Source organism: Microtus pennsylvanicus, chromosome 5, assembly GCF_037038515.1.
Source record: "Microtus pennsylvanicus isolate mMicPen1 chromosome 5, mMicPen1.hap1, whole genome shotgun sequence".
NCBI classification, from domain to species: Eukaryota; Metazoa; Chordata; class Mammalia; order Rodentia; family Cricetidae; genus Microtus; species Microtus pennsylvanicus.
Window position 1 is genome coordinate 117,148,646 of NC_134583.1, and position 260,165 is coordinate 117,408,810.

The 260,165-nt window shown below is 44.2% G+C and overlaps 5 protein-coding genes and 1 long non-coding RNA gene across 10 annotated transcripts in view; 3 read left to right on the forward strand and 3 right to left on the reverse strand.

Moving 5' to 3' along the window:
* The first annotated feature begins 15,658 nt into the window (after window positions 1-15,658).
* Window positions 15,659-35,109, forward strand: Ffar4 (free fatty acid receptor 4). Of its 2 annotated transcripts, XM_075973947.1 has the most exons (3): window positions 15,659-16,386; window positions 26,283-26,411; window positions 34,425-35,109. In XM_075973947.1, exons 1-3 carry the CDS (start codon window positions 15,817-15,819, stop codon window positions 34,812-34,814), a joined length of 1,089 nt encoding a protein of 362 aa, XP_075830062.1. In that variant the 5' UTR covers window positions 15,659-15,816; the 3' UTR covers window positions 34,815-35,109. The 2 variants fall into 2 exon arrangements, with proteins under 2 accessions (XP_075830062.1, XP_075830064.1); XM_075973949.1 differs by lacking the exon at window positions 26,283-26,411.
* A 2,296-nt stretch (window positions 35,110-37,405) lies between these two features.
* Rbp4 (retinol binding protein 4) lies at window positions 37,406-43,687 on the reverse strand. The gene is made up of 6 exons (XM_075973942.1): window positions 43,569-43,687; window positions 43,332-43,460; window positions 43,109-43,245; window positions 42,844-42,950; window positions 39,008-39,220; window positions 37,406-37,704 (listed from the first exon to the last, which is right to left on the reverse strand). Exons 2-6 carry the CDS (start codon window positions 43,440-43,442, stop codon window positions 37,667-37,669), a joined length of 606 nt encoding a protein of 201 aa, XP_075830057.1. The 5' UTR covers window positions 43,443-43,460; window positions 43,569-43,687; the 3' UTR covers window positions 37,406-37,666.
* Window positions 43,688-52,206: 8,519 nt separating this feature from the next.
* On the forward strand, window positions 52,207-91,120 carry Pde6c (phosphodiesterase 6C). Of its 2 annotated transcripts, XM_075975087.1 has the most exons (22): window positions 52,207-52,686; window positions 58,673-58,825; window positions 58,926-59,015; window positions 59,762-59,902; window positions 60,501-60,575; window positions 61,617-61,681; window positions 61,778-61,844; window positions 63,527-63,574; window positions 68,584-68,733; window positions 69,647-69,790; window positions 71,111-71,179; window positions 71,934-72,080; window positions 72,322-72,429; window positions 72,846-72,955; window positions 80,812-80,899; window positions 84,292-84,392; window positions 87,325-87,432; window positions 87,528-87,591; window positions 88,295-88,369; window positions 88,457-88,540; window positions 89,030-89,186; window positions 90,863-91,120. In XM_075975087.1, exons 1-22 carry the CDS (start codon window positions 52,207-52,209, stop codon window positions 90,922-90,924), a joined length of 2,586 nt encoding a protein of 861 aa, XP_075831202.1. In that variant the 3' UTR covers window positions 90,925-91,120. The 2 variants fall into 2 exon arrangements, with proteins under 2 accessions (XP_075831202.1, XP_075831203.1); XM_075975088.1 differs by lacking the exon at window positions 88,295-88,369.
* A 1,550-nt stretch (window positions 91,121-92,670) lies between these two features.
* Window positions 92,671-122,259, reverse strand: LOC142850416 (protein FRA10AC1 homolog). Of its 3 annotated transcripts, XM_075973944.1 has the most exons (15): window positions 122,084-122,221; window positions 120,880-120,968; window positions 119,800-119,871; window positions 118,149-118,241; window positions 117,978-118,023; window positions 114,805-114,881; window positions 113,495-113,578; window positions 112,255-112,339; window positions 108,813-108,858; window positions 106,221-106,334; window positions 104,494-104,536; window positions 102,402-102,517; window positions 99,542-99,580; window positions 94,153-94,231; window positions 92,784-92,972 (listed from the first exon to the last, which is right to left on the reverse strand). In XM_075973944.1, coding segments are annotated over exons 2-15 (939 nt in total). In that variant the 5' UTR covers window positions 120,882-120,968; window positions 122,084-122,221; the 3' UTR covers window positions 92,784-92,929. The 3 variants fall into 3 exon arrangements, with proteins under 3 accessions (XP_075830058.1, XP_075830059.1, XP_075830060.1); XM_075973943.1 differs by lacking the exon at window positions 120,880-120,968 and having other exon boundaries at window positions 92,671-92,972; window positions 119,800-119,873; window positions 122,084-122,259; XM_075973945.1 differs by lacking the exons at window positions 106,221-106,334; window positions 120,880-120,968 and having other exon boundaries at window positions 119,800-119,873; window positions 122,084-122,223.
* A 39,098-nt stretch (window positions 122,260-161,357) lies between these two features.
* Window positions 161,358-201,963, forward strand: Lgi1 (leucine rich glioma inactivated 1). The gene is made up of 8 exons (XM_075973946.1): window positions 161,358-162,410; window positions 162,879-162,950; window positions 180,663-180,734; window positions 180,837-180,908; window positions 189,839-189,910; window positions 192,719-192,888; window positions 193,172-193,336; window positions 198,660-201,963. Exons 1-8 carry the CDS (start codon window positions 161,947-161,949, stop codon window positions 199,493-199,495), a joined length of 1,923 nt encoding a protein of 640 aa, XP_075830061.1. The 5' UTR covers window positions 161,358-161,946; the 3' UTR covers window positions 199,496-201,963.
* Window positions 201,964-257,849: 55,886 nt separating this feature from the next.
* The window catches only part of LOC142851194 (uncharacterized), a 25,735-nt gene continuing 23,419 nt past the window's right edge, over window positions 257,850-260,165 (reverse strand). The window contains exons 4-5 of the long non-coding RNA XR_012910751.1: window positions 260,088-260,165; window positions 257,850-257,999 (exon numbers count right to left, since the gene is read on the reverse strand). The exon at window positions 260,088-260,165 is cut by the window's right edge and continues 1,117 nt beyond it. This is a non-coding gene — a long non-coding RNA (uncharacterized LOC142851194). The remainder of the gene's footprint in view (window positions 258,000-260,087) is intronic.

Consider the following 260,165-nt stretch of genomic DNA (forward strand, 5'->3'; position numbering starts at 1 on the left):
TAATGAAAAAGAGGCCGTGAATTAGAAAGAGAGTAAGGAGGGGTGTATGAAATTGTTTGGATGGAGGAAAGGGAAGGAGGGAAATGATGTAATCTCAAAAATAAATAATTTAAAAAGAGGTTAAAAATTAAATTTCCATAAAAATTAATTAAGGAACTCTGGCAAGTAAGGTACACTACCAGTAAGGATTGTCACCACTACAGTGGTCAAAAACATATGGAGGATTAATTCTGCAAGGCACCAGACCTAATGATCCCACTCGGCCACGAGTCAGGTCCCATATCTGTGCCTGTTCTGCTGATGGCTCCAGAGGGATTATTTAACTTCTGGAGTGATGGTGAGGAAGATGAAAACCAGGCTGTCTCTCCAATTCCAAAAACAACAGATTTTAATCAAGCTTTAGCTGGATCCAGGCTCTGGTCCTGGAAACTCTTGGCCCAAATCTCCTGGCTTGTAACAATAGTGTATTTCTTTCCACCCATGTGTTCCTGGATTGACAGGTTCAGCGGGGTGGTCCCTTTTAGCTTCTCATTTACTTGAAGTTGGATCATCTTGGGACTTTGAATGCCACTCAGTGCCACATCTAATGCATTCTGTTATCTGGAAATGGCCACAACATGAAGCTAGTTTCCAGGGGAGAAGACTACACAAGAGGATGATGGCCAGGGTCCACCCTTGGTTGGGTACTGTCCTAGAGACTGGCAGTTCTGTGAGCAAATCTAAGTGAGCAAAATGGACAGAACTCTCAGGCACATTCCCGTCTCTCAGGCAATAGTCTTTCATAGCCTGTGAGGCGGACAGGTCAAGTAGATCTCTAACACACACACACACACACACACACACACACACAGAGAGAGAGAGACAGAGAGAGACAGAGAGAGAGACAGAGACAGAGACAGAGAGAGAGAGAGGGAGGGAGGGAGGGAGAGAGAGAGAGAGAGAGAGAGAGAGAGAGAGAGAGAGAGAGAGAGACATGCATACGCACACAGAAAAAAGAGAGAGAGAGAGACTTCTTTGTTAATTTTTCTCTGCAAAAATTATGCCATGCCATTTCTTTACTTGAATATAGGACTGGAACTTTGGTGTTCAGACTCCTAGGCCAGTGCATTTCACAGAATTATCTAAATCACCAAGGTTCAGAACTCTTGGGCACTTTGGATGAAATGGGGAGAAGACAGAGTCTCTACCAGCTCAGTGTAATCAAGGGGATAGAACTATGGAGCCAACACCTAAAACATGCAGGCAAGCACAATGGTAAGCGTTGTAACACATGACTAGACTTAAATCGACGCGGGGAAACTGACACGGACCCACCGCTTCCCAGGGTATGATTTGTGATTTATGGGCCCATCCTTTACATGGATATCCAGAAATATTCAGCTGTTGCTATGTGCTCTCCAAGGCTTTTTCTAGGAGTTAAAACTTAGTAGCTGGGCATGGTAAGGCACACCTTTAAGTTCAAGGCCAGTCTGGTCTACACAACAGGTTTCTAGTCAGCCAGGACTACATAGGGAGACCCTGTTTAAATAAAAGTGTTAAAAGTTAAAGTTAGAAATCAGGAATAATTAAGTATCTAAGTAAGTCTGGCATGGTGATACATTGCTGTCAGCACTGGGGAAGAGGCAGGAGGGTTAGGAGTTCAAGGCCAACCTCAGCCTCCTAGTGATTCAGAGACCAGTTTGGTCATGTATGAAGGGACCCTGTCTCAAAGACAAAATACGACAAACAAGAAAAATAAAATGTCTAGTAAGAAAGGGTTTGTTAAACCATGAAAGAATATTATTGTTTTTAAATGATGCTGCAGAAAAACACTTAGCTCAGCGTAAATGATTACAGCATTATTTACAAGGAAAAAGATGATTTTTGAAAGAATATGAGATTATCTTCTTTTTAATTTTTATAATTTATTAAATTTATTGCATATGCATTGGTGTGACTGATCTCACTCACCAAGATGGAAAGTATGCGACGGGGCAGTCTAGAACCTTACAACCTTCCATCTGACTCTTTCAAATGCTTTTTAATTCAAGGTCTAATTTGATTTCTACAACTCCAGAAGCCTGGACCACAGTGTTGTTTCTATATGTCTGTGAAGCTAACCTGGCTATTCACTGGCAGCCAGGGACAGCCAGATCTCCAGGGCCTCAGATGCTGTCACAACACATGGCAAGCTCATGGGGCTCATGCTTGCTTTTGGAGAATCCATTTTCTATGCCACTTCATCCCCTGCTGTGCCAGCTGCCTCCCTGATACCGTAGCTACCCAGAATCCATCACTCCATCCTTGGGTGGTGTCAGCATTGGAAACCTGCGCTCCTCAGTCTCTGTCCAAATTCCAGATGCAGGCGACTCCAGCCCCGCCATCTGGAGTCTGCCTAGGAATCCTGCCAGCAATGTTAGAAAAGAGTCTGTGGCCTGGGCAGGAGGCAGGCAAGTGCTGCCTTGGCCTCGCTTCCCCTGCTGCATAGGGTGTTGATGCAAAGCCAGTTCAGAGGCGGAAGCAAGGTAGCACCCAGCCAAGTCTTTGGATAGCTCAGTCCAGATGTGCCGAGAGAAGATGCATCCCTAGGACATCGTGCTTACTTGTGTCTGCGAGACAACTTTACTTTTTCCTTCCTTCCTACCATTCTTCTTGCTTCTCTCCCCCCCCCTTTTTTCCTGGTTTGGTTTTGTTCTTGTTGTGGAAATCCTGTTAGCTATCAACAACATGTTTCGTGAAAACCATATTCTGCAGCTTCAGTTTTCTCCTCTCTAGACCGAGGGCGATAATACCATCCGGCTCCTGCACAGACTGTGGCCCCTGCATGAACCAGTATTATCAGGATAAGCACGGAGCTTACCGTACTCTGGGGGCGGGGTGGTAAATGCCACCCATCACTTCTAGGGCCTCAGGAAAATGTTCCTTTCTAAAAATGAAAAAGCGAAGGCAAAGCAGAGCCCAGAGCACGAGAAAAGAGGTTAATGAGCTCACCAGCAAGCTGAGAGTTCAGACTTTATGGCTTGGGAGTTCCCTACCCTGCCTTTTCCACACATGTGCACGAGCATACATGCATGAACATACATGCTCACCCTCTCAGGATCCCAGATGGTGCTGGGTCCAGGGGAAACCCGAGCCACTATGTCAGCAGTCATTACAAACAGCAGGAGGATTAACCAGGCATGGAGGATGGGAGCTGCCGTGGTTGGCAGCACAGAAGCGGCTGGTTTTGCAATACAGTTTGGAGAGAAGGAAGGACAGTAATTTAGGGGAGAGTTAGCCTGGCCTCAGCACCTCTGCCTTGCATTGGCTGTAGAAATAGAGGACACGGTACTGGCCCTGGGCACCGGCTCAGTGAACATTGGTGGTTTGAGCAGGGTGTCAAGAGTATGACGAAGCCAGGACTCTCAAGGGCTCTGTCTGAAACTCAGCCAGATGTTAGCACAGCAGGACTGAAATGGACGTGAGCTACCACACACAGGCGGAGGAACACACTCTGGCTGCATTCACAGAAAAGGGCATTCTGTATGTAGTTCATAGACTCTCTGTTGGGAGGACTAGAGGACTGGCCCTGGAGATACTCCAGCCTGAACCCGTGTCTACACGCTGGGACTGTTCTAATGCACGCCTGTTGCTGATGTTGCACTTCTGTGTCCCATCCTTTGCTTCTGTACACAACTATCTTCCTCATTCTCCTGAAATCCATCTCTCGCAATGTGTCTGATGGGCTAAGTTCAGGAAGGAGGCCATATTGTAAGGTGCCGGAGAAGCTAGTGTTGACCTTGCACCTTGAAGAGGCATTTTAAATATGATATACACCCCACTGCCAAGTATCTGTATTATATGTGCATGCATACATGGGGTAGGCATATAACCTGTGTCTAGGTCCCCTGGGATTTTAGAAATCCAAGAACCACCATTCAAGCCACTACCAACAGCAGGAAATCCTGTCACCTTATTTAAGTGTCCCTTTTCCTAAGTCCAGACCACTGCTCCAAGCATCACCCAGGACCCTTCTACTTATGACTTGCTTGTCAGGTGGCCCAGATGTGGACCCAGATCCCCCTCCCCTTCTACCCATTAAATGAAGTAGTGAAAAACCCTCAAAGATACACCAGGCCTGTGAGGAAGATATTCCCTGCACCTCTGAGGTGGAGAAGTTTGAATCTGACTTATTATCTCTTCTCCCTTAGGATTCAACCCTCTGGCTTCCCTGAGGTCCTGTAAGAGGCCACCAAAGCACTGGATAGAGCCCTTGTCAAAGTATCTTCACAGATAAATTGGATGTTAGGCCTAAGACACAAACATGAAGGAAGTTTTAAAAAGATTTCTGCTGGGCGGTAGTGGTGCACACCTTTAATCCCAGCACTCAGGAGGCAGAGGCAGGAGGATCTCTGTGAGTTGGGAGGCCAGCTTGGTCTACAGAGCGAGTTCTAGGACAGCCAGGAGCACTCATAGGGAAACCTGTCTTGAAAACCAAAACAAGCAAAGAAAGAAACAAAGACTTATTTTTTCATTTTTATATGTATGTATGTATGTATATATGTATGCATGTATGTATGCATGTATGTATGTATGTTGAGTGAATGTTGCATTGTACAGGTGCCCACATGGGCCAGAAGAGTGTGTCAAACTCCATGGATTTTGAGTTATAGGTGACTGTGAACAGTCTGACTGGGTGCAGGGAAAGGAACTTGGGCTTTCTGTAAAAGCAGGGAGTGGTCTGAAATGCTGGACCATCTCCCCACCTCCTACAAGCAAGTTTAAAAACGGGGATTGGATTTACATAGGATGGAATCCAGTTTGTGGGATAGATAGTGCTTAGAAATTGTCTGCAGTGGTCTCCTCCCTGGGAGAAGCCCAGGCCATGGGATAAAGCAACACAGTCCAAGGTGGCTATCAGAAGCTTCAGATGACTAATTGGTGACACTTGTAAGGTTCCTTGTTCGGGGAGCAGTGCCAGTCACAGAGTTCTAGAAAAGCAGAGTCAGGGAGAACCAGGAGGTGGCTGGCTGCCCATGGCCACACGCTTCTGAAGATGTCCCTATTGGTCTTGTGGCTCGGTCTCCACTCAGCTGCACCTCCACTGAAGGAGAAGTGCTGGTTAGGAACAGAACCACAAGAGGCACAAGGTAAGCAGGAAGGCAGAGAGCTGTCCTACCACCACCCGGGTTTCTGCCACGGAAGGAAGTGCCTTGTCACTTTCTGACTCCTGGAATAGAATTCCAGAATGTTTTCCTGGCTTCAGTTTCCTCCCTGGACATTTTGGGGAGCCCAGCATCACCACAGAGCTATAGAGCGGTAGAGGAGGCCCATCATGGTAACAGGGCTGAGGCAGGAACCTGGTGAGTCAGCTGGCTTTGAGCCTGATGAGCCCTGCAGGCTAGAGCATCTCCCTGAGGCCTGCTGAGCCCTCCTCTGCCTCATCTGTGAAGTGGGAGACTTTCCCACCTGCCCAGAGGACTGTCCACAGGAGGAGATAAGAACATAAATGGGAAAAACTATTTTTTTTTCAATTTTTTTTTTTTTGTTGTTGTTGTGCCTGGGATCAAACTGAAGACTTCACACCTGCTGGACAAGTAAGTGCTCTACTACTGAGCCACACCCCCGGCCCCAGGAAAAGGGGTTTTATATTCTGAGGTTTCTCCTTGTGTCAATAGGAGTCTTCCTACCACAGGGTAAAAGGCTGATGAGGTCACTCCTCATCTTCGGGACTGCACAGGACTGGGTCCTAATTTTGTACTATAAATATCAGTAACTCATCCACGTGCTTCAGCTCCCACTCATCATCCCAGCACTTGGGAGCCGAAACAGGCTGAAGTTACAGCTGGAGGCTAGCCTGAGCTACCTGGTGTGAGGCTCTGTGTGAAAACAAAACATACAAGATTACCATTTCTTTTCAAAGCCTAAGGTTGCTTTCTCGTTCACTCCCTCCTCTCCTCTTCCCTTTGCTCGGACTGACACAACACTCTGTCTTTAACAGAAAGTCAGGACATAATTGCTCTAGTAAAAAAGTAGGCAGGTTTGTAGCCTAGGGGGAAACCGCCTGATCTTTATATTTCCTTTTCGCCTTAAATACAGGAAACAGAGGCAGCGGCAGGTAGCTGAGAGTCACTGCTGGAGGGTGTGTCCTTTTGCCTAGCAGCCCCGTCCTAGGAGAAAAGCTAAACATGCTAGTTATATGCATTAAGGGAACTAAAGGCTAGAATAGAAAAACAAAACATGCTGAACAGGCAAACTTTCAGCCACATGTGCCTTCATCTAGTTTCTGTTGCTGTATCAAAATCCTTGAGTGTGGGTGGGTTATAGAGAATAGAGGTTTGCTTGCTTCACACGTCTGGGTGCTAGCATTTGATGAAGACTATTTCTTAAAATTAAATAACAGCACAACATGGTGGTGGACGTCTGCTGAGACAGAGTAAGTGTCTGGGGATGTTCTTTTCTTGTAAATCTATTGCACGCATCATGGGGGCCCCCCTTTAGAATTCACCCAATCTTAGTCACTTCCCTAAATACCCCATATCCAATTAGCACCCACAAAGAGGGAAGTGGATCAATATAGTTCTTCTCACACACAACCTTTTAGGGTCAGATTAAATCACAGCAGCGTATTACAATAAAGGCATGTACACCATGATCTCCATTGTGGGCAAGACTCTTATCCATGTAGACAGCCCCACAGAACTAATCAGATAACTCCATCTTTTCCAGCAAAACCCCACACGGTAAGCTCTGCATAGAAGAATGGAGAGCTTTATTTCTTTTCCTGAGTTAACTTATATTTTGCAATTGGAAACAAAATAAATAAAGAAGCCAAGAAGAGAAAAGAAAAAAAAAGTACTGCAAGAGGAATCTTGCAATCACGCGCAAGACCATGGTCTCCGAGGGACACGCACAGTTCCAATGGGTCCTGGGCTGTAGCCTGCTCTTTGGGGCTTGCTCTGGCGTCACTCACCTGCCATCTTCGCGGTCCTGGCACCGGTGGCCAGAAGTACATGCTTCAGCAGCGTGTGTGGAATGAACCTCTTTCCCACTAGGTGAGCCAAGTGGCTCTTAGCCAAGAGAAGCCGACAGAGGAAAGTGGCCGTTGAAGTGGGAAGGGGCTGCCCCTCCTGAGTTAAAAAGTTTGTTCTGGGGGATTTGAATCTTTCTGTAGAAGGAGCAAGATAATGGAGACTCCTGCATAGGGACAGGCTGATCCTTATTAAAAGAAAATGGAAGGTGGTTAAGTTTTTCTGTTGGTCCGCTTTCTTGGTGACCAGCAACGGCAGTTGACTATTTCTGGCCAGTCCCAGCAGGAGAGGGTTCCCACTTGGGACAGGGAGACTGTGGAGTCCAAGTGAGGGGACTGAGTCCTTCTTCCCAAACAGAACCTGTTGTCTTACAATTCAGAGTCTTGACATGACCTTAGAGCCATTCTGCTCAGGTTCAAGTCTGACTTCCCAGGACTTTAGGCAAATCCTATAACCCCAGTTCCACACCCTCAAAGGAAGACTAAGAAAACCCGCTTAGACAAAAGTAAGCCTGTCTGGGCCCTGGAAGGACCAAACCGTCTACCCGGTGGGCGCGGAGTTTAAACCCACGTGGGCGCCGGGTGTTACGGTGGTTGGACGCTTAAAAGAAATCCCACACTAGCTCAGAATCAAGAAATAGTCATTTATTAAGGGGTAAACTCACAAATCAGAGTCCTCCGCTTTACCTGTTGAATCACGCAATCCAAAGGAGCAGCCTGTGGAACAGAGCAAGGGGAAGGAGAACAAAAGAGGCTCCCGCAGGTTCAGCTTCCCCGTAAATAGTATAAGAGGCCACGCTCTAGTAGGGGGATAAATACAAGCAGTAATACTTTCTACAGCAAACCCATAGTTCCCTCAAATTGTATGATTAATAATTTTATCTCTATATGTGATGTGGGATTCCCCTCTGTATGCTGTGAATACCATTGGTTAATAAAGGAACTGGCTTGGCTTGATAGGGTAGAACAGAGTTAGGCGGGGAAAACTAAACTGAATGCTGGGAGAAAGGAGGTGGAGTCAGAAAGAAGCCATGTAGGCACCAGAGACAGACATGCAGAAACTTTGCCCTTTGCTGGACATAGTAATACACAGATTACTAGAAATGGATTAAATTAACATGTAAGAGCTAGCCAATAAGAAGCTAGAGATAATAGGCCAAAGCAGTGATTTAATTAATTCAGTTTTTGTGCTGTGATTTCTGGTCTGAGCTGCCAAGAGACCGGAATGACCAAACGGCCTTCCTGCAACATATATGAACATACATGTTTCATGATAGGTGTAGGTCCGAGCATTGGCCATGTCTCGGGAGAAGCCTCTACTTTCAGTAGCTGTCCTTATCTTTTAATTTTTTTAAATTTATTTAATTTTTTTAGACTGTATAGTTTGATCATATTTTTTCTCTCCCCCTATCCAAATTCATGCCTTACTCGCTCTCTCTCTCAAAAAAAAAAAATGAGTTTGAGACCAGCCTGGTCTACAAGAGCTAGTTCCAGGACAGGCTCCAAAGCCACAGAGAAACCCTATCTCGAAAAAAAAAAAAACCTACAAAAACCAACCAACCAAAAAACCCAATAAGACAAAAACAATACTAAAACCAAAAATAAAACCCTAAAAAAAACCCCTGGAATTCATTTTGTTTTTTCCATCCTGGGCTTGGGACCTGCCCTCAAGTATGGCTGATATACCCAGTAACACTCTGGATTTGAATTAGAGAAGACTGGTTTTTCCTTTCCCAACAGGTTTCAATTGCAGACAGCTTCACAGTTAAGGCTGGGACTTTGTGTCTACCTCCCCATCCCAGTGAGCTACTTCACAACTGCCATACCTCCAGGAATTTAGTGAACACTGGATGAATTAATGCAAGTAAGTGCCGAAGACCACCAGGCACATGGTCATTACACCCGAATGACCTCCGAAGACCGCCAGGCACATGGTCCTTACACCCAAGTGACTGCCAAAGACTGCCAGGCACATGGTCCTTACAGCCGAGTGACTGCTATTCATACTATTCTTATTATGGTTACTGCTTTATTTGCCTTCCTTGCCTGCTCCTCAGTTCCCTCTCCCTAAGTTATCTCAGCAATGGAGGTTGGCCCCCTCTATTGACATTTCGGTCCTCCTGAGAGTGCCAGCAGCTTCTTTGGATTGACCCTAATCCTTTATCTCCCAGGAAACATCCTGCTCAGCCACACCAGTTGTGACAGGGGTCAAGCAGGACTGTCCCGTAGAAGCCATCTCAGTCCTCATGGTTGCTGAAGGGTTGGCCCTTGCTCTTCCTTCTTCACATCCCCAGTTGGATGCCCACAACAACGAGCCTGGGGAAATACCCAGGTCCAGTCATTGGGACATACACAGGACCATTACCCATTGGTACCCACGTGTGACAGGGTGGAATGAAGTTGAGAATTTGAGCAAAGCCCATCAGCAGGAAGACAGAACCACTCTCCGGTATGTAGGCTGTACCCTGCAACCTAGGGCAGTTTGTGGAGGCTTTGCCAACCCCAGAGCCTTGGCTGTATCAACCCTGAAGAAGTGATGCCTCCTCCTCCCAAGAGGCCTGCTTGGAGCAGGTTCTGTGTCTGATGGAAAGACTGGTGTGCTAGCTGTGGCCTAGGCACCATGCTTCCCATGTCTGCCCTGGTCTCATCTGTGAACAACTCAGAAAGAGGTAGCTCATCACTTTGATGAGTTTCAGTTTCTGGACTTCTTTCCTTTAGCTTTAGGTATAGGTTCTTGGGTCTGAGGCATGCAGGAGCATCACCTTGTGGCCTTTCCTTTCCTGGATGGTTCCATCACTGCCGTCTCTCCTCAGGATCTATTGCAGAGCAGAAGGCAGAGCGTCCCCCCCACCCCTACCCCGCCACCTCTGAAAACCAATTCCTTTTCCTCTTTCCTATTGTTCTATCTTTTCAAGATAGGATCCCATGGCCCCGAGTGGGGGTCATCTTGCACTCCGAACAAGGTTGTTCTTACCTCCCCCATTTGGGAAGTTTACTTTCTTTTTTGTGTTTTGAGATGGCCTTGAACTTGTAGTTGGAGGATGGCCCTGATTTGCTGATCCTCATGTTTCCCCCTCTCAAAAGGCTGAGACACAGCTATATGCACCACATCGGGTTTTATTTATGCTGGGGATTGTACCCAGGGCCTCCGGCATCCCAGACACACACTCTATCACCCGGGAGACATCCCCAGGACCTCCTGCATTCCAGACACACACTCTATCACCTGGGAGACATCCTCAGGTCCCCCCCCCCCAATGTTCACTGCGCTTTCAAGAAACCTAAGCGATCTCTGATGAACAAGGCTCTGGGTGGTATTCAGACTCAAATAATAGCACAGAAGAGGTGTGAAAGTGTAGACAGGAAGTGCGCACTTGACACAAGCATGGGAGGTGAGAAAGAGCGATAGATAGAGCAGCAAGCATTGCCATACAAACTTGATAACTTTTTTTTTTTTGCAAGAAGAGAAATAAAACTACGTGAAGAAAAAATCCCCTCTGCTACCCACCCCTAGCTTGGTTGAAAATGTGAGGGAAAGAGGAACAAAATCATCCACAATGCTGGACTTCCCTTTCGCTTGGAAGCCTGCTGTCCGTATTTACATTTGGTGGCTCCCTGTCATGTTTCCATGGTTCCGCGGGAGAAGGGGAGAGGCAAGAGAGCACGCTAATAGTAATTAATGGCCATGAGCAATCAGTTGACTTTGAGCCCATGGTTTCCTGGTTGGGTGTCTACGGAAAGTGTAGATGACCCGGTGACTCTACATAGTTGTATGGATGAAGGGGATTTCACAGCGTGTATGTCTGGTGCCGTCGCCCAAACCGAGTCTCACCTGGTGGGTGAAGGGTTTCCAGAGCTGGGAGTGAAACCTCTATGACAAAATAACTCTTTAGGCTTTCATAACTGAATGAGACTCTACCACAGAGCAGAGAGTAGGATGTAATCTTGTCAAGTTTTAGGAGACTAGAATGTCTCAACCTCAGCATTACCGCCTCCCTCACCAATTGGAGAGAGGCAAGTGGTGGCTTACTGTGTAGCCTAGGCTAGCTTTGAACTCAACCATCACAATGTTTCTGCCTCCCAAGAGCTGGGATTACAGGTAGATGCCAGTACACATGGCTGTAGATAGTTATTTGTGGGGGGCTTCCTGTTCTTGTAGGATAGTCGGTGGCACCATTGGCTTCCAGTTCCGTAGAAGCCAGTACCACCTCCCCTTCCTCCATGGTTGTAGCAACAAAAACATGGCACCATACATCCTGCTGCTAAGGGTCTTAATTTTTTTAAATAACTTGTTTATTTTTGTTTTATTTGCACTGCTGTTTTGTCTGAGTGTCTGTGGTAGGGTGTAAGATATTAGAGTTACAGACAGTTGTTAGCTGCCATGTGGGTTCTGGGAATTGAATCCTGGCTGTCTGGAAGAACAGTCAGTGCTCTTAACTGCTGAGCTATTTCTCCAGCCCTGGTGCTATTTGATACAGTTTCAGTATGTTTCCAAAGTTTCATGTGTTGGGGTCTTGGCCTTGGTGAGCCAAGGTAATGCTGAGCTTTTGGAACCTTTAAGAATGGAAAGTGACTCGGCCATTGGGGATACTGCCCTGGGGAGTTGAGAGTGAGTTGTAGAAGTTCAAGCCCAACCACAGAATGGCTCTGGCCTTTAGTCTTGTCATGTGACATCTTCTGAAATCTATTGTGGGAATTTGGTTGTTCCTTCTAATGACCAATGGAATGGATTGGGTTGGCCCAATGGGTGTGGTCTTCTCATATGTGACCCCTCAAGAAGCAAGGGAGGAGGGTACGGTGCTCTCTCTTGGACTTGGAAGACTTCATGACTCTAAGGTTCAGTGACTTGGTCCTGAACTTGCCTCCATCCTTTCCTGGTGGACGAAGAGGCAGTGACATCACTTCATTCTTTTTTTTTTTTTTTTTTTTTTTTTTGGTTTTTCGAGACAGGGTTTCTCTGTGGTTTTGGAGCCTGTCCTGGAACTAGCTCTTGTAGACCAGGCTGGTCTCGAACTCACAGAGATCCGCCTGCCTCTGCCTCCCGAGTGCTGGGATTAAAGGCGTGTGCCACCACGGCCCGGCTGACATCACTTCATTCTGCATTCATGTGTTATTTCCAGTTCATTCCTGTAGTAAGGAGACTGCTAGTTAGTTCCTGGCCGCTTAGCCCTGAAATAACCGCAAAGATACTGTATTAATTAAATTACTGCTTTGCCCATTAGTTCTAGCTTTTTATTGGCTAACTCTTACATCTGAATTTAACTCATTTCTATTAATCTGTGTATTGCCATGTGGCTGTGGCTTACTGGCTAAAGTTCCAGTATCTGTTCTGTTGGGGGCTATATGGCTTCTCCCTGACTCCACCTCCTTTCTCCCAGCATTCACTTTAGCTCTCCCTGCCTAACCCTGTTTTTTTTTTTTTTTGCCCTATCACAGGCCAAGGCAGTTTCTTTATTCCTTAACCAATAAAAGCAACACATAGACAGAAGGACCTCCCACACCACATCCTTTAATAAATGAGTCTTGATCCAAGACTTTTCTCGATTGCCACTTTAGAAATCAATACTGCCATCGTGATACTGTTCACCATGAGGCCCTCTTCAGAGGCTGGACAGATGGGACAGCCCGGCCTTGGTCTTTCAGTCTTGAAAACTGAGCTAAAGTATCCAATCTCAGTATTTCATTACAGCAACTGAACATAAACTAACATGCCCAGTTAGGCAGCACACTCTGGAGTGATTAAAGCAAGAATTCTGGGAGCCATAGTGCCATGATTCCAAGCCCAGTGCCTCAACTTGTAGGAAACTCAAATGTGTCAACAGGTAAGGTGATTTTTATGGATAAGTGCCTTCCTTTTCTGCTGCTGTGAGGAGAAGCCACGACCAAAGCAACTTCCAGAAGAAATATTTTATTGGGTCTTGCTTACAGTTTCAGAGGGTTTGTGCATGACCATCATGGTATGGAATAATATCGTGTGCATGACAGCGGGTGGGTAGGCATGACCCTGGAGCATAGTTGAGAACTTACATGTTGATACACAATCACAAGACAGAGAAAGTGACACTGAGGAAAATGTCTTGGACTTTTGAAATCTTCAAGTCCACGCTCAGTGACACACCTCCTCCAACAAGGCCACACCTCCTAATCCTTCCCAGATAGTGCCACTGACTGGGAACCAAACATTCAAAGATATGAGCCTATGGAAGTCATTCTTATTCAAATCACCATCGTAGGCTGCAAACTAAGGCAATTAATCCTCCAAACATGAGCAACTTGGGAGTGAAAGGGTTTCAAATAAAAATTTCAGAGATTGTGGTTGTTAGCAAAGTGAGTTCATAAATCCATATACTGCATTGAGCTAAAAGCTGAACCTGATGTCCCCTGTGTGACTATCTAGCAAAAATACATCATTCACAGAGACTTCATTTGATCTTCCCAAATCCTATATGGTCTCACTCCTGGTGTCATCCCCTTCTCATACGTGGGAACACTGAAGAACGAAGAAGTCCAAAATCACACAGGGAATTGTATGGTCCGGATCGCGGTCCCAGCAGACTAGTTTTGAAGCCTGTGTTCTTAACTAATGACCATTGGTGCTCAGGCATCTGAGGCAAGTTGTGCTACTCAGCACGTTCTGTTGTACACACACCACTAGCCCCAGGGAAGCTCTAGGTTACCAACCTCACTCCCAACGGAGCATCTTTAGGAAGCAGCGTGTTCAGGGGGTGCTGTGATAGAGAGCAGATGGCACACACAAATCACTATGTAGTCGACGAGAGGCAGGTGGTGCCCAACCTGATGCCTGACTTTGAAAAGCTGGTCAGGGCTCCAAAGGTACAGCAGTTCCAGGAAGTTGTCTCTGCAGTAGGACGTGCAGTCTTGGATCAAGTTGGTCTTTAGGGGCACACAAAGGTGATACGAATGGAGAACGTTACAGAGTCTCTGGCCACATCATTCAGCACTGGCAGAGCCCAGAGGGTGTTGATAGTGATGGTCAGGCATGCCCCCCTCGTTGGTTAATTAAGCTTGCAGATTCCAGTGAGGACGGACAGGAATAGTAGCTTTGGAAGCTGGTGATCTGAGCAGACAGCAGAGGAACAGCCTAGAAAAGCATATAATTCTACCTCTGGTCAACAGATTATAGGGGCGGGGCATAAAAACCCAGTTTTTCCCCCTCTGGCCAGATAGTCAGCCACATTTTTTTTGGAACTGTGATATCTATGCTTTTCTGATTATCTCTTGTCCTTCTTTCTCATTCTGGGGCTGTTTGGGCTCAGGCACTTCATGAAATGCTGAGTCCAGAGTCAGCTAGTATCAGTCTTGAACTCCTTCAGGGGCATTTGGGTGGGGGTGGGGTAGTTAACTTGAAAAAAGAAAACCAACTAACTATGCATCCGGTGATTCCTTTTTACAAAACAGAGTACATGTGGATACCTACAGAATATGAAAGCATCACTTTCAGTTGTCTGTTCTGCTCTCTCTCTCCCTCCCTCTCTCTCTCCCCATCTCTCTGCACAGAACCAGTATCTCTTGACACCAACCAGGCAGTTTCCAAAATCTCACCTATGAGAGATTTTCAATCTTTTTGCCTTTTCCAACCATGTCCAAAAACCCATCTGGCTCTGCTTTCCAGCTTGAAGCTAGTCAAAGCCCAAGCTGAGCCTCTCCCGACGACATGGGGTCTTCACCCCGCGTTAGAAGTCACACTGTGTCCTCACACAAGGGCGATAAGCAGGGGCACACACGCATGCGTTTCCAGACATCACATCAAGCTGGCACATGCCGTTCTTCAGAAACACACGGAGACAACCCAGGCAGAATGGGCAGAGGGAGAGGCCTGGGCGTGTGAGGAAGGGAGAGGGCATGAGGTCATAGGTGACTGGAGTACTTAGAGGAGGAGGTGTCTAGACCTCAAGCCCCAAACACACTCTTCATTCTCCAACCACCTCATTTTCTAGAGAAGGAAGCTAGAAAGCACTGGTAGGTGGTGTGGTGGCAAGGAGGAAGTTGAGGGGCCAGGATCGAATATGAGTCACCAAAGGTCACCTTGGACAAGTCATTCTTGCTGAGGCTCAGTTTTCTCCTCTAACAGAATCAGACTGCCCTTGTTTTCTCCTACTGGGTGCCTGAGGCACATTTACAGTTTGACTGTGCACGGGACCTCTTTCCTCCCCTCCCCCTCCCTCCTTCCCCTCCCTGCACTTCCATGCTGGGAATCAAAAGGAGGACTTCACAAGTGCTAGGTATAGGCTCTACTAAGGAACCAAATTCTCAGGCAAAGGAATTCCCATTTTACAAATAAAAGCAAACAAACTGATGTACAGAGAGATGAACTCGCTCTAAAGTCAAATAAACCCCAGCCTATTAAAACAAGTTGCTTTAATACGTTTTGATCCACACAGGTCCATACCATTTCCAAAGTTCAACTCTGACACGCTTCAGTCAAGGCTAGCTAAATAGGTGGATGGATAAAGGGCTTCCAATAGTCAGTGTCCGTGAAAGGTGAAGAAGGCTGTACTGGGGGATGGAGGCAGGGATTGTTTTAGTTTTCTGGTTTAAGAGCTCTCAGACTGCCCAAGGGTCTGAGTCCTCTGCCTTGGTGGCCACATCCCCGCCCACGGTGTCAGGTTAGTGTTGCCAAGCACTTCCTCGTTCCGGTGCGCCCTGGACGCCGCTCCTACGCCCAGTGCCTGGGCAGCTGCTCAGGCGGGAGGGGGCCAGAGGGGAGGTGTCGCAACTGACTCCCTCCCTCTTCCCCCCGCCTTGGCACTCAGTTACCTCGCAGATGAGCGCTCTCGCAGACTGCGGCGGGCGCCCGGGCGCCCGGCATGTCCCCTGAGTGTGCGCAGACGACGACGGGCACTGGCCCCTCGCTCACCCTGGACCAAGGCAATCGCACCCATTTCCCTTTCTTCTCGGATGTCAAGAGCGACCACCGGTTAGTACTGAGTGCCGTGGAGACCACCGTGCTGGGGCTCATCTTTGTGGTGTCACTGCTGGGCAATGCGTGTGCTCTGGTGCTTGTGGCGCGCCGTCGGCGCCGCGGAACGACAGTCAGCCTGGTGCTCAACCTCTTCTGCGCGGACTTGCTCTTCACCAGCGCCATCCCTCTGGTGCTCATCGTACGCTGGACCGAGGCCTGGCTGCTGGGCCCCATCGTCTGCCACCTGCTCTTCTACGTGGTGACCATGAGCGGCAGCGTCACGATCCTCACACTGGCGGCGGTCAGCCTGGAGCGCATGGTGTGCATCGTGCGCCTGCAGCGCGGCTTGAGGGGCCCTGGGCGGCCGGCTCAGGCAGCGCTGCTGACTTTCATCTGGGGTTACTCAGCGCTCACCGCTCTGCCCCTCTGCATCTTGTTCCGAGTGGTCCTGCAGCGCCTTCCCGGAGGGGACCAGGTGAGCCCAGGCTGCGTGCAAAGCAACAGGTGTTGGGGCCAGCTAAGGTGGGGTGAGGGTGATCGGACTGAAGCTAGGAAGAGGGTGATTAGTTACAGTAATAGGCCCTTTGTGGAATCGTTTTTGGCAGACCTACTGCCCAGTGCTCTGAAGTTTAATTTCGTCAGTTTCCCCACAGTGCCAAGTGGGTAAGTAAATCCTCCCAAATGCTGTTAAAGGGATTCTCCCGGATTTTTGCAAAATGAACTGACAATTATAGGGCAAATTAAGCAACGGAGAGCTTACATCTACAGGGGACAGCAGGGTGCAAGGTCGAGTTGCTAAATGTCACGCTACTGTTAACATCACACTTACTTCACAGAAGCTGGGACACCCAGCATCTCTCTTAGAGCCAGGCTAGTACTTAGAAGTACCTCCCCAAAGAGAAACCCCACAGTGGTGGGATGTCCCCTGGACTAATCATGTGACCCCTTGAACCCTCGATCACAGAGGAGAGTTTATTTTTGTCGAGGGGGAGGATGGATGAAGGCTACATCCTGGGTAAATGGCATCTTAAAAAAAAAAAAATCAAACCCTAAACCCTGTTCTTAGAAGTTTGTTTCTAGTGTGGAGTACTGCGGAGGCCGACGTTTGTCGGATAATGACTTCGAATGAGCAGGGACCCAGCAGGCCTGTGGCACTTAATCAAAGAACATGTAAGCCTGTGGCCGCATCTCCCTGGGTACAGGAGATTCGACTTTAGCTGAATTGATGGGTGCGGCTGACCAGGAAGAGATCAAGGTATCTATTTTACTCCCGGCTAGTCCTTAGCCCAGCTATGCCTGAGCATCAGGGCAGGCCATATAGATGCTTCTGGAATAAGTGAATGTTCAGGCCTAACTCCACACCAAAGTGATCGGCTAGGTCCCAGGCATGTCCAGCCTGTATCCAGCTGTCTGTATGTGATACTAAACTATGAATGAATACGGCCTGACACGGGTGGCGATGCCATGCCACAGGCTCAGAATGGTGGGCACCCCAGGAAGAGCCAGGTTCTGCCATGGCTTATCTGTTTAAGCCGTTCTTCCACTGGGTTACAGCAGTACTGCTGATTTTCTCATAGAACTTAAGGGATTTCTTGTTCTTGATACAGAAAGACTCCAGTTCCAAGAATTAAGACCAAATAGGATATCTTAAATTCCCAGATGTACTGTCCTTTTTCAAATCCATTTGGGTAAAATTCTATTTAGCTGGCAAATAACACGAAGAAGGAGGAAGAGGAGGAGGAGAGGAAGGTCATATCACCTCCCAGTCAAACCCCAGACTGAAGCAGTACTACTGCGGTCCCTGGGGCTTGAGCAATGAGGACTTTGTGTTGTTCTCTGTGTATTCATCCCCCTGGGTGGGGATGTGTAGGACTGGAGCCTCCTAGAGCACCTCCAGGATTTTATTCCGGGGGCCTCTGTGGAGACCATGCCTGGAAACCTCTTGTTTTACTGAAAAACACCTTCTGGATTTCAAGGGTCGTGAGGGGGGCATTTGGTCAAGGCCACTAAGACAGAATGGGCTGACGCTGTTTTAGGGGTTCAACCTTAGTTGATAGGAGGTGATAGGAGCCTTAGTCATTGAAAATAGTAGGGCTGGGATGGGGAAACTTGTAGTAAAAATGGGGCCTTGTTCTGGCTCCCTGCCATTCTTGTCTTCTCTTCCTGACTGTTTCTGTCCCTCTCCTCAGCTCTCTCTGTGTTCCTCTCTGAGCTTCTCTCTCTCTCTCTCTCTCTCTCTCTCTCTCTCTCTCTCTCTCTCTCTCCCTCCCTCCCTCCCTCCCTCCCTTCCTCCCTCCCCTTCCCCCTTCCTTTCTCGACTTTTTGAGACAGTATCTGTGTTGTGTATCTCTAGCTACCCTGGAACTCTCTACATAGACCATTTTTGGCCTTGAATACACAGAGATCCTCCTGCCTCTGCCTATGAGTGCTGGGATTCAAATCCTGGGCCATCATGGCCAGTTAACTATTCCCCTCTCTTAGAGAATACAACTGTCTCCTCTTCTCTGAGGCTTTACTTCCCACAGTTTTAGCTTCCCTGGCTTCAGTTACCCATGGACAAGTGATGTCAGAAAATATTAAGTGGAAATTCCAGAAAAATAATCTTAAATTTTAAATAAATTTTATTTCAGTCTGTGGTTATAAATTGTTAATTTCTGGTTAATCTCTTACTGTGCCATATTCATATCTTAAAATTTAGCCTAAGGATGTATGTATAGAAAAATCAGTGCACATAGGGATCAGTGTAGTTCTGGCTTCCATTATCTTCTAGGGGGTTCTAGAACATGTCTCCCTTAAGAATAAGGGGACCTCTCTGCATTCCATATTTTCTGTATTCATCCCAAGGGATCCTAACATGGAGAAATGTCCCAGTTCCTCAATGACTGTGGCCTGACATTGTGGGAAACATTCAATTTTATAAACTCAGCAGTTGAAGAAGTAAGAATGGGAGGGGGCAGGGTGGGCATAGGGAGAATGAGGAGGAGTAACCACTTAAGAATGAAGATGGCAGAGAAGGATCTGCTCTAGTTGGAGGCAGGTTTCACTTTTAACATTAATTAGCAGAGCCAGGGTGACAACTCATCTCTGTAATCGCAGCACTCAAGGGGCTGAGGCAGAAGGATTGCCATAAGTTCAAGACTGTCCAGGGTAGAGAGTGAGGCCCAGTCTCTAAATAAATGCAGGAATAAATAAGCAAATAAATACAAATAACAGTTGTCTGTTTTTCCAGTCCTTGGATTGACAGCTTCCTGCTTGTGGCTCATTTGCCTTGCCCAGTGGGATGCTACAAATGGAGGTTTTTGGATGAAGAATTATTTCCTTCCCAATAGCAGAGAGCACAGACAGCCTCCCCCACTCCCCAGAGCCTCTGCTGTCATGAGACCCTTCAAAGCCTTCGTCCATGTAGGCTGGGGTACCTTGCCGTCCAGGGGAGCTGATGGCCATGCTGGTGATTCTAACCTATTTAGTATCTGAGTGTGAGCTCTGGAGCCTCATATTCTGGAGCAGTTCCTGCTCCACAGAAAGCAGGCCTTCCCACCTCTACCCACAGTGCTCTCCTTGTCTCATGTGTCAACTACATGAGATTGCCATGGGAACGGGTGTTTGAGAAATGAACCAACACCTGGTGCATCTACAGTTAAGTGCTCAAGAAATTACTAGCTATTATTAGTTTCCTTATCTTGGGGGCATAAGCATTTAAACATCCTTCAAACAGCGTAATTCTTCTAATTGCTGTAACCAGCTGCCGTTTCAAGAGGGTGGACACTTCTTAGCAACACTAACTTCTCAGTCAGGTCAGCTCCATCTACTCCAACAGGATGCCTGCCTGTTTGTGCTGTGGCCTAGGCCTGGCCCTGGCCCGGTGGTGACCCACACGCATGGGTGGGAAAGACTATCCACTTTGGCCAGAATTTACATCCATTCATTCCACAAGCATTTGCTGGGCACCCTCCTCTGACCACCCACCACAAGTCACATAAACACACATCAGGAGGTGTTTTCACTAAGTGTGCACATGGGCCCAGATACTACCCAAGTCTGTAGTCTGGTGTGGTCTGTGGCCTAGTAACCCCACAAGTAGGGTTCCCATTATTATTTTCTGAAAGAAGAAATAACCAAAGTCAGGCAAAAATAGTTCCGGAATATAGCCTGGCTCTGACTCCTTTGGGTGCCATAGCCTCTGAACTCATGAACCCGAGCCCTGTGGCCTGCCGCTCTCTCCCTCCCTGACCTTGCATTATAACAGGAACCTAGATGGGCTTGGTTCTCACCCTTGCAGTGTTCCTTGGTGGGGGCCCGACAGGAAGTGAGATGACTTGACGGCTACACAGGTTCAGAAGGATGTGAAGAGGGCTCTTCTGGGTAGCAGCGAGCACAGAACAGGGTGCGTGCCTGGACAGGGAGAGCAGGAGAGCCAGGGACACCCTTTAGGATGCCTGGGGCGGCCTGGTGGAAATGAGATGGACATCTGGGAGAGGGAGGCCATTGAGAATGAGAGAGCACACTGGGAGGCCTCCGGCAGGGTGCCCTTTGCGGCATGAGACTGCTATTTGGGAGAACACTGAGCAGAAAACTGGGTCATCTGCCAAAAGAAACTGTAGACTCGAGGATGTAGCTTAGTGGTGGAGTGTTTGCTGAGTGCGTGTGTTTAATCCCTAGAACGAAAAACAAACAAATAAAAAGCTATGGAAATGGAGGAGCTCTCCAGGGAGAGGTGGAGATTGGAAGAGGCAGAACACGGGCGTGGTGGCGGCCACACTTAACTCTTGGCTATGCTTAGCCTCCATCTTCATCCTGCCTGGTCCCAACACCTGAGCACCCGCCCCCCCTCCAACCCAGTTCCCTTCCCAGCACAGCTGGAACAGCTCCTTCTGCTCCTGTAAGCACCTGAATATCCTAGGGGTCTGGTGATGAATGAACAGATAAAACACTGTTGCTGATGCTGCCGGTTCCAGTGAACCAGGCAGGCCGAGCAGTTTGGGTTTCCAAAGTTCTTTTACAAAACCAGAATATATTTCAGAAGCAAAAAAATTCAGAGGCTATGATAACACCGTGTGTCCACCTTCCAAGCTCTGCCCAGCTCCTCTGCAAATCACCGTCTGCAGAGACCAGAATCGACGTGACGTGTCAGATGGAGTTTCCTGGAGACATAAAGTTAGGACACCAGCTCAGCTCTCTGATGGTGGCATGACACCTTTTTGTTGTGGTTTTAATAATTAAGCTTTATATTTAAATCATGTATTTACTGTTTGTGTGTGTGCATACGTGTGCATGCATAAGCCACAGCACATGCATGCAGAGGCAAGAGGACAAATTACAGGAGTTAGTTCTCTCCTTCCACCATGTGGGTCCAAGGGATCAAACTCAAGAAGTCAGGCTTGGCAGCGAATGCCTTTCCCCACTGAGCCACCTCACTGGCCCAGCTGCTGTTTGAAATAAGCATACACGTTGTATTTAATCACTGATGCCATATAATGCCTTCTAACGAGTATATAAATCTGTCACTTAGGCCAGTCCCACAGATTCTTAGCTCAGAAGGTATTGTGAACAGTTCCTCCTTTACTGCCTTGTCATACATCCTGTCTGGAGTGAGAGCTGTAAATCAGAAGTCAAAAGGGTACCTTCATGAGAAGATTTTGGGAACTTCCTTGGGGTAAGCGGATTGTCTCTGCTGGTCATGTTTAGTCAACTCTGATGGCGAGCTGGTATCTGATAACCAATTTTTCCTGAAGCAAACTCTCTTTTTCTCTCATTAAAAAAAAAAACAAAAACATAGCAACACTGTAAAATGTAAGTAAAGGGAGAGGGAAGAGGAGCAACAGAGAGGGCAATGGAATTTATCCCTAAAAGCAGAGGGGAGGAAATACATGCCATATTTGCAGGGGAAGAAAAAAATTAGCAAAAGGAGGAGCAGGGGGTGGGGTGGAGTGGGGAGGCACTGGAGAGATGAATAAGAACAAAATCTAGTAATAACATGGATGGAAATGTCAGAGTGCAATCCATTCCTTTGTATGCTAACCGAAAGTATTGGTAAATTCTGGGGCTGGCGATGTGGCTTAGTTGGTAGAGTGCTTGCCTGGCAGGCGTGAAGCACCTGGTTCAAGTCCCAGCACTGCCTGTATAAACCAGGTGTGGAGGTGCAGGTTTCCTAGACCCTGGGGGAAAAAAGGCAGGAGAAATCCAAGATCATTTTTACTGTATAGAAAATTCTTACTGTATAGCAAAGACTGTATTATCACAGACCAGTAAGGGCTACATAAGATTAATATGGGGGGGGGGGGAGGAAGAGATAAAGAGAGAGAGAGGGAAGTGAGAAGGGAGGGAGATGAGATAAACCAACAGAAGCAATGAAAATCTTGTAATTGAGTCAGGGGGGAGCTATAAAAGGTGAAATGAGGGGTATGTAAATCTTTGAAACAATGAGCTTTGCCTGGGAAGGTTCACAACAGGGATGCTGTCAATCTGGGTTACTAGGCTGATATCCTTCCTGAATTATTCGTAAGGTTGGAGTGGCCTTTGTGTAGAGTTGTATTAGCTATTTTGTATCATTGTGACCAAAAGTCACAATTTAGGGAAGGAAGGGTTTTGTTTGGGTCAGAGTGTCTAAGGTTGCAGTCAGCCATGGTGGGGAGGGGTTGGTGGGATATAGCTGCTTGCATCACAGGGGCTAGAAAGTAGAGAGGATGCGTGCTCTCCCAAGAGCCTCTACTAAGAGCGCTCTTTCCCTCCTATTCCAACCTGCCTTCAGGCTGTGGGAGGTGCCTTTCTCCCCTAGTTAATCCTGTCTGGACACCCTCTCCCAGATACACCCAGAGATGTGATTCTTTCCTAATCTCCTTAGCCCTTCTCAGCCAGATCAAGTAGACAACCAAGATTACTCATCATAGTTGTGGTTCTGGTAGAATCTTTATAAGCAGGATCCCTTTCTTCATAATCTCCTGGCTTGATTTATCCGATCGTTTGTTTTTTATATTACACATTTTATATTATAGACACATGCAGTTCCACATGGTTCTGGTAACTACCAGGCAGGTGTGTGGCCTCGGGACCTGTTTTTTGGCCCATTGTGTAGAGAAAATACCTTCCTCCATCATCAGCATTTTCTTATAAGATCTCATAAAGCCAGGAGTGATTGCCCATGCACAGAGGAGGCCTTTGGAGCAAGATTTTAGGAACTTTAAGAAATCATTCTGAGGCCATAGTTTCCTACCCTTTGATACCATTTTCTTTCACAAATATAGGGATTAGAGACCACAATCCATTTAGGGTTGGAACCCTTTTTTCCTGACTGGGGCTTCAGCACACTTGTCTATATCTGTGGTCGCCAGTGTGCTAAAGAGGGTTCGCGGGCAGAGATCTGAGTTCAAACTGGAGGCTGCATGGATTGTTCCAGGAACAGCAGTAACACAGCTGCCAGTACTCAAGATCTCAGAGAGACACAAGTCTCTATTCATTCACCAAAATAAGGAGCAATTTAACAAGTTCTCTCTATTAGCTGGGGATGGCGGGAGTAGAGGAGAGAATTTAAAATGTCCCTCCCATTTACAACTATTTAACAAAGCTGGAAAGGGAAGCAACCTCCTCCTCTCCCTTTTCAATGTATGTGTTAGGTTTAGATTCTGGTAAATGGGAACCCACAGCCACTGATGTAATAAGCCAATCAACCCAAATTAATAAATCCAGGCTTATTCTGAGCACGGCATTCCTGGGTGGTCCCATGGAAAGTTGAGGAAACCAGGAGCTTGTTCTCTGAGGAGCAGTTTAAATACCCAGTGGGCATGGTCTTGAGCATCTCTGGGGAGGGGTCATCGTTTGGTGGGCTTTCTCAGGGGTGGAGTCTAGACTGAGGGAACTCCGGTGGGAGGGGACTTGGGATGGAGCCTCTACCTGAACATTCTAGACTCAGAGTTGTGGATATATGGATGCCAGGGGCTGGTGTGATGCTTCCACCCAAACATCATGGCTATAATTAAAACATTTTATTTTGTTGTTTTGAGACAGGATCTCACTATGTAGTCAAGGACAGCAATTGTCATGCCTCAGCCTTGTGAAGGTTGAGATGACAGGTACATGGTGCCACATCTGGTATGGGTATCCTACCTCTTTCTTTCTTTCTTTCTTTCTTTCTTTCTTTCTTTCTTTCTTTCTTTCTTTCTTTCTTTCTTTCTGCCCTAAGTTTTATTGGTAGCTATTTATTTATTTATTTGTTTGTTTATTTATTTATTTTATTTTCAAGACAGGGTTTCTCTGTGGGACGGTCCTTGCTGTTCTGGAACTAGCTTTGTAGTGCCTCAAACTCACTGAGATCTGCCTACCTCTGCTTCCCAAGTGCTGGGATTAAAGGTGTGCACCACCATTGCCCAGCTATTGGTAGTTCTCTTGATGTTTAACTACATACTTTTTGGAACAATTTGTTGCCAGTGAAAACAATTAACCATTAGTGTTTTAGACTGTTACTTTTGAAGGATGTTTCTAGCTTTAGTTTCCTCTTCTACGAAACAGGAAAATTAATAATGCGAGTTTCAATAAGGGTATTGCAAACATAACCACATCCCTACATATAGGAAGCAGTTCTTGGTGCACAGTAGATGTTCAATAAATATGAAATGCTTCTGTGTCTTGCTAATACTGGATATAAAACTATTTGACAACATTTTGAGTTTACTCAATTATGATTCACATTGGCAAATGTTAAAAATTTTGTTTTTCCCTAGTGTATTTTGTATTCAATAGTTATTGATCTAATTAGTGAATGAATGTCTGTGGCTCAGATACATATACTACTATATCGAAAATCACCGATATGACCTTTTTCATTGTACGTGCTCTTAAATACATGTTCTGACATTTGGGAGGCTTTGGGGTAAATTGTGTTCTACTTACCTTTGTTCTTTTGATCAAGTAGGCAAAAGGAGTTCAGGTATGGAAAGATGCGTTCATCCATACTCCATTTCTACGGGCATGTTTATTCAATGGAAGCAATGGTTGCAGTAATAGAGTTCCTACTGTCCAGTAGGCCCCTCACACTTTGGCTTTGTAGTTAGTATCACACTTTTGAGTTCAGCACAGTGCAACCATAACCCCCCACGCCTTTCAAGCATTCTAGCTGTTTGCCCTGATGCTCTGTCCTATTTCCAAGGAGGAAGAGGGCCAAGGTCTGGGTACCACAGTGTCTTGAAGAGAGATGGCCTATTCTTTGAGGGAGACTGACAGTGTGTGTGTGTGTGTGTTGTTTGTTGTTATTGTTTTGGAGCTTCAAGTTTCTGCTTTTTAAAGATTTATTAATTTTTATTTTATGTGCATATGAGTGTTTTGCCTACATGTATGTCTGTGTGTCTACACGCATGCCTGGCGTTTGTGGAGACCAGAAGAGGGCATTGAATGCGGCAGGAATGGAGTTAATGATAATTGTGAGCTGCCATGTGGGTGCTGGGAACTAAACCTTGGTCCTGTGCAAGAGCAGCCAGCTCTTTTAACCACTGAGTCATCTCTACAGCTCCATTGTGTGTGTGTGTGTGTGTGTGTGTGTGTGTGTGTGTGTGTGTATGTATGTATTACCTGAGGCAGGGTCTCATTGTGTTATTGTGTTACCTGGGCTTGTCTCAAACTGCTTGGTTCTTACAATTTCCTTGCCATGGTCAGAGGAGCTGGATTACATGTGTGTACCTGACCTTAACACACAGGCAATTGGACACGGTGCTCCAGGTAAACAATGCCTTAGCCCAGCTCCTGCTGTTTCAGCAATGTGTCACTGCCCTGGACCCTCAATCCTGTCTCCAGATGCTTGTGTGTGGTATGTCACTTCTAGTCTGAGACCTTTCTGCGACCAAGTTTCTCCTATCTAAAGAACCAAGCTTGTAGCTGGGTGGTGGTGGCACAAGCCTTTAACTCCAGCACTTGGGAGGCAGAGGCAGGCGAATCTCTGTGAATTTGAGGCCAGCCTAGTCTACAAGAGCTAGTTCCAGGACAGGCACCAAAGCTACACAGAGAAACCCTGTCTTGAAAAACCAAAGCAAACCAAACAAAATAACCAAACTTCTAAGAGAAGGCTCAAATATTCTTTGCATGTTAGCCCAGAGAAGTGGAAAGACCAGTCCTGGGAAATGCCTTCAGCTCTTCTCTGCCTATGACCCTGAGGTTCAGGCCTTCCTGGAGAGTGAGAGTTATAATTATGGTAGCCGGCTGCACCTGGGACAGGTGGTTGTAAGAGGAAATGTCGTGGGCAGAGGAGGAGCAGGTTCTGGAATTCACTCGCACAGCAGCTGTGTTTCGCTCCGTGTCATAGCGTCCCACAGCCCGGAACGAGAACTGGGTTAGAGGCTAAGGAAGAAGCCAGCACTGAAGTGATATTGTTTTCCCTTTTGTGAACAGGAAATTCCGATTTGCACGTTGGATTGGCCCAACCGCGTAGGAGAAATCTTGTGGGATGTGTTTTTTGTGACTTTCAACTTCCTGGTGCCAGGGCTGGTTATTGTGATCAGTTACTCCAAAATTTTACAGGTATGTTTGCTTCAGTGCTGTTCTGATCTTCACTCCATCTGGGCCTTTCTGGTAGAATCTTAGAACTTCCAGGTCGGAGCATACCTTGGAGGTTCTAACAGTCCCATCCTGATTCGCTGGGCAGACTTTTTGCTACCCCCGTAACAGTGAGGGACGAGGGTTTGTATATTTATTTTGGCTTTTGTTTTCTAAATCAGCTATGTTCTGAATCTTTTCATCATTAAAATATTACCAGGTTATAAAAACATGAAGTTGAAAACAGGCACAGAGCTGTGTAATGCAAAAGTTGAAAATCTATTCTCTTCCCAGCCTTAATGACCCAGCTGTGGTCTCTGCCGTCATCCAGCACCACGAACGCTTGTGTGTAGGTTCAAATGGTCAGGTGGCTGTTGGCACTGTTTACTGTTCTGATCAGAGAGCAGGTGCTGCGGCTTGATAATGTCCTTTTCCTTTTACCCAACACCGTATCAGATCTTTCTCTATCAGTTCCTGTATCTTATCTTGTTGGTTAAGAGTTACACAGCCTTCATCATATAGGTATGATATATTCATTTTGTGGACTTTGGAGTTGTTGCCACTGTTTTCCCACAAACGCAGCAGTAATCTACAACGTCTACTCTGTAAGGTTTTTTTTTATGAAATTATGGAAGTACCATATACTAATATAAAATCACACCCAGCTTATGTATTCTGCTCACAAACTGAACACACTCATAAAGCGACTCCTGGATGGAGGACAGAACTTGGCCAAAAGCCCTTCCTGTCCCAGTGACCTAATCCCCAGGAATGACCATTTCAAGTGTGTATGGCACAGGAATAAATGAAGTCTCCTAGAAAAGTAAATGTGTGTACACAGAAATATAAAAGATGGGCCAGACTCTGCTTCCTGGCTCATAAGGCATGCTCTGTGCATGGAAGGTACCACCCAACAAACACAAGCATGTACAGTTAAGTTCACTTGTAAGGTGTGCCTCCAAGCTCTTGAGCCCTCTTGGAGGTGGCCAGCAGTTGAAATTTATAGCATCTTTTGTGTGGGTTGTGATCAACAGGTGTGTTGAAAAGGCCCTGATCACCTTTTGGCCACTTTTATGACCCCTTTATGGTTGTGTAAGCCTTCTCACAAACATAACCCACCCCAGGCTAACCTCACCTAAGGCTGCTGGCTCCAGGTTCTGTGGGAGATAATGCCCTTGATCTCTGAAGAGATCCAAGCTTGGGTTTATTCTAATATGTGAGGCAAATTCCAGAGTACGGAGCCCTGGAAATCGCTTACAATGGATGGTTTCGCATATTTAATGTTATAAAAGAATTAATTAGTATCACAAAATCACAATGAAAGAAGAGAAAGAAAAGGACAGAAAAATAGAATACATTTTTAAATGTTTGTACTGTTTTGGTTTTGTTGAAGCAGGGTCTCTGTCTATAGTTCCGGAAAGTCTGTAACTCCCTATGTGGACTTGATTGGCCTGGAACTTGCATTAATCCTTCTGCCTTTGCCTCCCAAGTGCTAGGCTGCATTTTAATTGCTTTTTTTTTTTTTAAAAAAACAAACAAACAAGTATGTGAGTAGTGTTTCTCACCCAGGAAACACTAACAAATCTTATCCTAACAAGATCCTCAGGTGACATGACCCAGAGATGTTGTGCAGTTTACCTCAAGTCACCGGGCTTATAGGTGTCAGCTTCAGTATTTAAACCCGGGCAGACTGGCCCTAGAGTCCCATCCAACACTTCTACTCCTCAGAGGTTTGTTAAGAGTGCTACGTGCAGAAGGTTGGCAGGGAGCGGGTGTGGTTCAGGAGTGTGCAAGTTAAAATCCCCCTAGAAGGATCTTTGATGAAGAGGCAGCTGGACAATGATGCTGTGATCTAAAGCAAGAAACTCCTCGGCACAAGGGAGACGGTTTCTGTGTCAGCACCAAACTAAAGCAAGCTGTTAGTTATTGCACAAACATGAAGGACCAGTGAGGGGCCTAGTGGAGAGCAAAGAACCATGGGAACAGATGAGGCTTGGAAGGTTCTTTTAAAATTACCGAGCTTTATGCCTGGCGGTGCTGGCTCATGCCACCTTTAATCCCAACACTAGGGAGGCAGAGGCAGGCGGATCTCTGTGAGTTCGAGGCCATCCTGGTCTACAAGAGCTAGTTCCAGGACAGGCTCCAAAACTACAGAGAAACCTGGTCTAAACACTATCACCACCCCCAAAAAATAATTACCGAGCTTTGTGTCTTTACTGCTGGTTTACTTTGCTGTGTTGCTTGAGCCTGCTACTTGCCTTCTTTGCACCCCATTTCAATCATTGCAAATTGGCAGCTGATGTGGGAGTGTCATATATCAATCTGTTGATTTCATTGGTTAAGCAATAAAGAAACTGCTTGGCTGGCCCTCATAGGTTAAAACATAGGTGGGAGGAGTAACCCGAACAGAATGCTGGGAGGAAGAGGAAGTGAGCTCAGACTCTACAGCTCTCCTCTCGGGGGCAGATGCCTCTGAGAGACGCCATGCCCCGTTCCCGGGCAGACACACGCAATGAAACTCAGACCCAGGATGGACGTAGGCTAGAATCTTCCGGGTAAGACAGGTGCTCACAGATTATTAGAGATGGGTTGATCGAGATATCAGAATTAGCCAGTAAGGGCTAGAGCTAAAGGGCCAAGCAGTGTTTAAATGAATACAGTTTGTGTGTTGTTATTTCGGGCATAAGCTAGCCAGGCAGCCGGGGTGCTGGGGACGCAGCCCCGCCGCTCATACTACTACAGGCAGCCTTAGTTTCTAGGGTGAAGTTGCATAAGGCGAGGCTGTGAGAACTGCCCTCCTGGGCACAGTAGGCCCTGAATAGTACGGCGGATGCTATTTGCTAGGCTGGGCTGTTCTTCTAACCCTTCCCTCTGCGAGGGACAGCAGGATCTAAGCTCCCCTTGTGGGCTTCCACTTGTGAGACCCGGAGAAGTCAAGAAGGCTCTGGTGACACACCCTCCTGTGCGGAGTGTGATTTCCCCTCCACCGCAATCTCAATCTCAAGACTGGGCCTTTCCGTCAGGGAAGATCAGACAGCCCCTTCAGGATGAGGGAGAGAGAGCCCTCCCTCCACTCCTCTGGGCAACAGTGTACCAGCTCTCCCCACACTTGAGTGGAAACTCTCAGCCCTGCATGTCCACACCTCAGGCCCCTGCACAGCTTCCATGTGCAGCAAAGGCCTGTGTGGTTTGCGGCTGTGGAAGGCCACCTGAGTGCTAGGTCACAGTCCAAATTTAGACCCTTTGCTTCCTTACACACAAACCAGATCCAGAGCCCCTACCTAATCTGGGCTGTAGCAGGAGGCCACTTGTTCGTCCAGGCCACCTGGCTATCTTAGACCTGAAATAATCACACAGATACTGTTTTAATTAAAACACTTCTTGGCCCATTAGCTCTAGCTTCTTATTGGCTAACTCTTATATTAGTTTAACCCATTTCTACTAATCTGTATATCACCACGTGGCAGTGGCTTACTGGGAAAGATTCGGCATGTCTGACTCTGGCGACTCCATGGCATCTCTCTCTCCACGTTCCTTCTCCCAGCATTCAGTCCAGTTTTCTCCGCCTACCTAAGTTCTGCCCTATCAACAGGCCAAGGCAGTTCCTTTATTCATTAATGGCAATCACAGCACAGAGTGGACTCCCACATCACTGGGCAATTTGCCTTCTCCCTGAACCCAAAATTCCCTCCTGACTCATGTCTAGGTGGGAAGTGTGTCAGAGCCTGGACAGGGCCTCACGGTTAGCATCTTCTCCCCAAGAAGGTGCACAGCTCAGGCACACTAAACTGGCCCTCCTGCCCGGCCTTTTCTTCCAGGAGCACAGCTATGGACTCCACTGAACATCAATATTGAATTAGCCACATTCGCTGGTCGAGGATCTATCGCTCCATGCCACCTCACCAGTCTTGCCTCCTCTTCCTGTCTCTACTGCCTCTAACTTGGGCTCCATTTCTGGGCTTGGAGGGTGTTCTTCTCCTATTATCCTATTCTTTAACTGCAAAGCAGCATCTTTCAGGCTGCCCTCTGGAGCTCCATGGGACGACGGGTGTACAGAGAGAGTCCTGCAGACAAACTTAAGAAGTACTGAATTAGCTGCATGGGATTCTCTGCTGTGAGACTCGAGAGCCTTTTTATGCTAATACACTTTGGACATCTCCAACACATGAATTAACCAGGTGGTGGTGCTAAATCTGATCACAGAGCCCACTTCCGCACACAGAGCGTCTCTCCCGCTGGTCCTGCACAGAAGCCCTGCTCTAAGCTTCACTGGTTCTGACCTGAGCAACGGTTTGGAGTGGGCATCCAGCTGTCTCTTGCCCTGCTGATCTTGTTTCATGTGCTGGGCAGTGACTATTTTTGCCCTCTGCCCTCTCTGCTTCCTCTTTCCTTGTGACTCAGACATGCCATACGTTTTCAGTAATATTTTTCTTTTTTTCTTTTTTTTTTTTGGTTTTTCGAGGCAGGGTTTCTATGTGGTTTTGGAGCCTGTCCTGGAACTAGCTCTTGTAGACCAGACTGGTCTCGAACTCACAGAGATCCTCCTGCCTCTGCCTCCCAAGTGCTGGGATTAAAGGCGTGCACCACCACCGCCTGGCTTTTTCTTTTTTTCTTAATATTTATTTATTATGTATACAATATTCTGTCTGTGTGTATGCCTGCAGGCCAGAAGAGGGCACCAGATCCTATTACAGATGGTTGTGAGCCATCATGTGGTTGCTGGGAATTGAACTCAGGACCTTTGGAAGAGCAGGCAATGTTCTTAACCTCTGAGCTATCTCTCCAGCCCCAGTAATATTTTTCCTATTGACAGTTTTCCCAAGGGAATAGGTTCTCAGTGGTTCCTAAGTGCCTTGGATCAGACTGTGAAGGCTGGCAGCTTGTGAGAAGACTTACAAGTTTACCCAGCAGCTGTAAGGATGATGGGCTGTGATGTCTCTGCCGTTGTAACTGTGCTCCTGTGCTTCTTCTTCTCCCTTCCACTGGCCACATACACAGGGCGTGGGAGTGCAGTCTGCGCTCTTGCTTCTTGCTCTGGGTCCAGCCTCTTCAAGAGAGCTTAGCATATAGAAGGTAAATGTTTCTCGGTAACTATTTGTTGAATGAACCAGTGACTCTATTGCATGCAGATGGAATTCCCTCTGCTTATCACAGAGTTTAGCTGAGGGACAAAAATCTGCTTCAACAGAACACGAAGCCTGGGCCTCACTACCTACCCCTGGAGACCCGTGGTCAAGTGATAGGCTTAGATTTGGGTCCTGAGTTCTGAAGGCACCTGTTGAAGTTTCCAGGTTCTTGTGTTCTAGAAAAAAATAATTGCACCAGGGACACATAATAATAGACATAGGGATAGGTAGATTATTAAGAGGAAGCCATCCCTGAGAATGGGGGTAATCTAATGTAATGAGCTGTAAGAAGGCTTCCGTGTTAAAACACCCCCAAAGTGGGCCTCTAGTGCTATAGCCCTTCGTGGGTAATTTACATAGCATTTAGCTCTCCTTTGGTTGTTTATTGCACATGTACATGGCAGGCAGGCTTTTCTTGAACATGCTTTGTTGTCGCATGGGGGTTGGTAGGCATTTCCAGTCCTTTGCCATCTGGCTTTTTCACGTGTTTCTTGATGCTACTCTCTCCAGTTCTTGCTTTCCTCCGAAGTCATATTTCTTTGGAGGTAGACCTCTGGGAAGGTGGGTCTTCTCCTCTAATGATCCTAACCACCACACTACTGACTAGACAGTGAGCACCACAGAGGAGGCTAAACCCTCAGGGCCCCAGCTTGTCAGCGGGAATCCCCTTCCCTGCCAGCCTCAAGCTGGTGTGTCCTGGCATGGCAGAGGGGTGCTGGGTGGAAATAGGGTTCCCTCCTGGTCTTTCCAGTGAGTCACAAAAGGTCTGTTTTAAAGATGGACTTTGTTAAAAAGGTCTAGAGAGAAAAAGTCCGAACCAAGCAGCCGCGTGGGATTAGCACCTCTTACGCCCTAGTGAGCAAAAGTCACCTCGACAGTTCCAGAGAAGTGTGCAACCCTGGGTTCCCCTCACTGAATCCAAGTGTCTCAAAGTGGGTCCCATTGGACATGGGGAAAAAACGCAACTCTCAGTTCAAAGACGATGAGACATAATTTATTCTGGAGCCAAATATGAGTGGCCATGGCCCGGGAACATAGATTCAGGGTTCCCCTATGGTAATTGTTTTGTAAAGTGTTTTTTTTTTTTTAAATAGTAACAGAAAAAAGAAAGTCACAAACCAAGATGGTTTTCAGATAGCATTTAGTGGGAACATCAGGTGGATGAGCTCCAGCCAAACAAGGAAACCTCTGCTGTAGGCCTCAGATGCCTTCTGATGACATCCTTAGCTCTTCGTGGAAGCGACTGGCCTGTTGAGTAAATACATTATAAATGGCTGCACCTGTGGGTCTCAAGGCTCTTAGGCCAGACACAGAGGCAGGTGTGGAATAGCTATCAGGGGTGCTCAGAGTGGCCAAAGATAAATTATAACTGGGCTTGGCTCTGCAGCAGTCCGGCCTCTCTGATGTCACCAACATTCTAGTTGGCTCATCAGCCCTGCAGAGGGGTTAGTGGCAGGTGGAGCTCCTTCCAGGAACTTTTCTTCACAGACATTTTGTGTTTTACCAAGTTCCCAGTGGTCACAGAGCACTTTCTTATGAGCGCTGCCCCCTCCCAATGTACAATATGCCAAAGTGAAGAGGAGCATGGGCATCCCTATGTGGGGCTCCCAAGGTGGGAGAACCCTAGGACACCCACCCCGTTTGTTTTGAGGGTCAGAGTTAACCCCCAGAAGGTAATGGAGCACTTCATAAAAGCACTGGAGGCATTCCACCAAAGCCAGAGACATTTGAAACCCTGGCTAGATGCTGATGAGTCTGGCTGTCTAATGTGGGCTGGGGAGCAAGGAAGGACTCACATTTTACGACAGTGCCTCATTTTCTTCCTGATTGTACAAACTGTGGGGACTGTGGCTTGAGGAGGAAAAGCAGCATCTGTTGGCGGGGCGGGGGCGGGGCACCTCCATGCGCTTGGCCAGGAGTCAGCCGCTTTGTTTATCACAGCCACCTTCTGTCCTGCCTGCTAGAGCCCAGGCCCCACGGAGCTGGAATTGTCTGCTGAGCCACCCCCACCAGCACGGCGGAGTAGGCGGGGCCCTAAGTAGTTTGGACCCCCTAGGGAGGGGGCTGTTACTATTTAGTAGCAGGAAAATGAGTTTCAGCTGGTAACTTACATTTCCTGCGAATCAATTTGCAAGAACAACAGCGGTGTGACAGCGCAGGGGCTATGCGAAGATTAAAGGTGACAACCAGTGAAATAAATGTCTCACACGTGGGCGGGGCGCCAAGAGGAAAGCGCAGCCGTCCTGATTGCTCTCTTCCTGGCCTCTCTTCCTGGCGTTCTGGTTGTCAGGCACGTTCAGAGGGTTCCGTTCACCGGGCACCTGCTGTCCTTGTCTCTATCACAGAGTAAGAGGCACTTGTGCAATCAGGCGGTAGTTAAGCATCTATCCTTCAATTAGGGACTTAAAAGAATTGTGAGGAGAACATTTTAGGCCATTTTGATGAGCTAACCTTGCCCAAATTGTGAATGATGCTAATGACATTAAAATTACTTTCTCTCTTGAGATGCAGGTTTTAGGAAAATAGGCCCCACACCCCATACAGAATTGGCAATGTGGCTAGGAGAGACAGGGCCTGGGCCAGCCACAGCAACTGAAGTTGGTAAGGACCACTAACATGGTCAAGACACAACCCATTGGCTCTCTTTCCTCGGGACAGAGGTAACAGACTGGCAGGCACATCAGGCCTACAGACACAATGTCCTTCACATTCCAGGTTAGGAGTGCCCGGTCAGACTGCAACCCACCGTCTCTAGCCCCACCCCAACCCACCTGGGCTTCCTTCCTCAGTACCACAAAAGAAAACCCAGCCAACAGGAGACCCCTGACTCCCGCTGTGACCTGTGGCTCCAGTTCTCTGTGTTTTCCTGCAGATCACAAAGGCGTCAAGGAAGAGGCTCACGCTGAGCTTGGCGTACTCGGAAAGCCACCAGATCCGGGTGTCCCAGCAGGACTACCGGCTCTTCCGCACCCTCTTCCTGCTCATGGTCTCCTTCTTCATCATGTGGAGTCCTATCATCATCACCATCCTCCTCCTCTTGATCCAGAACTTCAGGCAGGACCTGGTCATCTGGCCGTCCTTCTTCTTCTGGGTGATGACCTTCACGTTCGCCAACTCCGCCCTGAACCCCATCCTGTACAACATGTCGCTGCTCAGGAACGAATGGAGGAAGATTTTTTGCTGCTTCTTTTTCCCAGAGAAGGGAGCCATTTTTACAGACACGTCAGTCAGACGAAATGACTTGTCTGTTGTTTCCAGCTAGCTAGCTGGAGCCAGGTGAACCGCTGTGTGCATGTAAAGGGGGTTGCCTTCCAAGTCACTGGTGTACCCTGCTTTAAGAAAATCCAACTTCCAATGGCACACATCTTCAGGGCCAGCAAATTAAGGAATGACCACTCCGTATAAAAATATTTTTTTCTTAAAAAGACTTTCTATGGGTTCCTTTTTATGAACTTTTTTAGTGTTTGTAATATGATTGAGTTAATAAATTTTTATTTATAACTGTTCCTACATATAAACTTGTACCTTATGACTGCTGAAATAAACCTTGGAGGTGATTCAGGGCTCAAATTTCTTGGTAAAAGGTCACGGCCACCCTAAGTCCCCACCTTGGGTACATAAGGCCTTTAAATAATTTATTCATTCATTCCAAGACTGCTTAAGAAATTTCCAAGGAGCGATTAGACGTGACTTTTTTTCCCCCATGTATTAAAAATGGGCAGGAGACATGACTCAATGGTAGTATGATTGCCTAGCAAGTGTGTGAGCCTGAGTTCAACTCCCAGCATAATATATATATACAGAAGCAGCAGCATCATAGACTCAAAGAGGGGAGGATGAGGATGCTGGAGAGGGAGGTCAGGCGTGGTTGCTTTAACACTCCATCCATCAGAGGCCTTTGAAACACCTGCTATGGCTGTGCAATGTTTTCGTGCTTAAAATCTCATGGTAAGGACTAGAGCCCTGGCTCACCTTCTCATGGGGGTGGGGGACCACGAATGCTAAACAGAAGTCAGTGAGGACTGGAGCACCCTAGAGTGAAGAAGCACCTGCAGAAAGTGAGACAGGGTGCTGTGGGGGTGATGGTTGTTAATATGGGGTAGGGAGGGTGGGTTTAGGAAAAACTGAGGAGCAACAGTTGCCTTGAAAGGCTAAGGGCTTCAAGAAAGAAGCACTCATGTGGATTTGGAGGAAGGACCTTTGCGGGAAGAGAGGCTGGCGAGCTCTGTGGTCCAGGAGCAAACCGTTGACTGAGCCTTCTTTGTACTTGATGCTAGGAGAGAGGTACTGCCCTGGTGCCCATCGACGGATGCCAATGACGTTCCAGCGCTAGGTCAGGGAGGGCCTGGCAGGCCAGCATAAGGAGTTCATGCAGGGTTCGGTGGGCAGCATGGGAGGTTTGTAACAGGAGACCTGAGCCATGAGCACTTTGGCTCCTTGGCGAGGCACAGGTTCGAAGGAACACGACTAAAAATGGAGACAAGGTGCGCAGCTGCTTGAAGGAGGAAAAGTCGATGGGACCTTGAAGGTGCGTGGCTTTCGTGAAGGTTGGTGTGAAATCATCTAGGGCTATGCTTGGGAAGGCGGGACGAACAGTTTGCTTATGGAGGGTGAAGATGAGGGAAGACAGCAGTCAAGGATGCCTCCTGGTTAGAGCCTGGCACTCATTAGACAGTGGAGCAGACGACAAAACTGGGGCAGACTGGGAAACAAATCAGGTTTCATTCAGAGCATGGGCTTGCAATCCCAGTGAGACAGTCCTAGAATAGACTACTGGATAGAGAGACCCAGAATCGGGCCTGGTGTTACAATGTTGTTGGGAAATGCAGATGGTGTTTAGGGACCTGTGGTTTTATGAAACAGTCCCTGAGATGAAGAAAGAGAAGAAACCAGAGTCAAGGACTGAGTCCCAGGATATGCCAACTCGTAGGGCTAAGATTTATGGGGACCATGACATTAAGGACAAAATAACAAGGTGTCTTTGTTCCTATTTGGTTAATAGATGTGATACATTGGCGCTCTGTTTTGAAGGCATATGTGAGTATCTTAGGTCTGTGACATCGAACTGAAGCTCAGGAGACAGGCTGTGTCGGCTTGTTCTACGAGAGTAAAAAGCCGGACTTTTCTCACGCATGGCTACTTGCTTCCTCTGCCTCTGCTGGAGAACAAGGCATGCGGGTGTTTGGTGTGAGGTCCCCATGGTCCTTAGATATATCAGCACCCCCACTTCCAAAACACTTCACAGATGTCCTCCTGTCCCACAGAGCTATCACAGCTCCTTCCCACGCTCACAGACACTGTGTGGCCCCTCACTCTGTCCTGTCAGGCAAGGATTAATTCCTTCCTCAAGTCTAATGAGAGAAGCCACACAATCAGCCCCAGATCTCCCAGCTCCAAAGTGGATTGAACTTAAAACCAAGATCCTCTGGAACCAAGGCTGTCTGCTGTTCAGTTTTGGCCCCATCTGAAGTACAAAGTGAATCATGCCAGAATCATGCCAGTGAGAGCAGGCTTCCCTGTGCTCGGTCTGACTCATGTTTCTCAGCCTCCCAGGTCTGGAGAGAGGTGAGCCTTCTGTCCTGCTCACCTCATGGGCCCTGGACTGAAAGCCTTGGGTCTGATGGCCTGGTCACACTTACTTCCTCTTGGGGTTTCAGTCCCTTAGTAGTGCTGTTGTTAAGGCCTTCCCGGATTAATGAGGAAAACCTTTCTTAGGAAGTTAGGAGCCAGTCTCTAATATAGAGATCAGGGATGTCTAGGTCAGGTCAAAGGTCACAGAGACTGGGACGAGAGAATGTCCTGGCATCAAAAAGTGCAGCCCACCGGCAAGCAAACCACAAATAAGTCTTCAACTCTAGGAAGATGGTGACTATACGTTTAATAAATCCCGAGCCTCAAACGGTCTCCCTGGGAACCTCAGTAAGATAAACGTTTGTGTGAAGAGATTCAGTCATTCTCATGCATGTGTTTATCCGACCGATGACAGCTGAGCGTCCGTCCACCTAGAGAAGGTAAGGAGAGGTGGGGACACTAGACTTCTGAGATAAATAGAGATGAAGATTGGACGAGAGTTAATCAGAAGTTGTCAAAGGAAACTTCGCATCCTTGATGTTGCTACAAACTGTTTCTTGAGGGTATGCTTTGACAGTAGCCTGAAATACAGAAAATAAAACCATTAATGACAAAGAGCTGGACAGTGCTTTTGCATATAAATGAACACCCAGGCAGACTTAGAGCCAGCGGCCCTTCTTATGCTTCTGTGTGGCTGTACTTCACAAATTCTCTCACATTGATCCTGAAGGTCTTTGAATTCTCCAGGGAGCAGTCACGCTGAAGGCATGGGACCTGCTGCATGGTTCGGTTTCCTTTTATGCTGACCTCTCTGCATCTCCTTGAAGCCCATCCTCCTACCTTGGGACACGAGGACCATGCCAGGCTAACGTCAGCCTAAGTAAGGTCATAGTCTTCATGATGTTCCTGCCCTGTGTCACCAGGAGGCACCACAAGGGACTTCAAGAGTGACAAAAATCTGAGTTTCTATTTGACTTAGCTACCGACTGGAGATCTCTGGCAATGTACTTAGCTTTTCTTAGTCTCCATTTTTCTCATTGGTGGAATATGTATTGCTAATGTTCCTACTTTATAAAGGATGTCCAAGGTTTACCTGAGGTGACTTAAGTGAAAGGCTTAGTGCTTGGAGGTGACATAATCCTTCACTAGCCCCACGTTCAGCTGCCCACCACCCCAGGGTGGCACTTTCCTATCTCTGTATGTCTGAGCTCACATTGTAGGCACACCGGACCATTGAGATGCCCAAGAAAAATGTTCTTTTTCTAAACCTCAGCGTGACCATTTTTGGATTTTGAAGTCCAACTGCCCACAGAAGTGAGTGCATGGTCCAAAGTACACAGCACACTTCTCCACGCTTCCGAGTATTAAATTAGGATCAGTTAAGGGCAACAGCTATTACACCATCCCTCTGTTATCCCAGGGGCTTTCCCTAAGCAACCCAGGAGGCTAATTGAGTGATCCTTGATTTTGTAAAGAATGAAGAACATTGCAGGCACCCATCTCTTCAGGACTTGCTACACTGCTGTTTTTGATTATGGTTTTTGTATAAAATGGCTGTATGTTCCACCCAGTTCTTTCCTGGGGACACCTCGTCATCAACACACTCTAATTCCTGCGGAACACTTTCTGTGGGTTGTGGCACCAGGAGTAAACAAAAGGAAAGGAGAGTGGCCCTGAGGTTCTGTTTACCAAAAGTGCCAAGATTTGGGGGAAAAGGACAGTTGGTTCCTTCTCCATGTGGCTGACGACAAAGCCCTGGCAAAGATTTAGTCAAGAAGGGCCAAGATAGGACCAAAGGGGACTCCTCAGATCACCCTCTTACACAGATGCAGCGCCCTCCTATTGGCCCAGCCCAGCCACGCCCCCTCAGGAAGAGCTGCTCACCATTGTGCTCGATCCACCGGTACTGCCTTTCTAGGCACAGCTCCTCCTGCCGCTGTCTCACCAGCCTCCGCGTCTCCGGGGTCAGGCCGTTGGGGTCACGAGAAAATACGAAGGAGTAGCTGTCCGCACAGGTGCCGTCCAGATTCAGCAGGCGGCAGGAGTACTGCAGCGCGAAGGTGTCGTAGTCCGTGTCGATGATCCAGTGGTCGTCGTCTGTAAGTCAGAGAGCCACAGAGGGCCCGGAGGTCTGACCAACTTGTTACCTACCCCGGACTCCGTGGAACTGGCTGCCTTTCCTTAGCGAGCGGAGGCTGCGGAGATTCCTGACCGCTTTTGCGCAAGTGGGCAAAAGAGAAAGGAGCTTGCTCTCCTTTACAGAAATGAGTCTTGGTACACAGAGGGCACCTCGTTCATGTCAGTGATAAGAGAAGTCACAAATCTTGTCCTGGTGTGGAGGACACCTTGTTCACATCAGCAACTCCTTGATAACAGCACAGCAGTTTTCTAAAGGACAGCTGAAGATGAACTTCCATCTTTACTACCTAGCGTCCACCAAGAGTCTAATGTCTGCCGGCCCTCAACTTATGCCATCCCCAACTACAGGCCACGACTTTTCAGTGCTCTGAAGAATCTACCTCCCACGAGCTCATGTCATTGGGATAGAGGACGCCAGCCGATGATAAGAGATTTTCAGGGTCTACTCTTATCCTTACTTAGGAACTCTATTCACTTCCCTGGGTTGACAAGTGGGATGCCTGGGGGCAAAAGATGCTCCTTATCCAGCTTCAAGTACTCCTTAGGATTGTATTCTGGGGGCGGGGCTGAGCAGATGGCTCAGTGGGCAACAGTGCTCGCTCGGCAAGTATAAGGACCTGAGTTTCAATTCCCAAGTACCAGGCATGGCTGTGTGGGTCTGCAAACCTAGCGCAGGGAGGCAAAGACAGGCAGATCCCCAGAGGTCACTGGCAAGGCAACCTAGCAGAAACAGCAAGCTTCGGGTCAGGGGAAGACTCTGTCTCAAAGGAGTAAGACCCTCAGCAAGACTTCTGATACCCAGTGCTCTGCTCTGGGCTCCACACGCACAGGCTGGTTCACGCACCCACACATTTACGTGTATACAATGCATGTGTGCACACACTGGGGAGCGGGGAAAAACTGTTCTCTTCATGACTTCCCTGGCAAAGCAGAATTCTTGAAAAATGCAGATCCTATCCGTGCCTCAAGGCTGGGGTGTAAGTTGTGCAGAGGCAACATAAAGCAAGCGACAGAAAGATCAGCAAAGGCAGAACAGGAGCTAAGTTAGTATGAACACGTGTGTGTGAGCGGCACAGGGAAAAAACAGATTTGTTATCAAAACCCTGTGTACAGGTAAGAGCGCTGTGTTTCAGTGCAGCCGTCTTGCTGATGATTAACCAAGGCTGAAGCCAGTGACGTCATGGCCATTGCCATATTTGGGGGGTATTCTTGCATTTATTCTATTCAAAATCATACATCATTACTCCATATTACAGATGGGGAGACAGAGGCACAGGAAAAACTAATTCCAGCAGGACCAGGACGCAGGGCAGGGCTGGTGTTCACCAGGAGAGCACATCGCCATGGAGAGAGTGCCTGAAGCTGGCAGTCCCTGACTTCCCCATGACACCCCAAAATAAACGTCTCATTATGGCTGTGTCTACATTGTACTGAATAGATAGACTGAGAGTTTAGAAATGCCTGGTTTCAAATGCTTCACAGAGGGAACTGTCTTGGTGGTTGGCCCGCCACTCATTGTTGTCACTGCTATGGAGTGAGACCCAGAAAATGTCCACTTGGCTCCCTAGACCTGTGTCCTCCACATGAGAAGCTCCCTACAGTTCCGAGGCCTAAGGATCCAGCTAAACCAACCAGGGGACCGATTCTAGCCTATTTCCAACGAAACATCTCAATAATCCAACAGCCTCTGTAAGGGAATGAAGTCTGAGACCTCCATGGGTTGAGTGATCTAGCCCACGGATTCTCAAACTTCATTTTGCAGAAGGAATTCACTGAAAGAGCCTATTGGAAACAGAAATACAAGGCTCCACCCAGAAGGGTTTCTGATTGAGTAATTCTGGTTTGGACCCAGAAATCTGCACTTTGAAAAAAGCACTGCAGCTGATTTAGTTGAAGTTGGCCTAGGAACCGTGACTTTGAGAAACACTGATGGAGCTGTTCAAACCTGTTCCTCACATTAATAAGTATTTCTTTGCCAAGAGAGTGGCAAACTTTATTTGGGACAAGGAAGAAGTCTTCGTTCATGCTTTCTGGGAGGGTACAACAAAATAACGATCATAGCTAATATTTAATAAGACCTTATTACACACAATGCTAAACACTTTCATATATTACCATGAGTAGCTGTTTTAACAATTTTATTAAATAGGAACTATTCCTTAACTCAATTTGATTGCAAAGGAAGTCAAGTTTTAGGGAATCTCGTCTACCATGAAGTCTCTACTCATTTAATATAGGTTGATGCCAATGTCCTTTACTCTCGAGATGTCCCACTCCGTGCTGGTAGAACCAGGAGGAAAGAAAGAGAACAGAGACCAATCCAGAGCATGGCCGGGGAGGGGACAGCAGACCAGAGCAATCTGCTAGAACTGAAGGATCTAACTCAGGGGCACAGCTCTTGCCTAACGTGCTTGATTTCCCAGGTCATTTACAGAAAAAAAAAATTCAGAAAAGTACCAGGGAGTCTGCCCCTCGTCTCATCCAGTGGACAAACTCTTGAACTATGCTTTTAGCTCTTTAATCTACACCAGGGTTTCAGGATGGCGTGTGTGCCCTGTGTGACTGGAGACGGAATTCAAAACCTTGTGCATGTTAGGCAATTGCTCTACCACTGAACTACAAACTCCAGCCCTCAGAGACATGCGTGACCATTACGCTCCACAGCTTCTTTATGAGAAGGCCAACTATACGGAGAAATGTATCCTGAGCAACCCCCTTCTGCTTGGGCAGTGGTTCTCAACCTTCTTAATGCTGCAACCCTTTTTACTACAGTCCCTCACATTGTGGTGACCCCTAACCATAAAATTATTTTTATTGTTACTTCATAACGGTAGTTTTGCTACTATAATGAATCGTAATGTAAATGCCTATGTTTTCCAAAGGTCTTAGGCGACCCATTGGGTCGTTTGAGCACACCTCCCCCCAGGGTTGCGACCCACAGGTGGAGAACTGTTACCCTGGTGTTTTAATTCTCCCTCTCTGAGATCTCACGGCATTTCTTTCTGCTCTAAATCATTCCTTAGTTATCAAGTAGCTTTCAGATTTATAATTTAAATGAAATGGGGGCGGGGATGGGGTTATAGAACGTGTAGACCCTTCTGAAAGGTACCGTCAGCTTTAGAGAACGTTGTCGGGAGTTCTCATAATCCTGCCTTGCATATGAGTTTTAGTATTGACGTAAAGGAGACGCTATTGCTTCCAGAACACTGCCTGGCAGGGCACTGAGCCGTGACCCAATTCTCTACACAACGGTCCCTTTATCTTGGATATGGGTCTCTATCTCTCCTGATGTTCCGGATTGTCGCAATGGAATCAGGGTTCCCACCCAAAGAGACAGAATGGAGTGGTGATGTGGGGGCCCAGTACGAGCAGGTCACAGTGGGGTGACCAGGAAAATGGCACCCGACCAACCCAAAGGTCCTTCTGAACTTGGACCAGGTATTTTAGGCTGGGAATCCAGCCACTCGGAATTCCACACTCCCTAAATTGAGATGGGGCTGAGGTTCTGCCTCTTGCAGCCCTTCCCAATGGTGCCACGGAACAGAAATGCAGCGATTTGGCCTGGATGCCCCACTACTCACTTCCTCGCTGGAGAAAGGAGGCTACACCCCAGTACTTCATCTTGAACTTGGCAGGATCTTCGGTGTCTGTGAAAGTGCCCACCATGTCTGCGCACACTTCCCAGTTGCTGCAAAAGCCAAGAGAATCTTGAGCCAAGTCTGGAAAGGGCTTCAACCCCATCCAAGGTGCTCCTTTCCCTTCCCAGCAAAGGAAGTTAAGCTTCCAGCCAGGCTAAGGCAGGAGGGACCTTGGAGGCTACCCACAGCCCACCAAGAGGCCACTGACCTCAGAATGCGGACTCGGCCCTTGGCTGTGGCGCTCATATGACCTTTCTCGTCCACGGAAAACTCAGCGATGATGTTGTCTTGCAAAAAGAGACCCTCGGGGTCCTTTTTGGCGATGGCGTACCAGAGCCCAGAGAACTGAGAAAGAAATGAGAGAGCTGGGGACTAGAGTTTGGGGTCCACCGCCGGCCCGCAAGAACCGGGGGACGGGGGCTGATACCTACACGAGCCTTGTCGAAGTTCTCCTTGACTCGGAAGCTGCTCACCCTGCAGTCGCGCTCAGCGCTGCTGCCTCCCAGCGCTGCCAGTAGCACGAGCGCCCACACCCACTCCATCTCGCTCAGGAGTCCGCCCTGCGGGACAAGCGCCCGGGTGACACCGAGGCAGGAGGACCGGACCGCTGGCCGCCCCATCCTGCCCCACCCCGTCCCGCAGCCCCCCGGGGGAGCGCGGCGACTCACCAGCAGGAGCCACGTGCAAGCCTGGCCGCCGCGTTCGCGCGCGCGAGGAGCCAGGGAGGCGAGCGGCTGTCCAGGGCTTTATAGCTCCGGGGGGAGGGGGTCGCGCTTTCGTAACCATGCGGGGTGAAAGACCGCGGGGAGGTGCCGGGGGCGGGAAGGGGGGCGGCTGGGCTTGCATAACGCGTCCTGACTCACCACCCGAACGCACGCGAGGCCCCTCCGCCAGCCTCGCCGCCCGGTGTCGCCTCTGCTCGGAGATTCGCTCAGGGTGGTCTCGGTGGAGCCAAACTCTCCAGCCCAGACGATCCACGGGGCCAAGAGCTGGCCCGGGGACCAAGCTGCAGCCAGCTGCGGTCTGGGGTGGCCTCCAGGCCCTATTGCCCTGTCTGGAGGCCTACGTGGCCATGGTGTGGTGATGATGGCCTCACTGAGCGAGAAAGAGACCTATGATGCAGCCTGGAACATTAGTGTTCCGGTCCTGACTTTCCCAAGTGGCCCCCGCTTCTTCTGAGGATATGTTGTGGAGTTTTGGGGTTATTTTGTCTGTGATTTTTTTTCCCCTTTGAAAAAGGGCATACTTTACTCTTTGAGGAGCTGTGGTACTATTTGCGTCAATATTTGATTTTTAGTTTCATCATCTAGAACTAAAACGCTCCCTGTTAAATATTTTCTAGAAACGCCACCTGGTCAGGACAGGAAATATTTTAGCAGCGCCGGTGGCCGAGTGGTTGATCGTCCACTTGTGTTGCCACACTTCCCTGAAACCACACTGAAAAACATAACTGCCAACTGTTTACCATACGTTTTTATTTCTAAGCCAAAGTGGGCTTTTTCCCTCCCCCCAAAACAGTGGAGAAAACTGGCTCAGGAGTAGACAAAGGGGAGGGAAAGAATTCCATAACCTTAGTGGTCAGTAGTCAAAAGGCTATTGATTCGCTGATTGCTTGCCTATGGCATGACACAATTTACTACGTTTTCTTCTGCTTTTGGAACTTGCAGTCCATCAAAGTGGTCCAAAGGGAAGAGTTTGACCAAATGAAATTTAACAATTTTTTTTTTTTGGCAAGAAAGTATTCGTGTCTCTATTGCCCCAGGTCAGACAGGAGACAACCATTTTTGCCATAGCTAGACCTGAAAATAAGAGCAGTTGGGGAAAGGATAGGAGACACACCACACAAAGAACTAAGTTGATGTTTCCTTAGCCACATCTGGCCACCTTGCAAAGACACCTGTGGCTTACTTTAGTTTCCTGTGACCTTTTGGACATTGCCTGGTTCTCTGCTTTATGCCTACCCCCACCCCCTTCCCCCGCAACTCCTGCATCCATTGTATTCCCTGCAGCCATGATGGCACCAGAGACTGTGTTTTAACTCCATAGGACTCCACAATTAGGGAGGACTTTCTGAACAGCAGACTAACTGGGAAACTGGACTGGACTAGTTTTACCAAAGGATGTACATTGCCCCTCAGTATCAACAGGGGCTTGATTTCATGAAGCACCCCATGGGCCCCTCAAATCCAAGAATGTCCAAATCCTTTCTATAAAATGATGCATTTGACTATAATCTACATATATCCTTGGGTACATTTCGGTCTTCTCTGGATTATAATGTTTGATAAAACCAAATGTTGTGTAAATAACTCTTGTGCTATATCATTTAAGGAATGACAAGCAAGCAAAACACTATGTTCAATGTAGACTCGTGTGGCATCTTGCTATGCAAACTGTTGTTAACTGTATTGTGCTGAGAATAATGACAACTGATCAGTAGAGACTTGGACATTAGAGCCTAACCACATGGCTCATAAACAAGCCGAAGGTGTCCAATACTCCGACACACACACTGGAGAGAGGCTGGGGTCTGTGGGATTGTGGGAGGTCACCACAGACTGTGCAACACATCATATTTCCCCACGGACTCAGCAGAGTGCTTGTTTTGCAGTAAATTCAATTTTTTTCTGTGTTTTTTTAATTTTCTCTGTCATTTTCCTTGAATATTTTTGGCTCACTGTTGGTTGAACCCACAGATAAAGTCGAACAGTGATCCTGACCAGCTCAGATAAGACATGCTCAGGAGGACGTGGCAGAACCATGCGTTTTGTGATGTGTGTGGTCTGTGTCTCTGCAGCCAGGGAGGCCTTCAGGGTACCTCCCTGGCACCTACCCCACAATGTATGCCCTTTTCACACTCCAGAACTTGAGCGCCAGCATGCCCACTGCCTCTGGATGAGGATTTCTGAAAGAAAAGTTCTGGAATTGCTCCGATCCTTTCAGCCAGTTCTCCTGGAACACGTCCTGGTGGCTCTGATGCTTGCTGCGTATGGAATAAACGTAGGGGTGTCAGTGCGTCTTCTCTCAACAGTATGTATTCATTTACATGCTAGGTTGAATCCTTGCCTCTCCCTCCTCTCTTCCCTTCTCCCTCCTTCTTCCCTCTCCCTCCTCTCCTGTGCTCCCTCTTCTCTCAAACCATGATGTTTTAGATCCCGGAAAAGAAAAACAGTTTATTTTGGCATTCTATCCTGGATTTCTTCATGATTACAAATATGTGAATTCAGGTCAACTAACGCTATGAACATCATAAATAACTTTTCAAACATGCATACACATGTATCCAAGGGGAAATATTTACAGCAGTTACCCTATACGATAGGATTTGAGACACTTAAGATTTTTCTTTGTACCTCCTGGATTTTTCTTAATTTTTGTACAGGTAAAATGTCAAACATAAACCAAATATGTCATTTGCCAACATTTTTATGAGTAGAATTGTGTTTTGAATTTGCATATAATTTACATAACGTTCATTTTTGCCATCCCTCACTTCAAGGCTGATAGTGGCTGTCTCTTTTCTTCTATAACACATCATTTGCACAGTGCAGATACAGACTTACCTTCCTTTAGTGAAATCAATGGCTTTTCAGTGTAAAGTTTGGTTTTTACACAAGCTTTATCTAAATGATACACAAAAGTTGAAAGTGGTATAGACAGTTTTTGTTCTTGCAGAGAACTCAGGTTTGAGTCCCAGAATCCACATGACAGCTCACAGTTGTTTCAGGGGATCTCTCGGCAGGTACCAACCATGCATGTGCTATATATATATATATATATATATATATATATATATATATATATATATATATATATACATACATACACACATACATGCAGGCAAAAACGTTCATACACATAGAATAAAATCAATTTTGCTTGTTTGTTTGTTGTGCCACCACCATCTGGCTTGAAATAAATATTTTTTAAAGTTATTTATTTTAAAAATAAAAGGTGAAAAGTAGCAGACTAATGCACTGACTTTCTGGGTGTTCAGTAATCGTGCGGGGAGGTCTATACCAGTGTGGCTATAGGGACTAAAAGGCAAATACTTGGTCTTTGTCTTCCAAGGTTAACTAGGTCCTAGGAGACTGTGGGCCATCTGCAAACGGTCCTGAAGCTCTGTCAAGTCACCTGTGTGGTGGAGACCAGAGCCAAAGGCTGGACCTAAGCAGTGCACAGAGGCTGCACAGAGGCTGGACCTAAGCAGTGCACAGAGGCTGCACAGAGGCTGGACCTAAGCAGTGCACAGAGGCTGGACCTAAGCAGTGCACAGAGGCTGCACAGAGGCTGGACCTAAGCAGTGCACAGAGGCTGCACAGAGGCTGGACCTAAGCAGTGCACAGAGGCTGCACAGAGGCTGGACCTAAGCAGTGCACAGAGGCTGCACAGAGGCTGGACCTAAGCAGTGCACAGAGGCTGGACCTAAGCAGTGCACAGAGGCCGGACCTAAGCAGTGCACAGAGGCCGGACCTAAGCAGTGCACAGAGGCTGGACCTAAGCAGTGCACAGAGGCTGCACAGAGGCCGGACCTAAGCAGTGCACAGAGGCCGGACCTAAGCAGTGCACAGAGGCCGGACCTAAGCAGTGCACAGAGGCTGGACCTAAGCAGTGCACAGAGGCTGGACCTAAGCAGTGCACAGAGGCCGGACCTAAGCAGTGCACAGAGGCTGGACCTAAGCAGTGCACATTCTGCAAAGAAGAGGGTCAGCACAGTCTTCAAGAGCCTGACTCCTCCTCAACAGGTGACACAACCTGGAAGGAAAGAATGGGGGGGGGAGAGAAAGAGAGAGAGAGAGAGAGAGAGAGAGAGAGAGAGAGAGAGAGAGAGAGAGAGAGAGGCTGATCTGATTAATTAAAGGAGCCTGGGGTTCTTCTGAAGCTCAAGTAACCCTTGAGGACCAGACCTTCATCTGACTTTGATAATAAAGAAAGGGTTAATTTTGGTCACCTCCATAGTCTTAACACGCATCAGGAAAGTATAACCAAAGATTTAAAGGAATGATTTCTTTTTAACAGTCTAAGAAATACCATTTGATGATGACCCAAATGTGGTATATATTATAAATCCATATACTGATACCAAGCATTTACTTTATTCCAATTTATCTTGCTCAGTATTACAAGAACACATTTTATGATAATGTTTAATATGTTAATTGTGCCAAATCAATGGTATTTGCTGTGGTATTTCTATACATTCATATAGCACATATTGATTATGTCTAACAACTGCTCTCCACTCTCTCCACTCTTCTTCCTTGCCCCCCGCCGTCTCCCACCCCCTTCCTGTTCCCTGATAAGCACTCTTGGAGTTTCAGGCCATTGGACCCATCTTTCTCTGTATGAGAGAAAGCATGTGATACTTGTCTTTCTGCATCTGGCTTATTTTGTTTAACACACTGGACTTGAGTTTTATCCATTTTCTTACAAATGATAGAATTTCATTTTTGGCTGAATAATAATACTCCACTATATATAAATTATATATTTGCATCTAATTTACAACTATATATTACACACAAATTACATATTTTTCTTCATTTGTTAATGAGCATACAGGCTAATTCCACCTCTTTTTTTGTTGTTTGCTTGTTTTGAGACATGGTTTCCTCTTTGTAACAGGTCTGGCTATCTTGGAACTCACTTTGTAGACCAGGCTGGCCTCAAACTTGCAGAGATCCGCCTGCTTCTGCCTCCCATGTGCTGGGATTAAAGGCGTGCACCATCATGTTCAGCCTGACTCCATCTCTTAACTACTGTGAATAATGCCACAGCAACCATGAGTGCAGTGTCTCCTCTTTCCTGGCTCTATTTCCTTTGGGTATACATGCAGGAGCAGGCTAGCTGGATCTGGGAGTTCTCTCCAGACTGCTTACCACGGTGACTGTGATGCTTCACTTACCTCCCACCAGTGCACAAGGTCCCCTTCTCACCGCATGCTTGGCGGCATCTGTTGTTCTGGTGGTGACCGTTCTACCTAGATGAGATACAGCCTCAATACAACTTCAGTTTACACTTCTCTTAGACCTAACTACATGCGTGATTTTTCTCACGTATCTAGTCACAATTTGTATTTGTCCTTTGAAAAGTATCTACTCAGATCATTTGCCAGTTTTTAATGTCATTTAAAATACTTTTTGTTAAATTGGTTTTGACAGTCCCATCCATGTAGTAATGAGTTCTGATTATTTTCATCCCGTTGTCTCCCATGCACCCCTCCTCACAAGTCCCTTTCATATGTTCTTATGTTTAGCTAGGTCATCTGAGTGACCATAGGTTTGGATGGAGCTATCCATTGGAAGTTGGTGATTTTTACACTTGATTTTATTTATGGGCTGTGTTATATTACTTTTTTTTTATTTATGTGTATGTGTGCCCTCAGAGGCCTGAGAGGGCATTGTATGAATCCTTGGTATTACAAGTGTCTGTGAGTCAACTGATGTGGGTGCTGAGCTCTGAACTGGGTCCTCTGATAGAGCAATAAACACTCAACTGCCGAGCCATCTCTCCAGCCCCAGTGCTACTGGTATTGATTTATATATGGAGAACTATCCTTGCGTTCTCGGAATGAGACCAAGTGATAGGACCGGATGGCTTTGCTGTAGAATTTTGTCAGACTTTTAAAGAAAAACAGTATTTCTCAAACTGTTTTTGAAGAATTGAAAGAAAATAACTCTTTATTAAAAAAAATGTGTGTGTGTGTGTGTATCCATGTATGTCTGTATCTGTATCTGTACATGCACATATGTGTGAGGGTGCCCTCAGAGGTTGGAAGCAGCCAATTGGTCCCCTGGAGTTGGAGTTACAGGTGCTTATGATTCAAGCCACCCAAGTGGGAGCTGGGATCTGAACTCTGGTCCTTTGCAAGGGCAGAAAGCAAAGCGCTTTTGATAGTTGATCCATCTCTGCAGCCGAAGAGAGGGACTCTTTCAAACTTACTCTACAAGTCCAGCAGCACCTTGTTAACAGGTTAAACTGGAGAGAATAGTCCTCTCCTCTCTCAAAATTTCTGAACCCCCCAGTACAGCCTCGAAAGTCCTGTGATTAGGACGCAGGCAACATTCCTGGACTCAGCCCGACTTTTGTTTTTTTGTCTTGTTATCATTTAGTTTTAGAGGAAACTTATTACTGATCCAATCTCACTGCCTGCTGTTGCCTGATTTGGGTTTTTCATATCCTGACTAGGACCAAGGGCCACCATCTAAGGATGAAGGAACAGTCACCAGGCACAAGCCCTCCTGAGAGGAGACTTGGTGTCACACAGCAGGAATAAGAAAATGTGGGCACCTTACGAGACCCTTTGGAGTAACAGGCAAGTCACCACCATATACATGGGCTTAACTTACTAATGCTGACATGAATTCTGTTCCCCTGGGAAAACCATGTTGTAACTAAGAATTTCAGTTCCTGGCCTTGACCTCTCTCATTTGTGACTGAGAGTGCTGACATCCTAGTGAGGTAGAGTTTTGCGTTTATAGACATAAATGATATCTGCACACTGTCCCTTAGAAGCCAATCTAAAAGGGATACGCTAATAATTTAAATTCACTGTTTTTCATTTCAACCTTTATCTTGTGATGTTTGAAGCTTTATTGAAACAGTTAAAAGATAAGGGCTTGGAGTCAGCCCTTAAATATTCAAGCCAACTGGATTGGAAAGTGTTTAGTTCGATTTAGGAGATGTCTGATAGTTTTGCTTGGGTGGTGTGGATAATAGATCCTAAAGTTTAATAAAATAAACATTAAACGAAAACTTAGTAGCGCTGTGTGCTCTGCTCGCTAGCAGGCCCTGAGATGTCAAGGTTCCTAGCAACAGAGGGCAGCTTGTGTAATAGGCTGCCTCAGAGGGGGAGAATGCATGATCCCTAGCTACCCTGACCGAAAACAAATATGTTTATTTGGTATATTAAGCAAACTAATATGCTTAGAGGCAGAAAAGTCAGTTAGAGATGGCATGGTCACCTCTGCAGTCATGTAGTCTGCGGGTCCCCTGCAGATGGTAGGCATATTTTAAAACTGTGTTTAACTCTCTTAGTAATAGGCCCCAGTTTTGTTCCTTTCAAGTGGCTCTAAGATCCAGTTTTCTTACATGAAGGCCATTGTGAAAGGAGGTTTTAAGGGAAAGGGTGTAACAGGATTTCTTTTCCTTTTAGGCCATCAACCAGCTTCCAAATCATGACACAGAGACTTATTAGCTATGAATGCTTGCCTCAGCTTAGGCCAGTTTTTTGCTAGGTCTGATACCTTAACCTGTTTCTCTTTGCCTACATTTTGTCTCAGGGTTTTTTACCTTCCTTTCTTTCTGCCTATCTTACAGATATGTCCTGCTGTCTCCATGGCTGGCTGAGGGATGCCTGGCTCCTGGCCCAGGGCATGTCCCTCTCTTTTTCTCTTATTTCCTTCTCCCTTTCTTTTCCCCTCTTTTTTCTGCCCACCAATCTTGTCTATGCCTCTCCTGCCTAGCTAGTGATTGTTCAGCTTTTTATTAGACCAAACAGGTGCCTTAGGCAGGCAAAATGAAACAAATGTAGTATATCTTTACATCATTAAACAAAGGCGGCACAAACAAGTACAATACACCTTCACATAGTTAAAGTTAATATTCCACAGCATAAACAAATGCAACACATGCTTCCTTCATTAAACTGGTATTCCACAACGAGAGTAGAGTAGACAGAACAACTGGGGGGATCAAAGGGCTTTGGAGAAGAGGGAAGACTTAATATTCATTTTTGTGCTACTCGGATGTGAAACCCTTCTGTCTCCCACGCCAATGCGCACTGAAATGATTAAAGCTGCTACATACGCAAAACCCAAAACCCCAAGCACGTCTGAGGTCTATACACAAGCCATCCGGACAGCTATCACAGTTTAAAGGGTCTGTCTATGCTACTGCTAGGTAACCAAGGAAAGAGGTCTGGGATTCTTCTTGGCTTTGGACAACAGCAGTTGGGTTGTTCTTCTGGAACAGACATTGCCGCTTGACTCTTGCCTGGCTGTTCAGAGATTCTCTGGTGATTCTCAAGGACTTAGGGGCTAATAATGCTGAGGGATTTTGGGCCTGAAAGGGCTGACTAATCCACTGCTTCTGGGCTCCCATAAGCCGAGGTCTCAGGCCACGTCCCAGGCAGTTTGAGAGAACGGCTAAGCAACCTTCCTGCTTTCCCTTTGGGGGCCTAAGGAGGTATCACTGATGCGTCCTTGATGATTTTGGCCAGGATGGATTTTCTTTTCGTCACTCTGGCCCCGGTGTCACTCTGAGGGGTCTTCCTCTCTGGACAGCAGCAGCAACACAAGCCACACCATGGGTGAGATCAGCCAAGATGCTGTGGAGAGATACCTGGAAGAGAACCCTCAGTTTGCCAAGGAGTATTTTGACAAGAAGCTTCGGGTGGAGGCGCTGGGGCCGATCTTCCAAAACAGCCATCCAGGGGTCCAGGCCAGCATGTCTCTCCCTGAGATGGCGCAGGTGGAGGAGTCAGCCCTGTGCCTGGAGCTACTGCGGCAGATGCAGGACGAGGCAGGCAGTGCCGAGCAGGTGGCTCACAGGGCCCTGCAGAGGCTGACTCAGCTCCTCCAGGCTGACCGCTGCAGTATGTTCGCATGCCGAGCCAGAAATGGTACACCTGAAGTGGCCTCCAGGCTGCTGGACATCACCCCAACTTCTAAGTTTGAGGACAACCTGGTGGCCCCTGACAGAGAAGTCGTGTTTCCGTTGGACATTGGGATAGTTGGCTGGGTCGCTCATACGAAGAAAGCCGTTAATGTCTCAGATGTGAGAAAGGTAGGTGGCCCTTCCTGCAGTAGGGCAGAGGTCTTGTCACAGACCTAGCCAGACTACAGTTAACAAAATACAAGGTGCCCGTCAAAGCTAGGTTTTAGAGGAGCGGTGAATACAGTTTTTATTGTAAGTGTAAGTGAGTCTTGAAGTGATTTTGTTTGTTTTCATTTTTTTTAAATCAGGTGCTCCTGGCTGGCTTGGTCTAGTATGTTCCTCGTCTTCTCCCCATTTCCTCCACTGCTTTGGGAACTACCATTGTGCCAAGTCCACTAGGAGATTAGCCAGCACATCAAAGTCTAGTACAGGGAACCGTTCCCAGGCCTCTCGGTCACAACCCTTGGAGGTTTCTCTACGATGAACCGGCTAATACACAGATTCTTCCATCCATAGGTCCACGGTGCAAAAAAAGAAAGCGTTTCTCCTATTCAAAGTTTAAAATCTTTGACTTGAATCCTCACAAATGTGGATTTAAGTGATTCAGTGCCCATCCCCCACAACGGGGATGATCAGCTGCAAGTTCCAGTGGTCACAAATTCCAATTATATAAGGAGGGAGGCCTTTGCACCCTGCTAATGACCAAGACGTCACTGTTCTAAGACAAGGCATCGCTATGCTCCTTATGGACACAGAAAAATCATCTCTTTCTTCTGACCACTGGCACACATGGTCAGTCGTTTTAGAAAAGCATTATAAAACGCTAATCACCCATAATCCCTCACTGGGAAGCACCCAGAGTGCTGGCCCGCGGTTTCTGCCATCTTACACACGTCTGTCCCATTACTGTGACTTACTGTTAACAGACAGGGACACCCCTGTTCTGAAGGAGGGGAGATGAGTCAGAGGGCAGCCCCTGAAGTGTCTTCTGTTCAGGGTTCATAAACCGACTCGTGACTAAGGGCAGCTGAAAGGTCGGAGATAATCTCCAAATACCTCCTGAAGCTGATTACAGGAGGCTTACCCAGACAGTGAGGATCAGTGCGTCAAACATTAGCGCCATTCCGCAAACAACCGCAGGACACTCCTCAGGTCCAAGGGTTGATTTGTCTAAAGACTGCATCTCTTGACCCCAGCTAACAGGTTATGTCCTGATGTTTTCGAATGAGAATATACTTCTTCACCTCTCCAAAATTATAGACATCAAACTTCAGAATCTGATGTGAGCGTTTATTTATTTTTTTTCTTCTGAGACTTTTTTTTTTCTAAGGAGAATTGGGCAAAATGATTTCTGGTAGGGAGGAGATAACAGCAAGAATGCATCCTAGCCTGTCTTGTCCCTGGAGCGTCGCAATAAGGGTGACGGACTCGGGGAAAGCTTATCCCTGTTTCCCTCAGCACTCCTGGTATTCAGAATCAGGTGGAGAGGCACACCGTGTAGAAGCTGGAGAAGCTGAGCTCAGCGGGAGTCGGAGGCCTCTTTTCTCTCCAGTGGCCTACTAGAGTAGTCAACTCCAGCTCTCCGTGAAATCAGATTAACAGTGCCTGTGCTTGCGACTCCCAACAGACCAATCACAGTAGACACTTAGTCTGGGACGTGGGCTCCCTAGGTGGTTCTGATACGCGGCCAGTTCTTTACACACAGGTCTGTTGGGTGAGCAGATGCGGCAGGACAAAGAGAACTTCCTCAACTGTGGGCTATCTGAGTAGGGAAGGCTTGGTGAATCTTTAGCCCAGCCCTCTCCTCTGTCAGATGGGAAGTTGGAGGTCACAGAACAGTTTTTGCCCCAGAGTCCTTGGTAGATGTCAGTGAATGGGAAGAGCTGGGACGGAATCAAGGGCTCCTGACTCTGGCCAGCGCCTACCACTGCTCGGCATCTTCGTGGTGTCCCGTGCTTTGGCCACTGCAGTAAAATCTGCAGCAAAGGAAGGTTGGAGCTGCAGTTTTTTGTTTGTTTGGTTTTGTTTTGTTTGCTTTGTTTTTGTTTAATTACTTATTTTTATTGTTTTTATTGAGCTACACATTTTTCTCCACTCCCCTCTCCTCCTCCCCTCTCCCCTTCTACCTTTTTTCATGACTTCCACGCTCCCAATTAATTCAGGAGATGTTGCCTTTTTCATCTTCCTATTTAGATCCATGAATGTCTCTCTCAGGGTTCTCTCTGTTGTCTGCTTTCTCTGGGCTTGTGGAAACCAGAGTTTTAAGGGAACTCAGAATCACTCTTTACCTTTCTATCGCATTTGCCAGTTAGTAAAGAATTTTTACTTCTTAACCTTCTTTGATTTGTGTTTGTTTGTTTGCTTTTTGAGCCAAGGTTTCTCTGTGTAGCCCTAGCTGTCCTGGAACTAATGCTCGTAGACAAGACTGGCCTCGAACTCACTTGTCTCTGCCTCCTGAGTGCTGGGATTAAAAACGTGTACCACCACTGCCCGGCACCTTATTTGATTTTTGACAAGGACCCTTTACAGATGCCATGGCCCATGACGACATTTCCACCTCTGTAGTAAGAATCTGTTCCAGTCAGAAAGACAGGGTGTGAGGTCTGGAACAGTCGCCGAGGTCCTCAAGGCTTTCCTTTCTCAGCACACCACGGATCACACACACCTCTCATTGGGGTAGCAGTGTGGACAGGGTGAGTGTGTAGGAGACCCCTAGACAAAGATGCAGAGGTGGTTGCTGCTGACCATGGAAGCCATGAAGGTGGTAACAGGGAAGTCATGACAGTGGCCTGGGATCAGATCCACGGCTGAGGTCTAGTCACTGTAATGAACTGAGTTTCCACCCCTGAGAAGGGAGACAACTAAATAAAATGATTGGCTCATAGTAGTTGCTCAGTTAACTACTACCTGAGGCTAGATCGCCCAAGGACTCTAGGTAAAACCATATACCACTGTCCTAAAAAACAAAACAAAATTCTAGGTCATTTCTAGTGTTTACATTTCTGGTAGCATGCAGAATACCTTCCTATACCAAAGATACTAGAACACAGGGATGGAGGCTCTATGTAGGCATCCGTTTGACATCTCCGTGTTCAGTGAATTGTGTAGGTGTTGTTTTAGCAATGAGACCCTGAGGGCAGTTTGTGGACAGCAACCTATGGTCTTGGACTGACGAGTCTCATTTCCCCTAGAGTGGGTGTTCTCTGAAATTGAAGAGCATATACTACGTGCCTCCACAACCTGTTTCTCAAGTCCCTGACTTGGAGCACTTACTCTCCAAACTCGGCCGTCAAGTATTGCCGTGTGTCAGCATTACCTGCTGCGGGTGCTGTAGGAGTTTATGTCCAAGGAGATCCATTTCTTTCTCTTCTCTCAAAAGAAATAAAGTGTGACAGGAAAGACCTTAGCTTGAGGAAACCTTTGGAGAACTGGCAAGCTCTGGCAGTGGCAAGGGGATCAAACAATCCAAGGGGGCAAGAATTTTAATGTGCCAGACACGATGACACATGCCTACAATCCCAGCACTTGGAAGGCAGAGGCAGGAGGAGCTCTCTGAGTTCAAGACCAGCCTGGTCTACATAACAATTTCTAGGACAGTTTAGTTCAGGGCTACATAGTGAGACCTGTCTTGAGAAACATTAATCAATCAATAAATAAAATAAAAACAAAAACAGGACACAGCATACCTAAACTTATGGGACACATTGAAGGCAGTTCTAAGAGGCAGGTGCACAGTACTAATTGCCTAATAAAAAAATTGGAGAGATCTCATATTAGTAACCTAGCAGCACACCTGGCCGCTCTAGAACAAAAAGAAGAAATCATACCCAAAATAGGAAGAAATAATCAACTGTTTATTGAAATCAGTAAAATAGAAACAAACAAATTAATTAAAAACCAATAGAAAGACAATGAAACTGAGAGTTAGTCCTTTGAGGAAATCAAGAACCGTCAGCCTTGGGCAGGCAGCCTTCTTTCCAACCAGTCTGGACAGAACCTAAGCATTCAGTGACCAGCTTCCCCAGTAGGCAAGGAAACAGCATGGGGGGCATATCTCAGCTTCCTGTTGTTAAAAGATTTCCTCCTTTTAACTTGGTCTCAACCATCAAGAATCACTGACCCTTTTATTGACCTAGCGCACCTGGTCCCCAAATTCCTGCTCATACGATTGCTATGGAATAAAATGACCCCAGATGACATTCTGCTGTACTCAAAGATCGGCGCCTTGTTCAGCCATCATAGAGAAGCTTCCTCCTGCAGCAGATAGGAACAAATACAGAAACCCACAGCCCAATGTCATGAAGGAAATTCCAGACTCTGAAACAGTTCTGAGAGGGATGCCTTGATTAAATCCCCCTCCCAGGGCTGAAGAGTACCTGCAGAAGAGGAGGTCAGGAAAAGTGCAAGAGCCAGAGGGCTTGGAGGACAAAGAAATCAAGGCCCTCTAAGTCAACAAGATGAACGCGCGTTTGAACACACAGTGGCTGAGGGAACATGCGCAAAGCATGCGCAGGGCCTGCGTGGGGCTGTAGTGCATAGGGCTCTCCCGTTGAATGGAGAAAAGCACACATCTCTCAGCCGGAAGTTGTCTCCAGTTGATAACTACTTGCAAATGAAAATTTCTTTTTCTCCCATGGAGTCTTGCGAGGGAAGTGAATAGCTCTTAGGGGCAGCCTGCATGCCCAGTAGTTCATGGCCAACAGAAATGAATACAATGGCATCTTTGGAGCTTCCTTTTCTTCTAATGTTGTGTCAGGGCTTTCCCTCGATTTTAAAATTTTATCTTATTTTACTTGATATGTTTTTGCATTTTGTCTCTTTTAACCTTACAGGTTCTTTGCATGCACATTTTGGCTTCCAGTTTAGTGTTTTTATGGGTTTTCTGAGTGTGTGAACGAGAGGTCTCTGTTTCTTGCGCCTTCTCTTCATCTGTTTTGTTCTATCCTGATGTGCTGGGTTTTGTTCTAACTTACTATATTATACTGTATCCCTTAGAAGCCCATTTGTTTTCAGAAGAGACAGAAAGGGGGTGGATCTGGACTGGAGGGGAGGTGGGCAGAAACTGGGATGGGAAACCATATGTAAGGAACATTATTTAGGAAAAAATATTTCCAAAAAAAGGAAAAGAAAGTTTAACATTTCATAATCGAATCTGCACAGATAATTTCATACAACCTGTTTTTCCAGTCAAAGGGGTCTTCACTCTGGAAATCTATCTCATAAAAGCAAGAACAGAATGACTGGTGTGGTCTTGTTTGCAGACTGCTCAGGAAAGGACAGTCACAGGGAGTGTCGTCTAGGATCTAAGTGGAGTCCACAGCCACAAGCTTCACTCTGGAGGACAGGCCCTAAGACGATGTTAAGTGATTCAAATGTCACATAAAGTTAGACAAGTAAATAGAAGATAGAGACATCTTTGTCCAGTCACAGAGAAAGGTCTGGAAGGCACTACAATCTTCCTTACGTGGGAGAAGTTAGGAGGTTCTTGAGCAGTGGTTCTCAGACCTCCTAAAGCTGTGCCCCTTTAATACAGTTCTTCATGGTGTAATGACCCCAACCATAAAATTATTTTCATTGCTACTTCATAACTGTAATTTTGCTACTGTTATACATTGTAACGCAAATATTTTCGGAGATGGAGGTTTGTCAAGGGGGTTGCGACTCACAGGTTGAGAACCAGGGGTCTTGAGGGATTACTGATTTTTTTCTATGCTTTGTTAGAGGGGTTGGTGGTTTCACCTGTACAGTTTGCATTAACAGTCCTGGTGTCCAGCATACTTCCCCTCCCTGCGCACACGGCTATAACCTGGTGACCCCCTTTTTATCTTCTTAGCACCTCACTTTCCACCAGGTTGTGACATTACCTCCTTCCTCCTAGTGATACCTCTGCCTGATCCAGATAAGTTATTGCTTGGGTGGGAAATGAACATTCCAACACGGACAGTTTTGTCCCACACTGATTACAGAATGACACCGGGCAGGGCTGAGGGCGGGACTACTGGACTAGAGCTCCTGCCATCTGTTCCTAGGATTCCAGAGAGTGTCTTAGAGGTAGCTACCACTCTCTGATTCTGTCCTATTTTGGCAAGTTCATGAACGTTTTTATCTTTTCCAGAACAGTCATTTTTCTGACTTTATGGATAAGCAAACTGGGTATGTCACCAAGAACCTGCTGGCAAGCCCAATTGTGATGGGAAAGGAGGTCCTTGCTGTGGTCATGGTGGTAAACAAAACCAACGCTCCTGAGTTTTCCAAACAGGATGAGGAGGTAATGCTAACCCAGAGTTCACCAGACACGCACAGGAAGTGACTTGGACACCCAAAAGACGCGATCCCAACTACAACTTGTTCCTCTCTGTGGCCTGTAGATCTTTTCCAAGTACCTCAGCTTTGTTGCTGTCGCCCTAAGGATGCAGCACACCAGCTACCTGTACAGTGTGGAGTCCCGGAGAAGCCAGGTAAGGGGACAATAGCAGTAGTCGTCCCATGCCTTCCCTCCCAGCCTTCAGCCTCCATGTGTGTGATAACCAACTGAGCTTGTTCAGTCTATTTCCTCGTTGCCTGTGGATTCTGTACCTAGGATGTGGTGGTGATTACAGTACCCACCTCATATGGCTGGGGTGACTGTTAAATTGTCGCTAGTTCCCACTTAAAGCTCTTAGTTCACTGTAGGAAAAGAATCATTTATTTGTGGCTACCGGTTCCATGAGATAGAGGGGCAAAGAGGAATATCCGTAGTCAGGATTCTCAGTCCCTCATCCATGTAATACAGAAGTGGGCCTTGAGATGAGTGCGTCTAAGGTCTCTCCCTATTCCATTGTTCCAGGTTGGGCTAACTCTGACTAGCTAAGGACCCAGGGAGGAGTTCACAGGTCCAATGGCAAACCACTGATACTGGACCCTTTGCAAACGTTGAGAGCATTTGTTCTTTGTGCTGGACCGATCACATGTCCTCCCCTTTCATAAGCCCATGGCTTAGCAAAGGTCATGGGTTTATGACCCATGATTATACATAACTCCACTTAGAGAGCCCACGATGGAGGTTGTTGGAGGTTCAACATAGAACTGCAGTTTCTTGTGTGTTCATTTTTGAATACACCTCTTGGGTTGTTTTTTTTTTTTGACTAATATTCTCTCTGTGTGTCTGTTTCTCTCCCTCCCCTCTCTCATTTTGTTCTGTTTTCTTTTTAATGCTCACTTTCAGATCCTTATGTGGTCAGCCAATAAAGTGTTCGAAGAGCTCACCGATGTTGAGCGGCAGTTCCATAAAGCGCTGTACACCATCAGAACATACCTGAACTGCGAGCGCTACTCCATTGGTCTCCTGGACATGACCAAGGAGAAGGTTTCCTCTTCCATATGCCTCACCTCCCCTTGGGTCCCCTAAAGAATGCATACCAAAATGAAACCTGGTTCACTGACAGATATGCAGATAGCCAGCTCTGACCAAGAGCAAGAACTAGGGCTACAAAGGCACAGCCCAGGGGCTAATGCGAGCAGCAAGGAGCAAAGGGACACAGGACTCAAATTTGGCTTATCTGTCTCACACCTGTATCCATCACCAGCAAGTCTCTTGTTTTGATTAATTATTAGTCTTTCATTTTAGACTAGTTTTGTGCTTATAATAAATGGAGCAGAAAGTACAGAATTCCAGTATGCTGTACATGGAATTCTTTGAACCATATGCCAGTGTTTGGTGTATACTGTTCATTTAATTCTCACAGCAAACTGAAGTTGGGCTGTCCCCATTTTACAGACACATCAAAGATAAGCCATAGTCACAGGTTCATGAGCAATATTGCTGAGGATTAGGGTTTTCTCTCAAGTCTAAAATTCTAGAATGATAGAGAGTAACATGAAGTGTGTGAGCGTGTTAATTTGGGCAAGGTAAGGTGAATCATGGGCTAGCTTGTTTAATAATGGTTAACTATGATTGCCTCCAGGAATTTTATGATGAGTGGCCAATCAAGCTTGGAGAAGTTGAGCCTTACAAAGGACCAAAGACTCCAGACGGCAGGGTAAATGCGAACATCTCCTTTAGTGCTGTCTGGGTACAGTGCCAAGAAACTGAAGTGCACGGAGGAAAGAAACTTCACCGGGACTCTGCCAAGCACAGTCCTGCACAGCAGGGTGGACCTGAACATTTCATTAAGCTCTTGCTTTCCTTCTCCCCAAACCCCAAACTTGGCCTGTGGGTCTGCGGTTCTCTGCATGAGGCAGGCGTCAGAGCCACTGGCACAAGGTTGCTTGTTTGCTTTGTTTTTTTTGAGACAGGGTTTCTCTGTGTAACAGTCCTGACTGTCCTGGAACTCACTTTGTAGGCCAGGCTGGTCTTGAACTCACAAAGATCTGCTTGCCTCTGCCTCCAGAGTGCTGGCATTAAAGGCGTGCCCCCCCCAACACCTGGCAACACGATATTTGAAGAAGTCCATGGGCTCTTTTTCAGCCATGCGGTATGGGGAGCACTGGGGGCTGGGTTAGGCTTTCTGCCACACTCAGCTGCAAGCTTCGTGGAGGCAGGAAGTGCATTCACTTCACCACCATACACTCTGCTCATGTTGAGCAGAAGTTGATTGTTTTGCTGGGCCTCAGATTCTTCATCGGCCCCAGGTCCTCCCAGCAGTGACCTCTCTTGTGGAGGGCCTGCTGAGATGAGCTGGGAGAGAAGGGCCGTGTGCTCAGGGCATGATCCATGTCTGCCTGCGGTTGATAAAGTCCTTAATGTCAGCTACACCTGGACAGCAAAGAAGCAACCCGTTCAAAGGAAAGACAGAGTCCTTGGTGGTTTGGTTATCAGAGTCCCCCTCAAAGCTCTTGGGTAAATTCAGCATTTTAAAATGACATTGAGTCCACTCTTAGGTGGGTATGCGGTCAGTACTGCCTCTTGTCTGATTACAAGCCTTTAACTAATATATGATTCGTTTAGTAGCTTACGTTATATAGAAAACTGTGGCTAGGAAATCAGGTACTATATACATGAATTTTAAAGCCCACATCCTCCAGTGAAGACTATTTTCTTTGGGAACTAATGCTGTGCCCACGATCTCCTTCCCTCCTAGGAAATCATCTTTTATAAAGTCATCGATTACATTTTACACGGAAAAGAAGAGATCAACGTGATTCCGTGCGTGTTTCCCTGAAGTAGCCATGGGAGTGGCCGCTGGGTTTTCCTACCTGATCATTTCCATTCATGCCAATGACTTTTTTAATCTTCTCCAAGGTCCCCTCCTGCAGACCATTGGACACTCCTTAGTGGACTGCCGACATATGTTGCTGAAAATGGATTCGTAAGTCACTAAACAAACTTCAATACAAAATAACAGCCTGAGAAACACTTAGTAGTTACAAGGTAAATGCAATGGTTGAACCAAGCACCCACGAGGTAACAGTGAGATGACCACTTTCTTTGGCACAGGAGAAAGGAAAGGAAGCGAGGAAAGACAATCTAAGTTAACCAGGACATTCTTATTCTGAAGAAACACAATTTTCAGACATCTGCTTAAAGCTGGGGATATTAAGTCAGTGGCTGTGCCTCATGATCGGTTCAAGTCCATCTCAAGTGCTCGGCTGTCTTAGTATGACTATGATCATTTTCTCTGAGACCTCACAGCAAAGGCTGAGAAACATGTCCATTACAGAAAGGTTAGAAGAGTAGATTGATAGACATCATGAAGCCACACTCGGAGGTCAGCAGTCTGTGAAATAATGTCAGACATTCAGATTGGATCGTGAAATTACAATGGCACCAAAGAGTCCTCGAAGTTCTTAAATTATCAATACTCTGGGAAACAGTAAGGTGGAGTGTAGGGGGAGAGTGTACCTATAACCCCAGCAGCAAGGAGGCTGAGGCGAGAGGATGGCAAACCCCACACAATGCAGAGCTGCAGAGAGAAATCCAGACTCACACAAAGAAACAAGAACACGATAAACCCCGAAAGTAAACATGCACCAAAAATAAACAAAAGCTTCGGAAGATTTCTGCATTTTCTTTGTAAGGCTAGCATAAAAAGAGTAGCAATATTTCATCTGCTCTTAGAAAGATCTGAACCCCAGCAGTTTCCATGGCTCGTGGAGCTTGCAGTGGTGGGGGAGATAATCCTTCAGACCTCACCCCAAACTGCCAGGTTTTTTAGGAATTGTGTGAGCAGGTAAATGTTGGCAGCCTACACCCTCTAGGTAGAAGTGTTTATACTAGATGAATAGTATACAACTTATACAACCCCGGGTTCTCCCTGAACCCTAGCCAGGAGAACCAATCCCAGCAGCCCTCTTGGGAGATGACAATTTGAGTTTCATCCAGTGAATTTGAACAGAGCCCTAAACTTTTTGGGATTTCAATGTTCTCATCTTTGAAAGGAGAAGACTGCTCCAACCATTACCATGCAGGCTTGAAATGCTGTCAGTTCAAGTTGGACTTTGGTTGAAGTGAAAATACAGTCTTGAGATAAGACCCATTTGTGCAGGTACAGAAAATTCAGAGCAACTCAAAATGGATACGAGAAACGGTCTCCAAATTCTGGCTGTAAGAAGAGTCAGTTTCTCTAGGGAAATCTTACTTTGGAGCAATTGAAACACTGCCCGGCCTTTTCCTCTTACCCCTCAGGCACCTTACTTTAGGGAAGCATAGAGAGCAAGGCCAGGCCTGGCCCACACACACCTGTCTCAGCATGGCTGTCTTTCTGGTCACCTTTCTCTTTTGTTTGTGCGGAGGGGTTGTTTGGAGGTGGCACTGAATGTCAGTCAGTGATGCAGCAGAAGAGGAGGTAACAGCAGTGAGCCTAACCTGGGCTAACTAGATGTGGCCTAACTTGGGCTAACTAGATGTGGCCTAACCTAGAGAGCGGGTGTTAACGTGTTTACCAAGAGCTGCGTGGGAAACACTCCCAATAGGCACTCCCTCGCTTCCCTCATGGGTTATGTGACCCTAACCTCACCATGTTTCAGAAGGACTCTGTCCCTTCCTTCGCAGATCTGCAACATGCTGAATGCCCCTGCAGACGAGTACTTCACATTCCAGGTAAGGGCAGCCATGAGCCTGCCTGGTCCCTCAGGCAAGGCGAGTACTCTCTTCTTCCTTATCCACAGAGTCTGCCTTACTCGTGCCTTCATAGGGGGCCCAACTAGCAAAGCTCTAGCTAGGCCAATGGCCTTCATGAAGCCGATTCTTCAGTAAAGGAACAAGGGGTCTGAGAGAAGAAAAATAAGAGAAGATGGGAGATTGTGTGTGTGTGTGTGTGTGTGTGCATGAGTGTGTGTCTGTATCTGTATGACTGTGTGTGCATGTGTGTGTGAAAGCAAGAGTGCACGCTGACACACTTCCACTCCCTCCCTTCCTTGGTTCTCTAGGGGCAACAACTGAGCTTGGTGCATGGCAAGCAGTCTGTAGCTCTTGTCTGCGTGAATGATTGACTGGAGACATTGTATGGCCCAAAGCCAGCCCCATGGTGCCTTTCTCGGGAGCCCTTCCTACAGTGCACTGTAACTAGGATCTAAAAAAGAAAATAAAAATCTTACCAGGTTCTGGATTTTTTACCTTCTTTTAATCAACATTCAGAAACCTACTTGTGGGAGAATCCACTTCCGGGAGAATCTTCCTCCACTTAGCACAGGGGAGCCCCCAGCCAGCCCCTCTGTATTTACTGTCTGGACTAACCACTTCTGCCCACTGTCTCAGCTGGGTTTGAACGTTACCCCTTAGGGTTCATGTGTTGAAAGCTCAGTCCCCAAGCTCATGTACATACTATGTCTTGATGAGCGTGTTTGGAGGTATGCAGATAGACCAGGGTGTAGCGAGAAGGCACACAGCCTTACCAGCTTCCAAAGAAAGGGAAGAGAGACTTAATCTGGCCCTTTCAGGGCCTCGTGTCCTGTAATGCTCTTTGCCGTGTTATGATTCAGTGAGCGGAGCCTGTGAGGTTATGGAGCTAGGCCCTTAGGCCTCCCAGTCTCTCAAACTAAATTGACTTTTTTTTAAATAAATTACTCAGCCTGTAGTATTCCATTACAGCAGTGGAAATGAGACCCAGTGATAGGACTTTGGAGTTCATCTTCTTTCTAGCTTCATCGGATTCTCCAAAAGGACCTGCTCATCTTGGCTAGACCTTCCTGGTCCCTTTGGAAAACCAGACAGATGAGATGGCTGTACAGAATGTTTGCAGCCTCTCTTCTGTGCATGCTGGCACTCCATGCCCAGCATTTCATAGACAGTAAAGCCCTGATCTTAGTCGGGAGGAGAGACTGCCCTCCCCAGGGACACTGCTAATGTTTGTCTTTCTTCGTACTATGGAGACACATGGAGTCCCATTGATTTCCCTAGGGTATGGGTGATCCTGCCACAGTAGTAAGCTAAACCCATCTTGGGAAAACCTGTCCGCAGCTGTTTAGTTAAATGGAGGTTTCCCTGGCTCTGCCTGCCCATCCCTTTGCTTACCGAGGTGGAAACACACAAACACCATATGGTCCTGTTTCTTCTTGTCTCTCCCTTCCTGCACCCAGAACCTGCTCATGATTGTGTTGAACCCAGCCCTGGCCCCTAGGTCTATAGCAATTGTGTGCCAGGATAGAATACAAGTGAATGTCAGAGAGGGGAACAGCCAGTGTTTTAGTGTCTGAACCTGGAGCAGCCTCTGTGGAATCAGCGAGATGGGGGTTATACAGCAGGTGCCCACTGAGGTTTGAGGGGCCCTAGAAAAGAATGGGGGGACCTTGTTTTAGCATCAGGAGTCCCTGGAACGGGACAAAACTCCAGTCTGCAGTAACCTCCCAGAGATGCAGTATACTTCAGTGTGGTTTCCATGGAAATGAGCCTGTAGGAATCCCAATGGTTCAGGACTGCTGTACCTTGCAGTAACATTTGTTTCAAGGCCCGGCCTCCCAGATAGTGACTGATTGGCAGGCCTATCCTGGAAGGCAACCAGAATCCTCTAATGGGCAATATTGACCTAGGGAACCCCAGCAGCCCTGTGTATTGTTCCAGAGCTGCACTGGGGTGATTTTACTCCTCCTTGGGTCCATCCTTTTCTCCGTAGCCTGGACCCTGTCTATCTAGCTGCCGTTTCCAGCTCTCTCCCCACATCCCCTCCCAAGCACGCCCTGTGTACCAGTCCCCAGAGCAGATATGGGTTGGGGTATCTGCCGTCCCCAGAACACCAGCTTCCTTCTGCACTCTGCCTTCCCGTTCTTACCCTGCTTCTCACCCTCGACCCTGAGTCTCATCATTCCCTGTTGTACCTAAAAATGTTAAACGGAAAAACCAAGCATTGAAAATGAGCTGTTTGGGGAGCAAACCAAGAGAGGCAGTGGTTCTCAAACTGTGTTTCCTGGAGATCAATGTGTATGTTTCCTCAGTGTTGTAACCATAACAGACAGCAAACAACAACAAAGTACCACGTACTCCTGGAAACAATCTGATAAGTATGACCTCGTGGTTCTGAAGCCCAGAGTATAACATGTTGCATACTGTACTAAAATCAAGATGTCAGAAGACGGTGTTCCTCTGGGAAGACGCTAGGAAAGAACCTGTGCCCTGACCTTCCCAGCCCTTGGCCCCTATGGGCTTCTGGATTTCCATGGTTCATGGCCTCTTCCATCATCCACACCAGCAGTTGGCCCTCCAGACCCCGTTCTGCCGGATGGTCCTTCCCTGATTCTGACTTCACTGCTTTTAAGGGTCTCGGTTATTATAGGGGTCCTCCTGTAAAATCCAGGGTAGTTTCTGATTCTCAGTTAACTGATAGGTAACTATAATTTCATCTGTGAGGTCACACTCCCAGGAGCTGGAGATTAGGCATAGGCACCTTTGGCCAAGGAGTCTTCGTTCTACTTACCATCAGTGTTCCTTGAATTAGGCTAAGGGGTCCTACCTTTAAAGAGACCCTTAACTCTGGGGCGGGGTGGGGGCAGTGATGGAGGAGTATATAGAATTGTCCCAGTTAGAAGGTTTTGTCCCCAAGTTAGATTTTTGTCTATCATTTTGCGGTCAAAATCTCTAATTAACAGCAAAACAGACAAAGATGAACAAATAGCAAATGAACATTTACTAAAACACCCAGAAGCAGCCAGTAAAGCTTATTTTGGAAGATTTAAGATGGTACATGAAGGATGGGAATGTGGCTCCTAGGTAGTTTCCAAGGATGGACCCTTGAAAGCATTGTATATTGTGTTCTTTTTCCTAAACCTTAAAGGTCCATACACTGAGGTTTAGTTTCTCTGCTTTTCACTCCCAGGACAATGACTGGTAATAAATGATAGACAAGTTATTTTATATATACTTAAAATATTAAATCTCTGTCTCATCATTTGGGAACTGGTTAGTGACCCAGAAGAAAATACCATAGGCAACAGAATCTTTAAAAAATGTTTTATTTTTATATATACTTAAAATTTTTAGTTACATGCTGTGGCAGGTTGAAAGAAGCTGGCGTTAAAAGTGTGGTGTTGGCGTAGGTGTGGTCTTGTTGGAGGAAGTGTGTCTCTGTAGAGGTGGGCTTTGAGGTCTTATATATGCTCAAGTGTCTCAGACCACTTCCTGTTGCCTGTGCAAGATGTAGAACCCTCAGCTCCTTCTCTAACACAATGTCTGCCTGCACACCACCATGCCACACCATAGTGATAATGGACTAAACCTCCGAAACTGTAGGCCACCCCATTAAATGTTTTCCTCTAGAAGAGTTGCCATGGTCACGGTGTCTCTTCACTGCAATAGAAACCCTAAGACACATGTATTCGTGAAGGGTGGTGAGTGGGTGGGGTGATGTGTGTGTGTGTCTGTGGATGGCTTTGTGCCTTATCTTAGCTCTTATTCTAATTTTTCTCTTCATCTACATTTTGCCTCAGGGATTTTTACCTTCTTTCTTTCTGTATATCTTACTTTCCCACTGTCTCTACATCTGGCTGTCTGGCTTCTACCTGGTTTCTTGCCCTGGGTGTGTCCCTTCTTTCTCTTCGTTCTCTTCTCTCATTCCTCTCCAGACTAGCCTTCTCCTCCTATATACTCTCTCTCCCTGCCAGCCCTACCTATCCCTCCCCTGCCTAGCTAATGGACTAGCTCTTTATTAGACCAATCAGGTGCCTTAGGCAGACAAGGCGAAACAAATGCAACACATCTTTGCATAATTAAACAGATGCAGCAAAACAAAAGTAACACAGTTCAAGTAATATTCCAAGGCATAGACAAATGTAACACATCTTTGCCTGGTTAATATTAATATTCCACAACACTGTGGTCCGTGGGTCACATTTTGAGAAGCACTTCTGAAGCTATCTGTCTGCATCCCTCCTACTGGCATGGGAGCATCTTGACATAAGACCCATGGTTGACTCATAACTCTGGCAACTGTCCTGGGGCTTGCCTTGCCATTGGGTCTCACAGGTTTTCATAATCACAACATAGCATAACCTGAAAGTCTATCTTGATGGGTTAGATAGTACTTCAACAGAAAGACCCTAACATAAGAAATTAACTACACAAACATTGCAAGATGGAAACAGTGCAAAAAGCAGAGAGGTAACGTAAGGATAAGAAGCCCTTTTCATCCCCAGGGGTGCAGAGCAAAGGGGAAAGTTACAGTGTCCGAACACAATTGCCCTAGTTCTGGTGCATTTGAATGGACAGATAGAGTACTTATCCTAACCACGCTCTCATCCTAAGATTTACTTTAAAATAAGCTAAGTGGTGGTTGGGTAGTGGTCGTTGTAGGTCTAGTAGAAGGGTTTATTGTGGGATGGGATAGTTTAGATGATTTTAATAGAAGTTGAAATTTTCCATAAGAGATAAACATACACATAAGCATGAAGATACACAGAAATCTAGAGAGACCCCAATAAGGACTATGATTGTATATTGTCTGTTTCTTGGTTTTTGGTACTGTACTGTGGTTACAGAAGATGTTTCTATTGGTGGGAACTGAGTGAAGAGCTCATGGATTTCTCTGTACATTTCTTTTGGAACATCTTGTTAATCTATAGTTGTTTCAAAATTGAAAAGTGAAAATACTGAAGTAACTTAAATTCTCTTATTGTTTATAGAAAGGACCAGTAGATGAAACTGGCTGGGTCATTAAAAATGTCTTGTCCCTGCCTATTGTTAACAAGAAAGAAGACATTGTGGGAGTGGCTACATTTTACAACAGGAAGGACGGGAAGCCCTTTGATGAGCATGACGAGCACATCACCGAGGTAAACAGGAAAGATCAACAGAGGCATCTGAGCATCACGAAATGACAGCGGCGGCATGGCTACTCCTTGGTCTGGAGTGACGTTCTGAAGAACATTTGAGACATGATCTCATTCTTGTGATCAAGATACCGCTGTGTCGTTTCTTTTCTGGGTTTCTACACTGCAACCTTTTATGTTCGAGTATAAAGTTTCGATTTCACCCAAATTCTTTTCCAATCTTATAAAAACAGCAGAGAATATTTTTATCCCCCGCCCCTTCCTCTTCTATAATCTCTCCCATTCTTGGCCTCAGACGCCTGTCTAATTTTTAGATCCTACTTTATTTTACTCTGTTTGTAATTCCTTTCCTGCAGCAGAATATTCTGGAAGCATAGTGTATTGAAAAGAAAAGCTTAGTCAGTCTTACTGTCTGCGCAATAAATTCAGATATTTTTTTCCTTCTGTTGATACAAGCAGCTGGGTTGGCAGCACGGGGGGTGGGGAAGGGTTTGTGAAGTCCCATCCTTTAGTCAAGGAACAACAGTAAATTGGTGGCTTCAGGAGAAGGCTCAGTTTTCTTCAGAAAAGAGCCTCTGGGAAGCTACTCATGCTCCGGTAAGGGTCCCACACCCACGCACATACAGAGGGCACTAAGTGGACCCAGTGGTTTAAGCACATGAAGTTGAGAGGCAGAAATGGTGGTGGAGCGAGCGATAAGTGAAGAATTGGAAAGATAATAAAGGTGAATTTAATTAAAACACATTATATGCACACATGCAATTCTCAGGTAATAGTTAAAATAATAAAGTAACTTTAAAAACGAACTGGGTTGTCGCGGTGGAAGGGAGATCGTTATGGGAAAGTGTGCACACCGTGCACAGAGCAAGTTTGCCTCAGCTACAGAGGACCTGAGCCACTGTTTCTTACACTTCAGACTTTAACCCAGTTTCTTGGATGGTCTCTCCTAAACACTGACACCTATGAGAGACTGAACAAACTGGAAAGCCGGAAGGACCTTGCCCAGGAAATGATCATGAGCCGCACAAAAGCCACCCCCGATGAAATCTGCTCTATTTTGGTAAGTGGGGCATCCAGTCCTAGATGGCATTTAAGCTCAGCTTCTGGAAATCGCCTAGTGACTGGGGAGTCAGACTTAGTTCTGGGATAAGGAGAGGGGAACACAGTAAGGTGGGGGAGGAGCTCCGTCAGCCAGTGAGCTAGGTTCCCTGGAAATCCAGACTGCAGCGTTCCAATAGCACTTTGTGAAAAACAGCTCCTGGGTGTGTAGGAGCAGAAACAGTGACACCAAGATTTGAGTATACTAGTGAGGGAAGCAATGTTTTGAAGAAGAGTAATGTATCCGTCAGTCATTCTTCTCCAGTGCTGTGTAACAACCGCTGTATCATCTCAGTGACCTACATTAGTAGGCACCTATGTTTTATTTACATAGCTGTGGGTTGAGCAGGCTCTGGCTGACCTTGGTGACCAAGCTGTGAGTCTGGTTTGCTCTATGGCCTCTCATCTTTTGTGGACCAGCAGCAACCTGGTGACTTAAACTCTTTGCTCACATGGCGGTCTCTAAAAGTCTCACTGAAAAAAAAATCTCACCAAGTGGCAGGATCAAGTCCATTATCTTCTGATGAGGGAGCCACTGGATTTTTGCTGGCAATGTTCTAATTACCACAAAAGGAAGGGGAGACCACATCACATAAGCACTTTTTGTTGTTGTTATTGTTTTGGTTTTTCGAGACAGCTCTAGCTGTCCTGGGTCTATCTCTGTAGACCAGGCTCCAACTCACAGAGATTCACCTGCCTCTGCCTCGTGAGTGCTGGGATTAAAGGCAAATGCCACCACCGCCCAGCCACATAATTGCTTTTATTTCTTGCTTTTTTCTAGTCTTTTGAGTGTGTATATAAGTGTAGTATAGTGTGGGGTATTTGATTTTGTTTTGCTGGGGTCATTGGGAGTTAAAAGATATTTCAAAAGCGTTAAGATGATAAAAATGGCAACACATGCATGAATTAAGTGAAACTGCTATTGGCAATTGAGAGAGAGCGCGAGGGGGGGGGGCGAGGGAGAGAGAGAGAGAGGGAGTGAGGGAGAGAGAGAGAGGTAAGCCACCTATTTCCTTTCCTCCTTTCTTGCCTACCTGAAGCCCATAGCTTGGCTTTAAGATGGCTACCGCTATGTTTGGGCAAGGGAGAGAACTCAATCGCATTAGATCATTTCTTTGATCTAATTCTTTCTAATCACGTGCGGTAAGGCTCTTCCCAAGCAGAATGGTTCCGATGTAACATGTAAAGCCTAACTCGATTTTATCTTAACTGCCTTAATAGTAGAGGGATCAGATGGGAATCTTCCTAGAAATTTTACACTTCTACTGCTTTTCCACTATAGAAATTTAAAGAGAAGTTCCACGTAGATGCAATCGAAGAGTGTGACGAAAGGCAGCTCCTGGCCCTGTTGGTAAGTGTGTCCCTCTGACACCCGTGCTCTCCCAGTAGACTTGGCTGGGGCACACATTCTCGCTTTGCAAGTCAATGTTGAGCTTCTTTTTCCTCGGCATTTTCCAAGACTGGAAGGAAAGATTTCTTCTGAATACTGACCTTTTGGTTTCCTGCTTTTCGCCATCATTGCTCAATATGGTTCGGTCCACAGAGATCATTTACAATCGTAGCTAAACTAGACGCCTGCAAGAGGTACCTCGGGATCTAGAGAGACCACGGTTAGAGTTATCTTAGTAGCTTCCAGTCACAGCATAGCCATCCCAGAGGGCATGCCAGGGTGACAGACCTCAGCTCTTCTCAGTGCAGGGACCATAGTGGGAGAGAAAGCACCAAGAGGGAGGAGCAGGCAGCAGCTCTGTGGTCCACCCCAGACCTCCGTCCAGGGACTGTTGGCTGAGTGTGGTTCAGGGACTTGTACGTGGGTTTCTTTTATCATTGTATTTCTTTTTAACTACTCGATAAATTAATTGAGTGGGGATGGGGGGTTGAATCACGTGCCATGGCGCACGTGGTGGCGGTCAGAGGCTAACTTCCGGAGTCGGTGCTCTCCCTGTCACGTGGGTTCCGGGGACTGAACTCAGGTCATCAGTCCTGGTGCAAATACCTTGAGCTTCTGAGCTATCTCCTCAGCCCCTTTACCTTGGATACTGGGTGTGTGGCGGAACAGGCCGTCAGCCGAATGTCACCTGCTCCCATCTGTCCTGTGTCAACAGAAGGAGGACTTGCCGGACCCAAGTGCGGCAGACCTGTACGAGTTCTGCTTCAGCGACTTTCCCATCACGGAGCACGAGCTGGTTAAATGCGGGCTGCGGCTGTTTTTCGAGATAAACGCGGTGGAGAAATTCAAAGTACCGGTAGAGGTCAGGAGGCATTTTGCTTGAGAAGCAGTTTGGTTCTGTGGCTGTGCCTTACTGATGTTTTCCATGGTTCCAAAGATTAGCTCAAGTTAGGATTTCGAATTATCATTAACTCTGAGAATACCATGGCTTAAGCTCTGTCAACAGAACAGACACACTTTTTTAGATAAGCGTGCCCCGGGGCCTCCTACCCTTTAGAATTCTGTTCTAAAGTCTGAACAGTGTTGTTGCTTTTGGGTAACAGGTTCTTACGAGGTGGATGTACACCGTGCGGAAAGGGTACCGCCCTGTCACCTACCACAACTGGCGACATGGATTCAATGTGGGGCAGACCATGTTCACGCTGTTGATGGTAGGTAGCACTGTTGGAAGCCGCTGGAAGGGTTTGCAACTCTGAACAGTTCCCATCTGAGAAAGAATGAGAAACGGTTGCAGCCCGTCATGTCTGATTTATCATTTGACATTCATGGACAGGATTCCACAGACGCACATCGTTCCAGAGCTGCTACCAGAGATGTGGGTCACCCTGGGCACTCGGCTAGATTATCAATCAGAAATTCATATGTCTGCCATTTTAAAGGCAGATCCAGACACGTCCTAGGTTTTGAAACTGCCTGGGATAACACAAGAGTCACTAAACACGAAACTAATTTTTGGTGGAAGCAAGGTGCCAAACCCCTCACCCCCGCCTCATTTGCAGTCAGACTGGGCTACGCTGGGTATAAGATGTGCTGACCTCTATAAATACGTACTCATATATCTTTCTAGACAGGGCGACTGAAGAAATACTACACAGACCTTGAAGCCTTTGCCATGCTCGCGGCTGCTTTCTGCCATGATATCGACCACAGAGGCACCAATAATTTGTACCAAATGAAGTAAGTGAATGTGTGCCCTGCACTGACCGATGCCAGCGAGGGAAGAAAGAGCTCCCCTGTCCTCAGTCCCTTCCTCTACTTTATTTATGGTCTCAGGCAGGGCTACTCTATCCCGCCTCAGCTGTAGCCTTGTGGCAGCATCTGCCCTTTGCCCATGGTGCTCGCATGCCTCATTCCTTTCTGCTTCCACTTCTGGGGTTCCCCAGCTGTGTTCAGGCAGCTTTAATCAGAGTATTGAATTCAAATATCTGAGTATATTAATCTTAGGCGTACACTAGTGTATACCCAGGGATGGCTCCCCTGCTCAGACTAAAAAGCATGTCTTTTGGGGGTTTGTAATCCTTCATTTCCTGGTCCTTTGAGTCCACCAGGCCCCTCTCAGCTGCTCTACTAGCGCATCACCATGCCCTCCCCTTCCCTTCCCTTGTGCTGAGAAAGGAAGAGTAAAGACGCAGGTGCAGACTTGTAGCGGACAGACTTAGATTTCAGGCCATTGGCTTTCTCAGCCTTGATTTCCTCATCTGGACAATGGGAATTAGGATAATGGTGTGCAGCTGCAAAGCTTAGCTGGCGTACGGCGCATAGAACCCCCAGTCACGCTCCGCTCTCAGCTCCTAACACCTGACGCGGCATCCTCCTGAAGCAGTGAAGTGTTCCAGGAACGGCTTTAATGTGTTGGCTTGTGGGCTCCAACTACTTCCTGGATGAAAAGCCTTAGGCAACTCACTGATTCTGAGACTTGGTTTCTTAACTTGAACATGGCTATAACATCGACCTGTCAAAGATTGTTGTGGGAGTCAGGTGACATCACTCCTATGAAATGTGTGTCAGGGACTTCAGATAAAGGCACTCCGTGAGTGAAGAGCACATCTGAGCAGTTTCCTCCCACTTTGAACAACTGGGCTATCAACCTTCATCTTGAAAGGAGCATCTCCACTGAAGCTCTTTCCTAGAATGTCACCATGCCTGAGGCTCCAGCCCATGCTGGCCATTACGTCCTCCCTAAGGCAATGGTCCTGGCAGAGGGGTGAGGGGGTGTCAGTGGAGTTCCCCTTCTTCTGTTCCAAAGAAACTAAGACTTACTGGGCATCTCTTTTTCACTTAATTTTCTTTCTTTTGTTCTTTTTTTCTTTTACCAAGATTATGTTGCTATATAAAGCTAACCTTAATCTTATCATTTTCCCGCCTCATCTGGGACTGCAGTTGTGTGCTGCTAAGCCTAGTGGGCTAAACACCTCCCGTGGGCTGGAGGCTGATGGACGCACGTGGTAGGCCTTGTCTCACTTCACCTCCTGCTGCCTCACATTATCCCCCTCTCTCAGGGATGAGCAAACAGACTCAAAGATGAAGATGAAGTCAGACTTGTCCTAGGTTATAGTCAGCAGTAGAGCTAGCTGAGGCACCTTCCTGCCTATGCTTTTCAGTTTTCAGGACAGATGGAGCCACATCCCGGGCCTCACAGTGGCCTGGTATCTAATCTGTTGGTGTATTCCAGCCATTTCCAGACATAATGAATGTATGTGACAGAAGAGTTTCATGACACCAGACTGGGGACAAAGCCATCTTCTTCACCCTTAGCGTGGTTGAACCCTCTAACAGTTCCATTAAATTCCTGGAATTAAATGAGCTCTCCAACCGACCTTCAAAACAAACAAACAAACAACAAATAATAAATAAAGCCCACGGCAAGCCCCTTTATGTACTTCTGCTCCATGGAAGAATTGCTCAGGATCCTTCAGAGATACCACTCCACTGGCAAATGTAGTCACTGGAAAGTCTAATAAGACTAAACTGCTCTTCTCACTCCCATGGTGGTGGGAAGATCTCCCGCAGAGTGACCAGAGCTGTTGGGACACAGGGGACTCCTGGCTTGACCCCGCACCTTTGGTCTGATCCTTGTCTCCAGGATGTCTGACCCGTTATCTCTCACACTCAGACTCTGCCCTCTGATAACATCCGAAAGCTCCCATTTTCCCGTGTGATTGTTCCAGAGTTCCTGTGGACTCTCCGCTCACTTTGTTTTCCCAGCCAGGTGGTTTTTTTCCATCCTTTGTGTGTTTGTAGATTTCTTTCCCCTTTCATCCCCCTTTGCTCTCTTATTTTTTGGTTCTCTGATATTTCTGTCTCCTTGGACAAATGCAGCAGTTTTCAGAAGAATATTAAGAACGACAGCTTTTCCTTAGCTTCCTCTCTACATCTCCTGTATTTTGCAGTCTGCCCTTGACTATTTTCTGTAGTGGAGGACCCGTCTGCTCAAGGCGGGCTCTCCCTCTATTCTGGTATGAGTCTAAGAAGGGACTCTTAATGTTGACCTGAAATTGGTCTCCCTTCTATATAATTTCTATTTCTCCTCATTTGGGTCTCTGGAGCTGCAGGGATTAGTATGGGTTCTCACTCATTGTCCCTTCTTCATGCATTAAAGAGGATTAGAACATCTTTCTTACCAAAATATTTGCTTTCCAGGCTGAACACACTAAGATTTTGAAAACTTTGAGGCATTTGCCTAGGAGGAATAGGGTCTTGCTACATAGCGAAAGCTGACTCCAACTCACGATCCTCCTGCCTCAGCTTCCTGCATGCTGGGATTATAGGCGTGTGCCACACCACTGGGCTTGACCTGCTCTTCAAGCAGAAGTTCCTACAGCATAGTTGTTTATAATGATTCTCTGCACTCCAGCATTTTCATGCCATGTCCTTCCTTCCTTTCTTTTCTTTCTTTCTTTTCTCTCTTTCTTTATTTTAGTTTTTCGAGGCATGGTTTCTCTAAATCTCTGGTTGTCCTGGAACCCAATCTGTAGACTAGGCTGGCCTTGAACTCACAGAGATCTGCTTACTTCTGCATCCCTGAGTGCTGGGATTAAAGGTGTGCACCACCATCATCTGGCTAATATCTTTTCAAAACTGTGGATACCAAAATTTGGCACGGTAATCCAGACATGCCTTGAAGTACTTTATATTTAATCCTATTGAAATTGAAATTTCATTACCTTAAAATTAAGGGTTCTTCAAAACTGTTAAAATTACACTTATTGATTTCTGTGTGTGTGTGTGTGTGTGTGTGTGTGTGTGTGTGTGAGTGTGTATGTGAGTGTGTGTGCTTGAGCACCACAGTACATGTTTGGAGGTCAGAAGGCAAGATTTTGGGGCCAGTTCTCTCTGTGTGTCCTATGGGTTCTTTGGGTATCAAACTTGGGCTTGGTGGCAAGTATCTTTACTTACTGAATCATCTTACCAGCCCTTAATTCTTTAACCTACCTTTTTTTTTTTTGAGACAAGGTTTCTCTGTGTAGCTCTGGTTTGCCTGGAACTAGCTCCGTGGAACAGGCTGGTCTCGAACTCACAGAGATTCACCTGCCTCTGCCTCCTGAGTGCTGAGTGCACCACCACCTGGCCTTTAACCTACTTTTAATTGTAGCTTGGTGTTCTTGTGGGACTCCCAATAATGGAAGTGTGTGTGTGGAGGGGAATGAGGTTTCTCTGACTCTTTTGCTGCACTTGGGACCCCTACTTCTACTGGGTTGCTATATCCAGCTGTGATATGAGGGTTTGTGTTCAGTCTTATTGTATCTTGTTAGGCAATACTGGGTAAATATCTCTGGGAGGCCTGCTCTTTTTTTTTTTTTTGAAGTGTAACAGAGGAGGAGTTGATCTGGGGGAGAATGAGTAGGGGAAGGGACTGTGAGGAGTGGAGGAAGGGAAAACAGAGGTCAGGATGTAATGTATGGGAGAAGAATAAAGGTTAAAAATAAGTAAAGAAAGGAAGCAGGGAAGGAAGGGAGAAAGGAAGAAAGGAAGGAAGAGAGAAAGAAAGAAAGAAAGAAAGAAAGAAAGAAAGAAAGAAAGAAAGGAAGGAAGAAAGGAAGGAAGGGAAAGAAAGGAAGAAAGGAAGGAAGGAAGAAAGGAAGGGAGAAAGAAAGGAAGGAAGGGAGAAAGAAAGGAAGGAAGGTCTATTTATGTCACACTGTGTCAGAGCATGATTTAAGATGCTCCCCCCAGTGTTTCGTCATGTGGAAATCAGGTAGTCATATTTCCACCGATGCTCACTGAGTGATGGTAATGTTGTACTTCAGGACCGAGTTAAGGGTAGGACTCCAGCACATGACTGGAAAGATGCTTCAGGAAAACAGCTGTGAGACAATCAACAAAGCCACACCCCTAAGTACTGCTCCAGCTATTTCAGTGAGAGCTGGGTGGATACAATCCATATCCCAACATTCACAAATAAATACAATCCATATCCCAACATTCACAAATAAATACAATCCATATTCCAACATTAATGGATAAATACAATCCATATCTCAACATTCATGGCGGATTCCATGGGGGAGGTGCCTTCCCAAGTGACTGGCTGAAATCGCCACCCCGCTGTCACTAGGTTTCCACAGAAGGGCCGATCACACTGCTTTGGCATCATTTCCTCACCCCAAATCTTCTCTGAAGCTCTCAGTGATTATTTATAGACCATCTGTTTGAGCAATTACAGAACCAATCTCTCCGTTCTCTCATGCACAAATCACACCATTTTCTACTTCTTGAATTTTGAGGAAAACTTTGTGTCCAGCCTTTGGTTACCAAACCATCATCTCAGAATTTCCCAGGGAATATTGTAGATGGTCTCCCAATGACACACATGTCCTCAAATATCTGTGAGATGATTATGTATTGGTCAACTGGGCTGAAAAGTCACTCCAGTTTCACCCGATTGCCACCCCTGTTGGAATTTTAATCTTCAAGGATCATTCTCAGGAAGATAAGGAAACCCAGTGGGTTAAATAATCAAACCACACACATTGCCTTTGAACTCAAACTCCTCTCTGGTCATTTTTGCCTACATGGATAGACAACATCAATATGAACTGTATGTTTTTGTCAGTTCAAGCTCACTGTGGTCAGACGTTCTAAAAATGGAAAACCAGTACGGATTTTTATGTTTCTTCTTTCTCCTTAAGATAGCTTCAACATCTTCAATAACTTTTCTGAAAATCGCCATTCTAGGAGACGGCCATGTCACGTTAGTTTTCTCCTATAATACATGTGTGTGAATATGTATACACATAGATCAATTCTCTTTGTTACTGAAGTATCTGTGAGTCACCTGCAGTCACCCAGGCATTTTGTTCCTAATTATTTCAGCACGTGCTTCCCAAGCATAAGAGGGCTGTACGCGGAGACACAGCACAGTGGCCCCACCCCCACCCCAAGGAAATTCTACAGCTGTGCTGTGATATTGTTTGATGCAAGCTAATTGTTAATTAATTAAATTAAAATTAATCATTTTTCTAGTCACCTCAATACTGTCCTCCACAGCACCCCCAATTGATTGGAGAGATAAGCATCATCTGTTGCAGATCATTGTTGGTTATCTTTATTCTCCTTTAACGCAGGGTAGTCTCTTCCTCTTGTTGTGTTTCTCAGGATACTGTTTGTGAAGAGTCTAGGCACATTATTCCTTGGCATCCCTCTCCATCTGGATGTATCCAATGCTTCCTGATCCCTAAATACATCATAAGTATTTTTTGGCAGTCACTTCTATGTGAGCTGCGTCCTCGGGATATTGGTATAAGGAGGCCCAGGGTATCAGTGTGTCCTAATATCTGAAATTGTAAACTTCATGTGGTTTAGATAACATGTTTGGTTATCCCTCTGTGTAGTGAAATATTCCTTAACTCTGTAATAGTAATAATATGTGAAGTGTGACTTCAAGAGTGAGCAAATATTTAGTTTCCCAATAACAAATTTGACTAATTTAAATTTTTAATAATTTGTTTTAGTTCTTTGAGTTTTTGTACATGTTTTAGTCACATTTGTCCCTTTTTGTTCTGACTCTTCCCAGATTCACCCCCTTCCCCTCCGCTTCCACTTTGTATCTTCTTGCCCACCAAAACCCGTTTGTGCTGCCCAAATGCTCTTCGCTGTGTGGTCTTCCTCTGGGGCCTGAGCTGTTTATCAGGGGCTGCACACTTAGAGGAAACCGACCCTTCCTTTTCCCAGAAGCTAATATAGCCCTTAGCTCTACGGTTAGGAGCAGGAATTTGTGTTCATCTCCCACTCCATCCTGGGATCTGATCTGGCTCGTGTTGGCCAAGGTCTTGTGCACAGTGTTGCCCCCACTGTGAGTTCACGGGAGGAGCTGCCCTGCTGTGTGCAGAAGACATGAGTTCCTCAGGGTCATCCACTGCCTCTGGCTCGTAGGCTCTCTCGCCCCCCCCCCCCCCCCCCCCCCCGTTTAGACATCTGCTCTCTATTGCACAGTGATCCCTGAGCCGGGGGGAGGAGGCGGTGCTGGCTATGTGTCCCATTTAGGGCTGAGTTTTCTGCAGTATCTTAAAGGAATTAAACATTTCGCTCTCTTCTAATTGAAACTGAACTTAAAAAAAAATCTCTGGTGCTGATATCCTGTAGAACTAAAATATTTGTTTTAAGTGATCAATTATAATATTGGCTACTGCGCCCACGGTGACTTGGCCATGCCTCCTCCTCACAAAGGCCTGCTCTTTGTGGTATGAAAGGAAAATGTTCCAGGGCTGCCACCCAGCTTTCCGATATTTTCCTTCAAAAGATTTGTTTGTCTTTCCCTGGAAAATCTTCCCATAACCTGCAGAATTTTGGTCTCGAGCTCTTGTCACTTTTCTTCCTTTTTTTTTTTTGTTTGTTTTTGAGACAGGCTTTCTCTGTGTAACAACTCTGGCTCTTGTAGACGAGGCTAGCTTTGAACTCGCAGAGATCCACCTGCTTCTGTCACCAGAGTGCTGGCATTAAAGGCGTGGCCAGCATTGCTCAACTGCCTTTTGCCTTTCTGTTTTCACTGTGTCTTCCCCTCCCAGTGCAGGTGGCGTTGAAGAATAATGTTATCAAGGGAGTGGGGTCTTCACTCGCAGAGACGGTCTTGTAGTTCTTAACGAAGGGAGGATCTTAATTTCAAATGTATGCTATTACCTCGGGGAGGAAAGAAATGGCACTTTATACTGACTTGCAATTGTTTCCTGGGATTATTAATTAATGAATTTAATTAGTTTATGGTTTTTGATCTTGCTATGTAGCCCAAGCTGGTCTTAGTCTTGTAATCCTCCCTTCCTCAACTTTTTGGTTACAGGTTTGTGATCCCCAGGCTCAGCTTGGAAACTCTTTTTTTTTTTTTTAAAGATTTTATTTATTTATTATGTATACAACATTCTGCCTCCATGTATGCCTGCATGACAGAAGAGGGCGCCAGATCTCATGACAGATGGCTGTGAGCCACCATGTGGTTGCTGGGAATTGAACTCAGGGCTTTTGGAAGAGCAGCCAGTGCTCTTAACCACTGAGCCATCTCGCCAGCCTTCAGCTTGGAAGCTCTTAATGGACACTTTCTATACAGAGAATTCATGAGCTTCCACAGTTGCTGGATGTTACATAAGTCATAGGACGGCACCACATATCCAGAGAACCTAACGATTTTACCTATAGATCAAACTTAGTAGTCTAAATGATTCAAATAATTCAACCACTTAGACATTGCTCCCCGCCCCCTTTATTTTTCACTGTTTGGAGACAGGGTCTCAGTATGCATGTAGCTCTGGCTGTCCTGAATTCCTCATGTGGACCAGGCTGGCCTTGCACTCACAGAGCGCCACCTGCCTGCTTCCCAAGCGGCAGGATTAAAGGTGTGCACCACCATGCCTGGCAAGTAACTTTCCTACCTTCTACATTAAAATAATCTGTTCCAATAGTTTGTATTTGTTTATTTTCATAGACATTGAGTAGGGAAAGAGATGAGACTTGAACGGGAACTCTAGAAGAGCGAAGGTGCTGTGTGGGTGGATTTCTGTGTGATCTCTAAACGGAAGATCTTTGCCGTATCCTTTTCATCCCAGGTCCACATCTCCACTTGCAAGGCTTCACGGGACTTCCATTTTAGAGCGACATCACCTGGAATACAGCAAGACTCTCCTGCAGGATGAGGTATGAGAGTTTTTCTCTTGGGAAGCTTACAGGTTCCGGATCTAAGACTATCTCAAGTGCCCTGGGGAAACATCGGTCTTCAGTGAAAACACTGGCGCTGTGTCCCCCTGTCCAAGTATAGTCTACATGCCCCTGCCTCAGTGCAATGGCAGAAGTTGCTATACCGCATCCAGGTTTTGAAATACCAAGCTGCAAGTAGTTAAGACCTAGAAGAAAAGAGGCACAAAAGTCACAGAATCTCTGGGATCATTGGTAAAGGATTCAAAAGGGCTCTGGGCACCCTGACCATCTATTTAAAAATGTAAAGGGGACTAACAGCTATGCAGACACTATTTTTCTTACTCATGGGGCAGGAGGTTCTAGGTTGTACAAGAAAGTTTGCTGAGCGTGAGCACGAGGAAGAAGCCAGTAAGAAGTGTTCCTTCATCAGAGTTGGCCTTCAGCTCAGGCCTCAGGTTCTTGCTGTGGCTTTCCCCAATGATGGGCTGTAATCTGCAAGCTAAATCAAACCGCTTCCTCTCCATATTGCTTCAGGTTAAGGTGTTTGCCGGCGTCAGAGATGCAAACTAGAAAGCCTGACTTTGATGGCTGTGCAAACGATTGTTATTCTTTCTGAAAAGGAATACTGCCTCTCAGTAATGTATACTGTCTCTTCAAGAACTGTCTGCAGTGCCGTTCGGTCTCTGATTGCAGCTGCGTAAGCCTCTGTCAACATCGTTGCTAGACAACACAATCACACAGTTCATTTAGGAGCAGTTAAATTGATCACAAAAAATTGACGCTTTAGCTCATAATATCTGTCTTTTATATTTTAGAAAACAGTGTGGGTCTTTTTATTATTCTGTAAGGAAAATCAGCCCATTAAAAGTTTTCATATTTTTAACAGGAGGAATCCTTGGAATTTGTTCAGCAAACTTGTCTCTTGTGGTCATCACTCAGACATTTTGCTTTTCAGACTGTAGTACATTGAACTGAAATGTCCTTATCTTTCATAGATAGGGCTGCCTGTATTCCAAACTAGAGAGAAAGCAGCTTGTGACCCAAGTGACTAGGTGGAGATATTGTTAGCTAAATTTGTAAGAATACATACACGCACGCGCGCACGCGCACACACACACACACACACACACACACACACACACACACACCAGCTAAGCAATTAGGGGCTGGCCTGGCTAGAAGTGGGCTAGAGACTAGGCCTCCTGGCTTGTCTGGGCACACCTGCCTCTCTCTATATAATGTCTTCAGAACAATGTGCAGGGATAGACAGATGAAGTATTACGTGCTTATATATTTTAAGAATTAATAACCTAGGAATTAGAAACAACACCCTATCTCGATTATAAAAGTTCAAGAATAGATGAAATATGAGGGAAAAGTATAAACAAAAAGAGCAGTGTTCACCCTTCTACCACAGGACGAGCTTCGCTGCTATAGCATGGTGGTGTGGTGTGTGGTGGAATGCCTATGACCCGGACACTTAGGAGGGAGAGGCAGAAGGGTGAGAATTTAAGGTTTTTCTTGGCCACACAGCCTGGGCTACTTGAAGCCATGCCTTAAAAAAATATATATACAGAGAAAACCCATGCAGGATCTGAACTGAGATGCCTAGTGAAGTCATTGTGAATAGTCTCAAGTAGAAATATGATTTTAATCCAGACATTTTTTTCCTATAATCTGGGACTTTGCTGGCTATTGCTTGACTGTCCATCTAAAAACACTGACTGTAGTTGGAACAATGAACTCAATGTTTTAACAAAACAACAAAATAGATTCCTGTCCTCCAGTTGTGTTTGCCTTGAGAAATGCCAGTTCTCGTTCCAGATGATGTAAAAAGATGGCCTCCATGAAAGCTTGTCATGTCTAGAACAAAGGTCGTCTGGAATGGCTGACAGCCAGATTTGGTTTGGGGTTGAACACCTTGTTTAGTTTCATTTTAAACTGGAGCTGATCTCAAGCTCTATATGATAAATAAGATCAATAGAGATATAATAGTGAGTTAACATGTAGAAATCTTAATTTCTGAGTGATTCCCCAGGTTTGCTTCACTGGAGTTGACCTTGCACGGTCTTTATTGAGCACAGACCATGAGTTAGGCAGCTGAAAAGACAAGTTGATCCCAACTGAGAAAACGAGGGCGGATGTTAGGGCTGTGTCCAGTGTACACCGCTATCCGTGGTGAAGCTGGGACCTGGTCCTGGCTTCTTGCTGAAAGACAGGATGGGGTAAAAACTGAGAACCCTCACTGTGTGGACGGGCCACATGGGTTCAGATATCACACCTGCCCTATTTGGCGGTTTAACCCAAAGCAAGTTGCTTAACATCTCTGCGTTACGGTTTGCCAGAGATTAAGAACATTCATGAAGCACTGAGAAGCCGGTAGAGACACAAGCTCCTCAACATTCTGCTCTACCTAGAATTCCTCCTGTCTCCACACGGCCTACAGCCTACCGTTATTCTCTCTCCAGGGGAATGGTCCTGTGTTTCGTCACTATCGCCTTCATGTGGCAAAACCTTGTCCATCTGTCCTCTGTCCTGCAGGGCTGAAATGGTCAACCAGAAAAGCATGACTTTCAGTAGCCACTCCCACCGCCTACTCTGGTTATCTAGAAAACAAAGACATGAAACCGATTCAAACACAAAGATTATTAATGAAAGACTCTGAAGAAAAGTTTTACTAATTCTTTATAAGATACTGCAGACCATTTTAAGGATAACGCAAGGGAGGGTCATTATATCCCCCCATACATGTGGATATTAACACAGCCGGCAGTTTCTGAGAGACAGGGGTCTCATGGTTACTCTAGAGTCGGATGGTCAGCAGTGCCACATGGCTGACAACTGGGCATCCTCCTTTTCAACAAAAAAAAAAAAGTTTCGATTTTATTGTTGTATTTTCACATGGTCCTGAAAGAGGACAAGTGATTTATTCTAAAAATGTAGATACAGAGGAGCTGAACCTATTTTTAGAGTTTAAATGACCTACTCAACGTAGAGTAGAGATGAGCACTTAGACTGTGAGATAAACAAAAACAGACAGCAGGGGTTGAAGACACGGCTCAGCGGTTAAGAGCATTGGCTGTTTATCCAGAGGTCCTGAGTCCAATTCCCAGCATCCACATGGTGGCTCACAACTGTTTGTAACTCCAGCTCCAGGACATCTGACACCATCACACAGATATACACACAGGTAAAACACCAATGCACATAAAATAAAAATAAATAAATCATTAAAAAAAAACCCAGACACCAAAAAATGCTGAACGACAGGCTATATCAGCTCCCTAAGTATGGCTTCTTTTGTTTGTTTGTTGAATCAAAGGTCAATTGGTGCTTGTGTTCTATTGTGAATTGATGAATTCATCCTTTCTTGTGAACTGTTCACCTTGCAGAGTTTAAACATCTTCCAGAATCTAAACAAGCGGCAGTTTGAAACAGTGATCCATTTGTTTGAGGTTGCAATCATAGCAACTGACCTGGCGTTGTATTTCAAGTAAGTATAAGGATGGGGATCAGAATGCTCCTGAGCCCCGTGTGGTTCAGCCTTCCATGACCCGCACTGAAGTTAGAAGAGATGGCTCATTCCTTGTGAGCGTTTGATATTCTTGCAGAGGACTGGAGTTGGATTCCCGGGACCCACACTCACAATGGCCTCTGACGCTGGCTTCAGAGGTATAATGTTCCACCTGGGCTCTACTGTAGGCATCCACGCATATGCATATGTTTTTTTTAAAAGCAGGCTCAGAAATCTCCTTTCTTTTTGGAATGGCAGTTATCCTCAAGATAGTTGACTGAGAGTGAACTTACTCTATTTGGAGATAAACTTTGAAAGCACAAGCCTGCCCTGTTAAATAGCTTGTGATCTGAGACGGCACAGAGGGGACAGTGGTGCCCGGCCTGAAGAAGGTCATGAAACTGCATGCCATGGCGATGTGTCCTGGTGATTCACCATGGTCCAGGGGCTAGTTTGTAACTGGCTTTGTTCAGAGGTAGAATGCTTGCCCAGAATCTGGTATGTGCTATTTCAGGCTCAGAAATTTAATCCTGTGGGAGTTTTGGATTGAACAATCTTGATGATTCTAACACACAAAGTAAACTCACAGAACCTGAGGTTTTACACAGCAGAGGACGAAGGAGACTGGATATGCCAAGCATGTGCACATTCTCTCCTAAGTGAAATGAAGTTTCATGGTGAACGTTAATTAGAAAGAGGTGGGCTATTTATAGGATCCAAATATTTGGTGACTTTGGCACTGTCAAAATTTGCCCTGATCATCCTCCTTAAAACTCTATTAAACAGCCCGGCTATGATTACAAATGCCCAGGATAACATCATGGTATCCAGACACCCAGAGCTCACACCCCACCAGTGAGAAACCATCATGTCATAAGTGCTTCAGAATTGAGGGGTTTTGTTTTGTTTTTTGTTTGTTTGTTTTTGAGGCAGGGTTTCTCTGTGCAGCCCTGGCTATCCTGGAACTCACTCTGCAGACCAGGCTGGCCTCGAACTCATTGAGATCCACCTGCCTCTGGCTCCTAAGTGCTGGGATTAGTGGCTTGCACTGCCACCACCTGGCTCAGAATTAAGTTTTTAAGGGCAGAAGCAGTGTTGCAGCTGGGGCACTCCCGTCACCGATCTATCATGGAAAATCCTCTTACTTTCCAGAGAGAGCCATTTGCTACTGAAATGCTCCCTTCTTTCCACTCATGCTCCTATGTGGCACTGCTGGGTGCATCTTGAATCTTTCCCCCATCTATGACACCATACTGTCTGTAAATATCTTTCTGCAGCTCGCTTTTCCCACACAGCATTTTGTTTTAAAGATTTGCCTTTGGTGACATGACACTTCTGGATTGATTAAAAGTATTCATGTTGAAGCACTTCATGTGGATGATATGGCATTCACTAACACGTCAGATTCAAGACAAGACCCTGAGGAAACAAAACACGCAATTTAAAATTAGTGAAAGGGCCAGCAAGCGGGGTAATAGGTAAAGCAAATGCTGTTTAAGTTTGGAGATCCGAGTCTGGATTCCTCAGCACCAGTCCAAAAAGCTGAGAGTGACAGTGGCCAACTGGAACCCCAGCATAAGGAGGGACTGTTAGTGAGGACAGCTGGAAAGGACCTCTGGCTTTTACACAGAGATAGATGGGCACTCCCCTCCCTCACACAAACAAGTACACATACAGAGATAGATAGATAGATAGATAGATAGATAGATAGATAGATAGATAGATAGATAGATAGATAGATGATAGATAGATATAGGTAGATAGACAGATAGATGATAGATAGATAGATGATAGATAGATGATAGATAGATACATAGATAGATGATAGATGATAGATAGATAGATAATAGATAGATAGACAGATAGATGATTGATAGATAGATGATAGATAGATGATTGATAGATAGATAGATGATAGATAGATAGATAGATAGATAGATAGATAGATGACAGATAGATAGACAGATAGATGATAGATAGATAGATAATAGATAGACAGATAGAAGATAGATAGATAGATAGATAGATAGATAGATAGATAGATAGAAGATAGGTAGATAGATAGACAGATGATAGCTAGCTAGATGATAGATAGATAGATAGATATAGATAGATGATAGATAGATGATAGATAGATAGATAGATAGATAGATAGATAGTAAATTGAAAGAAAAGATTTGCCATTGGTAATACACAGAGAGTCAGTTCACTTGCTTCAATTGTACCACATTTAACCGCTGGATAGACAATAACACCCTTACACTCCTACACATAATAAGTTCAGATTGTGTATTATCTCCAATATCGTCCACAAGGCTACATTGCAGATCACTGTGCATATATGTGGGTTTCTATACATAACAGTGGGAGTATGGTGGGGTGCATATGTGTTTTGTGCGCATGCCGCCTTGCAGCGTTGGGCTCCACCACTTACATCCTATCCGCAGCACGTCAGGCCCCTCTGATCCCATATCTGAAGTACTCTTGATCTGGACACATTGGATTTTGGTTTGCTAACTTATTGAGTATAAGAAGATACCCTCCTGTTTAGGTCTGTATTTCCCATGTATGAGACCAATCATCCATGTAGTTTGGCTTCTGTGTTTTTGTTGGGCAGTGTGTTATGATGGTACAGCTCCTGGCCTTTGTGTTTCTGTTGTGCTTTTTCCTCGTTTGAACTTTTGGTTTTACAGTATTCCAACTTTCATGGGTTCTCCCCACTCTGTGGTTTGTGCTTTTTCTGCCTCCAGCCCTCTCCATGCGGAGATAGTCAGATCTGCCTGCCCTCTATCCTGGCTCTCGGCCCCTGCTAGGCAGACAGCCTAAGGCAGAGTGGAATACAGACTGTGAAAAGCACACCCTAAAGATCCTTTTCTGTGCAAAAGTTGATGCACAGCTGCATCTTTTCCAGGAAGAGAACCATGTTTCAGAAGATTGTTGACGCCTGTGAGCAGATGCAAAGCGAAGAAGAAGCCATCAAATACGTAACCGCCGACCCAACCAAAAAGGAGGTCATTATGTGAGCAGTCAGAATATTAATTCCTTTTTTTTTTTTTAGCAAAACAGCACGTTTTGTATTTTTTCTAGTTTAATAATTTTTCTTTTCTTCATAAGGGCCATGATGATGACTGCCTGCGACCTGTCTGCCATCACCAAGCCCTGGGAGGTACAGAGTCAGGCAAGTCCCATAGCCTTGCTGGTCTGTCACACACCTGTGACCCTGTCACACGCCTGTGATCTGTCTGCTATCATTAAGCCTTGGGAGGTGCAGTTAGGCAAACCCCACAGCATTTCCTGTCACACACCTGTCTGCCATCATCAAATCCTGGGAAGTGCAGAGTCAGGCAAGTTCCAAGGCATTTCTTTTCTTGACACACATCAGGCCCTGCCTAGATCCCATGAAAAGCCACACAGTGATCTCTGGCAACCCCGGAGTCCTATTCTGATTTTTACAAACAGCAACGGGTCAGCAGGTCATTGGAAACACAGATGGCTTTGAAAAGAAAATGGAGGGGGGGTGTGAAAGTGGGGGACAGAATTCCTTATTATTGGCTATAAAATGTTTATATGGAATTCACCAGACATGGTCATTCAGACCTGTCACCCGATTGCTTATGAAGAGACTGAGGCAGGAGGATACAGGATTCAGTGATAGCCTGGGCTACATAATAAGACCCATCATGAACCCCCCAGTAGGAAGAAAACCCTTCCTATTTCAAAATAACCTGGAAGTGGCAACTCTTTTATAACTTCAGGGCAGCCTTCTTGATGACGCCTCAAGCAATGACTGGAAATGCTACCCTCGGATGTCACTCATGCTAACGTGACGAAAGCTCTCTGCTAATCATGGGTACCACACACTATGCCTCTGTTCTTTGCAGGTAGCACTTCTGGTTGCAAATGAATTTTGGGAACAAGGCGACTTGGAAAGGACAGTGCTTCAGCAGCAACCGATTGTAAAGACCTTGCCATTCCATGTTACTGGTTCAAAACCACCCGTAAATCGCAGGAAGCCATCTTAAAGGGGTTTCTTCTCTTTCTAGCCCATGATGGACAGAACCAAAAGAGATGAGCTCCCCAAACTTCAAGTGGGATTTATTGATTTTGTTTGTACTTTTGTATATAAGGTATGTAAACAAATTATTTGAATGAACTGTATAGTCATTTCAATGATAATTTTTCTTTCAAACTATAACTAGAGTGAGCCAGGTGTGGAGGTGCATACCTGTAATCCCAGCACTAAGGAGGCAGGGGGATCAGAGTTCAAAGTCATCTTGGTAAGTTTCAGGCCAACTTGGGCTATACAGCAAGACCTTGCCTAAAAAACAAACAAAAGTAAAAAAAAAAAGTTAAGAATGAAGAAAACCATTAGGCCATTTCCTCCGTAGTATTTTGAGCACTGAATTTGATTTATTCAGAGTGGAATAAAAGGCACAAGAGCCACGCACAAAACCCCTTGACATCAAAGAGCACCCGCCTTCCCCACGCTTCAGAAGCACCCAGGCTCATCCCAGTAGCTCCAGACACCGCCCACCTCCCAGCTTCTCCTCCATAGATGACCGCTACTGAAAGTCAACTGTAGGACGCACTAGTTTTCCACCTCAAATTCTCCGCAGGAGTTCTCCCGCTTCCACACGGAGATCACCCCCATGCTGACGGGCCTTCAGAAGAACAGGGTGGAATGGAAATCTCTTGCAGAGGAGTACGAGGCCAAGGTGAGGGTGGCCGAAGAGGAGGCAGGAAAGCAGGAAGAAGGAGCCATGGATGAGAAAGGTTAGCCGGAGCCTGAGTCTGCGTGTGTGAGTGTGTGGGCAGCTGAGTGGGTGTCACATGACACAAATACAGACCATACGTGCTAGCAGGATCCCTGCTTTGCCGATCCAGGCAGGTAAGTGTAAGAAGTTATCTCCAAGCTCTTACCTCTAGGGAGAACTGGGTATTAAACAACCAAGGCATAATCTGACAGTGAGCCTTGGAGAAAGCATGGGGTGTGTACTAAGAGCAGAGGAAGGCTTCCTCGAAAGGGATTGTCTGTGCTGAGGTCCCAAGACCCTAAGCCCCAACCCACACAAAGGAGCAGAGGTGGGGCAGAAGAAAACAAAATAGGGCATGTAAAATACCTTCTGAATGGCCTAGAGGGATTGCTCAGCCGGCAAAGGCGAGGCTCACAGCCAAAATAACTACTCAAGTGGGAATAAGCTTGGGGTAGCAGAACCATTTAAAAACACGTTTGTGTATAGTCAAGAGAGGGCAGAAGCCCGAGTACCAGATGAAGCTGGCAGTGTAGCAGCTGACCTAGAGAACATAGCCTGCAGTGAGCCACATTACACAGTCCGCAGGGGCTGCACAGGACGGTCTGAGCCGCACTCCAGGAAGGCAGCAGGCAGCAGAGATCTTGACTAAGTGTTTGTTAAACTTGCGAAGTTACTTTGTCTCTTCCATTAGAATGTGAGCCCAAGAGAAATCCCAGGACTAAGAAATTTGATGAGAAAGATACTGTCCCCTTTTCCAAGTGGCTCCTATATTTATTGTCAGCATTCTTTAATACAATATTTCTGTCAATTCTTTGAGAATTTCATGTAGATGCACAACGCATTTTGGTCGTTGTGACTCCAATCCCTTCCGATTCCTCCCAGAGTGGACACGGGTCTTCTCTTCGTCATTTACATATATTTATTTCTAATTTCTGTCTATTTCTTGGAGAGTTCATTGAGAATTAAGACCATTGATTGTGCTCCTGGGTTTCAGTGTTTGCTCCTCCAGCTCAGAGTCTAACTTGTTTAGTTTCACTGAAACAGAAACGGTAACTGCTTATCAAGTTTCATTTTATTTTGTTTTTTTGAGAGAGCCTATGCAGCTCACAGAGATCAGCCTGTCTCTGTCTCCCGAGTGTTGGGATTACAGGTGTGTACCAATGCACCCGGCACCTGGGTACCTATATATATATATATATATATATATATATATATATTTTGAGTCACACACTGCCTTTGGCTCCCAAGTGCTGGAATTAAAGGCATGTATCTCCACACCCTGTTCATTTTTCAATTTTCCCCCCAATTTATGTGTACGAGTATTTTGCCTGTATGTGCATGCGCCTGACATACAGAGATCAGGTTTGGATCCCTTGGAATGGGTCCCTACCGATGGTTGTGAGTGAGCCACCATGTGGGTACTGAGAATCAAACCTGAGTCCTCTGCAATAGCAACACGTGCTCTAAACTGAACCATCTTGCTAGCTCCTTGAATTTTATTTTTAAGTGAGCCAAATGTGAATAAAAAATTGGCTGTAAACAGTCAAACCCTTGGAGTTGCTATAAGCTAGTGTTATCTTGAAGTAGTTATAAGCTAGTATTATTAATTATAAATCTGACACAGATATCATGAGAATCTTGGAATAAAAATATTTATCACACTGACTGCTGATGTTTTTTCTGGTCTTTCACTAGCTGCCACAGATTTAGGAGGTAGCACCGAAGACAAAAAGTCCAAAACGTGCTTAATGTTGTAATATGATCCAGCTGGTCGATATTTCAAGTATCGTCTTAGTTTCCATGAAAAAATATTCAAAGGAACCTCACTGTAGCCCTGCAGTAACAGAACAGCAACATCTCCAGGAACACTGCCCTGTGACTATCCACAGAATACCTACTGTTGACCTGGAAACCCCATGAGCTAAATAAAGTTCAATCAAAGAACAAAATATGGCAAAAACAATGAATTTTATGCCAGTTTCTTTTAAATTAAAAAATATGCTTTCTTGAAATGAGTCTGAAGGTATATTAAGATTTATTTATATGTATGTGTCTGAGTGGGTCTATGTAACATGTGTGTCTCTGCTGGTGAAGGCTGGCTTCAGATCCACACAAACTTGAGTTACAGGCAGCTGTGAGCTCCCTGGCACAGGTTCTGGGATCCCAGCTGAGGTCCTCGGGGAGAACAGCAAGTGCCAGGAACTATGGCCTGAGCCTCAAGTATTAAAAAAATGGCAACGTAAGGAACCAGAGCATGAAGCAGCTGGCCAATATTTCAAGAAAAAATATTCAAAAGAACCTCACTGTAGCCTATAGAGTCGATGTCAAACATCACCTCAGACTTTGCAGCCGCCTTCACATATGACTCCCATAATCAGCCGCTGTGCTAGATCACTGTAGGGAGCTCCAGCAGAGTTGCAGCTGGTTTGATTTTTGGTGTTAGCTCCTAGTTTTAAGCTGTCTTTTGTGACTGCTACCTTTTTGTCTCCAGTACTTTCCTTTTGAAATATGTGAATCTTGTCTGGTGGTTTTTTAAAGGTGCAAAGCCCATGCAAAACTTGGCTGGGGGAGAACCTGGCCAACCGAGATAGATACCCCTTAGCTGGGAATTTGCATTTCGCATTGACTCTTTGGGGAGCTTAGATAAGAGGTTTTGGAGCCGGGCGGTGGTGGGGCATGCCTTTAATCCCAGCACTCGGGAGGCAGAGGCAGGCAGATCTCTGGGAGTTCGAGGCCAGCCTGGTCTACAAGAGCTAGTTCCAGGACAGGCACCAAAGCTACAGAGAAACCTGTCTCGAAAAAAACAAAAAAAAAAAAAAAAGGTTTTGGGATATGGAAATTAACTTGCTAAAGGTATAAATTGGATTAATGATAAAAAAAAAAGCTCTTTGCTAAGCTATAGAGAGTCAGTCTGCCAGAGGCTGATCCCCTCCAGCTGGAAAGGCTAGACACCATTCTCAGAGTGCCTGTGTCTCCTTCCCATGGACCCCTGAGAACCACACCCAACATACAACAGATTGCTGTGATTTTTATATAATTATCTGAATTCATACTTGGACTTAGTATCATCAACTGTATTTCAAAATATATTGTTCTATGGGAAAACAATGTATAGTCTTCCCAGCATTTCATTTTGTAGAATTCTATCTTCTGATGATCACAGGATGATGAAAATACCTTCATTGTAAGAATGCTTAGCTACGGGAATTCCAGTACTAATAACTTTGGTGTTGGACATTTCAGATAATTTCCCTCAGAAATCAGGATTCCTTTTTACTCACCTTAAGTGGTAAGCTGAAGAACACCTTTAAGAAATAAGGAACTTTTACGCAGTATCAGTATACCCGACACTAATTTACTATTTTCTGACAGTTCAGAAAGGACTGCAAAATGACTTCTGAAATAGCTCAGCACAGGGCCTCATGCCTAACAGAAGCTGGGCCAGCAGTTACAGAGCAAATGAACAATTGTCCAATAAAAGAAAAAACTCTTGACACTAACCATTTAAAATTAGACACGAAATAATTTATTTACAGTTTACTGCCAATCACTCATGTTCAAACGTCACTTAAAACAGTGTATCATATACTGGAGAGCTATGGACAAAACAGATTTATAGAAAAGCAACTGAGACGCTACACAAACGAAGGAGGAAGTGTCTGAAACAGTCTGTCCTGGTGGCTGTCCAGACTCAATAGCACGGACAAGTTCACGGAGTTTCACGGTACACTTCCTCACCAAGGAATGATGCGCTCTCCCAGTTCACAGAAACAAGTCCTGAAAATAATCATCAAATTCTTCTTCCCTATTAAAAAAAGTACAAACATGGATTATACTCAAAATAATAAAAACTAAATAAAAAATCAATAGCGTAAAAAGTTAAGATACATTTATATGAGACTAATAAAAATAAAATACTTTCAGTATAAGAGTTGACCATTCTATATATCAATATGTTTTTATAATTCAAATAATTCTGAGTTTCTAAACAATCATCTATTCTCAAAATTGTTAAAATTGGAATATCTCACATGCTGGTACCTCTCTCAAAAGCCAGCAAGTTTTCTTTGAAATACTTTTGTGAAACAACATTGCTTGTCTTTGCTTTTTTGGTTGACTTTATATCTTCTCGTTTCAAATTATAATTTCAAATTCTAATCTGCTTAAGAAATGCATGAAACAGAAACTATGTTTAAAAATATACAAGTCTTGGGGCTGGAGAGATGGCTCAGAGGGTAAGAGCACTGGCTGCTCTTCCAGAGGTCCCAAGTTCAATTCCCAGCAACCACATGGTGGCTCATGACCATCTGTAATGAGACCTGGTGCCTTCCTTGCCAGTAGTACATTGTATGCTTAATAAATAAATAAATCTTTAAAAAAAAATACAAGTCTTACTCTCAGGGATGTGAGGACATTTGAGAATAATAAATATGTACTTGTAGCTCGTAAGGGTTATGTCTAAGAGAAAGAAGAGAACTCTGAGTAGAACCTGTCACTACCGTGAGGAGCGTCAAGCGCTAAATAAGGGCAGTGTTTGCAGCCAGCCTCAAGCAGCCAAGCAGCCCAGGCTCTGAAGTCAGTGGCGGCAGAGAGCAAGTGCTCCAAGTTATCTGTTGTTGGGAGGCTGGGGTGAGTGCTGGCAAGGATTTCCACAGCTGTGTAAACCCTTCATGGGGCTCCTCAGCATGGGTCCTGAGAATGTAACATCATGGGACAGGCTGTCCTAGATGCAAGTGAGCAGCCGCCTCAGAGGGAGTCCAAGCAGGAACAGAGGGCTGTCTGTTCCAGTGAACTGATGCTGGGCCCACTGGCTCTCTAGGGCCAAGAACAATGGCTGGTAATAGACTTTCACCTTGCCAGGGAAGGGAGTCTTTGGCACTAAATTTTCATGGCATTAAATATTTTCATTAGCTGATACCAAGAACAGCTGTATCCACAGCCCCTAAGCTGACGCAGAAGGGAGCATCTACGAATCTAGCACTTACTGTGACTTTCCATCTGTCTCTGGCAGGGGACCCTTCCAGAGCTCGGACTCTGAAGCACTGTCTTCCTCATCAGTGTTTCCTGCTCATTTAGAAGAAAATGTTTTGTTTTAACATAACACATTTTGAATCATTTACCAGTGCAATTAAATTAACTATTAATTTAACAGCAATTTCTACAATTCCCTGGAAATTTAAGTTATCCCTCCAGATACAATAATTTAAAAATTAAACAAGAAATACCAGAGTCTCAGCAAAAAGGGCACATCTTAGGAACACCTTCCCCATGTTACACTGAACAAAACTAGCAGCTGATTTAGTTATTTCCTTGGCCATAGAAGAGAAATGAAATTAAGATTTACATCGAGACCATATCTGGATTAGGACCAACAGTCGAGAACAGCTTTAGACCAACAGCTGTCACTGAAGAGGAGTCACCAAGTTAATCATGGGTGGTTTGTCTGCACATTATCCAACACTGTGTAAATTTCAGTTGAATATTAGGTGATTCATTTGAGGTCTACTTTTTAGTATTTTTAAAGAGGAGTATATTATTTTTACTATTTTAGAGGTAATAAGTGCTCACTGTCTAAAATAAGAGCGATTTGGAAATGTTTAAAGTACAGAGGAAAAGTTACTCCGAGCTTACAGGTAATACGATCATTATTTAAGTCTGGTTGGCCCTTACAAATTTATGACACATAGCATACACATTTTTAAATAAATTGGATTGTACTGTGTATATTTTCTGTAACTATAAAAGGTTTGCGATAGCACAGTTTTTCTTCACTATATATAAATATGTCAAAGGTTTTTTATAATTAAGAATTTTTTAAAGAATTTATTTTTGTTTTTAATGATGCACATGTGTGCACTGGTTCCTACAGAAGCCTGACGTGTCAGATCTCCCAACAAAGGTCCTGGCAATTGAACTTGGGTCCTCTGTAGACCACTATATGCTTCAAGCACAGAGCCATCTCTCTAGTCCCACGAAAGCTTTAAGCAAGCAAACAAACAAACAAAAAAAAAAAAACAAAATAAAAAGTTATATAAAGATTCAGGAATCTTCAATTCCTGAATAGTGGAAATTTAGGCTGTTTTCTTTTTTTATTTTTATCGAGGGTGTCAGTGATAGTGATTAAACCCAGGGTCTTAAAAAATGCCGGCAAGGGCTCCACAGTGGGACCACAGCCCAGCTGAATTGTTTCTCTTGTTGCACGGTGCACATTGCTGTTTGCATTTTTCTGGGTGCTTACCTATTCCAAATAAAATATCAAATTCTAAAAGTAGCACCACCGGCAACCAAACATGCGCTCTAAAGCAGCTATAGGGCCAGACTTTCCTCCAGAAGAAAGGTTACTCAGTTTCCACTCTTTTGAACAGCTGTTATAATTAAAGTAATAAGCTCCATTTTTATAAATGTCTGGCACATGTTTTTTCGTAAGGTAACTGCTGTTTTACACAGAGGCTGGGTCTCTCATGTGCTCACCCTAACTCAACGTGCTCTTTACAGACCTTAACTTCCACGACTTTGATGACTAACAGACACTAAGTCAAGAATGACATTGCAAGAGATAATCCCCTTGGAGGAGTTAACACTGCAGTTCTGACTTAACCCAGATTTGGCTTGCCAGTACAGAATGTCCCTCGGCTCAGCACAGCACAGCACAGTACAAAAATAAAGCAGCATTGATTTGCCACGGTGGTGCTAGCCTTTTACCCGCTGGACTCTGATCCTTGAATCAATGTGTATGCCTGAACTTTGATTCTGAGTCTGCTGTGGCACCGATTTTAACAAATAGCAGGGGGAGGGTGCAATCTAATGAGTTATGTACACATGGTGATGAAACTAAAGTCTTGGAGGAAGATGTCTGTTCTGTGACAGCCATCACTACAATTCCCAGTATCCTGAACAGATCACACAAGAAGAAAGAATAAAATCTTCCACTCACTGAGATTAGAAGTAATAGAAAATATTATGCCTAATAAAGTCATCTCTCCAGCATTACTGTTAAGATGTCAGAGAACAGAATCTACAGGGCCTTCCAAACCTAGCAGATGATTTAAAAAGTTTTACATTACAAACTGCTGTTGCTTACTCTTGTCCCCTTCCAAGAAGATTTTCCACAAGTCAGCTTCCTCTCCCCAATTTCCTTTGTGTGAGTGTATTTATAGCTCTATGTGTGTGTGCATGCATGGAAAAGCATGGAGGCCAGAGGTCAGCGCTGTTCCTTGGGTGTTGTCCACCTTGTTTTTGGGTAAGGGTCTTTCTTTGGCCTTCAACTCACTATGCAGATAAGGCTGGCTACAAGGACCCAGAGATCTGCCTGTCCCCACTCCCCAGCAGGAAGACTCAAAGTGTGTGGGGCCACACCTGAGCATTTCTCTTTACACTTATTTGTGCACATGCGCATGCAGGACACAGTATGGAGAGCAGACAACAAGCAGTGGACGTCAGTTCTCTCCCACTGCCATGCGGGTTCCAGGGATTAAAACTGTCAGGTTGGTGGCAAGCACCTTTACCTACTGAGCTGACCTTAGCTCTGTTTTTAAAGTGGGCTCTGAGGACTGAGTTTAGTTTCTCTTGTTTCATGGAAGCGCTGTATCAACTGGACTACTGATCCGGCCCTGCACATCAATTTCCTGATACCAGATAATGCAATTTTACTTTAAAAAAGTTAACTCACCTTAAAATGCCTCAGGAAACAAATGTATAGACTAGACTAAATGATTTGTAAAGTCCCTTCTACCCTATGAATCTAAAACTTCCTGGTTCCCTGAGGTGACAGTCACTACAAACACCAGCCAGCAGGGGTGACAAAGAGTACTGCTCAGGACTGACAAGGAGAAGGGCTGATACACAATGACATCCTTACAGCATCACTGTTGAGTCTCTGCAGTAATCAGGTCAGAGGACATGTGAATTCCGAGGATCGAACCCAGGTCATTGGGCTTGGCAGCAACAGCCTTTATTGGTTTCTGTGAGTATTTTCATTCAACTCTACCTCCAAAATGAACCCATCCATTGTAACACTTCTGATAACATGCAGCGTGCAGTCTGTCTCCTGAGACAGCTCACTTCCTCTATTCCTTTTACAGACAATTCCAAATGGCAGTTTTTCTTAAACTGAGACAAAAATATGTCTTCAGGCCATTTTTATCTATAGACTCTAGTTCTGTGACCAATCACCAAAAATAAATCTCCCATATAGTAACAGCCTCCAAACGCCTCCAGTTTCTACGACCTCATCCTCCCCCTTCCCTCCTCACTCCTCCACCTTCCTCCACTAAACATCTGTAGTTGCGCCAGCATCTTCCCAGAGCACAATTTCAGTTCTCCTAGCACACTGGCTGCTCTGTGTTTCACCTACTCAAGCCTCTGATGTTCTCCTTAGTGTGGGTGCTTAAATACTTTGGGGGTTTTCCTGAATGGATATATATGGTAACTAAAACTCACTCCACTGATGAGATGGTGAATGTCTGCAGTAACTATAATAAACGACAGGCATTAACTTTTGATCTGATCAATTCTAGAGAGCAAATACAGACTCTGTTTAATGTCTGGCATTTTTCTTTTTGCTGGCATTGCAACAGAACTACAGGGTATCAAGGACTTCCTTTGTGTATGGCACAGGCCTTGTGCGTGGGTGTCTTCTCTTTTCATAATAATTCAATGAAGCTGGCCTGTTTATACACCCATTCTACAAAAGAAGCAAGACACGGACAGATCAATCACTTAAGATGGATCTGTCTGTCTATCTATCTCCCTCCCTATCTATCCATTCTGTCAAAATTACAATGTAAATAATAGGGCTACACCTATATTAACTCATCAATAATGGACCAAAGAGCAAAAAGGTACTGTGTTAGAGACTACAGACTTGACTCTAACCCTATCTTTGACAGTAACTACTTAGCCTTGAATAATTTTCTTAAGTTCTCTGGTTCCCAGGGGACCTAGTGAATAGTTTAGAGCTTAACTCACCACAAATGGATGTCCTCTAGCTGGACACAGTGGCATATGCCTATAATTCTAGAAAAGGATGTCCTCTAACTGGACACAGTGGCATATGCCTATAATTCTAGAAATTTGGAAGACTGAGACAGAAGGATCATGAATTCAAGAATAGTTTGACCTTGTCTCAAAAATAAATACATTAAAAATTTTAAGCAATAAAAAGAAATATTTTAAAAATGCAGGGAAAGGGGCAGCACTGGAGAGGCGGCTCAGTGGTAAAGAGTGCGCTCTTTCAGAGGCCATGGGTTTGGTTCCCAGGACCCACATTCAGCGGCTCAGTGGTAAAGAGTGCGCTCTTCCAGAGGTCATGGGTTTGGTTCCCAGGACCCACATTCAGCGGCTCAGTGGTAAAGAGTGCGCTCTTCCAGAGGTCATGGGTTTGGTTCCCAGTACCCACATTCAGCAGCTCACAACCATCTAGAACTCTAGCTCCAAGGGGCCAGTGCCCTCTTCTGCACTTCAATGGCACCTGCACTTAAGTGGATATACTCACATATATAAGTTAAAAAATAATAAAAATAAACCTTTACAATTTAAAAAATAAAACTAATTTTCGCTATCACAGACAGAGCATTAAAAAAAAAACCCTATAAATGTATGTTCCTTTTTATAATCCTACAGGAGATTCTTCCTTCAAAGCTTCCAGGAAAAAGCTAAATACACACTGAGGTCTCTTTATTACTTCACAATGGCACTGTTATTCTGCTGGTGATTTCATTACTTGCTTTACTTATGGGTAGAACAGTGACAGAGCCGAGGTCTGTCTTTGCAGTCATGTGACGTGCTTTGGTAAAACATACACTTTGCCTCTGTCTTTATTCTGCTATTCTACCTTGTTTCCCATTACTCCCACATCATGAATTTTAAAACAACCTTATACACTTTTTGTAAGTCACTGTGCACACCTGGGGCGTATTTCAAGGGAAATAAAGAATCTTTAGCAGTCATCCGGTAAAATCACTGCTTTACTCTAAGTGGTAAAACTGAAGCACCATCCACAGCAGCAACTCCTCCAGTCCAGAGCCACAGGGCCGCTCAGACTCAGGTACAGTGAGAAATCTCTAATTCTCTACTGCCTTTCCTTCCCCACTCCAACTGTATCCCTGTCTCCTCCTACACACTCTGCAGTGTGAAACTGAAATGTTCATGAATGATATTTATTGAAAAGATTATGGTGCTTTCTATAATTAAAATAAGAAACTTCAAATTATTTTTAACTGAAGAATTAATGTTTACTTTTTGTCCTTTATGATTCTTCTCATGTTGTACAAAAACAAATATAATTCCTATCAGAGTAGGAAACAAACAAAAACACAAATCACAAATGCTTTGAATCTACATATTGCTATTGAGAAAGAAAAGCTTGATACTTACTGTTTCTAGAATCTTCTGGCTTTTTTGAGGATGAATGTCCTGAAAGGAAAGCAGCATCATTTTACCAAGAATCATCTTTGGGTGGTGTTGTCAGTTGTAGATAAAACCATAAATTTTTCGCAAATTTGGTTTTCTTATGCTCAAAAACAAACAAACAAACAAACCCTTACTACTTTCTAATCTTTCAGGTCCCTTAGTCTTATCTCCTCAATTAAAATGTTAGGTCCTTTTAGATCGATCACCTTATGTGTTCATAAAGCCTGGGATAGCTAACATAAAACTTAAAATCTGAGAGCCTAGGAAGAGTCTCACATGACTAAAAAATACTTCATGTTGCAAATTGATAATAATAATATTGCTTTTTCCTTGTGGAGATGTTCAGCCCTTCCACTGAACAGTGTACAAATATACATTTCTTCCAAGGCTGGAAGGGGCGGTGAAGGGTTGGAGCTGCAAAGCAAGTGCTCCACCACTGAACCACACCGCAGCCAACCTTGTCCAGCCATGGGGGCTATTAAAGCACAGCTTTTCAGCAGTAACTACTGAGGGAGACAAGAAACGAAAAGTACACATCGTGTGTGTGTGTGTGTGTGTGTGTGTGTGTGTGTGTGTGTGTGTATTTTGTTTTTGGAGACAGGGTTTCTTTGTGTAGCCATGGCTGTCCTAGAACTACCTCTGTAGACCAGGCTGCCCTCGAACTCACAGAGATCCGTTTGCCTCTGCCTCCCGAGTGCTGGGACTAAAGGTGTGGGCCACCACCACCATCTATCTATATCTTAAATGACCACTCTACAAAATCCTCTGGGAGACATTTCTGGAGGGTGACGAAATAAAAAGCAGAGGTGACAGAATGGCACCCTAACAAAACTGCAGAGGGCTAAGAAGCCTAAGTGTTTGTCTTTCAGAGGCAAAAGGGGTCCAAGAGTGCAGAGTAAAGGCATGGGAATGTGCCCAATGTAGGTGGGAAAGTGAGGCCGACTCTGTGGGTCTCCTGACATCAGCAGAACCAAACTGGGAAGTGTAGGCTGGGGCCACACGTCAGGGGAAGCTCTAGCAAACACGACCATCTGAAATGTGAAGGGCTATTGTAGGTGGGCTGGGTTCCTCTTCCCTGAGACACTGAAGCAAAGCCACAACCAACACAGGTCACAGGGCAGAGCTCTCAGACAGTGACTTCAGACCAACATACAACTGATCAACACCGCTGGTCAGAGCACTGTAGATCGAAAAGCAAGAACTCCAGAACATCATTTTGATTATAAATCTGGGACTGATTTCTGGAGTTTCTCCAACTACGAATTCACCGAAGGACTCCCTCACCTAACATCTACTAAATGCCTACAGTGTTAGAAATGGGGGTGAGTTAAACAGTCACACAACCCCTTCTCACAGAAATGAATTATTTCAAGGGTTCTGTGCATTCCTAGTCTGGGGAAGTGAGACAGACGGTCTTAAGAAGGGCCTTTCCAACTGAGCTGAACTGAAACTGAAGAGTGAGGTAGCTGAGAGAAAGGGAAATGGGGAGAGACGGTCTTGAACCTTTGGCCAAGAGAGTGAATCTATACCTAAGGATTTTGTTCTTCCTTATTTGCAAAAGTGATCGCTCTTCACACACAAGCTATTGTCTTACTTCCATCTCTACACATCATTATTCTACACATCCACCAATGTGTAGCCCAGCCACTCACTTAACACTCTCTATGATGCTAACATGAAGCTATAAAGGATACAGTCTCATATAACAGGAAAGAATGTCTAGGTTTGGATAAACAAGCAGTGCCAATGCCATACGCAACTGTGATGTTTAAATATTATTAAAGCTTATGCCAAATTAAGAAGGTCTAGGTAGACATGAGCTCTTTCTTAATTGAATGATTACACGATATGATTATAGCAAAAGGTAACATTATTAAAGTAATAATGAATATAACCAAATTTTCAAATGGTATATTACTATATTAGCATATTACAATAAATAAATTTTAAACTCAAGTGAGATTTTCACATTTATTAATTGAGATTTACTTTGGAGTTAGGAAATAATTAAGAAAGACATGAAAAGACTTTCAGGTTCAAATGTCAACTCTGAATAAATGACAGGATAACAGTTCTTCTACTAACCATCCATTGCAACTCAGCAATACTATGTACTATATACGCAAGAAGGAAAAATGCATGTAAGAATGCACCTCAGCCAACTATCTTCCTATCTAGAGCAAGGGAGCCCTCTCCTGTCCAAATCTTATATTAACATTAGTTTAAATTTAGTTGAATCTTGCATTGCCCACCTAGTGTGATGCAGTTGAAGTTACAGCCAATTAACTAATGATGCTGAAATAGCAATTAGAAGTAACCTTTACAATAGCTAATTACATGGCAGGCATTAGTCAAATTCTTTAACAAATTATCTCGGTTTTCTTCTAACCCCGTATGCTAGGTGTACAATCATGACTTTAGATTGAGTGACACACTGTAAAGCTGCTTTACACTTCTGGGCGCCTTCACATTCTCATTCTGACTCTGCTTGAGCTAGACAAATATGGAGGTGGGTGTTCACATCACCCAACATACACGGAGAAAGTAAGCTCAAAGGGTCGGTGTGTCCTCCAGGTAACTCAGCTTGGAAATATCAGGAACTGACACTGCTTGCAGTATCATGTGATATGTTGTTCCTGCCCAAAAGGAATCAAAGCCAACTCTGCTCTTAAAACTGTAAGTGACGATTAATCTACATCTGCTTTCTCAACCACTTTGCTTTACTTGCTACAAAACACAGTTTTGAGACACCAGCGAGACTCTGATCAGCACCGCACAGACTGCAGTTCACACTCGGAATGAGGAGCTCTTTAACCTCCTTTACCTTCCTCTGTCCCCTTGGAGGCCTCTGAAGAAGATGATCTGGATTTCTTACGTGGTGAATCGTCACACTCAATCTTGGTTTTAGCCTTCCTTTTTTTTGACTTGATTTCTTTTCTCCTTTATGTTAAACAACACAATATTGAAGTTAATTTTTTCAACTTATTTTATAAAAAAAATTGAACAAATTAAAAAAGTTAAAGTATATATAATTTATATAATAAAGAACCTTGAACGAGTATGTAAATATTTTAGGTCAATATACAAGTTAAGATAATTCTGTAAGATAATAAAGCCTAAACAGAGATAGGGAACTATTTCATGAGTCTCCACACAATAAGACAGCTTTACTCAGCCCTCCACCAGCAAGAGACCCACACCCACCAAGCAGAGAAAACATGAAGAAGCAAGCGCTGTGACGGTTCTGACACGGTGAGAGTACACTCTCCTCTCAGAATACAGACTAGAGGAAAGGGACCTGGGAATGGAGAAAGTGCTGATTTTTAACTCACCTCTCAGCATTAGACAATTTATAATTTGCCTTCTTATTGTTCTGGCTTTACTTCTTCTTACAATTTAGTCAGTACAATAGATGAAAAGCAATTAATTTTAACAGCTTAAGAAGGAAGCACGAGGAAAAAAGCTCTCAAATATTTCTCAGCAGACATCCCTGCTAATGCTATCACGCTGTCACAGCAGTTAGTCATATTTTTTCTTTTATCAAAGTCATTTCAGATTTGATGACACTCAAAAGAGAAAATCACAAAAGACTTTCAGTCTCTCTCAGCATTGCTGACAGAAAGAGGAAATTAAGGTTAGGGCTGGCTGCCCATGTAACAAAACATCTGCTGACTTTAAGAATTTATTACTCATTTGTAGCAGCTATAACACTATATAGACATGCTTATAATAAAACCCATTTTAAGCCAGGTGTGGGGGTATATACCTGTAACACCAGCATACAAGAATCTGAGACAGGAGAATCACAAATTTGAAGCTAGCCTCAGATAAATTATTATTGAAGGCTAGCCTGCCTCAGAAACAAAACAAACAAAAAACAACAACAATAAAGAAATAACAACAAGGGGACTGGAGAGATGGCTCAGTGGTTAAGAGCATTGCCTGCTTTTCCAAAGGTCCTGAGTTCAATTCCCAGCAACCACATGGTGGCTCGCAACCATCTGTAATGAGGTCTGGTGCAATTCTTCTGGCCTGCAGGTATCCATGCAGATAGAATATTGTACACATAATAAATAAATAAATAATTTTAAAAAAAAGAAAAAATAACAACAATATCAAACCAATAAAACCGAGGTCAATGATCTCCTATGCATGCATGGTACAGGCCAGTGGTGCTCCTATCTAACTCAGACACAGTCCCCATGACTTAAGAGGAGCCTGACTTGACCAATGACGCTTGTATCACTGATGAACTCTATTTAAAAGACTGTTTAAAAGTAACAAGGAGGATTGAAGAGATGGTTCAGAGTGTAAAAGAGTCTTCAGTACAAACTTGAGGATCTGAATTTGAATCCCAAGAATCCACGTAAATGTCAGTGTGACCATGTCCACTAATAATCTTAGGGTTAAGAGGCAGGAAGGTTGAGACCAGAGACTGGAGAATCACCATGGCCTGCCAGTCAAACTAGTCAAAAATGGCAATCTCCAGGTTCAGTGAGCAGCCTTGTCTTAAACGAGCAATGCTGAGAAAGTCGGACAGCACAACAATCAATGTCTGCCTCTGGCTTTAGAACACACATGCATGCACACGCTTACTTTTGAACTTTAAAAGTTCTGAGAACCATTCTATGTAGTCTGCTTTATAATATCATTTCTAAGAATATTACAGTGTCTGGCCATTGGCTCCAAACTAACAATTCTCCTAAAGGGCATCTTTACCCTCCACAGATGTTCACATACAAAACTGCTTGGCTGGATCAAGGTAGAGTGGATGTCCGGTTCCATGAATCACACAATAATGTTCTATTTTCTAAACAATAAACTAAATCCACTTTCCAAATTGAGATTTAGACAAAACAATGAGTATGGTCTAAATTACTAAATATTAAAAATAGCATTTTAAAAGAAAAAATTACCTGTGATGAAAATTTAATTTAAAGGAACATTCTTGGCATAATCCTAAAAGAGAAAAACATATATCACTAAACTTCTGAATCTGTGTGATTATATTGCTACTCTATTTTAATTATGATTTCTCATGTTCTATATACCCCTTGCTATATATAGAAAATAATATGAAGAAAATAATCTAACATTATACCTCAAATTATATTAAAATGTCTGAGAGTTGAAAATATTTTTAACAATGCTTTGTTTTTAAAGTTTTTCATACAATGTATTTTGGTTATATTATTTCTCCAAGAGACCCCCTCCACCCACCCCACTTCACATTCTTTCTCTCTTAGAGAAAAGGTATAACTCACTGAAGACAATGGATTTTCCCTGCCACAGCAGCTATCAACTACATACACCGCCCACCTCACCTTCTGCCCCACTGCTGGGCCCTGCCCCCAACTCTGGCGGACTTCCACTGCTCAGGGCAGACCACACTAGCCAGATGAGCAGGTGAGGGACCCTGTGCCAGATGAACTGCCCCTCTCTGTACTCGGTTCTCAATTACAAATAGCTTCTTGCTTAGGATCAGGACTTTGTACCCATTTCCCCTGTCTAGTTTGAACCTGTGCTGGTCTTACGTATGCTGTCATAGTCTCTGTAAGTTCATGGTTTATCAGCCCTGCTGTGTCTGGGAAAACTGTTTTAAAAGGACTTTAGAAAAAGTGTCATCCATTGTGACAGAATTAGTGTCCGACATCAAAGATATCTCCTAACATAATAACATGATGTTATAGTATGCATATAATAACACTAATAGAATGGTGCTGTGGTCAACTTTTTTGCAGTGAGAGACAATTACTGCAGAGACTTAAACAGGTCAAAGTGCTGAGAATAAGCAGCTGTGAGTGCTCAGCTCTGCACAGGGCACCTGCCCTACCCTCTCCAAGGCCCAAGGAACATCAACAAGAAAGCGGGGAAAAGATTAAGATCCAGAGGTTGCATGGTATGTTGTGTGATGCTGTCCTCTGAGCTCTTGAATGCTCAGCAGTCGTGAGTACCTGAAAACCTGCACTAGATAAGTGAGAGTGGGGGAGACACACGAGGCCCTGCACCTTCCTGAAGACTTCTAGGTGCTGCCCATGCAGCTATAAATAACCCCTCACTGTGTTCTCTAAGGAACCCCAATTACACTCATTGGACCACCAACAAAAACAAAAATCAAGACACGTAGGAGGACTAGTGAAGAATGGACAGCCAGGAGGTGAGGGGTAAAAGAGAGTGAGTGGTTTGGGATGAAAATGTCATTGTGAGACCTATTATGAAGTAAAATTACTGTATGCGAGGTGAAAACGTCTTTGAAAGGATTCTTTCCTAAAATCTCGACTCACTGTCAAAGAGCGAGCTTATTTCCTGTCCGTGCCACATGACAGCTACACATTCAGCCACAGGGTCCACACCACCTTTTCTGACACTGTCATGTAGACACACAATCCAGTGACATTCTCTACAAGTTACCAGCCAGAAATCTGACATTAGAATTGTTTTTATCAAAGTGCTACCAAAATGCTAAAAATTTTAGACTCAAAGTTTCTTTGAGGTTTGGGGAAACTACAGGGGAAAAGAGCACTTTCAGGAAAAAGCATTGAATCTTTTAAAATTGAACTGTAAATAATCTACACATTTTCCAATTCCAAATTAAAGATTATTGTGGAAGAAATCCGCCACATCTCCACTAAACTCAACTTACTTAATTTAACAAGTGCATTTCTCTTTTCACCGTGCTCAATATACCCAAAGTTAACTTCCCAGCTCCTCAAGCCTTCTTTCTCATCACAACGTTTATTTCCACAAAAAAACTGACCTGCAAAAAGGAAAGGACTATCAGCCAGGACACATGACTTATTGGCATACAAACCTATGACCTCTGAACTTTAACCCTACAAAACTATTACCTCTAAAACCTTCTTTTAAAATTGTAAAATAAATAATAGCATGCAAAATAAATATTCAAAAATATATAATTAATTGTAACAAAGCTTATTATTAAAAATAATTGACCACAATAATTATAGCATCATATATGATGCTGTATGAAATCAAAGAGATTATTTGGGTTTTTCCTTTTGCGACGGCAACTGAACCCAGGGACGTGTGCCTGCTAAGCACGTGCTTTACCACTAAGCCACATCCCTGCTCTTTTGTTTCTTGCTAGTTTGCTTGCAACATTGCGTCAGCTGACCTAGAACTTGTTCTATAGGTCAAAGTTGAACTTATAGACATCTTGTCTCATCACCCAAATGGTAGCTGAACCATCAGACTGTGTCACCAGACCTTAAGAGCTGAACTTTTAAAGGAAAGAAAATAAAAACAAAAACCAGTCACAGAACTCCTGATGAAAAACTGTTCATGTAGGTAGAAATGTAGTGAGTCCATATTAGAAAATCTTGCACTTGGGAAAGTGAAAACATGAAGTGTGCTCACTAAAACCCTGGAAGGAGAAATCATTTCCAAACTATTTCTTCTTAGATCTGAGTCCTTAGTCTTTAATGGCAATATTAAAATTAATGTTCAAGTATTGTTACATTCTTTACTTGAAGTTCTAGCAAAAATGTTCATAAAAAACATTTTAAAACCTTAAACCTGACATACTAAATTTTAACACCTGACTGTTCTATCATATATCTGAAACTTCTAAACCAGGACAAAAACTGATGATCTGGAGGTGAAGGGACAACTAAAAATTATCTATTTTGTCAGAAAAAGAAAAATTAAAAATGATTTATACAATTTCCACCACAATAATTTACACTAAGCAACAAACAGAAACCACAAAATCCTTTTCATAAAATGCAAAAAACTGCCAAAGTGAATTTATAACATTAACATCTAAAAGGCTAATTCATAACTCAGCTTTTTGAAACATAATCTATTGCATGTAGCCCAAACTAACCTCAAACTTACTGTGCAGCAGAGGATGATGAACTTAATACATATTTTTAATTTAGTCTATCTATCTATCTATCTATCTATCTATCTATCTATCTATCTATCTATCTATCTATCTATCTATCGTGTATGTGTGTATACATGTTATGCCATGGCATATATCAGGGAGTCACAGGATGACTTTATAATTCATTCCAAATTAAACATGCACATGTTTATTTAGTATGTTTAGTAATGGCTGTTAAGCAACAACCACAACATTCTATCTTAACAGAGCAAGAGCTTGCCCTCCACCCCAACTAGTCCTACACTCACGACCTTAGAGAAAAACGCCCACCAACTTTTTTAAAGGCAGTTTTATATACTCTCCTAAAAATTATACTTAACAAAATTAACACAGACATTTTTATTAGTGAAAGACATTTCAGGATCTCTCATTATGTTAGATAAAATTATAAAAGAAAATGTAATCTTAAGAAAATGTCTATACTGCCTTATTTTTAGATGTTTATTAGTATTGTGTATGTGTGCAAGTGTGGTGCCTGTGCGAGTGTGGTGCCTGTGTGTGTGTGTGCATGTACATGTGTGTGTGTGTGTGCCTGTGTGTGTGCCTGTGTGTGTGTGTGCCTGTGTGTGTGTGTGTGTGTGCCTGTGTGTGTGTGTGTGTGCCTGTGTGTGTGTGTGTGTGCCTGTGTGTGTGTGCCTGTGTGTGTGTGCGATACATGTGGAGGTCAGAGGACAACTCGGTTGAGTCTGTTCTCTCCTCCCACTCCAGGTTCCAGGAACTGAACTGAAATTACTAGTCTGGTGTGACAAGTGTCTTTACCTACCGACCACTCACTGAGCTGTTGAACTGTTTTTCCTTCTCTTCTACAGAAAACATCCCTGCCATTTTTATGTGTGCACCCCAGGCATGCCTACTGCTGGGAGAGGCCAGAGAAGGGTTGGATCCCCTGGAACTACCGTGTTCTTGAACGGCTCTCAATGCTTGATCTTTTGATACTAGACTAAATATTTGGGCTCAATCTAGAACTAGTCTGTACAAAACTTCTATTGGGTTCACATTTGATGCTTAATTTCTACTTTCAGAATGTTGATTTCTGTTGGAATAGAGTACTGCCAATATTTTATTATAATTGGTAATCAAACACTCACTTGTTCCCTGTTATTAAGTCTTTAATTCTCATAACATTTTCTACATATTCTCAAATATTCTAAAGGTCAAATTCTAAAGGAAAAGTCATGAAAGTGTTTATCTGAAATACATATTCCATAATTTTATTTTATAGATAATAGTTTATTGTCTATAACAGAAAAAGTCTTACCCAATGATTTCAATTCTATATAACAAAATAAGCTGTGTTCTATTAAAACATAATTTTAAAAAAGTTACCTTTTCCTGAGATGACTTCTTTCTCTATTCTCCACCTGAATCCAAACTGGCATGAAAATAAATGCAAGCATAAAATTTAAATTACATATATATTCACATCTAAATATAAAGCCATGGATGACGACATTTTCAGCCTGAAAAATAAACCCAATTCTCAAGGTGATGGCTTTTCCTCTTTCTACAGGAATTTGAAATACCTCTGAACAATCACCAACCTCTGTTAAAAACGACTTTTAAAATCCACTACAAGTTACAGGTTTCAAGGCAGGAAAACACCTGCATTTATATTAGGGGTTGTGGTTATGGCAAAGGACAGTATTTCAACATGTTAACCCTGTAGGATCATGGTACTGAGAAAGAATTCAGGGGCTCAAGAGATGGCTCAGTGCTTAAGAGCACTGGCTGCGATTACAGAGAACCAAGTTCCACTCCCAGCACCCATGTCGTAGCTCATAACTGCTTGCAACTCCAGCTCAGGGGATCTGACATCTTCTGGCCTCCACGCGTACAGAACACATGTGCTGCACAGATATACATGCAGACAAAACAGTCATACACATTTTTTTTAAAAAGAAGGAAAAAGGAACAATTAAAATTTAATCTTTTTTGTCAAATTTATATCTTAAATGCAAACAAAGACTCAAAAGAATGTCAAAACATTCTAGTTAAACCTCACATAAAAATAAAATCCTCCAAGTCTGCAAAGAAAAACAAAGTAAAAATTCTAGGATAGCCCCCTTTCATTTTGTGGTTAAACTTATATATGAGTGCAGAGACTGTGTACCATTCAACACTCTCGGACTGTCTGCTGAAGCACCAAATCAAGTGCATTACTAGCAAGGGTTTCCCAAACCTTCCCTTAAGTTAATTTATTTAACAAATATACTTATTAAGCACCCATTTATTGGATGTGGTATTCAAATGAGGATAACAGGTAATTCTAAAAATAATGTCCGTTAAATCTTATTTTTTAAAAAATGGGGGAGGGGGACTGAAGAAATGGCTCAGCTGTTTAGAGTGCTCAGTGCTGCTGCAGAAGACGCAGGTTTGGTAGCCAGCATCCATAGAGTGGATCACAACCACCTGTTCCTCCAGTCCCGGGGATCTGGCACCCTCTTCTGGTGTCCACAGGCACCACGCACCCACATAGTACACATACGTGCAGGCAAACATTCATACACAGAAGATAAAAACAAGTAAGTCTTTACAAAGCGATATCCATCATCAAGAAAGTTGTAATCTATGGGGAATGAGGAACCACACTATCATATGAGGTAACTTCTGTAGCCTCATACCCTTTCCTGATACCAGTTCTTGCTGGATTCAAGCTGCAGTTACTAAAGGGTTGGTACTGAATCCTGCTTCCTGCGACACAGATTCTGTACACTTGAAATTTTTGTGAAAGAAAAATAGCCTTTGGCTCATTTAGGGCAGTGTTCTTCTTTCCTTTTTTTTTTAAAGGAAAAAATATGTTTTTTTTTAAAGTTATCTTTTGGGGGGCTGGAATGATGGCTCAGTGGTTAAGAGCATTGCCTGCTCTTCCAAAGGTCCTGAGTTCAATTCCCAGTGACCACAACCATCTGTAATGAGGTCTGGTGCCTTCTTCTGGCCTGTAGGCATACATGCAGATAGAATATTGTCTAGAGAATAAATTAAAAAATATTTAAAAAGTTATCTTTTTCTTGTGTCTGAATCTAATTTTAAATGACAGACTAATCCAAATATATTTTGAATTATGAAGTTTTCCTTTCTTTTTCTTTCTTGGTTTTTTGAGAAAGAAACTCTATCTTGTCCTGGAACCCACCATGTAGACAAGGCTGGCTTTAGACACACTGAGATCTGCCTGCCTCTGCCTCCCGAGTGCACTCCACAAGGCATGAAAATTTTTTTCAAAGAAAGGTGTAGAAATGTGGAACAAAGGAAGTCACTAGAAGTGCCTCCCTTCTCCCCTCACTCTCTATATGTATACACACACATATACACATATATACACGTGTGTGTACATATACAGAGTGAGAGAGCAGGCACTTCCAGTGACATGTATATATATATATATATATGTATATATATATATATATATATAATGTATATACATACACACATACAGAAGGGGGGAGAGAAGACATTGAATTAAGAGCTGGTTAGTTAAGTTAATAAAGCATTATCTGTGTAAACAAAGTTAAGAGCAAATGCATCCTAACACTGGACCACTTTCTGCAACACTTCAAACATAGTATGCCAGGATACATCTACTAATACTTTTTAAATAGAGCCCTTAAACACTTAACTTTTATTTGTGTATATCTGTTCTCCTCAACTACACCACAAGTTCATTTTCTTATTTGTTTATTTGTTTGTTTTGAGGGAGGATCTCCCTCACATTTGTTTTGCAGCCTAAGCTCGCCTTGAATTCACCGCCCCGCCACTGCCTCTTGAATGCTGGGATTATGTCCTCCACTATCACATCTGACTAGACTGCAGCTCTTCATGAAGGGCAGTCACTATATACTGCTTCCAGTTCAATTTCAACAAACACTGGAGTGATCCATAAAAAGCCATGGCTGAAAAGCCACTGCCATGTTTCAGACTTGACCAGCAGTGCCATGGGGATTCCAGATTAGTTATGATAACTAACTGGTACAGACAGGAGCTCTGCAGCAGCACCCACAACTAACCTACAAGAAACTGAGTGGCCAGGGTTATGCAAATAATTACTGCTACCGTCTATACAGAACTAGAAAACAACTTACAAACTAAAAACACTAAAGAGACCAAACTAAATGAAAAAGAACTCCTTACAGTTTCTTTTAAGATAGCTGTTTACAAATGGTTGTTTTCTTAGTAGACAGAAATATGCACTACCCAACATGTATTCCTTCTTTTCGCATTTCCGACTGAGATTACCCGTTCCTGGAATACCTTTTTTAGTTCCTGTGGAAGTTGAGCTAGGAATAAAAATAGCTTTAATATTAATTAAAGATGTAAAGTAGAAATGGGAATCTGCAACTACTAATTAGCACTAAAAGTGAATTTCATCAAAATAGAAATATTTATGTAACAAAAGTGCATCTGCTACTCCATAAATGTCAATCAATCAAAACCGTTCATTTCAAGCATGATCTGTGAATGAGACATCATTCTGCAGTGTTTAGTCACTAGAGGCTCAAGATGAGAGCCTGGATAGGATCCAATTGCCAGCTGTGTATAACTTTAGGCTTTTTATGGTTATCTCACAAACAAAAAACACCCATCCTTCATAAATTCCATAGATTCTTTGTAAGTCCCATGATCGCACAAGTTAAGCAGTCATAATGATATTTCAAAGTGCAAGATAACAGATTCAAATCAGTGCCATGAAAGAATAATGTGGGTCACAGTGGTTAATAAAAACTAATGCTGTAATTGAACAAGAGCTCCAGCTATAAATATTCACAGGACATACCTTATTTTCTTTGTATCTACTGAGGTCAGCTATGCAATATTCCTTGAATAATTTATCATAGTATTTCTTTGCAAGTCTCTTCTCCCTAAATCCATAAAAAGTATGTAGCATACATTTAGAAATCCAACCACAGTTTGCTGCTTTGAAACATTATCAAATAGGTAGCTTATGATATAAATATTAATGTTAAAAGAGGCCTAACGCAGACAGATGTGCTGACTATCTGGAGATGAACTGCTAATGGCAGGTCTCTTGGAAACTGAAGGACTTGGGGAAATGAGAAATAGAATTACTCTTCATTCATTACCCTTTGCGATATCTGCACTTTCATGGCTTCTTTCTCCCAAAGTATTCAAAACATTTTATAAGAAACATAAAATATCTTATTATAAGACAACAATAAAATAATTATTTTTGAAGATGGGGGGGGTCAAACAATTAGAATTAATATTGCCAACGATTACTGGAGGAAATTTAACATTTAAGAGTCAAGAGTCTTAAATGTTAAGTTCTATCCTTGATTTAGAAACTGTCCTATTAAGAGTTGAACGCCTTGAATCAATGATGACTAAGACAGTGTAGACTGGTGCTGGAGAGACAGCTCAGAGACTAAGAGAATGTACTGCTGTTCTTCAAGAGACATGAAATTCCCAACACATGCTGGGTGGCTCACAACCACCTGTAATTCCAGGGAATCAGCATCTTCTGGCCTCCACGGGTTCCCACATACATGTGGCATATACACACACAGACACACACATACACACACACATACAAATAAAAATAATAATATCTTTAATAAGTAATAAGCAAAGAGAAAACAGAATAAGAAAGACAAGACTTGGGACTGGAGAGACAGCTCAATGGTTAAAAGCTCTTCCAAAGGTCCGGAGTTCAATTCCTAGCAACCACATGGTGGCTCACAACCATCTGTAATGAGATCTGGTGCCCTCTTCTGGCTTGCAGGCATACATGCAGACAGAATACTGTATACATAATAAATAAATCTTAAAAAAAAATACAAGACTAAAACATCTGCTTCACTAGAAGCTAATGGTTGAAATTTCCAAGCCATCAAAATGGCAACACGGTTTAACCAGTGACAGCTCCTGCCAATCTGCTGATCTGAGTTTGAACACTGAAACCACAATGCAAAAAGAGAACCAACTCTTTTAAGTGGTCATTTAACCTCCATCCACATATACATACAAAGTAAATAAATAAAATGTAATAAAGTTACCAAGTCATATCTGTTTCATCCTCTTCATTCCATAGGAATCTATGGTTTTCTCGTATAACATCCAGGTCTGTCTTATCATTCTCCCTAGGAAGCAAAAATTTTCATTTAGTACAAAAATAAGTCAGATTTAGATTAAATAGTGCTAAAATTTTTGAAACCTTGAATAAAAATATAGATAAAAGTACAATTCTATTTGGAAATTTTTACATAAAACAACTATTTCAATATTTTCAGAAACTATTTAAGAAAAATGCAAGAAAGGAGCAAGTTCAGTAGAGAAACAAATTCAATCATCTCTATGGGGTCTAATTATACAATTAAGGGGTATAAATATGCAAAGTCACCAAAGCAAGAATGAGAAAGTGGATAGACTCTAAGTGAGGAAATGGGAATAACAACAAGTGAGACAGACCCAAGAGACTAGCCCTCGATGATGTGCAATGCTACATCTTTTCACCAGTTTCCTGGGAAGACTAGTAAAGGAGGAAGAGAAATAGATGCTCAGCATGGAAGCAGAAGAAACGCTTGAGCAGTGGGCTCAGTGGATGGGGATCAGAGTGGGACAGCTAAGAGAGTGTGCTGAAGTCTTTAGGGCTTACTACCCAGGAGGAAATTCATGCAAGAACAAGAGCCTCAACACAGGAAAAATTTTCTGTGTGGAAATTCTAGAGTGAAGTTTCTAGTTTGTCTTACCTTTTTATTAATATTTTTTACCTTTTTGAGATTATAAATATAATTACATCATTTCTATCTTTCCCTTCCTCCCTCCAGCCCCTCTCAGATACCTTCCCAAGTGCTTTCATTCAAATTCACGGCCACCTTTCCAACTGTCACACACACACACACACACACACACACACACACACACATACACACACACACACACACACACACACAGATGTATACAATTATTGGTTGCATCCATTCTTTGGACACTCGCATGGCACTTTCTGGTTTGGGAAGGAGCCTTTCAGATCCTTTTATAATCGTGTGTCCTAAGTGTCTGATATCTTCAGTAGGGACTTACCTTCAACCTTCAGAGAGCAACCAAGAGCAACAGAAATAGCCTTAATGTTTGGAGAGTCTCCTGGACATTGCCTTATTTTTACAGTCCAGCAATCCTGGACACTACAGTTTCCTCATCAAGAAGACACAAGTGTATTTCCCACACATACTGGTACTTCCCACAGCACTCTTGCCTCGACAGGTAAGGAAGCTACCTGAGGCCTGTTGCCTGGGAGGATATAACAGAGGTCCTAGAAAACCATCCATACTCGCCCTACATCCTATGTAAACCTCACAACACTTACCCTAAGCGCTTGAAGTCCTCCCTTTTGCCACCATAGTACAAAATATAGTCATTTACAAACTTTGTGTGCCTTTGATACTGAAATGCAAAACATTAAGGATCTTAATAACTGTTCACGAACTGTTGCATTGGAATACATTACTAAATGGAAAGACAGAATGGCGTGAGTCCATTGAGCATTTTCAAATGTCAGGCAGACAACTGCATGACAGACTTTCACTTTCTGCTGAAAACAGTTCCAGTGCGTATCACTTGTAGTGTCTGGAATCTTCATGCATACGTTATTCTTGTGATAAAAATGTACAACCATCAGGGAGAAGAGGGAGCTTCCTGTTCTGTTCCTAGACTGCACACAACCCCACTCTCTTATCCAGTCTAGTAATATTACAAATAAAGAAACTGTGGCTTCTAAATCACAGGTAAGAAGTAGAAGTTATTGTCCATTATTACACAATGTAACAATCAATGATAAAGTATATAAAAATAGGATATAATGTTTATAAAATTAAGTCACACCAATATTAAGGTTTCAAAAAGCAAACAAGAAATCAGAAGGCAGGCATGGTGGCTAACACCTATAATGCCAGTGTTCAGGAGGCTGAGGAAGGAGAACAACAAGTGTTGTTCCCCTCTGTATGTTGTAAATATCACTGGTTAATAAAGAAGATGTTCTGGGCCTGTGGTAGGGTAGAGAAGAACTAGGCAGGGAAAACTAAACCGAATGCTGGAAGAAAGACTCGCTGAAACTTTGCCATGACCTTGTGGTAATGCACAGATTAATAGAAATGGGTTAAGTTAGTATGTAAGAGTTAGCCAGCAAGAAGCTAGAGCTAATGGGCCAAGCTAATTAAGACAGTTTCAGCCTGCTCTTCAGAGTCTGGGCAGCTGGGAAACAAACAAGCAGCCGCCTACAACACTGGACAGCCTAGGCTACAGAGTGAGACAGTGTCTCAAGAAGAAAAGAAATGAAATAAATAAATCAGTTTTTTTTATTCCACAAAACCATGTATATTTTCCACACACTGTAACAAAATATATAAACATTTAGCATTTGCTTATGAAGCCTTGGTAGCACTCTCTGCACTCAAGCAAACTGAGCTGTCTCAACTCCTGTGACCACATTCTTGAAGACACAGTTATTTCACTGCATGATGTATTCTAATAGAACACTTAATCAGAACATGAAATTGAGGTGGGGGAGCCCAAATACCTCAAGGCCTGGCTTCAAACTCTTCAACTACCACTAAATGGGCATGGGACAGGAGCAGCTAATTTTTTCGATAAGGATCTAGGTGACAAATCTTGCAGGCTTTGCAGTCTCATGTCTGCTGTCACTGCTCAGCTCTGCTAGTATAACATAAGACAGTCAAAGGCAACAGGCAGGGCCGTGGTCAACACGACCTCTATTAAAGCCAAACTATGTCAGTGGGAGCTTGGCTTCCAAGAGAACCAGTAGACAAAGGCGCACCCCTCCAAATTCCTCATACACTAACAACTCCAACTTTGGGCACCATATGTAAAAACAAATACAAGCCTGGAGAGGTGGTGACTGAAGGGCACATCCCTAGGCTTTCTTTGTGCCTCATCTATCTCAGATTTGGAGGTGAGACTAGCAACTAGAAAACACCAATAAGCACAGGCTGAAACAATTACAACAGCCTTTCTCCCTCACATTTAAAAGGCCAAAAGTCATTCTAGAAAAATCATTATCTGATTTGTTGTTGTTTGTTTTGTGTTGAGACAGGGTCCCACAATGTAACCCTAGTTTTCTTGGAGCCTACTATGCAGACCATGCTGGCCTCAAATCCAGAAACTTGCCTGCCTCTGACTCCTGAATGCCGATTCTGAAGGTGTCCACCACCACACCCAACAAGACCGCTAACTTTTAAGATAACTACTTCACTGTAGCTAAACATCCCAGAAAAAAACTGAGGTCCTCTGCTGCGGACAATGGTTTTACCCTATAAAGATTTGTTTCTTGTACTTGTTCAATAAAATGCTGATTGGCCAATAGCCAGGCAGGAAGTATAGGTGGGGTGACCAGGCAGAAGTAGAGGCAGGGCAATGAGAACAGGAGAATTCTGGGAAGGGGAAAGAGTCAGTCTGCAGCTGTCACCTAGACACAGAGGAAGCAAGACTGCCTTGCCGAAAAAGGTACCAAGTCACATGGCTAACACAGACAAAAGTTATGGACTAATATAAGTTATAAGAGTAATAAGAAGCCTGAGCTAATAAGCCAATCAGTGTATAATTAATGTAGACCTCTGTGTGCTTCGAGACTAAATGGCTGCAGGATCAGGCAGGACCGAAATCTCTGTCAACAGAAATCCCTGGCAACACCGCTACCATCCATGCCATAAAAACAGCACCTATACTTTCATTCCTGCTAGTGCCCTAACACCCACAACGAAGGTGAAGAGAAGGGAGAACATGCGTTTAAAGCTTATGGGAGAGGAGACCCACTTGGAGGCTAAGCCAAGCTTCCGATGGGTTAAGAGAGAGAGAAACAAACCTAGGACACAGCAACTTAAAGGAAAAGAATGACACAAAGTGAGTCAGGTGACTCTAGAGTGATGCTTCCTTTTCTCAGTCTCCTGGAGCAGACCCAGAACACCCCAGGGCTTGCCTGACCTCTCCTGTTCCCTACTCTCCCCTCAGCAGTGTGACGTCAGGGTAGCAGTGCCCTGAACTAGACCAGACGGCCTCCAGCTCCACCTGAGGACAGAGTGACAGCGGGCTATGGATGGCGCTCAGGCAGATTTAATTTTAAAACAGAAGTTTTGCAGAAATTTTAAAATAGCCAAGAACCAGGTGTAAAGGGAATACATTAAAATGATACTACAGAAGACAAGAACAGAGAAGGGAAATCTGGAAAGATTGACAAGAACAGGCTGGAACATCTGTTTAAGTTCATGGACTTTTTAAAGTCTATTTATAGAACAAAACTAATATTATTCATTATTTTTACCCCTGGATTTTTCCTATATATTAGCAATAGAGAATTATACCTGAAAATAAATGGCAAATATCTATATCAATAATTACTAGCCTGTAAATATAAAACTGGTCCTTCTGACTTGACAAGATTTTGATTTTTAAAAATTAGGAAACACGGTTAATAAGCAGATTTTGAAATATTCTATTGATTAAAAAACAGGACTATAAAAAGGATACAGCATCCATAGCTATGAGATGAAACCTTCTATTTCTTGCTTCTTCCCTGTTTTAAAAAAAAAGTTTAAGTTAACTCAAATACCCATATTTTATTAACATAATAAAATCCTCTTGTCCCAAGATTATAAAACAGCTAAAACCAAGGAAAGTCCTAACACCAGAACACCACACCTGTCCAGCAGGTCCGCGGCCACTTGCTTGTGGACCTTCCCATGGTTTTCTTTCTGAAATGGTTTTGTAAGCAGCAACTCATCTTCAACTGTCCTAGTGTATTAAAAAAAATTCAAAGAGTTAGTTTTTCTTGAAGGATTCACCCCAATTCTTTGCACGTTCACGACTGCACAGCAAATATTCTATTAGTGATCTGCATCTCAGCTGCAGCAGTTTGAAGGAAAAGTTTCCTGCAACTACAGCTGAACACTTGGTTCCCAGCTGGTGGTGCTGTTTTTAGGAAGGTGGAGCCTTGCTGGGAAGTGGAGCACTGCAGAAGGTCAGCGGTTTTATAACCTGGTTCCAGGTGTTTCCCTCCCTGACTGTACCCCCTTTTTTAGAAGTTTTGCATCCTATTCCTATTTAATGCTTGTAAAATGGAAATGACAAAACAAAATGGCTGGTTTTAACCAGCAGGTTCCTAGTTCAGCTCCTGACTCAATCATTTACCACCTAATCTTATTATTAGGTTATTTATCTGTAAAGTAGGAATAAGGATGATTTAACAATTAAAATATGGAAAAGAAAGGTTAACTATAAAGGCCACTGACCACAAATGAGCAGCCTGACTGATACAGATAAATGGAATCCTAGACCATAGTATCCAACTAAATTTGGTCAAATTCTATTCTTGCGCACTGCAGCTGGGGCTTCATGTATCTGAGGCAAGCATCCTACCAACTTAATTACCTCCTCAGACCAAAATGTAATGTTTCTTAATGAAAATCTAAAAAACATACATTGTTATTAATAATATTTCATAATTATACTATTCTTTTTGTTATTCATGAAGATTCACGATCTTATAAAATGTTCAGTCCTAGTTAGTGAACCTAACATATTAGTCTCACTGTGGAATAATGAACCAACTTCTCTAAGCTCCATTAGTATGAATCAAGCACTCCAATGTCAATACGTAACATGAAGTTTCTAAGCACCAAAAGTTAAGAGCAATGCCCCTAAACACAGCAACTTGAAGACATAGCCTTTAGCTGGACATGGCAGCTCATACCTGGAATCCCAGCACTTGGGAAGCTGAGGCAAGACTACTGTGAGTTTAGGACAGCCTGGGCCATATAAGGAATTCCAGGTCAGCCTCAACTACATAAACACTGTCCCAGAAAACAGAAATGACAACAAAAGAACATGTCCTGTTTGTGACAGCCAGGCTAGTGTGCTGGATCTCGGTCCCTCCAATTCAATAAAGCTCCCCAGGAGTTCCCTCCACTGACCTGCTCGTTCAGGAAAGCATCACAACTGTTCTGAATTACAATTCATCCTCCACATGGACCTCACTTGGAAAGCAAGCACTAGCAACTAAACCCCCTTTAAGTTGTGACATTTTCAGGCACAGTCTTAACAACTGCAAAGCAAATAAAACAAAACACATGCAATAGCGAATCTTTCCTTTTCCCGCCATCCCTTTCAATAAACCCCTTCACAACTACCTCCAAATGTAAATCCATCTATTGCAGTGTAATGAACAAAGCTCACTTGCTACAGCAGTTATTCCCATGCGCAATCTCAGTCCTAAACCTTCCAGTACTACTTACTTATGTATCCTTCATGTCAGTCCAGAAATAACGTGAACTACAGACCGATAAAGACTTACTTCTTCTTTTTGTTGGATTCTCCACCTTGCTCATCATCACTAAAATCCGAATCATAACCTCCATGCCCGTGCATCTGCAAAGGAGTACGAAGTCAGCTATGCAGACCTTCGGCTGCCAAATATTCAGGAAACACAAGCGTAAAACGTACGTGACCTCAAACAGCCACAGGATTTATCAGACGAGGCAGGCAGATCGCTGTCTATGGCTATGTAGCTATCTAAACCTTTCATTGCCTTTGAAATAACAGACTGAGAGCTCAGAAGTGCACAAACGTTTTCTATCTTTAACTGCTATTAAGGAAATTAGCCGCTGGCCTTTCCAGTAAAACCTAAGACTGGATGCTGCTAAATGGCTGTATGTGTCACCTTCATCTGACTCACAACGTAAGTTACTGTCTAGTGTGCACTTCCTAACGATGTTTCAGCCATTGACAGACCCCCCAAAATTTTTTTATAAAGCCGAGACATTACTGGCCAGCACTTCAACTACACATTTTACATGTGTAGCTATGCCAACTGTGCAAATGGCATTACATTACAGTTATCTACAGTAATAATCACAACACCATGATATACAGGGTTATAGCCTAGAAAGAAACTAGTTTCCAGGCTGTCTGTGGTGTGGGTGTGTGATGGCTGTACCACTGAGTAAACATGCTCTGTGATGGCTAACCACTGAAGAAACTGCCAGAAGATGTGTTTCTCAAGTGTCTCTTATGAAAGCAGTAAAGTGAACTATATAATCACTTTGTCACAGGCACTGTGCTAAGTACTTTATAAACAATGCTTATGATTTTCTGAGTTAAAAACAAGTACTTACATTTTAGGAATGAGAAGGGTCAAGGGCAAAACCAATTTTACAAAGCAAGTAGCTAACCTGATCTACTTGATTTTTACAGCCCTAGTTTAAACTGTGTCTCGGGAACACGGTTAGTCACAACTCGCCAGAATCAGTGTTTGCAAACAGTACACTATCAAATAATTGAAAACCTTCCCTTAAATTTTTAAACATGAGTTGTTTTGCTTGAGGTTTCCTCAGAACAATTACGTTACCCCTTTGCTTAGTCAGTTTTATTGCTTATTTTTAGATGGACATTCTTGGAGTTGGTGAGAAGCCTCAGCTGTCAATCATGTCTGAAAAGACATCTGATTCCAGCATTCCACAGAACCTGGAACACACATGAGCAGGGGTACAGATGGGTGGCTCACTATTGGATGCCATCAATATTCAATTCCTACACCTGAAGGAAGCCAGTCCAGGTCAGGTGACACTATTTTTAGCTTTAGTATTTGTGTCAGCAAGTGCACAGAACGTGGGGCACACATTTATAGGGGTACGGGTGGGTTGCAATCTCTGACAGGAACCAGAGTAGGCAAACTGGCATTAACTTTAGCCTGTGTGTAGGCAAGTACAGCTAGGACGATGCTTCCAATCTCGACGACCTTCCTTATGTGATTGCAACTCTTGGGACTTCATTCATTAGATAAACGAAGTAGCTGTGTCCAGCCACTCCAGTCTGAGTCTGTAATTCCACTTCCAGACTTAGGTGTGTGAATACTCACCTCTTTTCCCTATCCCACCAATTGCTGAAGCCCACAGCCAAGCTCGGAGGCACGGGTTTGCATGCCATGGTTCCCCACCTTCCTCGGCTGACATCTACCGCTGCCTTATACATCGAAACTTCACAATTTTTAGCAGATCAACACATTATCACAGCTGTTCCTCTAATCCTACATCCTCACTTTCTTCATATTTTGATGGTGGTCAAACCATAGTGTGGAGTCTGGGGCTTTAGCCGAATCCAAGGTCTGGCACAGATGCTTTTCATTTATCTTATCTTTTTCAAAGAGAGTGTTCCTTAATCTTTCTGAGCCTCGGCTTCCCACTTACGTAAAGGTTAACATTAGTCCGGACCTCGCAGGAGTAAATGAGCCACCAAGCTTAAAGGGTTTGGGAATGGTATCTGGCACAGTAAACCCTGTAAATACGAACTAGTATTTACATCCTGACCCCTCATCCCCGACACCACTTCTCTGCTCTGACTCCCCTATTGATCCTTCCTCTGGCAGCCTCACCAATCCCAATCTACCTTAACTCAGTAGCTTCACTAAAATCCTCTCACTCAAATCATGCTATCTATCGACTAGAGTTAAGCAAAGAGAAGGGGGGGGGTATCTGCTGCTCCTAGAATCCGTCAAAATAAAAATTACAACCAACAGCTATGAGGAACCAGTTTCAAAGTCACTTCTAACACGCAATACGCCCACGGCCCTCCTTACACACCCCTTCCCTTCCGCTCCTCTCTGTTTGGCAAGTTCGTCCCAAGAGTCGTGGCAGCTGCAACGACGACCCACGGCCTCAGCGAGCCGCTGCAGGTCCGTGCCGGTCCTACCGAGCCGCGCAGCGACGCCGCCAGCGCCACCACCACCGCCCGCCGCACGCCCGTCCCTACGGGTACCGGCTGGGAGCAGCTTCCGGCTGGCTCAGGGGCGTGTCACTGCTACAAGGCACCGATCTCCGGCGCTCCGACCTGGTGCTGCAGTCAGAACGGCTCGGGGGAAACAAGGACGGCGGGAGTAAAGGCCCGGAAGAGGAAGCGGAGGTTGTGGTCCTCCATTCCCTCCTGGGCCACCTCCCTATCCCTCTGGGGAATCCAACACGTAGCACAGTGTGGCACTGCCCGTAGCCCAGCCCACGTCCTTCATTGGAAAAGATATCTCTCTATAGGAACAGCCTGTCGCCTGCGGTCCTCTCTCTAGTAACCTTAGTAACGCCTCCACGGAGCATCCTCGCCCAGAAAGCGGCTCAGCCTCAGATCTGCCTTATTACCCTCCTCTTCCCCCAGGAAAACAGTGCTCATAATTAGAACAAAAATAGCTTCTCCGCGTTCCGCCACCCACACAATAGATACTGTTCCAAATGCAGTGCTGGCGGCTGAAGAAATCGAATTGGCGAGGAAAGGAAGACATGAGGAATGGGAGAGGTTTCACAGGGTGGCGGATTCTCGGCCAATAAGCTACCTGGCACGTGCGAAAGGGCATCCAAAATAGAATTTTAAAAAGGGAGGGGGCAAAATTAAATTATTTTAACCCCCACCAGTTCTTCCTGCATTGTGCTCGTACACTGTGACATACCATTCTGCTTTCAGACCTTGTCTCCCTCCACGAGATCCATCTCGTCCTTCGCACCCAACAGTGTCTTTGAAATCAAAGGAGCTACTAAAGCATTCCTTGAATAGGACTGGCTTTCACAGCAGGCCCATTTTAAGAAAAATTCTGGCACATAATAATACACTTTCGTTTTTACATCTTTCATCCTAAACAGCAGATAACAATATCTCTGTCAATCAGTTCAAGACTTCTTTTCATTCCTGGCAGTAAATTATAGATACATCCCGGAGCAGTAAGTGTGATCTTGTTAGTTACATGATTATAAATTCATGTATTTCAAGATGCATTTGAACTATACTGTGATAAAAATATTTCCTTAAGAAACTAAAGACAACAGGAAGTCTCATACTTTACTATTATAACATATTGAGTTATTTTGTGAAGCAGTTATTTTTGATAAATATCTAAATACAAAATACTTTGGTTTTTATATATTACTAATAAAGTCAAGAACACCTGTACCTTATATCCAACTCCTTTATACCCGTTTGACATATATTAGAATTCTTGTTTCTTTTTAAGTGTCTTTTATCTGTTAACTTCGTTTCGCTTAACAACTCTGTGCCACTATTGTAGGCCCTGCATTTAAATTTCTAAAACTTTTTGTTTATACGTACATATGTGTGCCTGCTTCTCTGTGTTCCATTACATGTGGAGGACAGAACACTGTGTAGGAAGCCCTTGGAACAGGAGTTGGAGTGGTGTGGGCCATCTGTTGTGGGTACTAGTCCTCTAAGAGAACAGCCAGTCTTTCAACTGCTTTGCCAACTGTGGTGGTTTTGAATGAGAATGGTGCCCATAGACTGATATATTTGAATGCTTAGTCCCCATTTATTGAAATGTTTGGGAAGGATTAAGAGGTGTGGCCTTTATAGAGTCGGTGTGGCCTTATTGGAGGAGGTGTGTGACTAAGGTAGGCTTTGAGGTTTCCAAAGTCCAGAGGCCCAGTATCTATCTATCTATCTATCTATCTATCTATCTATCTATCTATCATCATCATCTATCTATCATCTACCTATCTACCTATCATCTCTATCTCTCCAGATGTGAACTCTCGGCTACTGATCTAGAACCATGCCTGTCTGCTACTGAGCTCCTTGCCATGATCGTCATGAACTCACCCTCCGCAACTGTAAGTAAGCCCTCAGCTAAATATAAGTTTATAAGTTTCCTTGCTCACGGTGTCTCTGCACAGCAATGGAAGTGTAAGACTCCATCTCTCCAACACATGCTTTGCTTTACGCATGAGGGAGAGAAGCACAGATTGGGACTCTGCCAGTTGACGAGGGCTTGGAGCTGGGCAGTGCTTGCGTTTCTATGCTTCAGCTTCTATCCCTCTGCTCATGGTTCTATGGGAAGTAGCTTCTGGTTTGATATGTGTGCCTATTTTTCATTCAAGCAAAGCTTTCCTTGTTTGCTTTGCGGTCACCAGCTACTGGAGACCATAAAGACAAAATATATGCTATAACTAGGTCACGTCACCTGAAATTGAAACAACACAGGACTGAAAACTTGCCTGATGGAAAATCTCAAGTAAGCAATTACAACTCAATATTAAAAGATACAAACACCCATCAAATAAATACTTGCTCTGGGTGGGGCAGTCATTCAGAAAATAGATGTGTAAAAACTGCTTCCTTATCTCAAAGACTAGCTAGTTGGAAAGACAGAGTTGTTGTGGTATGAGCGGCTAGTGGTGGGCCACTTCCCGCCACCTGGCTGCCTGCATGGCTAGCTTTACCCGAAATAATTACACAGAAACTGTATTCTTTTAAACACTGTTTGGCCCATTAGTTCCAGCCTCTTATTGGCTAGCTCTTACATATTGATCTAACCCATTTCTAATAATCTGTGTAGCCCACGAGGTGGCTTACTAGGGAAGATCTTAACCTGCGTCTGTCTGGAGTGGAAGAATCATGGCGACTCCCTGACTCAGCTTCTTTCTCCCAGCATTCTGTTCTGTTTACTCCGCCTATCTAAATTCTACCCTATCAGAGGGCCAAGCAGTTTTCTTTATTACTTAACCAATGAAAGCAACAGATAAGATACAACACCCACCTCCATCACAGAGTATATAAAATAATAGCACTAATGTATTTTATCATACACCCTAAGTAGATGGTATTTGGAAACCTATGGGTCCCATGCTTTAAGATCTGTTATTGATGTTTGCAAAAATGTAAATATGCATTGATAGTATGTAACCCAAAGCAACAAAATGCTATGGTAAATATGAGATGATGGTGGGAGATTATGGATGATGCTGGTGGTAAAATAGCAAAGTTGTGTTTTTTAATACTTACTCTGAATTCAGAATTTTAAAATATGAGTAGTAAGGGAAAGGTTGCTGAGAGAACATGAGGGTAGACTGGCAATGTTCTTGGAAGCTAGGCTTTGGTGTTTGGTTCGTGCTAAAGGAGAGTTCTAAAATACAGGGTGGTATTTTGGCTCGGTGAGGATATGAAAATCAGTGTAGATGGTGTGTTTAAAGGGTTCTGCGTCATTTCTGGCTCTTAGTAAGGTTTATTACGTGTTCACTGTTGTTTTGAAAAGAAGACACTTTGTGTAGTGTTTTAGTGATATATTTTCTGCTTAGTGAAATGTAGAAAGACAAGAATGGCTGGAGGCAGAAGGGGCAGTGTGGAGTTCATCAGGACAGATGGCAGGCAGTGTTGGGAACTGAGAGAAATAATTTAATAGTTGAAGGAATAATGGTAGATGTTGTGGCCAGTTGAGTGCACAGGATGAGGGATAGAAGAACGAAAGGTGTATCTGAAGTTGAAAAGATTGAAGGATTGTAAGCATTTTAATGAAGCCAGGAGGGTTACTTAAAAAAAAAAATACGTCCTTGGTGAAATAATAAATTTGCTTGGGGGGGGGGTTCTGGAAACTAGCAAAGCACGCAAAGATATTAAAATATCTCTTCTGTGAAAAAACTTTGATATTTGCGTACTTTGGTTTAGACATTCTCTACCTCTTTATTCTTTTCTGAAGATTTTTAACTCATTTTTATTTTATGTGTATGATTGTTTTGCCTCCATGTATGTTTGTACATCACATGCATACAGTGCCCAGAAAGGCCAGAAGAGGGAATCAGAACATTTGGGACAGGACTTACAGACAGTTGTGATCTGGAACTGGGAACCAAACTAAGATGCCCTGCAAGATTACTGCATGCTCTTTACCACCAGACCATCTCTCTAGCCTGTCTTCTTGTAGAGCCTTTCACCTCTCCATCTCCCCCCTGAGCACATAATATCATCACTGTCGCCCCCTATCAAAAACATCTCTGACTTCATAGTCAACTAGAATTTCCCTGGAGTCATATTCCTGCCACTCACAAGTTAGACAATTCTGGCAAATGATTTCATTCCCTAAATCTTAATTTCCTCACCGATAAAATGGGACTATATGTGTATCTGTATTTCAGGGATTGATGAAGTTTAAAAGGAAGTGATTCAGACAAAAAGATGCCTTGCCAATAGTGACTATAAGAAGTGCTCCTTGAAAAAAGAACCTAAATACAAACAAAGAATAAGTTTAACTACTAACTGCTTCTCAAGTATGTCCCCAGAAATAGATGAATATATACCCAGTTCTGTGGTTAACAGAAGAAGATTCAGTATGGTCTGTTTAATAGATAATTCTGGGTCAATGGAATAAAATAATATTGTGGGAGACTTTTTTCCTGGAGGAAGCATGATACTCAACCCTGTTACTCATTCCAGATAGGCAACCAAAAACAGACCAAAATAACAATACCACTAAAGTCCAACTCAGAAAACTAGCAAGTTTCTGGAGTCACTTAGAGGAGCATGGGTAAGTAGTTACATTCAGGAACACAGGCAGCTACATCACCAAAGGTTCACCCTATAACCCATGAAAGCAAGAATCCTGGAGCTCTCTGCACAATTTACAGGCAGCTCAGGAGGTCAGTATCCCTTCTTCTGGACAGTATATAGCCTTGAGGAGGGAGATGCTTTGTGAATCTGATAAGTTTCAGGGACTTCTTGAGACTTGCGAGTTCTTTACTGGCTGAATCTTAAGGAGCCTTCCTTCAGAACTTACAGGGACTTGAGTTCCCTCCTGTGTGAAATATTTCAATTTGGAGGAAATTGGGGCTGCAGAGATGGCTCAGTAAATGCATGCTGCTTTTACAATGGGCCCGAATTCAGTTCCCAGCACCCACATGAGGCAACTGCTAACCGCTTGTGACTATAGCTCCAAGGGATCCAGGGCCCCCTTCTGGCCTCCTCCAACACCTGGTCCACATGCACATGCCCAGATATTTATAGACATAATTAAGAAGAAAATAAATCTTTCAATTTGGAAGAAATTGCCGCACAACATATGGTTTAAAAAGTTAAGCTCGATTCCTGCCTAAAATGATATACAAGTTAGTTTTAAATAAAACAGGAAAACATCTTCATGGTATTTTAAAATATTTTTCTTAGAGCCAGAAAGACTTTCTTAAATAGAACGCACAAGGAATTAACCATAAGGAAACATAAATAAGTTAAGACATCTGTTCACTTAAAATCTTTTATTAAGAAACTGAAAAGTTAAGTTGCAGTTTGGGAGAGAAAGTCACATATGTATTCACAAGTGCATACATACACACATATATGAGTATATATACATAGGCAATAATTTATAGAAATATATACATGTATACACACACACATATATATATATATATACACCACACATACTATTATATTAGGGGTTGGAGAGATGGCTCAGATGTTACAAGCACTTGCAGAACTTGCAGAGAACCCAAACAAATAACACTGAAAAAATGTATCACATTAAAAGTAGAAGTCTTGTAGGAAAAAATGGCAAAGGACTTGAAGGAATCATTCACAGAAGATAACAAATGCTGGTGCATAGACAGGAACACACTCATTTTTACTGTTGCTGGACAAATGCAGGTTGTGAGCACAGAACACGTGATTGCACACTACAGTGGACAAGGAGAAGGCAGCTGACCTAGTGATGATGAAGAGGGGCCCTGACCTCAGCTTTTACACACTGGTGCTGAGCATTGGAAACAGTGCTGTTAACACTGACATTGGATAAACATAGAATGTACCATTTGATTCTTTAACAACAAAATGTTCATAGTCATTGAAAAACCTGAACTAGACTATTCATAGCAAATCTATTAGGAAGGAAAGACGCTAGAAGCAACCCAACTAAGGTAGTTGAATAAGTTTTGGGTTAAGTGCACAACAGAATACTATACAGCAAAAACCATGAAGAAACTACAACTAAATACAGCAGTGTGGATGAGTCTATAAAACATGTAATGTACAGCAGACGAATTGCAGATGTCAGGTGATACATATATGCTTCTATCTATATAAAGAGCAAAAGCAACAAATATGATGATTATGTAAAGTAATGCTCATGTTAATCAGCTATATCTAGTTCTTCCACATTGTAAATTTATTTCAAAGCAATGTTGTGAAGGTAAGTAGAAAAAAAATTTATCCATCAAATTGAAAAAAAAAGGAAATGAATTTACAATCTTGCTGAAAGTCATTGGTGATGTCTAAGGAACAAGACTAGAAAGGGAAGAAAGGAGGTAAGAGCTCTGAGAAGGGGAATGGCCTATCCTACCCTGGTGCTCATGACATGAGGGACTCTTTTACAGATGAGATTTATATACTTCCATGTATATGTGTTGTAGCCAGTGGAAAACTCATATATGTTTGTAATAATATATGATATATAACATAATGTATGTCTATGACTGTCTATGGCTCCTAACAACTTTAACTGAAAATGAAAATTTTGTCAAAGCAATTTCAATTGAATACACAGATTGAAGAATGGTAGGTAGAGTTTAGCGTGTCCTCAGAAATCATGCCACACAAATGTTCACATAATCAAAAACAAACATCCTGTGGTCACCAAGACAGAGCAGGGGTCGGGGGGAGCTCTGTAAATGCTGAGACAGCACAGCCAGTACCCAAGGACCTTCAACTTGGCAGAGTCAGCTTGGACTTCACAAGCCCAGATCTCGAAGGTATCTAGGGAACCTCTGCAGTAAAGCTCAGCTCTTGGTTAGAGAGAAAGGGTGCAACTATATCCTTTGCCAGCTGGTCAAAGGTTGTGTGCTCACTTGTCTAAAAGCCTGGAGGAAGCGGCCAATCAGGCTGGGATGAGTAAATACTGCAATCTGAATGTGCACTGGGAGACAGCAGTTCACCAACTAGCTAAATGAATTGATTGTCTTTTTTAGGTCGGTTCCCAGGAGACGAGAGAAGAGACGGGCTGTCTATAAAACCCTTTGTGAGGCAGTAGTGGTCGAGGGACCTTGTGATCAAGAGATAGGAGGCACTTAGTGTACAGATGAGACAGAAGGCAGAGCCCAGGAACACGAAACGTCACTGGGAAATTGATGAGCTGGGTTCTGTTATAAGATATCTAAGGTTATCAAGGTTCCAAGCCTCACCCAGGAACTGCTCTGGGAAAGGCTAATGTGGGAATGGAGGGGGATGTGGATGTGTGCTGGGTGGACCTTTCTTCAAAGGCTGACCAGTCTGGGGGCTCTGGATATGGGTCTCCTCTAAGGGGGGCATAGTAACAGGTTATTTAGTACCCTATGGTGAGCAAGAACAGAAGCAGACCCAGGAAGTAACGGAGATGCCAGGGAGGTGCCTATCCTAAGAAAGGGGAAACCAGAAATACCTCAGAGATCAAAGACTTCATGTTGGAAATGCTTAAACTTCTGGAATTAAGTCTGTGCCCCAAGTTCAGTTAGCTTTGTGTCCTGAAGAAAAGGAGTATGGGAATGTTCCCTCAGGCCTCTCATACCCACAAAGGACTCCCGGCAGCCTCTCCTGGTGCACAGGAGACAGCAAATGTCACTAGCATCTTCACATTTTAGGAGCTCTAAGCTGGCCACAAGGCAGTGCACTTGTACAAACGGACAAGAAGACCAGGTAAGCATGTAAGGACATGGAAGCCCTGAAGTTAATGACACCAGGGTATCAGGAGATGAGTCAGTGTAAACGGTATGCAATTCCCCCAGCCAGTGTCTTGACTAGCAAAGTCTCAGAAGCAAACTCCCTTTGCCTCATGATGGTGGTACCAGAGGAAGCAGCTGGCTGCAGGAAATGGATATACACGCAGAAAATATGAAGGATGAATAGGTCAGGGGAAGACATCTGTAGAAAGGAGAGGGTGGGTCCCTGCTTCTTTTCACATTGACCATATAAAAAGAAACAGCATTCAGTGTAATAGCTGTTTTCATGGGCAAGTGTTCAGTATCATACTTCATTGTCCGGCATTTTGTTAACCAGGTTAGAAAACATACAATACACACAGGCAAGAATTGCTGGAAAACCCGTTTTTCTAGAAAAGTTAGAAATCTGGATTTTTAGATTCAGTATCTGTGATACTGGATATTGTTCATATCAACACTCTTGATATGGACCTTTCAACACAAGTTTACAAATCAAAGCAAAGCCCTATGGGAACAGAACACTAAGGTAAGGGAGTTCTGTCCATAGGATACAACTCTCCTGCCAAAGGGCGAATCCATTGCCTTCAGTCTGGGACTGGGCCTTTAAGGTAGACTTTGAGTGTAAGGCCTGCTTGGTGAGCCAGGTATCAGGACCCCTGCAAGGGAAGACTCAAAAGGACTGGAGAGATGGATGAATAGAGAAGAGCGCTGGCTGTTTTTTCCAAAGGATCCAGATTCAGTCCCCAGCATTCATATGGCAACTCACAATCATCTGTAACTCATTCTAGGGGATCTGATGTCCTCTTCTTCCTAGGCTGGATGTGGTGAGTAGATGTGTATGTAGACAAAACACCGACACACATAAAATAAAATAAAAATATAAATCTTTAAGCATGCAAGAAAAAGAGGATGGTCCTTAAGTCCTGGTCTAAAGCCTGTGCTGCCTCAGAAGGTAAATCTGTCTCCCAGATTGAAGAGATACAGTTCACATCTCTGAGCAGCCTTGGATGCTGTAAAACAGAGAAAGTGTTACAGGAATTCTCCTCTTCCTTACCCTACCTTTTCTTGTGCTCTGGAAAACAGTTTACCATAAAGAATCTCTCTTTCCTATTGGACTTAAATAAGACAACAAAAAGGCTGTGATAGTCAATTTCGATTGTCAGCTTGACCGGAATAAAAGTGATGTGTTTGGGTGTCTAGGGGACAAACCTAGGGACATGCCTGTCAGTGCCTTTCCAGCTGCAGTGGAAAGATCTATCCCGTATATGGATGGAACCATTCGGAAGCTGGGGGTCCCGGGCCAAACAAAGCAGAAAATGTGACTGGGTGAATATTAGCGTCTCAGCTCCTCTGAGCTTCCTGATGGTGGACACAGTGTGACCTGCCTCCACATACTCCTGCCCCCTGCCCTCCCTGATGAGATGGACTGCCCTCAAACTTTGAACCAAAACAAATCCTTCCTTCCTTAAATTGATTATATCAGGCATTTGTCACAGAAGTGAGAAAAAGCGATATAAATAATAATATAAATAAATGAGTCCACCCAGACTCAGCAAATTCCCTCTCTTGCTCTCATAAATAATGGGTGGAACTGCTTATTCCACTGCCCCACTGACAAACTAAACTGCTTGTTAGCCAAACTTCAGTCAGCATTTTTCCTATCGTCAGATCACCCCCCCCCACACACACACACACATGTGGACCACCCACGGGCTAGCCAGCACACAGCCTCTCCTGGGAACAGGCTAGTCTCTGAGTGAGACATTCTGATATACCATACCATTAAACCCTTTGTCCTATTTCTCCACACCCTGTCCTTCCAGCTTGGTTTCTTCATCTCTGTAAGAGCATCCTCTTTCTGCCCAACTCCTCATAGATCCTACCATAGCAGTGTTCTCTCTATTGCAATCTTCCTCCTCCGCTTTGCAACAGTCCTCCTGCCCCGGCTGTAATCTTTTTCAATTAAGTCTCCCCCTGTTAAGGTCAGATTGACATATTGCTTAGCAGTGTCTTTATGTGTGCTAATCTGTACAGCAAAGTTCCTGACATACAGTGTGTTATTAAAAAAGTTCTGTTTAAGGGCACAGATCGTAGCTAGGGTGTCTACTATCTCAGTGGGAATTAGGCATCCACTGAGTTGACCCCATTGGAGAGTTAGTAGCAGTTAAGAGTATGATCATTGTTGTTCCCTGTGTAGCGGTGGCTTCCATAACACCACACCCAGTTCCCCTTCTTCCTTGGAGTCTATGTTATTTGGGGACCCTGTTTCTTTGGGTTTGTGTCGGTTGGATATTCTTTCTGTCCTTTAGCCACTCCTGTGGCCCAAAGGACCTGGTGCATCTCTTTAGTTCAGAATTGAGCTCTGGACCCGCACAATCACCTCTACACGTAGCATCTCTCTGCAGCTACCTCCAACTTCATGGCAAGAGAGAACCTGGTACCAGGAGTGGAGTATTGCTGTGACAGACCTAACTGTGTTGTTTATGGGAGGATTGCTGAAAGGCTTTGGAAGTTTGATTCAGATCTTGAGGTGGGATGACACATGCCTTTAATCTGGGCCACACCGTCTGCTGGAAGCCTTTATAAGGACAATGGAAAAAGGAAGGGTTCGTTTGTTCTTCACCTGTTTGCCCTTACCTTGTCAGCACATCCATTCCTTCACTGCCCTTGGAGCTTACTTCTTAGGGACTCCAGCACATACAGATGACCAGCTGAGACACCCAGCCTCGTGGGACTGAGCAACTACTAGATTCTTGGGCTTTTCGTTCACAGTTAGTCATTATTGAACTGCAGCCTGTAAGTCATTCCAATAAATTTCATATGGAGAGAGAGAGAGAGAGAGAGAGAGAGAGAGAGAGAGAGAGATTTATTTCATAAGCTCTGTGACTCTAGAGAACCCTGACTAATACAACCACCAAGGACCACAGCAGCCATGGAGCAGAGTCAGTAGCCTAAAAGATGTAACTCAAATGCTGTGGATGGCTGGCCAAACTCTCAGAGGAGCCCAAAATGCTGGTAGAAAGAAGGTGGAGTCAGGGAGAAATCACGTAAGCCACAGCCTTATGGCAATACACAGATTAATGAAGATGGGTTAATTTAAAATATGAGTCAGCCAGAAATATGCTTAAGCTATTGGCCTAACAGTATTGCAAATAATATGGTTTCTTCGTGATTATTTCAGGGCTGAGCAGCTGGGAACAAACAAGTGGCCTCCCACAACATACATCACCTGTCTTTTGGTTTTCCTTGATTTCTACCTTCATGTCTGCAGCCAAGATTTTCAAGAGATCTCCCCTGGTCAAATCTGATCTTTATTAATTTTGAAGAGATCCATAGCTTTTTGTTTCCCGTGGAAACAAAAGCATAATCTTTCCCCCAATGCAACACATTTCCAGACTTTCATTCTGAAGTTAAGATATCCTTAAATATATAAGTTGTTTTAATTTAGCAGTTTTCTACAATCCAGTGTCTCTCAGTAACTGTTGTTTTTTGTTCATTAGAATTTTAAAAATTTTTTAAAATTATTAAAAATTTTAACTAATTTAACTAATTAAAGTTAGTGAGGCACTATATAGGATACAGACCTCCTGCATCATAATATTTCCAATGCCTATATAAAGTATTATACATAATACTTTACTCTCTCTCTCTAAAGACTTTATTATATTTAACTATTTATTTTTTCTATTACTAGCTATACCCATATTCTTTTCTTTCTTCAGCATCTAAGCACATTTCCAAGCATACTGTACCTGTACAGATGTTTCCTTAGTCTGGATCCGACTTTCTGTGCATCTACAGCCTTCTCTGACCATGTGAGTCAAATCTTAGATGGTCAGGCATTCTGGCAAATGACTCCAGTTAGCACATCCTGCTGACTTCACCCCTCTTGGGTTTTGCAGGCAGTGGCAAGAGCTATAACAACAATCCCAGCAACACCTAATCGTTGAGAAGTTGTAGGGCCCCATGCTGTAGCAGGCATTTCTACCTCGTGTTAGGCTACACAGCAGCGTCACTTAAAGGAGCAGCACCTCTGTATGCCACAGCTGTGTCTGGCTCTGGATTCTTTTTTTTTTTTCCAGCTGTCTCAGGCCTTATGTGGGTATACAAGGCCTCACATTAGGTGTCTAAGTAGTCAGCTTTCTCATGAGAAATTCTTAGACCGACAGACCCAAATAATGACACAGAGACTTCTTATTAATTACGAATGCTTGGCCTTTCCTCAGGCGTGTCCACAACAAACTCTTATAACTTAATCAATCATTTATATTAACTCATGTTCTGCCACAAGGCTTGCTACCGCTCCTCCATACTGTACATCTGACTCCTCCCTTTCTGGCTGGAAAGATCCAGATGCCTCAGATTCTTTCTGAGTTCCTCTCTCTCACTAGAAATCCCAACGACTCTCCCATGCCTAGCTACTGGCCATTTAGCTCTTTTTCTTTTTCTTTTTTTTTTCTTTTCTTTTTCTTTTTTTTTAATTTTCGAGGCAGGGTTTCTCCGTAGCTATTGGTTCCTGTCCTGGAACTAGCTCTTGTAGACCAGGCTGGCCTCGAACTCACAGAGATCCATCTGCCTCTGCCTCCCGAGTGCTGGGATTAAAGGTGTGCGCCACCACCGCCTGGCCCTTCAGCTCTTTTTCAAACCAATCAGAAAGTATCTTAGGCAAAGACACATCTTTACAGTATAAACAAAGATTATCTCCAAACGTTTCTTTCTTTCTCTTTCTTTTTCCTTCTTTCTTTTTCCTTCCTTCTTTCTCTCTCTCTTTCTTCTTTCTTCCTTTCATTTTGTGACAGTATTTCCAGGCTGTCCTTGACACATGATCCTCCTCCCTCAGCCTCCCGAGTAAAGAGATCTTAGGTATACACCACCTCACCTGGCTTCACATGACTTCACCTTTGGCTTTAGTAACACTGCTATGGGCATGGCCATCAAACATCTGGTCAAATCTCTGCAGTCGTGTGGGGATGGTAGGTTTGATATTCTGAGAAACCACCAACTTGTTTACAATAGCAGCAGAACCATTTTACATCCCCACATCCTCTACACCCTCACCAACGTTTATTCTTCATTTTTAAAATGACCATTATAGACATCCTAACAGGTGTAAGAAGTTTCTCACCGCAGTTTTGACTTCTACACACATACCAAGCATGTTATTGAAATCATTCTGAAGGAGAAGAATATTCTAGATAAGTATGTGGTGGCTTGGAAGAAAACAACCCCCAAAGGGAGTGGCACTATTAGGAGGTGTGACCTTGTTGCAGTAGGTGTGGTCTTGTTGGAGGAAGTGTGTTACTGTGGGGGCAGGCTTTGAGGTCTCATATATGCTCAAGCCAGGGGCCACTGGCTGAGACCACTTCCTGTTGCCATCAAGTCAAGATGCAAGACGTTCAGCTACTTTTCCAACACCATGTCTGCCTGCATGCCACCATGTCGCACCATAATGATAATGGACTAAATCTCTGAAAATATAATTGTTTTTTCCTTTCTAAGAGTTGCTGTGGTGATGGTAACTCTTCATAGCAACAGAAGCCCTAGCTAAGACACAGTACACACACACTCCTCCTTTTGACTATATGGCACTGAAAAGGGAATTGGAATTTCCTCTGGAATCTTATGCTGAGACAGGAACATGCTGAAGCCTGTTGCTAGCCCGAGGAGGAATTTGGTTTGTCAGGATAACTTTTCAAAACACATTGTGGGAGAGGCTGAGCCAGTGAAGGGTGAAACTCTGACTCCATCGGAACTGCTTGGCTCTGCATATTCTACTCTCTGCAATCAGGACTCTAAAGATGGTCTTTGTAGCTACATCCAGTAAATCCTACCTGGGCCTCTCCCTAGGGGTTGGCTTTCTAATTGGCCTGTAGGGAAAGAGTCTGTGAAGACTGCCTGGGTGTCAGCAGAGAGCATAGTGTTCTCTTCTGGCTTCATAATTTGCTGATAAGTTAATTTGAAAATAATCAGGAGGAGGCTCAGAAACTTTTTTTGTGTGTGTGTGTGTGTGTTTGAGAGAGAAAAACAAGCAGGTAGTCTGTGAATCTCAGTAGCTTTAGAGAGGAAGAAGGTGAGAAGAGGAAAAGAAAAAGGCATGCTTTCTTGAGTTAGGGTCCCAGAAAGCCAGCCAGTCAGCAAACAGCTGTGTGGCAGACAGGAGGGGGCTTCAGAGAAAGAGTGAGGAAGCCCAAGGTGTCAGGGAATGCATGCTTAGACTTTTGACTAATTAGAAACAAATTAGAAAAAAAAGGGGGGGGATGCATTTCATGCCAGACTGTAGATCTGAATTCAGAGGGCACCCATCCCAGGCTTTTGTGTTCTCCATCAAAGAGGTCCACCTGGGGCACATTGTCAGAGATAGAAAGAGACAGAAGGGAAAGCACTCCTGAGGATGGAAGTGGCTAAGGTATGGGGGGGAGGGGCAAAACGAAGCTCTGGGCTACAAGGTGTGCACCCCTTTATAGGACATCTACATAGCATCTGCCTCTGGTTTGCATGCCAAGGGCTTTTCCCCAGTCTGATGTCTGGTTGTGAAGCCACACGGGGAAAGGTTTTCTGTCCTCTGCCAGCTTGTTTCTTTCCTGTTGTCCCCAGTCCTTACTCTGCCAGGAGAGCTCTGGCTTTGACCCTTGCGACTTTGGTAACATTTCCACAGGCTTTGTATTTTCTTTGGAGAGCTGTCTAGTCAAACCTGACCATTTTTGGTTGGTTCTTGCCACTGCTGGCGATGGCACTATTGAAGTTTAGCTCTTTATGAATTCTGGACACATTCTAGACGTGATTTGCATGTTTTCCTTCCATTTTGTAGGACGGCTTTTCATTTTTCTTGATAGCGCCTTTTAATACACAAAATACGTGATTTTCATGAAGCTCGGATCACAGAAATACTTTCAAGAAGCTAGAATTGTGGCTCATGTCCAAATATGAAACTAATGTGTCCGAGATTTTATTTTGCTAGCGAATGAGGCCGTCAGTAAGCTGTTAGGACTGGCTCAAAGGAGAATTCTAAGAGCACACACACAGGCAGTCAGAAAGGCTACCGTGCATTCAGACACTGATGCCAAACTGGTTGGCAGCCTCAGGGAAGTGATGCTGCCTCTCTGGTGGGCAGTGTCCTTGCATCTGCACACACGAGGATCGTTCATATGACTCTCAGTGTTCTACAGCAATGTGAAATAGTTCAAAGACAGAAAAATCGGAACAACTCAACAGTGCACCAGGGAAACAGGTTTTTCTTTTCTTTTTTGGGGGGAGAGGGAGTGGGGCGGGGTGCGGGGAGGACTATTCTAGAGTCTTTCATAATTTACCCTATGCCCTCCAGTGCGCTTTCCACACACCTCACGCAGCAGGAACACTCTGCTCTCCAAAGCTTCCGCCGTTCAGCACCAGGATAGCTACTGGGGACAGTTTGCTTCAGCGCAGCGACTGAGGGCGTGGGCGTGGTGGGGGGCGGGGTGGAGTTTGATCCTGCAGTCCTTCCTTCCTGCTGCCTTCGGTAGCTATTGTGAACCGGCGCTGCCTGAGAAGGGTTGTGAGGCAGCTTGGTCTCATCTCCGTGAGCCTTACTCTCCAGATGGAGACAGGAAGAAGTAAATCAAATAATTACAAGCTGTGATAAATGCAACGAAGGCAAGCAGTTGCCGACACGGAATCGCAACCAAAGGGACCTCTAGCTGGCTGCCAGACAGGCTGCTCCCAGGAGAGAACACTAAGGCTGAGATGGGAGAGGTGAAGAGGAGCCAGGAGAGGCGTTTGGGTAGGAGTGGCAGGAAGTCAAGCCAGCAGCCAACTCTATAGTCTGTCCTCACCCTCTGGACTTCTAGGGACAGGCCCGCAGAGGCTGCCCATACTGCTGATCCTTGTCCAAGACCCAGAAGGGCCAAGTCCTGCCCTCCCAGCAGCTTGAATGGCTGGTTTTCAGTCTCTGCTCCGAAAAAAATGTCAAAGAAGAGAAGAGCCAACCCTTCTCGAGCCAGCTCCCCTTTCCCTTAGGTCAGTAACCTTCTGGACCCCCTATCTGCTAAGGGAATCCTGAAATAACAGGGATGAAACCACAAAGACCATAAAAGACTTTGCAAATGCAAATGACCGGGAGAGTTGGCACATTAGTGTGATGGTGTGAAATGATTAGCTCTTCCCCGCTGAACTTCCATCAGAAAACTGCAAAGCACAAGGACTTAGTGGAAGAGGAAAGGCCAGGAACAGGGTGGGGGTGATGGAGCAGCAGGGTCAATGTCACCTGCCTCACAGCTAAGTCCTGGACCCAGGCTGAATGAAGCGCAGCTCCGTTCCAAAACCAGTCCGTGCGGCTCCACGGATCTCACCAGGAGGTTGGCACTAGAAGGCCAAGGTTGGGAACCATCTGCCCAAGTTGGAGCGATGCCCCAGGGGACAGACAACAGAGGAAGGAGCAGGAGAGTCTGGGGGCAGTGATATAGGCAGGAAAGGAAGTGGGAGATGGAGAACAGAACTGGAGAGCTTACAGAACTTGGGAGGGGGGCTGTATCATAGCAACCGAAGGGAAGTGTTTAAAGAGAGGATGCTGCCAATTATGTCAATACAGAGGACTGTTTCTCAAAATGTGGTTCTGAGAACGCCCCCAGTAGAGCCACTCAAGGCTGGTTAAGAATTCAGTGGGTGCTGGCAATGCCTGCTTCAGCACCTCTGCCCTTGTAACCAGAACTGAGCGCTGTAATGGGTAGGCAGGACTTCTCCTGCTCTCCTGCTGCCCCTAGAGCTCTGCGGTTGATGGTTTTACTAACCTTTATCAGTTTCTGTGCAAATGTTAAATGGGAAAACCCCAGAAATAAATAATTAAGATGAGTTCTAAAATGTGTGTCGTGTTAAGTATCCGAATCTCTGTCTACCTGGCTATCAGGTCCCAGAGAAATCTTCAGTCCAGAGACTTGGCTTTCTTTCCCCCGGATTCTCTGCCATTTAGGCTACAAACTCTCTCGGTTATTCTCTCTCTCTCTCTCCCTCTCCCTCTCTCTCTCTGCTCAGTCTTGGCTCTCTTGGTCCACTTGCTCTCAACTCTCCTTCTCTTTCTCTCTACTTTCCCCTACCTGGTGGCCCAGTGCAGTCTGGACTCTTCCAGATGCCTCTAGCTGTACTCTCTCTCTATCTACAATAAAATACTTCTCTTCAACCATAACCCGGAGCCGCCATGTCCTCATTTCCTTCACAGGCTCCATCTAGACCGGTTTATGAACTGTCCCTACATCCAGTGTATGCACACTGTATATGTTAAATCACCAAATGGAGCCCTGGCCTTCATTATCAGATGAAATATTAGATCAGAGTGTTTTATGTTCAAGTAACCTTGTTTTACTTTAAAAGTCCCCAAAGTGGCCAGGTGTTGGTGGCGCACGCCTTTAATCCCAGCACTTGGGGGACAGAGGAAGGTGGATCTCTGTGAGTCCGAGGCCAGCCTGGTCTACAGAACAAATTCCAGGACAGCAAAAGCTACAGAGAAACTCTTACTCAAAAAACAAAACAAAACAAAAAAGTCCCCAAAGTGCAATAATATTGATGTTTGCAATCCAGACACTCCAATGGGAAGCAGGAAAGTGATTCTTTTAAGTAAAAAGGTAAAAATTCTTAATAGATAAAGGGGCAATGTATACTGAGGTCAAAAGAAGAGCTTTGGAAAGTGAGAGACCGACCATATTCCATTGTCAGGTCCAAATTTTGGCAGTTGAACAAAAGCCATAGCGCCGGAATTTGTGAGGCTGGTTCGCCCTCTACCTGACCACTGGCAAAAAGGACAAACGGTTCTCTGTGGTACCATTAGCATAGGAAATCATATGCCGGCCTCCAGGCTCCCTCAGTATTGCGAGTACCTGTCACAGAGTTCAGAGTCCAAATCGGCATCCTGGCTCTTCTCGCCCTGTCCCTTAACTTAACATCTCTAGCTCGTGGGCCTCCCTCCCCCAATCCTCCTGTGCTCATTTCTCCTTTTAACCCTGCTATTTCAGCTATTCTCTTCTTGGTCTCCTTCGCCCACACTTTCTCTGTCTTCCTCTCTCCTTCTTCCTGCCTCTCTCTCTCTCTCTCTCTCTCTCTCTCTCTCTCTCTCTCTCTCTCTCTCTCTCTCTCAGGTCTAGCCTGCTGGCCATGTCCAGTCAACTGCTTTCTGTCTCTGTTCTCTTCCAGATGACTCTGGCTGCACCCTCTTTCCTACCTACAATAAAAACAACAACAAACAAACAAACAAACAAACAAAAACCCTTCTGCTCAACCATAACTTGGCATGACCGATTTGTCAGTTTATATTTCTGGTGCTGAAACCCTCAGTTTATAAACGTATCGTTTCTCCCACAGGATGGCTGTGGTTACTCTATTTTATTTTTTATTGCCAATCTTTTAATGGTTCAGTCTTTAAATTCACCTTTGCCATAGTATGTATGTAGGAGGCGAAACCACAATAAACATAAGGTTGAGAGTTATGTACAATTTTAGTCATTGACAGGGGAGCTTGGCATCCATCTTCCATGGATATGGAAAATTCATGCAACTGAAGTGTCTTAAAACACTAGAATATTAGGTAAATTATTTATTTTCCCTGAACCTGTTTTGTTTTTTTTAATCCATAAAGCAACACCTAATTCATTCATAAGGTTGACTTACAAACTCTTCACATATGATATTTTTGTATACAATCTATGCAGTGCTTAGCACATGCCTGCAGCATACCTGGGAGTCAGAGAAAGTAATTATATAGTAAAAAATTTCACTGGGGGGTAGTGAGAGGGCTCAACAGGTAAGGCGGCTTGTTGTGCAAGCTTTAGGATCCGAGTTTGATCCCTGGAACCCACGTAAAGGTAGGAGAGATCAGGAGAAAACTGCCTACATAAAACTGTCCTCTGACGTCCACACATGTGCCATGGCACCATGCCCTCTCTCTCTCTCTCTCTCTCTCTCTCTCTCTCTCACACACACACACACACACACACACGTTTTTTTTTTAATTAAAAAAGAAATCCCACTGGAGATAAGAAGAAGAGGAGACTTTTCTAGGAATTAAAATGGAAATAATATGGATAAATACTCAAAAGAGCAGATGAAGATTATAAATTCAAAACGGAAATTTGCAATCGGAGAAAAGGCGGCTAGGTTAATAGAGAACGTTACACCTGTAAGAGAAAGTTTAATTAAATAGCAAGGTCTAGAGGGTGATTGGCAGAAGTACCAGTAATGATTCTGTGGTGCAGATACAGAAGGAAGCAAACAAGACTGAGAGCTAGCTCACAGAGAGGATGGGAGGGAAGTCTTGAGAACGGACACGAGATTGCTTTGAGAAGCTAGCTGCTCTGTCCTTGAGAATCCAGGAAGGAGGTGTTGCAAAAGCCCCCACCAGTGTGACCCCAGAGCAAACCCCACCCTGGAACATGTTAGATATGCACTTAAGGCAGCACCCTAATCTTACTGCATCAGAAATTTTGGAGGGCGTGTCTAGCAATTTGTGTAGGGGAGACTGTTTGGGGGTTTTGTATATGTGTGTGTATGTACATATATATATATGTGTGTGTGTGTGTGTGTGTGTGTGTGTGTGTGTGTGTGTATGTATGTTCATGTGTGTACCTATGCATATACACACATGTGAGTCTACAAGTCCATCTCATTTTCTGAGACAGGGTCTCTCAATGAACCCAGAGCTCACTGGCTAGACTTTCTGGCCAGCAAGCTCAGGGATTCTGCCTGCTTCTGGCCTGCTTCTCCCCGCTCAAATATTGGGATCACAGGTGTGTGCTGTCATGCCTGGCTCACATCCACACACTCTTGCAGCTTGCACTTTATATAGTGAGTCATTGCCCTAGCCTCCTAGGTGATCCCTATATACCTTAAGTCTAAGAACTAACTACTGGGCTAGGGATAGCTGCAAAAGCAGAAATCTTTGACTTCTAAGTCTCGAGATCTTAGAGTATCTTGATCGTATAGATCTTATAGTACCAATTATATTGTATTGTATGTTGAAAATTGGGTAAGAATGCAGTTTTTAGGTACTTTCTTCTGGTGTATATATGTGGACTCACACATAAAAATACAACTGCAGCTGTGAACGTGTGAATTTTCTTAACTTTGGTTAATTATTTATAATTACAACAAAACCCCATCCTATACATTGCATATATATACATACATATGTACACAAAATGTAAACTATATATGTATAAATAATAGAGTTGTGGTCAGGCTGTGGTGGCACACGCCTTTAATCCCAGCACTCAGAAGGCAGAAGCAGGCGGATCTCTGTGAGTTGGAGGCCAGCCTAGTCTACATGAGCTAGTTCCAGGACAGGCTCCAAAGCCACACAAAAACCCTTTCTCAAAAAAACAACAACAACAACAAAATAGAGTTGTGATGGAGAGTGACAGGTGCCAGAGAGCCACGGTAAATGACTGCCTAGGAACCAACAAGGTGACAGCAGGATTTGTGGAAGAGGTAGGACGCCTCACCCAGATGGGAAGATTTAGAAGGGAGGGTATGTTTGGGGGACCAGCTGCAAGCTATGGGCTTGGGTTTAATCAGGGCCTGGGTCATTGCTGCCTATGAAATAGAACACGAGAGAACTGAAGCATTTACCTATATTGCTCTATTATTAATAAAGCTCAGGAGTCAGATATTGAGGTAAAAATCTGATAGATACAAGACCAGTGAATGCTGTGGGACAATGGTCTGTATGTACCCTGTCACTTATATTTTAAATAAATGCTGATTGGCCAGTAGCCAGGCAGGAAGTATAGGCAGGGTGACCAAGCAGGAAGTAGAGGTGGGGCAATGAGAATTCTGGGAAGAAGGAAGCACATTTTGCAGTCGTGACCCAGCCACAAAAGAAGCAAGATGTGACTGTCTTGCCCAATAAGGTACCAAGCCACATGGCCAACATAGACAAGAATAATGGGCTAATATATTATAAGAGTTAGAAAGAAGTCTGAGCTACTAGGCCAATCAGTTTATAACTAATGTAGACCTCTGTTGATTTCTTTGAGACTTAAATCTGTGGGAACCAGGCGGGACAGAAAACCTCAGTCAACAGGTAAAGTAATGATCAGCTGACCCTAACTCGCCATACTTCCCAGACCAAAAGGCTGTGAATCTCTCCAAGCCGTTCCCTGTATCTTTCTGTGCCCTGCTATCTGGGTCCTCCAAAACCTCTATGGCTAATTCTGGTCAGCCAATTGTTGACTCCGCCCTCTGATTCTAGGTGAACTTAATTAGCAGTCTTGGACTCTATGAGAACAAATATCCCGCAACAAAACAGTGGAGAGAAACAGAGCCCTCCTCCCTCTACACCCTGTACCCCTTCCTTCTTTGGGTAGCTCCTTAGCATGTACTTCCCTTCCCTCACCTTCAAGACGTATGTGTGGGCAGTTGTGCACAAACTTGAACCAGCTTGTCGATCTTTTCAACATCTGTGTACGTTTTGCCCAGGTAGTGCATTAATATTTTTCAAAGCCAATGCCACACCCACTGGGAATTTGAAGGTATTCAAAATTGAGTGGCCTTGACCTCCACGCTTTCTACAAAGGGCTTGGGATTTAAAGCTGAGAACTCAGAAGCCCAAATAATTTTTCTTCCCTCACTTTTCCTAGCGCCTGGGACACTTCCTCAGGTTTTGGGTTCTATTGCTGCCTGTTGGGGAGTACTAGACTCATCAAGGACAGAGTTTGAGACACCACACTCAGATCATTCATACTGAAGGGAACCAGGAAAGTCACTTAGGCTAGGCCACGGGGAACCAAAACCTTAAGTGGCACATATGAAAACAAAACCAGAGGGACTAGAGAGATGGCTTAGCAGTTAAGAGCACTCGTTGTTCTTCCAGAGGTCCTAAGTTCAATTCCCAGCACCTACATGGCGGCTCACAACCACCTGTAATGAGATCTGGCACCCTCTTCTGGCCCGCAGGCATACATGCAGACAGAACACTGTATACATAATAAATAAATTAATTTAAAAAACAGACTCAGGTCTCCTAATGCCCTCACAACACCAGCTTCCTCCTTCCCTCTTAGAATCAAACAGAAGCCCAAAACTAAAATAATTTTAACTCAACTCCCCTAACCCCCCCCCCGTCAGATTCAAGGTACCCAAGATGTATCACAATCTAAACATCTCCATCGGTCAATAATTGAATAGCATTCTCCAAGGAAAATTATTCTAGAAAGGGAAGAAAATGAAGAGTTTTTATATTCTTTACGTTGTTTCTGCCATCAACAGCAATTGACATGCATGGGCCTTTCCCTAACACGCCACAATGGTTCTTCTTCCTGAGCTGTGCCTCATTCCCAGCTTACATTCCTTTAGGGAGCAAATCTGCTGAAAGGGAAAGACCACATCTTAGGTATTTCTGCATTCCTCCTGGCTGCTTGGCCTGATTTTGGCACATCATTCCTACTGAGGTTTCGACACGGCTTTTGCTTTTCATAAATATTTGCAGGATGATAAGACGTAAAAGAACCTGAAGCCAATATTTTTTGCAAAGTTCGCTTTCCAGATTTAAAGGGAAGCCAGACAGCAAAACGAATGTGCCACATGGGTGGGGGAGTAACTGCCTCTTAAAGGCATAACAGCTGAGGAGGCGGGCTCGGCTCCACAATTCAGAAATCAAGAGCACAAGCCGAGTCGGAAGCGCTGGATCAAACCTACTGAGGCAAATTAAAATTTCAACCGTAGCAACACTGACGAAATCAAATCAAATTACATTTAAGCTAATTCCCCTTTCTATAGTCAATGTGATGTTTTGAGGCAAAGAACAATAATATATCTAAGGAACTGGGTTTATTTGCAGTTTTTGAAAGAAAAACTGCCTGCTTGCTTTCCGGAAGAAGAAAAAAAAAAAGAAGAGAGGGGAGGGCTCCTAGATGCTTCAGCTGAAAAATGAAACAAGTGCCCATGCCAATAACTGAAAAACGAGGGGGAAATTGTGCCAAACACTTGGCAGCAGCTGGAGCAATTAAATAAGCACCTGCTTCCAGCTTCATCTGCTGCCCCCACCTCCCTGGTCCCTTCGGGCTGCTTCCTGAGGATTTTGAAAATATTTGCAACTCACTGTGCAGGCATACAGATCTGAAAATCCCTTCTTTATGTTTCTTATGTTCTCTTGTCTATCACTGTCTCCAACGACAGAGCGGCAGGAAGCTCCAGGCAAGGCAGGTGGTAAAGGCACCTACATCCTAAACTCTTGAGTCTTCAGAGAAGCGTGAGGCTTGCTGTAACCACAGTAATCCTTTCTACATGAGAGTGACCCATGTCCCCTGCTCTGACCAAGCGGCGTCACCCCCAGAGAGACCCTGCAAATGAAGAAATAGGCTAGCCTTCTGGAGGCTGGGTTGCTATTGATTTAGTCTAGAACAAAAGCAAGTTGGGCTTCAGAGATTTGGGCTTGCAAATACTATCTGCTAGCACATGGTGAGCATGGTAGTCAGAGAAGACAAATGACCCAGGCTTGGAAGAGCTGAGTTGTACAAATGTAAGGAAGGCGTTAATATTAACATGTTTATAAAAATTCAACCCAAGGGAATAAGATAATAAGTTATTCATCTAGCAGAAGTGAACGGACCCCGAGCTGCCATTTCCTCCTCTTGTCTATAAAAGCTAGCTAATGATGCTCACTTCAGAGGTGTTTGTGGGGTCAGTTGAGATAGTGTATGTGAGCCACTTTGCTCTGAGTTTCCTTCACAAAAGATACTTTGTGACTGTCAATTGCTTTTCAAATGGAAAATCAAGCTCATTATCCCGAGAATTCCTCCTACTCACAGTCCACTAATAGACACTTCACATTAAATCACACATTTTCAACAGAGAAAAATGGAAAGGTTGCCATCCACAGGTGACAAGCAGTGGCGGGGCAGCTCCTCACGTGGAGAAAACCAACCCTAAGGAAGTGTGAGACAAATACACATTTGTCCTTCTAAATGTCAAATTAACAACGCTCTCTCCATTCAGATTCACACTACTCTGTCCCCTGGGGCCCGGGAACTATTTTAATGCTTTTGAGTTTCTCCTAACACAGCCAGGAGAAATTCTGAGAACACAACCAGAGCTCCTGGCTACAGCCTCACAGTTCCCTGAGGACAGGAATCACTCTGCCTGCCCTGCCCCCCACATCTCCCAGCATCTTCCAGAATGTTCCCCACACTGTAGCACTCAGCGTAGGATTACTGCTTCACTCCAGCGCTTCGGCGCTAGGAGGAAGGAGCTGAGGATGGGAACTAAAGTTGTTTTGTTTTGCCAACTTCATTGGCATGCCCTGCTTCACATGCCTTTAAGAGCGACATGGAGTCACATTTGTCTTATTGTTTAAATTGTGACTATTGTTAGGATTCAGGCATCATGCTGGCCTCTTTCGCCTGGCAGGATGCACCCAGGCAGTACACTGGCCAGTCCAGGGTCCTATGGACGCTACTATCACTACTATGTACACAGTGCAAAAGGTCCCTTTAAGAGACAGACTCCGACAAATGATGCGGCTACGTCCTTGCGGTACAATCGTGCATCCTTTGGATATATACCCAAAAGTGGTTTTGCTGGGTCTTGAGAAAGGTTGTTTCCTAATTTTCTGAGAAATCGCCATACTGATTTCCAAAGTGTCTGCATTAGCTTGCACTCCCACCAGCAATTTTCCCACCACCACATTTTCCCCAGCGTAAGTTGTCCTCAGTGTTTTTTGATCTTGGCCATTCTTACAGGTGTAAGATGGAGTCTCAGAGTTGCTTTGATTTGCATTTTTCTTATGGCTAAGGATGTTGAGCATTTAAGTACAGCCAGAACCTGGTGTTATTCTTTTTAAAGATATGGCTAGGGGTGGGGGAGGCTGGTCCCACGAGGGGCTGCAATGAATCACACGGTGAGTCCCCAGAGAAGACCACAGTGGGTGAGAGACAGACAGATATGCCATGCAGAGAGAGTTTGGATATAGAGTTTATTTAGAGGGTTATGGAAGGGAAAGGGAAGGAAAGGGAAAAGGGAGAAGGGGGAGAGGGAGGGAGGAAAGAGAGATGAAGAGAGAGAGGCAGCCACCACCTCTTCAGAAGAGAGACTTAGTATAGAGAGAAAGTGTGAAAGAAGACTGGAGGAGGGCAGAAGATCCCGCTTGGGGGGGAGTGGGTGGGGCTTGTCTCTTAAGGGGACAGGGTACCTAGGTAACAGGACAGGCAAGTAGATCATAACACTTGGAAACAACCTAAATGCCCCTCGACCAAAGGATGGATAAAAAAGATTTGGTATATTTACACAATGGAGTACTACTCAGAAACAAAAAAAATGACTTCTTAAAATTTGCAGGCAAATGGATACAGATCTAGAAAACATCATATTGAATGAGGTAACCCAGACCCAGAAAGACAAATATAATATGTGCTCACTCATAAGGGACTTTTAGACACAAAGCAAAGAAAAACCAGCCTACAATCCACAATCCCAGAGAACCTAGACAACAAAGAAGACCCTAAGAGAGACTTACATGGATCTAATCTCCATGGGAAATAGAAAAACCAAGATCTCCTGAGTAAGATGGGAGCATGGGGAACATGGGAGAGGGTAGAAAAGGAAGGGGGAGGAAGGGAGGGGAGCGGAGAAAATTATATAGCTCAATACAAATAATTTAAAAATAAAAATTAAAAAAATGACAAGGGTTAAAGAAGAGAGATGAGCCCTGCCCACTCCCAAGCTCTCTTTGTCACTGCTCTTCTGAAGAGGCAGGCTGGTCCTTGCCTCTTCTTCCTCTTCCTCTTTCTCCTCTCTTCCCTCCTCCACTTCCTTTATCTCACTAAAACTCCCACATAAGCTCTCTTGCATGGCGTGTGTGTCCCTTACCCGCCTATGGGCACTCACCTGCCACAGTCTCTCTTGCCATTTACAACAGCTGTGAAGTTTTCTTTTGTTGATGGGGACACTTTATCTTGTTCTTAATAGGTACTTGTCTTGTGACTAAGACCCAGAGTTCTAGAAACAGAATCTGGAATAGTGAATTTACTAATTGTTAATTAGTTAACAGTTAGCAAAAGAAACCATTAAGACTGGTCAGACCAGAGTCCTAGAGTCTAAAAGCTTAAGGGTTTAAATGCTTTCATTCTCTCTCCCCATTTCTTTTTTTCTCTTTCCCTCCATCTCATTCCTCTTTCTTCCCATTTCTCTCCTCAACTCTTTCTCCTTCTCCTTTTTCCTCCTTTGGCTTCCCTTTGAAAGCCTGGTCCAAACAGGTGTGAGCTTCTGGTTGTATCATCCATAGAATACAGCACTTTTGAACACACATGCGCACGTGTGTACACACGCACATACACACACTAACACAGAGCTGCTTTATCCTCCAAGCACAGCTAGGCATGCTCAAATGTGCGTAGACAGCTGGATTAGCCAATGCAGCATGTAGCCTACCTGTCTTGGGGTTCCTATTGCTATGAAGAGACACCATGACCACAGCAATCCTTATGAGAAAAACATTTAATTGAGGTGACTCACTTACAGCTTCAGAGGTTCAATCCATTATCATCATGGTGGGGAGCATGGCAGTGTGCAGGCAGACGTAGTGCTGAGAATCCAACATCTTATAGGCAACAGGAACTCGAGGACACTAGTGGTATCCTGAGGATAGGAAACCTCAAAGCCCACTCCCACGGTGACACACTTCCTTCAACAAGGCCATACCCATTCCAACAAAGCCACACCTCCTAATAGTGCCGTCCCCTATGAGATTGTGGGGGCCGATTACACAAAATAACTCAGACTACCACACTACTGACTGCTCAGATTCCGTTTATTAATCCCCCTCCTATAAAACCTGCAGCTCCTGAGCTCAACTTCAAGGGGCTAACAATAAAGCAGAAGCTTGTAAATGAACAGGAAAGAGAGGGAGAACATGTAGGGAAGGGAAACTGACCTAAGTCAGAGTAACGGAGACCCAGACCTTAAACAGCCTTCGTTTGTCTGAACACATCACTCAGGTAGTGATGGACAGGTAAGAGCTACTGGAAGGCAGGGCCATTGGAGATTCTAACATCATCATGGACTAAATAGAGAAAAGAGGAATCAAAATCTAAAGCAGTCTCTGCTGCCTCAGGGTATGGCCAAAAAGCCCTAGAGTGCTACTCTTTATATCAATTCTAAGCTCGGGAAGAAAAATAGAGCCACTGCCGTGGTTTCAGTATCTGACAGATCAGTGATGACCTCATAGTGGCCCTAATGTCTTAAAATGGCCCATGGAAAAGACAGTCTTTCAAATCCATAGGGGGAAACCTCCAAAGCAAATCTGCAAAACATGGACTGGTTCTATGATGGGAACCAGCTAAAGATGTTTTAGCAGCCCTGAAAAACATACTGGAGTGGGTCTAGACAATCAGGAGGATGACAGATCAGGGGAGTGGGCCCTCTTAAAGCCCCATCTGTCTTGATTACTAACAAATCCTTTCACTTATCCATCTGACCAAGAAGAATATGAGCAACTGATTGGCCTAAGCTGATCTTGCCCCTGGTCTTCAACTGGGTCCATAAAATAGAACTACCTGGGAGGCTAAAAATAAGTTCCCAATTCCTAAAAATTAGTAGATGGTCAGATCCACGCCAGCGATTCTAAAGCCACATAGAGGAAAGAGGAGTATAAAAGTCTGGGGGCAAGAAGGCAGGCTATGTTTAGGGAGCTACTCACAGTTCTACGTAGCTGTAACACAGAATTAGGATATAAACTCTTAGGTCTTAGATGACCAATGGGGGCCACTGCTCCTCTGTAGAGCATTCATGTGGCAAGGAAGGTGTCCCCATTTCTAGAATGTGGTAGGGTTCTTCGGAGATATACAACACCAGGTGGTGTTAAAGGGAGAATCGAAGATACCTAGAAGAAGGGCGCAACAACTGAGTATATAGCCATGCTGCACCGTGAGCCCAGCCTGCCTTCTAATACTAAGGGAGCAAGGCCAGTGGCCAGGATGGTGCCTGTGGGGAGAACCAGATCTCTGGGGGTGCACACTCCTGGATCACCTTATCCTCACACGGTTGCCCGTTTGGCCTATCTGTCGTGGTCTTGTCGTGGTCTTGAAGACCGTAACATTCACATGTTATCTTCAAACGTCAGACAACACCCATCGTTGGAGGGTGTGCTCGGGAGCAATGACAGTTTCTTCTTTAGCGGCAAGACACCATAACCTGCAGTCAGGTTCTTGGGTCCCCACCCTCCAAGAACTCAGCATAGCAGAATCTGTCCTGCTTTGTTGTTTGCCATGTACGATTACGAGGCAAGTTACTTTACCTGCCTGAAACTCAGTTTTATCTTCAGTACGGGGGCAAGAGTGAGTGGTTTGGAGAAATGATACATTCTCCAAACTCTGCTTCCTTTTCCTTCTGCTCATTTCCAGTGCACATTCCCAGCTTCTCTTGCAGCTAGCTCAACCGTACGACTGAGTTCTGGCCCTTAGAATGTGGATGGCAATGAAATCTGCCTTTCAGGCCGTTATCTTACGAAACCTCCTCTGGGGTCCTTGTCATCTACCCTCCTTTCTTTGCAAATTTGTCCAGCAACATACAAATGATTCCAGGGGCCTTAGAGAGGTTGAAGTTTCTCAAGAAGCAACCTGAGTTTTTCCTCCTTCCTCTTCTTCATATTATGGAAAAAGAAATCAGCTGCAGCTGGGCAATGGTGGCTCACACCTTTAATCCCAGCACTCAGGAGGCAAAAGCAGGCATATTCTGTGAGTTTGAGGCTAGCCTGGTCTACAAAACGAGTTCCAGGACAGGCAGAGCTACACAGAGAAACTCTGTCTCGAAAAACAACACAAAGCAAATCAGTTGCTATAATAGTAAGTCATTTAAATTTTGTATTTTTTTTACAGCAATGACCTACCTGGACTAAGGTAACAATTATATCACACATATTAAATGTTTGATAAGCAAGGGTGATTTTTTTTTTTTAGCTCAACTCTATCTCACTTGAGATACATGGATTTTCCCCATTGCTAGAGCTTCTTCTCACTCACGTGACCACAGTGCCTCTGAATGGGCAGGGTTACCTTGTCTTTTAGCCTGATCACAGTTTTAACGCACAGCTTCCCTCTAGACCTTGAGTTTCTTACAGTTTCTTACTGCAACTCCTTGCAAAAACCTGGGAAGGGTGCAGAGGGGCTGTTTCTATTGACACGATAATAATCCTGAAATGAGTCAGAAGCACGAGGCGGTCCAACTGGCACGGTTCGTCACGGCTCCGGTTCTTCTGCTTTCCACATTTCTGTATGAAGGCTAGGGCTGAGAGTTAAATTAGTTTGGGAGCTGACTCCATGAGCAGCGCAATCTGCTCCTCTGGGGAAAACATTTCATAGAAACCGTTCCTGTCGAATTTTCGTGCAACTTCCAACTTTTAATTAGAAACAGGAGGCGCAGATGGGTGGCAAGAGGAATTTAAGGTAACCAGGGAGCAAGTGTTCGTAGACTAAGGTTAAAACCAGTAATGGGGGTTGATGGAGGTGCTTCATCAATACAATAGAGCAGCTCCAGGGATGCTCTCTGGAGGACCTCAGACGTCTCCTTCACTGCGAGTTGGCAGAGCCTGGAGTTTTTCACAGCAGCCCTAATCATATGCCACTTTATAGTTTTGTTTTGGAGATGTGGTCTTGCTATACAGTCCAGGCTGGCCTGGAACTCAATAATCCTCCGTGCTCCCATCCTCCCAAAGGCTAAAATTACATACCTGATATTTCTTAGCCCTCACAATTCCCCTGCAATGCAAAGACATAGTCACAGACAAAGAGACTCCATAAAATCAAGCAGTTTCTTTATTAACCAATGGTAATAAAAACATATTCACAGCATACAGAGGGGATTTACACATCAAACTCCAAAAAAGAGGCCAGGGCTATGCCTCTTCATGGCTCTGAGTTTTACCCCTGCACTGCAAGGAGAGTCCCTGGAACACAGGCCTGAGGCTTAGTGGGTACCATCTTCACTTGATCCTAGTCAGAACTCTGAGGAGCAATGTGTGTGTGTGTGTGTGGGGGGGGGGGGGGTTGGTCTTGATCCAGATCAAGATCATAGACTTTCAGATCTGGTCTCCTCCCAAGACCTATTTTTTTCTCTAACCCTCTCCTTCCATGGACCTTCTGACAGCTTCAGGAGAAGACTCGTATGTTAGGTGAGGAGACAGTGGATAACAGGAGGCAAGTTTAGAACAATAACAACTCACCATGAACAGATCTCTGAGTTGTATGTGTATATAATTTCTTTGTCACAGCAATGCTGGGAAGTACATGTTTTAGCCACACTGTCAGGGAGGAAACTGAGGATGGGAAAGCAAGGAAACTTGATCAGAGGCTGCTGGTGGTGGCGCACACCTTTAATCCCAGGAGGCAGGCAGATCTCTGTGAGTTCGAGGCCAACAAAATGAGTTCCAGGACAGCCAGAGAAGTTACTCAAAGAAACCCTGGCCTACAAAATGAGTTCCAGGATAGCCAGAGAAGTTACTCAGAGAAACCTTGTCTTAAATAAACAAACAAACAAAAAACCAAACAACAAAAATTAACAATAACAACAACAAGCAAACTTGACCAGATGCCTGCTGTTAAGTCAAAAGTCAAGGCCTGAGTCATAGCCCTCACACTAGACGCATCCCTCAGGTGTCCCCAGAGCCTTGAGAGCCAGTAGGTGTCTTCTGAGAGCCTCTGGAGGAAGGAGGGCTCACACAGAAAAGAATTGCCCAAGATTTCACAGACCCCATAGTTAGGAATCCCACAGTGAACCCTTGGAAATTGACCAAAGTCAGAAAAAAATATATATGTTCTTGGGCCTACTGTGACAGCTCCCCTGGATTCTGGTTCCGCGTCTGTACAATGAGGACATTAGTGCCTTGTGTCCAAGGTAGGTGAAGCAGCCATCAAGAAAACCCAAGGGAAGCACTAGGCCTGCAGGAGAACCCCAGGTCTGGCTTTCTCCATCTTCCTGCCTCCATGACTGAGAGCAGCGTGGCATTGCTGCCTGTGAGGCCCAGCTAAAGCATGGCCCAGAAACTGTTGTACTTCACTGATGTGGGATTCCCTCTGGATGCTGTGAATATGTTTTACTACCATTGGTTAATAAAGACTCTGCTTTGGGCATATGGCAGGGCAGAATACAGCCAGGCAGGAAATCCAAACAGAGATACAGAGAGAAAATAGGCAGAGTCAAAGAGACGTTATGTAGCTGCTGAAGGAGACAGAAGACAAAACTTTACCAGGTAAGCCACAACCTTGCGGCGGTATACAGAATAATAAAAGTGGGTTAATTTAAGATGTGAGAGTTAGTTAATAAGAAGACTAAGCTAATAGGCCAAGCAGTGTTTTGATTAATATAGTTTCTGTGTGCTTATTTCGAGTCTGGGTGGCAGGGAAACAAACGAGCAGTCTCTGGCTCAACTCACCCTTGCCCTGGACCCACAGGACATTAATCCTATGGTCACAGCCAGTTCTCTCATCGCCTTGCTATTTTCTGGGGTCAAATTCTTTGCTTCTTGGGTCACCATTCCTACTGAAACTAAGGGGTAAAATAGAGGCCGCAAGTCATAGTCTCAATAGAACACACTTAGTTCTTCCAGAATGAGAGTATAAAGCGAAACAAAATGAAACAGAAGCCTTCCAAAGGGATAAGACAAAAGACAAAAGCCTAAGACCCTGCAGCACAGGCCAAGTTTCTGAAGCTTTCACAGTCTAGTTGTATGAGTTTCCACTTAATTCCACAATCTTAACCAAAGCACACACATGAAATTTTTTTAAAAAGGAAAATTCAAAGGACAGTTAACACTTTCTCTTGGCTGCTGAGAACCATCTTCGGAGTGACTCAGCCAGGCATCAGGCAGGGCGGAGAGCCATCACGTTTTCTGTTCCGTACTTCAGTGACCCAACCTCGCTCTGGGGTAGCACCTCTGAGGGCCATGGCTCTTCCATAACACTGCCCCCGAATATATTTCAGCTATGCTATTTTTACTCTGCCCATGGTTTAGAATTATCCTTACTTTATTCCCAAACACCCTTGCTTTGTAGAATAGATGTCTGTAGCTCTTGGGCAGGGTACTCAGATCCGATAAAATTAAAATATTCATCCATATTTCTGAGAAAATACTAAAAGTTAAGATCAAAATTTATTGCCTGAGATCACTTGGTCCTGTTTACTTCTTCTTGTTCACTGTTGTCGTTTTTCTGAACAGTCTTTTCATGTAGCCTAAGCTGGACTAACTAGAAATTGCTGTGTAGCTCAGGCTGGCCTCAAACTTATGCTCCTCCTGCCTCTCCTTTCCACAGGCCAGATAATAGACATGGATCACCCTGTATGGGTTATCATAATTGTTACTGCATACAATTTGTATATGTTAGGGTTTCACTGTGGCATTTTCATATGGACCGCTCTGTTTTTGGTCTGAAGTTATGCATTTTGGTTAAAGGCACAGTCTTAAGAGTGGTACCCAAATCATAGAGTTTACCCGTAGCAGAGGCAGACTGTGGTCCATTGCTTTTCTTCTATATCTCAGAGACAGTCCTCCCACATGCCAGTATTTTCAAGACCCAATCTTGGTCAGCAACTAGACCAGCATACAGGCCCAACACTCGCCATCTCATGGAGGTCCACAGCTTTTGCTTGCTCCTGTGTGAACGAAGAGAGACCACTTTTATTCCAGGAAACCACTGTGATGCAAAGAAATGGGTCTGTGGAGATGGAGAGATTATTAATTTCATAGAACCTAAGGTCTGTATGTTTTATCTTAAAGCCAGCTAGACAAGTTGAGCAAGGTGCCTAACCGTGGTGAGCCTCAGTTTCCTGACTTAGAAGCTGGAGACCAATAACCAAACTGTGTTCTAAATGACTAAGTGGGCTATGGTTCTAAAGCACATGAAACAGTTGGAACACTATATGGCAAGGATATAGGTTATCATAATCATTATCTCACTATTTCTCATGCCTATGAGAACAACACTTCTTTTCCTTCTCTGGAAAAAGCAAAGGTAGCTCAATTTCTGCTGGCAGGAGCTGGGAGTAGCTCTCTTCTTGAAGACCTAAGCAAGAACCACCATTTGCTTTCGGCTCAGCCTTGAATAGGAGCATGAAAATGTATAAAGTCAGAAATAAAGAAATAAAGTGATAAAATGTAGCAAAATGTGACGTAATGGTTTCTGAGTAAAAGTTCAAGCTCACACTTCTAAACCAACTTTTCTTTTCTACATAACTATTTTACCTTCTTTTCCTGGCTGTTGACCATTCCCTTAAAGGGACAGAGAAGTAAGTTGTGTGGCCTGCATCCAAAGAAGAATTTTGAAGCAGTCAAATCTGGTGTCTTTCTTCTCACTGCCTGGGAGGGCCTTGGGGTATTGGCTGTCCCAGCCTGGACAGAAGTCCTTACTTTACTTTCTTCTTGTCCTTTTCTTGGAGACCATGACTCCTTCTGGGATAATCTTCAAGTCCCCAACTTGTCTCTGGTTCTGCATGGCCTGATGAGCTTCGCCCTGAAGAGTGGGCAGAAAACTGTAAGCCAGTGTGTACCCTTTCCTGGACTCGGATGTTTTGGCATCTGAGACCAGGCTGACGGGGAGGGAATGCCTTTCTCTGGCCAATCCCAGAGATAGCAGCTGACTTAGCAAGGTGGCTGTGCCTTCCACACACACAAACCAATCAGTCCAGACTCTACCCCTTACCAAGCATTGCTCTCTCGGGCTCTCACACTCCAGGCATCATCTGCTGACCACTTCAGCCAAGTTCCAGACCTCCAAGAACAGCCTATTCTGCCTCACCTGTTTCTTTAGAAGAGGTACTTTCTCCTTGTTCTGTCAGACTCTACCAACCTTGACACCTCCCTAGGTATCAAGCTATGCCTTCTGTTTTATGTTCCTGCATGATTCCTTAGATTTCCATGGGGGAAATTTTTTTAAAAACAGCTAAGTTATAGCTGGGCATGGTGGTGCACACTTATCATCACAGCACTCGGGAGGCAGAAGTTAAGTCGATCTCCGTGAGTTCAAGGCTAGCCTGCTCTACACAGTGAGTTCCAGGACAGCCAGGGCTATACAAAGAAACCCTGTCCCCAAACAACAATAATAACAGATAAATTATAATCTATGTGGCAGATGCATCATGGGCTTTAAAAATTCCTTGTGTAACTCCAAGTTTTAGGCCCAGGTTAAGTTTTCACAGCTTATGAATCTTCACTGTGTCAAGTCTCCAATCTTCTCTTTCAGACACTAGAAATGCAGACGCTATTTTAACCTAGAAGCTCACCCATCCCACCATCTACTGCCTCTTAGTCTACATCCATGTAATTGCACAATCATCCTATAGAGAGGTTGGATCTTGTCATTGAAAAATAAATAATTTTACACAAGACAGTGAGGAACTTTTGGTAAAGAAGGAGTTAAAAATAATAGCTAGCTCAGCTGCATGCTGGGAGTTGTAGTTCCATAGCAATGTCTTAAGGTGCTGGTACTGTTGTCTTCCAAAGCAGGACACAGTATTTCCCACTCCCCAGGGCTCATCAGAGAGGCAATAAATACCATGGATATCAGGGTCAGAAGTCCCAGGTTAGAGCCCAGCACCGTGTCGCTAGCTGCAGGGCTCCAGTCAAGCTTCTCCCCCCCTGTACTTCTTTCCTGTGCGTATAGGGTAAATAATGATAGTCCTTCCTGGAAACAATGAGGATGGGAATCACAGCAACACCCAGCGCACAGAATTGTGTGAGTTAGTGGGTGGACTGTGCATTAGAATGCCAGCTGCCATGTAGTGGGCATTATATAAGCCCCTGATTTCATTTTTATTGTTTCTCAACTCCCCTTTGGGCCAAGCTTCATTCTCTTGGATCAGAGGAAGCAAAACTCCGCTGATTCTATCATTAGAAGGCCAAAGTTAGCTGTCCTTGAGAAATGATCCACAGCTGTTTGTCCAAACTGCCTTCTGATCGTTTTTCTGTTCAACGGTGGAGTTGGGTGTGGCATGGCAGAACAGAGAAAAGGGAAACGTTAGCTAGCACCTCCTGGCGCCATGGCACACACTCCTTGGTTTTGCCTGCCCAGTGTCCATTCCTGGGCCTCTAGGAGCAGCACCAAACTTTCCTTCAGAACCCACCCCTCTCCTGTCACACACCTCCGTGGGAATGCCCGTCAAGAGGCTTGCTTTTTCACGGCACCTGACACTAGCTCAGCCTTCAGACTCCTCTGAAATGCCACCGAGGTCCCTAAGCTCTCACGAGTTTCTCTATCTCAAAACCTACTTGGCCCAACCCTTTCTTGGATTCTAGAGGCATTCTATCACCATGGAAACAGGTTCCTGTATGCTTAGGTTGGCAGAGGTGGCAGCTGAGTCTCTCACTCGCTACCAAAGAGTCCTACAGGGTACTACTCCTAAATCCCCACAGAGATCGGCCTGCCCACTAGCCGCCCTTACTACCCCACTTCCTATGGAATTCTGGCAGAAGCCTGCCTTCATCACACACACATCATAGTCTGTTTTAACGCTAAGCATGCAAACATGCAATTACTATAATCAATGTAGAAAATGAGGCACAGAGGAGAAAAGCAGTGTGCTCAAAGTCACAGAGCTAGTAAGTATTAGAAGCAATACTTCATCAGGGTCAATTTCTGCTTTCTGTCCGCAAGTGAAGCTGATTGGGTTAGGGTCCTGCTGCTTCACAGACCCTGGGGTGGTCAAAGATCCTTAGCATATTCTGATACAGTGTTTTTTTTTGGGGGGGGGAAATCTCTTCTTCCCTCATTCCTTCCCCCATTCTTTCTTTTCTCCAGTTGTAAGCCACTTATAAGAAACAAAATTCATGTCAGCACGATGGACTCCCACACACTAAGTCAGGAGGCAAGCTACCCTTAGGAGAGCTATTCACTGCGATTTGTATGCAGAGTCATGTACTTTCAAAAGCCGCTTGTACCCATCAGGTTGATTTCCCAGCTAACTACTGCATCTGACGCTCAGCTTCAAAACCCCTGGTCCAGTAAGAGAGCTGCTTAAAATGACACTGGCTTGCTAGTCCAGCGTTTGCAGAAGGAGGTGGGGCCAGGCCCGATTCTTGAAGGTTCTTAATGATTTGTTTACCACAGCTAATGTGGGGTTTCCTAGGCCACGCCAGGCTGAGGGGAAAATTGGGCTCATCCCCACAGCACAGGCTGTTCCTTTCTGCTCTGCTTTCGTCAGCTCTTCTAGATCGCCAGCACACTCCCGGGACCCACTTCAGTCATTCTGAGGATGGCCGGAGAACGCCGCACCCGTGCTCCCAAACCTTTTGTGGCGTCCTTCTCTTTGGCTCTGGCTCTCAGCTGGGTTGGTTTGCCAATTCCTCCAATAGCTGTGGGGCTTGGGCCACCAAGGCTGACCTAGCTGCTCGCAGAGGAAAGAATCATCTGGTGACTGGTGTCACCTCAGCCTTGGCCCAGATAAAGATGCTATTCGCCTCGTGTCTCTACAGCTGCCTGGCGTCTCCACGCAGTGCAGTGGTTTCAGGTGCTCACATCCACCACTGTGGTGTCTCTGACTAGAGGAAACCCCTTGGTACAAGTATCTCAGTACAGAGCCCTCTCACCTGGTCAAGAGCATGGGTTAGGAAGACCCCCCCCCACCCCACCCCCGTCCCACTTCTCTGTACCCTTCTCTTTCTCCATGTCTAGGTCAACTCTAGGTGTGGTTGCTCTCACTGGACTGGTGGATTCTTTTTGGTTCCTTCCTGTGGTTAGACTCGTAATGCCACCAGAACCTGCCATCTGAGAGAAGTGTCAGCTTCCTAGAGTGGCTATAGTCTTCAACTGGCCTCATATTTATATGAAAACTTGGCTTCGTAAGTAGTGGGAGTCACAGGACCAGAAGTTACGTCTTGTTTAAATGATGATAACTCTTTCTTATGTATCAGATCAACACCAAGCACTTAGCTATGTGATCTTATTCAGGTCTCTCAGTAACTCTATGTGCTATGTACCCCGACTGTCCCCACCAGCAAGGAGAAAACTGTGACTTAAGAAGTTAAGTAGGTCCACAGTCACACCACTGTTGTGTTGCAGTACCAGCCTTAGATTCTCCTCGATTACTGCTCGGCAGCTCAGACTGGGTTCCTGGGCCGGTTCAACCAGGCCTTCCAGCTCCCCAGGGCCACCTGCCAGCTCTGCTTACATCTCTCCAAGACCCCTCCCCCAAAGGCCACCACGGGGCACAGGTGGGTTGCTAGTCTTCTCTAGCACCGCATTTCCATGTGTCCATCTGTTCTGCACTCTCCGGGAGCTTCCCAGGAGGGTAGGATGGGACGCATCACCAGCAGTGTTAGTCTCTCGTCTGACCTCTGCAGATTTGCTAAGCCCTTCCTCAGATTCATTTCAGGAGCGTATTCCCAGAAAGGCTGTCAGCATCCCGCACGGCACGGTTTAAACTGTGCCTGATCTTGGTGGGCGTTTTAATTGAATAAGGAATTCAAGTCTGGGCTTTAAATGCCATCCAGAAAGAAAAAGTTACTGTCTTTTCAAAACGTCCATTGTAAATTGTACTTAGTGCGCCCCCCCCACCCCATGTTTCTTCCTGTGCTTGAACTGGCAAACTGAGCTGAGCAGCGGCAAGTGAATGGTAAGGATATAGTTTCTTGCTTTCATTCAACATCCTCCTGGCTTTTGCCATAACCAAACAAGAAAGACTGCGTGGCTTGTTCAGCAGCCCCAAGCCAAAGGCTTGTCGGTCTTGATAATCGGTTTTATTTGAGAGGGAATGGGAGGGAGCAGATATTCTGTTTGTCTACCTTGATTGTTTGACCCAAATATTTGCCATTTGCTTTGCCCCATGCAGGGTGGTGGCTCTGTCAATAGGTGTCTATATGGTGGCCCAGTGCCTAAGCATCCCCATCCAGATCCAAGATCCCTGAGCATGTTTGAGGTCATTGTTTTGGAGTTACAACACTTATTAGAAATTAGGGAATCAAGAGGGCAGCTGTCTGAATAAAATGAGTCTGCACAAAATTTTCACAGTGTAATCACATTATAGAGAGAGATCCCATCATGCACTTGCAGAAGAATTCAATTAAAAAAATAAATTCGACTTGCGGCCAACTTTTAAGCGACAATTACTGTTTAATTGAGGCTTGCCCGCGGGCCCGGGTTTCTAAGAACAGTCTCTTGCGTCCTTTTCGGCACAGTCTACGCTGAAACAGTAGTAGGGCCCATTTTAAAGCCAGGGCTTCTCTGAGATGGTCTTTTGGAAGCATGCACCAGGAAAAAAATGACTGCTTAAAACCACATAAGCGTCGTCCAGCTGTTGAGAGCAGCCCAGGCTTTGCACAGGCAGGTCCCTCCTCCCTCCTGCCTTTGGATCCCAGCTCATTCATTGTTTCTTGAGGGAGCTATGCCCTGACTTCTTTGACCAATGCAGTCCCTTGGTTGCTAACACCATTTGGAGCGTTTTCCATGGAGCGTTCCATCCCCTGGAATCATTATCGTTCATCATCACCACCGTCACCACCAGCCCAGCAATCCAGTGAGACAGTGGGCAGGACTGGCACACTCTTCTCAAAGCCAATGAGTTAAAGGTAGGGGTGGTGGCACCTACCTGCAAGCCCACATCTCTGGAGGTGGAGACAGAATGAAAGTTCAAGATATCAGCACAGGCTACAAACAAAAGGAGTAATTGGAGTTAGCCTATGATCAAGAGGGAGAGAATGGCAATGCATGGGCCTCTGGTAAGGGTGGAGTTTATTTCATAATGGTACAGGCACATGAACAATCCTTTTCATATGTTCACTTTAAGAAGCCAGAAGAGAGCCGGGCAGTGGTGGCACACACCTTTAATCCCAGCTCTTGGGAGGCAGAGGCAGGTGGATCTCTGTGAGTTCGAGGCCAACCTGGTGGTCTACAAGAGCTAGTTCCAGGACAGGCTCCAAAGCTACAGAGAAAGACTGTCTCAAAAAAACTAAAAAAACAAAAACAAACAAAAAACCAAAAACAAACAAACAAACAAAAAAGAAGCCAGAAGAGGAAGAGCCATGCCTAACATACCAAAGAGGGTGGCCACCTTAAGGGATGGCTGTCATCAGAGTGGTAAAGACCTTCTCTTCCACTGTCCTAAGGATCTTCTCACCCTTTTGGACTGGACAACCCCACCTCAAGGCCAGGTCATCTTGATTTTGTCATTAAGCCAATTTCTTTTTCCAAGGGAGTGTCCTCTTTCCTCTGGTATATGCCGGGAAGAGCCTGTGGTTTTTGTTTGATTCTCATAGCCATGACAAGACCGTCTACCCTAGCGTCCCCACTCCACAGCCGTGATAGCTCTGCTATCTGTGAAATCAGCTAGCTTCCAAGTGACCTGAGCTCTCAAAGCCTGATTTCCTGCTTACTCCAGCATTCCCCACTCTTTGTCACAGCCGGCTGGGTGAGCCAGGCCCCTTTTCAAAGCCCCAGGAAGCCGGAGTTGGCTGCCTCCTGCTGGCAGGGAGTTCGTCCCAGCCTTTTGGAATGAACTCTGCCTAAAAGAGAGAGAGGAGAGAGCAAGCAGGGAGGAGAATGGATTATACACAGAGACGGTTTACAATTCTGTCACCTCCCTCACCGTGCAAGGAGAAGCAGGCTGTGTATGGTGGTGGGGGGTTGTGAAAAAATAATAATTCATACTAGTTGGTGAGTGTCAGGAAAGTATGCGCTCACACGCATTCCTCTGAAAGTGACAGTCTCCATGTGTTCGGGTTGATCTTTCAACAGTGGCATCAGCCAGGTGGACTCTGCAAGGAATGGTTTGAGCTGCAGACAGAGTTTCATTTAACTTCCTTTTCCCAGCCAAGACTGGCCCCCAAGCTAGGTTTTCTTACGAGGTCGTTTGCTACGTGAAAAGCAAATTCCCAGAGGTTCCCCCAGATTGCCCACATCCTATGCTGGGATGACTGCTCCACCGCCCGCCCACCCACCCACTAATAAGACATAATGCTGTCCTATTTTTGGTAACAATTAAAGGGCCTCCCGGTGAAAGCAGAACGCTGTTTATTTTCTGTTACATCACTTCACTTGCCTTCGAAGACTGCTCTGCGCTCACTGTTTTCTGTGATGCGAGCCGGCTCTTTTCCTCCAGCAGTTGGCTCGCTCCCATCTCGCAGCACCTCACAGGTCTCTTCCCCCAGCAGTGCTCTGCCTGAGCGAGGAACAGCTCACGAATCAGCTGGAGGTCCCTGTTTTGAAAAAGCAGATACAGAGGCAGAGAAGGGTGGACTCCCGTGTGACCTGTTCCTAGAGCAAGACAATCCGCAGCTGAATTCCAGAAGCCCTGTTCATGTGTGGGGAGATTTTCTCGACTGCATGGAATCAGAAAGAAGCAGAAGGATGGGAAATGCCTGCATCCCCCTGAAAAGAATTGCTTATTTCCTATGCCTCTTTTCTGTGGTGTTGCTGACTGAGGGGAAGAAACCAGCGAAGCCAAAATGCCCTGCCGTGTGTACTTGTACCAAAGATAACGCTCTATGCGAGAATGCCAGGTCCATTCCGCGCACCGTTCCTCCTGACCTTATCTCACTGTAAGGCCCGTAAGCATTTTGATATCTAATTTACAATTGAAAAAAATTCCAGCTGGTGGATTTGGGGGTTTGTATGGATTCTGAGAGGGGGGCATGGAGAGAGAGAGAGAGAGAGAGAGAGAGAGAGAGAGAGAGAGAGAGAGAGAGAGAGAGAGAGAGAGAGATTCCTCTTGCATGCTTGGCCATTTGACAGCACTAAGATTTTGCTGTATTTAAAATTTGTGATTTCCATAAGCTGCTACCAAGCACGCTTAGCGAGCCCCCACCCTAGACATTATTCTGAGGTACCTGAAGCAGCTGATCTCTCTCTTGCTTCATCTGGGAAGGAAGAGAATCCTACTTTATAAAATACTGTGGAAACAGCAACTGTTGTGATCAATCGGATTAACATAAGGTCTGTTCTCTCTGTGTGTGTCTCTTTGTGTGTGTGTCTGTTTGTTTTTGTGTGTGTGTTCTGTTTTCTTTCAGATCCTTTGTGAGATCTGGCTTCACTGAAATCTCAGGAGGGAGTTTTTTATTCACACCATCGCTGCAGCTCTTGTGAGAAATCTTTCTATCACGACGCTTTTTAATATGGCATATAGTTGGATAAGCCTTCTCGTAAAATAAGCTGAATATTATTTCTGTTGAATGTGGTGATGCTTCTGAAAAGGGGGAGACTATCAGTGAGGTGGGAGGCAGATAGGGTGGTTTGTAACTTCACACCCACAATGCAGGTTGATTCTCGCACGGGTTAAATTCGCTAACCTGTAACGCCGTCTTCTTTAATGGCTGTTTATGAAGTTGTTGGGATGTCGCCACAAGACTACCAATTTTAATGAAATTGCTTTCATTTTTAACTCGGGAACTTTGGTCATTTTGCGCTGGAGTTCTTGGATTTGTCAATGCAGAGCCCATAACATATGCACACAAGATGTTGTTTCCTGGGGATCTGGGGCAGCCTGCTCCTCTGTATGATTTACCATGTGGGGAGAACGAGAAGGGGGAAAACACCATTGGTTCTTTCTAGGTAATTCCTTAAAATACCAGTTCTCCAGAGACTGCTTTCTAATCTCATCTAATTTATCACCAGTCCCCTCACAGTGAGGGAAAGATGATATTAATACAGCAATACCCCATGCTCTGTGTTTTGAGTTGGCCACAAGGGAACCACATATTCAGTCTATGCCTGAAAATATTCAAAAATAGCCTTGGGCTAGGAAATCAGATCTTTTCACAGGCGTAATGAAATATGGATAATTTGTTCTGATGTGTAATGTTTGGCAATTGGACTCTAGTTCTTAATGGGGTATCACATGAGGGCCAGGGGTCTTCCATGCCGCAGAATCAATCTTGGGTTGGCAGAGAGACACTTCCAAGGTAGAGTCAGCTGTCAATACACTGAATTTGAGATACCGTAACTGTGCAGGCTTTGGTTTATTTGCTTTCTGGATTTGTATTTGTTTCCCCGCTTAGCCATTTTGTTGAGTTCATTTATACTAGGCAAACAGTGTAAATTTGAAATCTGAGAATCCTGGGTTCAAATTTCATGCTACTAATCTCAGCCCACCATTCTTTGGAACTTTTATGTAGTCTTGTGCAGACTGAATGTCCCCTCCCCTCAGCTTCCTTAGCTACAAAATGGAAGTTATAAGACATATTTTGAAGAGCTGTAATCAGAGAAAAATTTAAGTATATAAAACTTTTTTTTTTATTTTTAAGAAAGGGTCTCACATAATTCATGCCAACTTTGACTGGCTGGCCGTCAGCTGTTGCTCTTCCGCCCTCCACCTCCCCACTGCCAGGGATCTAAGGTGTGAACCACCACACGCAGCTTCAGATCAAGCTCAAGACGTGATATATTGGATGTGGCAAAGTCGTACGTGTTTTATAAGGGCTACAGCTTTAAATTTTTACATCAAGATAAAATGCTAAAAGTTCCTTCATATCTCGTGTGGTCTGCAGGAAATCCCAACACTGGCCTGACTGTTCCATTACCTTTACAAACTTGTCGGGTGTTTTGACATTATATAACGAGTTTCATTAATGTCCTTTCCCTGGCTAGTGCCTTTGAGCGATTGCCAATTAACTACAGAATTCCTACGGGTTTATCTGTTTGATTAAAGAAAGTGTTAACATGTCAAAGAAAAGAATTTTAAGAGTTTTTTTTTTTCTTTTTAAGACACAGAGGGGCAATGTCTATAAGTCTGTGCTGATTCTGAGAAAGTGATCAGCTCTGCTTATGTTGTTTATTGGTCACGTAAATAAATGTTTGTTTGTTTTTAACGTGCTCAGGCACCTGCCTCTTCCTGGGATAGTCCACTAGATCAGCCCTTAAATTCCCAGCATTCTCAGTCACCCCAGTGTCTGTCACTCTGACACTAGGTAGACATCAGCTGGACATTGAGAGCCTGGACTACACTCTACTTTGTTTTCACTGGGTGGACCCAGCCACACTGAGCACAGACGCTGGGCAGTCATGGAAATAGTTACCGGCTGCTGCGGGGTAATGTGATTTCACCTATTTAGAATCACAGAGGGAAGCCAGGGGACTGGTTTTAAATAGCCCACACCGAGTGTGTGCCATGCTCCTCTGTCCCATGCTCTGAGTTCCTATGGAACATTCCAGCCTTTCTTTCTAAAAGCAGTTCAGGTTTCAGAAATAACAAAGGAGCTGGTAGCTCTGTCCTGTATGTCCTCAGTTACCTCATGTTAGCTGACCTCAACGGGGCAGATTTGGCCACACTGGCCTTATGCGAAACCATCAAAAGTCAAAGTCTGTCCATAGGCTCTGGGACCCTGTTTCTAAGGACCGTTTCCTGTGCAACCTGCTCGTTGTCTCAAGAACAGGCCAAATGAAATCATTTTACCGAGTAAAGGAATAAATGGCTCTGATGTGCCCTGACCGCAGACAGAGGTGTCTTGTGGACAGTGCTGCCCTGTGCCCTGAGAACCCTACCTGTTACTAACACGCCATTGGAACAGGGAGACCACAAGGCCACCAGCATCACGAGGGGTTGACAATAAATTCTAGGCCATGGATCTCTAGATGAATCATATATATGTCTGCGAAGAAAAATTTTATAATCAATTTTGTTTGATCTTTGTGGAAGGCAGTTGGTTTCTCTGCTGTTTGAATAGAACAAGAAATGCCTGGTTCCAGCTAGGTGTGGTAACGCATCCCTTCAATCCTAGAGCTCGAGAGGGCTGAGACAGGAGGATCCGGAGTTTGAGGCCATCCCGGATACACAGAGAGACCCTCTAAAAAAAGAATGGTGTCTATGATGTGGTGTCCTATCCCTAGCACCCACCATAATAATCTGATTGTGTGCTCATGGCCCCACATGCTTCTTCAGACCTTCCACATGAGGGATGATGAGAAGTTCTTTTTAAAATGTCACCCTCAGGTGCTTCAAGAAACAAATGAGGTACCCCAACTTCTATGTAGTATTTGGGGTGAATATGCTGGTAAATTGTGGCTGGCTATGCAGTAAGCTGTGTTGGAGAAGAAGAAAATAAAAGCCCCACTCTGCTAGGGAGGAGAGAGAAATTAAAATGAGCCAATAAAAATTTATCAGATAAGTTGTACAAAACATTCTTTTAAAATATCCTTTCTGGGGAAAAAGGTTCCTCAGCAACTGTCATTTTCTTCATGTTTTTCATAGGGCCAGTTTTGAAGCATAACCAGTGAGCATGATTGTGTGCTCCCGGTAGCTCTCAGTGCTGAAGTGGTACTTTTAGTGAACGCAATTTGGAGAAATGTGTTTTCACACATTACGGTCCTGTTCCTTCCCAGCTATAGACTGAAATCCCCAGTGATCAAGACTCATGATGGGAGACTCAGAGAATAAAATGCGGTCATGCTGCTATTTGTTTATGGCGTTTTAATGAATTAAGGCCCTTCAACTCCTAAGACACTCCTATTTTCTGGCAATGAATTCCAGAAATACAGAACAGCAGCAGCAACAACAACAAAAACTGTACAAATTCGATAAGGCCAGAAAAAAATAACCAATTTTTTTTTCCCGATGAGATTTAGTCTTGGGTAGAACACATAATTTACCTTGATATAGATAAAAATAGTTTTTCTGTTTTTTAAAACTATTTAAATTTAACAAAATTATTCCACAATTGACACCTGGATACATAGTCCATAAGAAATCAAAAACTCAAAACAAATAGAAAAGCAAATATCGTGAACAAGAAATAAGCCTATTCTTATCACAGTTCTTCATGAGGCAAATACCCATGGGAGCTCTGGCTCTTTAAAGCTGCTGGGTTCTCTACTATAAGTAATGAGAGCAAAATATGGCAATACTCAAGCTAGACCAGTCAGCTTCAGGGGTGCAAGGACACTTTCCTAGCTGGTTACATGTAGGTGAATATGTCTTGTCTGGGTCCAACAGGTGCCGTTGATGCAGCTCTGTCTATGAAGCTCCCCTACCTAACTCTAAATGTCCATGATTTCTTTAGCTTTTTAACAAATATTTCTTTTCTTTTCTTTTCTTTTCTTTCTTTCTTTCTTTCTTTCTTTCTTTCTTTCTTTCTTTCTTTCTTTCTTTCTTTCTTCCTTTCTTTCCTTTCTTGAGACAGTGTCTTATGTACTCCTGGCTCTTCAGTCTAGCAAGGATGATCTTGAACTCCTGATCCTCCTGCCCCCACTTCCCAAGTATGGGGATTAAAGGCATCTGTTGTCACACCCTGCCACGCCCACCCCCACACCACTACACTGGGTCACAACACTCTGTTACCCTGTGGTGCTGGGAATCAAACCTAGGGCTTCATGCACGCTCTGAAAGCATTCTAGCAACTAAACGACTACACCCCAGCCCCATGAGCTGATTTTCCGTTGGTGCAAACCGCTTCTGTGGGAGGTGTGCTTTCATTGAAAAGCACATTTTACCCTTCCAGTTATTCAGGCCAGAAGCCTGACGGTGACCTGCCCCTCCTCCCTTGATGCCCACTCTCACCTGGGAAGTCCCCCTGTGAGCAACCCCAACCCTAAAACCTGCCTCTTCCTCTTCACACAGACTTTTCCTGCCTAGGGACTTCCAGGCTTCTGCAGCACTGCCCCCACCCCCAGCTTTCCATCAGAGTCCTCGCCATTAGTGTTACCTTCTTTGCAACAATAGCTCTCATTGTGCCACCCAAGTGCTTGGAAGCTTTTAATGGTTCCCAGGAAGGGAGAAAAACAGAGTGTCTGAGCTGATGTTAATAGCACTTGGCTCTTTCCTGTTGTTCTGGACTGTCGTTCACAACACTGACCCTAGCCTCTCCCTCCCCGTATACACCAGGGACTACCACGTGAGAGAATGAGGAGTCTCTGTCCTAGCCTGGTTTCTCATGTTCTGGATGCTTCTAATACTGACTGAAGTTACTTAGTTGTACTTATATCTAGTCTGTGACTGACATCCAGGGTGGGCAGTGAGCCATGCTTAGGGAAGAGTCTTGGCACTATAGAAGGCCAAACTTTGCTTCCTATGTATTTGTTGATGCCAATCCCCATAGCCACAGTCTATGCATTTTGTTTTCGGACCTTGGTCATGGTTTCAGCCTTTCTCAAGTTTTATATACCCTACTTTCACATAAATTAATAGAGTACCAGGAAATGGTAGGTCACTGATAAGTGACCTAAAAACTCTCCCCCTCCATCCACACACTACTAATGAGAAGAGATCTTCAAAGTTCTTCTAGAGAGATGGCCAGCATTTCAGAGACAAAGCATCTAGCCTCTCTGAGACCCCTTTGTCTTTAGCCTCCTTTTGTCCCCCCATTTTGCTTCCCATTTAGCTTCCTGGGTTCTTCGCTTGCCTGCAGGTGCCAATGTTTCTCTCTTCTGTGAAGGGTAAATAGCCCATTTACCCTGTCCAGAGGGACACCCAAACAGACGCAGCAGAGATGCATTACTAAGATGAGAAAATCATGAACACATAATTTTCTAGCTTATTTGTAACTGCTTAGTGAAAAATCGGTGTTTATTGGTGACCCGGGGGACCGGGGGAGATGAGTATTTATTGTGTAGCTGTAAGCAGGAACAAAGCCAGAGCAGGAGATTCTCACTGGAGTAAATGGGTTTGGGGATCCTACCGTCCAGCAGGTTCAAGGCTGGACATTGTGAGGGGCACAAATGGGATTGGCACGCAAGGTCACCTTGATCATCTGTGATCAGAACCATGTTGCATGCACGGTCACCCTGGTCATCTGCGATCAGAACCATGTTTGGCATTGGTGGTGATAGTGATGCCAGCTAGTGGAGATGCTAACATGGGCAGTGGTACTGTTGCAGGGGCTTCTCTGTGGGAGCCATGAAGTCGCCCCTGCTTCCCTGGTGAGCTGGCAATGAGGCAAGCATTAGTAGCTTTGTGGTCAGACACTCTTGAGTACCAGTTCCCTCTTCGATGCTTACTAGTTGTATGATTTGGAGTAAACAGCAAGGCATTGATATTATGAGTATGAAATGTGTAATATGCAATAGAATCTGTTGAATTGGGTAGCAGTAGGGATTAAAATCAGCAAAACCTGGCTTTCTGACCGTGGTTGGTTTCTTTCTTTTCTTATTTTGAACCTATCGTAGCCTCCCACTACGACCCTGTTGTATTATCTCAGTCAATCTACAACCCCAGCTTTAAGGTTCTGTGGTACTATGCACAGGTCTCTGTCAGGACGGGCTGAGAAATCTTGCCTTCAATTTCTTTTAAATAAGAAATGCATGTTGTTTATTTATAAAAAATGTCTAACCTTCTTTCTTCTTCCTCATAAATAAATAAGCAGAACCACAGTTTGTAAAACATGTCCCATTTTTGCTTAAAATAGTGAATCTGAGCTATTCCTCAGATGAGTGCCCCAAAAGTAGGGTGCAGAGAGGTCTAAACTAGGATTTAGGACACAGGAGTCTGAAGTCCACTTTGACCATAAATGGACGGTGTCACATTGGGTAGGGCACACAATGTTGCTGGGCCTCAGCTTTTATGAGCCACCATGTGGTTGCTGGGAATTGAACTCAGGACCTCTGGAAGAGCAGCCAGTGCTCTTAACCTCTGAGCCATCTCTCCAGCCCCGGGCCTCAGCTTTTATAAGCATAAAACAGCAACGGAAACATAAGTTATGGGTTTAAAACTCAAATGCTATTTGGGGTGATAAGATAAACGAAGAAAGCCCTTGGGTATGAGACAATAGAAAGCAGTAGGGGCAGGCAACCCAGAGAAGATATGACTTACTTAAAAGTGACATCCTTGTCTCTCACGGATTATTGCTAATGGCAATGCGGTTCATGAACATGTAGTCATTGTCCTCCTAACCTTTAGGGAAAAGCAGATTCTAAACAGGACAAGGGCAAAACAGAGCATGGGTCGGCATTTAGGGCCTTCGTGGTAATAATACCTTAGCTTCATCCAGTCTTCAAATTCTATTCTATTCTGTGGGGCTGGAGAGATGGCTCAGTGGTTAAGGTGACTTGCTCTTGCAGAAGATCCAGGTTCAGTTCCCAGCTCCCATACCTTTTGTCCACAGCCACTTACAACTCCAGTTCTAGGGGCTCCAAGACCTTCCTCTGACCTCTGTGGGCAATGCACACACATGGTGGACCTACATATTCGTCCACACAAAATAAATACATCTAATAAAAATAAACATTCAAATACAATTTTTAAAAATCTATTATATTCTAATCATCACGACCTTCCCAAGTGCACAGAATTCTCTCTGGAGGAAGTACCGAGCACAGAGCGAGTGTAAGCCCAGGCAGCCCCTCACTGTCTGTTGAACCCCAATAAGCTGCAGAAGCGGAGCTGAAACCTTCGCCCTTACTGTTAACCACTTCTGTTTACTTCCTTCTGACAGGAATAATCTCGGGCAGGTTTGACTTTGCGTAGCTTTGTTCCCCAAACCAAACCCCCTCTCAAAGGGTCAACCTCTGCCATTAACAAGGTTATTCAGGGGAAATGTGCCCCGATTCCTGGGGACAATGACAGCAAAGGAGTTCCAAATGCTCTCTGAAAGAGCAGCAGCATCGCTGGCAAGGCCTTCCTAGTTTGCCTAGGTTTCCACCCTCATTTGTATGTTTAAGCTCTGGTCTCCCTGCTTGAAAAGAGAGGCAGGCAAGCTGACAGGAAAAGAAAGAAAACAAGTAAAAGAAAATGCCCTGCTTTCCTTCGGCGCTCCATCCTAATGCAGTGTTCTCCAAGCCCGTGGCCAGGGGAACCGTTATTCTGCCAGGAGAGGGCTGGATGCTCCAGTGAGGACAACTGCATCTCCATCCCTGATTGGCTGCTCACACTGCACCTTGACTTAGAGAAGACTCCGTAATTAAAGTTGTTCAATTCTTCTCAACCTCCCCTAGAACATGGGTTTTATGGACCGTCTCTTGAAAATGTCCAGACGCAAAACTCAGTTATTAGCTTACTTATTTAGATCTCACTTTGTTCTGAAGAGTCATGGTGGCAAACCATGGACGGGTCACGTCTATCATTCTAAAGGAGAAATGAGGCCATCTGGTCCATAAGGGGATGACTCAAAACGGTTTTGTTAGAGTCGTGCCTCACCACCAGCCTATCCACCTGGTCAAGCAGCTTGGCATATGTCTGTCTCTTCCTTAGGGAACCTCCAAGTTGATGGTCTAGCTCATCTACTTGGAAATGACTTGCAGCTTTCGCTGTATTGTTGCTTTTAACGGAAGTGAGTTTTGTCATTATTGCTTACTTTGTCACTGAGCCAGAGCTGCCCTGGATACGTTCCATGGGAGACTCAGGTTGTGTAGATTTCAGTGATTGACAGGTCCTGCTACCAATGAGATTGGGAACTTGCATGTTTAATTTCCCTTTGAAGAGGCTCTACTTAAAGAAAGGACTTGCAGAGCTAAAAACCCGGATGAGTTTCTTCAACCCACTCTACTAAGCTCAGCTGCCATTTCTTCTCTGTGTGACCCTCCCAGTACCTGGAAGTTCTTATGCAGCCTGGGAAATATTGGTCAGCTGTTCCAGCTTATGGCTACTGGGCAGAGCTGGTAGGACCAAGGTGAGGAAGCTAGCTGTGCTCATGGACGTTAACCAGTTCCAGTGCGACAATCATGCAGGAATTGCAGAATTGTACCTATACCATTTGCAAGATTTAAATTATTTTACTCCCTTTCACCTCGGTTTTCTTTATGTTTTAAGTGGAGATTATAAAACCCACATCGCCATGCATTTGAGAATAAAAGAGACGTTGAGCTGCTGAAGATGAGGTCTGGTACAGATCCGACTTTAGATCAAATTTAAATCACTCCTTGGTGTTCCTGGGAGCTAGATAATGACATCATATAAACATGGGGAGAGAGAGCGGCTGTGCCAGTTTCTAGAAAGAACGCATTTTGAATATACTGAGATGAGAGTTAATGAACTATATCATAAAGGGGTGGGCATGTCTGCAGGGAACTCTTACAGATTTAAAATCTATATTCTAATCCTGGCCCACTCGTGACAAAAAAAAATACAGCTTGATCACATTGCTTAACCTCTGCCAGCTTCAGTTTCTTCCCCTGTCTAAGGTGGTATTAGAGTTTATGTCTTTAGAGCACACGCACACACACACACACACACACACGCACACACACACACACACCTTTCGGCAGACAATTTGAGGATCAGCTGAATTCCACTGAAAATATTTTTCAAGGGTGAGAGTCAAAAATAACTGTCAAACAATGTGCTCTTCATCACTGCTTCCCACTTGAGCGCTCCTCTGTCTGAAGAGCATATTTTAAAATATTCTAATGTAAATCATTCATATGACACATGCACTCAGAACAGGGGCGCTTAGCTGATGTGAATCACCAGCCTATTGTTAATTCTTCTTCAGCCAGCCCTGCTCTTTTTGGATAATGAACGTTACCAACAACCAAAGGGTCTGAATTGGTTTAGCGAGGCTCTAAAGGCTTTGACAAGTCCCGCCAGCAGTGCTGCCACAGCCCCCAACAGCTGGAATGGATGCAGTTTGTTCTCCTTAATGCATAGATAGTACACATATGCCTCGACCCATAGGAACCTGAATATGTACTGTGCGTTTTCATACACTGCCCGTGGACGCCTGATAGCTTGGACCATACCACCAGTCTTACCTGGCAAGGATGATTTCCCTGAAATTGAGTTTCTCTCATCCCTGTTTTCTTTGTGTAGCTGCTCCCTGGCAGAAGCCCCAGAGACAATGCTCATCTACATTCTCTCCCAGGATTCTGTAGGCTCATCCAGGGAGTCCTTTTGTTATTATAATTCTCATTTTTAACAGAGCGCGAGCATATTCATTCTTAATTTGTTAACATGCAATAAGTGGCAGGAACACGCTTTGAAGTCTGATCCGTATTCCATATCCAGGTGGCAACCGGGGCCACTGCTGGTTCTTCTCTCCTTTGTCCATTACAGGAGAAGAATGGGTGAGGAAAGTCTTTTTCTCCTCTGTTGCTAGGAGAACCTGTTCTAGGTAAAAGTGGGGGCGGGCCTTTCAGGGGCCCATGACAGTTCTGATGGCAGTCAAGATGTTCAGGCGGTACAGAGGTTCTGAGTGAGTATCATTGGGCCAGGGGTCTCGGGACAGGGCCAAGTGAGCAGCCTGACTTGGGACAATGAGATTTTCTCACAGGCATGGCACTCGCCCTGTTTTGCCACCTCCATCCCAGCTTATCTGCCTACAATGTCACAAACCTAGACTCACATGTCTTTAGAATTAATTGTAACCTCTGAAACTTTCTCATCCAGTCTCTTCCTTTAATAAGACAGAAACTGGAATGCATTAGGATACACAGACGATTTATGACCAAATAGGAAATCAAGATGTAAGCTTGGTCCTTCTGTGGTGTTCCTTTCTTGGCCTTTGGAAGAAGAAACCAGGGCAAGAAGCCACTTCTGGACTCTTTGTGCCTGCCCTGTCCTCTCTCTGAATGGACCTTTGTCTCTGTACTGTCAGCTGCTCCTAGGGCAGCCTTAGCCTTGAATGCCTACAGCCAGACCTTGCTTCTCAGACCCCTTGCCCCTCGTTCACTTCTTGGCTGCTGACGACAGGTTCTATTTAATCTAAGATCCCTGGTGACTACGTTGCCTATTCTTTTGAAAGCTGATCTTAGCTTTCATCCGACTAGGACCCCAGCCACCAACAACATTACGGCCACGGCACTAAAGTGTTTTGTTGATGAAGAGCTGTGCCTTGCTCCATACACAGCCATACAGAGGCAAGTGGAAGAAAGGACTGCAGGGTGGGGTCAGTCCTTAGTACATCAAGTCATATCCTCTCGCCACAGTGTATATTGCCAATTAAATTTATGAAAGCTTGTTTTTAAAAAGGCAGTTTCAAAAATATTATTCTAAATTGGGCACGGTAGGACATACTTTTAATTATAATATTCAGGATGCTGGGACAGATGGATCTTTGTGAGTTCCAGGCCAGACAGGGTTATATAGTGTGAACTTGTCTTGAAAGGAAGAAAGAAAGAAAAGAAAAGAGTAAAGAGAAAGAGAAGGGGGGAGGGAGAAAGGAAAGAAAGCATTCTTGTAAATAATGGTTAAATGAAATATGTAATCAAAAGCTTATTACTAATCAAAACTTGCTTGATATTTTACACAGTGGTGAAGTCATATGTCTCCATGTTTTCATGTTTATAGAGAAAGAATAAAAATATGATTGTTAAATTCAATAGATACCAGAAGGAAATAAAATAAGTAATAATGAAAAATAAAATAATTTTTATATTAAGAAACAGTGGGTATAATACGCAAGTCCAAAATTCACTATTGGGAGGAAAAAAGCTAGGAACATGGTAGCCATTTGGAAAGAACAACAGTCACAAGGTAGAGGTCCTTTAATTGTGAACAAAAAACAGAATGTTTAGGAAAGAGCCAAGGAAATGATCCACTTTACATTATACATGGGACTAAGTCCCAAGTGAATTAAGAAGTCATTTTTCATAGGGAAAGAGTGATAAATAAATGTTAGTGAAGAGATGATGAAATAGGCCTGTACTCCAGAGTTGAACATGTGATTGGCAAAGCTTGCATAAAAACTAGGGACTTAAAAACATCCTACATCCAGTGAAAATCTACTCCTAGTCCATCTAGGGAAATAGAGACAGGAAAAGTGTTTGTATCCAAAGGGAGTGTGCAGTTAAAAACTGGAATTTTTATTAGACAATTACATTATAGCATGCCACAATACAAAACCCAGTCATCTATTAAACTATATTAAGTTGGGGTGCTGTGCACACCTGTAATCCTAGCACTTAGGAGGCTCTCTTTCCCCAACCCCCACCCCAGTTTACCTAGGAGATCTTTTCTACTTCCCCCTCCTAGGGAAATCCAATGCATCTCTCTTTGGGCCCTTCTTGTTATCTAGCCTCTTTGGGCCCTTCTTGTTATGTAGCCTCTTTGGGGCTGTGGATTGTGGGCTGGTGATCCTCTACTTTACATCTAATATCCACCTATGGCTGAGTACATCTCATACCATGTTTGTCTATCTGGGTCTGGGTTACCTCACTCAGAATCATCTTTTTTTTTCTAGTTCCATCCACTGGCCTGCAAATTTCATGAGGTCTTTGTTTTTATAGCCGAGTAGTACTCCATTGTGTAAATGTGCCACATTTTCCCTATCCTTCTTCGATTGAGGGGTATTGCTTCCAGGTTGAGGCTAAGACGAATAATGCTGCTATGATATAGTTGAACAAGTGTCCTTTTGGTATGAGTGTGCATCCTTTGGGTATATACCTAAACTTGTATAGCTGGATCTTGAGGTAGATTGATTCCCAATTTTCTAAGAAACTGCCATATCGATTTCCAAAGTGGCTGTACAAGTTTGCACTTCCAGCTGCTGTTGGACAATGCTCTGTACCCTATCACTTGTATTTTAAATAATCACTGATTGGCCAGTAGCCAGGCAGGAAGTATAGGTGGTGTGACCAGGCAGGAAATAGAGGCAGAGCAACAGGAATTCTGGGAAGAGGAAAGTTTCAGTCTGCAGTCATCACCCAGACACAGAAGAAGCCAGACACAGATGTGACTTCCTCACCAAAAAAAGGTACCAAGCCACATCGCTAACGCAGGCAAGAATTTTGGGCTAATATAAGTTATAAGAGTTAATAAAAAGCCTGAGATACGAGGCCAACCAGTTTATAATTAATGTTGGCCTCTGTGTGATTTCTTTGGGACTAAACAGATGTGGGACCTGGTGGGACAGAAACCTCTGTCAATACCCAGCAGCAGTGGAGGTGTTCCCTTACTCCACATCCTCTCCAACATAAGCTGTCACCAGTGTTTTTGATCTTAGCCATTCTGTCAGGTGCAATATGGTATCTCAGAGTCTTTTTGATTTGCATTTCCTTGATGACTAAGGATGGTGAGCAATTATTAAGTATCTTTTTGTCATTTGAGATTCTTCTGTTGAGAATTCTCTGTTTAGATCTGTGCTCCATTTTTAAATTGGATTATTTGGCATTTTGATGTTTAGCTTCCTTGAGTTTTTTTTTTTATATATTTTGGATATCAACCCCCTGTCACATAGGGTATAGGTGAGGATCTTTTCCCACTCTGGAGGCTGCCATTTTGTCTTATTGACAGGTGTCATTCGCTTTGCAAAAGTTTTTCAGTTTCAGGAGGTCCCATTTAACTGTTGCTCTCAGTGTCTGTGCTACTGATACTATATTCAGGAAATAGTCTTCTGTGCCAATGCAGTCAAGGCTACTTCCCATTTTCTCATCTATCAGGTTCAGCGTAACTGGATTTATGTTGAGGTCTTTGATCCACTTTGACTTGATTTTTGTGCAGGGAGATAGATGTGAATCTATTGCATTTTTTTTTACATGAAATCCAGTTATGCCAGCACCATGTGTTGAAGAAGCTTTCTTTTTTCTAATTATATAATTTTGGCTTCTTTGTTAAAAATCAGGCATTCATAGATGTGTGAATGTATGTCAGCATCTTTAATTCAATTCTATTGATCCATGTGTCTGTTTTTATGCCAATAACAATCTGCTTTTATTACTATGGCTCTATAGTAGAGTTTGAAGTAAAGGATGATGATGCCTCTAGAAGTTCCTGTATTGTACAGGATTATTTCAGCTATACTGGGTTTTTGATTTTCCATATGAAGTTGAGTATTTCAAGCTCTGTGAAGAATTGTGTTGGGATTTTGATGGGAATTGCCTTGAGTCTGTAGATTACTTTTGGTGGGATTGCCATTTTTACTATGTTAATCCTACCTATCAATGAGCATGGAAGATCTTTTCATTTTCTGATATCTTTTCTTCAATTTCTTTCTTTAAAGACTTAAAGTTCTTGTCATACAGGTCTTTCACTTGTTTGATTAGAGTTACTCCAAGATATTTTATATTATTTTATGACTATTGTAAAGGATGTTGTTTCTCTGATTTTTTTTTTCTCAGTTCATTCTATGCAGTCTTTCTAGGTCTTCCTCCTGGCAAGGAAACACACGCCCTTGGCTTAAAAAAAATTATCCTCACTCCTCCCACAGCCTGTTTCATGACATATTGAAACATGCTTATCCCTTAGGGGAACTAGAGCAGTCAAGGCACTCCAATCTATCCCAAGATAGATTATTCCCAAGATTAGTGGGAACATGCCTGGTTTTTCCCTTCCGCAGAAAGAGAGAAGTGGCAGAGATTTCAGAGGTCTCATGGGACTGTGACAGAGGCAAACCACATGTGACCTCTACAGACCGGGATATCAACCTCTGATCTCTGCTCGGGGTAACAAGGCCATTCAGACTTGTGTCCCCTCACAAACAACTCTAGGGCATGGCTCCTGTGGTGACATTTGTCCCATCTGATCCATATGACTGCGGACTCACATTATGTGTATTTGGGGGACAGGAAAACCCATAGCCCTTCCATGACCCACATCAACTGCTACAAGGATCAGAAGATTCTTGGTCCCCACGAGTACACGGGGTATCACAACTGACCCAGAAGCTTCTCCCTATGCATCCTGGCTGAACATACCACTCAGGCAGCTTTAAAATAGCTTGGGCCACACTCCAAGTGTAGAATTTAGCCAGAATCCCTGAGAGTGGGAATGAGTTGTCAGTATTTTTAAGCTCGCTGGGTGATTCCAAGTGCATCCAAGATTGAAAAGCGCTGTTTGGAGGTGACACGGATCCAGGCATCTCCCCATGCAGCCTTCAACACTCTTCCCTCTGTGAGGGCTCCATATGCGGTCAGTTCCTATGTGGTCCTTGTACACACGTCTTAATTGTCATTGATCCAAGAGTGCTTCTTTAGCCCCTCTGCAGGCTGAGTTTGTTTCAGCTGTCAGTTCCATAAACTGAAGAAGGGTGTTATTGTCTTAGCCAATACTTTTCTGAGCCAGGCCATTTGGATGGTGGAACACTACCCAATCTAGGAACTGGCTAGTCAGAGGGAAAAACTATGTCTTTCTTACCCTAATCACCCATGGAAAAGGACAGAGGTTATGTAAATAGAACACAGCCGTCCTGCTTTGTCTTAGAACTGTTTTGTATGAACATGGGCTACAGCAGGTACCATTTCCTTTAACAGAGTTAGAAGAATACTTGATTTATCTGATTTAATTACGAATCATAATGTTGAAATAAAATATTTCTTTCTCTTTTCTCTTTTTTTTTTCAAGATAGTGTTTAATTCTTGCTGTTCTGGAACTAGCTTTGTAGAACAGGCTGACCTCAAATTCACAGAAATCTGCCTGCCTCTTCCTCTTGAGTGCTGGGATCAAAGGTGTGTGCCACCACCACCCGGTGAAATAAAATGTATTTCTAAGACTCTATAAAAATTAAGGATTTGAGTTTTATTTTTCTAATAGAATATGATCTATTCATGAGTCTTTTCAAATTTATATTGAACAATAAAATAAATAAACCACCCAAGTAGATTTAGAATATATGTATAATTTTACAATCCCATGTTCATAGAAACCAGTATTGAATTTTAGAATCAAAAAACCTATGATATTCATTATTATCTCAGCCAGAGCAACTTTTTCAGCTTTTGTAAGAAAAATTTAAATTGAAGTATAATTATACATAAAGACATGGTCACCATCACAAGCACACTACTTCTCAATGGCTTTTTGTTTGTTTGTTTACAAATAAGCACCCTTGGGTCCAGCACCCAAGTTAAGAAATCAAATGTTATTATCACCCTAGAGACAGCCTTTGTGCTTGCTTTCAGTTAGAGCACCCTCCAAGAACAACCACTGTGTTGATGTCTACCTACATAGATTTGTTCAGCTGCCTTTTGTCCTTTCTCTGTTAACCACGTAGCATGTGCTTTATCGAGTTCTGACCTCTTTCCTTAGGATATTTTGCTTGTAGTTATAGTTTTAGCCAGAGGTTTTAACCTTTGAAATTTAGTTTGGCAAACATTTTTCTTTTCAAAACCAGGAAATGGGATAGGGTTGGGGGGCACAAAAACAAATAAGGGCAAGTCCTGGCTCTAAGATTACATCCAGTGTTGTAATCTAGCAATGTGCTGTAAAGTGAAAGCCTCTTTGTTAGACAAATATTTGTCCAGTCTTCACAATGAAGCAGTTACTATCACGTATCCTTGTACTAAGGATAATACTGCACAGGCCAACAGAAATTCTAGAAGAAATCCCATCTTTCATCTCTGTGCCACACATAGACAATGCATAGACAAGGGATGCCCACTGGTACCCATTCCCAGTCTGTCTTGCTTCTGATATAACCTAATGGGGTGGTACTGATGAAAGAGCTATTTCTTCCCGCACCTTGGAGTGTCCCCAGTGAACCGCAGGGCAGTTTGCAAACTGCCGAGCCTGAGAGGCACTTATCTGTATCTGTCGCTACTCTATTTTACTCCCCTCATCCCTGTTTCTGCTGCCCTTAAGGACCAAAACAAAGCCTGCTCCAGCCTTTGGATGTCAGTTTACCTAGGAGTGAGGCTGAGCATCGTGTCGTGTGGCTTTCCAGAACCATAAAATGAGAGGAGACAATTACCAGAGTCGTGACGGGAGTCATGAGCCTCGTGCTTCGTTTTAATAAGAACAGGCTGTAGTATGTGTGTGATTAGTGGCTCTTGGCTTTGCAGAGTCCGTGAGTGACTTGAAAAAGTCATGACGCCAGAGGGAAGAGGGATTAGTAGCGAACTCAACACCGTTCCAGGACTGATAGTTTGGGAAGAAGCAGAAGAGGTCATTTTGTTTCACTTGGCTGGTTCATCCTCCACCTCCATTTTTCATATGGAAAAAAAAAATCTCAAGTCTCTAAAAATAGAGTTGACCATAAAATTCACACCTGTGTTCCCATCCTTCAGCTTTGAAAATTATCGGTTTCTACTCAGTTCATGCCTAACCCTCCCCTGATTATTCTATCACATAAATTGCTCATTTCAAAGTACTTCACAAAGTAAAATCTCCTGGTTTAATCTCCTTGGTTAACAGGCTCAGAGAGAAGTCGCTTGATAAATTACTGGCAGTTACATTTGGCCTACACTCTCAAAGTAAAAATACTACAAGATTTATTAGCAGACTTATTACATTGTTATTAAATTGTCTGGCATACAATTCAATTATTTAGCCTAAAAATGCCTGGTTTTAGGTTTTTGGTTAGAAACCTGGCACCTTCTCCAAAGAGTTCAACAGGGTTTGGTGATAGATTTGTTGATGTCCTTTTTCCTTGGTGATTTTGAAAAAATGCTGATAAATTTGTCCAAGTAAAAGTGTTTCTTTTAATTATTTAGTAATAAAACAGCCTCAAATGCCTCCTAAGTGCCGTTATTTTCCATCTTCAGCCTGTTGTGTTTTCAAAGGAGGTTAGCTGGTGTTTGCTATTTGTGACCACTGTCCTCTCACTATACTTGCCGTGAGCTATCACAGCGTAATGGGGCCACAATTCTCCCACAATTCCCAGCATTAAACTCCCACTGTTCCATTATTTGGGCCTTTCAAGACATTCCAGAAGTTTCCAGAGCTTGTTTTCTCATGAAAATGACCCCTAGTGTCTTTGCCTTAGATTTGGCTGTACCTGTGCCTACTTGCTCGGCTTGTGTCTCCAAATGCTTCCTAGGATGCTTGATGCCTATGACCTGAAGAGAGGGGCTGCAAGCACCCCTTCAGTGAGCATTTCAGGAGGGGACAGCTAGGAGTGAGAAAAGCTGCCATGGTTTTCTGTATCAACAACACTATAGAAAACAAACATTTATCTGTGTCAAGCTCCAGCTGTTTCCAGCTGTTTCTCTAAGGGACCAAAGCAGTAAAGACCAATAGGCTGACAGTTTCACGGTTTTCACTGTGCACTTTTTCTGGGCAGGTTATTCACATCCAACTCCTTTGATGTGATCAGTGATGACGCTTTTATCGGTCTTCCACATCTAGAATATTTGTAAGTAAGACAACCCCCCCCCACCCGCCTCAGTGCTGACTCAGGACAGGTACTCCTCGGCTCCTGTGGCTATCTGACCAAAACTGTTGTCACCTCTTGCAGATTCATAGAAAACAACAATATCAAGTCCATTTCAAGACATACTTTCCGGGGACTCAAGTCTTTAATTCACTTGTAAGTATAGTTGTTGCTATTATTTTTCAAACTTTGTTTGTTGGGCTGATTTGGGTTTATTGGGGATTCTGCAGTGCTGGGATCAAGCCCGAGGCCTTGTATTCATTATGTGGCACTCTACCACTGAGCCATAACCCTACCTTTGTTTTTGAGCCATGAATTCAGTTTGGTTCCGAAGGTTAAGAGTGCCCATGAAAATTTAAGAACTCAAATTTTTTTCTCTCCATGCACACTCGCTGTCCTCTCTGTCATCTGACAGCAAGTACTCAGGAAATTGATTGTGATTGCTATTTTTAGCCCAGATGGAGCATAATTAGAAAAGCAATCTAATGTAGGGGAATAAGATGACTGAAATGAGTTTTATTGGAGAATAGTAAGTTTGACTATATCCTTTAATTTGATGTTTGCTGTTCTTCTTTCACCATATAAGTCCTGACTTTATATGTATTTAAACAGGATGTAACCATAGGCAGTATCTATGTAGTGCTTGAATGGTCTATTTTATAACCTGAAAAACTTAATTATTTGGTGGGTAATTAAAGATACAGCAGTCATTCTAAACAAGGGACAATTACTGTGGGAAAACACTCTTGTACACTGTAAAGATTTATCACTCATATTAGTTTAATAAAATGTTGTTTGGCCAGTAGCCAGGCATAAAGTATAGGCAGGGCAACCAGACTAAGAGAATTATGGAAAGGGGAAAGGCAGAGAATGAGTCACCAGCCAGATGCAGAGGAAGCAAGATGAGAATGCCTCACTGAGGAAAGGTACCAAGTCACGTGGCTAAATATAGACAAGTATTATGGGCTAATTTAAGCTATAAGAGTCAGTTAATAATAAGCCTCAGCCAATAGGCTAAACAGGTTATAATTAATATAAGCCTCTGTGTGTTTCTTTGGAACTGAACCACTGTGGAACTGGGTGGGAGAGAAACTTCCGTCTACAGACAGTACTGTCTCCTGGGAAACATGAAGAAATATAAGCATGCTTCCTGGTTACATGAGAACTTGATCAGCACCTAATGCTGATCAAAGATGTATACCATCACCACCCAGTTCTATTATTTATTTGGAAACAGCATCTTACTAAGTTGTCCAAGCAGGTCTTGAGCTTGTTCTGTAGTCTAGACAATCTTTGAATTTACAATTTTCTTGCCTCAAATACCTGAGTATCTGGGATTACAGGCCTGCAGCACCAGGCCCAGATCAGAAACAGAATGTTGGGCAGGAGACATGATTATTGAACTGATTTCTTATGTAACTATAAAAATACCAACTCAGCCAGGCGGTGGTGGCACACGCCTTTAATCCCAGCACTTGGGAGGCAGAGGCAGGTGGATCTCTGTGAGTTCGAGGCCAGCCTAGTCTACAAGAACTAGTTCCAGGACAGGCTCCAAAGCCACAGAGAAACCCTATCTTGAGAAACCAAGAAAAAAAAAATCAGCTCAGTCTCTGAATTGGATTGGCTACTCAATCAATCAGTGGCGATTTTTTTAAACACCTAAAATGAGCCTCATCTGTGTTGAAGATGTGAGAAATCTGTGTGTCATACTCATTTTGTCCATGTTGAGCTAATCTCACAGTTGCTCAGCTCTGTTCTAAGCCCTGATGAAGCGGAGTAATACTTGCTCCTAGAACCTGCTTTCTAGTGTGTCCATGTGGTCATCCTGCTATACCTACCAGGCCCCATTGTCTCTTGCTTTTAGGATTGCAACAAGAGGAAGCTGAAAGTCAAAGGTATTTTATATAACCCAATACTATTCTTTCAAGGCTTGTCTATGGTCATTATAGTACAAACACCATTTGCAATGCCCTTCCAGTTGGTGGTAAAATATGATATAAAGATGGTTATGGAGTAGAATTAATATTATACAGTGTTTATCATAGAGTCTAGTTCTGCAGAATGTTTTTCAGACAAAACGCAATAAAATAAACACACAAAAGGTGAAATGGCTATTCACTACCATATGTAGTGGTGGGTTGAATGAGAATAGCACCCATAGACTTATACATTCCTTAGCTGGTGGAACTGTTTGGAGAGGCTTAGGAGGAGTGACTTTATTGGAGGAGGTTTGTCTCTGAGGGCAGGCTTAGGTCAAACAAATGGGACCCTTAGGTCTCTTGCATCTTTACCCAATCCGTGATACCGTTATTTTGATGTACAAAAGCGGAAACAATGCATGGGCCTTGCTAAGTCATCGCTGGGGGGCAATTTAAGCATTACAAGGAGTAAGAGCCCTGAAGAGGAGTGAGATCCATCTCACCTTGAAGGAACAGGTAGAGGAATTGGAAAACAAACATTTCGCCCTGTTCGGGTTTTGCGTTCCCTTCTACTTAGGCTCCTTTTGAAGGTGTACTTCCTGCTTCCCTTCAGGGATGGAGCAGGCAGCTTTTGAAACCCAAAGTCTCTGCCTGCTCAGTACATCTAGTTCATTTCCCACTATATTTACTGCTTATGAACAAGGTTTGTTTCTTTAAGGTTTTAGGCTTCAAAGAGCGCTTTCTCCACCTTCGACCAGTTCTTTCCAGTTGAAAGGCAAGCATTCCAGCAGCGAGGTGCTGTCAGCAAGCCCTCTGGCCTGTGTACAGCACAGGGAGAATTTATAAAGCGGTTTCAACCCTTCTCTCACTGTGGTTGCCAGGTGACCTCATGGAAGGATTGGGCAGTGGCATTGCCCTCCTAGAGGCATGAGAATGAACGTGTAAATTATGCCCAGAGAGGACACTCCTCCCCTTCTCTTCGGCCGCAAAGTCGGAAGTTGCCCAGGTCTTCAGCAAACCATCCAGAGAAGGCTCCAGTGTGTCAGTTAAAGCAGAACCTGAGAACCCTCATCAAAGCTGACCAGATCCTGGTACACGATTTAAGGTGTAGATTTGAGAGAAGAAAGGGATCCTAGAGCCAGCAAGATGCATCAGTGGGTAAAGGTGCTGCTAAGTCTGATGACCTGAACTGGATCCTAGGATCCACATGGTAGAAGGAGAGAACTAGCTCTTTGTAAATTATCCTCCAACCTCCCACACATATACCGTGGCGTGTGCATGCATGCATACAAGCGCTGCACACATACAGCCAAATAAATAACCATAATATAATCTGAAGTGAGGAGTGGAGGAGATTCTGAAGAGCCCCGCCTTTGCTCCCATTCTCCAATTGCAGAGTTGGAATTGAATGCACACTTTTAAACCAAACTCATTCCATTTTGGCCTGATATTAGATCTGCTGCAAAGACTAGGTCTGTTCCTTTAGAGACATTGCATTTTTATCACTTCTTAAAATATATCTGTTTTGCTGGGTTTAATTTACAGACAATTTGAAAGTCAGTACAGATAATTTAGTTCAGTAAGATGCTTGCCTTGTATGCATTAGATTCTGAGTTCAAGCCCCCAGAAAGCACATTAAAAACAAACAAACAAACAAAGCCAGACATAGTGGCCTACTCTTGTAATTCAGCCGCTATAAAAGCTGTTAAGTACTGAGACCCTCTCTGAATTGCTTTCTTCTGAGTAGTACCCTGGTATCGTGCAGGCATACTTTTACAACTCTAAGTAAATACTGGCAGACTCAGAAGTTTCAGTAAATTCTAGGGCAGGGTACTGGGATAGGCTCAATTCTAGTGATGGCCTTTTTATTGTCAGAATTCTAAGGCAGCAGCATATGACATTATGTGGCAAGAGACCAGTAGTGTATATTTCTGTGCGTCAAGATACAGAATTAGGGAAAAGCACACTGCACTGTGAATTTTCATGACTGGGGTCACCACCTCCACATCCTAGGGACCTGCTCTCACACACGCCCTCACTCTCCCCCAGTTCCTCCACGGTGACAACAGAGACTCTTGAAAGTGTAGCTTCAGCTCAGAGGCTACTTGAAGCTCATCCCCGAGGACTCCTGGGATATTGCCCACACCGAACACCTGCTTGGGAGACTAGCGGCTAGGGACAGGCATTCTGGAAGGCAGGCAGCCATTCTTCCCATCACTGCATCCACCTTGGTGCGCTGGTGGTTTGCCTGAGACAACCTTTAATTATGGCAATGGAACCCATTGGAAAATCGCCGCCATGGCAGACTAGACTGGCTCAGACAGCTCATTTGTTTCAGTGCCACGGGGCTGTGCTGCTAAGAAAGCAACACCCACGGCCATCTGGGGTGCTCCCACCCCACCCCCTGCAACCATCCTCACTTGGGGCTTGTGTCTCTAGGAGCCTGCAGCTTCACAGGCTGACATTCAGGTTTGCTCGGAACTGGAGAGAGAGCACGAGAACACCGCAGCATTTGCAATCCTGATTCCAGAACCTCGGGTTAGCTCTTCCCTGGGCACTGGCGCTCTCCAGGCTCCTTCCTAAGCACTTTGTAGCTATCCACCCATTTAATCTCCAAACAAGTTTGGGAGCTATGAGTTCCCGAGTACCTTGCTATCCTTACTGTCAATGCAGTGACAAATAATGAGTCATTTTTTGTTTGTTTGTTTGTTTTTGTTTTTCAAGATACAGTTTCTCTGTAGCTTTGGAGCCTGTCCTGGAACTAGCTCTTGTAGACCAGGCTGGCCTTGAACTCACAGAGATCCACCTGCCTCTGCCTCCCAAGTGCTGGGATTAAAGGCATGTGCCACCGCCACCCAGCCAAGATAAACTAACTTTCAACAATTATGATTTTCTCTGTGAGCTCAATTAACTGAGGTTTAATAGCCCTCATCATTTGACATTGGTGATTCCTTTCCTCTTGATCAGGCATACCTGAGAAGTGCCAATTGTCACTTAGTACCCACTGTAGAGTTGCTTACTGTCCCTCATAAGGAAAGGTATGAAGATGTGATTTAAGAGCAAGATTAGAACTTGGAAAACTTTCTTACCTAAGAGAACTGACTTCATAGAAAACTGCCAAAACTCGAGCCTGCCTCCCATTCCGAGCTCACACCGGTTCCCACTGCACTCTGGAGCTGGTTTGTAGACTGATGGTGAGTCTGACGGAAGCTGGCTTGGGTCAAGGCCAGGCCCTGCTTTTCCTCAGCTCATCCCAGATGAAAGTCAACTGATACCTCAGGAGGCCACCTAGGTCCCCAGACCACTTTCTCTTTAACACTCCTAAGTTTTCTTCCTCTTGTTCCTAAGAAGAGTTCTCGGGTTAATATTAAAACTCGGCTCTGATTTAACCCTCACACTTACCAGAGTAGCCCAATGAAGAGACCTTTAAAGAGAAGGGAGGTCTAGACCCCAGTTCACAGTTCCATTCCCACAAGCCATTGCTCTAAAGGACAGCAGATACTAGAGACCTTGGAGCATAGGAATGGTGATGTGGCTTCTAGAATCACTTGTTCTGGGTGGCTGTGTTAGTGATGGGAAGATGGAGCACAGGACTAGTGATGTGGCTCCCAGAATCCCTTGTTCCAGGTGGCTGAGTTAGTGAAAGGAAGAAAGCTTCACTGTAATGATTAATTTTTGCCTTCATTCTCTTAAAAACAGCTTTTGTAGTTTCAAAATTTTCTTAATGTGGTAAATAATTAGTATATAGATTTATATATTGGTATATGTGTCAATAAAAGCAAAAGATAGATTTTTAGGACTACCAAGCCACAGTGTTTTCTTCCTAAGAAAGAGAGAAAAGACGGTTTTACCCTCCTAAGTTGAGATGGATCAACAGTTAAGAGCATTTGTTGCTCTTCTGGAGAACAGGAATACAGTTCCCACCACTCTTGGGGTAACTAGCTTACAACCATCAGTAACTCTAGGTCCAAGGGTATCTGACACACTCTTCTGACCTCAGAGAGCATACACACAGACACACACACAAGCATAGGCATATGCACAGGCACACATACATATAAGCATACAGAGACACACACAGATGCACACGCATAGGCACACACATACATACACACAGGCACACACACAGAGACACATACACACACACAGGCATGCACGCAAACAGGAACACACACAAATAAATAATACATCTCTTAAAATGTGTAGCTATTAAGCATCATTGGTTTTTATGGCAAGAAGGAAAAGTTCATTTTGGGATCTTGATACACAAAATTCACCTGCAGGCACAGTAGTTTTCCCAGAATCCATTGCAACGAAGCAGGTATAAAGCCATTGGTAGCTATGTTTCTTAATTGTCACAGTGAATGGAACCTACATTCTTAATCTCTCCAGATGGGATAACAGACACCTAGAGAGGGTAGGCTGGCAGGGGTGTACTCTGACAAGGTCAGACTGGTCCTGAACTAAGGGATACAGGGAGCTAAAGCTATAGCTGAGCTTCTACTAAGGAGAATAATACGAAACTGTTTCTCTGTGAAGCTGGTGGGCGGGCGGGGGCGCAGGAGGCTGAGGAAAAGTAGTGTGAATTGAAGAACTTGCCACGGTGGAACCTGAAGGATGCTATAACCCCAACAACCCTGGCGGAACCCTAATCTTCAAGCCAACAGTGCTTCAGGCTCTGCATTGGTCCTAGCTGCCTGATGGGCCCTAGATCTCATTCTCTTCACTGATCTTTCAGTCTTCACCGTCCATATCTGACTCCAGGTTATTATTGTTAAGACTAATTAGATTCATGCTTCTCACCACCAAAAGCAACTTGGGGAGGAGAGAGTTTATTTGGCTTACATATCCCAGTCACAGTCCAGAACTTGAAGGCAAGAAGTAGAAACTTGAAGGAGAAGCTAGCCATGCTGCGTATTGACTTACTCCTCCATGGCTTTCTCAGCCTGCTTTCTTACATCCCCCAGGACCACCTGTCCAGAGATAGCACTGTTCACAGTGGGCCAGACACTTCCACATCAATCATCCATCAAGAAAATGTCCCACAGGCCTGCTACAGACCAATCTGATGCAGGCATTTTCTCAATGAAGTTCCCTCCTCTCTGATGACTTTAGCTTGTGTCAAGTTGCCAAAACCTAGGCAGAGTCTCGATGACCTTTCAAGGACACATCCCAAGTCATCTTCCACTTCTTAAAATTTCTACCATTTCCCAGCAACAGAACAGAGGCTGCGAACCAAACCTCTAACACATGGGCCTGGAGCAGATACTCTACACCAGTGTAGCCCGGTTGTTTTTTGTTTTGTTTTTTGTTTTTTCCGAGACCGGGTTTCTCTGTAGCTTTGAAGCCTATCCTGGAAGTATTATGCCCAATTCCGCAAAGTCCCCTCAAGGCCAACAAAGAAACCAAGTCACATATGTAAAAGCAAAGAGCCTTTATTTTAATCAAGTTTGCAAATTCGGTCTCTCCGCATGTCCAATGTATTGGAATAACTGGAGGGCTCCAAGCTCAATTAGAATTGGGTTTTTATAATAGTAAAGGTGGGGGTGAGGGGTCTCTGAGGTTCAGGACCCCTGATTGGCTGACATTTGTCTAGGGTGTCCTGGTGAATGTGCACTATCTAAAGCACTTGGAATGTCTGGCGTTTTCTTTGAATGGTCTGCTCTTGGGTTGGGGGTTGGGTTATCTCAGTTTATGGTTCTTCCTGCTACCAGGAAACTACTGAAGCTACTGGGACTTGGGCCTCTCATTAAATTTATCAAGGGTTGAGTTCTACTCTGGCAGGTGATAATGGTTGGAAATAAAGAATTTCCTTTGGGTGACCTATCCATACTTAGCTTATCATCCCTGGCCCCCACAGGAACTAGCTCTTGTGGACCAGACTGGCCCTGAGATTCACCTGCCTCTGCCTCTGGAGTGCTGGGATTAAAGGCGTGTACCGCCACCACCTGGCTGCCCGATTGTTAAAGATGCAGAACCCGTAACCCAGCCTTTAAGTGGTAGAGTACTGGTTTTTACCCAGCTCAGGCTGACTGCAAAACCTACCAAACCCATTGTCACGGGGACTTGAACTTTCTAACTCTTTTCCCATTCTTACATCCCCATTGTTCACTGAAAAAACATTTTGGCATCTAGTAGTAATTTCTAAAACCAACAAAACAGCATAATCAATTTTAAAGTAAGTTCTAAAACTCATGAATGTTTAAATATGGAGGAGCTCATATTTAAGTAGAGGAGGTAAAAGACAGGGAACGTTGAAGAATGTTTTAAAAGGACATTGAGAGAATTTTCGAAGACCTTTGAGACCAACAAAAGGCTCTTCTGCTCTAGCTTTAAATGTTATTGTGGAAGATACATAAAATGCACTGGCAAAACCTAAAAAGGGTCAGTACCTGGACCCTTCCCAGTGCTCAGTCATGCCCAGTTTTCTGTAGTGTGTATACATTTCTCTTACCTTGTTACCATCAAAACTATTTCCTATTTGTTAACTATTATCACACTCATTCTGGTCATTTGTGAAACAGTAACTAGGAAAAGAAAGAAAATAATTCTGTGATAACAGGGTAAGAATCAGAAGACAGGAATAATTAGAGGATGGATGAGGGGACATTAGTGAAAAAGCTTTGTGCCAAGATGGAAAGATTGAAATGAAAAAGCGAAAGCCAGAAACAAGGGGATGCCCTTCCGAAAGAAGAAAGGACATGAAGACAAAGGAACTGGAAAGGTCTAGCTGCTCTCTGAAGCAAGAGGAGGTGCCCAGAAGAAGTCAAAGTCCCAGCCAAAAGAGGGAGGGCATTTGGGGGTGAACATTACCATTATAGTGGTCCATCAGTCATCACTTGGGAAGTATCATCTAGGTTGGACCTGTGAGAGTGTGAGCCTCGGCTTATAAATTCAAAGAGGGATACCCAGGCATCATTCTGCTGATGGTTTAATGTTGCTTTGCCTCAAGTCAGTACCAAGTGCTTTGTCAATGCGAAGTGGATGTTGACGCAAAGAGGTCAGAAACTGAAAATTCAACAAAAGAAATTGGAGTGGTATCTTGAAAAAAAGAAAAGTACTACATATCATTTAAGAGACTGAAAATGATTATTAAAAGGAAACTTTATTATTAATGGCATTTATTAAAATTTTCACCACATTGTTGTATCACTTTTGTCTTTCCAGGAGTCTCGCAAACAACAATCTCCAGACACTCCCAAAAGATATTTTCAAAGGCCTGGATTCTTTAACAAATGTGTAAGAGGACCTAAGAAATCACTGGTTAACTGCTTTAAAATGATTAGTGAGACCTGATATTGATGATTAATATTTTTAATTGGCTTTAAAATTAGAATGCTTTAATTGACTTCACTCGTGAATCTATGTAGATTAAATGTTAGAATTCTTTGTGATTTAGCATGGGAAATCCTAAATGCTCAAGTACTCAGGCAGTGCTTTGAAAAAGTGTGCGCAGGTCGGTAAAGAGTGATTCTAAGGTCGCTGGGGGAACCGGGAAAGTAGAGACCTCCACAAAAATTTCAAGATCTCTTTTTTCTCATGAGGTCCAGGAAGTAGAGCTACAACGAAAAAACATAAAGGAGTCTGGGAAACTGACAGAATAAGATGAAAGGTTACACCCATGGGTTGGTCAGGCAACAGAAGTGAAGCAGGAAGTGGGGGAAGGGAGGAGGTTTGCCTTTTCTCTCATTAGCCTGAACAACAACTCTAGGCTTAATCCCCAGGAATTTGGCTTAAGCCCCAGGAAGGGAATGAACTTAATTATTTTTGACCCCTTTTCAAACAAAAGAGCTTTCAAACTTTGACTTTTAAGCTTCAGAGTGAAAGATCTTGCAAGGAATTTGTATATTCTTTGTGGTAAGCAAAATAAGTTCTATATACCCAGTCCTCCCCAAAGCAGTTTAGTCTCCTTAAATCTCTTCCAGAACATTAGCAGGGCATTTACATTGCCCTAAAGCAGAATATAGGAACAAATGAAAAGATGTATGAGAACACTTTTTATACTTACTTTGTTATTGAATATATACAAAGAAAATTAAGTAAATAGAAATGTATGATGAAACTCAAATAACTTTTAAAGATTTTGACGGAACCAATAGAGAAAGTAAAAATAATAACACAGAGAGAGGATATATGTCTATACTGATATCTCAAAACAGCTTTCTCTAATAACAACAACAACCAAAAAATCAGAGTTAAGAATTTCCTCCTAAGCCCAGAATTTAACTTCAAATCAAGAAGCTAATGAAATTCTCTTTGTTCTTTGCAGTTGCTCCAATGCCTACTTTTCTCTAACATGCCTACTTTCCCAGTTCCTGCAAACTGATTTCTTTCCAAGCGAGTGCCAGAATCAAGAACCTGCCTTGAGAGCCCGACAAATTTCTAATCTGCTCTGGCTTACAATAGCCCAGAAGGGCTGGCACTCTGGGATGAGGTCACTTCTGGGAAGGTTTTGAAAGTTAGATGATGCCCATCGCTTCCTTAGTTCATGGTGGGCCCTCTGTCTCATGCTGTGCCAATGCAACACTTACAATTTGGCTCAGTCTCCCAGGGAATCCCAGAATGAGCTTAACCCAAATCGAGGATCATTTTAGAAGTACAAGGATTCACGATAGCTTCTCTCTTAGTGGATTTCTTGCTGATTTTTTAAATGAGCATATTCTTTAAGATGTGTTTAAACACACATGTATTTAAAATTATTTATGTGCTTCATGAAGAATGGGAATCACTTATGAGTTCTGTGTGACCAGAAAAGAAATGGAAGATCTGCACAGAGGCCGAGTAAATAACAGAGAGCTTCATGAGTCAAGGCTATGCATGGAAACTTAAACTCTGCCTCATAGTTTATTACAGGCATGGACTGTTGTAGGTATTATGTCTGCATTAACTCTGCTACGGCAAAGTCGTTTCTCATTAAAGTGGAATTTGTAGACCCCAGAATAGGGTCAAGATTAACTATGTCTATGAGGAAGAAAAGCCAGGGGCTCACTGGATTTAATTCAATATCATACAGCAAACTCCATGCTTTATCCTTTAGACCCAATAACGTAGCTGCTGGATGCTCATAGCCATGGAGTTCCCAGAGTGTGCTGCTAGGACAAATGAGGCTCCAAGTTTTAAGTTTGACATTTATTTATCTATGTATTTGTTTATTTTTGTCCTAGGGATTGAGCCATGACTTTTTAATAGGCTAAGGATGCACGATTATACTTAGGAGCCTTAATTTTTTTAAGATTTGAATTGACTTTTTTTTTCTCATCTTAGTATATTAGAAAATAATCACATTTGGGACAACTTAGATACATGAATTTATTTTTGAACTATACACTTTATGAACTCTAAATACAGATCACGTATTTCTAATGAAATTTCTGGTGAAAATTTAGCCTCCAAATTGAGATATAAGTATAAACTATACAGAGAACTTCAAAGATAATACTAAAAAAGAGAAAATAGAGTATTAATCTATTCACTGTCTCTATAGTGTTTATATTGATTACACAGCCAGATGATGAAATTTTGAATGTGTTGGAGTAAATAAAACATTACAATTAATTATACCTGTTTCTTTTTACATTTCTTTAGGGTCCTTATAGAAAAATGCAACTTACACATACAACTCATACATTATTTCCCTTGAGTCCACTCTTTTTTTTTTTTTTTTGATTTTCGAGACAGGGTTTCTCCGTAGCTTTTGGTTCCTGTCCTGGAACTAGCTCTTCTAGACCAGGCTGGCCTCGAACTCACAGAGATTCGCCTGCCTCTGCCTCCCGAGTGCTGGGATTAAAGGCGTGCGCCACCACCGCCCGGCTCTTGAGTCTACTCTTTTAGTGTATGGCACCATTGCTTCCAAACATGGCTAGGTTATGAGGCTCTAGGCTGGCCTTTAAGGGTGCTCTGTTATCTCTCAGAGCCCAAACTGGATGGACAGTCAGGCAAGTTCAACAGAGATGCTAGAGCATGTACGGGCTAATGCTGAAGATGAAGTCATGCGTGGGTCGTGACAGGACCCGCGTACTGCAAATGCAGCCGAGGTTTCTCTTTCAGGGACCTGAGAGGGAACTCATTTAATTGTGACTGTAAACTGAAGTGGCTGGTCGAATGGCTCGGCCACACCAATGCGACAGTGGAAGACATCTTCTGCGAAGGCCCCCCGGAATATAAGAAACGCAAGATCAATAGCCTCTCCCCCAAGGATTTTGATTGTATCATTACAGGTAATGTATTGAAACCTATTTTACAGCAGAAGATTGTCTAAAGGGCTCCATTCTTTTGCAAGTATAAAAATTGATTTTTTAAAAATATGTTAAGAACCATCTGAGAAATTTAATGTGTGAAACATTATGAGCCTTTAAAACTTTACATGCTTTTAAACAGCAGAATTGCCATTTTACCATTTCTCTGAAATAAATGTATTTCTTGTGAGAATTTGGGATCTAGCCAAGGAGCAAGGCACTAGTATTAGCTCACATTTGTTCATCCTCCTTTCCTATTTTGCAGAATTTGCAAAGTCTCAAGATCTGCCTTATCAGTCACTGTCCATAGACACTTTTTCCTACATGAATGATGAGTATGTGGTCATTGCTCAGCCTTTTACTGGAAAATGCATTTTCCTGGAATGGGACCATGTGGAGAAGACCTTCCGGAATTATGACAACATTACAGGTATGATGAGCCTAACAATATTGAGTACAGCATTAAACTGCCTTGACCAAGGCAACAGAAACAGAGGAGTTTATGAAGAAATGCCTTGACTAGTCTTAGTGGCGTTAACCCCTACTTTTACTGACTTGAGGTTGCTTGCTAAACTGTAGCTAGTCCTTCATTCCTTTACTTGTAAATAAGAATAGTACCTATCCTACATCAAGGGTTGTTAATAATGAAATATGATCATGTATTTAAGAAACTTAGCACAATACTGAGCATACTAAATGCACTCCAAAGGGGGATTCTTCTTCTTCAGAGTAAAAGCTCTGAATCACAGTGCTGCGTTCTAATCTAGGTTCTGCCACCATTTAGTGAGACAAGACCATCACCTTCACTGCATTCTCATCGTTCCTGACTTTAAAATAAGAGGATAAAATAAACTGGGTCTGGTGGTGCTCATCCCAGCACTTGGAAGCTGAGGCAGGGGGACCAGGAGACTGAGCCCAGCTACATAGGAAGATCCTGTCCCAAAACATACAAGCAAACAAAATGTCACAAACCAAAGGGGGCACATGGCTGGGGAGAAGGCTCTCTGTGTGCTGCACTGGCTGACTACACAGGATGGAGAGCCGGGTTTGGGTCCCTAGCATCCCGGTAGAAAGCCTGGCATAGTGGTATCTGTCTGTAACTTCAGCACTCGGAGCTCAGACAGGTGTTCACTAGCTAAGCAGTCTGGCCAAATCATTGAGCTCCAGGTTCAGTGAGAGACCCTGTCTCAAATCAGTGGAGAAGCAGTTGAGAAAAACACCAGACATTGGCCTCTGATCTCCACACATGTACACATGGGTGAGTGCATTCCCAATACATACATACACAAACCACACACACACACACACACATGGGGAGGGGGGAGAACTTTTTTAAAAAGAAAGAAAAATGGAAAACAGTTTCCTGTTTCTAAGAAAGAGTTTGTATAGACACATTTGTGATCAGCACAAACACATAAAGGAATATGCACAGCTTAAAAATATGGTTATCATAATTAAATTTGCTTGAATTCAAAGTAAGTGAATTAAATAAGAAGGCTATTTTAGATCAACTCTCAAACTCTGCTGCACATTTTTAAATAAAATGTTAATGTATTCCTTGAAACGAGAAAGGTTTTGTGGTTCAATAAATCTATAAGCCATATCTGCCTCTTGGAGGCTCATAATAAATATATTAGAAATTATGAGAACTCCTGCAGTGTGGAAACCTATTTTCAATGTTTTTCTTAATTTGTTTATAGAATTTATTTTTTTTTTCTCCACAAAAATGCTACTGGAGAGCTCTCTTAAGTATTGTTCCCATTTCAACAGTTTTCGAAATTGTAAAATACCAATCAAAACAGTTCTGAAAACTGTTATTTTCTTACATCTTGAACCCAGCTCCTAAGAACATCCCAACCTCCTCATAAAAGATCACCATTGGCTAAGCAGGGTGGTGCACTCTTGCCATCATTAGCTGGGCAGGGTCTCATACCTTTGTAGGCCTAGTACTTGGGAGACTGAAGCAAGGGGATCATGAATTTAAGGCCAGTTTGGGATATGTAGTGAAACTCTGTCTCCAGCAAATGAGAGCAGAAGGCTTACCGCTAGACAAGGTACAAAGGGTCATAATTGTTAATTAGATTTTCTCAGTGGCCATCAAGTCAAATGTCCAAATAGATAGTCCTTGCTTGATACTGAGTTCCCCTGGGTAAAACTATCTATCCAAACCGAGATTCTTCTAGAACCTCCTTTCTCTTCATGAAAGGTCATGCTTCTCTTCCTTCCTGTGTTTTCCAGTTTGGAGCAGCTGAACTCTGTGATATTGAGCCTGAGATTTTCTGATGCGTGCACATTCCTTCAGCCACTGTTTTTTTCAGGACCTTGCTGTGTCATCAAGGCTGGTCTTGAACCCACAATCCCCTGCCTCAGCCCAAGTGTTAGAATTACATGTGTCATTGTGCTCAGCTTGTCTGGTTGGCACTGTAGACTAGAACTCGAAAGGAATGAATGACCTGCTTGTAGCCTTCCAGAGGTTTTGTTTGCGATGACAGTTTAGTTTGGTCCTGCTACTGTAATGAAACACCTTAGGTTAGGTAATTTATAAACAACAGAAATGTATTTCTTACAAGATTTTGGAGTTGGAAAGTCCAACAGATTCAATGTCTTGTAAGAACTTGCCTTTTACTTCAAAGACACCCCCTTTTCTATGGATGCGCAGAGCAAAAGGAAGGACAGAAAGATTAAAATGATTCTCTCAAGCCCCTTGTGGGCTCCACTGCTGTGAATTCATCACCTCCTAGAGGCCTCAGCTCTTCAGACTGTTGCCCTGAGAGTTACATTTCAACACGGGTTTTGGGGATTTGCACACATTCAAACCATACAGATCATCAATAACACATCATATGGCTACTAGTCTCTCCAACATGGACATACATGGCTGCCTGTCATAATACCTGGGGTATTATTTCTGCCAGAATACATGTGTATCCATAGAATCCTTCTCAATGCAAGCTCGTCCAACAGTCACAGTCGCTCCATCAGTCTGTATGGACACCAAAGATGTCCATCCCTCACACCCTGTAACCCTCATTGTGCAGGAGAGAAGCTAATCATCTTTTGTAGGTTATGCAATTAGGTTAGCTTTGAAAGAAGTTTCGAGTAAGGGCAGGGGAGATAGTTTAGTTGGTAACAGATTTGTTATGGGAGTATGAGAATCTGAGTTTGATCCCTAGAACCCATAAAAACAAAACAAAACAAACCAACAAACAAATCCTGGTCATGGTGGCATGTACTTGTAATCCCAGCGTTGAGGAGGCTGAGACAGAGGATCCCTGTGGCTATGGGCCAGTCAACTTATCCTAGTTAGGGAGCTCCAGGTCCCGGTGAGAGACCCTACTTCCAAAACCAAGATGATAACACTTGAGGAATGACATTTGAGCTTGACTTCTGACCTCCACACGCGTGTGTGTGTATGCGCGCGCACACACGAGCACCTCAAATTTATTTTCAATTATTAGAAGGACTTCTTCCCTCAATACCCTAGAGCTGTAGTCAGAAAAGTCTGGGGTAGATTTGCTCTGTAGGTCTTTGGAGTTCCAAGCGCTGAACTCCTTCTATGAGTTAAGACTGTTTTTCTAAATGTCGCTAACAGACACCAACGTAGCCCACTGACAGACTTATTTTTAGCTGACGTTCTCCCTAAATATCTTTAAAGAGCATCTGGCCATGGCAGTGCCTGCTCCTCTTTCACTTTTCACAAAGCTTCCTCTGCCTTTTCATCTTCTCCTATAGTCAGTGTCTTAAAGTTCCAGGTCAGCCTGGTCTACACAGCACTGACTTCCAGACCCACCAGGGCTATATAATGAGAACTTGTCTAAATAAACAAATAATCCAAAGACTCAGCTAGGCCTGTATTTGAATCCCAGCTCTGTCTTTTGGTATCAGATAGTCCCTCTGAGTCTAGAAGAGTTTGCTTATCTAAAAAATGAAAGATGAGCAGGCACGGTGGTAATCACCTTTAGTCTCCATATTTAGGAGGTGGAAGTAGGAGACGCATGAGTTTGGGTTTGAGGCCATCCTGGACACAATATAGCAAAACTCTGTCTCAAAAAACAGATGCAGGAGATCTTGTGTATTTTCTCTTCCCAGGGGAATCTATATATGTTTTTCTTAGGGTTCACCTTGTTACTTAGCTTCTCTAACGATTATTGGCTCGTTATCCTTTGCTTTACAGCTAATATACACTTATGAGTGAGTACATACCATGTTCATCTTTCTGGGTCTGGGTTACCTCACATCTTCTGTAGTAGGAGCTGCGGGCCTGCTTTTTGTCCCGCCCGGCTCCCGCACGGCTAGCTTTACACCAGAAATAACAACACACAAATTGTATTCTTTTAAACACTGCTTGGCCCATTAGCTCTAGCCCTTACTGGCTAATTCTGATATCCCCATCAACCCATCTCTAATAAACTGTGTAGCACCAGTCTTACCGGGAAAGATTCAGCATGTCTGACCTGGCAGCTTGCTTCATCGCGTGTCTGCCCGGGAGAGAGGAGCATGGCGTCTCTGAGCTCACTTCCTCTTCCTCCAGCATTCTCTTCTGTTTACTTCACCACCCTATGTTCTAACCTATCAGGGCAAGCAGTTTCTTTATTTAATTAACCAATGACCTTCCTCCATCAATCTTCTAGTTCTATTCATTTGCATAAAAATTTCAAGATGTCATGGTTTTTTACCACTGAGTAGTACTCCATTGTGTAAATGTATCACATTTTATTTATTCATTCTTTGATTGAGGGGCATAAAGGTTGTTTCCAGGTTCTGGCTATTACAAATAATGCTGCTATGAACATAGTTGAACAAATGTCCTTGTAGAATAATTGAACATCCAATACCCAGGAGTGGTATTGCTGGGTCCTGAGGTAGGTTGATTCCCAATTTTCTGAGAAACTGTCATACTGATTTCCAGAGTGATTGTACAAGTTGGTATTCCTAACCAGCAATGAAGGAGTGTTCCCTTTCTCCACATCCTCTCCAGCATATGCTATCATTGGTGGTTTTTTTTAATCTTAATCATTCAGACTGCTGTAAGATGGTATCTCAGAGTCATTTTGATTTGCATTTCCCTGATGACTAAGGATTCATACTTCTTATACTGGCTTTTTGGAACCTATTCTCTTTGGATGAATACCTTACTCAGTCTAAATATAGTAGGGAGGGCCTTGGTCCTTTCTCAAAGCAATGTGCCTTTCCCTCTCAGAGAGGGTGGATGGTGGGGTAGGGGGAAGATGGAGGGAATGGGAGGAGGGGAGGGAGTAGGAACTGGGATTGATATGTAAAATGAAAAAAAGACAGTTTCTTTTTTTAAAAAAATAAAAAAGACACACAAAAACAAAGATAAGAAAGGGGAAGATAACATTTATCTCAAGGTTGTTGGAATAATTTAATGATCTGACAAAGTTCAGAAACGGTAGTTTTTAATTAAAATTAGGGAAATTAATTCAGGTATGTCAGGGAGAACATGCTGCAGGAAGTGAGAGGGAAGTGTTCAGGTCATATCTCTGTGCCCTAAAAGTCTAGAGCAGGTTAGATGTGATGTGGCAACTTCATTGTTTATAACAAGGCCCATGGGTGTAAAGGCCCAGAACCCGAGGACATCACTGTTTGGCCCTGGAGATTGGTCCTCTCTGACAAACCGAGGGGATCTCTCCTCTTAGGCTGAATTTTGTGGAAGCTGTCCAGCCACAGCCTGTGTGCTTACATGTTCCAAAGAGGACGGGCATACAACTAACGTGTCACTTGTCTTTCCTCAGGCACGTCCACCGTGGTGTGCAAGCCAATAATCATTGACACTCAGCTCTACGTCATTGTGGCCCAGCTGTTTGGCGGCTCTCATATCTATAAGCGAGACGGTTTTGCCAACAAATTCATAAAAATCCAGGATATCGAAGTTCTCAAAATCCGAAAACCCAATGACATCGAAACGTTCAAGATCGAAAACAACTGGTACTTTGTCGTTGCTGACAGTTCCAAAGCTGGGTTTACCACCATTTACAAATGGAACGGAAACGGATTCTACTCCCACCAATCCTTACATGCCTGGTACAGGGATACCGATGTGGAATACCTAGAAATAGCCAGACCACCGCTGACCCTCCGAACACCTCACCTAATTCTGTCCAGTAGTTCCCAGCGCCCTGTCATTTACCAGTGGAGCAAAGCAACGCAGCTATTCACTAACCAAACTGACATTCCCAACATGGAGGACGTGTACGCAGTGAAGCACTTTTCTGTAAAAGGTGACGTGTACATCTGCTTGACCAGATTCATCGGCGACTCCAAAGTCATGAAGTGGGGTGGCTCCTCTTTCCAGGACATTCAGAGGATGCCATCGCGGGGCTCCATGGTGTTCCAGCCCCTGCAGATAAATAACTACCAATATGCAATCCTCGGAAGTGATTACTCCTTTACGCAAGTGTATAACTGGGACGCGGAGAAAGCCAGATTTGTGAAGTTTCAGGAATTAAACGTTCAGGCCCCCAGATCGTTCACACACGTGTCCATCAATAAGCGTAATTTCCTCTTTGCTTCCAGTTTTAAGGGGAACACGCAGATTTACAAACATGTCATAGTTGACTTAAGCGCATGAGACGCCAAACTCCGCGGCTGCCATCGGAAACTTTCTACAGTATGTGACCTGGATGAACTCAGTGCATGATGACTCTACTTACCACGCTAGCAGATGAATGCCTTTCAACATCGAGACTGCTAAAGCCAACACTACCAGTATCACCGTCCTCAGCTGTCCAATCCAGTGGTGTGGGAAGTTACCTTTTCTAAGACAAAGTTTCCTTACGTAACTGTTCTTTGCAGTGAAGAAGTGTAAATAAGTGTTTAATGGTATCTGTTACTCCGATAAAGAAATATTCATATGAACTTTTCCATTTATTTATTCACGTGTTCAGAAACAACTGCCAAATAAAATGTTTACATTTTCTTTCATATCCCAAAGGTAATTATTTACAAGAGCTGTTTGATTCTTGTTGATTGTATGTTGAGGAAATAGTTTTATATAATAGGATTATATTTGGATCAAGGATTTATGGTATGAATATTGAGTAAACTTTAAAAAAATGAACATGATTTCCCATAATTTATCAACATGTTTATCCGGGTTCTCTTAGTGGGTTTTAAATGCTCAGATGTCATGACTTTTAGGGACACTTTGAGTTCAGAGGGTTAACACATTTAAGTGGGAGGAAGGGAGTTTACCTGCTATGTTCAGACTAGACTGTAATGCGGAGGAGGGCCATCCTGCGCCACCTGATGGCCCTGGCTGAAAGTGCCACTCAGCCGTCTTATAGAAGAAACTTAAGATTTAGGACTGAATAGCCCCTGATCCAGGACTTTCTAGATATCTAACTGTAGCGTCGTCTGACAGCTGCTAGGCTGTAGCTTTCCGTACAGGACTTGCCTCCCACCTGCTGGCTCCGGAGGCCTCTCCCCCTCTATGATGAAGAACTTTTTGCTTCTAGACACTGGATTTGCTGTAACTGAGCTGCCACACAGTGCCTACAGGCTCATGTTTGGTTGTCTAGGTTTCTGTTTCTGGACCACTTGAGTCATTAGTACCTTGCACACTGCCTGTTGTGTAGATGCTGGGTTCTCAAAAAACTGTTTTGCAAAGGCCGGGTATACAGTCTCATGGGGAAGTACGTGTGTGGCATCATGTGTCAGGCTCTGGGTTCAGTCCCCGGCACCAAACAAAAGCAGTTTTGAAAACGTGTGGCTCCTTCTCTTATAACAAACTCCGGGAGCCCCTCTGACCCACCTGGTACTTTCCGAGTACTTGTCGAGAGTGTAGTGTGGTTGTGGGAAACTGATACAGGGGCAGGTGCGATGCTTGTCCGCTGTAGTCTTGGAAAAAGAATGGAAGTGAGCAAAAAATACAGAAAGACTCAAGCAGTGAGTGTGTAGAGTCATCGGAACAGTCTAGACTTGGCATGTCATCAGAACAGCTATGCTCTTTCTTTGACTTAAGGGAAGACAGAATTTCCAAAGGAGAGTGTGTGGGGAAGACATTGCTGGCACAAACTTGTTGTGTGTGCTGCCTTTATGGAGGGCTTTTGAGTTTCCCACTGGATGGAGGTGGGCAGATACAGCTCCCCAGGACCCATATAAGTCTGGTAGGCTGAGGCATAAGGGGTCTCCATACTAATGACACAGTCTCCAAAGAGCAATACCCTGGGCCATTGTGCATAAGGACTAGATTTTATTACCTATATAGGAAAGATATTAGGTCTGGCTTCAGGGTTATTGAGGAGAAAATAGCTTAACTACTCCTGATCCTGCACCTGGGAGAACTGGCTGCAGAACACCTCTTCCTCTGTTCTGATAAGCAGCATCAAATGCTTCTAGAGAATTCCTGCTTTGTACAGTCCAGGTGGAGCTCCAGCTCTGCCATGCATAAGATTTGCAACATGCAAGGGACTTAACCCATCTGAGTCCATTTCTTCATTTGTAAAGATGGGTGATAATCCCTACTTCCAAGGTGAAGCGAGTTAAGTGAGAAAACACACGAGCAGCAGACGGCATTTCCCAAATACAGCCTCTACCACTCGCCCCATGCTCTGTGAGACCCTGCCCCAAATTTATTAAGAGGCAGCATTTAACTGACCTGTCCTTTGTCTGAATGGTTGGGGACTTGCTTGTAATTCATTGACTATGGTGAAAATGATACAGGTTGGCTTCCATGCTAGGTCGTGAAAATCAGGAACTCTTTCTTGCCTTGTAAATTTGGACACTTGCCTGCAGAGCCCCGAACCACTGCATAAGAAGTCTTACTAACCAGAGGCCATGGTTCTGTGTTGGAAAACAAACCCCATGGAGCAATCACCTCCTGGTGCTTTGGTCAACAGGTCCAGCTGGTGTCACAGCCAACAGCCGTCATCAAGCACCAGTCCTGCGAAGCCTACAACTCCAGATCCTGCTATCAAGTCATCAGGCCTTCCCAGCAGAAGGGGCAGCCATTAGAGAGCAGCAAACCATCCATGATATCCCTGTCCAAATTCGTGACCCAGACTCTATGAGCATAATAAAGTGGTTGTTTTAAATGGATATGTTTGGGGTGATTTGTTATACAACGGCCGCCATCAGAAGGCACATGAAACACGTGGAGCAGAACGGCCTGTGTGAACACATTTTACACAGTAGTTACCTGGTAGGCTCTGACTCAGCACACTGCACACTTCTGGATCCCATTCTACCTCTCAAAGGATAGCTACTTTTATCAACATCATGCCGATGTTCTCACCTTGTTCTGAACATTGCTCAGGATGCAAAGACTCGGCCTCCACAGTCTGCTGACCGCGGGTAATTTACCTTAAAGCCTGACACATGGAGCCGGGAGGTGAGCTGGTCCAATTCAGGCTGCCAGCCAGGCCTAGCTACTTCCTGTCCCAAGGTGTTATCTTTCAAAAATTCACTCTCCAGCCTAAATATGGGACTGTTGATAGGGCAAGAAAAGAGTGGGGAGACAGAGAAAATAAAATTAAGACCCTTCTGAGGTCTTTCATAGACATAGGCCAGGCTTTCCATGCTCCGTGTCTACAATATTCTATACAAGCCCCTCTGGTCACAGATGGCAGGACCTGGGTGCACTCCCTGTCCAGCTATGCAACTGTACACCTACTCAGCCACTTAGGACACTCTTTCCCCAACTTTCCTACATTTTGAAATCTCTGTCCCTATCCTACCCATTACTGTTACATGTGATTTTTCCTCTTCTGGCTTTGCCAGCCCATCGCTTTTACTATGAAAAGGGTCATCATTCATTCGGCCTTGCATGTGGTTACTTGTTGATATAGTCATCTTTCTTAGCAGACTTTACATCCCTGAGGGTCAAGACTACATCCTAGGCTCCTGTAACTCTTCCATCTTATCTACCTGAAGCTTGAGCTCCTAAAACAGTGCTACCTAGTGGAGAGCCCAGAGAATGGGCAGAAATCAAACAACTAGAACCCAGTTGCCTAGGCACTCCCTGTCTAAGGAGCAGCCTCTTGCTTTACAGCTAGTTCCCAGTTCCGCAGAGAATCCTGACCCTGATTGCCCACAACCAAAGGGGCAGGGAGTCAACAGCAGTGTTTTCTAAACATCTATATCCTTCGGCATGATAACCCCAGAGAGAAATGCAGATTCCCAGCCAGATAGTGAGAGGTATCCAGGGAGCTTCCTCCCAAGCTGAGGATCTAAATGTCAATCTCAGCAAAACTGTCTCAGGCACTGAGATCCTCTATCCTTCATTCCCTTTACCCTGTATATTCATGTATACTTAACAGTTATAAATAAAATCCCGTAGCATAAGATGCATCCTTTAATATTTTAGATATAACAGGTGATGCTTACTGGGTACTGACTATGAGCCAGCTACTATATTAAGTGCCTTTTCTGCATCATCATCCCTTCCTCTGGAATTCTAAGATTATAGCATTGTTTCACAGATGGGGAAGCATTTAGAAGGGCTTGATGAGTTGCTCATGGTCAGTTAGCTGGTTAAGAAATAAAGAAAGATTCACTTGGATGGTACCTATCATTGGTAACATTTCAGGAACTGCCCAAGGACAAAATTTAAATTAAAAATTCAGGACTCTGTAAGCTTCCAGAGACAGAGGCACGTTGTTAATTTTATACTTATGGATACAACAAGTTCAATTTTATTGAGGATGTTTATTAAACACCTACTATGTGCAGCACACCATGGCAAATGAACAAAGAAAACAAAGTAACCTTAAAGGATTTACTAACCTTGTTTATAAAGCTGATTTACAAAGGCCAACATGTAAACCATGAGCAAATAGGGCAGAAATAAGTCCTTTAAGAGTCTGACATCAATAGTAACCATGTCCTCTAGGTCTTTGATGTATAGGCCAATCCTGTTGCTACCCCCAATATTCCTCTTTCTGGATCAACAGACATAGCGGTGACATATGTTTTACAATTACGCAAACCTGGGTTTGTAAGTCAGTGTGACTTTTTTCTAGTTTGATGGCCATAGACAAGTTAATTAGTGTTCTATAAAATATGAATAATGCTAATTATGGGGAAGGTGGCAGATTAAATCTAAGCTTCTGAATGATCCTACTAGATGGCCACATTTTAAAAAAATATGCCTTATTGTGTGTGTGTGTGTGTGTGTGTGTGTGTGTCTGGTGTATTTGTGGAGGTCAGAAGACATCCTGTAGGAGTCAAGAGTCAGTCTCCTTTTGCCATGTGGGTTCTAAAGATCAAACTCAGGTCATCAGGTTTGGCAGCAGGTACCTTTACCCACTGAACCATCTCCCTGCCTCTTTATTATTTATTATTTTGAGTGTGTGTGATGTGTGTGTATGCATGTGTGAGTGCCACTGCACATGCGTGGAGGGAGGCCAGAGGAACAATGAGTCGATTCTCTTCCACCGGGGGTCCCAGGGATCAAACTCAAGGCACCAGGCTTGCACAACAAGTTCTTTAACCCCCAGAGCCTTCTCCTGGGCTGATGCAGCATCCTTAATAGCTCCATATTCCATATGGCCTGCAGTTCTGGACCATTCTGATTTATCCTCAAGTTTGGTACTGGGTAACTGATACCCTGCTGTATAGGAGGAGCTATAGCCATGAGGGTAAGTAGAAGGCTCCTATATGCGGTGTCATCCATCTCTGTGACCAATGAGGATGTGCCCTGGCTTCTAGAAGAAGCCAATGGAATGAAAACCCAGGAGGTTCTGCCATTACAGTCCGTCAGATTTACTGCGTGGAGAGGTCAGATATCCAGGTGAAGCCCCAATGGCATTCTTGTGTTCCAGCACAGACAACAGCAGTATAGCAGGCTTTCTTGGACTGCCAGTCCCCAAATCACGACACGGAGACTTATTATTAACTATGAATGTTCGTTTAGTTTAGGCTTGTTTCTAGCTAGCTTTTGAAAACTTAAATTAACCCATTTCTATGAATCTATGTGTTTTTCCAAGGCTCGTTTGCTTATCTACAGATTCTCCACCCTGCTTTTCTGCTTCCTCCGTGTCTGTCTGTCTGGCCCCTGGCCGACTAGCTGACTGGTTGCCTCCACTTTTCTCTCTGCCCATCAGCTCCATCTATTCCTTCTCTGTCTAGCTCCTGGCTGTTCAGCTTTTTATTAGACCGGTCAGGTGCCTTAGGCAGACCAGGTGAAACAGCAGCACATCTTTACATTAATCAAGTGCAGCAGAAACAAAAGCAACACCTCTTTACATGATTAAACAGTGCGGCGTCAATAAATGCAGCACGTCTTTGCAAAGTTAAACAGTTACTCTGTAACACGCCCTAATATAGTTTAACACATATTCTATCCCGCAACATGGCAGGGCTGCGATTTTCATGGATGGACTTTGGCCTCTGGGAAATTACTTCTATTTTAATAAAGCTTGCTTTTGTTTCAGTGTGGCCAATAGCGTATGAGAGAAGGGAACACTCTGTGAAAAATAGCTCTTCCAACTTCTGTCTCCCGTTTGTGCCAATAAAAGCCAAACATGTCTGAATGACAGAATGAAGCGATCTACCACAGTCCCCGTGAGCGGTTCTATTCAGGAGTGATGTGTGCCTTTACTTTTTAAGAAGGTGTGCTGTGATTCGTATGTCGAAGAGGACAGAACTGAACTCAGGAGAGGTTTCTTGCATTCTAGCTGGATGACTATGGCTGAATTTCCTAAATGAGCTTATGTTAGTCTCAAGCAGACGTGTCCGGTGAGGGTGAGCAGACTCCCATTTCCTGGTCTCAAACCACAATCACACGCTCAGTAGATATATTTAAATTATCTGGATTTTTCCAAATGCACATGAACATGTCTCTTCCACAGATACGGATCACTTTGGTATCAAGGGAGTCAAGAGTTCTGTTGGCTGCATTACAGAAACTTAACTGAGATCATTAAAATATGACCTGCACTATCTCAGGGTTATTATGGCTGTGACGAGACACCATGAGCAAGGCAACTTATAGAAGAAACAGTTTGTTGGGAGCTTGCAGTTTCAGAAAGGTGCTCATGACCATCTGATTAAGGACATGGCAATAGGCAGACAGTCATGGTTCTGGAAAAGTAGCTGTGACCCTATGTCTTGAGACAGTAACCATGGGGCTGAAAGAGACGGGGCTGAAAGAGACAGAGCTAACTGGGAATGCCCTGGACTTTTGAAACCTTAAAGCCTACTGCCAGTGCCACACCTCTTCCAGCAACGCCACCTAAACCTTCCCAAACTGTTCTACCAACTGGGGACTAAACATTCAAACCTCTAAGCCTATGGGATTATTCTCATTCAAGCCACCGCATGTATCTAGCTTCAGAAATGCCTGAACCATATAGCCAAATATTTCTATTAGCTCTGCCATTTCTTGCCCCTTGGGTTTGTTTATTTCTCTGTGTTGGTATCTTCCTAAGTCTTCTTTCTTCTATGGTAGGGAGGCATTCACAAGCAACTCCAGTCATTGGTCCTGCCAGCTTAACCATGCCCAGCAGAAAGCCTGGGGATCACTTTTTCTCTGTAGTTCTAGCAAAATCTCAGGGCTGATACTTATTGGTCTATGCTAGATCTAAAAGTCATTGTGGCTAAAGGGTAGAATGATCTTGTGGAATATTTGTTTACATCGTAAAGCTGTGTCTCTGCCTAAGGTGCCTACTGATTGGTTTAACAAAGAGCTAGGTCAATAGCTAGGCAGGAGAGACTAGGAGGAATCTAGGCACGTGATTTTGCCATCCCTCATGGAGCAAGCCAGATGTACTGTATTAAGAAGAGGTAACCAGTTGGGTGGTGGTGGTGCACGCCTTTTATCCCAGCACTCAGGAGGCAGAGGCAGGCAGATCTCTGTGAGTTTGAGGCCAGCCCGGTCTATAAGAGATAGTTCCAGGAGAGGCTTCAAAGCTACAGAGAAACCCTGTCTCAAAACATCACAAAAGAAGAAGAAGAAGAAGAAGAAGAAGAAGAAGAAGAAGAAGAAGAAGAAGAAGAAGAAGAAGAAGAAGAAGAAGAAGAAGAAGAAGAAGAAAAAGAAGAAGAAAAAGAAGAAGAAGAAAAGGAGGAGGAGGTAACTAAGCCACGTGGCAGAACATAGATTTAAAAAATATGGGTTAATTAAGTTTTAAGAGCTAGTTGGGAGAAAAGCCTAAATTAAAGTCAAGTTTTATAATTAATAATAAGTCTCTGGGTCATTATTTGTGGGCTGGTGGTCCAAAGACAGACAAGAAAGCTCGATATCTGGCCCCGTTGGCGGCTTTGGGTCATAATGCTTTTCCCTGGAACCTGTGGATAGGAACTGGACAGACTACAGGTGAGTTAAAAGTGACCACCAGAAGTAAAATCAAGGTGTTGTTACAAATAGAAAGGGAACGCTGGGACAAGCAAAACCAGATGATGTCACTGGGAGGTCTGATCTCAACCTCAGAGCTGGAAGAGCAGGCTAAGCCACGCCTTCCCTTGTGCCTAAAATCTCTTTGGAGGTTTCAAAGCCTGTGTCTAACTGGCCATCCCGCCCTGGGAGAGGAGCCAGTGTTCCTGTATCACGTTCTGTTCTTCTGCAAGCTGAGCTCCCGTTTCGGATGACCCGCTCCATGGCAAGGACAGCATGACTTTTATCTTCCTTCAGGGCTTCCTCATAGTCTAGACTTACCCCTTACTGACTTAGTTTTCCTGAGGATATTGAGTCATTTTTTTTTTTAAAAAGTATCTTAAGTCAAACTCAGGAGAGAAGAGTGGAACACTAATCTCTGTCTTTGGTTAATCTGGGCATCCACAAATCACATAAGAGCTAACAGAATATGGGCCAAAAAGATAGCTCAGTAGGGAAAGATACTTGCTGCCAAGCCTGATGACCTGTGTTTCATCCCCAAGTTCCCACATGTTGGAAGGAAAGAACTAAGTCCACAAATGGTCCTCTCTCCTCTGCACACATATGTACTTCCTCTCACATATACATTAATGTAATTTTTACAAAGTTCCTTAAAAGAGCTCCAAAAGTTAACTAAGCACACACACACACACACACACAAACATATGTATATCCCTAGGGTCCAGCCTCATACACACCGAACCTAAAACTTACAGAATGAGACAGAGGAATTTTCATTTTTAAATGCCCCCTGGAGGATGCTAACGATGGCAGTCTCGGTTTTGGAATCTCTGGAATAAACAGTCACATCCCAGGGAATAGCAGCATGCCAACAGTACCAAGCCTAGGGTTGGTAAAGAGGCCCCAAAGCTCTGGGCATGGTGAAGCCCAAATACAATGTTTAAGTTTCTTTGGGCTTCATTTTTTTTAAAATAAAATATTGGAACTGGATCAGATGATTCCAAAGTCCTTTCCAATTCCAAACAAAATAAATAAATAAACAAACAAACAAACAAAAAACCAGTCTGTTGTGGGGGTGGAGAGATGAGGATATAAAAAAGCAAAAAAAAAAAAAAAAAAAAAACCCGAAAACTCAGAGGTTTGAAAAAGCTCGACCCTATCTGACCTTCCTTAGACTGGATGGATCCTAGGTGTCCAGCATCCCAGTGTTGTCCTAAGACAACTATGATGATTTCGCTGAGTCTGCAGAATAACTTGCTGAGCTGTCCAGGATGAGGCTGCAGAACATGCCTGTTTCCTGCTCACTTGGCTTTGCCTGGTTGAGGATCTGCAGGCAGCATTTGGTATGTTGGTGTTTGACAGGTGTGACATTTCACTCACCAAATGGGAAGTATTTTTAGCACAGAATCACCAAGGTTTAGAGAGAAAAAAGGACTAGTTTTTGGAATAGAGCGTGAACAAGCAGATACCCGATGTTAAAAGACCAAAGAGAAAGAGCTCTTTCACAAAACGCTCACTTTTGCCTTCAATGCTCGCCACGAAGCTTGAGCAACTCACCCTCTTCCATGCTTCCTAAAGGCAGTTTTCCATTAAGTACAGCAGCTTCTGACTCATGTATATTCCTCCTGTCTTTAGATGGCCCAAGCTCCTGTGGTCAGCAGCCTGAGAATGCTGATTGAAATAAATTCTGAAGTCGGATGGTGGTGGCACACTCCTTTAATCCCAGCACTCAGGAGGCAGAAGTAGGCAGATTTCTGTGAGTCTGAATCCAGCCTGGTCTACAGAGTGAGTTCCAGGACAGCCAAGCTACACAGAGAAACCCTGTCTTGAAAAACCACAAGAAAAAGATGGGAGGGGGAGAGATATTCTATTTTCGTCACATTTAATCATTTAATTATCACAATGATGTTATTATTGCCCCTACTGTCCGGACAACTGAAGATTCTAGGGCTAAGGACACAAAGCTCAGCAGAAGCCAGTGTGAAACACAGTTCTCCCAACAGGCGACATGCCTAAAAGCCCGAATACCAAAGAGAGGACTCTGCCAACCCTGTCCGTTTTCCTGGCCTTATTGGCAGCAGACAGAAAATGGCAGTATTGGGGACTTCTGGTACCATAACTTCTACTTCCCATGAGTCTCTCCCTAGAAGATACTGCAGATGTCCTCCACCATAACACAGGGATAAACTGAGAAAGAGAGGGACATAGGGTCAGGATTTGAAAATAGAATCAAGGCGATGAAAAGTAAGGGAGCTATGAGATGATGTGGCAGTTCCAAAACTTCCCTTTTAGAAGTTGCTTTATTTATTCATTCATTTGTTTGTTTACTTGTATTCATGCACATGCCACAGCCCATGTGGCATTAGAGGACACTTGCAGGAACTGGTTGTCTCCTTCCACCAGTAAATCCCAAGATTGAATTTAGGTCGTTATGTTTGGTGGCAAGCGCCTTTACTTACTGAGCCAGATCGCTGGCCCTTGCTCTGAGAGTTCTGTGAAGATGGCAAAGGCAACAAAATGACCCCAGGATTAAGATGGTTGTGAGAGATGATGTTTCGTTGCTGCTGTTGAGCTTTAGGAGGATTCGAGAATCAGTTAGTAGATTCACAGAAAACTAAGCAAGTAGCAAAACGATCCAGTTACTAGCTTCATGAGAAGAAGTCACACAAGCAGGAAAGACTGAACAGTAATTAGCAGGGACTAATATTTACATATTTGCAGTGATCTAAATACAGAATTATGTGTGTGTTCTTGTTTACCTGCAATGGTGTTCACAAGTCCACATGTATGTACGTATGCACAACTGCATGTGCTTTTGTGTGTGTGTGTGTGTGTGTGTGTGTGTGTGTGAGGTTTCTCACTGACTGACCAATGAGCCCTGGGGATTCTCCTGCCTCTGCCTCTCCAGCACAGGACCCCTGGGTAAGACTGCCACAGCGGGGTTTCTCCTTTTACAGCGGTGCCAAAGGTCAAACTCGGGTCCTCGTGCTTAGACAGCAAGCGCTTTACCAACTGAGCCATTGCCCCAGTCCCTAAACACCAATTTTTAATTTAACATTAACAAAACTTAACTAGAAGCCAACATTACCCAAACATTTACTCTGAGCCAATGCAGCGGCTCCTATAGTTTAACCCATTTGGTTATTTCATTCACCTGTGTGCACTTTTGTCAACATCCCGCTAAGCTGGACAGCGTGCATGCATTTCCTGAGGCCATAAAGCTGGACGCAAAATTAAGCAGCCTGTAGTCATTCAATTATGCAATCTCATGCCGTCCTATGGGGTGGGAGGAAAATGGGGCGGATGCTAGCAGATAGTGCCCAGAAAGCTAAATCTTCACCTACTCCAATAATAACTCAACAGACGCCTATCTGGAGCAGATGATGCAAGGAATTCTAGCCTATGGGCACTACTCCATTTAGAAAACAGAAGTAGGTATCATTAGAAACAGATAAAACAGTTGAAAGTGTCTGTCTCTGGAGAAGGAGATTAGAGAGGGGACACGTGGTATTGCTGGAAGTGCTTTGTTTAATTTTTTTTTTTTTTGAGACAGAGTTTCTCTGTGTAGCCCTGGCTGTCCTGGAACTCACTCTGTAGACCAGGCTGGCCCCAAACTCACAGAGAACCTCCTTCTTCTGTCTCACAAGTGCTGGATTAAAAATGTGTGCCACCAGTGCCTAGATCAGGGGTCCATTATCTCCTCTCACCATGTACATCCTTAGAATTGAGCTCAGGCCAGCAGGCTTGACAGCGAGCACCTTCACCCCCTGAGCCACTTGCTGGCCCTAATGTGACTTTCACACAAGGCTTTGTCAGGGACCAGCCTCGACAAAAATACCACTTGCCGGGGTAGGGGTGTGGGAATTTAGAAAAATGAGTAAAGAATGCGAAGATGCATTTAAAAATAATAAAACATAAACCATAGAATAGTACCGGCAGGGAGTGCCAATGAATACTGAAATTTCCCGTGTTTAATTTTCCATACGCTTTTGTACCCCAATACAAAAGGGGAAGAAAGCAGCAAAAGGCTTCTTTAACATGATACAAAGGACAACTCAGTTGATTGCTTCAACACGCTGAGACATCAAGTCATTAGCGTTCTGTTGTTCAGGCAGTGAAGCCACCATAGACCAAGTATTGTGAAAGCAGCCTTTCGGCAGGTAACCTTCGATTACAGAAGAAGGAGCAGAAGTCTGCTTGCATATCCTGGCCATCTGTCAGGATGGGATGGGTCTACTTGTATGAGCCATCTTAATGTCAAAAAAAACCAAGTGATCACATCCCGAGCCAGGTACACTTTTTGTCAACCATTTTGAGCAACCTCCAAAATCTCTATCAGGCAAGGTGGAAATAGGCTCACATTTTGGGGCCTCCATACACTTGATCAGCTTTTTAACAGGGAAATTTTCCTCGGAAAGAAAAAGGTACTAAGTCCCCTCCCCATCCAGTCCAGCTGCCTGGGGAAAACACTGTTGGCTTGGTGGTGCTTTTGCTTCCTCATACACCTGAGCCAAGGCCAGGATGCTGGGATCCTAGAAGTCATTGTGACCGATCCAGATGCTCACGTTACGATTTTACTAGGGCAGCATACAGACCAATAACAATGGATCCATCTACTGAAAAGGCTCCCAAGGCAAAGACAAGCACATCCATCCAGAAGTACACTTCCAAGTCACACACTTCCAACTTTCTCTAGACTCTTAGTCATATATAAAACAAAACTTGACATGTTTGATTGACCCCAAATAAGCCAGCACTTTGAACTATCTAAGTTCAGTCTCTTTTGCTTCCAGGATTTTGAATTTCACTCCCTTGGCATCTTCTGAATCTTCTCCCCTTTATTCCCAGCTTAAAGGGTCAACCTCGGGGTAGAGAGATGGCTCAGCAGTTAATGGCACCTGCTGTTCTTGAAGAGGACCTGGGTTTGGTTCCCAGCACTCACACCAGGTGATTTGAGCTGATGCCCTATTCTGTACCCCACAGACATTTGCACATGCATAGTACACATAAACTCACACACATACACACAAATTTAAAAATAGGGATGTTTAAGGGAGGTGACTCACGATGATATCGGACATTTCTATATTCCAGCTACTTTGTCATGAATGCTATGACAAGCGATTCCCAGCAATAGCAATTCTTACTGTATGTAGTGGGTGTCTTTGTCCTTAGAAGGCCCTTGAGTTAGAACTAGCACAGTAAGTGGGTACAAGATGAAGAGATACCACTGCCTGACAACAAATCGAATAAGAACCAGAGCAGAGATGATGATCTCAGACATTTTCTGACTGTACTTTTGGGTCCTTCCCAGAAGTGAACCATTAGCCATTATGATAAATGCCAGAATCACTCATCCAGGGATGAGAGATAAACTCTACCTGGAAGCTGCAATATGGCTCCGTGCCATATAGCTTCACAACAGGGGCCTGGTACCTGCTAAGGGTTCTGAAGAAGGAGAGGCGAGCAACACGAACCACAGTTTTTTTGGGAGGGGGGGCATGGCTCAAGAACAGGTCTACAGTGCCCACCAGCAAGCCACCAAGCAAACTGGCCAGTCCTTGCATGTAGCTTCAGTGACTGTATGCGGTAGCTGTGGGCATCCACATTTCAGAGAGAGAGAGCACAAAGTCCGCCAGATGTTAGACTGGGGGAGGGGCCAGTGGTGTTCTGAAAGCCAGGGGTTCAGAAAAGAACCTTGTAAGGGGAGAGAGTGGGAATGGGGGTACAGGAGGGGATTTAAGAAGTGTTACTGTGGGTTACAGCTTTTACACCATTTAAAGGCATGTGGCTGGACCGTGCTCATCAGATTGTCTTCTTCCACAACAGACTCCGTGAATCATAGTTGCAATAGGATTATGGAAAAGACTAACATAATTCCACTGCTTCTTTGAATGAGCATTTGTATAACTTGGGCAGGTTATCTTGTACCTCAAGAGAAGCCTGGAAAATTACCCAACTCACAGGCTCCTAAGCAACCAGAAATCCAACAGACAGAATCCCAAATACACATCGGCACATGGCTGTCCCTGCTCTTCTTATCCATGTGACTGTACTAAGGCCCACCAGAATCATTTTTGTGTCTCAGAAATCAATGGAAATGTTTCCTCCCTACCTCTCTGGGAACATTCCTAGCTCTAGCCTTGGCTTTTAGCCTCTTTGCAGGCTGTAGGCTGTTCCCTGAGAGGGCTCTGCTTGGGCTGACTTGGTTGACATTTTGTGTGGCTATCCCCCCCATGTGACAGCATGGGTTTCCTACTTCCATTCACTGTTCTCTAAGAAAGAGACATTTTTAACTCCCTAATTCGAAAGTATGTAAATAACACAGATATTTAATGTTTTCCCAGCCACAAAGCCAAGAGCTGTTTAGTAAGGGTTATGTGGCTTACAGCAAAGGAAACAACCAAGGTCTGGTACCCCACCTCCCTCTCCTTCTCCTTATATTTATTTGTTGATGGAAAGGGGCTAGAACAAAGATAACTGAGTTGGAATTCACTAGGGAAATTACTCCAGAAGCTACTGGAAAGGGGCAGTGGAAACTGGTAACCATAGTGACAGAGCAGCAGGAGGGGGGGAGGTGTGGAGCAGTGCGGGCAAAGAGCATCCTAAGCCGAGGACAAAAGAGAAACAGAGAGAAGTCACCAGGTCAGGGGTTCAGGGGCAGGGGCTGTGAATAGCTGGAGCTAAATTCAGAATTTTAAAGAGAATTTTGAAGTAAATTGCAGTTGCTGCGCAGCCAACTGTGGGTTCCTGTACATTAGAAAGGCGGTTCCCCAGCTCCTCTAGAGTGCGGGTCAGGAGGCAGCTGTAGAAACTAGGTAGAGAGGGGACTAAGGCGCCAGCCCTTGGGGCGGTGGGAAGGCGACCAGAACACCCCAGAAGTGCTTTATCTAGGTGACCACAGCACAGGGCTGCCCCCTGGTGGCGGATGCCTCCAATAACCAGGAGGATGTTTGCTCTGTAGCCCAAGGAACCAAACCAGAGCCCTGGGAGGCGGGACGGATGGACAGATTAGATCATAAAAAACACGGTGGTCTATTAAATATAAATAGTAAGTAAATGATGAGTGACGGGTGAGGCTGTGCTTCTCCCACGACCCAATAAGGTGGCACACGCTGATTAGATTTCTTCTTGCTCCCTCATCCTCTGTGTAATTAAAAAAGGAGAGAGGAAAGAAAGGGGGGGGGGGGACGGATTTGAGGCCCAAAGGTATTCTTCCCTTTCCCCCCTCCCCCGTTCCTCTTCCTCTCCCCTCCTCTCCCTTCTCACCTTTCTCCCCCACCCGCTCATTTTAAGAATATTTATTTTTTTATTTAAGTTATTCCCTATAGCAATATGCCTTCAAAATAAAATGAAATCAGAACAAATTCCTTAAAAAAATAAAATAAAGAGGAGGTTGAACCCTGCCTTGCACAGTTTCATGTAGGTAAGACCTGTGTGGATCTTCTGCAGCCCCACACGACAGGCTGGCTCCTGCCAGGCTGCTGTCGACAGACCCTCCTGTCGGTCTCCCAGTTTGCCCTCCCTTCCGGGCTCCCTTCCTGGCTCCTGGTCACTAGTCTGCAGTCTGTGAATTCTTGCCATCTGTCGGTTCCCGCTAGCTCCTCCTCTTGGCTCTCTAAGCTGCATAAGCTCCGATGCTGAAAATCGGTTGTGTCGGATAACACAGGAGCTGCTGTTGGCACCTGTGCAGTCACAGCCACGATTTAGGATCAGTCGCTCCGCAGCATTGCTACGCGTTGTCTGTAATCCCGAAGAAAAACCCACCTTAAAATTTCATCTCTATCAGCTTTTTGTCGACGTATTCAAATTTCTTCCTATCATAAGAATGATTCCTAAAGGGGCTCGAGAGATGTCTCTAATGTTCTTACAGAGGACCGGAGTTTGATTACCAACACCCACATGGCGGTGAACTACTGTCTGTAACTCCAGTTCCAGAGGGTCCAGCACCCTCTTCAGGCCTCTGTGGGCACCAGGCATTCTTGTGGCTTGCATACAATAAAACAAAAATCGTTAACATTTTAAATGATTCCAAAATATAACACATATTATTGAAAAATCAAGAGGTAAACAGTTTTTGCTTCTGAAAAAGGGCAAAGGTCACCAAGAGATTAGCCATTGTAGTGTTTGGGTTTGTTTTCCATCGTTCTATCTTCTTCCTGTGCTTCTATTTCTTTCTTTTTTTTTTTTTAAGGCACGCTTGTGTGAAGTAACAGCAGCAACAAGAAGGCTGAAGAGATGGCCCAGGGACCAGAGGATTTACCTAGCCTCTTAGTTACTTTCCTACTGTTACGTATACCATGATCAAGGCAACTTAGAGAAGGAACGGTTTATTGGGAGCTTCCAGGTACAGGGAGCAAATCCATGACTATCATGGAAGGGAGCATGGTGGCAGGCAGGCAGGCACGGTGCTGGACAGGTAGCCGAGACCTTACATCTGATCTACAAGCACCAGGTAGAGGGAGCACACTGGGAACAGCATGGGCTTTTGAAACCTCAAAGCCCATCCCCAACGACACCCCTCCTCCAACAAGGCCACACCTCCTAATGCTTCCCAAATAGTTTCACCTACTGAGAACTAAGCCTGCAAACATATGAGCCTATGGGAGCCATTTTCATTCAGACCACCACACCTTGCATATATATGTCCTGGTTTGATTTCCCAGGATTAAAAAAAAAAAGTTCAGAACAATTCTCTTCCTTTCCTTATACAGACTTTGAAAATCATTATTTTATAGTTGCTAAATATTGCTCTGCCATTAGAAAACGTACTATATCCAGATCTTGATAATAAAATGCAAAACTCCCATAAACACCTTGTCATGAGCCTTCTATTCCCACTATTTGGTTTCCTCAAGTGAGATTTCTGGCAACAGTTCCTGACTCCAGGCACGTGTTTTCCAGTTCCAGTAAATACTGTCTTTTGCACTTTTTCAAAGGCCTGAAGGGCTCAGGACAGGATTCTCAGAGTAAATGAATCCACGCTCCCTTTCCTCTGTGCTCTAAGCTCTTCAGAATGAGAAACAGGAGAGTAATATATTTATATGCTTCTCCCAAAACATAACAGGAAAATTCCAGTGCTCAAAACAGTAAACATTAACATTGAATATGTAAACCCACAGAGACAAATGGTGGGACTGGGGCCCCGCAAGCCTCCTGGAGGAGCGAGATCAGGAGTTACAGCTGATCACATCTCCTGGCAATGTGAATCCTCTTCAACACAGTGGATTTGTGTTGAAAGAGCTCCCCAAATCCAGAGTACAACCCCTCTCCTTAGCACTAGTGTCCAGAGTCTGCTGGGAAGAAAACTTTACACTTCTTGGTTTGGAGATTAGAGGGAGCGGAGGATGTGAACTGACAAAGGACAGATTAGCAAGGGGCTGTTTTATTTGCCCAATGGAGTGCTCAGAGGTGCTTCCTTGCAGGTCTTAGCCAGGTGGTGGTAGTACGCCTTTGATCCCGGCACTCAGGAGGCAGAGTCCCGAGTTCAAGGAAAGCTCAGGGATTATTGACTCAGTGTGGGAAAAGAAAGAAGAAGAGGAAAGGCAACACAAGTGGCTTCTTAAAGAAACAGTGGGACACACTAAAGCATGTGACAGTGCCTGAATGTGTAGGTGTCAGGGGGTCCTTCTCCATCCCCAAGGTCATAACTGCCCAGGAGAGGGGACTGATGGCAACTTTGTTTTCCCAAAGTTGCTTTTAGAGAAAAGAAAAATAGAGAGAGAGAAAGAGGGAGGGATAGAGGGAGGGAGGGAGGGAGGGAGGGAGGGAGGGAGGGAGGGAGGGAGGGAGGGGGAAGAGAGAGAGAAGTTGTCACTCTGGAGATGAGGACTCTGAGGTCAGCTGAGAACTTAGGTGAACATTGAATCTTCGGAGCCCAGGAGACAAAGGCCAAAACAGCCACAGCCTGACAGTGCTTTACCAGCTGGGGATACCTGGGAGAAGTGTTGATCCCACTGGGAGAGAATAAGACCACCACCACCACAGTTTCTGTGCCGAATGTGAAGCAAGCTTTTTTAAATACCAGTCAGGACAATGGATGCTGGCCTGGTCTATACCCAGGATTCTCAGAGTGTGGTCCCAAATTCCATTAGTCAGAGAAGCATATAAAGGCAAAATCCACAAGGCTACATACTTTCTGCCTGCATCTAATCAGGGTCTAGCATACATCCTGACATGCTTCCTGCTCTGAACCTCCTATGTGTGATCAGCCACATCCTAGACAGTTGGGGCAACCAAGCTTGTTTACCGAAGCTGTGAATGCTTGCTGTCTCACATGAACAACAGCCTCCAGCATTTCCGGAAGTTGTCTGTCCTTGGGCAAGCATGGCTTACAGGTTAGAGGCATTTCCAGTTTATAGATCTCTTAAAAACAATAATTTAAACTTAAAACACAACTTTAGCCCTCACAGAAGTGGCCTAAGAAGGTTAAGAAAAAACATAAGCGGGCATGATGGTCTGTAATCCTAGGTCTTGGGAGGCCAGCCTGCTCTACAAGAGTTCAAGGTCAACCAGGGCTGCATAACAAAGACCCTGTCTCAAAAAAATGAAACAGTAATAGTAATTAATAATAGTACATCTCAATACAGCTACATATGTATGAAAGGTTATCACAAAAGCTACTTTATATCTGGAAGCTACAGAAGAAGCTGAAAGCATCTTAAAAAAACAGAAGATAATATCTATAACAGCATGGGTAGGCGATTTGAAATTGGAATAGGTCAATAAAACAAATAAGTAAAAATACACAGAAGGGCCAGCAAGACAATTCAGATGAGAACAGTGCTTGATACCACGCCTGACAAACTGAATTCTACCCAGGATCCCTTGGATGGGAAGAGAGCATCTCCAACAGTCTGCCTTCTGGCCTTCACACAAGTAGTGTCAGGGCAAGGGTTTCTCTCTCTCTCTCTCTCTCTCTCTCTCTCTCTCTCTCTCTCTCTCTCTCTCTCTCTCTCTCTCACACACACACACACACACACACACACACACACACACCATTAAAATGATCCACCCTTCTACGTAAACCTAAAGGGGGAAGCCATGTCCCGGGGACTGTGACTTCACTACACCGACAGAAGAGGGCGACCTCGAGCTGGGAACCGTGTGCTGTCCTCCATCCGTGAAGGTGGCTGGGGAAATGAAACGGTCTGAATCTATACAAAGCTGTGTGGGGGTTCCTTGGACTTCCCACAGGACAGGGAACTCTGATTGCTTTTCGGGCTGAGGGGGGGGGACTTAATTGGGGGAAGGGGAGGGAAATCGGAGGCGGTGGCGGGGAAGAGACAGAAATCTTTAATAAATAAATAAATTAAAAAAAAAAAAGCTGTGCCCAGAGAGAAGGAGCGAGTGAAAGGGACTCAGTTGCTGAAATGTTCCCCAGACACAAGTGGGGAACAACTCTTCTCTGAAGAGTTCCGCGGAGCATTTAGACCTGTCCTTTAAAGCAGAGAAGCACCATGTGCAAGGACCGGAAGGCTCAGTACTGCCGAGATAGCAGGTCCCCCAAACCATCAACTTGACTCACCTCCTTTCAAAAGTCAGTAAGACTTTCTACAGTAATTAGCAATCTATAGCTGAAATTTACATAGAAGTACAAGAATCTAGAGCAGTGGTTCTCAGCCTTTCTAATGCTGTGACCCCAACCATAAAATTATTTCGTTGCTACTCCATAACTGTAATTTTGCTACTGTTATGAATCATAATGCAAATATCTGGCATGTGTCCCCCAAAGGGGTCATGACCTGCAGGTTGAGAACCGCTGTAGAGGGACTGAAAGCGTTTGGAAGAACGCTGGAGGATTTGCTTTGCTTGATTTCAAGAGCCAGGATGAACAGGAGCCAGGACAGAACGGCACTGCACACGGACTGGTTGCTGGAACAGGGGACAACTGACCCACACAGATGTCAGCTATTTTGAAGAGCTACAAGGTAGTCGGATAGTCTTTTCAACCAAAGCTTCCAGATCAAACAAGTAGACATATCACAGGAACAAGCACAACCCTCACTTTAAGGCATACACCAAAAAAGTATTTAAATCATAAACCTAAGATAACATTTAAAGGCATAAAACAATAGAAAATCCCTACAGCTGTGTGTCATCCCATAGCTGGCAAAGACTTTTTTGTTTATGACCAAAAGATTCAATTATTATTAGAAAGAAATTTAGCCAGGTATGGTGGCATATATCTTTAGTCCTAGCACTCAGGAGTCAGAGGCAGGTGGATCTCTGTGAGTTTCAGGCTAGTCTGGTCTATAGTGAGTTCTAGGACACCAGGGCTATGCAGAAAGACCGCTGTGCAGAAAGAACCTGTCTCAAAAAAAAAAAGAAAGAAAGAAAGAAAGAAAGAAAGAAAGAAAGAAAGGGAGAGGGGGGGAAGAAATGAGGTCAGGAAGGACTGGAAATGATAAGACTATAGTACTCATTTATGAAACTTCAAATTTTAAAATATCAAATAGCAAGGTATATTAATCTTAGCACTTGAGAATCAGAGACAGGAAAACTGGGGCAAGTTCGAGGCCAGCAAACTCCCAACAATGAGATCTTTTCTCAAAAAAAATTTGATAAATTAGATTTTGCAATTATAAACTGTTCTTTCAAATATACCATTTAGAAGGGAATAGTTAGGACAAATGATGAAAACTATTCACAGCATGTATATAAACTGAAAGACTCCAAAATACATTAAGAACTCTTGACCTCAATAGGTAAGAAGTAGGCTACCCAGTGTTAGAAACTGGTGAAATGTCTCAACACTACATAAAAGATGAGAAATGTCCCAATAGAAAAGTGCTCAGTGTTCTTAGACATTAGTTAGATGAATATGCAGTCACAGTGGAATTTCATTGCACACTAGAACAACAAAGACTTGAAAACTGGGATCTGAAGCGGCCAGGTCCTTCATACACAGCTGTAGAGAGCACAAAATGGTGCAAACACTTGGGAAAATAGACCATTGCTTCCGAAGTTGAACAGATACCTATGATACAATACAGCAACCATCCCAGTGTGTTACTCAAGAAGAGGCCTTATAACAATGCTTATAGCAGCTTCTTCATAATGGTAAAACAACAACTAGAGCCCACCCAGTGTTGTCAAAGTGAATAGATTAACTCGCTGGGGTAAACACACATCACGTCAATAAAGCACAATGAAAAAAACAGGCTCACAAACATTACTCTGCAACAGAAATGTCAGGTACAGACAAGCACATACTGCGTGATCCTGCGTGATCTCCCTTGTAAAAAGTTCTACAAAATGCAAATCTAATCTGTAGCATCCAGAAACTTGATCACTTGGGTGGGGATGAAAACAAAAGAGGCATGAAATTTTTAGATGAAGAAATCTGTATCTTTGTTATAGTGATGGTAACAGCATGGCTTACATTTGTCAAAACTTATTGACTGTCCAGGAAAAATGATACATTTTATATGTGTAAATTATAATTTTAATAGTTGATTTTTTTTATTTGTTTGGTTTTTGAGACAGGGTTTCTCTGTGTAGCCCTTGCTGTCCTGGAGCTCACTTTGTAGACCAGGCTGATCCCAAATTCACAGAGATCCACCTGTCTCTGCCTTCCATGTGCTGGGATTAAAGGCGTGCACCACAACCACCCAATTTACTAGCTGGTTTTGAAAGGGATATTCTAAGAAACACTCCAAGGATAAGAAGGAAACGATCTTAATCTAGCACCTGAAAGAGATCATGGAGTCCTTGGCAGATCAGATCAGCTCCTCCCAAATATGGTAGAGCTTCAATGTATGCAATTCAAATCTAATGTATATAATTCTAATGTACGTCACTGTCAAATGCTACATCCACAGTCTCTCTGAAGCTTGCCTCTCATTCTTGTAGACTTACTCAGGGTGTGTCAGGCTACCTATGGAAACTGAATGTAAGATTTCAGGAAATTCCAATGTTCAGCTAAAGAGCATAGGGGGTGTTTCAGGAGCCAGACTAAGGAATCTTGTGCTGTTTCAAAAGGAATGACCAGGGTGGAGAAGCACAAGTCTCCTTTGATGAAGTCAAAGGTGCGAGAAGAATAAACTCCTAAATCCCAGGAGTGAGGGAGAAGGAGCCAAGAAAATCAGCTGAAGGCTGTGTAAGTAACCCCAGTGAAAAGTGATGATGGTTGGGGTTAACGAGATGATTCAGTAGGTAAGGACACTTGTGGCCAGGCTTGATGACCTGAGTTCGGTCCCTGGAACCAGCATGGTGGGAGGAGAGAAGCAGCTCCGTCAAGCTGTCCTCTGACCTCCACATGCATGCCATGGTATCTGTACCAGCGCACAGGCACATGCATGCACACACACTGACACTTAAAAAGAAAAGCAAATGATGAGGGCTGCTGTGATTTGTGATAGCAGACACAGGAGAGGCAGCAGAACGACAGCATTTGGGGACGCTAATGGGAAGAAAACTCAACTTCATGATGGAGCTATAGAATTACAGGCTCCAGCTAATTTTTAAGAAAGTTAACATCTTATTTTCACTCTTTTGCATAAATAATCTCTAATATGTGCTGCAGAATTGGCAGAAACAAGTATTGGGTTTATGGAGTAGCTTTTTAGTTTGCTGTGGGGGACTGGAGATCCACTGCCCTTATCTGGCTTCTGTAGGCGCTGCATTCATGTGCATCCCCCTCCACAAACACATATACATAATTTAAAAATAAAAATAAAATATAAACGTGGGGAGTTCCAGGACAGTCAAGGCACACAGAGAACCTCTGTCTCTAAAATCCAATACATATAAAGTTTGATCCTGAGCAATGTAATCCACAGGGTTGCCCACTCAAGGTTCAGGGCATTAGAATGACTTCATCCTCACTCTTTGGACACCAAGATGATGCTTAGTGTGGTGGTTTAATGGAGGATGTTCCAAATAGGCTCAGATATTTGAATACTGTGTGCCCAGCTGGCAGCACTGTTTGGGTGGGGTGGTTTTGCTAAAGGAAGTATGGGGACATAAAGGAAGAATGGGGACAGTATTTGAAGTTTCAAAATAATGAGCCCAATCCCAATTCTCTTTCTTTCCTTCCTGCTTTCAGTTTAAGATGTGAGCTCTCAATTTGGGACTCTTGTCCCTTCTTCCTACACTGTGATAATCAGTGAACTCAACAATGTGGCCGCAGAAATGTGTGTGTGTTTATTCTCTCACATTTTCCCACAGTGTTTGGCTTTTAAATGCTTTAAGCAGATTCCCCCCCTTAGAACATTTGGTGATTCTGTGATAAACAGTTTCTGAAGACCTTGCTGGCCTAGCTCAGCTGCTAACCTTTGCAGTTGCTATGGGAACCAGTAATTCATTTTTTTTAAAATAAATTATTGATGTAGATGAAAGAGAAGTTGGAATGCCCATCTCAGAGAAAAGCAAATGAGGCTTGGGAAGATTTTTAAAAATGAAAATATTAATGGCCTTTTTTGTCTTCACTTAAATTATACAGCAGAGGTTTCTCAGAATCCTGTTGTGTGGAGAGTAAGAGAGAGTATCCTCTGTCAATTGGCATTTGTTGGATGGATGGGTGGATGGATGGATGGATGGATGGATGGATGGATGAGCAGGAATGGGAGACAAGGTAATCCTGAGACAGTTTTAGATAAACTGTCCTGGTCGCACCTTAGGGAGACTTGAAGGTGTCTGTCGCCCCAATAACTAGCTAGAAAGCCTCACTTCTCTTTGGCATGTTGTTTGTTTTGTTTTGTTTGTTTTTCAACTCTGGTGGCTTCCCTGTAAGTCATTTGTTCTCAGATTTTTTTTTTCTGGGTTATGGGGGTGAGAACATTGAGATCTACAAAAACACCGCGATGTAAACTACCTCAGAGAGCCCGCGGTAATACATCACTGTAGGCCAGAGGCTTCCTGCCAAATCACTATAACCACCATATCCAGGTATTCATCGTGCTTTCTCAAGCGGAAAATAAGATGGCATGCATTTTTAATGCCTAGAACCCACACTGTTTTCATTTCTAGATCTCAGAGTTGGAGCGCGCACAGAGATGCGCTGCCTCCAAGGAAGATAGCTCCCTTTCTAAGAAGGACCTGCCTGGCTGCTGGGAATGTCAACAGCAGAGTCCCTTCAGCGGTCGCAGCTGCAGAGGGCTGCTTCTCTGGAAGACCTGCCCCTGCGCCCAGTGATAGATGGGAGCTGAAAACAAAGTCCTAATCCTTGGTTCCTTCTGGCTGGCGCCTGTGATGGTCTGGGTCTGGCGCCGGAACCAACTTCATCGTCCTCTTTTCCACACGTGTACGTGTCAAGAGTGCCTCCTAAGAAACATCCTGTGGCTCAGCTCCGACTGAAGCTGAGTTTGACAGAAGCCACACCGGCCGTGTCTCCCGACCTGTGCCGCCACTTGTGGTTGCGGGTTGTCCAGTTAAATGACAATTTCAGATAACAGTATGCAGTTTCAGTATAATCGTGGCCAGTGCTTTTTGTGGCTCTGATCCATATTCCTCATGAGGTGCTTGGCTTACGTAAATGTTTGTTGGATAAATGAAGAGTTTAGGTTTTTAAAAGAGAGCTTGTTCTAAGAAAGGATGGGCGATCACCACATAAGCATCTCTCAAAATTCCCACAGATCAACAGCACCTTAGCATCCCCATGTACCTGAGGGTGCTTGTTATGGATGTAGACTTCTGGAGTTTCTAAATGAGAGTCCCAGAGACCTGCATTGAGGTAGCGCCTCCCTCCCTATCTCTAAGGTCTGCCATGAGAAGGCTGAAAATCTTCCACACAGAACAGCGCCTTGAACCAAAGACTAGATTCATCTGAAGTCACCAAAGAAAGTAGGAGGCACAGGTCCATCATCTCTCCCCTTTGCTCTGAGTTGCCCTTGGATGATCCTCCTCTCTTCTGGGAGTGTTGTGAGAATGCAGAGCTATGAAATCACAGACTAAAGGGGTGGGCTAAGGTGGGCCAGGAGCAGAGAAAAACCCTGGGAGGAAACGGGTTTGAATTAGCGACAGCCCTTGCACTGTGGGGTCGAACATTCTAGAATAATAGAATCTACAGGTACATAAGAACGTAACTCCTCTGGTGGGCTTCCTGCTCCACTCTTCAAAATATTTCAAGATCCTGAAATACGTTTGAAAGACCTCTGACTGCACAAGTCAATCAGGCTGTGTGAGCCCTCTGATTTGACACAGACAGTAAACAGCAAGGGGGTTTCTGTCCAACATAAACCCAGAAGTGAGAAACGCCTGATGCTTGTTTCTTAAAACCCTTCAACACGAAGAACCTTAGAACACTGAAAAGGGTGAACGAACTGTTTCAATTTTATGCTATGTCAGAAAGAGCAAATTTAGGTGAGTCATTCTAATAAATAAAAATCAACTTTTAAAAACCTGCCATTCCAGCACCTGGAAGACAGAGGCAAGTGGATCCCTTTTTGAGTACAGTTTGAAATTCCTTGTTCACACAGGGAATTTGAAAGCTATCTAGGGCTACATAATAAGACCTTGTCTCAAAGCAAAACAGCAAAAAGGTGCAAAGCAAAGCCTCCCATAATCTATACATTGATGGAGAATTCTAAGTTGGGTGGGAAGAAACTAATTTGCATTAGCCACTAGAAACTCAGAATTCATTGACAAAAAAGGGAACTAGAAGCAAAATTGTAAAACGTTCCACACGCCAGTGAAATGAAGCATACCCAGTAGCTTCCAATATGAAGATAGCGATATTCAAAATCTTAGTGGTCGGTTGCTGCCTCACACCAGCAAACCAAAAAGGTTTTCAATCCAGGGGGTAGGGTTGGGGGGAACTTGTGAATTCTTTATTCTTCTAAAGTCTGTGTGTGCATGGTTATGACTTGGTATGAAAAAGGAGGCAGCTGAATTATGTACACCATTTAAAGAAATGCCCCAGAGTATGATAAGGGACCTGGAATGACAGCTCAGTGACGAAGGCTGCTTGCTGCTCTTCCAGAGGATCTCAGTTTGGGTCCCTGTGCCCATAGCAGGCCCATCACGATCACTTGTAACTTTAGTTCAAGGGATCTGGCTCCCTCTTCTGGCCTCCATGGGTACCTACAAGTGACACACACGAAAGTAAAATGAAATAAGCATTTTTTGGAACACATAGTTTTGATTAAAACTATCAAGTTTGTTAGGTGGTTAACTGACTTGACATAGGCTACTGGGTTCCTGTGTTTTGTTTATTTATTTAGCCTTTCACTCATCTCTCTTTGGTTATTAGCATCATGGGTCTTTTTCTCATAACTGGATGGTGTTTTATCTAGTTAAACTTAAATTTCAGAACCTCTGTATACCTACCGAAGCCTAAACATATTAATAAAAATAAATTTTCAAACATATTTTGTTACTCTAATCCACATGCTACAGTAGACAAAGACCTCTGCCTTCAGGAAGCTTGTATGCTAGGGAATCCGCAGATCATACATTATGTAAATTAGTAAAATATACATTCTGTGTCTTGGTCAGTTTCCTGTTACTGTTAAAAAATTGCTAAGACTGGTAATTTATAAGATCTGGGTGTGGTGGCGTACATCTTTAGTCCCAGCACTCAGGAGGTAGAGGAAGGCAGATCTCTGTGAGTTAGAGGCCTGCCTGTTCTACATAGTGAGTTCCAGGACAGCCAGGGTACTATACAGGAAAATCCTGCCTGAGAACCAAACAAGAACCACACAGGCACCGACTTGCCTCACAGTTCCGCAGGCTGGGACAGCACAGAGTACGGTGCCGGCTTCTGCTCTGAACCTGACGAGGGCCTTCTGGCCTCATCACAATCTGATGAAGGACATCACTTGGGAAGCCAAAGCGAATTTGCTAGCTCAGGTCTCCTCTCCTCTTCTTCTAAAGCCACAGATATCATCAAAGTGACCCCCAACTTCATGGCCTCATCTAATCTTGGTTACCTCCCAGAGGCCCCACTTCTAAATACCTTTCCATATAAATTTGAGGATGAAGCTTCTTCTCCACAGACATCTGTACACATTCATAGTACTCTTCTAGACTGAGGAGGGTCCATAGACAACATATATGGACAGAGGGGGAAATTTTAGGCAGCCTGGCCCGAAAAAGGCTCAGGGGAAGGAGATGTCATGAGTGAAGAAGGGTGTGGCCGTTTGAATGTAACTGGCCCCCATAAGATCCCAGGGAGTGGCAGTATTGGGAGGTGTGGCTTTGCTGAAGCCAGTGTGCCGCTATGGGGACAGACCTTGAGGTCACTTTGCTTGAGTTTTGATCAATGTCTCGGTCCAGTTCCTGTTGCCTTCTACAAGATGCAGCCAGCACCATGTTTGCCTGCACACCGCCATGTCCCACCGTGATAATGAATTGGACCCCTGAAACTAGAAGCGAGCCACCACAATGAAACGTTTTCCTTACAAGAGTTGCTGTGGTCACAGTGTCTCTTCACAGCAACAGAAACCCTCGCTAAAACAGTGGGAAGGTAGAAAGGAATAAACACACTCATTATTGTTCATGAGTAACTGAGCCATGGAGATGGGTTCTTGGCTCCCGTGGTTGGTATTTCTGCTCCTCTCTGGGGCTGGTGTGCTGGTTTGCAGAGGTTGACCCTTCCTAGAGCTCTTGGATGCTGTGATCATTCACAGTCTATGTATTTGTACATCATGATCCTGGAGGCAGCTCACATCTTCATCCCCAAGAACGGATGAGTCTGTATGTACTGCCAGAACTCAGGTGGACACACAGGAGCTCATTCAGCAGCTCAAGGAACCAGAAGTGAGGCCACCTGCTCTGTAGGGAAGATGGCAGTGACTGGAGAGGAAATGGGATGGGAGTATTCCATGGCTCCCAAAGATACAGCCACAGCCACCAACAAGTCTTGTCGCTGGGAGTTAAGGGAGCTTTGTTTTGTAGTGTTCTGAGATGCAGTCTTACTATACAGCCAAGACAGCCACACTCTCAAACCTCTTGCCTCAGCCTCCCAAGTGCTAGTCCCAGCCTGAGGCACCACACTGGGCTTGGGGTTAGGTTTTACTCACAAAACAGCAATTCTGAACCAACGAGAATATGAAAGCTTCTGCTTCCTGAGTACTCTTCCCCAGCCTTGTCTATTGAGTTGCTCCTGCAACACTGCTGCCCAGGAACGCAAGCTCTTTAGCACCTGTAGAGGCATCTGACCTTTGGCCTCCTGTTCATTCTTCCAAGACACACCTCGGGATTTTACCTGTTCTCTCAAAACCCACCGGGTTCTGACACTTAAATCGGGCTGTACCTGTAGAGGCCAACTGTACTTCAAAATGCAAAAGTGATAAAGAAAATCCATTTTCCTTGATACTCCTTCCTGGTGCAACCTCCCTCCCACCCTGCCCCCAGCAAGGGCCATTGAGCCTGGCAGTTCCAGGATCTGGGTGTGACCTGCCCAGTGAGCCAGGGAAGGAAAGAGGGGGCTGTGAGTTCTATGCACCTGTGAATCCTCTTTCCAACCACAAGCAGGTGTTTTCCACTCCTTGGGCTTTTATCCATCAATGCTATCAAATTACTAAGAACTAAACATAAATTTAAAGTTGTCTTTATCCCTTCTGAGAACACTAATTCAAGTTTTGAAGTACAGGTCCTGCATGTTTCTCCCTTTTGTTGGTATTGCTCTTGTTGGAATCAGGGTCTTGTTATGTATTCCAGGCTGGCCTGAAACCTACTAGGGATCCTAGGCTGCCTTCATAATCCTGATCCCCCTGCCTCAGCCTTCTGACTACCACAGTTACAGGCATGTGTCCTTACACTTGGATCCGTTTCCTTATTTATCACACAGCCTCTGAATCTCAGCTGCCTAGGTAAAAATTGTGACATCATAACATACCAGGCAACCTTGGGCAAGTTATTAACTGTTCCAAACCTCAGCTTACTCACTGTGGGGGCAGTGATGATCTATATTTTATAGAGGTGCTCAGAGAAGGAAATGAGTTCATGCGTTTAAATTACATAAACAGTGCCCGGCATGCGATGAGTGTTCAACAAATGTGAAGGGTTACTAACTGTGCATTAATCTTTCAGGGTGTTGAGTTGACACGTGGAAAAGCAAATAAGATGGACCCTAACTTCAAGGCGCTGAGCTTCTGAGGGAAGGCAGACAGACAGACTGCCAGGCAGGACAGGCAGGACAGGCTGGTGCTCTCACAAGGCCACAGAGAGTATGAAGGTCTCAGGATGAGCTTTTGGTGAAAGCCTCGCAGAGGCTGTTGGATCACGTCGTTAACTTCTCTGGCCCTCCCTGCTGGCTTCCTTCATTTCTCCATCCAGCTGGTGTCTTTGTGTCTGGCCCAGCTGTTCTGACCGTGTCCTGAAATGACAGTTGGACCTTGCCATTTGTATTCCTTGTTCATGGCTTGGGTTTCCTGTGACTGCACAGCACCAAGCCTCCTCCCCTAGAGGTGGGCTGAGAAGACTATGGCTCTGGTAATGCACAGATCCAGGCTATAGTCCTTGTTCTCTCCCAAGTCCTTACAACAGCATTCCCCCCCCCCACACACACACACCACGGTATCTCCAACCTCTGCCATTGTGCCCCCCATCCTTACCTGTTCCAGACCTTTCTGGGATTCCTGAACATGGCAGGCAGATTTACACCCCAGGGCCTTTGTGCCGGTTCTTCTACCCTCTGCAACACCTTACCACAGATATAGTCAAAGCTTGCTCTTTCCTGTTCAAAATTCTGTTTGCATAGCAACTCCATGTTGACTTCACTATTTAACCTGCACCTCCGTAAAGACTGGCCAGTGGTTACAAAGTTAGAGTTTGGAGTAAGAGGTCCTGGTGTGCTATTGCACGGTCGCGTGTTTACAGGCAACAGTAGGGTACTGCCTATTTTTAAAAACTAGGGAGCAAGATTTCGAATGCTTCCACCATAAATAAATGATAAATTCTTGAGGATATAGATATGTTTAACCTGATTTAAACCTTGTATAATGTATCCACATATGGAAAATAGTTTATGGTACCCTATTAATACGCACAATTTGTATGTCTTTACATATCAATTAAAATAATTTAAGATTTCTTGGGCATGGTGGTCTATGCCTGTAATTCAGGCACTTGTGAGACTGAGCCAAGAGGATAATAAATTCTAGGCCAGCCTTGGCTATATAGCATGGCCCTATCTCACAAACAATTTAAATAGTTTAATTAAAATAAATAAAGTTATTTAATGTATACAATTTTAATTTAAATAAACACATGAATAAAAGGTACCAGCTAGCCTATAGTTCTAATATACTTTGGTCCTTAAGTGTCCTCCAAAGGTTCACACATTAAAGGTGTGGTACCAACCTGGGAGTGGAAAAAAAGTTTAGTTTCTGAAGACATGACCTGAAGAGAGATATATTAAGAACCTTGCCCTTCCTCTTTCCCTTTGTTTCTCCGCTGCACTAAGGTGAAAAGGCCTCTTCAGCCATGGTCTCCCACCATGGTGAACTGTGCCAGCACAGGCCCAAAGGGAAGGGGCTGAGTGACCGTGGACTGAAAACTATGAAGTCATAAACCAAAGCAAATTCTTCCTCTTTTGGGGGAGGCTGCTCATTCATTCCCAGCTGCCCAGATTTGAAATAACTACACAGAAAATGTATTAAATAAATCACTGCTTGGCTAACTCTTATATCTTAAATTAACCCATGTTCATTATTTGATATTTTACCACAAGGCTCGTGGTTTACTGGCAAGGTTCTGGTGCATCTGTCTCCTATGGCAGCTACATGGCGTCCCACTGACTCCGTCTTCTTTCTCCCAGCATTTAGTTTAGTTTTCCTGCCTAGCCTCTATTCTGCCCTGCCATAGGCCCAAAGAGCTTCTTTGTTGACCAATGGTATTTTACAGCATACAGAAGGGAATCCTACATCGCCTCCCTTTTTCTGTCTAAATAAAAAGGAAAGTTTTAATTTTAACATAGCAAGATTACATATAACAAAACAGGTATCAAGCAAGAATTACAGTTACAATATTTATATCCACTTAATCTTTTATCATAACTAAGGAAAACTATAATTATAACTATTATTTAGCTCCATCAAAGATCCCAGAAGGATATAATATTACCTAAGTAAACAGGAAGTACATTGTAAGCAACTTCCAAAATTCTAGAATTTACAGAGACTTCTTGCTTCCTGGACAGTCATCCAAAGTTCTTCTTTAAATACAGGTTAATGGGTAGTCATCTCTACTTGGGCTGCTAGTCATGTTGGTTGGGTTTTCTAGATGTACAGAGATATATTTCAGTTGGATGGATGATCTTCGACACTTTCGGAGCCCAACAGAATATGGCATTTAAAATGTTTTAAGAACTTAGAACTTTTCATGACAATGAGACTCATCTACTCCTGGTAGCACAGATCTACTTCAAAATGATGATGGGCATCAAAGAGGCTCCTTATGGAGTTTTTTGGCCATTTGCCTAAACTGCTTGACTGATTTGCAGGACCCATAAAAAAATGACTACTGAAGCTACCTAAAAAAGGTGAGATGGTCCTTTGAGGGTTCCTGCTTCATAAAACAGTCTGCCAGACAGTTTTTCTTAGTTATGATAAAAGATAAAGTAGATATAAATATTGTAACTATAATTCTTACTTGATACCTGTTTTGTTATATGTAATCTTGCTATGTTAAAGTTAAAACCTTCTTTTTTATTTAGACAGAAAGGGGGAGGTGGTGTATGCTGTGAATATGTTTTATTGCTGTTGGTTAATAAAGAAGCTGCTTTCGGCCAATGGCTTAATAGAGTAAAGTAAGGCTGAAAGAGATATAGAGAGAAAGTAGGCAGAGTCAGAGAAGAAGCCATGTAGACCTGCAGGAGGCAGACACTGGACAGACCTTTACCAGGTAAGCCACAGCCACATGGCCGTACACAGATTAATAGAAATGGGTTAATTTAAGATTAAGTAAGAGCTAGCTAGAAACACGCTCAAGTTATGGGCCAAATAGTATTGCAGATAATATAGTTTCTGAGTGATTATTTCAGGTCTGAGCAAGTAAAAACAAATGAGTGGCCTCCGCCAACATTCCTCCTCTGAAGTGGGCTTATCACGGGTGGCATTTACAGAATGGGGAAGCTAGCTGACGTCACTCCCAAGCTCTCATCCCTTGCTTTATTTTCTGCCAACGTGCATTCTATGTTCTCTTATTCTGCACAATTTACTTATTTGTTGCTTTTTACCTCCTGGATTCACTATGCTGTACGCTTCCAAAGAGGAAGGATGGCTGTCTGCTTTGACCACCAAACAGTCTACATCAGTCAGTGCTAGGGCATTGTGGATACTCAGATTTATTAAATAAGAGACTATTCATGCAGGGCATGGTGATGCACATTTTTCAATCCCAGTATTCAAAAGACTAAGTTGGGAGGTCAGTCTTGGCAACATATTAAGGCAACTCCCTCCCTCAAAAGAGAATGGTATTAGAAACCCTGGCAAAGTTTATCTGAGGCCTCCTACATTACGAAACACAGAACCTTTTGCCTTTTAATTATTAAGCCACTCAAGTGTAGAAAGTCATTTTCATTTTACCCTTCAGTCCACAAAGCAGTGAAGGTCCTTGAACTTGCTTAATGAGTCCACGAGAGTGATAGCTAATTAACATGAAGTAGTCGAGCTACTTAGTGGTGCAGACCAGCCAGAGGCTCAGACAGGGAGCAGACCTCTCCCAGGGTTCCTGCAGATTTGTCTGCTTATCCAAGCCCACAGGGGCATTTGGGGCTTCCAAGAAAAGCACAGCCAGATACTCCAGCTCCCAGAAGTTCCCCTTGCCTATAAGGGCCTGGGAAAACTATTCTCTCAGCCCAGAACAAGGATCCTTCCTGGGTCACTAGATTCTCCTAATTCTGGTCCTGGAGCCATTTAATTGGAAGTCCTGTGGTTACATCGGGAGTCCAGGGTAATTTTGATTGGCGCTTGCTCTTGCTATCTTCCTTTGCTGGTTTTTCTGGCTAAGGAATATCTCTGACTGCTCAGACTACAGTTCTCAAATGGACTGCACCAGCCACTCTGGGTCCGAATCCAGCTGGGCCACTACTTGGTTGATTAACCTCCGACAGGCTACTCAACCTTGTGATGATACTGAACTTTACCTGAGCTCTGAGAGAGTGACAAGTTAGGAAATTCCACCACCCCTTTGTATTCTTGAAACCAGTAAAAGGCTGCTCCATCCTCCCCTGTTTCTTCATAAGACATGTCCCTGTGCCTTAGAACTCCTGTCTGGGTTAATCCTTTCTTCCTCTGATTCTGTAAAAGCTGGAGCCCCCTTCTCTTTCCTGAGATGGTCTCCAATTTATTCTGCAATGGCCTGAATAAAACTTCTTGAGGGCATTCATTTTACCTTTCGGGCTTTTAAAACTTGACTTTCCCATCTATAAAAAAAGAGCAACCATTGCTTTTTTGTTTGTTAATTTGTTTTTTATTTTTTATGACAGAGATTCTCTGTGTAACCCTGGCTGTCCTGGAAACACACTTTGTAGACCAGGCTGGTCTCGAACTCACAGAGATCCGTCTGCCTCTGCTTCCTGAGTGCTGGGATTAAAGGCGTGCGCCACCACCACCTGGCCCAAGTGCTTGCTGCTTCTTAAAGCCAGTAATGGAAAGTAAATAACATGAAGTATAATAATTGCTCAGTGAATATTTTGATGGAGTTATTATTCCTGTTTTCAATTCTGCCCATCACCCCCACCCTAGCTCTGGTCTTTGCTGTTTTCTATGCTCACCGTGTCTGAGGGAAGTTAAAACTTCCTGTTGACACATTTTCCTTTATTGAAAGAATTGTTCTAGACATTTTACCGTTACATGTAGCCGACTTATCCACCATGAACACCAAACACACACTAATTGCGTTTTCTAATGCAGACCAAACCCGGAGCTTCCTAGTTCCCTGTCCGTCTTGAAATAGGGAGACTGGAACTACTTCCCCAATCATCCCACAGTTTTCTTTAAATGCAAGACCTGGCCCTGTATCTTCTTTTGAATTTGACTCTGTGTGGTTCCTATAACTCTGGTTGCTGTTCACCCATTCTCAGCACAGGGGAGGGCCTCCTTGCTTTGAGGGAGTGTTAGAGCTAAGGGCACCCTTGCTGGGTTTTTGTGGGAGACCATTCCTCAGGACTGGGATCTCCTGATGTACAGCCAGCTCCGCAAAACCTCTACTGTCAACACTTTAGTTGTTGGAGCAAATACCTTCTGGTGTGATTTGTCTACCTTTTCCATTAGACTAAGATTCTTAATCTGCAACCCATGGACCACCCACAGGGATAATAAAAAAACTATAACCAGAAAACACTAAGAGTCATTCTTCCCAAGCCCCGGAACATCTTGAGAACTAAGTCTGTGGCTTAGCCCCTGTGGTGACCTCTGTGCTGACAGCACATGTGGTCACTCAGTAATGCAGTGTCATTCATCAGGAAACCAGCCCTGGAACACGGCACTCAGGAAGCGTTGCTGAGACATTGTTTGTGGGAAAAAAGTAAGAACTGGGTTAAGAGACAAGCTGGGGAAAGTGGCTCATGACTGTAATCCTGGTATTTGGGAGGTTGGGGTAAAAAAAAAGTGCCTTGCATCAAGGCCAGCCTGGTACACAGAATAGGACTTTGTCTAATAAACAACAAACAAACAAAAGAAAAACAGAACAGCATGATAGGCAAAGAGAGAGATAGAGAGATATTGGATATTTAAAATGCCCCAGTATTTGCCCAGGCAGGTCTATGGGGCTATTTGGCTGCCAAAAGGAAAAAGAAAAAAAACCCAAAAAACCATAATTCTCAGAAAATGTACAGTCTCTGAATAATTACTGGAAGAAAAATTATTGCAAGGTTCTTGTACAGATGTCCTGTCCAGGCCAATAGACTTTAAGCTTGTTAAATATTCATCTATTTCCTTTTGCTTTTATCTTATCAGAATAGTGAGAGTTCCGTAGCATTTTTGAAATAGCCTAGGCAGTTTGGATGCTCACCTTACTAGACCTGGATGGAGGTGGGGGTTCCTTGGACTTCCCACAGGGCAGGGAACCCTGATTGCTCTTCGGGCTGAGGAGGGAGGGGGACTTGATTGGGGGAGGGGGAGGGAAATGGGAGGCGGTGGCGGGGAAGAGACAGAAATCTTTAATAAATAAATAAATTTGATAAAAAATAGTTTTAAATTCATTCTGTACATTTGCACTAATGAGCTTTGGTCTCACCGTTGTCCCCGGCATGGAGATCAAATGCTTGGCCACGTCACTGGCACTCTCTTCTGCTTATCTGCTCAGTGGCTCTGTCTGTCTTGATAGGAGGAAACACTGTAGCTACTTTCCTGAGTTCTCCAGGATCTGCGTGCACACGTGCGCATGTGTGTGCGAGCATGCATGTGTATGTGCAAGCATGTGTGTGAGAGAGAGAGATGGACATGCTGGAATCTAGCAAACTGACTGCTGTGAGCTGTTTTCCACTGAAGGCAGCCAGACCTGCACTTCCCCCAATGAAAAGAACTTTAGGACAAGTAGGAACAAAGCAAAGTCAGCAAGTTCACTGACAAAACAGACGAGCACAGTTGAAGAAGTGTCAAGTGCAAGCGTTAGAAGCATGCACGCTGATGCCTTGGCTGTTCTGCGTGTGCAATGCGCACTAGGGCCTCAGCGGTCTGCGTGTGCTGTGTATACTAGTGTCTCAGCGGCTCTGTGTGTGTGAATCACACTAGTGCCTCAGCGGTTCTGCGTGTGTAATTCACACTAGTGCCTCAGCGGTTCTGCGTGTGTGATTCAGGGCTTTGAGGGTACTTATTCTGCAACTGAGTTTAAATACCAGGGCAAGTATGTGCTGGTCTGCTTACTTTTCTTATCTAAAGAATTGAAGAGGAGAGGCATTAGGAACACTGTCAGCGGTGGAGAAGGAGGTGATAGAAGTGATAAAAAATATCTATCCAAGGGACCCTTTCTTACATGCCGGTCACAAGGAGATTGGATTTAAGATATACATGGTTCATCAGGCATTTTGACATCTTATTTGTGAGACATTTCTCACTTCTTTTACAGGTGGTCTGATCAGTAATACCTATATTCCAGGATATGGGCCAAAGAGCAACAGAGTCAGGGTTAGATGTAAGAGTAAGGGCCCCCGAGGGCTGCAGAGATGGCTCAGTGTTTAGGAGTCAGCTTTCTCTGTGCAGCAGAGTTAGGTGTAAGAGTAAGGGCCCCTGAGGACTGCAGAGATGGCTCAGCGGTTAGGAGTCAGCTTTCTCTGTGCAGCAGCCCGCCTCTGCCACCAAAGCACGTAAGTTACGGGTCACCTCTCGCCGGGTGCCATCCCACCGTCAGCTATGCGGCATGTACACCCATTAAAAATGCCTGCCAGGCACAGCTCATTCTCTTGCCTCTTGCTCTCCTTTTGCCTCTCTTCTTCCTCTTGTCTCTTCCCTGTTCTGTCTGTCTGTGTCTCTCTCATGTCCCCATTCCGACACGGCCTTTCACTCTTTCACCTCTTCCTCTCCCCTCTGTTTCAGGTAGTGTGTTTGCTTAGTGGCATGCCTGGGTAGGATCCACGGTGCCTTTATTTTTATCCTTTCATTAAGAGCTCTGACTGTTCTTCCAGAGGACTCAGGTTCAATTCTTAGCATCCACATGGTTGTTCACAATTGTCTGTAACTCCAGTTCCAGGGGATCTGACACCCTCACACAGACATATATGCAGTCAAAACATCAATGCACAGAAAATTATATATATGTGTGTGTGTGTGTGTGTGTGTGTATGTGTGTGTGTTAGAAATTTTTCCTAACACTAGCCCTCTGCCGACGTAAAAATCCCAATCAAGCTAAACCACAACAAGCCAAATTATAAAATATCCAGGTTTAATGGGATTCCTGGGTTCTCGGGTGGGAACTGGGAGGCTGCTAACGTGACCACCACAGGGAATGAAAAGAGACCATGAGGAAACTTTCCAGGGAAGCAGTTTAAATAGACTGAGGGCGTGATTAAGATTTCGGTGGGCTCATCTTGACCCTCCTCAGGGGAGGACTCAAGACTTGGCGGGCACAGGGACGGGGCCTCCAAAGATGAAGGCCAGATACCGGGGCTTACAATATATATTGAGAGAGAGAGAGAGAGAGAGAGAGAGAGAGAGAGAGAGAGAGAGAGAGAGAGAGAGAGAGAGAAAGAGAATAAAGGGTCCTTTCCATCCTCATAGCCCCTCTATTAACTGACCAGCTTTCCTCCCGCAGGGGCAGCTCACAATAGCCAGAGCAAATAGTCCAGCAGCCACACTTTTGCTGCCCTTGTAAGGAATTTTATTTTTGGTATTCTGGTACTTAGATATCTGGCTCACTGACCCTAGAACAATTGGCCCTCTGGTGCTAGCCAATCCCCAAAGGCAGGAACATTCTCAGGTAGTGTGCCTGTCTTATACAGCCTAGCCAATCCAGAGGCTCCCTTTTGCCAGCATTCAGAAACCCTAAGTCTTCTTAGGTCAGTTATAAATAATCAGAGAGAGCCCCTACATCCTAGAGCAGCTAGAAGTACTCAAAGCAGTCAAGCTGAAGCCTTCTTGTCTGCAGTGAAAACTACCCTACTGACCACTGCTCACATTTAGTGATGAAGGTGGACGCAGTAAAGAAACTAAAGCAGCCTAGTCAGAGGCAGGGAACCTCTGGCAGAATCCAGAATGGACATGACCGGACTGAGTGGGGCCTGTGGAGAGAGGGGAAGGGAAGACAGAGAGGAAAGAAGAGAACCAGGTGCAGCAGCCAGGAGGCCAAAGGGACTTTGAGGCTCATAACCAAACAAAATGCCTGGATTATGTAGAAAAGACTCTCTTGGGGAAGGACAACCCAGCCCCTGCACTGGAGAATTTTAGGGTAGAGGGTAGGGTCTGCCAATCTGGTCGGTAACAGGTAGGGACTGAGGGATGCTGGGAGAACCCGAAGGCCAGACTGCTTTGATATGTTAAATAGGCACCTCAGCCATTCCCCTCTGCACCCTAGTGACTCCCCACCTCGGGGTTTTGAAACTTAAAAGGGAAACAGCTCCTTTAGTAGAATGGCTTCACACATTCCTGAAGAACGCTGGCTTTTGTCTGACAGCCGGAATCTTGGAAAATGGAGTTTCCATTGGACCTGACTTCAAGAGGTCTGCTCCAGGCACAAAGAAGGCTAAATGAAGAGAGAGAGAGAGAGAGAGAGAGAGAGAGAGAGAGAGAGAGAGAGAGAGAGAGAGAGAACGGAAAGTAAGAGGGGAGAGAGGTCTAGCAGCCAAGAGGCCCCAAATACAAAGTTACAGCAGAATGTCTGAATTTATAGGGAAGAGCAGCCCAGCCCCAGGGCTGGTGCTTTCAGGGGTGGGGTGTACCAGCCTGGGGGCCCTATAACAGGTAGGGGCTGGGGGCGCAGGGACAACCCTGTGGCCAGTTCAGCTTTGCTATGCCATTTGTGCCCATTTTGAAAGCTAACAAAGACCTGCTTGGAAAGCTAACAAAGGACTTTGGTTTGACTTTGACGGAAAGGATCCTCCTTCCAAGGGGAGTTCATTACTTCCAGGATCACAGCAGAGAGAAGGAAGGGAGGGTGAGGTGGGACGTGGAGCTTGACCGCAGGTGAAACACTGGTGGCTGACCCCAAGAACCCGAGGTTCGCAAAGGGACAGTGGGGTGCCCGTTAGTTCATAAATAGCTCAAGACTAATTGATTTCTTGCGTTAGTGTTTTCTTTTCTCCGGAATCAAGAGCCCTAATGCATCTCAACATCTCCCAGTGTAGCCAACTGCCTTTATTGGGAAGAACAATCATTTACCACCTGCAGGTTTGTATTAACATAAGCTGTTCTAGGAAGAAGAGAGAAAAAAGGCTCTTTGTAGCTTGAGGCAATGAGACATGCTGCTTAAGAAAGACAGAATTAATTGGTCATAGCAAATAAACTTGCATTCTGCTGCAACTGTACCCTTGAAGAGAAATAGTCTTCAATGAGTTTTTAACAGGCTCACTTACACTATTTTTATTTTTTAAAAAGGTTCCATGAGCTTTTTGGAGGTCAGAGGCTGCTGGGTAATAAAGTCTACCCCAAGTAAGATGTTAAACATCCATATAAACACGCATCATGTCATCTTGGTTTCGTGTTTATTATGCCCACTGGCTGCTGATGGTTCAGTAAGGGGCACTAAGCTATTGCACTCCAAGTTTTTCCCATCACGAGTTCCTTTCACTAATTATCTCTTAACAGACAGTTTTTGCAATTGACCTTCATCGGCTCATTGGTAAAGGGCAGACTGCGAAGCAAACTCGAGTTTCAACACACTCCAGGATTCTTCTAGTCTACTTGATGGCTGGTTTGACAAAGGAAGCCTGGAGACAGTGGCAAGGGAGCCTGGGATTCATAAAAATGAGGTAAGCAGTGGGTGGGCTTGGAACTGAGAAGCTATGAGTTCAAGCCCCTCTCTGCGTAAGGCAGGCTAATCAGTTAATGTCTCATTTAACAAAAGTGCAGCTGAAAGTTTGCCTAGGACATTGGTGAACTCCTGAACAGAAGCTACATCTCAGAGACTGACTGACTGATTAGAATTTCAGTACCATGGAGAGATTGTAATGTTACAGGACCAGAGGCTTTATGCTGGGCTAGCCCTAACCCTCAGGAACCGCCAGTCATTCCTTGCTCACCGCTACAAGGTCACTTACATTAAAAGATAAAAACTTTTGCATATCCACCAATCCCAAAACTAAGAATGTTATCAGACAGTATCTTGGGCCTATCTTGCTATACCTGCCTCTCTGATGTACCCACAAATGGATTTTAAACTTGCATTGACTCATGACTTTCTTTGTCATGCAAAACTATTAAAAAAAACCTCATGAACCTGCTTCCACATTGGAACATGGAATTTAGAATAACCTAAATCCTATTCTTGGGTCATGATCATTCCAAAAGGTTCTAGAATAAATTATCTCTTATTCCCTTTAAGATGACAACTATGGCTTTTGCCTTGTCAGACAGTACTAACAGGATGATATGCCTGAAGATCTGGACAGTCACGGTCCAAGTCTTAGCAGCATTGTGACTTTAGAAGGTCACAATGTCAACATTTGGGGGTTGTCTTAGTTAGTGTTTCTATTGCTATGAAGAGACACTGTGACCACAGCAACTCTTACAAAGAAAACATTTAATTGAGGTGGCTCCCTTACAGTTCAGAGATTCAGTCCATTATCATCATGGTGGCACATGGCAGTGTGCAGGCAGATGTGGTGCTGGAAAGACAGCTGCTACATGCTGATATGCAGATGACAGGAAGTATACTGAATGTCACACTGATCAAAGCTTGAGCAAATGAGACCTCATAGCCCTCTTCCCACAGTGACATACTTCCTTTAACAAGGCCACACCTAATAGCACCACTCTCTTTGGGACTATGGGGGCCAATTGCAGTCAAACTATCCCAGAGGCACAGGTAAAAGAGACACAGTTCCCTACTGTTAGCCTCAGCAGGCTAGGGGAGTTCCCCTAGAGTTTTAGGAATCTCAACTCAAGTCAAACTAACACTAAGAAGAATTTAGGACTAGCCAGTACGGTAAAGCAGAGTTGGGCATCTTATGGAATATCTTTTTAATATGGCCTTACGCATGAGGATTAAGAGAAAGGGACCCACAGGACAGTAAGGAGTACCCAAGGGAAGCTACACTCATCATTTTAACAGTAGTTGTGTTTAAAAGTTTGTTAAAATTTTGTTATCACTGGGTCGTTTCACAGTGAATCATGACAGGATTACAGTAGATTAGCTCAAAGTCAACCCCACTTGGCTACAGGAAGGTAAGACTCTTTAGTATGGGCAAAGTTATGTTTGGTTTGAGATTCTTAGGCAATGACTGACTGAAAGGAACGAAGCTCTGCCCATGGCCCATGGTCTTACACATTCAGAACTTGAGCTTAGGCCGTTGCAACCTAGTATCTCTACACACAGAGATGGTAACTCTGCCGACAGCCTTTGCAGCCAATGTTATTTTGTGCTGGGATTCTTGCTTCTCAGCTGGCTCCCATACTTTTATGTGCCTTCAATCTTCCGGTCTTCCCGTCCTGCTTTGAAGTGATTGTGTGAAGAGAAGAAAATCGCAGTGAACTCAGCACTCAGGGAGCTTTCCAAACAGTCGGCACGCAACAGGACGGATAAAGGTCTGAAGCCACCCTTTAGCAATGGACACTCTTGGTCATGGGCATCTCGAACAACCAGCTTTGCATGTCTTGAAGACTCCAGCTGCATGGAAGGAGGCAGGGTATGGACTGATGTTATGGGGGCGATAGCTCGCAGGGCAAAGTGCTTGCCATGCAAGCACAAGGACCTGGGTTGAGTGCCCAGTGCCCACTTTAAAGCTAGGGTGGCAGGGCACGTGGGTAACCCCAGGGGCTGACTACAGAAAGGGGCTTGCCCACCAGCCAGTCTAGCTGAAAGAGCAAGCTCTAGGTTCACTGAAACCCAGTCACAAAAATTAAGATGGAGATTGGGCACCATCAGCCTCTGGCCTCCCCTTGTATAAGCCCATACAAACACACTACACAGTGCACACACAGCACACACAGCCATATGCCTACACACAGTCACAAAGTTTTAAAGAGAAGTTATTGAACTCCATTATGATATTTTTACTATGTTTTATGAACTATTTTATTGGTTTATTGATGATTGATTGTAACACAAATTATAATTGTTCTTAATAATAAAAATCTGGAGTCAGCTATAGGGGTTAATGCTGACGATCAGAGAAGCAGAGCCACCAGCCACTAGGGAGTTCTTACCTCCACCAATGCTCACGCTGAAGGGGCGATCTTGTCCCTACGACTCCTCAGACTGCTTCTTCAGACTGGCCTCAGACCCCATCTGAGCTCTTGTCTCTTTCCGCCTTACATTCTTCTCTCTGCCCAGCTGAATCCATTCCCATCTCCACCTTCCTAGTGCTGGGATTAAAGGCACGTGACTCCCAAGTACTGGGATTAAAAGTGTGAGCCACCACTGCCTGGTTTTAATTCTCTTTTAGACTGTATTGGTCTTGTGTAGCCCAGGGTGGCCTTGAACTCACAGAGATCCTTTTGCTTTTCCTTCCCGAGTGCTGGGATTAAAGGCCACCACCGCCCAGCCTAATGTACATTTCTGAGCCTACTCCTTGGCTTTACCAGAAAGACGTGAAGTCTTACATTGCTAACCATGAGACAGACAGAAATGCACGTTATACACTGTAAACATGATAAAAATACTATCGTATTTGATAAAGTAAAGCTGAGTTTACTGCTTACCACAGGGAAATGGAAACTTACAACCAACTAGCTATCAAAATAGAACTTTAACCCATCAGCTGCCAACAGCTGCTCAGGGAGCCAGCCTCCTGTACAATAAATAGCTTGCGAAGTCAGCCTGTCCGAAGGGCCCTGCTGGGTTACTATCGCTAATCCCAGAAGAGAGCTCTATCAACAGTGCAAGTTGTTCAGCCCTTGATAGTGACTGATACTTTCCTGATCCTCTCAGCTTTCAGCGCTGATGAAGGAAGTCAAATGTGTTTCCCAGTCAACCACAGGGGATGTCTGACTTCATCGCAGCCCACCACAACTTCAGCATGCCAACACTCTCTGGTCAGGACAGGCCTTTTTTCTTTTTCCTGTCATATTCCCGGAGTCTCTGCCAAAGCACAGTGATGACGGCTCACACTTGCGGGTCAGTAGATCGGAAGAAACAGCTTGGGCGTTCCTCCTCTGTTTGCTCTTTCCCACATCTTGTATTTATGTGATGGACCTTGGTTCACAGGCTATTCAATGGGCTTTCACCGTAGTCATGGAACTGCCAAGTTCTGGGCTAAAGCCGAGTACTTAGTGTCTCCCTGTAGAACTGAACAAGAGGCAAGCCAGCAAGTTTGACCCTTACTTCAGGGTTCCCTACTGCCTGGAAACCACAGCAAAACAAGGAAAAGAATAAGCTTCCAGAGACTGGAAAACAGACTCGCTTTATATAACTGTAGTCTTTTTGAGTTTGAATTTAAAGGCTGCTGTGAGCCATGGTTTATTTTGTGATAGATGCTGACATCTACTGGCCAAAACTGATAGTTAAAATTTTATTATGTTTTAGCAAAAAAAAGAAAAGGCGTCATCCTGATGGTGGAAGTTAGAGTCAGAAGGACTCGGAGGTGGGTACAGATTGCATTTATTTGCAAGAGGGTGAGAAGACACCCAGAAGGAAATAAAGACTTAACTAAAGAAAGTCCATGGGGTGGGTTCTAAAACATCTTTGGAGTTGACCCCAAATGCCCACCTTGTTAGTCTTAAGATTCTTGTGCTAGGATTTCTTATCTTGTTTTCTAAGAGGTTTTTCTTCAGGGGCAGCGTACATTTTAAAAGCACTGGTGCTGGGGAGAACTACCCCCCCAAGCCACCTCTAAGGGAAGTGCCCGTGATCATGTCGTTAGTATTGCCAGCAGCTTCAGGGTGCTTACCCGGTATTTCTGCACTCAGTGCTTTATAAGCAGACAGACGGGAGTCAGGCTACCTGCACACAGACACCAACTCGTCATTTATACGTTGTGTGACTTCCAAGTAAATGACTTCATTTCCTTCCTTGTCTTTCAAATGGAGATGGCAATCATGTCTTCTACACACATTCTTGAAAGAGTAAAACAAATCATATATGGAAAGTGCTCATAACAGGAGCTGGGGCATTTAATGCTAAACAAGTATTAGTGTCTTTACCTACATATATCTTTACAACGCTTTGAAAGAAATACCGTGTCTCTAGAATTAGGAGAGAGTCTGGTATCTGAGGGGAAAGTGCTTTCAGCCTCCAGGAACAAAACATGTGACTAACAGTGACTTGTGCTCTTGTTTCCTCTCTTGCATGATGAACATAGCAAATGGTCTAGAGGTGAGTGCCTGCTGACACTGCCTCATGCCTCAGAGACGTCTGGGCCAGCATCTCGGAACTTTCTAGGCCTTTCCTTCAAGGTGGGAGATAACATTTTATCTCCAGTTCCAAGCATCATGTTCAGGAGAAGAAACTGGGGTCCTGTGTATATATTTGCTTTTTTTTTCCTTTTTAATCAGAAAACAACAACAACAAAAAGTCTACTAAAGTCTGCTTCTGTCCGATTGCCAAAAATGGTCACTTGGCTAATCCTGGCTGAGGGGCTCATGAGAAGTGGGTCTTTAACTTTCCCAGTTTACCAAAGAGGCAGCAGGGAAGAAGGGAGCTGGTGATGGCTGTTGTCAGCCGCGAGTCTATGTACCGCACTTAGAAAGGGATAAAACATTTGGTGGGATGGTACAGCTACTGATGCTGCCATTTAAACCAGGCAGCCTGGATTCTGGTATCCTCGATTCTACACCATGCTAAAGCGTGAACTTACCAAGGTAATAAAAGTCTATTTATTAAAGAATAAACCCACACAATACAGAAAAAGGCTGAAGCTGCCGCTGTCTCTCTGCTCTTTGGGTCTCCCCTCAAGCCAAGCAAGAGCAACCGAGACCTCTCCTCTTCCTTATTAGCGATCACATCCCAGTCAGAAGCTACTTCCCAAGGCAGGTAACCCAAAACATTTGGCAGAATGAATTTTCCCAACACCGGGCTAATGCTGTGTTTGGTACGGGATCATGGAAGCCAACTCCACTGAAACTCTGGCACCTCAGCCTGCAGCTTCAGGCTTTGCAGTGGGTTCAGCCATGGTGTCGGAGGTTAGGACAAAGGAGTCACTCCGCCCTCTCCAGATGTGGACAAGCAGAGGTTAGAGGTTAGACTCCTCTACTGAAGGCTGGACAGGCCTGGACTCACTCCCCTCGCCCCCATGTCTTTTATTATTTAACGCAAAGCAGGCTGACGGAAGTGACATGGAAGTGTCACGCTGCAGAGGCAAAGCAGGAAAACAGGAAGAGAAGAGAGGGGGCCTGGGCTCCAGCAGGAAAAGGGAGAAGTGAAACAAACAGCTGAGAGACACCGTGGAGATCTCTCCCGGACAGATGAAAAAGTGAGCTACACGAAAGCTAGGTTGGGACAATAACAGCAGATAAAGGGAGAAGACGGAGAGACTGGCTAGAAAGATTTAACTAGCAAAGTCAGACTTCACAAACTAACTGTGTGAGGCTTGACTGTCAACAGATGGCTTTCCACCAAAATCCATATGCCTTGTGAATCCCAACATTTTCAGTTCTCAAGCGACATGGTGGGTGATGCCTGCACTGATGGAGTATTTCATGGTGAGAGTCTGCGGGGCCAGAACGGGAACAAGAATATACGCTGAAATTTCAGTAGAAGGAGAACCCTTTAAGAATAGCCATAAAGGGGCTGGAGAGATGGCTCAGAGGTTAGGAGCATTGACTGCTCTTCAAGAGGTCCCTAGTTCAATTCCCAGCAACCACATGGTGACTTACAACCATCTGTAATGAGATCTGATGTCCTGCAGGCAAGCATTCAGACAGAACACTGTATACATAAATAAATAAAATAAATCTTTTAAAAAAAAGAATACCCATAAAGCATACCATGGGATGCTGTGTTTCAGTAAGGCATTAGCCTTGGTTAGGAGTCTGATGTTAAATAGATGGTATATTAACGTAGCACCCCAAGTGCAAGAGAAGGAACATGGAGTGATGGGCCGTCCATAGCACAGACCCATTACCTAAAGGAGCCTAAAGGTGGTGCTAAAGTAAGAGAGGGGGTGGTAGGGTGGCTAAGTTGGTAGAGCTTTTGCTTAGCATGCGTGAAGTCCTGGGCTATATCGCCAGATCCACCAAACCAGGTGTGATGTTTCATAACTGTAGCCTCAGCATTTGGGAAGCAGAGGTAGGGGGATCAGAAGTTCAAGACCATCTTCTGCTACTTTGCCAGCTCTAGTTTCAGACCAACCTGGGTCACGCGAGACACACACACACACCTTCATTTCTAAATGTTGACACTTGAACAGGACAAGTCTTAGATAAAGCAAACGTCACTGAATTCTGAAATAGCAATCACAGGGGAGGAAGATAATTCTTATTCATAAGGACATTTGTTTTTTTTTTTTTTTTGTGTATGTGTGTGTGGTAAGATACACAAAACATAAAATTCAGCATTTTAGCCTTAATAAGTGGATAGCTCTTTGGCACTGTGTACTTTCACCCCACTGTATCGCCATCAGGACCATCCCTTTCTGGAACTCTTTCATCTTCCTTACCTGAACTTTTGACCCATTAAACACTCTGTCTTCCCACAGCCTTGTCCACCACCGCCTTACTTTCTGTACAATAATATTTGCAGAGTCATCATGATTTTTTGCTGTTCAGAGGGAATAAGCTTGGATGAGCTGAAAAAGCTCCAGGCTGTCCTGTGTCTACGGCTGGACCCACTCAATCGTGGATGGACCCATTACTGCTGGGCAGTGAGCTGCACGCCTGTAGCTATCCTGTGGTGAGCCTGAATGACCCTCTGTAAGGATGCCAAGAAGGGACACTGCACCAGGGGACATTCTCACCTCCACTCCCACAGGCTGTCTTCTGGCTACTGAGACTTTGATCCGTGTCAAGGAAACCTGGACCAAGGAATACAAACTGTTTTCATTGAAAACAAGTTGGTCAAGCTATTCAGTCAGTCTGCCCAGACATGAATCACTGGCAGTTAAAGCCAGGTTAAATAAAGGTAATATTGCTGAGATATAGCCTTTTAAGGCAAGTGTTTAACAAAAGCAGTAATGATTGGTATTGGGTGGCAGTGACGGTGGGTGGTCCCTACAGCAAGAATTACAGATGGGAAACCTGAAGGCCACATGCATCTTATTAGACCTGTGTGCGGTATTTTTAAATATGGTTAGCTGGTGGATTTTAAAATCAAATTTCTGATTTCAGTTGAAAAAATTTGCCCCATGGCTTGGAATGTAAAAGAAATAAGGCTTCCCTCTCCTTTATTTCCCTATATCCTGGGGTTGCAACTCTTATCCCTTAGGATTTTGAGCCATCTTTTAGAATATATTTAATAATATATTAAAGAAACAATTATAGCTTGAAAATAATTTTTAAACAAATAAAGAAAATCTTTGAAGATGAATAGATTCTCTCTGTGTTATAAAAAGATAATAAAGCTTCAAGTAAATTTTAGAAAGTTGATAAAATAATATAAATTATATCTGAGGGGAAAAGGTCAGTTAATATGTATTTGGGGCACTTGTAGCAAGCCAGCCTTTTCAGTCTGCACTCTGAATTTTCCCACAAGCACTGGGAACCACTGTTAGGGACTAACTAAATGGTAGAGTACTTCATGCTTTAGTTAGGGGTTAGATTTAGATATTTACATATGTTTATCATGACAGCGGACTAAATATTACTACATTCTTAGATATAGCTATTCGTGATAGCTTATTTTTTGTTTGGGTTCCATTTCATAAGCCACATGTTGGGATGCCATCTGTCGGGGTCCACACGTTGGAGTGACATCTGTCATGGTCCAGCCATGGCGAGTTTATTCGTTCCAGGGGCGTGTGGATTAGATATGTTGGGCAGAATAGACAGAGATACAAAAGAAATGCAGAGACACAGGATAGTACTGGAGGCAACTCAGTGGATACTGAATTCACCCACATGTACCCCGATATAAAAAAGGGGGAGGGGAAAGGCAAAGGACTGCTTTAACATGACACAAAGGACAACCAGAACAATTACTTGCTTCAATACTTGAGACATCAAGCCATTATTTCCTGAGTAAAGCATTTGATGTTTTGGGCAGGACATGCAGCAAACACACCCTAGACCAAGTATCCTGTAGGCAGCCACTCCCTATGCCAAACCTCCTATTTTAAAATGAAGGAGCAGAAATAGGTTTGAATTCTCTGACCTTTGGTCAGGGTGGAGCAGATCCATCTCTATAGGCCATCTTAATTTCTAAGACACCAAGTAACCTCACTGTAGGTCAGGGATTCTTGTTTGTAGCCACACCTCTTGTCAAACTCTCTGACCTTTAGTCAGTGTGGAGCAGGACTCACATCTGTGGGCCCCCACAGTTCCACTAGGAAATAAGTCTACAAAAAGAATAGCCTTCTCCATTTTATTTCCAGAGCTTCCTGGCACAATAGCAGATACCCAGTGACTATGGGCTGAACAAAGTCCTGGGTGGATGGAAGTGTATGTAGTCTAGTATTTAACCAGCAATCTGGGGGATGCTGGTTGCGTAAGACATTCTTTTCATATTCAGAGAGCTCACCATAATTATAAAACAAGATATAAACTGGGGATAGTGCTATATACCTTTAACTCTAGCATTCAAAAGGTAGAGGTAGGTGGATCTCTGTGAGTCTGGGATCAGTTGGCTTGTGTAGTGAGTTCCAGGACAGCCAGAACTACATAGTGAGATCCTGTCTCAAAAAATAAAATAAAATAAAAACAGGCTATAAAGAAGACAATAATGTAAGAGTTAATGTATGTGTTTAAATTGACAAATGACTAAAGAAAGCAAAAATACTACAAGAGTCTAAACGAAGAGATATTTTGCCTTAGAGAGCAAGCGCTCAAGAAAATGTCACAAGGAAGGTGGACTTGCCTTAGACTTAGGAAGAAGGGTAGGTTTGTTGGTGCAGGAGGGAGAAGCCCATTCAGAGCAGGACAGACTCTGTGATAGGAAATATTAGTGAAACAGTTTGGTGGCATCCTATAAAACCTCCCAGGGAGAAGATCTTCACCAACCCCACAAAGGTCTGATCTTCAAAATATATAAAGAACTCAAGAAACTAGACCATAAAAGGCTAATCAACCCAATTATAAAATGGGCCACTGAGCTGAACAGAGAATTCTCAACAGAAGAAGTTCAAATGGCCAAAAGACACTTAAGGTCATGCTCAACTTCCTTAGTGATCAGGGAAATGCAAATCAAGACAACTTTAAGATACCATCTTACACCTGTCAGAATGGCTAAAATCAGAAACACCAATGATAGCCTTTGCTGGAGAGGTTGTGGAGGAAGGGGTACCCTCATCCATTGCTGGTGGGAATGCAAACTTGTGCAACCACTTTGGAAAGCAGTGTGGCGGTTTCTCAGGAAATTCGGGATCAACCTACCCCTGGACCCAGCAATACCACTCTTGGGAATATACCCAAGAGATGCCCTATTATACAACAAAAGTATATGCTCAACTATGTTCATAGCAACATTGTTTGTAATAGCCAGAACCTGGAAACAACCTAGATGCCCTTCAATGGAAGAATGGATGAAGAAAGTATGGAATATATACATATTAGAGTACTACTCAGCGGTAAAAAACAATGACTTCTTGAATTTTGCATGCAAATGGATGGAAATAGAAAACACTATTCTGAGTAAGGTAAGCCAGACCCAAAAAGAGGAACATGGGATGTACTCACTCATAATTGGTTTCTAGCCATAATTAAAGGACACTGAGCCTATAATTTGTGATCCTAGAGAAGCTAAATAAGAAGGTGAACCCAAAGAAAAACATATAAAAATCCTTCTGGATACAATGGGGATGTTCTATCGGGAACTCACCAAGGCCAGATGGCCTGGATCTGAAAAAGTATGGAATAAAACCAGACTCACTGAACATAGTGGACAATGAGGACTACTGAGAACTCAAGAACAATGGCACTGGGTTTTGATCCTACTGCACATACTGGCTTTGTGGGAGCCTAGGCAGTTTGGATGCTCACCTTACTAGACCTGGATGGAGGTGGGTGGTCCTTGGACTTCCCACAAGGCAGGGAACCTGGACTGCTCTTCGGGCTGATGACGGGGGGGGGGGGGGGGGGACTTGATTGGGGGAGAGGGAGGGAAATGGGAAGCGGTGGCGGGGAGGAGGCAGAAATCTTTAATAAATAAATAATTTAAAAAACCCTCCCAGAGAGCCTGTAATTTCATAGCTGGAGCAGAAGTCTAATTTGATGGGTATATGTATTTGTCTTATTAGAGGCTTTTGAGCAAGGGCCCTGTACTTTGGAAGTTCAGCGTTATACCCAGGTGAAAGAGAAGTCCCTGGGAAGGAGTTTTGGGGGTTGCAGAGGCAAGGAAATGTCTGGGAGTTTCCACAGCTTATTACTTAGGAGTATCACCTAGAGGAATGGGGAAGTCAGGACAGGTTTGATTGCAAGAACAGAAATTCAGTTAGGATTCCTGTGAGCAAAAGAACTTTATAGCTCATAAAACCAAACTGTAGAGAAAGAGGATGGCAAGGACACTTGGCAGCAGAAACCGCGCGGCTACCCCACTGGGGAATCTGCTGTTGCTGCTTCTCCCCGCAGCCACTTCCTTTAGGAAGGAAGCTAGAGCCACGTCTGCCCACCCCTCTCAGACCCTCAGCCTCTTACTCTGACCCCAGCGGTGACAAAAATTGCTTGCTCAGTGCCAAATAGCAGTCCCACTTTGCTTTGGTGCATTAACACTGAGTAAATAGCACACTTCTAACGTCACACCGTCACCTCATCTCAGCGCTCCATAAAAGTCATCGGATCTCACAGCCTGATCCAATGAACTAGTCACTTCTGGCAACAGTCCCAACAAATGCTCTTTCAATGAGCACTTAAAACACTTATGTCCCATTCAGGCACTCCATGTCACTGTAAAAATGTTCCAAGCTGTTACAGAGCTGTTCTTTACAGTCAGATAAAATCTACCACCGGTTGACAGTGGCCCTCCCCTTTGTACGTCTCAGGCACCTCAGCTGCTTGAAGACTTCATCCGCCAGTGAGTCTTCTCCGGCTAAACTTCAATTTACTCCCATTACTTCTCACGTGGTATGGAGTTTCAATCCCCTTGGACTTTTTCAATGGGCCCTTTCAACCTCTAAGAAGTATTTATTGGGAACTCTTTTCATTCTGAACAGTTAACGAGGTGTGTGTGAGTCAGGAGAAGGCAAGGGAAGCAGGTTCTTGGCTGAACCTGGGCCTGGACTCCTGAAGAGCATATGGATACTAGATGGCTCCTCCCACAGAAGGGAGACGTACAGGTTTCAGTGTCATAGTTAAATGGGGAATGCTTCATGCGTGGTCTTACTGCTACGGTTTGTTGCTGGAATGTCTTCCTTAGGCTTGGTCCCAGGTGATGGTGCTTTGCTTTGGAGAAATGGCATGAACTCTAAAAGGCGGGGCCTGGCTGGGAAAGTGGACCACTGGGGGCGTGGCTTGAATATGTTAGGAACCTGGTCCGTGAACACTCAAATTCTCTCTCTCTCTTTCCCTCTCTCCCCCTCTCCCCTCCTCCTCCCCTCTCCCTCTCTTTTTCCTTTTTCCCCTCTCCCTCATCCTTCTCAGGGGCAGGAGATGAGCTTCTATACTCCACCATTCCCTCTGTTGTAACGTTCTGCTTCAACACCGTTCCCAAAACAAGGGTGCCCAGCAAGCAAGGACAAAAGTCTCTGAAGCCAGGAGCCAAAATAAAGCTTTCTTCTTTTAAGTTGCTTTTTTGGGGGTATTTGGTCACAGAAATTGAAATCTGACTTCCTCACACGTGAACAGTGGGTGGTTTAACCCCACAGCCTGGCTTTCCAAAGGTGTACCTGCTTCTGAGTGAGAATTGAATCTGTGACAGGCTTTGAATAGCGAAGAAGGAAAATGCCTAAGTGACAGAGCGGGACCTCACAGACGCTGTCGTGAACCTTCTTTTGGTCTGGCTCCATTCATTGCCTAGATCATCCTGGCTCTCTTTTCTCCAGGTTCTGCAGGAAAATATTTATTTTTCCTTTTTAGGGGAGAGTGTTTTTAATTAGCATATACTAACTATATATAATAATGCCTCCATCATGACATTTTCATTCATGTATATGACATTTTGATCAAACTTACCACCCCCTCTTACCCTCTCTCCCTCTTCTCAAGTAGCGATCCTTCTATTTTCATGTCTTTCCCATGTTTGTGATTTATGCTCTGTTAGAGTTGTTTTGGGAAGCTCGGGTGAGGGTTTTCTCACAGGACCCCCAGTGCCCAATCAGTGACGACTATACCACTGAAGAAAATGTCTCTCCCTCATTAGCCCTTAACTTGGAGAGACTTAAAGAGGGTTCCGTGTGTTTTCATCTGGAAGGCATCAGCATTTCATGTTCTAAATTAAGATTTTTGATTAATTTCAAATTGATTCTGTGAAATATATTTATCTAATTTCATTTTTCTCCAAGTAGACATTCAGTTTTCTTAGCACTTTTTGTTGAAGAGGTTGTCTTTTTCCCAGGGTATGTTTTTATCTTCTTTTGTCAAAAATCAGATGGAGTTGGGGTTGGAATGATGGCTCAATTACTAAGAGAACTTGCTCCTCTTGCAGAGGACCTGGTTTGTGTTTTCAGCACCCACATGGTATCTCACAACCTGCCATTACTCCAGTTCTAGGGGATCCAATGCCCTCTTCTGACTCCTGGAGTCACCAGGCACAAACATGGTGCACATACATATATATGCAGGCAAAACACTCAATCACATAAAATAAAAATAAATAATTTTTTTTGGAAAATAAACCTCTGCAGTCAGCTACCTTCTCGGTCCTCTAGTCGACCTCACTGTGTGCCAGTCTGTCTTTATGCCAGTACCAGGCTGTCTTCATCACTATGGTTCTGTTGTGTAGCTTGAGGTTACATGCTTTAATACTCCTAGCTGGGTATTGTTCAGCTACCTATGAGCTTTTTTTCCATATAAATTCTTGCATTGTTTTTTTCTAAATCTGTAAAATATAACACTAGAGTTTTGGTAAGTATCACATTAAATCTGTAGGCTAATTCTGGTATCAGAATGAGAGTGGCTTCATAGGATGAATTTGGCAGTGTTCTTAACTTTTGTGGAATAATTTTAAAAGAATTAGTGTGAGGTGTCCTTTGAAAGTTTGCTAGAACTCAGCAGGGAAGCCATCTGGTCTCAGGCTTTCTCTGAGGGGAGGTTTTTGGTTATAGTTTCTAGCTCATTGCTTGTAATTGTCTACTTAAATTATTTCTATCTTTTGCCTTTAACTTTACGAGATGATATACATTTAGAAATTCTTCTGTTTTTGTAGATTTTTAGAGTGTATGTTTCCTAGTAGTCCCTGTCAGAGTTTTGGTACAGCAAAGGGAACTATTGGAAGAACTCACAAATTGTCCATAGAATGGGGGGGGGGGGGGAGAGGACCCTTTATCAGCTATATTTTAAACAAGCGGTTAAAAATTCAGAACTTACAAAGAATTGCAGAAATTAAATAAGGAAGTAAAACTCTCAATCAACAAATGAGCAAATGAATGGAACAGGCAGTTTTTGAAAAAGAAGCATGCATAGCCAAAAACTACTTTTAAAAAGTAATTCAGCATCCCTAGCCATCAAAGAAATGCAAATTCAAACTAATTTGAGAACTGCCTCACCCGCAGTGAGAATGGCTATCACTGAGAAATCTGACAACAATATTGGAGAGGATGTAGAGGAAAAGGAACCCTTATTCACTGCTGGCTGGGATGCAAATTAAATTTGCCATTATGGAAATCAATTTGGAGGTTTCTCAAAAAAAAATTAAAAATAGAAATGCCATATGACCCAGCTATTCCACTCTTGGCATACATCCAGAGAACTCCATACCCTACCACAGAAATAATTGCACACTCCTGTTTAAAGGTGCTCTATTCACTGTAGAGGGAAACCACCTAGGTATCCATCAACTCTGCTGGATGGATAATGAAAACCTGGCACATAGATAACATAGAATACTATTCAGCTCTAAAGAAAAGTGAAGTCACAAAAGTTTCAGGAAAAAGGATGTCTCTGTTCCTAATCCCCCACCCCCAGTGCTAGATACCCAAACTTTTGTACAACCCCAGGGAAGCAGGGAACCCAGATTGACGAGGAGCCAGTGGTTCCCAGGCCAGAAAGAAGCATGATACCAACAGAAATTTGACTTGGAGAAAACTGTTTTCATAGTCTTCCCTTATGAGTTTATGTGTCAAGCCAAGATCTGAAAAAAGAAATAGCAATTAGAGATTAATCCAAGCAAAAAGGAAAAGAAGGGAGTTCTAAAGAGAAGAATATGTATTGTTTAGTTTTTCAGGAATTTTAGGGAATTTAATAATAAAATTCCACCAAAAGACTTCCTGTTTGCATGTTTTGAATGCCCTTAAGGGAACAGCTCTCAAAACCTCCTGAAAACAGTGGTTCTTAGCTAGCTAAGATGCGCTCTATATTCTGTTAATACAAAACAGCCAAAAGAATGTTCTGAAAAGAATAATGATATTTCCAGTACTTGGTTACAGCAAGCATTGTAACAGTTATACCCAGGGTTTAACATAACGATATGACGTAATGACAGTAAGTGATCTGTGCGTTCAAAGAGGATGAGGAAGGAAAAGGTTTCAAAGGCAAAAGAGGAGAAAGCTCTACAGATCCTTGAGTCAAAGTTCTGTGATTTGGGCAGACTCAGGCAAAAGTTGGTGGCAGTTGGTAGCACTCATGTACTGAAGCGGCACCCCTGGGCAAGCACTCTGCCTGAGTGGCTTCTTTGACTGGTTACAGTCTTACCACACGCTGCAGATGATAAGGTCTGTTACAAAAACTGTCCACAGATAGCAGCTGAGCAAAGCCTGGGGTGTCCCAGAGCTTGAAAGAGTCTTTTGCCCTGCCTGTAGAAAGTTCTTAAAATAGTTCTTACCTTAGACAGTACCCCCCACTTAGGACTGTATCCAGATCCGACAAGAAGGGTTGTATTTGATTGTCATCAACTGAGCCATCTGAGCTTCCGTAGCATTAGGGACCACTCTGAGTTTCGCTCTTCATAATGCCCAGGCTAGTAGTGTCTCACTGCTAGGACAAATGCCTGAGAGAAACTGTCGATTGCCTTGGCGGGCCACTTAGTCTAGGGTTAGTAGCCCGCCTGGCAGGTCAGTTATTCCAGGGTCCCGGAGAGGCACTACCTGGAAGATATGGGCTAGGAGACAGGAAGAAGGCCATGCAAAGTTTGTCAAAGCCTCCGTTTATTACAGATGGGGTACAGCTTTATATATGGTAAAGAGTTGGGGGATGGGCACAGGGTTCTGGGATCTTGCCGCGTGGTTCACGTTGGTCACATGGTCCGAGTTGGTCACGTAGGCAGGAGGTTATCTTCAGTCAGGTCACTGTAGGCCTGGAAGTCGCAACTAGGAGATGACACACTTAGTTCTCGAGATAGTTTGGAATGTGGGGTGGGTTCCGCTAACAGATAGCTCTCATTAACAGCCAATTTGGGTGTGGGGTAGGCTCTGTCAATAGAACCATTCTTAATACAATTAGGGGTGTGGGGTTCTCTGCAGACTCCCCAGGGTGATGGTTCCTGTAATGATTTTAGGAGGAAACTGGCTCCTGACAAGAAACAATTTTAAAGGAGCAAATACTTCTTTTGGCTTATGATTAGGTAGCTCCCTGGGAGATGTGGAGGGTGGGGTGGGGGTGGGACTGTAAGGCAGAATACCTTGGCAGATCAGTGAGTTGGGGCAATGCTGTCACCTCATGCCAGCCAGGAAGAAGCCAGGACAAAGAGACAAGAAGGGATAAGAAGTAAGATATTTTTTCAAAGGCATATCCCCAATGACACATCTTTTCCTTATGAGGTCATGGAACTATGAATCTATCTGTGGATTAATTAATGCCTGGTCCAGAGTCCTCAGGATATAATTAGCTCCCGGTGATTGGAACCACCAGCGGGAGGCCAGGTCTTCACCACACGAGGCTTCTGCAGGACCCTTCACGTCCAAACCATAGCACAGAGTGGTTGCCCTCTTCCACAGTGGCCTTCTTCAGAGCAAATTGATAATTCAACAACCATGCTTGTAACAAACAATTAGGGATTATCAATTAGATCAACAGAGACATCTGGCCTCATTTGGAACAATCAGATTAATTCCTGGAAGTTTGATAGTAATTCTCAGGGTGCAGCTGGAACTATGTACTCTCTCTCTCTCTCTCTCTCATCACACATAGATAGATGATAGATAGGTGATTTTGATAGATAGATAGATGATAGATAGATAGATAGATGATAGATAGATAGATGATAGATAGATAGATAGATAGATAGATAGATAGATAGATAGATAGATAGATAGATCTAAGAGACTCCCTCCCCCCCCCATTGAATAGAGCAGTAAAGAGAAGGGAAGGAAGAGCCAGAGAGTTCGGGAGAGCTAGTGTCCAGACCACAGGGACCTGAGAGGAGTCCAAGGTCACTTTACTTGTGATTACGTTTCTCAGACACTCAGCTGTGCTCCTGCCCCAGGATCCTGAGGTGTCCCACAAGTCCCTAAATACAACCTTACCTATTGTCTTTCTGACACTAGCTTAGGTGACTCACCCAACTCAGCAACCAGAGCTGAAAGCCTGTACAAAGAATAGTGGTGATTGTTTGCTTCCTGATGGCACAGCGGGTAGTAGCTGCGTGCCCAAGCAGATTACAGGTCGCCAGGCCAGTTAAGATGATCTGCCATGACTCAGCAGTTTTCTTCTGTGCAGTCTCTGTAACGGCCTGGGAAACCTCAGAAAATGACTTCCCTCTCCACATTCCCCAGTCAATTAGGGTGGCCACTAGAACATTCCCAGGCCCACATGCGAGCAAGCCTTCTAACACCAGGATATTTGCTGGAAGACCTACCAAGCTTCTGCCTGCCACAGACTGGTGGGGTGGGGTGGGGGGACACAGGCCATTAAACAAAAACTCATAATTCCCTTTCAATGCTGTTTAGACCTGAGGAGGACTGCTCATTACAGAGGCACATGGCAGGGGCACCTCTAGTCAAGAGAATAGAAAAGAAAGTTATCTTTCGATAGAGGATACGATCTGGACCCCATCAAAGCCATCACGCATGAGGTGTTCACTATGTGCCATATATATGTTGTTTAAAGATATACATGTATATATCATATATATATATATCATATATATGCGTGCACACACTAATTTAATCCTCAAAGGCTAAATACATTGTTGTTCTAAATTAACAAGTATCTACAAATATGTAACTAGTATTGGTGGCGCCGAGCTCCAAAGCCATATCAATAATGAATGTTTGTTTATTGATTACACAGTGGCTAAAGTGCCAAGCGCTTATCATCCCCATGGAGGGCATTTTAGTCTAATATCTTTAGGCTTTGCAATGTGCATCGAGTATGACCCAGCTCTGTGCACAGAGTCAAGGTCAAGAGGACTCAAAGGAGTATTTCCAGGCAATCGGACCATGCCATGTCATGTCAGAAAACAACCAGCAGCCTCCGCATTAGTTATGATCCACAGTGACCTCCACACTTCAGGGAGCAAGGAAAACAAGCAGATCGTTTCAAGGTTGTACCAGCTGCCAAATGCAATTGCCCCATCTGGGGGAACTCCAACGGAGGGTTGCTGGGTAACAGGAAACTTGTTGACATGAAATGTCCCCTTTTGATTAAAAAAGAAAAAAAAATCCCTCCATGAAGATTTTTATTCCCTTATTTTTAAAGTTGACTTTGTAATTTCATCAGAAAATGTCTAAGTAGTTACTTTATCCAACAAAATGTAGTTGCTGACGTTACCTGTAAAGCTGTAGTCACTTGTTCCGTGTTTGTTTTTAATTAGAAAAAAAAAGTGTGCATGTGCAGGTGTGTGCATGTGTGTGTCACGTGTGTGCCTGTGAGCATGTGCACATACCACAGTGTGACGCGCGAAGGTGAGAGAACAACTTTCAGGCTTGGCTTTCTTCTACTTCGCTCAAGGTCTCTCATTTCTTTCCTTTGCTGGATCATACTCTAGGCTGGCTGGCCTCTGAGCTTCGGGGCAATGCCCATCTCTGCCTCCCATAGACAGGGCGATGGGATTACAGGCTGTGTGCCGACATACGCAGCTTTGTCATGCGGGCCCTTCTTCAGGTGGGGTCATTAGGCCCTTGTGGCAAATATTTCATTCCCTGAATCATCTCTCTGGTCATGTTTTATGCTTTGGAGACAGGGTCTTGCTACAGAGCCTAGGCTAGCCAGGAACTCTTGATACCCCTGCCTCAGACTTCTGACTGCCAGGGCTAGAAAAGAATAACCCCCACATCTAGATGACAGTTTAAATTTGTTTCTGCTTTCCCCCCTCCCTTTTCATGGTTTTCAGTACACATTTGCATCCCTCTCAGCAATTTTCTGCTTATTCTGGGAACTTTATAGTATCCAAGTAAAAGCTGGCGCTCTGGTTGGTGCGCCCGCACTTGCAGAGAAGTGAGGCGTCACCTTGGTACCAGTCACCACCCGTGATATTAACTGTGTAGCTGTAGTTAATACAGATAGGCTGCTCGCACATAGCCAGCACTCCGCCTCCTCACAGGGGATGGGACTTTGTCGCCCACTTGCCTTGATGCTTCCTGCAATCGTATGACTTGCTTTAGCTATTAAAAGAAGACGGATGTGAATGTAATAAGAGCATAAATTCTGATAATAGTGGCAATAATTTCTTACTGGAAAATAACAAGCGGTGATGGAGATACAGAGAGATGGAAGCTTGCTTACTGCTGGAGGGGAATCTAAAATGGCAAAGGCCTTTGGGAAACATTTGCTCATTCCTCGATGAATTAAATGTAGTGCTGGGTATGGTGGTGCACACCTTTAGTCCCAGCGCTTGTGAGGCAAAGAGAGGTGGCTAACTGTGAGTGCCAGTCAGTGTGCCCGGGCACACTAAGACTCTGTCTCAAAAAAAAGATGAAATTGTCATGTAAGTCAGCAATTCTCTATCTCTCTCTCTCTCTCTCTCTCTCTCTCTCTCTCTCTCTCTCTCCCTCCCTCCCTCCCTCCCTCCTCTCTCTCTCTCTCTCTCTCTCTCTCTCTCTCTCTCTCTCTCTCTCTCTCTCGGCCCTGGATGTCTTGGAACTCACGGTGTAGACCAGGCTGGTCTCAAGTTCACAGAGATCTGCCTGCCTTTGCCTCCCAAGTGCTGGGATTAAAGGTGTGCAACACCACTGTCTGGCACAGCAATTACGCTCTTGGGTAAACCCCTGGAAGAGAAAATAAGCATGCAATAATTCTGTACCCAAATGTTCATAGCAACTCAACTACAATAGGCAAGTATAGAAAGACTATTATCTATAGACCAATTAATCAGTAAATAAAAGGTGATATAAAATGAGATGTTATTTAGCCATAAACAAGCACGAAGTGCAACTATATGCTGTAACGATAAATAAAAAAGAAAGTCAAAGTGGGTACCTTTTGGCAGACCCTGCCAAGGTGTGTCACTAAACAAACACCCCACAAGCAACAGAGTTAGTGCAGGAGGTTTGTTGGGGGGAGGGGAAGTGAAAGAGTGGAAGGCCATGTCGGATTGGGGACATGAGAGAGGCAGACAGACAGACAGAGAGACAGTGAGGACAGGGAAGAGACAAGAGTAAGAAGAGAGACAAGAGAAGAGCAAGCTGTGCCTGACGGACACTTTTAAGGAGTGCACATGTCCCATATCTGATGTGGAATGGCACCTGGTGACAGGTGATGATGTAACCACTTTGGTGGCAGAGGCAGGCTGCTGCCATGGCCCAAACTGACATCCTTCCCTTTAGTTTATTACAAAAAAGTGAGGAAATAGGAAAGGGCAGCAGGCCAGGCAGGACAAGGGCAGGTGATCTCTAGACCACTTCCTGTTGTCTGGGGGCATTGGCATCATTGGGGGGACTGAGAAAGCTGGGATTCTGCCCAGGTCCTGGGATGGCTAGCTGTTTTACTTGCTGTCCCGGCTCTGTGTCCATCTAGCACTTGGAAGGTTCAGGCCTAGTGGAAGTGGTCTGTGAGGCTGGACCACTTGGGGTAGCCATTTTTAAGCTGTCTGGGATGTGGATTTTGGGGGGACCCGTCAGTATGCTGGCAGAAAATAGTTAAGAAATTTTAGGGGGAATTTTTTTCTCAGGTCCTGGTAATTGAGGGAGGGTAGTGGAAGACAAGGGAAAGATGAGGGAGAACAAGTGGCAGATGGGGACCTAGGCTGATGACTGAAGGTCCATCCCTGGAGCCCATTTGACCTGTGCTTGACTCCCTGAAGCTTACAGCATTTTCCCCGAGATTACAAAAAGAAAAAGGTTCTAGACACATTAACATTCCTACTCTTTGTACTGAAATTCATATTGTAGAAATCCATATTGCAGACTCACATCGTTGAGTCATAGGGGACCCAAAAACGATTCTGGCTAAAAGCATTAGCACTCTTTCCAAAAGACTGGATGTATATAGATTAGACAGGTGTTCTTAGCACAATTACATCTATACTTCGAGAACAACCACAGGGAAATTAAAATCTTGAGCTTGTTGACTTTGATAATAGTAGTCATACTTTAGCAGAGCTAGATTCAGAATTTCATGGATTAATGTTAAGACTATGAAATTTCGGAGTCTTAATACAACAGTAGAATAGAGAAAGAAATCTGAAACATGGATTTTTACAGACTTTAAATAATTTTCTTTTTTATCACCACTTAAGCTTTTTAATCCTCAGTCCTTTATAACTCACATTTACACAACTTGAAACACTTTAGACCCTAAAACGTTTTCTTAGATTTTCACAGCTTAAGTTTTCATATCTTCACACAAACTTTACACCTTTTTCCTATGTAATCATTTACCAGGAGACATAGGTGGTTGGTTACTGAGGGAAGTCATTGTAGAGTGAAACGCCTTTAAGTAAAGTAACACTAAAAAGTTACATTGAAATCTCTTTTCTGGAGTCTGGTAACAAGGTAAATGTATCTAGATACTCCGTGGTAGCTCTAGGGGAGTGAGGACTGTGGCGTGAATTTTACAGAGTTGAGAGCCGAGAAGGCAGCTGAAGCCTTGGCTGCTACTGCTAAACCGACAAAGCTCTCAGCAGCCTGGTCTTCAAACACTCTCAGATCTGAGATGAATACATTTCACCTGAGAAAGCAGAAGTGTGAATCAAACAGCTTCCAAATCTATTAAGAATGACAGACTTACTGGCTACCTAGACAGCTACCCCAGGTTGACAGCTCCCCTAGGTTCCTCTGTGATCATTGGGGGCAGATCCAGAACATTCAACAGACTTTCCCACTGAGTAGGAACTTGGGGTTGGGGCACCAGCCTACCTTGTTTAGGCAAAGTAGGGCAGTAAATTCCCCAGTGTCCTGCGTGTCCACAGCCTAGGCAGGGTCTTGGCAGCAGCT

Excerpts from the sequence above, each read along its gene's own strand:
- Ffar4 (XM_075973947.1), top strand. The coding sequence starts at position 15,817 with ATGTCCCCTGAGTGTGCGCAGACGACGACGGGCACTGGCCCCTCGCTC. Across the intron at positions 16,387-26,282 it reads GCCTTCCCGGAGGGGACCAG|GAAATTCCGATTTGCACGTT; the intron begins GTGAGCCCAGGC and ends TTTTGTGAACAG. Across the intron at positions 26,412-34,424 it reads GTTACTCCAAAATTTTACAG|ATCACAAAGGCGTCAAGGAA; the intron begins GTATGTTTGCTT and ends GTTTTCCTGCAG.
- Rbp4 (XM_075973942.1), bottom strand. The coding sequence starts at position 43,442 with ATGGAGTGGGTGTGGGCGCTCGTGCTACTGGCAGCGCTGGGAGGCAGC. Across the intron at positions 43,246-43,331 it reads AGAACTTCGACAAGGCTCGT|TTCTCTGGGCTCTGGTACGC; the intron begins GTAGGTATCAGC and ends TTTCTTTCTCAG. Across the intron at positions 39,221-42,843 it reads CTCCTTTCTCCAGCGAGGAA|ACGACGACCACTGGATCATC; the intron begins GTGAGTAGTGGG and ends TCTGACTTACAG.
- Pde6c (XM_075975087.1), top strand. The coding sequence starts at position 52,207 with ATGGGTGAGATCAGCCAAGATGCTGTGGAGAGATACCTGGAAGAGAAC. Across the intron at positions 58,826-58,925 it reads TTTCCAAACAGGATGAGGAG|ATCTTTTCCAAGTACCTCAG; the intron begins GTAATGCTAACC and ends TGTGGCCTGTAG. Across the intron at positions 87,433-87,527 it reads ACCAAAAAGGAGGTCATTAT|GGCCATGATGATGACTGCCT; the intron begins GTGAGCAGTCAG and ends TTTCTTCATAAG.
- LOC142850416 (XM_075973943.1), bottom strand. The coding sequence starts at position 119,873 with ATGCACGGGCATGGAGGTTATGATTCGGATTTTAGTGATGATGAGCAA. Across the intron at positions 102,518-104,493 it reads AAATTAAATTTTCATCACAG|GAGAAAAGAAATCAAGTCAA; the intron begins GTAATTTTTTCT and ends TTTAACATAAAG. Across the intron at positions 94,232-99,541 it reads GCCAGAAGATTCTAGAAACA|GAAACACTGATGAGGAAGAC; the intron begins GTAAGTATCAAG and ends CTAAATGAGCAG.
- Lgi1 (XM_075973946.1), top strand. The coding sequence starts at position 161,947 with ATGCGAGCCGGCTCTTTTCCTCCAGCAGTTGGCTCGCTCCCATCTCGC. Across the intron at positions 180,909-189,838 it reads CTCAAGTCTTTAATTCACTT|GAGTCTCGCAAACAACAATC; the intron begins GTAAGTATAGTT and ends TTGTCTTTCCAG. Across the intron at positions 189,911-192,718 it reads CTGGATTCTTTAACAAATGT|GGACCTGAGAGGGAACTCAT; the intron begins GTAAGAGGACCT and ends TTTCTCTTTCAG.